The following is a 288,358-nucleotide window of genomic DNA, read 5'->3' as shown; positions in this document are numbered from 1 at the left end:
CCACTTCCCCCCCCCCAAAAAAAAAATTTCCCTGATCTCCATCTCCCTCATCTTAAGCACTTAGACAGCTGCCTCAACTTTCTGCCTTGGTTTAATTTATTTAGGAATTGAAGATGGTAATGTGTCAATAAGGAATGTCTTTAAAATGCTTAGAGATAAAAAGTGCCCTGGGTGTTCTGGCTAGTATTAGATATTAGAATAATACCAACGAACATATATTCTTACATTTCTTCAGTTTGCTTTGAAGAATCCCAAAAAAAACAAGACTGCAAAACGATCCTGACAGCTTCTAAAAAGTATCTTTGGTAAAACATTCCTGGCTTCCATGGTTTGAAAGATAGACAGAGAATACGATTTCAACACAGCCAAAGGAGTATCAAAATTGCAGATGACTATTGCATGCTAAATTCATAAAAAAACTAGAAAATTCTCCAGTGCCCTTTAGCTGAAACGATTAATCATAATGGCATACTCAAAAAGTCCATAAATGTAAGTTAAGGTTTGGTTGTTAGAATAACCACAAGATTCAAGAATTTACCGATTCACTCATACATGAAGATGATCCTGAACCTAGTGAACTTCCCTACATTCTCAGAGTTCAGATTGCTTTCTTCTTGGGAATGTTTAATCACTTCCATTTATTTTAAAAGTGTATACAGTAAAATAGCGTTCTATATGTTGTAGCCCTGTTTTTAGTGAGGTACTTCAAAATACTTTTCACATACACAAACCTGACATGCTTCTTCACAGCAACCACCCCATTATGTTTCTGGCCACAGTACATAGAAGGTTCCTTTACACTGGGGCAAGCAGTTTCAAATCGCATTATACTTTGTATTATCAAGAGCCTACATAGACCTACATAGATAGGCAAACAACCTGCTATCTATCACAGATTACTATTCAGCATCTCTAAGCTGACCGTTGGAACATAAATGCTCAAGAAGCAAACAAACTTTGTCTTTATTTTTTATACATATGGCAGCTAACATCAAGTTGCCATGAAGTGAACCTGCCTCCTTTTGTTACTCTTACTGAGCCTCCTCTTCTCCAGACTAAACAACCCCAGTTCCCTCAGCCGCTCCTCACAGGACTTGTGTCCCAGGCCCTTCACCAGTTTTGTTGCCCTCCTCTGGACACACTCCAGGGTCTCGATGTCCTTGTAGTGAGGGGCCCAAAGCTGAACACAGTACTCAAGGTGAGGCCTCACCAGAGCAGAGTACAGGGGGATGATCACCTCCCTGGTGATATCATTAATATCCCAGATAAATAGGCTCTGGGAGATAGGCAGCTGCTCACTCCGACTACAGCTATTCTCACAGCTGGGAACAGGAACGGTACCAGAACTGTTCCTGGTGCATGAGGCGCTGAAAGTAATAAATACTTAGTAAAGCCTGTACAGATTTTGACAACTTAAGAACACAAATGTCTCAGTTTTAAAACTCCAACTGACTTCAGTGGGAATGGAATTGTTATGGTGATTAGCAACAAATTTAGAAATCTAGATTACGGGGAGCCCTCAAATTAAATTTTGGTGATATGTTCATGACATGATTAAATTATGCTAAAACAGCCTTTGATTTTTTTTTGTTATTATTATTATTATTTAATTATTATTATTATTATTAATACCACAGTTTCCCAGCCAGTTGGCAGCAGGTCAAAGTTAGGCAATGCTTTCAGGGCGTGCTCCTGACAGACATGAGTGATTACCTTGGAAACTTACTCCTGAGAACTTCTCCTAAATGACTTGAAAAATAAGCCGTGTTACACTGCACTTTCCAAAATAACATTCTCTCTCCATATCAAGCTCTTAGCGCAGTAAGAAGTTTAGGTGTTCACAAGAAAATCCTGATTCAGAATTATGCTATTTAATCCTCTATTTCAGGAAGAAGCTAAAAACAGAAGGGCAGGATAAACACTGTGTTCTTTTGCCCTACTGTTCAGCTCATTTACTTGCTCCTCATGATCCAGTGAAATAAAACAACGATTATTCCATGACACTGTAAAAGTAATCTCAATACACTTGTAAATATTTATGTTGCAATAATCCCAACTTGAAAATAGTTGAAAACAGATGTCTGCACTGCATATAACTTTCCCTACATTTATGTATCCACTTTCTCTACACCGTGACCTGTAGAGTATTTCAAATCCACGGAGATTTCTTTGATCATATATTGCTGACTTGCTCCCTCATTTTCTCTAAAATATGTCTTCAGTGAAATATACATCGCTATTATTAAATTTTACACCATGATTGAAGTAGCCTCAAGGGAAACACACAATCCCAGTCAAAGGGGATGGGGACAGTGAAATAATGTTTCTCCTGTTGGGAGGAGGATGTTGTAGCTACGCTGGAGAGCTCTGTCAATTCTTTGTGTTCTGCAACCTCAGAATATTTCACTGCTTGACCTCATCTAAGTGCAGGCCATTAATCAGCCAAAACCATATATTTTGGCTTTGGGAAGTACTCACAAACCACGATAGAAAGGCTATGAAATAATATTCAGCACAACCTAAGCTGAACTCAAAACAAAAGCCAGTAGATACTTTTATTACTTCTCCTATGTTTTTTCTTTGAATTTAGACAAACTATTACAGCTCCACAAAGTCAAGCAAGAAGGAGGCTATTCTATCTTCTGAAAATAATTTCTGCTTTCTGTCTTTTCCTATGAGAGTAAAATAATCAAAGCCTACATTTTCTTTTTGTTTCCAGGAACTCCATTAATAGTTGCTCCAGCCTATGTACACTTTAAGACAAAGCCTGACACCTCATCTTGCACTACTCATTTGCTTTCAGTGGAAGCATTGGGATGAGTTAGGTTTACAGAATTATTTGCTTCCAGTAATTGCATTACGTAACTGTCACTCAGTTACTACACCACAGCTAACTTCTTCACAGAACAAGGAAGTGAAACTCAGAAACACAGATGAAAAATGTTCTTATCCATCTGTAAAAATAAGGCTTCCATCATCACTAATACCAGATCTCTGTGCTGTTCTACTACTGGTCAGACAGTAGTTGAAACCTGATCTATATCAGGACTCGATGATCCTTGTGGGTTCCTTCCAACTCAGAATATTCTATGATTCTATGATAATATCACATTTTGAATTCACTGAAATAGTAACAGTATAAACTATATGGCTTACATTGCCTTTCTAATTTTCTGCGAGCTTTATGTTGACTGTTAAAGGACAGGTGATTCCTGTTCTTGTATAAAGTAACTGCAGTACTAACAGACAATTCTAACCAGCACAAGCATAACCCAATTAAAGGTTTTAAACAAAACTGAAGTATCAGAGAAATGTTATGCAGGATCAAAGCTTTGGGTCATGCAGCAACACATTTTTAAACCACTTGTAGGAGTCCTAGTGTTGAACTTATTTCATTAAACCACAATGCAAATTGGTTCCAGCATCTGTGTCTCTGTGTCTGCAGCATTATACCTCTGACTTTCATAATAAAATCAATTTAAATCTAAGTAAAATATGGAGGGTTGTTGGGTTTTGTTTGTTTTTTTCCACTTCTAGATCATCACCACGGAAATTCTTATCTGAAATCTTTAATAAACACGGTCAGGCAGTAAAATCTAACTGTTGGAAAAGTCAGTCTAAACTGACATGTTTTTTTCCATACAAAGCCCCTATGATCTAACACAACGTGTTGATCTAGCGATGAACAATGATACTGTTTGAAAAGCCAACTTTTCCGTGGCAACCCCAACCAAGTGTATCAGTGTCTGAGCACTGCTCTAAACATTAGTCTCTGAGGACTTACCTGGTGATTATCTACAAAAATCCATTCAGGAACCAAAAATAACACCACTTGGCTTTAATAGCTAAGTAACACAGTAAACTGCAAACTGCAGATCAGGGACAGTAAACTCAAAATAATTCTACAAGCATTTTCAAGCAAAGAGTAAGTTCCAAAATGTAACAAACTTTTGCAAAAGTAGCACCCAGCAATATTGATCAAATTACTTCTTACAAGCAATAACTACTCTCATCACAGTCACGTACTAAGCAAAGCAATGACTCAAACAGAAAGGTTGACTTTTACCATCTGTTTTGAAATTGTTGGACCACCACTGAAAAACAAACACAAGCTGGTATTTCTTAAGACTGAGGCCATTAGTGAGAGGAGAAACATGAGGTGCTAGTTTGTTTTCTTGCCAAAGATAATCTTGAACAAATTAAAAATATTATGTTAGCATGTGAGTGTTTCAAAGATACTGTTTATTTACCATATTGATATCTGTAACTTCAGACTGAGGCTCATATAATTTTTTCATATGCAATGTTTCTCACTCAGAACCCTAAGTGAACATGACTCCATTTTGCCAACAGCACAAAAGAGATGGTTCTTACACGTTGTCCTCAAAGTAATTATGAATGGGACAGGAATACGAACATAAGAGTTCATAAGAAATTGTGTATGTGACCACAACAATTCAAAGTGCAAATCCACTAAGCAGAGCTCACAGTTGCACACTGACTCTTCTGACAGCACATTTCCTCCAAGTTTGAGGTTTTTTAAGGTGCAGAATGAGCCACAACTCATAAGTTCCTCTGATCTCTTAAGCAGGGTGAAGGAGACTGTTCTTCTCTTCCTAGAGCAGAACTTGGCTTAATACTGTCTACTTCCATATTATGTTGAAGATAGCCAGTGCTGATTATTTTAGACAAAAAAAAAAGTAAAATAAAATTAGTAATGATCCCTTCCTCCCAGGAGGTGCTAACCACCTGTTAAGGGCACAGGCTTCATATGTGTACATCAAACAGTACCAAATGGAGACCCTAACACAAAATGGGGTCACAGTTTCAGATAGGAGTACTACTGATAATATACTGTGAAACCAAACTGTTTGGGCACATTTTCAACTGGATTGTTCACTTAACATGCTTTTTAAACAAGTCATCACAGTGTTTTTAACAATATTCAGAGAGAGGTATGTCTCTGCATTTTTAATAATGCAGTGGGTGTAATGAGTCACAATGCAGTGAGTAAAAATACAGAGCACTGATTCACGTCTCGAAAAAACATGTCTCTGCTAGACATGTTGGGACTAGGTAATTATGCATTGAATAGCATAAGAATATATTAAGTAGTGGTGAAGGGTCTAGTTGTCCATAAAGTTTGAGCAAGGTGCATCCACACACCAGCAAGATATATAGTTATTCAGTTCATTCAATACATGACGATCTGCCTGGCAGTAAAATGTCCCAAATATAAAAATCTCAAATTCTTTCAGCATAGCAAGACCCGAAGATTACTTTCAGAGGCTCTGATGCATCAAATTCAGAATTTGCCACAGTCATCACTGTTGCAGAACTAGGTCCCAGATCTCATTGTGACCCATGCTCATATTAGGATACACTATCTCTACGCATTACAACCCCAAACTAAAAGCTCTTCACTACCAAGAAAACAGAACAAGGTGCAGCACTTCTTCTAAGTAACAGACCAAAGAGCACAGTACTTAAAACACACACAAGCCCTGTTGGATTTGGCAGGATTTACCCTAGCACCAAGCCTGCTGCACTGTATCATTCTTCTTCTTTTTTTTTTTTTTTAACCTCATGAATACAGAGTAAACCATGCTGTGATCCTGGCAAGTATCCTGGAAGAAAGTGCTAAACCACCCAGCGCTACAGGGAAGCTGAAGACTCCCACAGCAGCAAGGTGAACATGAGCCAACAGTATGCTCCAGCACTGAAGAAGGCTAGCAGCAACCTGGCCTGAGTTAACAGGATCATAGCAAGTAAATCAAAAGAAGCAATTATTACTCTCCACTTAGCACTCATCAGACCACATCTAGAATACTGCATTCAGCTTTGGGACTCCCTCCTCCTCCCGGTACAACAAAGTCATGGACTATGGGGAGAAAATTCATTGTATGGCCACCAAGATGGCTGAGAACTGGAACACTCCCCTTTGAAGAGAGGCTGAGTGAACTGGGCTTGTTCAGCCTAGGGTAGAGAGAGCTCCAGAAGGATGTAATAGCAGCTTTCCCTCATGTAAGAGGGAACAGAGTGCTCTAAGTACTGCTGCCTTACCCCACACATATAAATCAGAACAGACTCAGAACAAACTCAGTAAGCCCTTAGAACAAACAGAGGATGTTAATAGTTATTTTCAGTAGTAGTAGCTAGATTCTCATCTGCAAGAAACTGGACCTGTGAAGTTTTCCACTTGTGCCTGGGTACAAAAAACTAGCTAGTCAAATACTAGCACCAACTACTTCAACACGAAGCACTGCAAGGACCAAGCCCCACTGTGGATGTAAGCCTACATCTGCATGTAGTTCTCCTATACGGCAACCACCAGCAGTCAAAAGCATTAACTTTGTGGTACCCTGCCTGGGCTGCCTTCTGCATATTATTAAAAAATAATAATAATAAATTTTTAAAAAACAAACAACAACTTTTTTTTTCTTGGATCTTCAGTTTGAAAGGAACAGGCCTTTTTGCTCCACTTAAATTCTGTGGATATAACCAAAATCAAAACATGTTTGACAGGAACAACATATCACTAACTGTTGTACTCCTCCATCTCTGAGCTAACTGCACGACAAGTAACCTTTCCTAAATTTCAGTCAGATCAGCTGAAACCTTCCAAGCATGAAGTATATAGATATGCTTTAGATACAGAGTTCGCTGGATCTTTTTAGCTACTGACAAAGTTATTTCTTAAGCTGGGAGTGTGTCTTACAGAAAAAAAGAACCCCCCTACGTACAAATTATATCTGTCAGCACAATTCCACTTATATGAATGTTTCCTTCATCCAACACATTACCAAAAACATACACATTCATCCTAATGCCAAATAAAACATTCATGGACACACATTTTTAAAATTGCTTCCCAGAGGATGGGAAAACACTTAAAGCCAAATTGCTTATCAAAAGGCTTCACAAAAAGCATGTATCATTCAGGCCAGAGAATTCTCTCTTAATGGCTTTCTCTCTTAATAGCTGTATTAATAACTAGAGACAACAGTTCCAAAGGATATTTACCAGCTAAGTTCAAAAACAATAATCACATTTTAGTAGCTACTCTGGGACTCCAAATCCCCAGACAACTGTGAAAATCTTACCCATAGAATACCTTTAACATTCAGTACAGACATTTACAAACACAACCCTGGAGTGTTTTCAGTAGGAGGCAGCCCTCACACTAATGCCTCTGAAGTGTTACAACTCTTAACTGACATGCTACATTTCATCTACCACCATGCTGCAAAAGAACTGGGTGAGCAGTTACAGTCCTGTCTTAAAGTGATTCATTCCCTTTAATTAAACAGCCTTGAAATGTTACTGCTATGAATGTCATCAAATACAGCCTTTGTTTGAAAATAAGATCAACAAGTACGGTAACAAAAACAGAGCTAACTTTCCCAGCCCTAAGAAAAACAGGAACTAAGTTTGGATGATATTTCTTTTTTAAGAAAGTTCTTTTTTAAGAAGTTCCACAAAATTGAGATTTGCTTAGATTATAATTCCAAAAATGCAGTCCTTCAGAAATGCCATCTAAGAAGTTACCATTTTTTATTCAGATGGAACCACCGAGGAACATCAAACTAAAAGTAAGAACCGATACAATTAACATAGTGTTTGAGTCTTTGCTTAAATATCTCTTTCAGTGCTTTGTCATCCCAGAATTGAGTTTCTAACCTGGACTCTACTTACACAGTTGAAGTGACTCATTTGTTTAATTCTGTCAGTCAAGATAAATCCAAACTTCAAATATGTATCTTATGACAACAGGTACGAAGCTAAAAACAATGCGTCAGTCTTTAGAAACTGTGATACTCTGTGGTTAATGTACCATTAACACTGAAAACAATACACCAGAAATGGATCCTTTTATATTAGGAGAAGGAAAAAGTTTCTAATGTACAGAGCTCAGAGTCTTTGCTGTACTTGGCAATTACCTGCAAGTTCTTAATTTATATTTTAAAAGCCACATTTCTTTTTTTCCAGAGGCCAAGAAGAACCACCAAAAATTTAGGGGGGGGGGAGAAAGCAGCTTAAACACAAATACATGCATCAGTTCTTGAGATACAGATCTAACCTCCCAGTAACTACAAAGAGAAGTCAGCTCACCCATCATGCCTGAAATTGTGTTAAGACTATAATCTGTGAATTACAGATCCATAAATTCTACAATTTAGTAGCATTCTCTTTAGAAGATTCCACACAAAAAAATGTTATAAGCATTTTAGTCCAGATTTCACAGGTTCTATTATACCCTGTTTTGGATGTAGTTCAGGGTCATAATTTTTCTTGAGGAATTCCAAGAATAACGGTCTTTCTTGTTACCTGGCACCTTTTCAAAGCACAGACAGGAGCTTTCACAGCTAATCGTATTTCCCTCTTGAGACACAAGAATTTGTTTAGGTGATTCATGGCCATTCACAGAAAGAGGATATGCATTTAAAATGGTTTCATAACAATTATTTCTGCTTTCTGCTCTCTCAGGTTCCATATGCTACACCTAAGCAGAAAACTTCACACTTCCAGTTTCTTGCTAATGAAAACCTAACTACCTGATGAAAACCTAATGAAAGTAAACATTAATATCCTCTCTTTATTCTAAGGAATTAATAAGGTTTTTTTTGCTTCTGTCTTTACACACAGGGGACTAAGGTGGGAACACTTAGAGCACTGTACACAGCCTTGACCACCAAAAGCAGATAAAATCTGAAATTGTATTAATCTACCCACATTTCATTTGCACTATTCCCATTCCCACTTAAACTTAAAAGTGAATCCACTTACCCAATAAAGTTTGGAGGCTCCAAGAACACTCTCAGTTCTTCCAGTCAAGCGTCACGGTGCAGAGATGTATGCTTCCTGCAGATAACAACGTAGCTGTACAGAAGTGCTCTGGCTCTTTCAATAGGATGATTTTCTAGGAAAAGAACAGAGGCCACCTCTGATGAAAAACATCTTTGAGCTAACTGCACTGCATCTAGCTTAGATCATGCACTTAAGATAGATATGAACCATGTAACAAGTGTCTAGAAAAGAACAGCAATTGCAAGTTTAGAAAACATGACCTGTGAGGAGAGGTAAAATGGTTTGTGATTGCTGGGCCTAAAGTAACAGCAGAAAGGAGACAACGACAACACAGCCTTCAATTATCAGTTCTCAATGTCTGTGGTTTATAGATAGTAACATGCTTGACGTGTATACCAAACATTAACTGTCCAGCATAAGGACACTGAAGCACTAGCATACACTCTTCAAGGAAATTGTGATTTTGTTTTACTGTCTGTTTCTAAGATAAGAAAAATGCATGCCAGGAGCAATCCTGGCCTTGGGCAGGATGGTGAGGCTCTTCCCAAACCTATGTTTTGATCACATGGAAATCAGACATGTAACAGTTTATAAGATCAACAACTCAATTAAAATAGGTTGTAATAGATGCCCAGCAATTTGGAAAAAGAAAAGAAAAGAAAAAAAAAAAGGAAAGGAAATGAAGAAAGCATTACAAGGAAAGCATTCCACAGCTCAGCTCTGTAGCGTGGCAAGTAACTACAAGTCACTGTTTTTCCAAGTATGACACATAAATAAAATAGCTCTTAGAGTACACAGCTTTATCAGGATGACATTTCCTACACGGGCAAGAAAAGTATGTAGATCCGAAAAATAAGCCAGCATGTATCTCTTTTTTTTTTTTTTCCCCCACTTAATACAGAAACAGACTAATTGACTTGGTGTTTAGAAAGCTCTAAGGGAGGCAGTGGTGCTAATGCCAGTAATTTCTCCCAATATGCAAGAGTGGCAACATCATTTATCTGTTTGGGCCCATTGTAGCAAGGTTTTAGCATGTTGGTGTTTATTAGTTTCCTCGTCTTCAAGCATGCAACGCATTTTTGAAGGCCATAAAGATGTTTTCAGTGACTGTCCCCATTAGGAAATCTGTTGCTGAGATATAGCTTACCCTCAAAACATAAACGTTTTGCATTACTTTTCTTTAAGTATAAATAATTTTAAAACAGCATATCTGCTCTGCAAATATCAAAATCAGCTTGAGCATGCAATTGCCTATCAAACAATGCATAGAGATGAGACTAAACGCCATTAGAAAACCAAAGTGATGCTTTTTCAATAGCCCATAGATTTCAGATAGCTGAAGTTTTTTCTCAATTACATATGCATGCACATAAGTTACGAACATCTCCTCTCAAACATTTTTGTTCTTCAGAAAGCTATGTTCCACTACATAACAAAATGTGCTGTACTGGAAACAGTCTGAGAAATATATCCTGAAAACAAGGGCTTCCACATATTAGCACAATTCCTCGGATTAAAAAGGTCAGTGAAATCCCCAGGCTTATCCATTCCAGTTAGACATGCGTGTGTGCAGAAAAAGGCTTTTACTGCCCTGACTACAAAGTCATTAAACTGGTTATGTCAAAAAGTTGGTTTCCCTTTTCTTAATTAGAGTCATGTCTGAGCATGGGTAGAAAAGAAAAATTAAATCTACTCCCACACCATAAAATGCATCCAAAGCATTTCTTCTCCATCCCTTTGCAATACTTGCTGTACTAGGTTTTATATTCTCATTAGCTATTTGATTGGATGTTTGGCAATTTAAAGGTGTGAACCACTAGAAAGCACCAAATATTTTGGAAGTACCATTTTGGAAGACCTGTAAAGCAGAGGATTACCAAGTAGGGCAAAATAGCTAGAAAAAGACCTTCTGAAACAGGTACTTGTGGAGGAGCTCTTTTCAGTAATAACCTCCAGGAAGGCAGAAGCTCAGGTGCAGTCTATTTAAAGGGAGGATGCCTACAACTGCAAACGTTCTGCCAGAGTTTAACCAGCAGTGGGCGAGAATTCACCAGCACAAATCAGCCTCGTACTTGAGCCTCGTGGCTTTTTGCAACCCACGAAGGTATTTCATCTACCAGCTGGCTGAAGGAAAGATGCATGAAGGAGCTCAGCGAGGCACAGCCACTAGCAGGAGCGGCCCAGGCACCAAAAAGCTCACAGGTGGAGCAGGGCAATGAAAAAGGGAATGAAATAAAGAGCCAGGCTGGGGTTTGTCAGCTGCATTCAGGACGTGCTTGCTATCTTTATTCACTCAGTTCAGGTGTAAGCGTACGCTAATTTTTTTGGCTGTGCAAAGCGCCCCGCGAGCAAGACTCAGAGTCCCTCCAAGCTCTTTCAACAGCGAGGAGACCCTGGGAGGAGACCCCAAGCGGGAGACCCCAAGGAAACCCCCGAGGGCCCAGCCAGGCCCCGTCCCCAGCCCTTCATCGGGGCCGGCTACGGCAGCTCCGCGGGCCCAAACCCTTCCCGCGCGTAGCCGCGGAGCTCGGCGCTCTCCCCTCTCCCCCATGAGCTCCCCTCGCTGATTGGCGGCGGGCGGGCGGGCCGCGATGTAAGGCAGCCGGCGATTGGCGGCGTGGGCGGCGGCGTGCGGGCGCTGCCGGGCTTTGTACACACGCGCCGGGCCGCTCGGCCCTTTAACAATGGGCGAGGCGGGCGGCGCCGCGTGATGGCGGGGGAGCGCTGGGCACGCCGCGCCGCGCTCACGTGCCCCGGGCCAGGCCCCGCCGCCGCGTAGGGTGAGGGGGGGGGGGGGGCGGCGGCAGCGCCGCCGGCCTTTGTTGGGGCGCGATCGCCCGGCGCCGTGCCCGGCTTAACGAGCCGCACTTGTGCCCCGCATGCCGGCCAGCTGGGCCGGGGGGCCGCGGGGCCCCGCGGCGGGAGCGGCAGCGGCGGCCGATTGCGTTTAATTAGGGTCCGGCGCGGAAGGGGCGAGGGTGGCGCCGCCCGCCCCGCTCCCGTCGCGGTCCCGTCCCCAGCGAGCGCCGCTTCCTCCCCTCCCCTTCGCCCAGGCCCCGGCCGCCGCCCCCCGATGGAGCTGGAGGCGCAGTGGTGGACAGGACAGCTGGCGGCCGACATCCACCAGGCGCTGCGCTACAAGGTACCGGGGGCCGGGGGGCTCCGGGGGTGGGGGCTGCCCGGGCAGGGGCTCGCCGGGGTTTTGTTGGGGTCCGGCCGTGCCTCTGAGGGGGGCAGAAGGGCATTTCCCGGCCCGCTGCCCCCGTCCTGACAGCTCGGAGCGGCCCGGCCGTCCTCACCCTGCGGTTTAAAAGGGGTCAGGGTGCGTTTGGCTCCTCTGTTCGGGTGCCCGGGCAGAGCCGAGTTGAGAAAAAGTGCTGCGATACGGGCGGAGTGACAGCAAAACGCACGGAGCACGGCAGAACAGTACAGGGTTTGGGGTTTTTTGAAGTTGCTTCAGCTCTAACTTGAAGTTGGTCGCTGGGGGCGGCTGGGTACCAAACACCGACTATCTCGACTTGAAAATTAGTTTGCAGTGACTGAGCCTGCGACAAACGCGCTCCCGCTGCCTTACAGCGCTCCGTGAGCGGATTGTCCTCCTTGAAGGTGTGACTGCTACAGCAACTTTTTTTTTTTTGAGGGGGGTGAGGGGGGAACACGAGAAAAACAAGATGATCTCTGTGCTTCCAAGGGTACAATTACTAAAACTAAGTCAGTCTTTTGAGACACAAATTCCACAGTTTAGTAGGTACGGGTGGCTGTTTTGTCAGTTCTTTCCCCCACTTAACTAACGTACTCCAGACCCTTGCATTGATTAAAACTTTGAAAATTTGGGGTGATTGAATTCTAACTGAATGTCACCAGCCTGTTCCGATGGAAATTTAATTGCACTCAAAATCCTACTTAGTCCAAGCTCCACAATGTAACTCGTAGGGTAAGAGGCGACAGCAGCGCTGCTCTGCTGGATGCAGGAGAGGAGAGTAGCTGCTAGGCAGGAGCCTGGGGAACGCTCTTTGTGCCAGACCAAGTTTTGTATTCAAAACAGATCATGCCAAAGACTTTTCTCATCTGTGGTGTTGGTAGGGCTTTTGTGTCCTCCCCCTCTCCCAAATCGCAGACTGTGTGAGGTTTATATACGCTTAACTAAATGTCTGAGAGCACACAGCAATCAGCGCCACTGCAACACCAGTGAGATCAGACTGTCAGGGTTAGACGTGTGCATGTAGCAAGCAATGACACCCCTGCACCCTCCTTTCCTCTTCCTAATGTTTCTACCTTCAGCGAGCTGTTAGTGCCCTTCTGGAGGCACCTGCAGGAGATCCAGCAGCACTGGGACATGCAAACACTTCAGTACAAAGTCTGGTTGCTCAGATTAAACTGTAGCAGGAGGGGGCTGAGTTAAGCTATTGGACTTTGCATTGAAGCATCTGAGGAGTACTTGGATACCGTTGCTGCTCCCCTGCTGGGAGGTACACACTCTTTGCAGTAGAGGTGGTATAGCAGGTGGTAAAAATGAAAGTCACTCTAACTGATTGCACGAAAGTCACTCTAATTGATTCCATAATGAAAATATGTTAATTAAGTTATATTAATGTTATGCAGAACCAAGTTATTTATCAGTTCTATACTACAACAAACAAGTTTTGCTCTGTAAAAGGAATGCTGAAACTATGGGAACAAAAAGAAGGGGAGGAGAAACACTGAAAATTCCATGATAAGTGTGGGAATATCAGCTGTATTGGCTTGATAGCAATACAAACTCAATGGTGGTTGTAATAAAATTACATGCTACTGTCCATCTAGGAGCTGAAGCTGCCCTCCTACAAAGGCCAATCTCCCCAGTTACATCTGAGAAGATACTTTGCAGATCTGATTGCCATCGTGAGCAATCGGTTCAGACTCTGTCCTGCTGCACGACATCTAGCTGTGTATCTGTTGGACCTCTTTATGGATCGTTACGACATATCTGTACAGCAGCTGCATGTGGTTGCTCTTTCCTGTTTACTTTTAGCAAGTAAGTATGTGGCACCATACTTTAACCAGAGCAATACAGGTTCTTCTGCCAAATGCAAGGAGTAACTTGAGGGGATACAGCAGGTAGAAGGGGAAACAAAGTGGTTACAAAAGGTAGACAGATTAGTGTACATACATTTGGCCCACTTGGTAGAGCGTTTCTTTAGACTCTTGGTTTGATATCTGTTGGCACCTGATAAAACGGAAGAAAAAATGAACTGCAATTAAAAAAACAATGTTTATGCTTGGAAACACAAATTATTCTACGACGAATTTTAGCAGGAGATTAGAGGAATAGAAAGGCTGCCTTTCTAATGACGTCAAAATAGGTAGAACCGGTGCTGAAAGCAAGAAGTTAAGATACCTATGATAAAGAAAGAAACTAAATAAACCATAGGTAGACTGTACTGATCCCTGCTGATTGTCCTGGATGTGTCTGGCATACTTCAGATTTCATAAATTGAAGTGTTCTTTATGCAAGCTAAGGCTAATGTAAATCCTGTATTGTGTCACATACAAAATGTAACACAGGTGAATACATTGGTGATTGTATAGCACTCTGAAAATGGAATTAATTACAAACATTCATTATGAACTGTGCTGCTTACATAGACCTCAGCTAGATTCCTGTGGTGTGTATCCATCTTTCTGGAGTCCTTTCAGAAGTCCCCAGAGAGATATGGATGCAGTTTACAGAACACCTGCTGGTAATTGTTCTTAAACCTAGTGCCTGAGCGTTGTTCTAGTAGCAGAATTAACTGTTGGTTCAGTTTCTGCTAATCCATTTCTCTGAATATATTTTCATTTTCTCAAACAAGGTGAGATCATCGTGTTGTAGCTCTAGGCCTTCTCTGCCAGTCAACACCTCAGCGCTCTGGTTTTCTGTTTTTGGTATACAGCTTCCTTTCATTGCACCTTGTCTCCGCCAATAACTGTTCTGTTGAATAGTTGTAAAGGAGAAAAGAGTTATTTTGGATTCTTCCGGGAGGTAAATTTTGACTGGATGTCACCAGCCACCTTTCCCAAAGGATGGGGCTCTGGTTATAAAAAAAACAGACCTCAGAAACCAGTCTGATCCATTTAAGAAAGCGGATTGTCTTTTTGAAATAATGCCAGATTGTCAAGTGAAATTCATGTTTTGAAGAGTATTATTATTTTTAAAAAATCAGTTCTGCCATCTTTTGTAACAAGCAGCAAGTAGAGCTTATGAGAGCCTGAAGTCCTCGTCCTTCTGAGAAGTAGCATGTGAATTAGTTTAGAAATACAAACTAAAATGCGCACTTAAACTTTTGTCCTTTATGGCTCAAACAAGCAATTTAGTCAGCCATACAGTGAGTTGGACAAATCATACTGATATATCTAATAAGGTTGTAGAAATAAGAATGGAAATGATTATGTGACCCCTGAAACTTCTGTTTCTGTAATTGCTAGAGTATGGGAAACAAAAACTAACTCATTGGGGTTGGTGTTGGATTAAGTCCTGATGTAAGTAGCTCCCAACGTGGGGGGAGGGGGAAGCAAATGATCAGTACGTTCAGTCCTGCAAAAGTCTCCAAAAACGTGCATTTACAACATATGTAGCACTGAATAGAGGGTGTAAGATGGAAAGAATTTGCAATGAAATTGAAATAGCACAACCATATGGCAAACTGTATGGAAATGTGACACTTGTTTCCCTTATTAATGGGTTTTCTACATATACAATTTTGCTTCAGGCTAAAAACATACAGGCCTGACAAGTTAAAGTCCAGGGAAAGCTGAAGCTACTAGCAGTGTTAGAGTTGAAACAGTGTATAAGGCGCTGTGGGTTTTCAGATGTACATTGCTGAAATCCACTTGTTTGAAATCCTGGAGCAACTTATCAGTTATATCTAAAAGCGTGCCTACCATAACAGGCAATAAAAGCAGCCGCATTGGCTAGAGATGCAGCTGTACTCTAAAAACAAAAAGGGTGTGCAGTGGTAGGAGGATGAGTAAAGTCGCATGCTGTGGTGTTATGTATGCTGAGTCACATCACAGTGGTATTTCAGTGATGATGGGGACACGTTATACAACAATTTGGTGACAAAAACTTAAATGTATGCAGTACCAGAGATGTCATAATACAGCTCACTTCTGCTCTTGGCAAACAGCATCTGTGTGCGTGGGCAGAAGAACCAACAGGAAATATGCTACTGCACAATATCCAACACAAAGTTTGACGTTATCTGCTGAAATTTAGCCCTCTATAGTACATGCTCCGTTGTGTCTCCAGTGAAGTCTTCCATTTAAGCTTTGCGCCTGCGGGAAAGTCTCAAACTTGTTTGACATAGTAGAATTGAAATATGACCAGTGCAGACATGAGATGCAATCTGTTCACTTGTGCTGAACCTTTTTTTTCCCCTCCTCTTTCTGTTCATCTGAAGGTAATTTGAAGAAAAGGAAGACAGTGTTCCCAAACTTGAACAGTTGAACAGCTTGGGTTGTATGACTAACATGAATTTGGTACTGACAAAACAGAATTTGCTTCATATGGAGTTACTGTTGCTAGAAACATTTCAGTGGAATTTGTGCCTCCCAACTGCTGCTCATTTCATCGACTATTATCTTTCTATTGCTGTCCATGAAACTGATCTTCATGATGGCTGGCCAATGGTTTGCTTAGAGAAGACTAAGTTATATATGGCAAAATATGCTGATTACTTTCTGGAAGTATCACTGCAAGGTGAGTTACAAATTTCAGGTAACGATTCCTTTGTTCTCTTAGCTGACAATGTCCAACTTATACGAATCTTTTTCTTTTCCCTTCATTTTAGATCATGCATTTTTAAATTATGCCCCTTCTTTAGTTGCCACTGCATGTGTAGCTTCTTCAAGGATTATCTTGCGTCTCTCCCCAACATGGCCTACTCGACTGCATCATCTCACTGCGTACTCCTGGGACTTCCTGGTGCCATGTATTGAACGACTATTAATGTAAGTTAATAGCTGCCTTTTTTTAAGCCTATGTACTGATCTATCGGTATACTTAATTGCTGTTAACATTGCAAGCAGTTTATTTTTATTTCAATTTGTCTATATCTAGGTATTAGGTAATAACTGTTTTGTTCTTTCCAAAAAAAAAAAAAAACCAACCCACCACCATCTGATCTAACCTCTGCTTTGTTCTTTCAACAAACCCCAGCCTTGCAGCTGATATATTTAGTGAAAGGCATAGTACCTAAAGCATGCCCATGCTGTTGTAGAAGTGTTTTCAGTATCACTCTGGAACGCTTTGATGTGGGAGGGCAGGGAAGCCTTACAGTCATCTTGTAGTGCAACATAAAAAGTTAGCAGTCCCTTAGGGGAAAAAAAAATAAATGGTGATGTTTGACCTGTGTTTAAGAGATTAGCCCCATATGGTACCAAAACCGTAGCTGACTTTAAGCCTGACAGAAGTGTGCAGCTGGCACCTGCTTGACCTCAGCATAAAAGCAAATGAAAGAGTATGTCTAAATACATCTGAGGCAGGTATAAATCAAAGGGAATTGGGGTGAGTTACACTATTTTAAGTTAAACATGGAATAAGACAAAATATCATGTCATTTGAAAACCATATACCCAATTTAAATGAGGTAGAAGCAGCAAGCAAGCTTTAAGTTCAGGTTCTGGTAATCCGGCACTTTATTGCACTGATATTTTTAGATACTGCTGTATTGCTTGTATTGCACTTAGCAATACAAAAACTCATTTAAAGCTACAAAATTAAGTGAAATCCTGAAAAGAAACAAATTTTAAAACTATGAGTTTTTATTGGTTATGCTAAAATGATTTTCTTTTTTTAATTTTTTTAAAAGCTTGGATGCTTTCTGCATCATTTGTTAGTGCTCTTAAATTAATCCAAAGGAATTAAAATGACTTTTATATCCATTTTAATGTATTCTGTCTCCTGAATTTGTTTCAGTGCGCATGATAACGATGTGAAGGAAGCAAACAAGCAGAAAGGACAACATGCTCAGTCTGCTCAACATACTGTATTTCAGTCCCCAGCTCCAACTCCCCAGCAGGCCAGCGTTCAGCAGCACATACCCCAGTATCTCCAAGCTCATCAACCTTCATTACAGTATCACCATCAGACATCAGAACAGCAGAACTGTCAACAGATACTATCAGCTAATCACACAGCATCTTACCCGCTTCAGACTTGCCCTGCTGCCTTACAGTCTAGTGTTCAGGCTCGAGGCCACGGACAGACCGGTGCTGCTATGTCACTAGCTGTTCCGCTAGAAGTGAAGCCATGTATAAGCGTCTCCTACAACCGGAGTTACCAGGTGAATGGACGATATTCCTGTGTTACTCCCTGCTTTGAGAGGTGATAAGTACAAAAATTATTTTGTGCTTGTTTATTTGGGGCAGGAAGTTGCATTGTGGGGAATTGTTTGTTTATTTGTTTTCGTTTAACCTCAAATATGTTTGAGGGCAACAAATTGAATTTAAAAAAGTGTCTTTCCAGAGAAAAAGCAACTGGATTGGCAATCAGTACCGTAGCTCAAGTAGAGACTGCAAAAAATAAGCACACAGAACATCTGAAAGAATGCATGTACCTGGGAGTAATAACTTCTTACTCAGGCACTCAGAATACTCTGTGCTTCGAATGCACATCTTTGAAATATCAGCCAAAAGAAAAATGGCTGTGGACTAACTACAGACTTATGTTTTAATGAAGGAGATATGCAGTATTATTTTGAAGATGTTGTGTAATACCACCATACAGTATTAACATTTACGTTAAATTTACTGAAACTTAAGAATCCATAGAATGCCAGACTTCTCCAGATACGTGGGGACCACAGGAAGAAACAGATCTAACTTAGATAACTCCGTACTCTTGCCCCTTTTTCAGCAGTTGTATTGGACATTTGCTTTAGACTAAGGCATTTGAGTTAAGTGGTATTTTTGGATAGTTTTTTAAGTTTTGTACCTCACAGGATAGACACTATGTTTTTCCTTTTTTTCTTCCCTATCCTTTTTATGTTTAAAGTAACTCTTTCATACTAACTCAGGGAATTTTCTACTCATTACTCTGTGCTGCTGGTTTGTACACTTAATTGGGTATAGCCTGAGAGAGAAGGGTAGAAAGGGAAGAGCCTATAGCAAATGAAGGGGCTTTTCTTCAGGGCGTCTGTATCCAGAGTACCAAAGGGATGTGTTAGGGTTCACAGAATGTAGATGTGAACTACTGCCCAGCAGTGTGGTATTGAGTAATTGAAGTAAAGAGAAAGTTTCAGCTGAACTTGTACTGTACCAGAACTACTACAGTGGCTGTGATTCTTCCATGTAAGTGCACACACATTAATAACCAACAGAAAGCGTCCTCCAATTGTATTGACAATATCAATTGTGCAAAAAAAACCCACAGGTAAATGCTTATAGAAATCCAGTTCTGTGTCAGGCTTACAGCGGAGGAAAATTCTCAGGTAATACAGGGGTAACTTCTTATTCTGCTATTTGGGAGTTCCAGAAGAAAATGCAGAGACTTACTCTTCTAAACGGGTGGATCAAAATATATTGCAGAACGAACTACTTTATCACAATTAAGGTGCTAATTACGTAACTTTATGAAATTACACTATCTCCTGTGGAGTGGATAGTCTGAGGGTAGAAAGCTTCACTCATCCAACTCTTCGATGAAAATGGTGGTAAAGATATTATTGGAGATTTTTTTTTTAAAAACACCTGCCTCTCCTGTGGTAGAATGTGGGAGGAGGTATGGATGACAAGATTCTTACTACTTCAAAATACCTCTATAGTATGTGGGCTTAAGGCTTTATTTTACTTTATTTTATTTGTTCTTTTACCACCTTCTCACCTGTCTTAGTGGCAGCACTTACAAGTGTGTACCACCTAATGAAACCGAAGTATTGTGAATCTTACTGCTTTCAAAGTAGGGGCAATTAAGATATGTTACCAACGTTAAGATGAATGCTGTATCACAGGAGAGGGGGTCTTACCATAATATGTTCAGAATGGAGGAAGGATGGTTGTGCTCTTTCTTCTTGGAGCTGAGTGATGAAGTGCTACAAACCCTATTTATTGTGGAGGAGAAGAAATCCTGTTTCACTTGTTTTTGTTTTTTTTTGCATAAATCCCAATTTTTGTTGTGGGCTTTTGTAGCATATATGTGCAAGTCAAGAGGGGATAGGAGGGTGAATAAGAGAGGTGACCCTCTCTGTTTATTCTAGAGAATCAACTTCGAAATAGGCATAGTGTGGTCAATTCTTACTTTCTCTAAGTGCAAATTTTTTTTCCTCACCTCTCTGTCTCTTAATGAATATTTCCCCAGGTCTGAGAGTAGTGTTAAGTAGAGATTTTCCACCTCATAAGATGCCATGCTTTTTATTCAGCATTGTTACCCATTTGAGAGAGAAATAGACTTCCTTCTGCAGGTTTCATTTTGTTTCAATGCTATATATCAAAGTCCTCAGTGCTCTAACTACCTCTGATAACTATGAATGTACAGTCTTGTAATAGACCATGACTTGAAATAACAGCAGATGCCTGTAGCAAACTTTTCTGTAAAATCTGTCAGCTAACTTGTCATCTTTATTTGTAATGCAGCAGTATAGACTTTTCTTTTTTGGAGTATTACTAAAGTTATCCCATAGGCATTTGATGTATAAAAGTTTAACTAATACTTAACACTGGAATTATAATGGGCGGGGGGATTATTCAGTTAGTTAATACTGCAAATTTACATTTATTAGGGTATTTTTATTTGACTATTTTAAGACATTAGATCAACTGTAAAAAGATCCACTACATGCTGTTTGTTTTTAATTTATTACTTAGTCTGATTTTTTTCTGACACTACAGCTTCACCATGACTACAGAAAATGTACGCTGAACAGTTCCAATGTATTATTTAAAAGGGCTTTAGCGGTGTACATTAGAAATACACTGTTCTTACTATTAGAACCAAAATGTGTTTTTTATGGCATAAAGAAAAATGGTGCTCCTAAATGCAAAATGTCCAAAACAATGGAATCTCTGAGTGCTATGCATTCAATTTATTTTTAAAAAATAAAACTAGTTTTGAGTAAGAAGACTACACTGTGTATTATTTAAAAAACAAGCACACACAAACTGGTCCTAATCTGTCTTCCACCATCCCTGTGTAGGGGCTGGAGATGCTAAGAACTTCTCTACTCCCTCATGCCCCTACTTCTGTGACACTATAATAAGCTTCAGGAACACTGACACTACCACAAAAAAAAAAGGGGGGGGGAGGGAGGAAATCATGCAGGAAGGCACTGTAGAACTAATTGCACCCACAACAAATGCTCAACATTGTACACTTCAGCAGCCTTGTATCTAGTGCACAGCTCTAAGAACTATATTGAATTCATTCTGTTATCATTCAAAAAAAAAGTGATACACAATCCTTTCAACACTAGAATCAATTAGGATACCACTTGGCTTGTGGTAAAAGGCTATTACCGTGAGCTCTTAGGCTATTATGATAGCCATGGCAGCAGAAGGTAATATAATTTTAAATTGGTAATTAATTTACTAATAACATACACAGCTGAAAGAAGACAGAGACCTCCAGAAACTAAGTAGGCCCCTCAATCTCATTCCTATAAAATTAGGAAATTAGGTAGCATATATACTACCTCGATGCTTCAATCCACGAAGTTTTGTCCTTAACCTTAAAATCGCAAAACTAAATTCCATGTCTAAATTCCATGTAGATCCTTCTTCCTTGAAATCTCAATTTTTTCCCCATGCAATTACAAAACAGTAACTACCACCTTACCTTTATGAAGCTCTAACAACTCCAAGGACTGCCAGCTACGTTTTGCTTAGGTTTTTCAGTAAAATTTTCAAGAGATTCTAAATAGCAGTTCTGAGGATTTGTTCATACATAAAATGAAGTTTTGTCTTTGCTTCCTGTGATCCAGATTCATTATCTGTATCAAGTAGTCCTCATTTCTGCCAGCAGTGCAAAATTTAGTTCAGACGCTGAAAGTGTTTTCATTAAAGTTTTGATGACTAGCACATCCCCCAGAAATATTTGTTTTGCAACTGTAAAACCACTGTCCAGTATGTATAAGCAAAAGTAATGTGGCATCCTTCCTCAATAATTTATTAGTTCTACATTCTGAATGCTCATAGGAACATTAGCTTCTTGAGCTGATAAGGCCTTATCTGACCGGACACAAGTGCCCAGTTAGCAGTCTTTTATTTCAATCATCAGCAGCATTTTTTTTAAAACAGCAAGTTAAAGCGCAATAACAAAATATTGCTATTTTAATTTCTATTCCAGTGATGTTTTAGGAGGTACAGCACAAGCACATACATTTGGCTAGTTTGCATTTACACATTTTGACCATTCCCTGCAATTACCTGTATACAACTTCAATAAACAAGACATACATTCTGACAAGGAAAGCCACTTGCCACTAAACATTCAAAAAAAATTTCCTCTGCTTATAAATGAATAATTACAGAGTATCTATATAGAAAGTAGCTCCAGGTTTTAAAAATTCTCAGTGCAACAGTAGATGTGGACTTCTGCCCCCAGCCTCCTACCAAGAGGAAGGAGGCTTAAGCAAGACTTACAGGTACTGAAACTGCAAGCTTGAGATTCAGTATGAGTACTCATACATAACAGTTGTATTCACCATGCAAGTCGGTTGCATCATTATCATACATGTTAGCTAGGATATGCGTTCTACAGTTGTTTGAAAATGCTGCTTGATGTTCTTGAAACACCTGAATTTACTCTCCTGAAGCAGCAAGATAACGCTTTCATAGAACAACCTGTTAAAGCTCTCATGAAAGAAAAAGATGCATTTTCTATATTCTACAAATCACTTAAATGACCACTCTAAGCACTGACTGTATGTTCTGTAGGAAAATTGTAATCTTGTAATTAATTACCATAACCAGTAATTAATTACAAGAAGACTAACAGCCATTAGAATGCCAATTTATAGTATAATCATAGAAAAGACCAGGTTGGAAGGGACCTCAGATATCACCGGGTCCAGCCATTCACAGTAAAAGCAGGGCCCAGACAAGATTGTCTAACATCTTATCGAGCCAAACCCTAAAAGTCTGAAGTGGTGGAGAGTCAACGGAAAATGTGCAGTTCTAATCTTCCTACAATAAAGTTTAACAACATATAACACTGGCTTATTTCTTGTGGTACTGAAAAGATGCATTGCACGGTGACTATCGAAGTTCCAGTGCTCAAGCCCATCAGACCAGTATTTGAAGAGTTGTCCTCCTTTCATTTCAACCTCCAGATCCTCAGATTATTAATGGAACTCTACTACAGAAGAGGGCAAACTGTGAATCTGCATGTGGTCAGCACAACATAGTGAAAGCTTTTGCTGGATGGTGTTCTACTTTAACCTTTTTTACAAAGGTCATCCATACGCACATTTGGATTTCAACCCCTTACCAATTATGTTACTTAGAAGAAAGTTTTGTAGGCTCCTTTGTTTTTATAACAGCAACTACGGCAATGTTTTGCTAAGTGTAACTGTTGTAACTGTATGTTCAGATGCATAGATCTTGCAGAAGGGTAAACAGTACTCTGGATAGCCTCTTTGCAGACCTTGGGGGATACAGAATTTCTTCAGAAATGCCACAGAGATGGAGTTTCCAGGGAAAGTGCCCATATCTTGGAGAGTGGCTCCATGCTTCTGGTACGGCATTACATCTTGGTGCTCATATCACATCTTAGTGTATGTTCACTGTGCAGCAATAAGGACAATCATCTGTAAAGACTTGGCTGTTCCATACCCTTCTAGCAAAGATTATGAATACCAAGAAGACTATCTTCATCGACAGATGAAGGAGTGGGCGTGTATCCACTCATCCAAAAGATTGTCCAATGACAGATGTGAAAATAGGATAAGATCCTACTGGGCAACAGGTTCTCTACTAGGAGAAAAGTCCTTATTGGACTTCTGTAACTGGCTTCAGGGATGTTCTCTTTAGAGCCATAATCTCAACACTGAGATCATTGTAAATCTGTTTAGGAATCTCATGTTAAGTCTCCTAAGACTCAGGAGAACTAGCTGGCAAAAAGGTAACAAGCATATAACACTACTATGAGGACAGACCACAAAGGCTAAAGATACGTCAAGAATTTTTTTTCACTTCTTGGATCAACCACATTGCAGGAGCACAGAAGTAGCATAGAGGAACTTTCATTGCCACCTTCTCTGTTTTGTTTGTTTCCGTAAGCCATTCCCTGCTTATATATTCCTGTTTATATTTTAGCACATTGATTTATTTATATTTAACAGGAAGCCATCCTACCTCCCTGTTGATTTTACCTCACTTTCTCACATTCTCCCCATTGATGAAGCAGCCAACGTTCTGGAAGGGACAATATATATTAAACTGCTTGCATTGTATCCCCTTGCAATATAGCCCCAGTAAGAGACTCCAAAAGAAATAGACAGCATTTTCCAGAGCTGGTACAAACACAATTTTTCCCCATAAAGCAATACAAAATAGGTATCAGCAAGGATATACATTTCCAGTGAAAAAACTTTTTTTAAGCTTTCTCACATATTTGCAGTAAGAATATAAAACATACTGATTTAAAGTTGTGCTTCCTTCTGCAACCTTTTATAAACTATTCTACGTTCAATTCAAAAAGGTCTTTCGTATGTCAAAAGAATAATTACAAGCACAAATTATAGCTTTCTCAAATACACTGGTATGTTGGTGGAAAAACAGGATTAAACACAAACTTCCATAAGTATTTAATTTTACCTTACATACAGTTGCATTGACTGCACTGGCAAACTTAAAAAAAAAAAAAAAAAAGGTATGGCTTAAAGAAGAAACTAGTAAGAGCAAACAGCAGAAGGGTGTAAAATAACATGACAGAAGGGATCAAATTGCTATTTATTCATCTCTCCATGATTAAAAAGGAAAAATGAGGAACATTTAGTGGAACCAAAAGGTAATATATTTAAATATAAAATTAACTACAACAAATTATTAGAGCTTTCAGTGAAGGCAAGAGTTTAGCAGGATTTTCAAGAGATTAAGCATTTACTTAGATCACGAAATCATTCAGGAGTTAAGCCAATACTAACAGAGGTAAAAAAAGAAATATCTCTTAATGCAAATCAGTCAATATGTGTCTATAAAAGGATTTCTTGTACCTTCCACTTAGCAAATGGGTCTGACTAAATGCGGAAAACAAAGGACTTTTCTAGATTTGATACAGTTAAGCAGTTACTTTTAATCTTTTTTTTTTTTGTGACACAGATGTATATTTGATTCTGTTAAGCACTTCATGTGCTGTATGTTTTCGTTAGGTAAATAAGAAAAAAATTTTTGTGTCAGTTGTTTATAACTCATTATTAATATTTGTGTCAGTTGTTTATATCAGTGGGTGATAACACAGGCTTCATTTCCATTTGAATTTACTGTATGATTTAGGAGTCCACACCTTTTTTTTTCCTGACTCTCAGGGCAACAGTAAAGAAAATGTATGTATGTGCTGTCAGGGGGCTCTCTAGAAAGTCATCATAAAAATGGACTACAAAAAGCTAGTAATTCCTAAATTACACCCATCTTCAGTATAAAAGTTTAAGTACTGAGAAATTTACCACTAATCTCAGCATAAAGAAAAAGTACAATGAAAATATTTAATGTATTACAAAAATATCTCTAATTTATGAATTTAAGGAATATAAAAGATTCAAAAATCTAACATTATAAAGACAGACTGAAGAAATTCAATTTAACATCATAAAGAGAGTGTTACCAACAGTGTAAGTGTCCTGCACAAGAACATAACTAAAATAGGGTCTTAAACAAGCAGATATGGGCATTAAAAAAAAAAACAATTCCGGGAAGTTGAATCTTGATAAATTTAAACTGGATATACATAGCAGAAACAAACCACAGAGTAAATAATTATTAGGACAACTCCTGTAGGGTTGTGATACATATTCCATCATGATATCTCATTCTTAAAATGACTTTATCTGAAAGAGATATATATTTTATATATACATATTTTATGAAGGAAGAGACAAGTTTGTATCTGATGGCTTATTAAAAGACAGTCAACCCAGATTTTCAACACCAAAAGTATTTTACACAAGGTCAGGTTTCTCTGGGAACTTATAATAGCAGCTAAAAAGCTAAACACTTAGAAGAACCCAGAATTTTTCCTAAACCAGAACTATTTAAATGGAATAAAGTCAGTACTTCCCTAGTGGGTGCCACTGCCTATGCTGACTCTTGCTCTGCCTCAGAATTTCATCTTTCATGATAAATTACGAGAGTTCAGCATGAGGGCTCACAATGTTTCATTGGATATATAGTCTGATCCATAAAGAATGTGTGAGAGAAGTCTTCTAGTCTACAAAAATCAGCATACCATATGCAGTTTTTAATATAAATATTAGCTTTTAACTGCACTGTAAAGTTTATCCCATAGCTTCCCTTTGAGGACAAAGGAAGGAGAAAACAGCTTTATTTTGTTTAAACTATGATAATATCTAGCCCTAATACCTTTAAGTAAAATTTCAAAAGGTAGAATAAGTTCTTAAAGGATTTGGATCACATCATTTCTAGATATGAAATAGCTAGCGTCAGTTTAAACAGCTTTCGAAATTATACCTTTAGGTGCCTTTAGTTAGTTGATATGAAAATCTCCCTCCTCATGAACAGCAGACTTACACTATTGGGGTGCAGAACAAGGACTAAGCTCTTATTGTAAATCCACAGCCTAGGCACAGGTGACTCAAGACCTAATGAAGTAATACCACCTGAGTAGCTTGGAAAATTTGACTCATACATGACTGAACTGGAATTTAAGAGATTTGGATTTTAAGTTACCTTATTTGGGCTTAGAAAACTGAGGGCTGTTCAAACTGGAATTCCACTTGTGTCCTGCTCAAGCCTGTGATGTAGGCTGAGGGTTGAAGGCAGGACAGAGAAAAGTTCAGTGAGCATTTTGAACTGAGATCTCCAGTCACTCTAAGGTCACATTTCAGCTTCAACCAAACTATCAAGTCTGCGGATTAAAGTGAAAAAAGAAGCACAAAACTAAGAAACAACTGATTATAGAAGACACCAAATGGCCAAAAAAAAAAAAAAAAAAGGCAAGCAATGTGAGAATCAAGCTGTCTAGGAGGGGACAATGAGTAGTGCACCTCTGACTGTACCCAAAATCCAGAAGACATACAGGGAACCAAAGGATAATATCCAGTGAAGTTACTCTGCTTGCAAATGTGAGCAGACAGGCAATCAGAAGGACCCAGAACTATCAGGATCCCTCTTCCCCCTCACTGAGTTTCTTCTTCCTGCTGGTATGGATGGTGAGAGCCAGGAGGACTGCAACTTGGTAGGGCCTCAGAAGAGGAAGGATTAAATGAAGAAGCATAGGAAGAAGTACATCCAGAAACTCAGCAGAAGGTTCAGAAGGAGCTATAAATGGGACCACTATGTGGTGCACTCAGTGAAAACATATACTGGGGTCTCTGTCTCACCACAAAACAGGGCAAGAAACAGGGGGCCCCAGAAACTGTGCCAGTAGTATGTTGTGTCCACCACTCCGTATGTTACCATAAAAAAAAAAATCCAACTGTTTCTTTTTGGAGCCAGATATAGCAAGTGAAGCTGATCTGTCTCGACTGGTTGCAACAACCAGTTTCACAACAATTCCCTGTGTATAAAGGTGTTCCTTTATTTGCTGAGATGATTTTAATCCCTTATCTGATCCATGATGTGACCATATGACCAGAAGTGACAGCATGAGGGAGGGTGAGGCATGGTGAAATTAGCAGCTGAGAAGCCACTTCTTTCAGCAGCAGTGCCATTTATACAAGTTTAACATAACCACGAAATTACAGCAGGATACCTAAAATTAGGGCACTGTCAATACCATCCACCTCCATCCCTTTTGCAGCATAAATATGGCTGATAACAGATGCTTTTTAAATCTAGGTCACTACCTGAATTTCAGCACTAGTGTATACAGATTGAAAATTAGCATTCATCAAATAAATACTAAGCATCCATCTGTGAAACTAATGGCTAGTCTACTTTCTCACAGATTTGCTCTTTAAAATCTCAAATTACAAAGTTAAAAATCAAGGCTACATTGTCAGATCAATATATTATTACCTTTCTCATGAAGCTGGCTGAACTCATTCTCTGTGCCACAACAGAATCCACCTCTATCATTGATGGCTCCTTTTCTAATTGACTTTCATACTGCTGGGAAAAAAAAAAAAAAAACCACACTAAAAATCAGTACATAAGTCACACAGATATTTACTTTTTTTTTTTTTTTCAGAAAAAACACAGCTATTTCACTAACTCGTAAAAGTTAGGCACTTCTACATGACTAACAAAATTAATTGAACAAGCAGAGAAATTTGAAAGGAATGGTATGTACTTTATACAAATGAGAAAGTGAAGAAGAGCATTATATCTGGAGAGCCTTAATTTGAGGTCATAAGGAATAGAAAAGCTAAAAGCATCCAAAAGTATATCAACAGAAATTAATTTTATGGTGTTATTTTTATTTAGTTTGGTTGCCGAGTTTGTCCCTAGATTGAATTTCCTCTGTAAGAGGAAGGAGAGCATGCAGAATCAAAAGAAAAACAAAGTACTAAAAAATTAGATGGGATATCTGCATGTGGAAGGAAAACAGAACACACAGAGACACTTGAGGATTTTTCTCAAAAGTATTTCAGCTGGAGACAAATACAAGTGAGGCCATAAGTTTAGCGTAATTTAACAAAAGTGAAAAACCGGGAGCAGGGGGGAAGCATTGGAGACGCAGATAAATACAACAACATCTATTAGGAAACAATGTTCATTGAAACGCCTTAGAGCTTTCTACAGACAACTTCCCTTCATAGTACTCTTAACTGTCTCCTCATGCTAACTTTATCTTTGCAATAGTCCTGCAGAGACCTCGCAGCTTCTTATCTTGAAGCCCATGTCTTCAGTATCTTTCCCTCTCTGTGCTATGCTTAATTTCAAATGAATTCTAACAATCACAAAAAGGACTGACGATCAAAACCAGGATCAGAAATAAAGACACTCAGTACTATTACAGGAAAACACAAACACTATTTTGTGATCAAGTGAAAGAAAAAAAAAAATCAGAAGAACGTTTCCTGGGGTTGAAGCAATATTTTAAGACATCAGTTACAATGCTGTCCAAAATATGATATTACAAACTTCTGCTTCACTTAAGGGAAATTCATTTACTTTGCTAGAACTGCATGAGCAATAAGGTACTCTTTTGAATTAGTCAGGGCATCTGCCTGGCTTTCACTATTATCTTGTGATAATGAACTAAATTCTCTGCTACATAAGCATATGAAGAAACATGAAAGTTGGATTCAGACACTAAAAAAAAAAAAAGCTAGAGATTAACTTTAATACAATTTGTCACATACAAGTTAAAACAAAGATTGTATGTGAAATACTAAATGTGTGAAATATTGTATGTGGTATCTTCTGTTTTCAACAAGTACCTGCATTTGTTAGAAGTTTAACTACCTAATACTCCTAAATCACAACAGCTGGAAGCATTTACAGTTTTTAATCTCTTCTTCAGAAACAAAGTTAAATTCTTCCTGCAAGCATTTTAGAAGACAAAAATATTTTAGAATTGTTTGTTCCTTGAACCCTGCATATTGTAAGAGAAAGGAAGATCAAGGCTGGAGTATTTTACTAATTGTCCCAATTTCAAAATAAGTTCTTATTTTTTTAATTAACTTCTAGAACCTTTATACAAATTCCCTCAAGATTTCTGATACTGTATCTTCCTGACTAGCACCAATAGCATAAGCCTATGCTAAGTTTGTGGCTTATCTGAACATAGTTTACCCATCAGGACAAATTGTAATGGTTTCTAATTGTAAACAAATCCATATTTTTTACTGGAATGAATTTTTAAAAGTAAAAGGATATATTAATGCTTGTTCTACTTCCTTGTTCTTGTTTATATTCTAAAATTTATATAATTTTTTTTCTGCATAGTAAAATTTCAACTGCACTTTCCTGAGTAGTACTGTAAATTGAAGATTTTCTTGCAAAAATAATTTTCTTATCTTTTCCCTTTTCACTGGTTATCAGATATCTACTGTCCCAGTTAGAATTACTAGATGCATCACATGCGTGGAGCACACCTAATGAACAATACAGGGTACATAGCACAAGACCAACACACCTCCCGCGTATCAGAATTCCAGCCAGTATTCTCGGGAGTTAATCTGCATGCAGCAATGAAGTGAATGTGTCCAGATCATCCCAGAGTTAGAGCATGCATGAGCCATCTGTGCATCCTGGAAAGGAAAAGATCTTTATTCCAGTCACAGAAGTGACCTTTACAAAGCCGCAGAAAAAGATACAGCTTTCTTCTTTGGTTTTAGGTCCTGTATCAGAATAACGATCTCAGACAGCAGTTCGGCATTAGGGTTTTAAATAACTATAACAACTAAAGTTTTATTCTCATGCTTTGCTCTTGTCTATTTTTAAACGTAATTAGCCTTAACTCTGTTGCTGTTATTTATAACCTTGAAGCCAAAGAACTTGAAAACCATCTACCATTAACTGCAGAGCATTTAAAGAAGCACGTTTACTATATCAGTAATCTCAGAAAATGTGTACAGTATTCAGAATGAATTTCCAATTCTGACAGATTACCAAGTTGTCTGACTTAACGGTTATAGCTATAAAACAATAACTAGAAAGCACCAAAAAAACATTAAGTCATCACACTGTTTCCCACAGTTCTGAACATGAAATGCTAACCAATGAGAATCCTGATAAACCTTAAAAATATATGATTCATTACCACCTGCATCAAGCAGAATTTACTGGCTGAGAAACAGGTGCAACAGGAAAATGCTTCCTTCATCAGCTGCCCAGAATAAAGCATGCATGAGTTTGCCTAACATCAAAGGATAGAAGTTTCTCCTTTTCATCAAGGAAGAAAGGTCCATGTAAGTCAAAATTTGTTGATGGAAGAGAAAAAGCCATTCAATCTTGTTTTGAAACGTGAAATTTCAGAATTTGGAAGGTCAGCTCCCATTTTATGCCCAGCCCGCCCCTCCCCCCCCCCAATCAAACCACAGCCATGCATCCACTTAATTTCAATGGCCACAGCAACAACCATCTTTCAAACAAAATTATACTTCTCTACCTCACAAGCACCTCACCCGTATTCTAACATTTGTGTGGCTGATAAGCATGTGCCTAAGTATCTTCCTGAAGGAGGCTGCTTTCTTGAATTAGAGGTAGTGGAGGAGAAACATTAATTCTCCAAAACCTTCTGAAAACATAATTCAAGTAAAAAAAAAACCACCAGACGAGAACAGGGATATATCAGCATCAAGCAGCCTGTCCCTTCACTCCAGTAAATCAGTTTGTGTTCTGTTTTCCCTAGAAAAGAGACGTATCCCTTGCTATCCTTGGTATCATCTTTCATGATGATGACAGTGGTGTTCAGATCCCAAAGCAGACTTCACCTCCTTCTTTTAAGCTATCACTTGCTATAACTTACTATATGACGTACTACTTACGACTTACTCCAAAAATAGTACCTTCAGGACTTGGACACCTCTACTACAAAATTATGTTGCTTTCACTCCAAACAATTCTCTTTAAAATGTTAAGAAAAAAAAATCAGCAACCTCCTCAATCCATAGAGGTCTCTGGAAGAACCCCTAGAGGAAAAAGCAGATTTAACTACCGCAGACTACTGCGGAACTCCATGAACCAAGGGAAATGACTTGGACTGAAATCTTTCATAAAAATTTTCAAAGAACTTCCTCATAGATGGAAGCTTTCATAAAAGACATTAGGCTGGAGGAGATATCCAGGTCATTAAATCCAATACCTTATTATCATAAGCAAATATGTCACAAACCCTTTCATTATATTGCTCTGAAACCTTCTGAGTTCTTCTGAGATTTTAAGCTCACAGAAGTCAGCTTTTTTTTTTTTGTCAGCTTTAACACATTCATGGACATTGTTCTTGCACCAATGTTGTCTTAATTTAAATTAGTCTTTCCTTTTCTGGGTTTCTCTTCCTGCTCCACTTAAATTAAGCAACTGTGAAGAGCTGCATAGCTCTGCCCCCATCACATGTTGGGAGCATGTGCTTCAATAAGCGATGCTAAAGAAGGGAAGGGGGAAATCACAGCCACCTCAACCTCCTCAGTAAGTTGTTCTCTGAACACAACTGCTCTCAGACTTTAGATTCTGATAGACGAAGCTAAAAAAAAATAATAAATTTTCAAGCAAAACCCTTACACTATGAAAAATTAGTCATCCAACAAATTAACTGTTCCTAACACAGGGCTGGATAACATTTAATATTGCTTTGGATTCCAAAGTTTCAAAGAAGTAAATCAAAGGTGGGTTGCACACATCTTGGAAACAAATCAATCAACTTGTTCCAGACTACAAATTTCTACACAGCTTTGGATTGCTTTGTAGGAATACAAGCAAGCTGACTTCATGTAATACCATTAGACACTTACAAAAGTGTAGTCCTATTAACCTCAGCATGTGTCCTACAGTACAATCTGTAAAAGCACAAAGTGACCTAGTAAATACTATGGCATGTAACATTCACAGGATTCTATACTACAAGGGCTTTCAATACTGGGGCTACAAAGTTCAAAATTAATTTAATAGGCCAAAGCTACAGATCATATCTTTAAATTACAACATAAACACAATGAATTCAGACTGTGCACATCAGTAACGTCGTATTGCCTGTTTCAACATTTAACTTGCAGGTAACAGTGAAACTATGCCTTTCAATACACCTTTGCTGTTAACATCCTTACTGGGAAGGGCTAAGAATTTGGCCAGTTTATCTGGTGACAATTTTCATAGCATCAGTTTATCTGGTGACAATTTTCATAGCATCTGGGCACTTCACAACTTTACATGTGATTATTCCAATAATAGCCCAGGAGTACCACTAAGTCATTTCAGTACCAAAGAACAAAAAAAGGAAGTACCATTAACAGCATTAGCCACTTTTACTGTCACATTGAAGTTCAAACTAATGTTAATTTAACCTCCAAAGTCATTTCAAAATACCTGCCAAGGACACAGTTATATTTTGTAAATGCACCCCTTATTTTGTAGCATTAATGAAGGTTTTAAATGGCAGTAAATGTGCATTTTCATAACTAAGTCATGAAAAGATCTACATTATTATGTTCAGGTGCTGTTAGCCAGCAGCAGATGCTCTCAGCAATGATTACATATTGCTTTCAAATGACTGAGGAGAAAGTTAAGATTAAATATAACATTACTGAAAAATATTCAGGATTATTGATTTCACTGAGAACATTTCTGTATGGTAATGTTTATCTACTTTCTCACAGTTTTTTCAGGTCTAAAATTTATCCAAATCTTAATATAGTTAATGTATGGTTACTGATGCTGTAGCACTGATTTTTACTGAGCTATTATCTGATATTAATGTATTAGTATTCTGAAAATATATTTAAAGGACCTTATCAACCAAGTTTGTAATTCAAGTGATTTTTTTCAAGCCAGATTTCCATCACTTGAACCAGTCATATTCCTGTCCTTCAGATATTGACTGAATTTGTTATACTTAAAAATCTTGGGGACTGATTCAATTTCTCTGAACCTTAAAGAGTTATAACAGGGCCATGCATGGCAGAGATATTCACTGTGGAATTAAACTAGATAACTGTACCTTCAATCTAAAAGGTACATTTTGGTACCCTAATGCGGATAGTATCTGATATTTGTATCAGGTACTACTTTAAAACCTAGCCATTAGGAAGACATCAATGTGCTGGAGATTTGCTTTCTGTTTTAAATTATCTTTGTAAAAATACTTGTTGCTTCTGTACTTTATTGCTTCTCTTTTCACATCTCTTGTTGTAGATAACAAAAGACAGAAGGCAGAAAAACTAACAAGAACAAGTAAGTACAGGCATCCTTTGCCACCGTATTTCTTTTTGCCCACAAATTTTCTGTGCAAGAAACCTAATCAGAATCACACACTTTAGGATGGCTCGGAATGAATCCAAACATTCCTTTTGCTTTTCATTCATAATTTGATGGACAGATTACCCTTTCTCTAACACAAGAGATAGTTAACTTACACATGGTTTTTACTTCCTTTTCATAAAAATGAACAAAGACATGATACTTTACACTGATTGCAAAGAGAACCTGAGAAGGCGTTTTCCTAAATTACTTGTTAATCTCTATGACGTTAAGATTCTCTGGTTTGTCACATGTAATGTCAAGTACACAAAGTCAAGACTACGTTCTACTCTGAGGATTTGGGGCTGCCTAGTAACCATAATATCAGATGATTACTTTGTTTACTACTACATATTAATTCCAGACATAGTAAACATGCAGAAAAATGAACAAGAAGGTAACTACAACAGTCCTCTTCACCAATACAGAAAGAACAAGACATAAGTCAAACTGTGGAGTTCATTTCCAGTTATTCTGTGCTCAAGCACAGGGTTTATAATCCACAGGAGCTAGAGAGGAAGTGAGAGGAAGAGATTTAGTCAGGAAACAGAAACAATAGCTGCATAATGGATGGAAACCTCTGAGCAGTGGGGGAAAGTCAACTAGTAAGTGCTGAAGACAAACTTAAAAAAAGCTTTTCTGAGCCACTATTTATTACTGGTCCTGCTTCTAGGTAGAAGAGTGGCAAGTATCTGTATCTAGCTTGACCCAAATTTAAAAAAATAATAATAAAAGAAAAAGCACAGGGTTGCTGTAGGGGGGCACTGTAATCCTTGACTTGCTCTAAGAGTAGAGGAATTGTGAAGACAGATCAATCCTGTGTGTGAACATGCACTTGGAGAAACTAAAATGAGGTCACATTGCAGCTACAACAGAACCAGGACATCTAGTTGTCTAACTTACATCGACTACTGACAATACAAGGGAGTAACTAACTACTCATATACTTCCCCAGCCATCCCCAATTATATATCTGATAATATTCTTAAATATATAAACATTTCATTTACTGAGATCAGTAAGGAAACAAATTATATATTCTAAAAAAAAACCTTAGTTCTTCCATATGTTAGTCAAAAGCGTACAGCAATGTATAGAAATGTCACTAAATGCAAATCATAAACACTAGACTGGATTTCCAGTTAACAGAAGTGCAATTGTCTTACGATACAGCGTAAAGGGCAGATTAGCCACACACACAAAAAAAGTTAATAAAACCCATAATGGGTCAGACTACATGTCTAAGTTCTAGGTACTATTCTATTTCTGATATAGCCAACAAAATACATCTGCAAAGCAAGCAAATAAAACTTTCCCTGAGTACTCTTTCAGCATCAGTCTATTTCTCACACCTGTTAAAAGTTAGTACCTTTATGCGTAACAGTTATAACAGACTTGTTCCATTCATTAATTCAGTCCCTTTTTGAATCTGTGTAAGTTTTAGTCCTAACAATACTTTTCTTCTTCGTCTAACAATGCGCCCTGGGAAGGACTGACTCCTTTTGGTCAGTAAAAACTTGGCCCTGACAGTTCCTGTAACAAAGCCTGCCTAACCTTTCTGTCTGAAGAGGAAGCGAACAATTGGGCACTGTTCATCTTGTGCATTCAGTTAAAGATTTATAGACATCCATCACATTCCTTCCCCTCCTAAGCCATCTCCTTTCCAGGTTAGTGTGTACTGGGCACAATCAAGGGTAATTCCTCATACAGGAACACGCCCTTCAATTCATCTCACTGCCCTTCTCTGTACATTGCTTAATTTTGAAGGAAGTTTTCCACTGTTGAGATTGGATAGAGAGCAGAACTCCAACACTTTAAAAAAGTGGAGCAGTCCAGGTTTATAAAGTGGCATAACAAAATACCTCTTCTGTTCTGTTTCCTTTCCTAGTTATTCATAGTACTCATTCTTTTCTGATCACCACTGAGCACTGGTCAGATGCCGTAACATCTAATGTAACTGCAAAGTTTCAAGACCTGAGAAACTTTTACTAGCTCATGGACTAACACTGTGCACAAGGAGCTGGAATTATCATTTCCCTACTTGCACTTGTCCAAACCATCAGCCGTTTTCTTTCTTAGTCACATAAACCTTCTGCAATGTTCACATCGGGTCTTTGGCTTCTATGCTTCTGCACCGGTTAGGACTCTGAGCAAACGTTGCCTCGCGTTCCCCCATTCACCTGCTCACCAGTCACTGCACTGCTCCCTAGCTCACCTCTTGAGCCGTAATAATAATGATGGGAACTGATCTTCCTGCTTTTTCTGAGTTTTAAATTCATCTGAGGAAAAGAAGTTCCAAGGAAGAAAAACATTTCTAGTCAATAGACATATCAAGTACTTTTACTAAAATGACACATTACTTGGAGTAATATAAACTCAGGCACCTCAAACTATATCTGAACAAGTGATAACACCTCACAGAAGTCCATTTGCAGAGATGTGTCTGATCTCACAGTCATAAGCATCTGTAGAGGCTTCATGCTAATGATTGTTTGAATAATTGCATATTTTACAGTGAATTTGTATTCCATAGAAGAGTTGTGCTTCAAGCATGTATTTCTGAGATACATACCTGAGATTGCTTCCATGTGAACACTTCTCTGCAAGCTTGCACGAATAACTGTTGCACAGCTGTATATTCAAATCACACCACGTGATCACTTAAGAAATTACTCTTCTTGGGTAGATGAGTATATTGTCCAGTTTCATATTGAGCAAACTACCATGAATTGTCAATAAAATTAAAACAATTACTCATTACCCTAAGAGGTACAACATCTGATGGTCAGATGAGCATGGGAGTTGTTATTCCTTTGCATTTTTCTTTATTAGGGAAAAAAAAATATACTGTGCATACACAGTGCTTATAAAATGAAAGGATACATGGATAATGTCACACAAAATTAGGAAATTTCATTATTTAGGAATTTTCATTATTTTTCATTTTAAATTAAGCCAAGAAAATCTACAACCTTTTATAACCTCTGTATTTTTAGTCATAAGTACTTATAAAATACAGTGAAAACAATAACATCTTAGAAGAAAAATCAAAGCAGAAAGTAATATATTCTAGATATGGTAGCTTGATTATTTTTCAAAGTTATGCTACCTTATTTGCCACTCTTCTAGAGTTTTTCTTCTTATTTGGGTTGTTTCCAAACTTTCTGCTATTTTTTGCAGCATTCATGTTTTGGTAGAACATTACTTCTAAAAATGACTTCACTTAAGACAGTTGCAAGACAACTGAGCATGTCTACATATAAATTTGTCAAAAAAATAATTTAGGTACATTTAAATGCAGTCATAACAAGGGTTAGACTTCGAGCATGAACACATCTTTATCAGTTTTAAACAGGCAAAAGACCAGTCCAAGTACAACAGCATGGAAATCAGTGCAGTGGAAGATGTTCTCAAACTCCTCTTACTGAGATATAAGTTTGGCAGACAATCATTGAAAAACAACTGTATGCAAAGGACAGGAACAACTCTTCCTTGCCATACTGACTCAAAATTCAATGCAACATCAGAAAGTTTTAGAAAAGTTACCTCAGCTGGATTTTGACTTGAGTTCAAATGATTTTAAACTTTTCTTTACAAACCAGGGAGTCTAAAAAACTACCCTCTCCAGCACGTCATCAATTATTGTCTATTATTATACTCCTAACAAAATACTCTTGTCTGGGAAATAGCTCCAGGAACAATCAGTTTCAGGCACTAGCTGAAAAGATGTATGTGCTGTAAACCTTGCCCTGCTTTATTACAATCTGCTAGTTCCCTATCTAAACAATGATATACTATTTAAAGGGGCTAAACTAGCAGATTACTTTCATGCATCTGAAATAACCATTCACTTAAAATATAAAGCAGGATTTGTATCACTGAAACATGTCTACACTTTACATTCTATATTGTCAACCTCAGATTCAAATACTATATTAGCAGCCCTTTTTCCACAAAAAAAAAAAAAAAAAAGATGTGCACCAAATCAACACACCCTTAAAACAGTACTTGGGTTCACAATCTAAACAAAGGCTACTGGCCCCTGTACTTAGGTACTTAAGTACTGCTGGAAGCAGGGTACAGAAATACATCATTCTTAGTCTGTCTGCAACAGTTGCATTTGTGATATACAAACCACTTCTAAGCGGCATGTCTGTGCAACTCAATCCTGCTTGAACCTAACCCATTCGGTAAATTTCTCCGAAAGCCAATTCTGCCACATCATGCTTCGTGGCAGCTTCTTTCTGTAGACAGCAACAGACCTTGTGTCCAGCCAGTCATCTCCAGTTACTGAACTGACACTGCTTAGGAAGGTGCAAAATCGAGGCTGAGGTGATGGGGACAGGAAGAGCAGCATGGATTTCTTATGTAAGGGCGTGAAAGTATTTACAGAGGTTTGGGGGCATCCCTCCTCACACACAAGACCTCATATATCATCTGGCACTGGCATCACTGCCGGTAAGTGAATACAAGGAAATTAAATGCAGGAACCTCTACCTTAAACCATGGGAACTGCCACAGAGTTCAATGGGACTATTCAATGTAAGCATGTAAAAATACAAATTAACAGACTTCTAGCTGACTGCTTAAGTTTTGCTGCACAATAGCAGGAAGTATGTAAATAAGTATTTTTATTGTACTACCTTCCTGTAGGATCTGATTTACAAGTTATTCTATTTGCGGTCTACCAACACATGCAATGTCTTCAGTAAACTATGAAAAAACAATTCAGGAAAGCCTTTTAATGTTTTAAAATGAAAAGTAAATCCCACTCCCCCCCATATGTTAACTGGTTGACCGACTGCCGTCACATTTTTTGTATTATGAAATACAAATACTGAAAAGCTAAAGTGAAATATATATGAAGTTTCTAAGATCCAAGATATAACATTGATCATTCATTCCCAGACAGATTCTTTCCTAACGCAAAAAGAAAAAAAAAAACATCAGAGGAATGCAAATTAATCTGTTAGTAGTCTCTAGTCCATCATTTTTGTCAAAGACATTTTTAGTGAAGTCCCGACCATACAATTTGCTCCCTCTGGTGGTTACAGATCAAGTTCATGCTTCAGAGCATACATACAATAAAGCCTGTTTTCTTGGTTATTTCTTTCCAAATAGAGACTAGCACCTCATAAAATGAAAATTAAAATAATGATGTTTCAGTTGTTCCACACTATTCAGATTCATGATTACATTTTAGAAAATACTGAAGATCAAAAGAATGAACAACATCAGACTAAAGCATAAGCTTGTAGGTTTATTGAAATAGCAATATCAAAAAGGAAGAGAGATTTATAATCAGTAAACTTCTGTAAAGAATACATCACATTCAAATCAGTATTCAACATGAAATAAAACAGGGATATTGGATATCAGCACACTGTACCATTAAAAAAACAACATAGCTGTTGCTCAGAGGGCTGTTTCCAACTTGTTCCAAATGTCAAAGCTACCTGTTGAAAATTTACAGCATGCCTCAGCTGTTGATTATTTGACTTTCCTTCAGTCTAGCAATAAATCAAACTGCATGCAAACATCCCTCAAAAATACACAAATATTCCTTTGAAAAAATCCAAGCCAAATCACAGGAAGCAAATTTTCTCTTTATAAGAGAAAATCAATTTTGACTGCTCTCATCACCTATGCTGATGCAAATCCACACTACTTACATTCAAAACAAAGCAATAACTATTCCAGATTTGTATCAGCATAGCTATTAACAGAATTATTAACAGAATGTATTCACAGTACATTTTGTATGCTGTACTTTTCAATTCTTTACTTCCCAAAGACTCGTCTTTGATTAAGAAGAATAAAGCCTCCACAACTTCGAAGAATGATTCAATTGAAAATTTAAGGGCCCAACTGACGCTTAATAACTATGAATGAAATCAAAAAAGCTATTGTAAAAGAAACATAAAACAAAATTAGCAGGTATTGTTTTTTATAATAAAATTGATTATCAGATTGTATTGAAAACCAAGAATAGTTCAATAGCACAAACGCATTAGGGACAGCACACAAGAAGTGTATTTTTACATTCCATAAACAAGGCACCTCAAAACTGCAGCAAGAAAGCACTTACTAGGACAATAATGAAGAACATTTCTGAGTAACGAAAATCTGACAGCACAAACAAACTCAAAACATTTGCTTAAAATATTTAAAGTACATGCTCCATGATTGATGCTGTACAATATAGCATCAACTGAATATCAAATATATTAATAAGAAACTATAAGGACCAACATTACAACAGCTGTTTCAGTGTAAATCGCAGTTTAAATTTTCAGAACATACTTCTAGCAGCGACAGCCATTCTGGCTGTCATCCACTGACTACAACTCAGAGTAGTGTGGGGTAGCATACAGGAATAATTAAGCAAACCAAACAGCACCACCCAATGAAATTTCAAAAACATTAAAAACAACAACAACAACAAAATTGGCTTAAGCACGCAAGATGATTAGCTGATTTTTAGATCTCTGTTACTCACACATCCTTGATTAAGGAAGTGGTCTATTTTGAAATAGCTAGTTAGGAAAGAATTTGGCATTAGCTCTAACTGTGAAGGAGATATTCTATTTAATCTACAGTGCTATTGCATCTGACACTGTAACTCAAGTGACAGCAAAGAAAAGCACAAGCTTTGGGAATGCACCATAATTTCAAAGTATATTTAGTGCTACTACCAGAAAACTGCATCTGAATAGGGCTGTAATAATGAGAATTTGATCTGAACTTTGTGACCTACAGATAAAAAAAGGCTTACTGCACAGACTAACGTCTTTTACTGTTTTTTTTTTTTGAATCAAAGACAGAAAATATGAAATCTCAAATAAGACTGTACAAATAACAAAACAAAACTGGAGCAGGAATAGTAAATCCTAACAGAAGAAAAGTAATGTATATTCTACAAACCACGTACACTGTTACAAGATATGCTTTGATACAGCTGCACCATGCAAGGAATGTATGTCATACCTACAAAAGTTATCCTGAAAAAGTAATCACTGGAACAACCACTGTAAAAAATATATATATATCAAGAAGTTAGCAAAAATCAGACTGCAAATAAAACTCCATGTAAACGTACAACAAGAAGAGCAGGCATCATCTGTGGTTGTATAAACAGTGACAACGTAAGCTTGCAGAGGGACTGTAGATCTACACAGTACTGACCTAGCCAACATTGTAACACATTTTGGGTGTCCCTATTGTAAAACATTACAAAGGAAAACAAGAAACAGTACATTATAAAGCTCCATGGTAATTATTACAAGGTTGGAAAGGTTCTTAGAGAGGGATCTGAGAACTGTAATTAATTATGCCACGTTTTAGTTTTCTTCAGTACACTGAAAGGACTTACCGTGTCCAGAATGACTGCTTTTGTAGAGAAAGATAAAAAGAGCCGATAAACTGAATAAAAACTACACGAGAAATATGTTAAGGTAATAGTAATTAAATATTGGTATAAACTGTAAGAGGAAGATGTGGATTCTCTATCTCCTGAAAGATGCAAATAGAGACTACAGGACTCAAACTCAAAACTGAAAATTTAGGACGAATGATTAAACAAAGTTGATTTAAAACAAGAATACAATGACTTTCACTTTTGAGAAAGTTATTTTTAAAAGGGTCCAAAAGTATTTTCTTGTGACACATAATTTCTAATCTTCAGTTCCGCTAACAGTCAGAACTTCTATTTTAGCACACATTTCTACACTTTGTTGAGAAACTGGCAATATTATTCATGTTTTTGGTAAATTTTAACTGACAGTTTAAAACTTGGTATAAAACCACCAAGATTAATTTTTTTTTTTTTTTTTTTTACAAATGTATTAAAGTTGCAGAGCTACTAGAGAAGAGCATTGCTGCTTATTAGTACTGTTTATGTAACCGTTGTCATTCAACTGATGCATAAGGCTCTCTGAAACTACATACATGAAACACAGCATCTTAATTACCTGAGGAATGGAAAAAAATATATATATATTTTTGCCTTTTCACACAGCAAAATTCTGCTATATTGTATTAAAAAGTAACAATACCAGAACACCTTTCTAACTCTCCCGAAGATTTTTTTTTCCCCAAGATTCTTTATTCTTTCTAGCTAACTAGTTTTGCAAAGATGGATTATATGCTTACTGCCTACAGAATATGCAACAATATTCGGAGACTACAGTAAAGTTGTTATCACCCTGCCATAGCACGCAGGCATATAAGCTCAGAAGTCCCCATAAACCTACCAGTGCCTTGACACAGTCTCTCAGAACTGCGGAGCTGAGTGCTCATTACTGTCTTTGCTGTTCCTTGGTTGCACAGCCTGGCTGAATGACTGCTAATTAGTTTGCCTCCTGTACTTTACTCTCTAATTTCATGTGGCAACCCCTGGAAGCATCCTATGCAAAATATTCAGCAGGGCTAAAAACTAGAACAGAAATTTCTTTCTTAAAAATTACTTGCTAGACCAAATACATCAGCCTTTTTATTCTGTGGCTCTAGATATAATCTCTAAATAGATAGATAGGCTCTAGATATAATCTCTAAAGAGATTATATCTCTTAAAATTTAACTATACATTGTCAAACTTTTTCCTTTCATCTTGGCTTTGCAACTTATTAGGCAATGAACTGATTGCATTCACTAAGTCAGGCCTTGCTTATGAGTGAGGCATTTGCATCTTACTGAGGAGCATATTTGTTTTCTAGCAAATTAAAGAGGATGCTAAAGAACTGATATAAATTATCATTTAAAGCACTAGGTTTAGGCAGAATACTTGATACTTAAGTGTAAAAAATTCAAAATTCAACTGTTTCTCAAAGATGAAGCACGAGAATTTCAAGAAATCATGGCTCTCAACAAAAGCACCTCATGATTCCAAACGATTCTTCTAAACTGTGACTTGTACAATGGTCTTAGGATTTCCTTCAAATTAAAATATTTTAGGACTACAAGTTGTATGTTTCCTTTATTGAAGACATGGGATTTTTTCTGTCCATTTCTAGGACTAAAAGAGACAGCACAGTACTATCCAGAGTTGCAACAACTCTTGATAATGTTGCTATGAAACCTTGATGGCTATGTGCCATTTGATGGCTAAAACGTGAGCAGCGTTTACAACACTCACAAACGTGAAGAAAATCCAAAATATAACCTGCATTCTACTATTCTCAGGATGTAAATAAAAGTTTTATACTAAAAAATAAAAACAACAATTTATGAAGAAAACCTTTTGTACTCCCACTTGTTGAATTCACTACAAAAAGCCTTTCTACAATCATGTTATGGTAAGCATGTAAATCATCGTAATTGTCTCTGAGAAACATATGCTTTACACAACCCAGCAATGATCCAACTAATTAAAAGATATAATGCCAATTTAATTTTCTAAAAACAATTTTCCTCTCAGCAGATACAACCTCTTCTTGTTTTCTTGCAATGTAGTTGCAACTCAAATGACTTCATAAAAACAGTTCAACCCGTTTCCCTATATCCTTTTCTCTAAAAGAAAAAAAAAAAAGGCAAGGCCCCCTATGGCCCACTCCGCTCTGTACGGTACATTTCAATTTGCTTAGGAGCCAAATGCTAAGACATCATTACACAGCAGTGCAGAAAACCAAGCATTTAGTTGCAACGCACAGTTGCTTGGTTAAACTGGTCATGCCTCAGTGGTAGTGAAGAACTATTTCCCTACATGCATCAGTTAGATTTAGTTAAGATTGACCATTCAACAGGTGATAATGCCACAGTCTCTCAGTTTCATATTGAGTTTTGGGGAGCTGGGGGTGGGACTGCTTTTGGTTTCAAAGAATATGAAACTATTTCTATTCTTGTGTGTAACAAGAAGATTACTGCCATGTTTCTAACCTGAGCTCTTACTTCTAAAGCATTAGCTGGAGCCTTTCTGCTCTCATTCCACTGATTTAACAAAATGTGAAGTGAAACCTTTCCTACGTGCATTTAGAAAAAAGTGGGAAAGTTAAGACGTCTTGCAAAACAAAACACTTGTGGAACTCACGCTTTGCTATATACTCTTCTAATTCTTATTTATACTAGCACAAACAAAAATATGGAATCTGGTAGTTTATTTTTAAATTATTCCCCTTAATTATTTTACCTCATAACTTTTCATTTTTCTGATCACAACCCATTAAGTGTCTGCATTAAAAAACAAAGGCAGTTTAACACGTACAGTCTGAAAAGGGCCACTGCTTCAGAGCAAATTCAATTCAGCTGAGTAAACAAAGCAGAAGCTATATAAGCAATGCTTTAACGTTTGCAATAAAGGAGCGAAAGTGACAATAAGAAACTAACATGTATATTTCAGAAAGAAGGATGGCTTTTTCTTCAGTACACTAACCTTTTACAAGAAGACTGCTGACATACACAATACACCAGTCTTAAAAATATTGTACTGTCTTGACACACAGAAATAGAGGGGCTGTGCCGTTCTCTAACACCAGCACAATGATTTCATTCTACATTGCAGCTCTGCAATTAAGAAGCAGCAGCATCAAATGTACGGTAAGGAACTTCTCCACAAGGAGACTCAACTCTGTCAACTTCTCTTATTAGGAAGCAAACGGAAAGTGCACGAACTTTGAAATCATTTCGCAGCATTTGTACGCTAACAACCCCAAGCTACCAACCACCTACATGTTTTAAACCAGACATTTGGAGGGAGCTGAAGAGCTGCAAGGCTGCAGGCTGCGTACGAGGCGGGCGGTCCAGCAGGGGGTCACTGGAAAAACGAGGGGGAACAAGGAAACGGTGAAGCAGACGCGGTGGGAGCGAGGGGAAGAGCCCAGAACCGCGTCCCCGCAGAATCCCCGCCGAGCTGCAGCACCCCCCGACACACGACATTCCGCGATACGACACGCGCCCCCTCTGAGCCTCACCCGCCCCGCCCCCCGCGCCATGCGACGCGCATACGCCCAGCGGCTCCCCCCCCTCCGTGTGCCCCCGGGCCCGCCGCGCACGCGCAGCATCTCGCGATTGGCCGTCCCGGCTGCGGAGGAGCCGCTGCCATTTTCCTGCCCCCCGCGCCGAAGCCGGGCCGGGCGGCGCGCAGGCGCAGTGGCGCCCCGGTGGGGAAGGTGCCGCGCGGCCCGGCTCGGCCCAGCGTTCGTGCGCCGGGGGGATCCTGTCAGGGTACGGGCCGCCCGCAGCCCCGCTCCTCCCTGGCGCCCGGGCCTCCCCCGTCAGCGAGTCGTGCCCCTCTTCTCACAGCCCACCCCGCCGCCACAGCCCGCCCCCCCGCCGCCGGGCCGCGACCTCCCCTCTGCCCTCGTCTCGCTTTTTTTTTTTTTTCGTTCTTTTCCCCTCCCCTCGGCTCAGCCGCCTCCGAGGTGTCCCAGCCCGGGGCTCCCCGCCTCGGTGGCGGCTCTGAGGAGGGATCCGCGGCCACCCTGGAGCGGCGGGCATGGGCCCTCCGCCGCAGGGGGGGCTCCCGGCCCCGGCGGGCGCTGGCGGTGCCCAGGACCCGGCGGTGCCGGACCCGTCGGGGTTAGAGCGGGGCAGGCGCTCGTCCTTCCCTCACTGAGGCGCCGGCCTCGCCTCTTGCAGCTGCCCGGAGTTTCTGCTCGTTGAATCGAGAGTTCTCGCTCCGGGAGCGTAGGGGCAGAGCGGGCTGCTCGGAGCCGCCGCAGCGGGGCTGCCAGCAAGATCTCCGTCCGTGCAGCGCTGCTGCTAGAGTTAGCAGCCTGCCGCCTCTCCTCTCCGGTTCTTTTGGTCTCCTGGAGAGGAGAGGTGAGCTGTTGTCTTTCCCTCTTGTTGTACCGTAGCAGTGGAGAAAGTAGGCTAGCTTGCAAGCGGCAGAACTCGTTCAGGATGGCTTCGAGCTGACAGCTGCGTTTATTTTACCTTGAGAGTCAGCTCTGTGAAAAGGCCCATTGATGCAGAAAGAGATTAGCACCGTGTTAACTGCGCGGTTCTCTCTCCTTTGCTGCAGTGCGCACTTTCACCGTTGTCTCCTGCTCTGCCTGCTCCTGCTTTCAGCATGGTAAAGAAGAACACTATCCCCGATGGGTAAGTATCCCTCACACTAAGAGAGGCAGGAGCGGGCACAGTCCTGCCCACAGAGAAAGGGCACTCGCTGCCCCAGGCACTTGCTTGCCACAAGCATCTTCACCACTTACTGCCAGGTAAGGTAGGTATCTTCTCCAAGACACCCCAGCCCTTCATACCCTAGGTGAGTATAATGCTCAAACCTGTCTGTGAGCACGTCTCCTTCATTGGCTAAATGGAGTCCCTTCTTCCTAACGTCAGGCGCATACTTATCTGGGGTACTGGAGTGTAGTCTGTCCTTACTCACATTTGCTACCAAGAGTCAGGGAAGAGCAGATAAGATGGGAACAGGTGGTTGCATGCATGTGATCAAGAACATTCAGGTCCAGAAAGACAATCCAGTAGGTTTTTTTGTTTTGTTATACAAGAGGACAACAAAAATGTTTGATCAATGAAAATAACAATAAGCAAGCACTATTTTACTGTTTTTCTGATGACTTGAGTGGGAGTGCATATGGGGACCACAAAATGGTCTCAGTTAAAACGAACATGGTTCTATTCTTCAATTCCATCAAAAAATGTCAAAGGAAGTCCAGGTTTAAAAGTTGAACCTGTGTGTTACTGCTAATAGCAGTACAAACTTCTTGGGTAAAAGTATGTGCTGAGATAGAAAGGCACATCGTAATGGAAAAGTAACTTAAAATTCATATTTTTTTTTTTTAGGAAAGGTGGACATTATCCAGGTTTCAGGGAAAGTTTATTAACATGCTTAGGAGGAGCAATAAAATATAAAAAGCATAATTTCCTGTAAAATACGGTGGTCTAAAAGCAAATAATAGAAACAAAAATTATGCAAAATTAAAAAAAAAAAACAGCAGAACTTCAAGAAACTGAATTTTTTTCATAGCAGGCAAACTCAGGGATTAAAATTAGAATAGAATTTAAGAAAAAGCTATTTAAGCTTCTATGAAAATTCAGTTAGAAAGTGGACACAAAAGATTGAACTGGAGTGGGTTAGGCTTGCAAGCATTAACAGAGAAAGCCTGAAAGAATAACTGTTGGGCTTGTATTCTCCATACGCAGAAATTACGAAAACATTTGTCATGCATCAGGTGCTTATTTATCCCTTCATCCCATTGCGTTTGAGCTGGAGCTGCTTTTAGGCTGTATGCATTTCTTCTGTAAGTATGGAAGAAACAATGGACTCTGCTTTTGGCTTCTGTGCTTAGGATCTAACACCTGTGCCTCTTTCAAGGAGAGAAACGTCTGCTGTGGAGTAACTGGTTGTAAAGCTAGAGTTAACTGATGATACTGCTGTTACTCGTGATACTGAAGTGTTTTCAACTTACTCAGGTACTTATTTTTGATACTATTAACAAATCAGGCCAGACATTCATAGTATGAGGATTTGGGCAGTAAAGTTGAAGGACTTGTCAGTCTGCTCATCTCATGCAGCACTATATTGATATCATTGTGCTACCACAGTATATTGTAGTTTTTTTCTCTGTGAATTAGATTAGTAGAGCAAGAAAAAAATAGCAATGAGCCCTGGAAAAGAAATGAAGGAAACCTAATTTTAATCTAGGTGATGCTACACATGCAATTTACTCACCACAAAAGTAGTTGTTGGAAGAGGTGAGATTGTGGTGCGCTATAGGACAGGGACCAGTTCAGACAGTATCTTACTATGGAGATAAGACCTCAATCATACCACAGCACTGTGATAACAGTAAACCTAGCAGTAATTTTTTTGTTTTTAATGATAGTGCAAGAGAAACCCTGTAGTAGATAAGCAAAAGAAAGTCAGTCTACACATAGCCGTTTTTACAGGTTGTCTTTCATTACTGCCTCAATTCTGTATGCAGTTCTTAACAGTTTTAATCCAAATTCCTTTGTGTTAAAGCAATACAGTAAATTTGAGGTTTCACTTAAGCTGTAAGTTAGCTAGAGATAGCACAATTAAACAAGAACGGGTATAATTTTTTAAATCATAAACTAATTACTATCACCTTTTATGATACAATGTCTGCAGCATAACTAAAGTTATCTGCATGTAAGGGTTGTGTTTCAGCACTGAGCAACTTTGCTGGTATCAGAACTCTGAGTGTACTCAGGACCTAAAGAAGTATTAATACTCAATTTCGCCACTAGATCTGCAGTAGAAGTCTTACACCTTGTTCTTGTGTCCCTGTCACTCTGTCCTAGCCCAGAATGTTTGATGGTATGCTTTTTGCACAGTCTTTGCTCCAGCAGTGGGAGGAGGAGGTAGACTGGAAGTAAGACTTCCTGTACTCCTTCATAGTAAAAATTATTTCTCCCTTTTCCCAATAAAGTCTCGGAGCAGAGATAAGGTGTGCAGTATCCATTGCATTCTCAGTCCTATAAAGTCACACTAGAGAGATAATTTTATAACAAAATGAGATGTATTCTAAGAGAGGGGTTCAAGTGATCTGTTCCACTGAAGTTTCCACCATGGTGTCAATTTCAAGTTACTCAGTGTCTGAAACAGGGTTGTCCTAAGTAGTTGTGTATGATGGTGTTTTAGGGGACAACTAGCCAGTAGAGGGAGTTCAAGCCATCTAATGAGCTATCACAAAATGCTGTGATGGTTTTACAGCTTTATATATGTGTGCGCATCAGCATTTCAAGTCCTACTGTGAGTATAATTTAATAAAGTCAGATTTCAGTTTTGAAAAACATCTGCAGAAATACCACCCTATTATATGTTTTCCTTAAAGGATCTAAAAAAATCCCAGGAGTGGGGTCATTTTATTATAAGGACAAAACTGAATTATTTTTGCCTATACACTGTGAACATACTTTTTTAACTGAGTTATTCTAGTGCAGACTTAAAAACATCAGCATTTCATTTACAACAGTGTTAAAGACTGGCATAACTGATTCTGTATTTTGGTCTATGAAATGCATGTTCAAGGGTGGATGGGAGAGAAAGATTACAGTAATGCGAGAGTTTAATTGTAAAGTAAAAGTGCTTCGTACTATTGGGCATAGAATGTTTGCATTTAAAAAATGCGGTACTGGAAGAATACCTGAGTAATGATTGTATCATTGCCATACAGCTCTTAAGGCACGGCTTTAGCGTTTCAATACACCACCACAAGTGCAAAGCTATGCAATTACTTACAGATATGGGAAGGAGACTTTTCTCCTGTGCTTTACATCCACATTCACTGTTCTTTTTGCAAGCTATGACACAGGCTGAAGTAAAGCTAAGGGAGAAATCTGTTTTAACAGATGATTAACACCTTTCTATATTCTCTTCCATCTGCTTTTGACCAGTGCATAGTGTTCTGTCTTGAAAGCATGTATAGACCTTTTAGGGGGTGTCTTTTCTTCAACAGACTGTTATCAGTTGTGGTATCTATAGAAGCTACTTGGAAAATAGAGCTGTGTGTATATCATGTAGTACCAGTAGCCAAAAAGGAAGAGAGATTGCAACTAGTATTTTCTAAATGGTCTTGCTGCAGCTCCTGGTATTTCATACTCAAGTTTCTCTACAGCTACTATATTATCCTTTTTCAATGATTAGGAATTCACTTTCCAAGGTAGGTTCATAATCATAAGATGTTCATAATAGGCTTCAGAATTGTAGAAACACCTGAATTGTTAAGCAAACAATTATATGGGCAAAATTCTGCCTCAGTTCTGTGATAGTTGATGGTAGTTGGGAAGTGACGAAGACAAAACATGATACTGAACTGGGAAAGGCAAATAATTAAATAATTTACATTTTGTTGCCTTTCAGGTCTTGATCTACGTGTAGTCCATGGATTGTTTACCTATTTGAAACCTTAGAGAAATAATGCTCTAATTATAAATGCATTGTTTGTGCACAGTGTGTAACTGTTACGTGATTCCACCTTAGACTCCTACCACAACAACTTTCTAATGTGAATGCCATCAGTTCTATGGGCAGAGCTATGCCCTCTATAATTGCAAATGCCTAGATCTGTTTCAAGGCACAGAAATAGATGTGTCTGTGTCTCAGTGAGACACCACTACCTTGTTCAGGAAACTCTTACTGCCGTTTTTCACCTACTTACTTCATGTCCAGCTTGTTTTTTAACTCAAGCCTCTGTTATCTTTTAATCACTGCTACAGGAATGATGATGGTGTCAAGTCTTTTGAGTAACACCTTTGACTCCTGGGTTTCTTTCCATTCAAGCAGGACACAAATTGTGTCATAATTCTCATTTGCACTTGTTAAAATACTATTTGTCTTTGGTTCTGTAACTGCTGTTTCTATGACCTGTAAGTCATTCACCTTTGGTCCTTTCAGCCTTTATCCAGACTTCAAGAGTTTTACTTAGGCCCTGCCGCCTTTACTTCCCAACCATATTCCTTTATCAACCACAGAAATAATTGAGTTCATTTCCTTAGACAATTTTTGCTTAATTTTGATCTGCTGGTTTTTTTGAAGATCATTTTCAGTTCTGCATCAGTATCCTGAATTTTATTATTATTATAAAGGTAACATGCAACATATACGCTTTACATTTTCTGATAAAGAATGTCTTCTGCTCATTTTCTACTATAGAGCTGCCAGCAGCATTTGCATTACTTGCTGATTTTGCAGAAGTCTTGAGAGGATTGATGAAAAGTTCAGAATTTTGCAGTCTTCCTGTTACATTGCTAATTATAGCAAATAAGATTTGTGAGCAATCTTTAATAACTTCTTGCTGGCTTCTAGTTGCTTGGAATTTATGATAATCATTGTAGATTTCCACTCATGGTTTTCCAAGAGAAAGCTGGTTAAAGACAACCTGATTTTCTAACCTATGATATCCAGCTGTCTTCCTACATAGGCTGATTGGCCTTTTGTGGCTGGGATGCTTAACTTCTGCCTTCCTTCAGAATGCTTTTAAACATGTATATGTGAATATGGCCTCTGGCTGCTTGTCCAGTTAAATCCTACTTTTGTAAAGTATGTCATATGTTTTAGTGTTATTGGCACTAGTTTCTGTATCCCTAGACACAGCCCATCTTCTAATTTTATTTAGAAACGAGCAAAAGTTTTAAATAAAGAAATGTAATTTCCAGAATTATTAAAAATAGCAAGAGGCTGGAGTTGTTGTTAAACCTGATTTTCTCATTAATTTTAACAGTAGTTCAGATTAAATATACATCTAAACATGGCTTACAGCATGTAGTATCTTTTTAAGATGATCACAGAATCACAGAGTGGTTTATAACGTGAATTAGATCAGATCAAGCTATGTGCAGGGCAGATTTCACAGGTTTTTTTGGCTTTTTTAATTGAGCACTTCTTATCACCAGGATGCTTCATTATGTTGTTGTTTTTTGTTAGATTCAGTAATATTTTCTGTATACTAACGCTTTTGTGATCTTATTGATTCATGTACCATTTATCTGTCTTAAACTAAGAGAAGTGAAACAGTTTCAGATGTTGTTTTTCTCATTTTACAACAAAATTTAGTAACTCACCTCAATGAAGGTAAAATCGATCTGCTAATAGACTTTTCACATAAAGTTTTTCATAAGCTTTAAAAATACTGGTATCTCTGAAATATGATACATCTAGGGTTTCTTCAAGCGCATTGTAGAATTTGTGACCACCAGTTCTTCATGGTTTTGGAATTACTAGCATTTCGAGTATTGTAACAAATCTTCATATTACTAAAGTGATTTTTGCTAAATTTTTTGTGTGATGGCATATTCTTCGGATTTTGCAAAGTGCCAAGAGAAAGTGCAGCAAAGGCTGTTGCTTTGAAAAAGAAGCATATTACAAAGTGAACACATTTGCAAAACCTAGCATTATATTTTTTAATGATAGTAAACTTAGCATTTCATTGTTATTTAAGTAACTAACAATAGTGACTAACACTGTTATTTAAACAACTTTTTAAAGGTGCTTGATTCAGCCAAGTTGAAAAACTTCTGTCAACTATGATACAAAAAGACTTATTTTTACCTGTTGAGCCATACCCTTTACTTTATATTGGCACTACTTGTTTGTAAGTACTGCCCTAACATTTTGAGGGGATGAAGCTTTCTGGAAGTTGAAAAAGAAGGAAGGAAAAAGACTGTTTTCAAATGTACTGACAATATCTCAATACCACTTTGTGGAATAAGTGCAGATTTGGGGACATACCTCTACTGTATGATTACAGCAATCATGCACAATGTATATTAGAAGTATTTTCTTTATAACAGTGCTTTATGGACAGTAAAGATTCCTTTTATTATGACTCCTGATTTTAGGTTTGCAAACAGTAGGAGTGTCTCTATGTAAATTGTGTGGCATGCTAAATAAGCTGATCAGTCCGGTAGTAACACTCTGTTGATATTCTTCTGCCATCTTCTAGGCAACTCTCTTTCATTTATCCCAGAAGAATGCAGATCTGTTAATTGCGTTCAGATACATAATACCATAACAAAACAAATATTTATTATAGTAATTCTAGAAAGATCTTAGTTTCTTGGTGAAACAGGTTACTATTTGATGATGGATTTTAATCTTTATAGATATATAAAATATTTTTTTTTAAAGTGATCATTTTTTCTAAACTCTTGTGCACATCAGTTACAACTGCTTGATCATGTGGTCAAGGAATTTAAGAACCATTGGATCCTGTTGTTTGGAAATCTAAAGGTTAATATGTTATGCTAGTGGGCTGCATGGCCCATCATAGGAAAAAAAAAAGACAACTATCATTTATGATTGGAGAAGTGTTAAATAACTATTACATTAAAGCTGTATTAAATATGATAGGGTTTCCTGATATGTAAGATACACAGTTTGAAATAACTATTATAATTTTAGAGAGGTGTTATTTTTATGTACTGTTTTACCAAAGTTTTAATCCTAAGAGGAGATACCCTTATTTTAGAAGTTTTACGCGGAGCTACTCATCTTCTGTTGAATCATGTTGTTTGAAAATACTTATAATAAATGTTTACTTAATTGCAGATGGCGGAGCTTGACACCAGTTGGACAGCCTATACCAGGAACTAGATTTATTGCATTTAAAGTACCTTTAAAAGGGGTATGTATAAACAGTAATTACAGATTGTCTCTACTAAATACAATGCAAAAGTAATGAATAGCATTAATATTCATGCAAGCTTCTGGAAAGTTTTATGAAAAAATATGTTGTGGTCTTTAAAAAATCAGTCCAGTCATCTCACAATGGCTTTATGTACATAATATATTCTTTTCTCTCTTTCTTTTAAAGTTTGTGTTTGATGTTACTCTTTTATTCTTCTGAAAATCATACAGTCTTGTTTCTAACCAATCAGCAAAATTGATTTGATCGCTGATTAATTTAGTGGCCTAAATTCATGATCTTATTTAACATCTTTTCTTGACTGTTATGAGAGAAGTCCAGTTATCAGTATGGAGGGGCTTATGATACAAATAACAGTCCAGGCAGTATAAGCCCAAGTACAAGTTTACAGAAATCAGGCTATTAACAGATTCCAGCTACTGCAGTACTTTTAAGATTAGAGATCCAGACTACCAGTTCTGTAAGCGAAAACTTTTAGTGATATGGAGAAATGCAGTATTTGTAGATTTATTTGATTAATGTGTTAGTAACTCCATTAGATTCTTACTAAGATGGAGTAATGTCTTAATCTATTAAATACACTGAGCCAGCTCTCTACATTTTTTGTGACAGGACAAAATGTGGAGGCTGTCTTTTTTTCGATTCATCAGTTCTTTGGTGGATTGAGGGATAGGGTTGCAGATTTGCCCTTTGATATAAATTAACACTTAAAAGTGCTGTGCAAATTAACTCTTACAAGGCCTTGCTTCAGATACACAGGAAAGAAGTTTCTAAGCTCTTTTAACATTCAACAGCTAGACATAATCGTAGCAGTTAATAGTAAATATTCTGTCTAAGCTATTGTCTGCAGTTTGCCCACACACAAAAAAATATTATTATGATTTATTAGTGCCCATTATGTTTTCAGTCACCATTCAGTTCACTTCTGTTAACAATGACTGAAGTGGAATGCTCACAGTGTTCGCTTCCTTAGCTGCTTTCACACAGCTTCAGTATGATGTTTTTATTGCTTTGACACCAAAGATCTCAGACTTGATATTGGTCATATTCTCCATGGTACTGATGGATCACACAACAGGCACGTCTTCTGCTAGAGATCTCCAGAGGGTAGATCTATCCACTGGTGGATATAAGATTCAGTAGATTTATAATTAGCTTCTTTGCTGTTTAAGTAGGAGAGATTTTTGCATCAGCAGCTCCTGTAATTCCACTTGATCCAGCACCATTTTTTTGCACAGACATACTGCTCTAGGCAGGATTTTTTCACTGCATATTTTTCAAGTTCCTTGTCTCTCCAGATTTCAGAGAAAGATACTTCATCACCAACTTCCCCAGTAGCTCACTCTTCCCCTGTATCTTCTGTGATAGCCTGGAAGGAGTTCATAAGCCAGAGATCATAAAAGGGTAGACATTTTCACAGAATTCCTGATGAGTTTTCCAGAAAATCTTAAATACTCTTTCAGTACATAGTCTTTCATAACACATTTGACTGTTTACTCAACCAAGCAATATGTTTACAGGTGTCTTAGTTTTTAAAATTGTGTTTCCCCTCAATGTTAAGTGTGGGTTCACGTAGTAAAAGAAAAAAATCTTTCAAGTTCTATCACAGACTTGTGCGGACTCGTGTTTTATCACCTCAAAGTTAGTAAATTCAGTTGCAAATTTTATTAAAAAACACTGCTGAGTAGCTGAGAGATGACTGACTACTCTTCATTTTGTTTGAACTTGGACAACCTCCACTGTTTTTTCAGCAGTACACCAATTTTTGAAATAGTTAGGACTGAATACTTCTATGTGCTTTCTACGCTACTTTTTTTAGCTCAAGCTTCCTAATCATACATTAGCTTGGGAATGTCCTGCTGTTTATTCTTTAATGAGAATTCCTGCATCTGTTTCTCAACTTGACTCAAATTGCTTGCTAGCATCTTAAATTAGAATCTGTACAGTCAAAAGATGGAATAGTTAGTTACCCTATAGCATCTGTGGTTCTGAGAAGGTGTATGGTCTGTGGCTGCCTTCCTTTCCATTAGTTCTGAGTACAGTCTACTTGAATTTCTTATTGACAAAGGAACTGAGAGGTGGTTGAGGCTGCTGCGTCTGTTTTGCCACTGTCTTTATTGGTTGTAACAGAGCCTGTGTCAAAAGGCTCTCACAGTGAACAGCTCACTATTCAGAGAAAATCCAGTTTTGCGCATGAGGCATTTTCATACCTAGAATGGAGAACACGTTTCAAAAACCACAGCTACAATAGGGTGAGTAAACAATTTTTCCACTGTGTCTGTCAAAATGAAATTAATTATTCATTGTTCACCAACATGCAGCTTTTTTAGCCACTGTATTTTAGTCTTATTTAATATTTCCAGTGCTACACATGCAATAATTTTCCAGTTCTATACATGCAAATACATTCTACCAAGAGATGAAGCAAGGTTAAAAATGCCTGCATAACATGGGGAGAAAGTTAAAACCTTTAGAATAAGTGAACTCTGATATCACAACTTATCACAATGTTTTCTGTGAAATACGCAGTTAATTTTGTGCTATTGTACAGTTGGTTTTGTACAATAAGTTTTAGGGGAAAAGGGTTAGGGTGCTTTGCTTTTTCCTGTGTAGTTACTTAATCAGTGTGTATATATATATAACTTAGTGTATATTATATATGCAGCATTTTGTAGGATTTTTTACTGTCAAATCAGTACTTTCTCAAATAATGTTTGCTAATGTTGTGCAAATGGAAGTTCCTCCACATTTTGTTGCCTTTTCATCTGAATAGGAACAAATTCTTGATTTCTTGTTATTTGGTTCCTTTTCGTTTCTTAATCTGTATAAAACATGGATATGGTTTTAATAGCATAAACATTCCCTTTTATAAACTGATGTTTTCTTGTTTAAAGTGGCTGAATATTACAAACGTTTTGTTATTAGAGATTAAGCAAATTTTTCCATTTTCATTGTAGGCAATTAACCAGAGGCTTACCCCAACCCAGAAATTTACACCAAAAGACTTGATTGCTGCAATGAAAGCCCTAAATGTGGAGCTTGGATTAATTATTGATTTAACATATACCACGCGATACTATGAAGTTAAGGTAATGCAAGAATAATAACAAAATAAAGTAGCTGCTGCCATATTTGTTTTAAAGTATTTATGCATTTGCTCATCTTGAATGGACAAGTTGAGCCATCTAAACTTACTTTGTGGCTCTAATAGAAACCAAATGATTTATCACCGAGGAAATAACTCTCTCCCCCAGCTAGTTACATTTGTGGCTTATTTGTATTATGGTTGCTTAGAATAATGGATAAAGACTTCAGTACTAAGCACGGCAGAAAAGATGCTGAAGACTTGCAGCCTGTATCCTGAAGACATTCTCATTTATGCCCAGTTGGGCTTTTTTAGTAGTTTATTTACTCGTCTTCAGTGGAAAGTATGCATTTTAAAATTACTTCATTTCAAATTTGTTACCTGTATAGTCCAAACAATTTTGATTGCTTCCTACTGAAAAGGAAAATAAATAGAATTGTTATAACTGAATGTTAATCTTTGAATGTACATTGACTTGACATGCTTAGGGTGCAGATATGCATGTATATGGTTGTTGTTGGGAAGGGTAAGTATTGCTAATAATTGTTAAATGTGTTAGAATGGAATTACAAGAATCTGCTCTCTTTAGTTAATGTTCTGCCTTATTGTCAGGGATAAGTAAGGCCTGTGTAGAAACTCTTCTTTGAGATCAGGTCTTTATAACAGAAATGCAAACGGTAGTTTCTGAGAGCATCTCTAGAGTCATGTCAAGAGCATTTTCAGTTTCTACACAGTGTTTGAACTACTGTTTTTCATGGGCATTGTTTTAGATACTGCTTAAGGTTTTCCCTTGCTGCATGATGTCAATAATGTTCGCTATTTTTTTCTTCTTGTTGCTAGGACTTACCTAAAAGTGTGCAGTACAAGAAACTTTACACTGTTGGACTTGAAGTCCCTGATAATGCTACTATCCTACAGTTCAAAAAGTGGGTCAGAAAATTCCTGTGGGAAAATGCAGAAAATGGTAAATACCAACATCTTAAGCTGTAAAAGACCAAAAGTTTTATTTCAGTGTTAACTGCATTGTATATTAATTACAGTAGATTCTTTAAGACATCTGGGATCTCAGATTTGTCCTATTTGTACTCCTTGATGCTGCCGTATTTATGCTTTTTTATTTTACTTCTGTAATTGTGCTGGGGAAGTCTTCCCTGTCCAGTGCTTGTTGAATGCCCTCACCTAAACTCCACCTCATAAGTACCTGTTTCACAAGGTTTAAATCAATTGCCTCCACCTAGCTGACATAGTACTCAATAGAAACAAGACTTTTATCTGTCTCACTCAAGTTGTCCTCCATCAGTTCAGTATCACAACTGCCGGCCCATTATGGATGTTTTAAATAGCACAGGGTTTCTCTGATGGCACTGGGCACAGATATTTGTGGGCGACCTAATGGAGCCCATTTAGTCTGACATAGCAGTTTTCTGAATTATGAACCCATTATTGCCCTCATACCCTAGCAATTCTTAAAAATCATTTTGCAGACACAACATCAGGGTTTCCACAGTGTGGATCTGTTGCCATTTTAGTGTTTTTGCATTAGTACAATTCTCCCTGGAATGATACAAGCGCTTTTCAGGGAAATAAATTTGCAAGCACTTTGCCACAGCCTGTTTGCAGCTTTTACCTTCTCACTTTATTTGCTGCAGATTTTAACTGTTCATTTATCTGATATTGAGGAACTATTCCTTCAGACTTTTTTCATGCTAATTGCTATGGTTACTCTGGCATTTTCTGTGAGAAAATACAGTTTAAATTTCCAAGTACATACAGTTTTTGCTGCAGAATATAACTGTTGTTTTGCAGTGGAAGGTCAGCTCTGTTGAATGAAAGAGCTCTGACCTAAATGTCAGGTATGAGAGCTTAAACTGGAAGTGGTAGGAAAATTAAAAAGTGTAAGAAGATGGTTTTGTCCTTATTCAGAAAGTTAATGTGCAAGTTCTTCCTTCGCTCTTTTTTGGCCTTAGGAAACTTACTTGGAAATTATTTTTTTCCTTCTAGTTTTAATCCAGTGATTCTTTTAATGGGACAAAGCATAGTCTGTATTTAAATCTAATTATTTATTATTGTCAGAATTAAGAGAATCAATTCCTAATTTGTTACTGTTCCAGCTAGTAAGACTGTTTTGGCAGGGTTTATATAAATACAGAGGTGTGAGAACTTCCATTTTTATGTTAACTTTAATTGTAACTTGCCCTCTGTTTCAGATTACCCCTAAAATTTCTCAGGATTCTTCTTACAAATAGTTTTTAATAAGTTCTGAAGGGTTAGGACACCAACCTAGAATAAACTTATGTGATAGCATGACTGTCCTATTCTGTGGTGAACAGTTGTAGAGTATCTCATTCAAAAATTTATCAAAGTCCATTTCAAAGACTTTCTGTCAGTACTTTGTCCCTGCCCGAACTTTGTTCTGCTGATGTTTGTCTTCTAAAAATCTCTCCCCAGACTCTCAACATATTAATATATCCTTACATTCTTACACCAGCTTTGTTCTAAGTATTGTTCTCCATCCCCTGGTATTGTAAATAATATCTCAAATTTGTTTTTACAGACCAAATAAGATAAGCTTCCTAGGTCCTTTCTCATTAATTAGGCCCTATGTTTATTACAATCATGGTAGTCCTTTCTTTATGTATTTTAATTTGAAATTTTTTTCATTGATGTGTGGGATAGTCTGGATGAGGTTTTAACGCTGTCTTGCATGACCACATTAGTGTTTCCCCCATTTCTGTTGGAAATAGCTCAGTTGAAACACCCTAATAGAAATAAGTTATTCTCCTTTTAGTCTATAGATGATGGGTATAAACTTTTCAAGAAAGGTAAGTTCTGGCTGGAGGATGGCAGCTTTCACTGACTTCATTCCTCTTTATTTTTTCCTATGGTCTGCAGAGTTAATCTCAGTCTTCACAGGTTTGGAAGTAGTGAGTTAACTGCTGCTAGAGGTCCAGCAGACTGTCTCCATGTGTCTGTTATTTTACAGGAGTGACAGTATCAATTTGTAAATAGCAAGCATTATTTATCATTGCTTTACTAGAAAAGTACAACACTTATTTTTGTCTTGCTCTAATTTCATAGTAAATTTATTTTCTGAACTATTAAAGCCTGTGTTTTCCTTTTTGATAGAGAAACTCATTGGTGTCCACTGTACTAATGGAATTAATAGAACCGGCTACCTTATATGTAGGTAAGGGTTGTATAAAAGCAAAAATCAGTGTTCAAAAAAGATAGTGGCTTTATATTAGTCTGTAAGCCCTTTGGAACAATAATCTAACCATGTTTTTCTTCAGATATCTTATAGATGTTGAAGGCTGGGATCCAGAGGCAGCAATCCAAGGTATTTCATGCACTTTGAACTAAGGCAAATGTCGAGCTGTAATTCACAATTAACTACAGTTGTATTCACAAATACTATAATTCTATTTTACTATCCTTAGAATTATCTCATGTGCTGACCTCCATAGAAGATTTCTCTGACTGTTGATTCTGTTCCAAACAAGTTTTGAGCATAGCAAATTGCACCACAGGAGGATGTTTCAGCTGCTTAACAATTTTTTTCTTTTGCTTTGAAGGGGTTTTTCAGTCATAGGTTGCTACTACTACTAGTTCTGGTTGTTTAAAATAATAAAACAAAAAAAGCTGCAATGATCACAGCTTGATAACACTATTAAATACTTCAGCATTAGTATGAATGCGAGTTACTTTTTTTCAAATTCACAATCTTATGGTCAACAGAAACCTGCCTTTTCATATTGTTGTGGCTCAGTTTGCTCACATTTCATTAGACTCGCATCTCTTTTTCTTTAGCTTTTGGTGATGCTAGAGGTCATCGAATAGATGGTCTTGTATATCTCACAGATCTCAGAACACAACCAATGAGAAGGTAAGCTAGAGCTTTTTTTTACTGCTTAAGATTTTCCAGCATGTTTACTGGTATTTTGAAGAATTCACTTACATTCATAAGCCAGAATTAACCCCCTCTTAAACATTTAGTATACAACCACACATATTTTGCAAGACTTCTGATATGAATAACATGAAATACAATGTACTTCCTTTGTTTATCTTTTGAGGTTCAAAATATTTTTGTAATCTGATGTGTACTATTGAGCATTGTTGTAGTTGTATCGTACTATTCCAACTATACTGAGTCTGTATTCTATCATTATAAATTGAAAAGAGCCACTGCAAAGATTTCATTACAAGCGCAGGTCTGCCTGCTGTTGTTGGTAGAATCAGATATTTAAAAAATAATATAGCAGTTCTAGGGGGAAAATAGAGTATGGGGAAAACTACTCAGAGTGGCAGATTGTTCTCAGCTCTATTGTTCGTAGTAGACTATCCTGATGCATAAGAAATATTTTATCATATCCACACCCTACTGTACCTAAGAACAGCTAATCCTTACATCTTACTAAGTTATTTGTACCAATGATATCTTGTAGCATTAAATTGATTTTAAAATAATATATGAGTGATTTGGGTTGTCCTAGTTTAATTGAATGCCCTTTGTTCTTGTTTTAATGCTATCATTGCTTTATAGACTTTATGATTAAGTTAGTCCCATATCATATTTTTGAATAGGTATGGTGCTTGTCTCATATATTTTGGATGTTGTTCCAGATGTATGAAGTTTAGGTATTCTTTTTGCTTTCTCTGCAGCCCTCCCCCAACTAGTTTTACAAGACTGAAGTTGTGTAAGAAAATCATGGATACCTGTAACTTCAATTTAACATCCAAAAAATGCTGTAATTCTCAACTGAAGAATCTTTCTGTTTGTTTTTTTCCTCTCTCTCAGTAGTATGTTTAAATAAATAAATAATAAAAAAAAGCTTATATGAGCTGTTTTTATTCTTTCTAGTAACCTTGGAATGGATGTATGGGATTCAGATGAGGATATTGTTCCTCCTCCACATGCCATGGAAGGACCTATGGAACGATTCCCAAATGAAGATTTTCAGGGGTAATAGGCTGAAATGTGAAATTAAAAGCCAAAACTCCCCAGAGTGGGAAGGATAATTATTTATTACTGTGTGTTGTTTTTAAAGTACCAATTCATTACAATGTTACAAGAAGGTCAGCTGATTTTAACAACTAGGTGTGGTGTTTCAAAACATTGGAAGTACTATAAATATTCTAATTTAAAAGAGATTTTATGAATATAGCCTACTCACGCAAATTATATTTACAGAATATGAAAAAATTCAAAAGATACAGAGAAGACTGGGAATGTATGTTATTAGAAGTTGCTGAGTAATTAGTTTACTTGGGAAAATTTTAGAGTTCCTTCCTTATTATTCTGCAGTTGTCTGCAATTATTTTTAACTAATTTGGAATCACTGGTTTTGCCTGTTGAACAAGCACTATGGAATTACAATTGAACGCTTGTCACAGCTTCTTCTATGACATTGTTTAAAAGTTTTATAATCTTTCTTACTGTTTAGATTCTTAGTAGCTGTGATACGTATATATATATTACTTGCAATGTCTTTCATATCAATTCTTAGTTAAAAAAGCTTACTTTCATTAATAACTTGTACTTAGGAGTATAGATGTTCTATTTAAGAAAAATTCTTTGCAGGTCTGGGAAAAGATTAAGAGTTTATGATGAGCACTCTCAGAATGATTTGCAAGGACAGATACAGTTGAGAGATTTCGATTTCATTAATAAGGGAGCTGGACAAAGACGAAGACCATTTCATGACCATCAGACTCAAGATGATTTAAGAGCACCAATGCAGATGAGAAATTGGGACTACAACAGGGGACCAGGACAGCGGCGAAGGCCCTTTCCTGATCACCAGTTTTATGACGATTACCAAGAAGATACGCAGCTGAAAGACCTAGACTTCAGTAACAAGGGAGCTGGACAACAGTTGAGACCTTTTCATGGACACCAGTTCCATGATGATTTACAGGCAGAGAGACATTCAAGGGACTTTGAATTTAACAGAGGCCGTGGACAAAGGCAGAGATCTTTTCCTGACCATCCATCCCACAACAATTTGCAGGAGGATATGCAGTCAAAGGAGTTGGATTTTGGTAGCAGGGGCCGTGGCCAGAGACGGAGGCAGTTCCATGACCACCAATCACATGATGAATTTCAGACTCCAATGCAGTTGAAAGAGTTAGATTGTGTCAACAAAGGTCCTGGCCAAAGACCAGACCTTTCCATGACTATCAGTCCCATGATGACTTACAGCCACAGGTGCAACTGGGAGATTGTGAATTTGTTAATCGGGCTCATGGACAGAGGTTGAGACCTTTCCATGATCACCAGCCGCACAACGACTTGCAAACAGAGATGCAACTAGAAGATTATGATAATAAAGGTCCTGGACAAAGGCGCAGACCTTTTCATGACTGTCAGTCTTATGATGACTTACAGGAACAGCCCCAGTTAAAAGATTTTGATTATGTTAATAAAGGGCAAGGACAAAGGCCAAGACCTTTCCATGATCATCCTGGTCACGATGACTTGCCACGTGAATGGTGTTCAGACAGGTAAATCACACTTTAGTTGTAAGGCCAGGATTAGAGAGAAAAAGTGTAGAGCTCAGCACTTTTAAATTAAATTTCAAATTAGTTCTTCGATATATAAGTATAAAAAAATAATTTGAAACAATAATCCTTCTAAAATCATATATGAATGATCAGTTAATTAATTCTTTTCATTTTGACCTATGGAAGGATTTGATTTAAGCTGGAGTGTTGTAATTTCGAAAGCCAATGTTTCCTAAACTAGAAGATTATATTTCTTTAAATTAAAGCTTATGTTTTACCTTTTTCAGACTCAGCTTGAAACAAAACTTTGTCCCAGTTTGTTTTGTATAGAAACTTAGATTTAAACAGCAATTCTCAAGACATGAAATTTTATTTATGTCCTCAGTCAAACTGAGATAAGTGCTAATACTAAAAGGAAGTCTAACTTTCACATATTTCGTGAGTTAATAATTTCCTCAAAATCCCTTTTTCTGAAGTTGCATCATATTCTCCCAAATACATACACCACTTACTACTAAGCCTGCTGGATTCCGTAGTCAAGTTTCTGACATAATATTTAAAAATATTTTTTATCTTCAAAACATAGTTCAGATATTTGCCAGTAAAGCCTGATCTAATCGTTTTCATTGTACAGGTGAAACAGAGGACAGTGTATCATTACCAAGAAATATTTTGACACGTTGAACTAATAAAGTTAAGATACTTCTATTAAAATTTCATTTGAAGTAATTTTAATTAATACTTTTCAAGGGCCTAAAATAATTTGTATTCCTCTTAACGTGCAATTCTTGCAATTATTTTCAGAAGTCAATCTTTTTCTTCCCATGAAAATGTACCGGAACCTCATTTTTCCTCATCTCCTTCACTTCATAGAGATTATGGGTCTGATAATGATGACTTTAACAGAAGCTATAGGTAAATAATAGATTTCATATGCTGTTTTTTTGACTTACCTTTCTACTTTAATCCCTTCAGAATCCAACCAAAAAAAAATAATTAACTGTACAGTGTAAAAATTGGTTTTACGTTTTTTTTTTGCTTAAATGCAATTTAAACTGTTGAACCTGAACACTGAGCAAATGACATGACTAAATTGTGGTTCATGCATATCATGCTTGAATGTCATTATGAAATGGTTTGAGAAGCCCTAACTTGAGTCATTAGCATGAAAAGCACAGCTTAGACTGACTTACTATAAATACAAAAAAACTGTTTTCAGTAAGCAGAAAAGTCGAAGTACAGATGCTGTATTTAACTCTTAACTGCTGTCTACCACATAATACTACCACAATATACCATAATGAGAGTATAAAGAAGAGAGAGGCAGACTCTTCATGGCGCACAGTGATAGGATAAGGGGCAACAGACTCCTGTTGCTAATGGACTCCTGACTAATGGAACTTCTGTAATCTGAATGGAAAAAAAAGTATTACTTTGAGGACAGTCAGACACTGAAATGGGTTGTCCAGAATAGCTGTGGAATCTCCATCCATTGAAATATGCTGAATTCAGCTGGACATGGTCTCTATGCAACCTTATCTAATACAACCTACTTTGAGCAAGTGGCATGAATATGTACTACTAGAGATCCCTTCTATAAAATTAATCTATGGTTCAGTGAAGGTGAAGATTTAAAATTATGAAGGTTGTTCTGAATTGGTTTTATACTCCACTTTACAAAGTATGCAATGTGCTTGAGAGTAAAGAGAATCCAAAACAAAAAGTGTATATATAATATTTTGTAGATTCTTCTGTCACAGAAGAATACATAACTAAAATAATTTGAGATGTATTTATATTGCCTGTTGAGACTATCTACCAGAGAGTTACTGTTACATATTCTTCCCAAAAATGAAAACACAGGTTCAAGAACAAAAATGGACCCTAGGTAACCTTCAATAAATGGGCACTTTTAATTAGAAACAGAAGCTGAAACAAAGTACTTTCTAGCTGAGTTACCTACTATGAAAAGATTTAAATTTAATTGCTAGAATTGAAAAATAAATGTTCGTGACATCTACTACAGAAGATTTTAATTTTAGGGGGTATAAACAAAAATAAGACAATATTTGTTGGTTTAGAGTTATGCAAGTTTAGTGGTGCCCACTGACAATAAATGAACTGTTTTATTTGTAAAGACTTCATTGTGCATATTGCTCTTCTTACAGTAATCGAACAAATTGTTCAGAAGACAATAGGAGAGTGCATCCTTCAGAAGAATTTAACAGAGGAAAAAACAGATTTGCACCATATTCTTCACGTACAATGCATCCGTCTTCATCTGTACACCAGGAAGGTAGTTCAATAGACTATGAAAGAAAAACTTTCAAGGTGAACCTACCAGAGAGATGGAACAAGGCAAAAGATTACCAGTTGTAACAGTTGATTACAATTATGGTCTGCCATTAGATTATGGACCTGGAGAGGAAGAGGGAAATTATGATTTACCTCCAAGAGATCGCTACAGCTGGCACTGAATACAAAGGACAATGTTTGCTCAGCTTAGACTTCCGTTTACCTATTTTGCTTTGTATGTGGACTTTTTTTTTTTTTTTTAAGTTAGGAAAATGCAAATTTCAGTAGTAGAGAACTGGTCTCTGTTGTAAGATCAATTTCTACTGATGTTTTGTTCTTTATATTTATTAGAGTGTATTTGTTCACTGTGTTTGTAGACAAGGTCTCAGCACACATGGAACGAAAGTAGTCGTTCCTTTAAGCAAAGTTGGAGCCCTGTACCTTAAACCGTACAACTTTGAGTGATTGTAATTGTCTTTTGTTTTACATTTCTTTAAACTGTATGTAATTTCAGGATGCAAGAGTCGTAATAAAATACTGCACCATCAGGTAGACTTGCATTGAGATTATGGAAAAAGTACTATGGCATTAATGGAACAAATTTATGTCAACTTCATCCTTTAATAATAGCAGTTTGTTATTATTGCTAACGACTGCTAACAACGTCTGTGACATTGCAGTTTAATTCCATTTTTTTGTACCATCAACTGACGTAGGTGTGCTCTGTTCCATAGCAGATTTTTTCCCAGATTGCTAATAACTTGGAAGTAACTGGAGTTTGAATAGTCTAAATGTGAAACTTGCTTTTCATCGTTCTGAATATCTCATCCTAATTGTGTGTTTTTCCTGATCCCACAGATTATAAATGCTTCAGCATAGCCCAGTGCAGGTGAATTTCACAGTTTTCTCAGCAGCACATCCAATGAGGCAGGTCATGTATCAACAGGTTGCCTGTCTCAACTGGCCAAGATTGCCTGCGCCTTTGTTTAGACCTTCCTGTTTGTCAGTCAAATGTCTCATTCTTCACTTCTGTTTTCTACTGGCTTCTTTTTTGCAGCACAGCAGAGTAATCAGAATGGAAGAATAACCTCTTTAGGTAAGTTACTTTTAGAGTCATGCATTGGAACGGTCTCCTCTGAACTGCCATTTCATTGGGTCTCAGGAAGGTAGCGCAACAAACAGTAACTGAATTCATGCCAGCAGCTGCACAGTAGCAGCAACAGCTCCTACTTTTGTTAAGCACATCTTAGTTCATAGGACAGAAAACAGTATTAATGTAATACTTAAGTGAACCAAAATTTTTACATTTTTCAATATTACTACATTTTAATAATTTTGATGTTTTTAAAATGCTACAGGGAAAGAAGGATGAACCTAGACTATGACATAAAGATAATTGAAATGACTGCTAAATATAATGTGGAATATAAAGCAGGAGGGTGGAAGTATACACTAGAAAACTCCAAAAAGACGACATTCAGAGCAAGAGCTCCACAGACCTTTTTTGCTTTTTAACTAGCACCATGAAACTCAGATTTCTGAATTCATGGGTCTAAATAAGGACTAGACTTGAGAAGTGTGGAACATCTGGCAATTCCTGTTGCTTTTTAACACATGCAGAAAGCTCCAAAATCAAAGGATTCTGTGGATATAAATTCAAAGTGCAGATATTTCATTGCCTTTGCAACTGGTAGAGCAACTTTACTTTGTATAATGAACAAAGCCAAATTGTTCCCTTATTTTCACAGCAGCTAGTCAATAGTATTTCCCATTAAATCTAGGATTGTGAGCCTCATTAATATGCTCTCAGGAATGAAGTTCTCTATATGTAACACAGTTTTGGGACTAAGCACTAAATGTTAAGAAAAAGGAACTTTTTTCCTTCACTTACTCTTTTTTAAAATGAGGGGTAAACAAAGTCTTTATGCTTCCTTATTTGGGGGCAAGGAAGATCTGCAACATGGGCTACTATATTGCCAGATTAAAAATAAACCAAAATCAACCAAAAACCTTCTTGGTATTCTCAGTGAGAGAACTAAGAATTAGGGACTGGTGTTACAAGCATTTGTTCTCTTTTTACACTATGTATACAGTATTCATAGAGTGAATAAAGAAGAGATACTTGCTCCTTATATTTTTGGTTTTGGATTTGAATTAAGTTTTTAGGATTGAAATAACCCTACAGTCAATCTTCACTTACTTCAGTCTGGGGCTGCTGGGACTCCCTGGATACCTGAAAAGCTGATGGATACACTGGAAAGAAAGTTCAGTGCAAAGAGAAATGCGGCAATTCCACAAGGAATTAGGAGGGGTGCTAGCTATTACCAGTCCTTGGTCAACTCCTGCAGGACTGTTTGAGAGTTTGCATGCTGCTCCAGAGTTTGGGAGCCTTTTAGCTGTCTTCAGCTAAAAGCTGAAGCTGCCTTCAACTGTCTAGCTGAGGAATATCTGCAAAGGGCCATTTCAAGCCCAAACCCAAATAAGCTTTCTCAAGCTCCACTTATGTTACTACATTAAATGTATCTGGAAATGCTCCCAGGCACTGAGGCCAATTGACGTGAGATGACTAGCACCTCTGTGCTAGTTACGTTCTAAACCACAGTGAGACGGTTGCAATTTGGGGATGGTCCCTGAAATGTGTCTTACCTCCTGAAATATGCCAGGAGTTGTTGGGGAGAGGGTTAGCGGCACAGACCAAAACCTTCCACCAGTTTGCTAGTACTGAGTATTGTATTTCATTGCCAGGGAACGTGCTGTGATTACCAATACAGCCAAGACATCTTCACCAATGGAGTCTCTAGATGGTTCTTAATGTTGTAACAGTGCACATGTAGTTGCTTACTAGTGCTCTGGACACAGCACCTACAGCAGATTACACCAGAACCACACGTTCTGTGTGCACAGTGCTGTAATTCAGAAAGCCTCCCAAAGCACAGAGAAGTGATCTACCGCAGACTACCTTCAGCTGAAGCTTACTAGCCTGGCTGGAGTACAACTGACTACATTATATGAAAAGGATGTGCTAGGTGCTCCTGATGTTGGAAATTTATGTGCAGATGTACCTGAAGTGGCTCCCCTTGGCAGGGCTCCATGCCACACATGCTGCTTCCATAGCAGTATAACAGCTGGGTTCAAGCTGCCCCAAGCAGCTGGATCTGCAACCAGATGTTGACAATAAAGATCAGCTGTAAAAATCACCTGATCGTGCATAATTAATAGTTTGGTGGCATGGTCTTCTTCAAACTAGGAGCCATTGGTACAGAAAGTGTAGAAAGTTAACTAGTAAGGATATTCTCCTTCAGTACAATGATGGGTGTTCTCTTTTAGGATTTACAAAACTTTTAGACTGTTATGTAGTAGTAAAAGACGCCTGTTTAGCAGCCCATTTTTTTCTCTAGACTATAGTTGCTACAAGTAGTTCATTTATTGTTTTTTGTGTCTAAAATTATTTGGCTGTAATTATTACAAAAATCTGTGGTTCTGTATTTCTGCAACTATACGTGATATTTCTCATTCCAGTTATTTTCCCTAAAGGGAATAATGAAGACTTGGATACGCCTGCCAACCCTAATACTACAGGATGTTTTATAGAAGACAGCACACAGGATCCTGAGTGGCTTCTCTCTGAACTAAGAGAGCATCAAGCAAGTAGGTATAATTACAGTATCCCTGTGGAGACATATCGGGCATTTCTGCATCCCTGGTGTAGTTACTCAGAAATTCTGACCATCACCCACAGTACAAAGAGAGTTTACTGTTGCTTGAGCAGGACTCTGAAAGCCAGGCTAATGATAACGAACAGATGATGTTTGTACCACATGAATTTACAATGATTGCCCCAGTAGTTACCCAGCATGAATGAATTATAAGCCTGGTGGTTTCCCCAAATGGGTAGAAATGGAAATTTATACTTGAATAATCGTGCTTACTTTGACAAATATGGAATAAATGCTGGCTAAAATGCCCTTTCAAGACCAGCCATAAAGAGGGCAATGGATTTAAGACGTCCCCTAAGACAACCTTTGAAAGTTACTTCAGACCAACCCTATAGGTCCAAGCAGTCAGATGGTGTAACTCCTGCTATTTGACAAAATAAACATCACTTTAATAACTATGTTGGATTCCTCTTTTCAAGCAAAAATAATAGATGTTTCACAAATGGCTTTGAGATGACTACATGGAAATAGCCAAAGGTGGTTTTATAAATATTTTTTTTTTTTTTTAGATTTTAGGATAAGTCTTTTCTCCCCTGTTGTTCCTAACAGAATTAGGCAGAGCTAAACCCACATAATACATTGCAAACTGTTACTGACATTTATCTCAATTCCACAGTTGAGTCATCTCTGCATATTAGCATCTGTAGTATTCAATTACTAATTGATCCACATGGTAGAAAATGAAATTAAATTTTTTTTTAACTGAATATTGTATTACATTGGCAGTCATTAAAAAAAAAAAAAAAAAAACACTTTCCTTTTTCTGTTCTGTCTTACATAGTTCTGCAGTAACATCATAAATCTTGTTGGACTTTTTATGTATGTTCTCAATGAACCTAGAAATACCTGTTGTACTATGGCGTAGCAATAAAAAGCGGGACTTTGATGGACAGGGTTGGTTTCCCATCAAGTGTGAAATCTCGAAGAACACAACAACTCAGAAAATGCAGAGGTAGCATACAATGATATGAAGGAGTTGTAAGGGTTTTAGTATCTATAACTATTAACTCTGGACCTCACATAAAAACTCCTTTACTGTTACTGTCCTGAAGTGAAGATTTAATTGGCGGCCTGATTTGCATCAGGCAGTGAAGCTAAGTAGGGCTAGAAAGGCTTGCATGTGACTTTTTCTCTCAGCTGGAGCAAAAGGTAAATGACCCACAAGTAACAAGAAGCCCCAAACACAATTAGGATCCTTTTCTGTTTGTTTGCATCTAAAGTAGCTGCTAGCAAGCTGCAGAATTTTTTTTGTGTGTGTGAAAGTGATCGGTGATGTGATAAGATTCAAATTTGGGGCGCACGGCTACAACCGCTGTGCCAGGGCTGGCTGTTCAATGAGCTGGGCACTCACTTCTGAAAATCAGGTCCTTCTGTTGAGATGTGTCACATGATGCATGCAGAAATACAAACACTCAAAGAACATTTGTGAGGAAAGAAGGAATGAATCCCCTCAAAGGGGCTCGGCAAGGGGATATGAAAACCTGGCTGTTGAATAACAGTTCAACATTTGTGCCTACAAAAAGAAATTGCTTTCGTGCTGTTACCAACCAGTGGTGTGTGTTTCCCCTCCAGGCCAAATCATGTTTGATCCAGTCATCAATGGACCACTCTTTACTGGTTCCAGTGGCTAGCAAGCACCAAACCTGCAGATCTCTTTCTTCTGCTCATGGGACCAGTCACCAGGAAGCAGGTGGGGAAGCAACCTGGTTGCAGGCCACAATATTTCCCTTTCTCCTGAGGTGAGAAGGCAGTAGGGGTGGGCAGGAGGACAGGAAAAAAAAAAAAAAAGGGAAAATGATAGGGAGTAGAGAGTTACCAGTGTGAGGGAAGAAATGTGCAAAAGGTGTAGAAAGCTGTTGAAAGATTCCTGAGTATAAAAAGAGGGTATGCACTAGAGAAGGAGTTCCTAGTAACTTCTTATCTGGGTCTTCTAGCCTGTGCCTCTGTGTAAGTACCGTGCTGATGCAAGTAACAGCTATCAGAAACACACTGCAGCATTCAGACCTCTAATCCTGCAATAGAGTCATGTGGGAGATTAAAACTAATGAAGGCTTTCCTTTAAGCTTTAAGTATAATCTAGGTGTAGTGTATGTCCTGAAGATACACCCTGCAGAATCCAGTGAGAATTTCAGACAATCAAATATGAACCATGCCACAGATCTGTTTCACGCATTGAAAACGGTCTGGTTTCACTGGATATCAAGAATCCAATCATTTGAGAAATTTGAGACTCCTATCCGACTTGTTTATTACAAATGCATACCTGACATTTTGCACACTTCCAGGGTAGTATCAAAACACTATAAAGTTGCTATCATTGTACCCATTACATAAAACCTACAGTTATGAATTAGTTAAAGTGTAACGTACAAATTTGAAGTAACTGCTTCTACAAAAAGGACAAGAAGGAAGCCAGTGCAGACACATACCGGAAGCAGGAGTCATTTTCTTCCTTTATGAGCAATGTTGAAGCCTGACTGTTCCACAAAGGAAGATGAAAGAGCCCCCAAGATAATATACTTAAAAGCTGACACAGACAATGATGATTTTCATGCAGTTCTTCAAACAAGTTCTTTTAACATAAACACAGAGAAGTTTTCACTTTGAAAGTTACACTGCCAAACAAAAGTTTATAAAGGAAAATTAACTCCTTAGGAGAAGTTGAGAGAGTACAAGCTAATGCTGATATCGTTAATCCCATCTCAACTGGAGTGTTCTCTACTTTATGTTGAAGCTACTTAATAGCAATGGTAAATTCTGATTTTCAATAGTTAAAGACCAGAAATCTTTAATAGGCCTAAAATATATTCTGAGAAGACATTTTTACAAATTAAAAGAAAAACATGAATTGATTCATATCATTTAATATAGTAGTTATAATAAAATAGAAAAGGATATGTTCACCCAACTTGTTTTTAAAATCTAATTTAAGCTCAGTAATTGTACAGAACTAGTGACAGTAGCCACAGATTAGCCGCCTTTTCTGTCTTTATAAAGCAACAGCTTTGGAAAGAGCTGGACTAGATGTGAAACCTCTGTCCCTGTTTATTCAGCATTATAGCGTGGTTCTGCATCCTTATGTCACTGATGACATAGGTGCTTTCCTATTTATGTTGTTTGTATTCAGTTTGTGCATGCTGGAATTATATGCACTCTTTAAACTGCACAGGCTAGTGTCCCTCTTGCCTTAGCTCATGAAAAAAAGAACAATTTGACTTTTGGGATTAAATAAAAGAAAAAAATTTACAGCCACACAAGCTTAAACAATGGAAAATCTTAATAAATGGTCACTTTGTAGCATTATTTGTTTCTACTGATGTTATTTTCATGCTGTGTATTTCCACAAACCTATGTAGAAAGACCTGCAGATTTATAGAGTTTGTCCTCATTATTTCCATTTCTTTTTCCTTCTGTGGCTTATTTTTGCCTGTTACCTTGATCAAAAAAACCAAAAGCAACAACAACAACAAAAAAAACACCACTTAGATATTTAAGAGGAGCTTTTCTCCTCTTCAGTCTTTCTGGGTATGAAATATTGTTATTTTTTATATACGTATGTGTGCATAAATGTATGTTTGTGTGTATATGTGTTATAAATGTATATATGTACATTTATGTATGCAAATGGAGATCTAGGCTCTCCTGAGTGTCCATTGTGAATTATTATTGTTAACCTTGTAGTACTTCAGAGCTCATAAGCCACGTTTAGTGAAGGTACATGTAGTTTAGTCACTTTATTGTCATAGGAAGTGGTGTAGTTACTAGTAACACTGTTCAGAGAGGGGTAAAAAGAAGGAAGATTTAAATATAAACATAAAACCTAAAAGGCTTTTTGGAAAGAAAAAGAACAACTCTATGAAATGCATAGATTATTTCTAGAAGCCATGCCACAGGAACAATAAACTACCCAAACTATTAATATTCATTCAAATCAAGAGCATGGATAACATCTAGACAAAACTGAGGAATTTCCAATTTATAGATATGAAGTGTGACCAAAGAATATCAGTAATTTAAAAGATATGTATTCATCTATTATAAAATAGGGTGGAAAGTAGAGCTAAGTTAGAAAATGAGAGGTTTGAGATCATGGAGCTAACTGCTGGAAAAAATTACATACCACGGTTATTAAAAATGAGGTTACAATCACTTGTACAGAAAACTGTTTATAATGGAGATGGGCAAGGAGCACCACTTCTGAGCAAGTTTGTACAATCTTACAAGATAAAATCAAGTGGCAATGACTTTGACCTGATTTGTCTCTTGGAATTCCTCTCAGATATCATTTCATTGATATCTCTGTGGTAGTTTTTGGACTGCAAGAGCTATCAGTCAGCATCCAGTCTCTGGTATGACACCACTGCTCGTCGTGAAGAACTTCAAAGGAAGACCATGTGCAAACTGCCACATATTAAGGAGGTTTCAAGAAGGCTATGCAGCTAGTCAAAATTTCCTTGGCGTAAAAATGAAACAATTTAAATCATAAGTGTTGGTATGGAAACTAGTGAAGCTTAGATGGCAAAAAACAAAGAAACAAACATGTACAACCTTAAAACAATAAGCACAATGTTAATATAAAGTGTTAATTAGCAAGAATAAGAGATTCTTTAAGAAAAGTAAATATCCTTCAGCAATCAGAAATCCAATGTTTGTGACAGCAGTAAAAGGGGGTCTAACCTACAGAGATAAAACAAATTAAAAAAATAGGAATACTTGAAACAGTTCAATATCCACAAATAAGAATTTTAAATAATATTAGAAATAGCCAAGAGGATAACTGGTTAGTTTGCTGACTTCAGAACAGAAGGCATCATTAAGGAATGCATGTTGCAAAGAACCTGCATAATTCACCTGCATCAGGCCATAATACATAAATTTATCGTAGAACAACATTTTTCCAGATAATAAATTAACAGCAGTGATTAAGACACAAGCAAAGATGTCTCCACAACTGCTAAGCTTCTAATATTAGCTTCTACTCCGACAAGATTCCCAAGGGAATTTAAAAATCAAATTGAGAGCTACTAAAGTACATGCAAACAATTACAAAAATAATCTGTTTACCAGACTAGGAGGAATCAAAAGTTATATCTACAGTTACAGAGAGGTTGGCGTGATTCTAAGCAATACAAATCTTCAGGACAAGAAAATGACCTGGAAAAATAAAATCAGAAGACTAGAATATGGTATGTCAGGTCTAATCAGGAGGGATTCCACCAGGGACACTGTGCCTCTTTCATCTACTATTTGCACAGCTAGAGCACTTGAAGACATGTAAGCATACATAGTAAATAAGGCAGTTTCAGTTGCTGTGGATCTGCAGACTAAGCAGAAAGAGTTCACAAGTAGACACAGTTGGCAGGAGGAGGAACACAAACTAAAAATAATTGAGATCAATGCAAGAAGTTATGATCGGAACCTGCCAACTGACTAGAAATTATTGAGTTTTATCTAATTTAGGAACAGGTTTTAGAGAGTATACTGGTATACAGCAGATTTGCAGAGGGGATTCTTTTATATATTCTTTTATATATTCTCTATTATTCTCTACATATTTCATTTTTGTTTATATACAAAAACAAACAGGAGAGAATATGTGGCTACTTCAGAAAAATTGGTCAAAAGAAAATAAATGTGCAAAAAGAATTGGTATGACTTATGGAGCAAGTAGTGGATAAAGAACAATTGTTTTTCATAGTTAAGTAAGAATCTGCTTTTATAAACATCGCATCGAAATACAAAAATATATAGTGTGAAACTTGAATCAGTTGTGTTTCAGTCCTGAATGCCTGCTATCAAATAAATAACAGATCATTCTTTCTGTCTTTCGCAGATTGTTTCGCTTGGACTGCAGTTTATCATCATTTCAGCAAGTACTCAGTCCATAAGACCCACCACCAATATTTTCCCTGCGCTTATTTTTATCAGGTAAGATAACTGCTATGGAGCTGTTCAAAACAAATTTTATTGTATTCTTGATTGGCACTTTGCCTTAAGTGCTATTAAAACAATGCACAAAATGTTTAAAGGAACCTAAGAGGAGCCAGGATGTTAGAATTACATGGATATTGGAAATAGCACCTGAGGGTCATTTCACTAACATCCATGGCAGGAAAGAATAGCTTCTGATTCCTGGCTAAATGAATTTGGAAATATTATCAGGGATGTTTTTTGTACATTCTTGTCCAACAGCATGTAACATGCAAGAAAAATATACATTCACTCCCAGAGAGGTTACTTCTTGGTTCCATGATGGCAGAGAGGAAGGTGTGAATTCTTATCCTTTTGGAGTACTTCTGTAAGAGGTTCCTGGCCTCAACCTAAAGTCACTGGTTTTTTTTTTTGTTTGTTTGTTTCTATATCCTGCTATAGGGGGCATGTTTTACTAACTAAAGGTAGTTCTTACATCAGAGCCATGAGAGGGAAGAGAAAAGGCATCTGGGTCACTGAGCACAGCACGGTGACAGAAACTGTCTCTGTCACAGAAAATGAAGCCTGTGGTTTGCTCTGGCCACATTCTGTGGTGTGGAGGCCTCGGGCTGACTCACGTTGCCGGTGGTTGGTGTTTCTGAAGTGGCCACTTTTAACTTCAGTTCCTCATCACCAAGGAGCTCCCGGCAAACGACAGGAGAGGGAACGGGTAGGAAAAGAGGTGTTCTGCTTCCCGGTGTCCATGTGTGTGTGGGTCAGGCCTTTCTAGGGACTCGGGTATAGGCTTGACCTGAGTGTGTAAGAGAAGATTGAGGTATTACGTAGCAATGTCCTGATTGTGGAGCTATAAAGAGATGGTGGAGGTGCAGGTGGAATGAAGTGTGTCTACTTGGTGTGTGCGTGCTCTTGAGGAATGGATGAGTGCGTACATATTTGAAGAGTTAACTACTACAGGGAAGGCGAACCTCTCATCCTGACGGCAGGGGGTGAGCAGAAATCTCTATGGAAAGGTTTGGGACACCCTGCGCACCTTAAGGGGCTTTGCATGAGAACTTCCCCGTACTGGAGCATTATGCAGATCCCTGGATTTACGCAAGTCTATGCGTAACTCCCAGGACAGAAAACCCCACTGTTGTGTTTTGAACTTATCCCATGAAAGGTTATGCAGCCGGCTCTCCTCACACCGCAGGCCGGGCCCATTAACGCAGTGACTGTGCTCAGACTTCCTCCAGCCCCTTCCCGAGCTCTTCCTTCCCAGGCTCCGACTCGCGCTGACGCCGCAGGGAGGAGGGCACGGCGCAGAGCGGGAGCCAGCGGGACGGGACCGGGGGCAGCGGCTGGGAGCCCCCCGCAGCTGCCGGCTCCAGAACCGTCGGGGCCCGAACGGCCCCGCCCTCGCCCCATGCCCCCGCTCCCGCCCCGTCACGGCCCCGCCGCCCCGGCCGCCGGGGGAGGCGAGGGAAGGGCGGGGGCGGCCGCCGGCTGCGCCACGCACGGCCCCGACGCGACGCGGGCGCGCTGCACGCCGGGACTTGTAGTTCCCGCGGGCCCGGCGGCCGCGCCGCAGCGCCGGGTGAAGGCCGCGGGGCAGCGCATCTCGGCCGGGCGGGGGGCGCAGCGTAAGCTCGCCGAGTCGCCGGCTGTCCCCTCTCGTCGGGCTGCCGGCGGGAAAGGGGCGGCCCGCAGCGGAGAGGCACGGAAAGGCTCCTGCCGCACCTCCTCCTGCCTCTCTTCGCCCCGCGGCGAGGGGGCCGGGCACTCGCCTGCAGGCCTCCCCCCCAGCCCCGCAGATGGTACGCGCCGCCGGAGGCCTGCGCGCTCCTCCCCCCGCCCGCCGCCGGCTCGGCAGCTCCATGGCCGCTCCTGCTCAGTCCGGCTGCCGCCTGCGCCCGCCCTCCCCGCTCTTAGAAGCGCCCTCCCCATTGGCTGCGGCCGGGCGGCCTTGCCAATCAGGAAGCGGCTCTCATGGAGGAAGGGAATAAATACAAGATGGCTGCTCGTATAAAACCAGGCGTTGGGCTTCGCCCCGGCGATGGGCGGCTAGAGCCTTTAACCCGCGCTCCGAGGGTCGCGCACCGCCGTCGCCCGCGCCGCCGCCGCCGCCCCGGGGGGGAGCGAGACCCCGACCGCTGCCGCCCGCAGCCGCGCTCAGCCGCCGCCCGCCGATCGCCGGCGGGGCCGAGGCCGGGTGCGGCGCCCGAGAGGCCCGAGCTAGGCCCCGCGCCCTCCTCCCTGCGCCTGCCGGGCCCCGCTCCGGGCGGCCATGGCCGTCTCCAGGTCGGTAGGGGACGGGAGGGAAGGGGGGGGGGCCTCCGGGCCTCTGTGCCGCCTGGCTGGGGGGGGGGGGGGGGGGAGCGCTGCCCCGTTTCACCGCTGGGCCCGGCAGCCCCCCCAGGCCGCGCTGCGGCTCCCCCGCCTCGCCGGGCCCGGGGGTGGCAGCGGGCTCCCGGTTTGGGTTCCCCTCCCGGGCGCGGCCCGCAGGGGAGCCCCCTTCCTTCCTTCTCCCTCCCTCAGCCCCCAGGGGCTCCGCACGGGGCGCCTCGGGCGGCCTCTTGAACGCGCCGCCTTGGTTTTGTTGGCTTCGTCGGGCTAAAACAGTGGGGGTTTATGATACCGAGCCGCAAAAAATGGGGAGAAACTGTTTAGCCTTTCCGAGCCCCTGGTTGTAAAGTAGCAGAAATAAAACAGGCCTCCGTGGAGAAAAGTGATTAGTCTGCTCTGGCTCTGCCTCAAGATGTTGGGCAGTATCTGCTTACACACATGTGCACCCGGGTGTGCCAGTGTTTGAACTTATTCACTGATACAGAGGTAGGTCTTAATAGAGCTGTTCTATTAAAAAACGCGGAGCTCAAATTCCTGCTATCTTTATTTTGTGTGTGAAACGGGTATGTTAAGTTTCTGTACAGAATAGTTGAAGAGAAACCATAAATCCAAGTTAACCTTGTGATAGATTAGCCTCAAGTCATATGCTGGTGGAATCTCTGTTCTTCAGATACGCTGTAACAAAAACAAATTCCATTTCTGAAGCTGTATGTGAAGCTTACAGTTCTGTGTAGCAGAGTGAAGGTGTGCACCCTTAGAATTCAAGGCCATTATAAATCAAAATGTACAGTAGCAGTATACCTTTTAAGACTTCTCATAGAGGTACGTTAGTTTGAGCTTAGTAGTTTCTTCAAAATATCCCTTTATCTTATTCTAGTCATACTTCTTATGAGCCTATATATGTTAGGATCTGCTCCTAATGCTGTCCATAAGGACCTGAAAGCAGTGAGAGATTGCTGTAACAAGACTACTATGTGCTTTAAAATAATACTGTAAACAGTTGCGTAAAATAGAGTAATATTCTAATTTCATTAGATGTGGAGCAGTCTACTTAAATAATTGTGCTGAGGTATGAGTGATATGGGGCTTAACTGGAGTGTTAAGATAGAACTGAAAAGTTTGTATACTGAGGCCGTGCCTACTGTAAAGATCAGTGTCAAATCGAGTTAACAATGTTTCTGTATTCCTGTAAAACTACACTGCTTTAGTGAAAAGCAGTAGTGCTCTCTGCAAGGAGTTAGATAACACCTGTTTGGTCTGGTAGCTGATATGAAGACAAATTTCTGTTTTGGCTAAGCTTCATTCCTAAGCCTCACTGTGAAGCACAAAAAGTCAATGTGTTAATAAGGTCATGTGATGCGTTGCTTCAGTGTCTAGTTTTAAGACCAAATTGTGACACAAGTTGAACATAAGGAATTGAGCTTTAATAAAAAGTGCTATGATACTTGTGAGTTGGTATAGAATTGTTTCAATTCCATGTGTAAGTCACCTAAAAGAATTAATATTTTGGAATGCTGTAACACCTTGGCTGTTCCTGGAGAACTCCTAAGTTTCTCTATAATTCGCAGGTGTGGTATTGTGCAAATTTGGCTTCAGACACGTTTTTTGATAGATAGAGCAAAACCCATCCATATCCCTTTGAAGTTACATAGCAGCTCTTGACAAATGAACCTTTCAACAGCTTGACCACTGATATTAAAGTGTCAATATTGCTTTTGGTATATTCAAGAAATCTTGTCTTTACCTTTTATTTCAGAGCATTGAGTTCCTAAGATCCTTTCTTTTCAGGCTTAACAAGTGTTCAGGACAATTATTTGTAGTATAGCACATACCTATGTTACTGTAGAAGGTGTGGTTGTTCCAGTTTTTCTACCAGTTCCATTTAAATGTAGAGATAGGAATTTTTCCTCTAAGATATTTACCTTTTTATACGTTTAAAGGAACATCATCTTTCACTGCTGAGCGATTCAAACTATACAAGTGTGGGGAGTGAGGGAGAAGTTGATTCAAATTAATCTTTCTTCAAGGACCATAGGCTTTACTGAGGGTATACCAAACTTTGATATTAAAAAAAAAAAAAACAACACAAAACCTTCACTAGCGTTAAGTCTGTATTGGAACCTTACTTAAAAAAAAAAGTTTTGGAGGTGTGTGGGGTGTGTGTTTTTTTACATTCTCAAAACAAATTATCAAGTGTTTTTTTCTCCCAGTAAAGTTTAGTTTTTGCTGTTCAGTGAATTGGAAACTTTTCTTAAAACTAGTCTGATCAGAGTGATCTAAACAAATAGAGGGAATGCTTTGAAATACCTCAAAAAACTAGATCGCGAATTTGCAGTTCTGCTATTAATAAGGTCATCTTAAAAATAATTAAAGCATCACTTACTTGTAATTCATTGACAAAATGGATTCTGACACTTTAATCTGTTATATGTAACTGTTAGTTTTGTGTCATTCTGCTGTTATATGGACTATACACATACTCCGATGTAACAGTTTAGGTGCATTTTTTAGCGTATTATCACAGAAAGCAGAGTAGTGGACAACTCATACCCAAAGGAAGTTGCAGAATGACTTTTTATATATGCTCATCTCCTTGGTAGTTCCATGCTGAGAAGACTAAACTACTAACCTACCAAACGCCAGCCTCCCCAGAAGGAGGTATGGGGGGGGTGGGAAGGTTGACGTTCTTTCTGTGAACACGCAAGCTAATTTGCATAGGCGTTCTCTCCTGTTTCTGGTCTTAAAGTGTATGTGATGTAGCATCATATTTGCATAACTAATAAAAATAATTAAAATTCTTCTCAGTGGAACTGAGAAGGAAAAAAGGAACTGAAAAGTTTTGCTTCACCTTCATTCCTATGAAGTTTACATGAATAAACACAATACCTCACTTATAACCTTTAGAGTTACTTTCGGTGAAAAAGTAACTGCCAATTTATGGAGAAGCACAACAATCATAGATTACTCAGTGATTGAGTTTCAGTAGATGATGAAGTGTTGATGGTGCCTTTCAATATCCAATATAAAGGTCTTTTCAATTTCTGTCATGTGTTTAAAGGCAGCTCATGTGTCATCATCATTCCAACACCAAGGCTGCTGCCAATGGCTTTCTCATGTTTTTTGAGGGCCTTCACAGCGTGAGGGGGAGCAAAGAGTTTTTAAAATACAGTGATAAAATGCATGAAGCTGGTAAGATGCATTAAGGGTGAAAAATTTGGTTTTAATAGGCATGTCCTTAAGTTTACCCTGAAATAAGTTTACCTGTACCTTCTTAAAGACAGGCCCTTCAGGATAACTTCGAGACCTTCCTAAGCAAGTATGGGGGAGTGTAACAGCTGGCTGCTGTTGCAAGCTGTTCTGCATTTGGTCCGTATGATTTTAATACTGGTTTCTAGAGTTTTCACTGTCTTCATTTGCTTGGATTGCTATATAACTGGAAGAGTATAGAATGGAAACTGAGTTTTCAATTTAAAAGAAAAAAAATCATGTCAGAAGGCTGTGCTAGTAAAGCCACTGGAAAATAAGTGGGTCTCATACGTTGCTCTTGGCTTTTGAAATATAGGGTAGTGACTACCCAATAACAAAGGGCTGCACTGGGTGGTATCGTTATTTATCTAAAATTTTAGGTTTGATATTGCATTGTTAGGGGGCCAAAGTTCTTAGAAAATGCCAAAATTATCAAGAACTTTTGTTATGGCCCTATACACCTTTTAGAAATGTTCTTTTGGGCTTACCACAAACTTTTCTAGAGAAAGAATTTACCTTCTAGATCATTTGAAGCCATTACTTCATGCATGGAAAGCAAGAGTTAGCCTGACCAAGAAGCATGTTTTTGCTCCTACTTAAAGGAGTATAACTACCATATTTTGTCTTTGACAAGCTCTTGTAGTCTGCATCATACCCATTCCCCTGCTACTCATCAGGCAGATTCACTAACCAGTGCAATTGCCAGAGTTGTGGCCAAAACGCCTAGGGGGAATAGGGTACCTCTTCTCCCATCGATAGAGGCTGACAGAAAGACCCCAACAGGGGAGCTGCCTTCCCAGCTGCAACAAGTGGGAGGGAGTGTCCCTGCAGTAGCATGTGCGCTGCTGCCCAAATGAGACAGAGCTGTAAAATTTCTCAGACACCTAACAGACTGACATGAAAGTCGAAGCCAAGGGTTGCACACTGATAAGGGCTCTAACCCATCCCAGCAGCCAAAACTGGAGTGTTTGCCAAGGCGTTCTCTCTATCACTTGGCAATGCACTTGTGTTGCATTAGTGCATCTTTGTGCGGCTTTCTAATTTCCAGTGCTATTTTCTCATTGTTTTTGTAATGGAAGTGGTCATATGTATTGCATTTAGATAGATACATATATAATAGTTAACAAGTACGAGAGAGGACTTCTTTACTGTGCGGGTGACAGAGCACTGGAACAGGCTGCCCCCAGAGGCTGCAGAGTCTCCTTCTCTGGAGATGCTCAAAGCCTGCCTGGATGCCATCCGGTGCAAGCTGCTCTAAGTGGTCCTGAATGGCAGGGGATTTGGACCAGGAGATCTCCAGAGGTCCCTTCCCACCTCAACCATTCTGTGAAATAAAGCTTGTATAGCCTAACGCTGCAACTCGTATAACACATGAAATATGCATTCCCTAAGGAGTACTACTAATTTCAGCATTTGGTTGGCCTGTGTGTGCAGTATATAATACTGTCACCAGTGGTGATGGAGCCCTCGTTTCATTTGAGCTGTCCCTTTCACTGCTCTGTAGGAAATGAGGATTTCTCTTATCCACAGCCCCACCTTCAAAACCACTTACTCCACAGTCTCGCACCTTTCAATTCATTCTTGATGTATATCCTCCCAGTTTTTGTTCTGAAATCTGATGATTATTTTCTCTTTTGCTGACTGTATATTGGAAAGTTGCTTTCTCGCTTATTTAACGTTTTATATGTGCTTTTAACAAGGGGTTAAGTTTTTATGAACTGTGAAGCTGGCCAAGCTGGGTCCGAATGATGGAAAACTGAACAAAGGTTTATTAGGTCAACAAGAAAAACTAAGGCATCTACATTAGAACTTAAGTTGAACTTCACAGTGAGTGTCAACCCCGTCAAGTCTAAATTTTAGTTTGGTGAAGTTTTCTATGTTTCTGAGCTATTTCTGTGCTAAGAAATTTCTGGGTCCTGAAACGTGATTTATAGTATAAACGTGTAAGAGTGTTCCCTTTCCTTCTGATGGGTGCCAACTTGAGGTCTTGCAAAGAGCTCTAAGTTAGAACATTGCAAGGATCACCGCATGAGGGTTTTTGTAGGGTCACACGACTTTAATGGGTTGGAGGACTGCCGGGATAGATACGAGCTGTTCTGTACCAGCAGCTATACTGTCAGTGGCTGTGTCCTGGCATACAGGCCCAGACAGACGTGGAGCCCAAAGTGATCGCTTCATTGGCAGCAGTGATCAGTTTGCTGTCTGTTTCAAGCCTAAACTCATCTGAGGTCAACAAATGAGAAGTTTCCCCATCTGAGGTGCTGTGAGGACCCTATCCAGTCAGTCTGCTTACACTGTGGTGATCAGAACCCGTACACAATTAAGCTGTGCACGGTGTCTTTTGGAAACATTTTTGAGATAATGTTAATAACCTCTGTATCTTGACCTGGTCATTAACTGTCCCCCTATTAGCTTTGTAATACCTCTGTAGCTGATGGGCTTTCAAACCCACGTTGTGCATCTCCCAGAGCAGTGCCATAAGGCTCACTTTAAATATTAGGCCAAGTATCCCTTCAAATGGAGAGCACCCCTGTATTTGGAGACGTACCTTCAGGCAGCAAAGAACTGAAAATTAACGTGGAGAATAGCACAGGTCGGCGGTTTGCACCGTTTGCCTGCTGTGCCTGGGTACAGTTATGTGTAACTTAGGTTAATGCAGACTATGCAAAACTCTTCAGAAAGCAGCGACTAGAACATGGACTGACCGTGCTACCCGGAGGGTGCCTCTGAGTTGGTTGTGGTGGTTCTTCTGAGAGTACTTGGTCTCGTGTTTGTCCATTGCCATTTTTTGTTTGTAGTCCTTGCTGCAATAATAACATTGGAAGAGCAAAATGCTTGTTATGTTTACTGATTGGGGGTCAGTAATAAAGTTTCAGTGTACTTCTGTGCACAAACCCCCATGTAGTTAACTGAACTAAGCCTGCATGTGTAATCGTTCTGCATGACAGTGTTGATAAAGGGGAAATCTCTCTAATCCCAGCCAACCTTGCAGTTCTGGTGAACAGCAATGAAAATTAGATTGTTTACTGTTTTTCTTGCCTACAGTCTTCTTCTAAAAACTGACTTTTTTTTTTTGATTTTCAATAAGCCATTTGAGTGGTAGCAGTCAGGAGGGAAGAATCATGTCCAATGTGGGGTGGCTGTTCAGTTGATTGCAGACCTACTGCTTATTGAGTATTTCTCTCCGTCAGTTCCCATCCTGGAAGTCAGAAGTTTAGCCTGACTAAGACTAAAGACCTTCAGTCTTATCAAAACTAGTGCACTGTAATGAAATGTTCTGCTTTTGATGAGTTGGAGTATTTGTCTGGGGAGGTTTCTCTTGCCCAATCTAGGTGTCTGGTGCCAGCTTAGATGGTGTAAAGGATCCTTGCCACTTGAGAATGACAAGGGTCTCCTATATCCTGAGCCACATCTGCCGCCCTGTGTGCGTGACTCATCCTGAAGCGTCTCAACTGCTACTAGATGCTTGCTTGTAAGCACCTGAATCGACGTCTTTGTGTCAGAAACATTTAATGAACTCTGTGTCAGTGTAAAAGCTCGTGGTATTTCTTAGAAGAAAAAAATACTTAATTTGAACGTAATACTGTTTGTAATGTCTTTGAATTGCTGTTCCAAGTTGTCTTGCTGATACTGAAAGCACTGATTAGAAAACCTCAAATTTCTCAAGTGAGAGGAGAAAAGTATCTAACTCATGGAAAAAATAGTGCTTTGTAGTGAGCTCATGTAGCATGAGTTCACATATGATTGCTGTCCTCTTGATGAGATGTAGTTGTCAGCTTGTGACTTCCATATGCTTAGAGCTACTCTCATATAGCCTGGGTTGAACTCTTTTAAATTAAAAGTTGCATCTGCGTTGTAGAGCATTTCACTCGACTGTATTGATTCTGACTTCATTACATTTGTAAAAGGTGTAAGCCATGCTGTGCTATGCTTATAGCCCTGTTTGGCGTGAGAGGCAGAACCACGTTTCATTATAGAACTTTTAGTTCTTTTTGATTGTAAAAACGAGTTTAGAGACATAGTTTGCTCTGAGAATGAAAAGCTTGTCTGCAGGTCCTCAGATTTAATTCATTTAGAAGTTTTAGGGGTTTTTTTAATTCTTAATGAAACAAAGAATGCAAATCTTAATTTAAAAAATTAGAGCTGCTGATCAGTGTCAACTTTCCGTATGGTACTCTTTCAGCTAGAGTAGGAGAGTACAGGCTGTGCTGGATTCTGCTGCAGCGGCACCAAAGCGTAATTAACTTAAGAATCTTAATAATCCCAAAATACTAACTGTTTGGGAATTGCATGTCAGGGAAACTTGGGGGAGGGCAAGGAAGAATGACTGGCATCACTAGGAGGTAGACATCATTAGCTGTATTTACTGATTCTATTTTATTTTGCTGGGCTTGAAATCTTCTTATAGGGATGTGAGACAGTAGAAAGATTTTTTTTTTGTTTTATTCTGCATTTGTGTGTGAATTAAGCATATTAAATTTTAAGATCACAGATTACAAACCAAGCCTACTGCTGTTAAAAACAGGTAGGTAATACTGCCACATAACTTGTGGGGTTTAGGAGTGAATGTCTAATTTTGTAACTGAGATTGGAATTAAAGTTGGGTCTTTCTGAGGGTAGGCTGTCATAGCAGTTTCCTCCTGTTTTGTCACATGAAGAGTTCTAGCGGAGGAAGTGGTCTAAGTTGCACATTCCGCTTGAACTTGGCGATGAAAAAAAGATACTTTGATAGTTAAAGGAGTGGGTGGCACTAACTGGCAAACTGCTTGAGTATGGAACACCTTGGTTTTGTGGAGAGACGAAGACCAAACTGGGTGAGTTTAAGAATGAGAGAGCAAGCAAGCTGTGGTTCCTCTGCAAGGCAGTGCATTTTGCAGTGAATAATACTGAGTGTTTTAAGTTAGGTTGTGTTATTGCTGTCAAATGTATTAAAGAAAAAATACTGGTAAATAGCTAAGTTCCTAAGGACGTGTCGTTATTCTTGACTAGCGTACTACCAGTGATTCAGAAGACTTAGATATCTAAAGCTATTCTTTTCCTCTTTGACTGTCTACTTGCACAAAACTGCTAGTTTAGAAATGTTTGGATTTTTCTTTTATGTAACATTAAAACAACTTGCTAACTAGTAAATCATGGCAATTGGAACTTCAGTTTTATCTACAGAAATTGAAATGGGCTCACCTATTATAGTAGTAGGAAGAGAATTATGTCTAAGCTTGCAAATACCGGAATCGTGCTTAAAATACTAAAATGATCTGAAATACTTTCAGTTAGAAAATACTTTTTATTTAATGGATATCTACTTAGTATCTCTGGTGTGAAACTGTTGCATTTATGTGATGTTTTTGCCCTCATTCTGTAGCAGGGCTCTGCTGTGCATCAAATTATAAAAATTCTCAGGAATAAGCGCAGGTTAAGTGTATGAAAGAAAATACAATATGTAGGGATGGTACGGAGCGTTTTTTAAGTATTGGAAATAATGTTCAAGGCAGTTCTGTTGAAATGTAATTAGCAGCAACAGCCTAGCGTGCAGGATACTCATCCTTTCCCTGTATTTGCTGAAACCCTGGGTATGTGTTCAAGGAAGGGGAGTTGTCAGGTTGCCTGGATCCTTATTTTGTGAGGCTGATCTAGGTGAGCTTCGCTGCTTTGTAAATTGCAGCTCTGTATGGTTGTGATACTTGGAACTGCATTTTTATGATTAGCTTTGAGGCTAGAAGGGACGATTCTGATTGCACTATGCAGAATCTAGACTTGCATTCGGCAGGGAGCACGTACTGCCCAATACCTCATGGACAAACTGGGCACCCTGTAAAGAGAATTCTGACTTTGCCACTTACAGTGGAGGGAGTAGTGAACACTTGTCACTTTCTTCATTGATCTGATTATCTAGATAGACTAACTATATTATTTCAAATGCCTTTTTTATTTTTATGGCAACTTTCTCATTCTATAACTCTAAATGAGAAATAATAACTGTAGCGAAAATAGATGTTTGGAGTCTTTTTCACTAATGTGGGGTTACTGTGAAAACAGATCTGCTGCTTAAATTCTTGTGTTTCATGGGAGGGCCAGAAGCATCAGAATATTTTGAAGCTGTAAATACAACAACTGGTTTGGTCTTGTGTATTCCACGTAGTTGGGGGAAAATAAGTGAAAAGTAAAAATTTCTGGTATCCTGGAAAAGCAGAGTTTGACACTACAGATCATAGGTCTTCAAAGTAAATGATAATTCACAGTATGAATAATGGAGCCCATTGCTTTCTTTATCTGATAGAATTTGTTGAAGATCATTTACAACCTAACAATACTTGTTTTTCAAGATTGAAAATCTTCTCAGAAGAAGGAAGGAACCTATTTCATCTTCCTCTTGTAACTTGCATAATTATTAGAACTAAAATTATTTTTTCTGCTTACCGGATTGCATGTGCTTTCAGAACAAGTCCGCTTACTATTAGGAAAATAGGTTTGTCAGCCTGTCAGTTGACAATCTGCAGGCAAACATTTCTATTTGCATTAGATAAACTGGAAAATCTGGGGGAATATAAATAGAAATGGCCAGCTGAACTATGAATAGCTTAACTTTTTCGTTTTTTGTCAATCATTTAGGCTTGATCGTCTCTTTATTTTACTGGACACCGGTACAACACCAGTAACAAGAAAAGCAGCTGCACAGCAACTTGGGGAAGTAGTGAAGCTGCATCCTCATGAACTGAACAATCTCTTATCTAAAGTAAGCATCTTGGGGTTTTTCTGAGCTTGCTATCAGCACTTTAATGGTGAGAACAGAACGAGTTTTCTGGGGTGTGGTTTCTGTGGGTAGAAGCAGCAAAAATATAGTATTCCTGTGGAGCTCTCTTAAAAAAGGAGACTGAAGAAAAAGGAGACTGGTTCTTAAGCATGCTGTTTTGTTAGCCCCTGAGATGGTTGCATAGGTCAGGTTTCACTTTGTGTTCAGTATAGGTATTCAGCATTTGCTGTACATTCAGATTTTCTGCTATGAAGAGAATCTCTACTACATTTTAAAATTTCTGCTCCTGCCTATAAAGATTGTTACTTGTGTGATACAGGATAATATAGGAAGCTGCATGTCTTTAAAAAGGTTGGAAAATAGAAATAGGTTTGCATTAGCTGAGACTGCAACCTGTCCAAGCCCAGTAAAAACACCAAAAATAGTTTTGTATCTGACAGCTGGAGATGGCTGAGTGAACTCAGTTCTGCTCTTAATGAACAGGTGCTCTCACCACATGGTATCAACAGAGTGGCCAAGGAATCATGATTATCAAACCACTTTCAGTGCAATAAATAGTTTTTCCAGATTTGAGGCACAGTGGTAAATTAGATGAGCGTTATGTTGTTGCAAGTGACCCATGTTGGCCCTCTTCTTGGATAAAGTTTTAATCTCTATTTTTGAACACTTCCTTTTTGAAAGCTAAAGAAGTTTCAAGCCTTGTTTGGTACCTGGAGAAAATAGTCTACATCTTATTAAGCAAGGGTGAGATTGGCTGATGGAACTAAATATATCTACAAGTTAATATTAACATCTGGCTATGGCAAGTGTGAATGATACAGAGAGGGTTGCTCATGGCTTCTTGGCCTTTGCTTTTGTTATTTAGAATCTTGTCTTGATCCATAGCAGTGAAAGTGTGTTATATAGAACATAACAACTGATGGGTGTTCTAAAAGTACATCTTAAACAAATCTTAATTTATTTGTTAATCTTTCTTTAAAGGTGTTAGTGTATTTAAGAAGTACGAATTGGGATACCCGTATTGCAGCTGGCCAGGCTGTTGAAGCAATAGTGAAAAATGTGCCCGAGTGGAATCCAACTCCAAGATCAAAACAAGGTGCTTCTTAAATGAATTATGTAGAGTTCATTGTATATCTGATGCAAACTGTCTGTGATACAAGACTTCTTGAGGCAGCTGTGCCATTCTGTTTAAAATGAGCCTGCCCTTTTTTTTTGTATGCATGGACTGTAGTAAACCTCTTTGGCTTGAGATGTTCATACTCAGTTACAACACGGTGCCTGACCTTTGCTTCTTCTAGGATTCCCATGCTTCAGCTCTGTACCCTCAGAATGCTTTACTCTGTATAATTAAGATGAATAATAACTAGTGAAACAGCAAGACTTCTAACCAGACAAGTTTGTCATGATATTTTACAGACTCCCATCTTTTCTGTTCCCTTGCTTAAAGCACCTTTCTGAAAGAGGGGAAATGGTGGCTTGCTGCAGTCTGTTCTGTTTGTGCTCACTTTGCATCTGGAACTGTTGCATTAGGGATGTTACAGCTGCTTTTATAGTCTACTTGTGAACTTATTGTCCATGATTTTTTCTAAACCTATTTTGAACCTGCTGATACTGTCTACCTTCACAACCTTTTGTGACTTAGGTTCCAGAAATTTAACAAGTGGTTAAAATCAACAAAGCACTTTTGGGGTGATCTCATACTAGTTCCATTCAGTGCCTCCTGATTCCTTTACTGCAGAATTTGCTAAGCAAGTTCCACATCTGCCTTACCCACTGCCTTTATGATTTTTGTAAACCTTCATCATATTTGCACCCCTCCAACAGGTTTCTCCTCTTCAGCTTGAAGAGTTGCAACCTCTTTAGTCTCTCCTCACAAGACAGCTGCTCTGTCTTTTTGATAACTTTTTGTCCTTATCAGTGCTTTTCTTATTCTTATGTCCTCCTTTAGATGCACAAAACTGCACATGGTATACTTGCATCCCTGGAGTACTGATATTTACAGTTAGTGGCAAAATAATGTGTTTCATCATGTTTTCAGTGTTCTTCCTGATGATAGCCAGTACTTAGTTGGCTGTTCTGTAACTGCCCAGTAAGCTGGTGAATACAGAAACTGACTGTAGTGCCTCCAAAATCCTTATTGACTGTTTACTCCCAGTTCTGAATTCAGTGTTGTTTAGTCATAGCTTAGGTTCTTAACGTTGCACTCTAACTGCTATCTTGTTGCCCATCACTGCTCTGAGAGTCCTTCCTGGATTTCTTAGTGCCAGTGTAACACTGGGTTACTGGAAAGAGCTTAGCGTTGCATACATGCTGGGAGAGGAGTGCACAGTGAAATCTCCCTTCCATTGCTAAAGACAAATAGAATTTGTTCCAACATTGATCTCTGAAGGAACCCATGGCTTTTATCTGTCTTTAATCAGCTTTCAGTCTGCATGAGGATGTTCTCCCCAGCTCTGTAGTAAATTGGTTCCTTCGATTTTTAGTATGAAACCTTGCCAAAAGCTTTTGAATGGCTGTTATGTCCAGTAGATCCCCTCTATCCACTTCATGAAGCTCTTTAAGGATGTTGATGAGAGGGCTTTTTTCAGGAGCTATGCTGAGTCTTTCCCAGCGAACCATATTTATCTGTGTACTTTATAGCTTTATTTATAGAATCTACCATGTACGTGTATAATGAAATGTTAACTTCTTCAGGTCTGAAGAAATGTAGGCATTACTCATTTTGTACAGCGATCTGTATGCAGTTGGACTCATTCTACTGTAAATGAACAAACTTTCATAAATAGGTGTGGGGTGAACCAGTAAACTAAATACTGTATTTCTTGTAGGTAACAATGGTATTTGTAGTGCTGGCTGTAATTCAGGATGTGAGCTTACTGGGTTGTGTAGGCATGGGCCATTTTTTTGGACACTAAGCTGTGCATGACTAGGAGCCACAAGACACACTAATCTTCAAGTGTTGAGGGGAGGGAATACTTTGGAAGTGAATTCACAACCAAGAAATGATAAGACACCTTGTGAGGAACAGCTCTCTGCTGTATCAGCGTGGAACTGCATTGTACCTGCAGCTGGACTACTCCCCAGCTCCCGTATCAGGGTTGCCTTGCTGTTGGTCAGACGGTGCAGTGTTGGCATGATACTTACAGTTGAACTATTTGTGAACAATGTGCAGCTCAAACTGCAAGGTGGCCATCTGTTTGCAGAGAAGACCCAGTACTGCATCAGTGTCCCAAGTTTTAAAAAGCTAAATTTATAAAGGGAAAAATATGAGAAGTTTTTTTTCTTTATGAAATGGAGTTTTTACAAGTCAAAATCTTGTGTGCCTGATGATTCTTTGGGGGAGTGAAATTATTTCTTCCTCTACATCACTCTTATCTTTCTTCTGCCAAAACTTTGAACAACATTTTCATCACGTTTTCCTTGATATTATTTTCAATGTTTGTTTAGAACCAGGATCAGAAAGTCCTATGGAAGATTCACCTTCAACAGATCGGTTGCGCTTTGATAGATTTGATATATGTCGGTTGTTAAAACACGGCGCATCTCTTCTTGGATCAGCTGGTGCAGAATTTGAAGTCCAGGATGATAAATCAGGTATATCTTTATATTTTACTTGTAAACTAGAGAAGTTACTGGTTTGAAGAAGTATGTGGTGTCTCTATTAAAAGTCTAGTCATCCTAGCATCCTGAGAAACTATGGCAAATAAAAGGAAGAAAATATGCCCCAACATAACTGGTTTGTATTACCTTTCTTGAATTAGAGGGTTTTTGTAGGGGGTGTGTGGGTTTGTATTTTCTTTCACTGGAATTATTGTGTGTGTTGGAAGGAGAGTGGATACCTGAAGGAGTGGGACAGGAAAAGCGGGTGTTAAAGGCTGTTGTAGAATTTCTGAAGAATCTTTTTCTTTCTTTTGACATGCAGGAACTATGACCACTCGTTCTTCATTAAAACAATGTTCCCAATATAGCTAGTAGGATGTGTCTTATTGAAAAGCACGAAGGTTTCAAATATAGAGAGTGCATGAAAAATACTGGGATAAAACTGTCAAGGTCAGAAGGTCAAATATTTAAAACCTGCAGTGCCTGTTAAAATACTTCAGAGCTGTTAATTTCCAAGTCCTTAGAGGACTTCTGCTCAATTGTTGTACAGAAGGAAATAGTTACTGCTTTGTTTTCTTCCATCCGGTGGCCACTGTCTGTGTTCATAGCATAATGCAGGCCTTCCTATAGAGTATATTGTTGGGGCACTTGAATGCTATACAGACTTCAGTGTTTACAGTCTGCTAGTGGAAAAGGGGCAGAATAATCTTTTTCTGCAATGAGCATGGGACATCAAGCCAGAGTTACCTAGTATCAGTTAACTTTCCGTTTCTCTTAGAAATCTTGTTGCTGCTTTTTAGTCAGTGTACTTGTAACTTTGGTCTCCTGTAAGCAATGTAGAATATGCATGCATCAGCCGTGTGATGATACCTTTTGTTTCAAGTGACTTGCCTGACATCTTTCTGCAACTTTTTAGCTGAGTTGGTTTACATCTGTAAAGTGGCATAGAATTATTTTTATCTATAAGATATACATACATATAAGTATGTGTAGTTGTTACTGTACTTCTCTGCTCTGCTTCCAGCCCATCTTTCAGTTCCTCCACCAAATGAAATGGTGCTATAGATAAGAATCCACTCTGGCTGCATAGCCCTGATTCACTTATTCCCTGTGCAGCATACGGAGAAGATCAGGGAGGAACAGAACCCATGGCTTCTGACACTTAGGGCATATTCTGTTTTTTTTTAAGCTTCACTAGTATTTTGTTGTTTGCCATCTTTTCTGCTAGGTTAATAAGGTCTTCTAAAAATTCCATTTCTTCTAATGAAACCCTACCTGTTGAGAAACAAGTTTTGGTTTATATGTAGCAAACTTACTTGGCAGGTTTATTTTAGACAGGCACTGAATTTGTCTGTTATTTTTAATATAAATGTGAATACCCCCAAAATCTAGGTGTTAAGTAATTCAAGTATTTGTTTACAGAACATTCTTAAGGTAGTTTCTTTTAACTTTCTAAATGAGCCTCACTTGGCACATGAAGCTTGAGGATTAGTTTATTGACAGAGTACAGCACCCTAGGAAAATCATCCTTACACATCAGTCTGCCTTGCAATTGGCAGTTTGGGCAGAAGGAGAGGAGATACCTTGGTCCTGCACATGTGGCAAGGAAGAATGTTTCTTTAGAAAACAGGTTCCAATTCGGCCTAACTTAATACAGAATATTGGATTGAATGTTATTTGAGGGTTTTACTGGTGGTTTTTATTTCTTAGGTCTCTGTTTCCCAACAGAAGACAAATGTTTGGAGAACAAAAAATTTAAAAATAAATAAATAAATCAACCTTAAACCTTACCAGATCCCACAGGGATGCATGTGGTGATTAACAAAGCACTAGTTCTTGAATCAGTTGCTGGATTAACTTAAGTGTTAGTTCTCTCCTTTCAAAGTGCACTTTCCTTTTAAAAAAAAAAAAAGTTTATTATTATTTTTTTCTTTTGTAGACCAAGTGTAATTAATGAATTTCATGGCAGCTACTTTCTGTTTAAAAATATACTTTAAGGTAATTCTGTATTTTCCACAACAGAAAGGTCTTCCTAGGAATTATGATTGGGTTTGAAAGATTTTATTTATGTATTATCTAAATAGAATTTAATTCTGTGACTTTTGGTGTTATGTTATTTCATTGTGCAAGACTTCACTAATAGATCTGTCTGGAAATCTGACACGTCTGCCTTTTTTAAAAACTTTTTAAAGGTGAAGTTGATCCTAAAGAGCGGATAGCACGGCAGAGGAAACTGTTACAGAAGAAGCTTGGCTTAGATATGGGTGCTGCAATTGGGATGAATACTGAAGATCTGTTCAATGATGAAGATCTGGACTATTCTCCTTCTTCAGTTTCACTAGTAAACAAACAACCTGTAGGTAAAACCTCGGGCTGTTTGACTGCAAGGAATAATACAGTGGGTTTGCTTTATTTCAGCTTCTGCAGTTACAATTTTTTTTATTTTCAAATATGATAATCAACGTCTAACATGGTATGCTTTGGCTTCCTGAACTCTTAAGCATCATAGTTCCACATTAGTATTATTTCATGTCAAACTGCTGCTCTGAGTTTCGAATAATGGAGAGCTGAGGAGGTTGAACACAATGTGGGTTTGGGGATTTTTCAGGACCTCTGTTGTAAGAATTGCTGACAATGGATGACTTCTCTTTCAGACTCTTCAGGCTGCTGAGTTAATTGACTCAGAATTTCGAGCTGGTATGAGCAGTAGACAAAAGAATAAAGCCAAAAGAATGGCTAAACTGTTTGCAAAGCAAAGATCCAGAGATGCAGTGGAAGCTAATGAGAAGAGGTATAAGAGTGAACTGTTTGCTCTTTTTTCAGTCAAGCTTGAATTGTAATTTGATTTATCTGTTGAAAAACTTCCTACAGTCTTTGCCTCTTAATATTTTACATGGTAATCGTGTTGATGGTAAAACGCAACTGTTGTAGTCATTCCCAGTAGACTCTATTAAGAATTTGGCTGTAGAGGAGTCTTGGAATAATGCAATGGTACAGTTAAAAACTTCTGTTTTGTCCCTATTAGTAAATATGTCTTGAGAATAATTCATGAAAATGGGAGAATTATGAAGATGATAATGAAAATCTTAGATATAACTTTCCCATGTATGGTATGTTCTTCGTCACGGTAGTTTAGTGACACGTTATTGGACCTGCTGTATTCCTAATGAGCAGTAAACAAAAATATTTCTCTTTGGTTTTATTTAAGAATTGCTGTATTTCTTTGAAATGGCTGAAAAAGATTGTCAATTTGCCTCCACACTGAATTTTGTTACCTGCAACTTTGTACCTATTGTGCGTGTTTCAGAAGGTGTTAAACTTCTTTATTTTGCATTCTTGCCACACATTATTGTATGTGAGACTTCAGTTGTAGAAGTAATTGTTTCCCCTAAAGCATACTTTCTGTTCATAAACTTGTATTTGTTCCTTCTCAGCAATGACAGCACTGATGGGGAACCAGAAGAAAAGAGAAGAAAAGTTGCAAATGTTGTGATTAACCAACCTGCCACAGACTCAAAAACACTGGTAGAAAATGCTCCAGAAGAGGTATGATGTGCTGTTAGCAAAAATGATCATTCGGTTGTTTAGTAGAGTAACATCAAATAAAACTTCCTTATGCTCCCAAATTCTTTACTCATTCTAGCATTATGAGAAAGAGTAAACAATGTTATTGACAACTTACTGTATGTAGTGAAGCAAATGGACTTTGAACTGTGTACAGCATCGAGAGGAAAACACATTTAATCTTGGTAATAGTCTATCCAAGTGAACCTGAGTAGGTGGATTACAGGTGTCAGACCTGGATATTGAACTGTAAAACTGTGCTGAACACTTAGATAACAAGATTACACACAGTCATAAATATTTTGATCTAAATGTTCGTGTATACTTCATTTAATCTTTGCCTCGCTTTAATTTAAGCTTAATTTAGAATTAAGTTATATCTTTAGTAGTTTAAGATTTAAACAATACCTTAGTCTTGGAAGAAATTTGCATTTGCTTCAATCAACTGAAAAATTGTTGGAAATGCTATACCTGAATACAAATAGTGCATAAAAGTTTATTTTATAGAGACTGTATTTTGATTAAAGTTGAAATAAGGTTTTCCAAACACAGCTTAGTAACTAAATTCTTATTTGCAAAACAGTGCTGTGAAAATGCATTTATGAAAGATTAATGACAGCTGCGAACTGAGTACATGCTGGTTGTTCGCCTTTTAAATGCTTTGTCTTTATGATGGCATGAACTTCCTAATGTTAGTATCATAATTTATTTTCTAAAGCCTTGTCAACTTGCTTATAAGAAATTTGGAGATAATGGATATGCTCCTGGATTTCAGAAGTGTGGAATATGTCTTATGAGGCGCTTATTATGAGTGAGCATGGTGCTTACTACTTGATTAATTGACCTAATTAGATTATCTAGTGTAATTTCAAACTGGGATTTGTCTATTACACTTTTTAAAGGCAAAGTTCATAAATTTAGAGAGCCGCTAGAGGGGATGTGAAACTTGAATCTTCTGCCATAGTGGGGTTCAAAAAGGAGACTGGATTCCAGAACATCAAACTTAATTACCCTAGGGAAGAGGTTACACTTCTACCAGCCAAACTTAGCAAGCCTTTTAAAATATCCAGTGCCAATCAGCAAAGTTTCTGAAGAGTGGAAGAAGTTATTTTATTTGGTTAAGCTTTGGAGGTCTTTGTTACCTTTGTGTATCTAAGTAGCATACAGTGTAAGAAATGTTCACCTTATCCCTTTCTCTGTTAGTCTCATACTTACTTTTTATGAATTTAGGCAAATGAATGGCCTCTCGAAAGTTTTTGTGAAGAGGTGTGCAATGATCTCTTTAACCCTTCCTGGGAGGTAAGATACATGCAGTATCTGAAGTGTAACTCTAAGGTTGAGAAAAAGTAGATTTAAACAGAAGCACAGAAATCATATGCTTAGGACTTGAGGATTTTACTGGGTATCAAAAATTATGTCAATCGTAAATATAGATTACAAAGTCGAGACTGATCTGGTTTAGAGAAATTAACAGTTTTTTTTCTAAGACTTATTTAAAGGGGAAATAAAATGAGAATTTTGGAAATACTGAAATTTGAGCAAAAAAAAGTTAAGTAATTAAAACAGGCTTGGATTTATCAGGAATTTGTGGAATACTGTGCAAGTGTTGCTGACAACAGTGGCATGCATGTTTGTCTAATGTTCAGTTAGAAAAGGGAGAAAAAATCACTTAACAGTGAGTAGGTTACAAAATTGTTGTTTGTTCCCTTCGTTTATAAAAAGGAATGTTTAAGGTTTTTTTTAAAAGTTATTTAATACCAACTACAAAAACTATATATTTGGTTGCCTTGTGAACTTGTTTTCAAGATTCAAAACTGTTCTGCTCAAGATTCAAAACTGTTCTGCTCATGCTTTTATTCAATCTCCACTATTTTCCACAAACTTTTCTATAAATTCTAAGCAAAAATACGAAGTGGCTGACAGCAGACTTTCTTGAACAGAAGATGGGAATAGCTGTTGTCAACTAACCCCAGTTTTGTCATAAGAAAGTTAATCTTTGGAAAGATTAAATGTTAGCAACAACTGTAACGTACTTAGGCATTATCTGTATCACAGGTTCAATGATAGCAAGTTGGCTCTGCCTATACTGACCTCAAACTTGGAAACACAGAGATAAGTCATACACAGCCTGCATGATTATTTTGGGCCCAGAAGAAGGGTAATTGCATTCTTGTGGCACATCACTCCATCTAAACTAATAAGCCTCATCCTATTTGAAAGCAGGCTGTTTGCAGTTGAAGTCAAAGTCCACTTGTCTTCTGAAATGCAGACATTCTCATAGCCTTCTTATTACATTTGATATAGGGCACACACATCTGAATTAAGGAAGTAGATCAATACAAAATCATTCTTATGATATGTTTTGATGGAAAAACAGGTTAGACTACCTCAAAATACATGTTTATAAATGACCCTCTGGCATCTTCTTGCAGTGTCTATAGGCAGCCTGGGTGACTAGTTTAGTGCCTAGCTTATAGGCAGCTGAAGTCAGGTGAGATAAATCCTACTACTGGTATTTCCATTATACATTTGTCTTTCTTGCTGCTGTTCTGTGTTTTGAGAAGCTGAGAAGTTAACTAGCAAAGTGTTACTTTTGGCTTGTGAAAACTAGTTCATAAGCAATCCCAGACTGTATAAACAAGTGATCAATGTATCATTAACAGTTGAGATTTTAAGACTATGCTCTCTGGCTGTTTTTTATTGTCTTGATTATAGATTTTACCAGCAGCCACTAGCTGTGCATATTTCAGTTTGCATTTCATGTAAAATACTCTGATACTTAGAGGACCTACCAACCACTCATCTCTAGTTGTTACTATCATGAAATGAAGTACAATATTTTTCTACTAGCAACAAGTATGTATATCAAATACCCTTTACTAAAGAAAAAACACAGAATAAGTTCTACACAAACCTATGCAAAGGCCTCAATGAAAACCCAGTTAAAAAGTTGCAAACACAGGGGTTTGGTGTAACTATTGTGCTGGCTTTTCTTGATTAGTCAGTTGTGTCCAGTTAGGGATCAAAAATATGAGAAACAGGTATTGTTGTAGCACATCTTTGTACTGCTATTCTGTAATTTCCAAAATTCTTCCTAGTGCATTCAACTGCTTGGTGGGAACATATATGTGGTTATAATTTGCTTTCCCATAGCATTTGTTCACTTTTTTTGTAATGTTTAGCCAAGCAAGGTAGGTTTGTAAGCTATGCAGAAGAGTAATTCTCCGATTTGTTTTGCGGACCCCAAGATACTCACTGGGGGTCTAAATTTTGTTTAAGAAATACAAAGTCTAATAAATACAAAGTTTACTAAAAGTGCTGCTTTCCTGTAGCTTATAAACTTACTATAAATGGTTAATCTGTGAGCAGTCCTTGTGCCTCTCCCTTCTCGCAAAGTCAGAAATTGCAGTGATTTAGAAACTAACTGCCAAAGCCTTTTAGGTAATTCCTGAGATTCATATAAGGTGACTTTATCGGTATTTGTTAATCTTTCTCCGAAAACTAGTGTTTTGTAACATAGGGAAGTAAAACTAAATGAAAACTGCCTTTACTGGCTACGTTACTGCAAATACGATAACAGTATCCTCTCTGTTAGAAAGTGGAAGCAATTCTTAGTTGCTTCTGTCCGTAAACTGACAAATATTTAATAAACACTAGCCTGTCCAAGAACAACTTGTTTTTTTGTAAGTACATAATTTTATCTAATAAGATACTACCTTGTCCACAAATCTGTAGAATACCACTAATTCTACAATATTGCACGTCTCTATTCAGAAAAAAAGACGATGATGTGGAAAAAATAGGTGTTGATGTGAATTACAGTGTTTTCAGTTAAACAGTGTATTCTTTATCTTCTGTTCCTAAATATTTTAAAATTCCCATTTTATTTCACTTTTCTAGGTTCGACATGGTGCAGGTACTGGACTGAGAGAGATACTTAAAGCTCATGGTAAAAGTGGTGGTAAAATGGGAGACAGCTCTTTAGAAGAGGTGAGTTTCCAGACATGTTGATTTCTTAAATTAGGTTTAGCAAACTGACTTCTTAAAATACTTAATCTTTGTAGGAGGTGGGTGATATTGCGGGAATATCATAACCATGAGATCTGTCCGCTCAAAATAATATGGATCAAATCACTGCATCTACTGATGAAATGCTAAATTCCTTTTAAAAACCCTGCAAAATACATACTACTATATAAACAAGCATTAATATGTGGGCTGTGTGTAAATTTATTAAATACTAACTTCCATACTAGAAAAGTATTAGTTACAGGTGATGCTAGAGGTGTGTTGAAACAAAATTCACTATTCAAGTTGATTATGTAACTAGGTTCAATGAAGTGGCTTAGGCCATCTGATTTTATTCACTTAAATAGTAAGCTGCCTATCAGTCTGGTTACTGTATTATGAGCATAAGTATTTAAACAGTTTCTATGTATTTAGAAGGAAAACACTTTTAAATTTCTTGACAGTAATAACTTGTTTACTAATATTGAATCTCATTCAGATTCCTACTGACTTCCCTGCTACAAAAGCAGCAGGGAAAGCTTGTGGTTTAGAGAGCGTTGAAGAATGAGGAGATATCCTTTTCATATGCAGATCAAACTACTGTAGCATACTTTGTGTATGGGGAAAGCACGCAGAAGCTGCCCTCTTTTCTTGCTTCCATGTGGATTGTATTTGTTCCATGGAGATTGTGGAGTAATAATAACACACACTGCAATGATGAGATACTCTGATTGGTTTCTTATCTCTTTATGGAAAGAGTCTGTGTACTCCAGACTAGCTTCAAAGGCTGCTGTGCATGCTACATGCAAGTTATAATTCTTTGACACTATATATGAATTCTGTGATACAATCCATAATATGGTGATAATGATGTTTATTAAAATTACAGTTTTCAAGGGAAATACTGATCTAGTAGGCCAACAGTGGAGATGGAGAAAGATGATGTCAGAGTAGTTCCTTTTATGAGGCTTCTGCTCTGGGGTTTGGAGTTACAAAGCTATAGGGCCTCTAATTAACGGATGCCAGAGCCTCAAGACAAGCTTGGGCTAATTACTTTAATCTGGAGGAGACTTGACTGAAATATGAGTTCTTTTCACTTGGTCTCCCACATTGGAGAAGTACTGCTTCATAGTTCATGTTTATTTGTAAATATTCTTCAAATGCATTAATTGATTTGCCTAGGACACACTGACATTACTTAGTACAGATTATGTAAGTGACCTTACCTTTGTGTGTTGTATGGGGATAAAATCATCTGTCTGCCTTACACGGTGCTTTCCAGCCTTTTGATTAAAAGTACTATGTGTACCATTGTGATGTTTGTGATAAGCCAGGGCAGAGCTGAATTAGTGCTGATTATTCTGCCTTGATTATCTGTGCAAGATGACTGTATTCAGTCGATTTAAACATATGTTGGGATTCCTTTTTGATATAAATTTAGTGAATGCAAGCATGTCAGAAATCCTTTATGAATAAATACAGTCAAGGTGTTCATTTTTTCCTCTCTTTACAGATGATCCAGCAGCATCAGGAGTGGCTGGAAGACTTGGTTATTAGACTACTTTGTGTGTTTGCATTAGACAGATTTGGAGACTTTGTTTCAGATGAAGTAAGTTGCCTGAGTGAAGAGGTAGATAAGCAGACTTCTGCAGATTATACTGCAGCAGATCAGCTGTGCTTTGTAGACTGATACTGCATGTGCCTGCTGTAACTGCTATGAGATGCTTACTACAGAGTAATAGATAACACAAATTTCACCTCATATAGCAGTTTTGCTCACCTGATTCTACTCATTGATTTATTTCTAAGTCAAATTTCATGTTGAAATACCTGTTTCCTCATTTACTTGATCCTAGGTGGTAGCGCCAGTGCGTGAGACTTGTGCTCAGACTTTGGGAGTAGTATTGAAACATATGAATGAGACTGGAGTTCATAAAACTGTCGATGTTCTCCTGAAGTTGCTTACACAGGAGCAATGGGAAGTGAGACATGGTGGTCTCTTAGGAATAAAATACGCTTTGGCGGTCCGTCAGGTAATAACCTTCGTGACAAATTGCAGAGAACTTTGGAACAGAAAGCTCTGTTCAGAGATGAAGATGTGCCTGAACAATGGGTTGATATGATAAAACTGTACTTGCTTGCACTGCATTCTCATGTGGGTTAAGATGTGTGACTGCATCTTTATCATCCATGCTGCAGAAATTTGCAGGTTTATATCAACATAGTTGTATTGCTGTAACCTTGTTAACAGTTACGTGCATAAAACAGATGATAAATAGAGGCTGTACCTGTCTGGTTTTTATCATACTTTCATACGCGAGGTTAACAGAGCTCTGTGCTACAAGAAGTTTAGTTTATTCATCATATTATTCTGCAAACACTGGGTTTTGTTTACACAAAAACTGAACAAAGTTAAGTTCATTCAAATATAAAACCTAGGTTTTATTTCATGAATGGTACCTTCAAATATTTAGATTATATTCTTGGACCTGTGCTTTCTGGTTATATAACAAAGAGGTTTATTCACACACTTGAAGTACATTTTATTTGTTTGGTGCATTATGTGATTTTAAGTTTAAAGATTCTTTTGATCTTTTTGGCAGGACATGATCGACACATTATTGCCTAAAGTGCTACCTGCAATAATTGAAGGTCTCCAAGATCTGGATGATGATGTCCGAGCTGTTGCTGCAGCATCTTTAGTACCAGTAGTGGAAAGCCTGGTCCACCTTCAGTCTCAGAAGGTGACTGAGCTGTTTTCCGTTGATTTTGATCGAAAATTTCACTTTTGGTCTGAGCAAAGAAAAAAACACAATTAGCACTTGGATATTTTTCTTCTCTTTTTGTATGTTAACTTTTTCTGCTTACTTGTCTAGGTGCCTTTTATTCTTAATACTTTGTGGGATGCACTCCTGGAGTTGGATGACTTGACAGCTTCTACAAACAGTATCATGATCCTTCTTTCTTCCCTTCTGACTTATCCTCAGGTCCGCAAGTGCAGGTAACTTTTTAATTAGTATTACTCCAGTATTCAGTATGACTGTCAAGTTATTTTCAGATTGGGATAATCAAAGTTGCCTTAAATCACATAAAAGGAGATGCTCAATTTAAATCAGTAGTTTAATTTTACTCTGGCTTTTCCTCAAAGGGAAGGTTAGGACAGTGCTTCTAGTTTCATTTCATTAGTAATGGGCACCAAAATAATTAAAAGGTAATAGATATTGTTTATATGTGACTTTTTTTTCCTCCCTCCTCTGGTTGTGTTGGGTATTTCTGTAAAGCATATTAGCTGCACTCACATGGTGGCCCTGTCCACAAACTTTTTTGTCTGCTCCTGTTGACAAACTCCAAATAAGTGAGCAAACAAGTTACATTAAAACACATGCAAACGCCTGTAGAACTTTACTATTAGAATAGTTCTAAAGAAAGCTACAAACTTAAAAATTCATATTATGTTTGACTGAAAGGTAGATAAAGCAGTGGGTAAATTAAGTTACTGGAATGTTCACTGAAGAAAGGAGGGGGAAGATGTTAACTGCTTGTCGTTATGTATGACAGGGAATTCTTTTCTGCCCCTTTTTCAAAGGCAAGTGTCTTCCTTCCTTATTTCTTAATATTAAGGCTTTTTTTCTGAAAGATAAATTCTTAATTGCAAAGGGCAGTTATTGTTAGCCTTTAGGAACAGTAAAATAAATCCTTTGAGTTTGAAGACAGTGCTGCTATTCAGGATTGGCAAACTAAAGGGATTGCATGTTAGTATGTTAACATTTTTTGTAATACACATACTAAACTAGCAGTATTTCCACTTTAAACATCTTGCCTTTCACATCCTGAACGATTGTCACTACTGAAGTTGTTTTTTGCACAAAGTTAAGAGTGAAGCTCTGTTGCTAGCCCCATCTGTAATTCAACACGTACTATGTGTATCAGTTGATGTACAAGTTCACACACAAAAAAATAAAACCAAACTTGGGTCTTAAAATCATGCCTAATAATAAATTTAAAACTAAAAATATATTTTCTCTAAATGTTTGTACAAAGGCCGAAGTATAATCTAGGAAGCACCACAGTAAAAATACATGCTTAAATCAGCTAGTGCTTTATACCAATAAGAAAAAACCTCTATATTTATGAAAAATAATGATGCTGACTCAAACTATTTAAAATGTTTAAGTTGTAGTAATTTGATCCTTCACTTAAAATTACCCAACATATGTGATGATACTTTTATTTTTATTTTTTTCCCCTTTTCACTGCCTCTCTATCTCTATTTCATATATTAGCATTCAGCAGTCACTCACAGTGTTGGTCCCACGTGTGTGGCCATTCTTGCATCATACTATATCTTCTGTACGAAAAGCAGCACTGGAAACATTGTTCACACTGCTCTCTACTCAAGACCAGGTAAGAATTGGAGATAGTAGCATTTTCTTATGATGCATATTGGAATCTTCTCAATCACAATATTCCTGTTTCAGAGCTCTTCAACATGGCTGACTCCAATTTTGCAAGACATGTTGAGACACATATTTCAGTTCTGTATCTTGGAAAGCAACCAAGAAATTCTGGATCTTATTCACAAGGTATTTGTATGACTTATGACCTAGATATATACTGATAGCTATCTACCTCTTTGTATCCTCTGTTCTTTTGTGCCAATAAAGCATAATCTGTTCTTGTTAATTATTTGTAGTCCACCTATGTGATGCAGACTGAAAGGGAGTAGAATACAGACTGAGCAGAATAGAGACTGAAAGGGAGCAGAATGGTTCCTTCATTTTATGAACGTGTATATGATCTTACAAAAACCACAAAATTGTTATGATTTGCACTATCTTTCTTACCCCAGGTATGGCTGGAACTGTTAAGTAAGGCATCTGTACAGTATGTGGTTGCAGCTGCTTGTCCGTGGATGGGAGCCTGGCTCTGCTTAATGATGCAGCCATCTCATTTGCCGATTGACTTAAATATGTTGCTAGAAGTAAAAACCAGATCAAAAGTAAGTGAAATGTGACCTCACTAAGTGTCCTGGGGAAAATAGGAAAGTGATTACCAGGCACAGTAGTAGAGACACTTTCTGAAAGTGTTAAGAGGGAAGTAGTGTTGCCTTTCCACAACTGCAAATGTAACCTATGTTGTAGACCCCAGTTTGTAGAGCAAAATAGTTCTCAAGTTACTCATGAGAAATCAGAGTTTGGTCATGTAGTATGCTAAATGGGGATCTTGTATTTTACAAGTATTTACTTGGTTCTGTATCTACAGTGATTTCTTTAACAACTGTTTGCGGGATTAAGTCTAAAGCATTACTTTATTTGTGAAGAAGATTCTGAAAGAGACTTCCTTTTTCCTTTGTGTGGACTGAAAATGAAGTTTTTCAGTTACATGTTGAGGATTAGTACTAATTTTCAAGTGAAGGGACAATGTCTTTCATTTAATGGGACCAAAGCGAAGTGTTAATGGAGAAGGGATTTATAATAATGAACTACTTTCAGAAGTCTGTTATCCAATAATGTTCTGGGTTAGTCCAATTTTTGCAGGATATGATGGTTATTGGAAATGTTATGGAATATGAATTCATCTTCTCTATTGCTTTATTTATGTTAAACCTTTCTCAACTTTATTCCATAGGAAAAGGCAGGTACTAAACTGCGTCAAGGTCAAACCCAGAATAAGGAGGTGATTCAGGAATACATTGCTGGGGCAGACAGTATTGCAGAAGATCCAGCAACCAGGGATTATGTTGTCATGCGAGCTCGGATGATGGCAGCAAAGTCAGTTTACTGGAAACCTGAAAAAATATTTAAAAACAATGTATTCTTTTTGTTGCACACTGTTTTTGCTGTAATCTAATCACATAGACTTTTTGGCATCTTCATTTTGAATCATTAATTGATGAGTAATTGTAATATTGAAGCAACTGTTCTTTCTCCTTTTGTCAGGTTGCTTGGAGCACTCTGTTGTTGTATTTGTGACCCAGGTGTAAATACCGTTACTCAAGAAATAAAGCCAGCTGAATCATTAGCTCAGCTACTGCTCTTCCACTTGAATTCTAAATCTGCCTTGCAGAGGATTAGTGTTGCATTAGTAATCTGTGAGTGGGCAGCGTTGCAAAAGGTAGGATGTTTCTGCAGCAAAAATAAATTTGACTTTACTAACTTGATCCGTAGCTCATCATCTGCTACTTCAGCTTGAAATAAAATTTCAGTCTATAAGCTAAAATGGTATTTGTACATCTAAATGTTAAAATCTTGATAGCTAGACGATACAGGAATAAATTATGCTACTCTAGTAGCTAAATGCCAACTGTTAGAACTATGAATCAGTAAATATGTTCACATTTCTTCTACAAATTAGTCTATCCAAGATGCATGTTATCTGAGGTCAGTGCTTCCTTTTAACATGACTCTTTCCTATGTTCATAATCACTCCAGTTCTAGTGACAGACTGAAAGTTTTGTTCATAATCCATAATACCTTTAATACGGATAAAAGTGTTAATGGTCCCTCTGGAACCTGGATTTCTGTAGCTAGGTTCTACTGTTTATTACCCATATCTGAACAAAAGAAATCTTGATTACTCAAAAATACAAATTGTGTCTTTTCTGTTACAGGAGTGTAGAGCTGTGGCCATTTGTGTGCAACCTCGCTTACTTGGGGTCCTTTCTGAACACCTCTATTATGATGAAATTGCTGTTCCTTTTACACGAATGCAGAATGAATGTAAACAACTCATTTCATTATTAGCTGATGCACATATTGATGTCGGAAACAGAATAAACTGCAGTGTATTTACAATAGATCAAGCAAATGATCTGGTAAGTAGAGGCATGCCTGCCATTCATTCAAATCTATTACTGTCTTGAAATACATATTTAGCATAATTATTACTTTTAGAAATCGTATGATGACTTCATACTTCCTTTGACATGAGATGTGTGATAGATAGTACACCCCCACACACACACTGCAATGTTTACAGACTGTACCAAAAATTAAGTAGAACGCAAGGTAGATGGTTGACTATTGAAATCTACACAGAACAAAGTAGCTGGAACTGTTTCAAACCATTGTCAAAAGACTAGTAAATGAACTGTGCAAATTCATGCGAAGGGAGCTTTGTAAAAGTTGTTGTATTTAAAAGGGTTTTTATTTCCACCTGCCTGTTAAATTGCTCTTTTTTATATATCTGAAAACATCAGTGTTAGATGTGCTTTACATATTAAAGGTAGCCCTTGATGTGAAAAGTTCTGTAAGCGAAAAAAGCTGATAATGTTGGGACAACAGATTAAAAGGCTTTTGTTCCAACCCCAAAATGGTTTCTGAATCAAAGAGAAAAAAGAGCATGGACAGATAAGGTAGGATGTAAATGAAGAGCTTGTAGATTTGAAAGCCTGCTAAATTAAAGGTGTCCGGGGTGGGAAAGGTGTGTAGATTTGGAGGGATGAATGAATGGGGATGGATGTGGTACAGTTTTCTGGGGGAAGAAAGGCAATCAAGATTCTAGACAGGTTTGTCTGTGCAACTGGGATGCTGGGGAGAAGAACAAGAGAATGTTAAAGATTGTATGATTATGGCCATGATGAGAACCTAGGAAGATGCTGGATCTTCAAATTCCCAGACTGTAATACTTTTGTAGCAATGTGTAGCAGCTTAACTTGGAAATCTCAAGGTATCTTTAAAGTTATAGACAATTGTCTATATGGGCTGAAGGGATTTTGGCAGCCAGTCTTACTATGGCTGCCATCTAAATTGAGTAGGTTCCTAAGGTGAAGACATAATCATAAAAGCTCGTAGTATGTGAAGTACAGGAGTTTTCATATACCTCAACTATTTACTCGTCAGTCTAGTAATACAGATGCTTGACTGATGTATCTATATTCAAAAGATATCCATTCTGGATTTGAGGTCTTCGGAAAATGCATACCATAGCTATTTGCTTTTATTCTGTGGCTGTCTTCTGCTCCCTTTTCAACTGTTCAGGTTTTCTTAAAAAACATAGACCAAGCCAAGTCTGTTCTAATATCTGTCTCCATGAATTAGATGTAAAAATGCTGTGCTTCTCCTAGCACATTTTCTGCATCACTTGGTCATTCCCAGTTATCAGGGTCACGTGGAGTAGAACTTAAGGCTTCTACAGCTGTATAGATAAGTATTGGGTTTGTACTGCTTCCATAGTTGAAAGACTTGACCCGAACATTTAAAAGTAAAAGGCAATTAAACGTTTCAGAGTCCAGCTGTCCTAACAGCAGAATAAGCTCAGTGTTTCCATGACTTCACGGTGCTTCTAATCCGTTTCCTGTGACAGATTTAAGCAACAATAGTCATGCAGCTGGAGGGAGGAGGGGAAATAAGGCAAGTCTTGCAACTACTGTTCTGTGTTGACTTTTTCCTTAGATTTTATCTCAACCTGTCTTACCTCAAAGGAAGATCAGCTTAGAAATAACTTCTGTGTGCACAGAACCTTACACATCCTTTCTGGCCTGTTGTATTCATAGCATGTTCCTCATCACTCTATCTTTCGTATTGGTAAACCAAAATATCTGGATACATCTGGTGGATATAGGATACATTTTGGGAAGTATCTAAACCTCTTCTAGCTTTCACAATACAGAATTTAAATGTTTTTAATATGTCCAGTTTTTCCCTTGAATTGGAAGTTCAAGATTCCAGAAACTAAATTTTGCAGCATTTCTTGTTATTTGCTGGAAAAATGGAGATGAAGATACCTGTTGAAATGACTCTTCTGCCATGAAAATTTCGGTGTTCAGAGGCTATCTCGTTTTATAATGAAAAAGATTTGTAACTTTTTCTTCCTCTTTATTAGGTTACTTCTGTTTTCAATGAAGTGACATCATCCTTTCCTTTGAATCCTAAACTTCTACAACAGTTGGACAGTAAACGACAACAAGTCCAAATGACTGTTACAGAAACAAATCAAGAGTGGCAAGTGCTGCATCTGCGAGTCCACACTTTTGCTGCATGTGCAGTTGTGAACTTGCAGCAACTTCCAGAAAAATTAAATCCTGTTATAAAACCTTTAATGGAAGCTATCAAAAAAGAGGAGAATACACTAGTACAGAACTATGTGGCTTCGTGCATAGCAAAGTTACTTCAGCAGTGTACAACAAGGTCTCCTTGTCCCAACTCAAAGATTATAAAAAATCTCTGCAATTCTCTCTGTGTGGATCCACATCTTACCCCACTGGCAGCATGTCCTGCACAGCCTCAGAGTAGCCATGAAAATTCAAAAGGTATGATACGTAACACTGCTGGGATCTTAAAAATTTGTCTGTGCTTGTCTCTGAACTGTTAAAAATAAGTATCTGAGTGAGTCATGCTTTCAGCGTTTTTAAAATGCCAGCAACTAAGTCTTCATTTATTAGTAATTACTTCATTCAGGTATCTTGCAGTTGCACAGAGTGTATAGGTTAATGCTGTGTGTATTTTTCACAAACTGTGTATAAAAGACTTTAGTTCTGACTTTCAGTTACTTACTGTTGTTCACCTATCATTATCAACTTCATTTACATGCAATATGAAGCTTTTCATTGAACTGAATCACTATGGAACCAGAGAGTAGCTTGTCAGTAAGAAGGAGAAAAAAATCTGACTTGTGTTATGTTCTGTAGGCTAATAGAAAGATGAGGACAGTGTTTGAAATGAACAAAAAATCCTGTGCATTCTATGGTCATGGACTTCCCTTAGATGACTGTCTATTGCCAAAAATGTATGGATTAATTGAACAATGCAGATTAAAACCATTATATTTTTAAAGCTTTTAACCAACTTTAAGGTTTTACCATTATACATTTTTTCATAACATATACTCCATCTCAGAGGAGTAATACATTCATATCTGATTGAAAATTAAACTGATTAACTTAAGTAGAAACATCAGCAATCAAAAGATTCTGATGGCATCTGCTTTTGTTTCAAAATGTATAACTATTTTTAAGGATTACAGAGGTTTGTTTGAACTTCAGGACATACGCCAGTTTATGTAAAAACGTGTGCGAAGGTTTCTTATTTGACTGAAGTTTTACTTTATTTCTTGATGAATAAGAATTCATCTGGCAGTTTGCACGCAGATTTTCTTGTCAAGTCTCTAATATGCTCTTAACAGAGTAATTCTACTCTGTACTTAATTTTTTTCTGTCCCTGAGGATGATGCTTATCCATTGTTTTTAAAGCATGCTGAGATCTGCAGATGATTTTTAGGTGGCTATTGCTTCCACCTACTTTTTGAACCACAGCTTAAATTGTTGTCAGCTTTTCTGTCTTCTGTTGTAGGGCCCAACTCCGACAAAGATGGGATGCATCATACAGTTACTAAGCACAGGGGAATAATCACACTGTACAGACACCAGAAAGCTGCTTTTGCCATCACAAGTCGACGAGGCCCTACTCCAAAAGCTCCAAAAGCCCCAATTGCAGACCTCCCCACCGGCAGTAGTGGAAGCATTCCTACAGAACTCGATGAGGTGAAGTTCAAAAACTTGCGTTTTCAACTTGCATGTCCACCCCTCCCCTTTATTAGTTTGAATTCAGTGAAGTCAATACCATTACAAAAAGGATGTCCAGGATCTTTCCCCGAGAGAATGTAATGTTGGTGTATAATTCTGTGGTGCAAGCAGTATGTGTTATTTAATGATGATGTGTGTCATTAAGCAAATTAATACTTCTGAAACATTTTACATTTAGTACACTACATGAGTACCTCAGTATAAGTCCATACAAATGGATTTTCACAATGCTGTGATTGCATCCTGATACCCACATTAAGTTTTGGTCGTCTTGATGCACAATGGAAACTCAGAAGCATTAAAAACTGTTTCAAATTCAACTGGAGTTAGGACGTACATCTGACCTCCACGCTTGATGTGTAAAACCTTTTTCTGTAAATGTTTTATTCATATAAAACTACCAAATGATCTAACATGATCCTAATCAGAACTATGATTACTGAACAGCATTGTGGATTTTATTCTTAATTATTAGGGAGATTTATACCAATTTCAACCCTCCGAAAAGGGTGGGAGTGGGAGAAGGGCTTAGTAACAAATCCAGTATTGCTTTGGAAAGTTTTGCTAACATGTTGCAGTTCTTCGAGTCCTCTATATTGGCAATATATGAAGTTCTGAAACTTGAACCAGTTGGAAAACTTAGAGCTGAAATGGGTTTGTGTCAGCAAAAGCCACATGCCCAAATGTATAGAACTTAAATAATCTGCTATAAAAGATTTTCATTTTTACCTGTATAAAAAAGGTGAAGAAAAATATCAATTAACTTACATGTTGTAAATTCCCACCATCAAAATCAAATACCTGTGTAACAATGGGAGCTTCCTTGAAAATAATTATTATCCAGAAAAATCAGTAGTGTGGTTGTGTGTGGAATGCTATTTTTGCCTTTTTTTGTTGTTGTTGTTTGTTTTTTTAACCATAAATAATAAAGTAGTCTTATAGTTCAGGGCCTGTGCAGCAAGCGTCTGTATAACTTCTGAATGCAAAAATAATTTTTCTGAGTTTGACCTTATGTTAGTAACCTTGATAGCACTCCTACCTAAGCGCTCTTACCAAATGAGGAAACTTTATTTTCATCATCTTTTATGCTTGTTTAGTAAATGAAGCTTCTTTGAAACAAACAAAAAAATGTACTTCATTCTTAAGTGTATCTGTTCTCACTACTTTGTTAAATTGTTTAATTCTAGGCTCAGAAACCATATCTTGTTCAGAGAAGAGGAGCTGAGTTTGCCTTATCTACTATAGCTAAACATTTTGGTGCTGAAATGGCAACAGGATTGCCACATCTCTGGGATGCTATGGTTGGCTCATTAAGGAACAACATTCACATAAATAATTTTGGTAACTATACTTTTGATTTAAGTTGAGGGACTACTAGAATGGGGACGGCATGTAAATCTGAAACTGAACGCCTTTTCTGTTTTTTAACAGACCGAAAGTCCTTGCTGGAAAAAGGAGATGCTCCTGCCCAAGAGCTAGTAAACTCTTTACAGGTTTTTGAAACAACAGCAGCTTCAATGGATGTTCAGCTTCATCCTCTGGTAATCATATTCCAAAGCAGCTTTGTGAATGAAGCAGTTCAGTCTGTTCATTGCTACTGTTTTAGGTCTTCATTTTGTAGGGTTTCTTTTCAGGTCTTTCTCTAGCTTTGATTGAATGGTGTTTTTATTATATATGCCAGCTGGTCTGTTCTGCAAGTCCTTTATCTTAGTCTTAAAAACTGAAGACATAACGTTCTGCCATAATAGCTAACCACATGATGTTTCAAAGCTATTTTCCCCTCTATCCTATGGGATGTTAAATTCAGTATTTGTTTATACTAGTTGTAGAATAAAGCTCAAGAAGCAAACAAAACACCTACAGTTAGACTTGACTTACCCTTTCGTGGCTGAGATGCCCAAGCATGATGAGTTAGAGTTATGATACTATTTATGCTGTTGTGTTGCATGGAAATCAGCATCTCAACTTTAATTTATTCTAATACCCAATTTTTTAAACCTGGAAAACAGACTGATAATATGAGGATGCCTTTGTTAAAGTTCAGATAAAAATGCTATGCTGTGTTACGCGGCTGACTGAAATGGGTTGATTTCTAATAGACTGACGTGTATTTTGTGTGGCCAGAGCTGGGGTGCAAGAGAGGTGTAATAATAAAGACTGCACACTTTAGCGCCTGACTACTGCGAATAGGGGTAAAATACAGAATCGTAGAATCACAAAACATCCCAAGTTGGAAGGGACCCACAAGGATCATTCCTTCCCTTGACTGACTAGCCATGCCATACTTGATGCACCCCAGGGTACAGCTGGCCCTTTTGGCTGCCAGGGTGCGCTGTTGACTCGTGTTCAACTTGCTGTCAAGCAAAACCCGCAGATCCCTTTCTACAGGACTGCTCTCCAGCCTCTCATCAGTCTGTATATATGGCCAGGGTTGCCCCTGTCCCAGGTGCAGAATTCAGCACTTGCTCTTGTTGATCTTCATGTGGTTGGCGATTGCCCAGCCCTCTAATTTGTCAGGATCTTTCTGCCGGGCCTCTCTACCCTTGAGGGGAGTCAGCAGCTTCTCCTAATTTAGTACCTGCAAACTTACTTAGTGTGCATTTGAGATCAATATATGGAAAGGCTCCATGCAGGAAATAAGTAGGCCAGAACTCTGAGAAGGATATGATGGGGAAGGATGGGAATAAGGAATGGTTGTAAAATTGAGTAGATGGAGCAAATTCATACAGAACAATTCTTACCTACTTTAATAAAATAATGAAGTGATTATAAGTGAAATTGGCATATGGCATAGAAATACATATCTGATTATCTCTATATACTTATATGTAACTGTGTAGTCAACTTGGAGATTGTTTTTGGAGATGCTAATAGTATATATAGATTCATCCCTGCCACCCTCCTTAAAGAAATAAAAAAAATAAAAGCCGTAGTCTCTTAGGATATTAAACATCTCTTGGCTAAGAGATGTTTATGTCCCTGCCCATAAATTGCTGGAGTACAGAAAAAAATATTGGGAAGGTACCATTATTCTTTGTTCACTCTATACTGTTATATTTTTCCCTTGTTTATCCCCTGTGAGGTCTTTCTGAGCAGAATAGGTATTTGGCCTCGTCTTTCTCTAGGAGGTAATAGAGGTTAAAGGTTAAAGTGGTTCAGTAAGGCTGATATTTAGGGACTGCATGACTAGGAAGAACTGGACCATCTATTTAAGACATCTGACGTAAGAACATATTTGTGTTGTTTTAAATAAGACTGTATACACATGTATCCCCTTGGGAAGATGGGAATTTATTTCCTTCTGGGTGTCTTTCTTGTCACCCAGAGTTAATAAGACTGGCAACAGCGATTATTGATCTGCCTAAACTTAAATGGGACCAGCCTAGGACAAACTTGCAAGCTGGAATAAAGTTCAATTTTTCTTCTGAAGGAATTTTTCAATTCTGAAAATTAGATCATGTGAAGGAGCCATCTTAACCATTCTTTGGGAAGCAACAGTGATTTAAAGAAACTTTTTACTTCGGAATAATTCAGTAATTTGCTAATAGCTCATGGTAACTTTTTTTTTCCGCCCCCCACCTTCTATTCAGTTAATTCAGCACTTGCCTCATCTTTATATGTGCCTTCAACATCCGAGCACTGCAGTGAGACACATGGCTGCTCGTTGTGTAGGTGTTATGAGCAAAATAGCTACCATGGAAACAATGAATATCTTTCTAGAGCAAGTTCTACCGTGGCTGGGAGCAATAGATGACAACACCAAACAAGAAGGTGCAATTGAAGCACTTGCATGTATCCTTGCCTTGAGTATTCAAAAATGCAGAAGACTATTCAGTTGCATAATGTGGGGAGCAAAAGCTGTTGTCTAAAAATAATGGGAAAAGGAGTAAGGTAAAATGTTAAGCTGTTTTTCCTCCTGTAGACAACAAATATAAGAAACTTATTTCCATTGCCTTTCTTATTGACATGAAAAAAAGTGAAGTTTTAGTGGAGGCAATTCAGTATTTTATTTCTATGTTACCCTCTGAGAACAAGCTAAAGAATGAATTAAACTGAAAACCACTAAAACTGAAAAACAATGAAGTTAATATTTGGTGCCACCAAAGTGCACTGAGGTCAGTCGTGGAATTCACTGGGTTGGCCGTAAATCTAACTGGGGTAGATCAGACAGTTTTATTTTTTTCATTTCTTTGTTAGTACAAATCTTGTTTATCTAAAGTAATGTATTAATGACTTGTACCTATTGTGAGTGAAATCTGCCAGGTGTGCAATGATGTCAGACAATCCTGAACTGGTAGAAACTATTTCCTTAATAGCTGATCCAGGTGTAATGGAACAACTGGATGTAGGTATTGTTCCATACATTGTTCTTCTGGTGGTTCCAGTTCTGGGTAGAATGAGTGATCAGACAGACAGCGTACGTTTCATGGCTACTCAGTGCTTTGCAACACTAATTAGACTAATGCCTCTTGAGGTAAGCTGAAGTTGTAAGTATACAGACTGTGTGAATTGTTTTGTCTCCACTTTTCTGCTAGCTACAAAGCCCAAGTTTCTGGTTTGTTACATGCTGAGTAAAAATTGTCTTTATACACGTTCAGTCCATATCAGGTAACTGACAATGTATTATTTATAATGTAAAATGAGTAAAACTGGACCCTTCATGAACAATTTTCTAAATTAATGTTAAAATAAAAAGGTATGTTTGTTGTTCATAATCAAGAAACACGTACGAAACAATACTCTGCTATTTATTTTCTCTGTTTAAATCAGTAGTAGAAATAGTCTGGAGATGAGTACAGTTACTTATTCCTAGCTCTTTTAAAATCAAAAGCCACAACCTACAGCTTTTGGTAGAATGCTAAATATATGATCCAGTGGTGTTTAATCAGTACAGATCTGTTTCTGTTTTTCACTCTTCCTCCAATATGCATACATCAGACACTTCTTAATATTGCGCTTCAAAGACTTTGAATCTTCCAAGTAACTTATTTTCACCACCAGATGGTAACAGAAGACAGTTCAGAATTCATTTGCATGTTTTAAACTGAAAAAAAAGCCAATTTACTTGACTTAGTATCTGTTACTGTCTTGATTTTTAATGTAGTGTAATAGAACCTTAGAATCTGATAATTAGCAACCTGCCTTAAATGAAGCACTTTCTGTATGCTTACACTAAAATGTTTAAGTTGAAAGTGAGAACAGCAGAAGCAAATGTCAAGGTGAACAATCTGACTGGCATGCTGCTGTTCATTCCAGTGCCATTCACACCAGTGCTTTACTTCATATGCATCTAAATACAGTTCTGTGGGATATGTAGCTTGCATTTTTTAAAGCTATTTTAGCATTCTTTACTGAGCATCTCTTCAAAACGCAGAACGCTTGTTTTATTACCTGCTTACATACGTATGTATGATATTGCATGTTTCTTCTCCGCAGTTAAAACCTTTGTTTTTAAAAATGCAAGACATTATTTCAGATAATAGATAAGTAAAGGTACTACAGGTCTGAATATAATTGGGAGTTTATAATTTGTATTGTCATACTCATTTCTAATTGAGTAGGATAGAAAAGAATTTGCAATAAATGGAGAGAACTTACCTATGCTCAGTTTTCTGTATTTTTATTCTCAATTTCATTATTCATTCTATTCAGCCAGAAAAATTAAATATGACTGAAAGAAGGATTATTATATAAATCGTTCAGCTCAATCTGACCTCCATATTTTTACTGACCAGCTGCAAGTTGACAATATATTTGAACCAAATTAACTGGCATGGAACTCTCACTTCAGACATAATTCTTTTAAAAGGAAGGGTAGGAGGAGCACTTAAAGAAGTAGGCTGTTGTCTGTGTATATGTACTTAAATACCTTATTAGAACACTTTTAGCATACGTAATCTGGGTTAGTTCCCTATTCCTTTATTAAACACACACATGGTAGAATTACTTGATAGACCTGAGGTTTTCTTCTCAGCCAGGAGCTCTCCCTAAGCAATAGTAACTTGAGTTTTCACATTTCACATTCCTCAAAATGGATGTGGCCCAGGAAACTGGGAGTAGAGATGTGGTGATGAACACATCAGTGCTTCTTTTGCTACTGTATTATTAACAAAAAAGAATGCTGAGCATACTTACTATCTACTAATACTTTTTTTGGGCTTCTGGCCTGGTATGGGAAATACCTAGGAAGTCATGTTCTGCTGCTACAAACCTGGGGGTGTTTAGAAATTTTTTTTGTTCGTGGTTTGCATCTGTTTGAATTTGTCCTACAGACTTCACTATCATTTTAAATGTAATTCCACTAAGTTCTGTAGGAGAAATCCATCTAACTTTGGATTGTAGCTTGTGGCTAAGGAGAAGTAGGTGTCAAAAGATTCTCCAGACAGAGAAACTGCCTGGTTAGAGGAACAATATCTCAGCCTTTGTAAAGTCTTACAAGCATGACCAGGATTTCCCCTCTTCTTGCAAGTTTATATAAGCTTTTCATTGTGCCCGTTGGAGCACAATTTGTGCTGTGCATCATACAACTCCGGATGAGTTGATCTGCAAGGAATCAAACAGGTATAGCACAGAATATGGATTTATACAGTTGAGAAGATTGCATATCTTTGCCATCTATTTAAAATGTCTAAGCTAGGATGAGGTTTTATTTCTTATCTATGTGAGAATTAAGTATTATAGCCCTAACATTGCTGCTTTAAAAATACAATTTTAGGCTGGTATACCAGATCCACCAAACATGTCTGAAGAATTAATACGAATGAAAGCTAAAGAACGCCACTTTCTGGAACAATTACTGGATGGAAAAAAACTGGAAAATTATAAAATTCCAGTACCAATCAAAGCAGAGCTCAGAAAATACCAGCAGGTAACAGCTTATACTTTTATTGTAAAAGAACAGTAAGTTCTGGTCTGATGGGATTTTATGGAAGGGTAGGAGTCATTTGGGTGTTGGGCGTTTTGCTTGGGGGTGTGCATTGTTGTTGTCTGTGTTTTGTTTGTTTGTTATCTGAACAATGTGCATATTAGACTCTTAGGTAAGGAAGACCAAATTAAGTAAGACATTCAATTTCATTTCTTCAATTATTGTTTTCCCTCTTTTGATTCTCTTAATTTTTCTCAGGGAATGGCCAATGGGCTCTGCCTTGCTTAGGTTGCTTGTGGTAGCTCACCACTGCAAAGCCAGGCCTCCTTGTGTTGTTTGGCCTTTTATGTTTCTACCTTTATTCTCCCTCTGATTTGAGTGAATGGGATGTAGCAGATGCGTTTATGAGGATCCGTGGGTTTTTTGTTTTTTTTTTGGAACTTACAGACTCTGGTGCAACACTCAGTTGTACTTTGGGAGTTTGTATTTATATATGAAGGATGTGGGGTAGGGAAATGGACTCATAACTTGGCAGTAACAGATGATAGAACACGCTGATGTTTGAAGTGAAGTTCAGCTAGCCAAAAGAGCTACTTGTTAATTCTGAGGCATTTCTTTATTTTCTAATTTCAGGATGGAGTTAACTGGTTGGCGTTTCTCAATAAATACAAACTTCATGGAATTCTTTGTGATGATATGGGCTTAGGAAAAACTTTACAGTCCATTTGTATTCTAGCAGGGGATCATTGCCTCAGGTAAGCTTAAATGAATGTTCTATCTTAAGGACTTTAACAGCAGGTTTTATCTATGGTTATGATTCTGGATGTGGTCCTGGGCAAACAGGTGTAGGTGGCCCTCTTTGAGCAGGGAGATTGGAGCAGATGACCTCTAGAGGTCCCTTCCAACCTCAGCAATTTTGTGACCACAACCCCAAGGACAACAACAGAAAAACAAACACCAAAACAAACACATGCTTTGGTTTTGATATTCTTAAAGGGCTCAAGAATATGCAAGAACAAAACTGGTGGACAGTGTTCCTCTTCCCTCCTTGGTGGTGTGTCCTCCTACACTCACAGGACACTGGGTGGACGAAGTGGGAAAGTTTTGCTCCAAGGAATATCTTAATCCTTTGCACTATACAGGACCTCCTACTGAGAGAGCAAGGTAAGGCATTTTGCACTTTGCAGTTATGACTTAGGCAGAGTAAAATATCACACAGTTTTGTAATTCACTTTACAACTGAAGCATAGTTTGTGGGCATGGTAAAACTTGTGACAATACTTTTAAAGGCTGCAATATAAGATGTATGTAATAAAGGCTGCAATATAAGATGTATGTAAGGAACACTTCAGTTATGACTTTCTCTTCTTTTATTAAGATTACAACACCAGGTGAAAAGACACAATCTCATAGTAGCCTCATACGATGTTGTGAGAAATGACATTGATTTCTTCAGGTAAGAATTGGTTTGTTTTCTGAGGTTTTTAATAGCTTAAAACTTTAAGCTATGCTACTTAAGTCTGTGTTCTTATTTTCTAGAAATATTAAGTTTAATTACTGCATTCTTGATGAAGGCCATGTAATAAAAAATGGAAAAACAAAACTATCAAAAGCAGTAAAACAGCTGACTGCCAATTACAGGATAATTCTTTCTGGGACACCAATCCAGGTAACTGCTCTCCTTTTTTTCTAGGGAGCTGGGTTAGTAGTGGAAACAAGAAAGAGGATCTATTTTGCATTCTGTTTTATTGTGCTGCTGATCAGAGTTGTCCTGTTCCAAGTAAACGTTGTAAAATAAGCTTTTAATTACTAACTGCTTGAAACTCAATCTTTTTCCTTTCCCAGTATGCCCATATACTGGGGTGAATGGGTGCAGGATCCATGGTATTGTAGGGCTCAGAAGTTTGCAGTAAGACTACCGCTTTTTAAGTACTAGGCAGGAAAGGAGAGAGAGAGCATTTTGTTATGTCTCTAGTGAAATTAGCAGGAAACTTTAAGAACTCTAGATATTGAGCACTGTCCTAACGATTTGTCTCTGGAGTATCTGTCCCATCCAGGACTAAGACCACTGGCATCTCCTGGGTTTTGTTGTCCAGAAGAATTCAAGGTGTGGCTTAAGACATCAGACACAGTAGAAAGTCCATTTAGGTGTTAAAGAGTATGTGACTTAAGCTGATGAAAAATACCCCAGGTTTTAAGCAGTTCAAAATTGTGTTGAGGTGTTACATTTGTAGTCTTCTAGCAGTGTTAAATATTTATTGAAATGTTCCTGATAATTTGGAACAATTCATTACATTTGAAAAGAATTTAACAAATGTTTCTTTTATGTTCAGAACAACGTCTTAGAGTTGTGGTCATTGTTTGACTTCCTTATGCCAGGATTTTTGGGTACTGAACGCCAATTTGCAGCTCGTTATGGCAAACCAATATTGGCAAGTAGAGATGCCCGAAGCTCCAGTCGTGAACAAGAGGCTGGTAAGGATCAAATATTAAATCCTGGTTTTTCTTGTATTCGTAAATGAGAACTGCTAACAAAAAGAGAAAGTGTAGCCAGTTCCAACAAAAGGGTTTCTTTTGTGCTGAATGTTTGGAAGTATTTTCTACAATGCTTACTGCTTCTGTTCCTTTCACTTAGGGGTTCTTGCAATGGAAGCACTGCATCGCCAAGTTCTGCCATTCCTGCTAAGGAGAATGAAAGAGGATGTTCTGCAAGACCTTCCACCCAAAATTATTCAAGATTATTACTGTATTCTCAGTCCTTTACAGGTATGTTTAAAAAGTGGTTGAAAGCTTACGTTTTTTTCTAGCACAGATACAAGACCAGAAAGGAACTGCTTGCAGTTCTGTAATTCCTGTGTCAATTTGATATCATATCTAAGATTCTCTGGTGCTACAATACCGTAAAGTTTTTCTAGTAGCACATGCTGAAAACTGTTCAGTCCAGTAGAATATTTCTTTAGCTTAATTTCTGTAATAGTTCTACAAGAACAACTTACAGGCATCTATAGATTTTCTTAACAAATACCTTCCAAGTTGAAAGAAAGTAACTTACAAGTGATTACACTGTTAATGTTGATCTTGCTTTGCATATAAACTAGCTTTCTGGTTTTCTTCTAATTCATGACCTGAACTTGAAATTAAATTTGAAAACTGACTGTTCATCTTATTTCTTTTGGGGAGGGGGAAATGCATACTCATTCTTCTGACTGGGGTCTGGTTTACAGGTTCAACTTTACGAAGACTTTGCCAAGTCACGTGCCAAATGTGATATTGATGAAACAGTTTCTTCAATTTCAATGAGTGAAGAAACTGAAAAACCAAAGCTTAAAGCTACAGGCCATGTATTTCAGGTACACTTTATTTGAATATTTTTGACTAACTCATTCACTTATTTATGGTAATTATATTTCTGTGTTTAACTAAAACTGAAAATGATAATAGTTAACTTGGACAACTGTGGCCATACAGTCTAAGAAAAATATTTAGAATTTTGGATTAGTTTGCCTCAGTAGTGATATATAGCTATTATGTTTAAATTATGTTTTAGTGTCTTAACAGGTTTCCTTAATCTAAAGGTGTGACTTTAATTGAATAAAAATATACCTTAAAGTCTAACTTGTGGAATGTGGCCAAGTAGCTTCAATACTTATCTGTAACTATATTGTTGCTAACAGTTTCTTATTATTTCTTTAATAATCAAAGGCATTGCAATATTTACGAAAGCTATGCAACCATCCTGCACTAGTGTTAACAACCCAGCATCCAGAATATAAAAGAATTACAGATCAACTTGCAGCTCATAATTCATCCCTTCGAGATATCCAACATGCACCTAAGTTGTCTGCTTTAAAACAAGTAAGTAGACTTCCACGTTGTGCCTTAATATGTCTCTATTGATGTTACGGCTTGGTGTTTTAAGACTCCACCAATTTGAAAAGTGATAAAAACATGAGTTAAGTAGCAGATGAAATAAAGTACAAGGATTTCCTTTAAGGTTTGTGCCCTATTTTGCTGTTGAGCGATGGAAACTCAAAACGAGAGGTAGAACAGAAAGGGCAAACTTGTTTCAAAGCGATGAGGTTTACATAATTTTTGCTGCCTTGTCAGAAACCATACTTTGATTCTGCTTCTTTCTGCAATGTGAGAGCAAGGAGTAACATTTTTCTCCTATTTATTATACAGGAGACTATTAACTTGAGAAAATTAAATGATGTTAAAGACTTAAATTCTACTGTAAATAAAACAAAATGAAGAAAATTAATATTCTGTCAACTCTTGAAAATTTGTTATAGTCTGACTCCACAGTCCAACTGTCCCCTATGTCATTTGAGTGGCTGTCATTTACAGACTTCCTTCTGTAATTCACTGGGTTTCTCTTCTACTTCTGGTAGTCCATCCGTGTCAATATTCACATGGGATCTACTGTCACTTTGATATACCTTAATTTAATGCTCTGTTACTTAAAGCTGCTGCTAGACTGTGGTTTGGGGAATGGTGGATCTTCAGAGAGTGGTACAGAAGCTGTTGTGGCCCAGCACAGAATACTTATCTTCTGTCAACTTAAGAGCATGCTGGATATAGTGGAGCATGACCTTCTCAGACCTCAGTTACCTTCAGTTACTTATTTACGACTAGATGGTAGCATACCTGCTGGCCAGAGGCATTCCATTGTTTCACGGTAAGCGTATCTGTTCACGACCAATAGAAAGACAATTGTAATGAGTTATATTGTTTGTGGAACAAAGCTGTTCTTGCCCGTGGGACCTTTTCTATAAATAGAAATACTGAAGTTTAGCAAGCCTGTGACTGATTTTGTATTGTACTGTCAGGTCATCACTGCCTAATTTACTTAATAAATAAATAAATACAGCACTTCCACAAGTGAAAGCTTATGTTAATAGCAAGAGACTGCATCAGAACTGAAGTATTGCCTATATTGGAAAATAATTAGATGACTTTTCAAAAACAAATTTTGAAGTTGATTCTGGTAAAGAAGAGTGCTAATATCTGCTCTTCCTCTATTACTTCAACAGTAAAGACATCACCAAATTGAAGACAAAACAAGAGTATGTGGGTATACTTGTGACAACTGGTATATATGAAGAGGTTTATATTAAAAACGAATGCATTAACTTGTGAATCACCTTGGTGTTCTGTGTTATCCTTTGTGTATATCATGCTGATCCTGGAAATGATTACAGTTTTGTTTTACAGTCTTTTGCTCTTGGAGACCTTTTTTGTCTCTGTAGACTTTGGTTAAACCAGAGGATCTTAACTGTAAGATAATCTACTCCTTGTTGGAGGAAGAGCCCTAAGGGACTTGGTATATGGGAACATTTTCTATTGCTATTTTCTACTACATGCTTACCATGGCTCTTGAAGCATATGCTTGGATCCTTAGAAGCTTAACTTTTACTGAAGTGAAAATTAGAGAAAAATCTAAGTGTGCTGCCAGAAGAAATGAGAACACTCAAGTGTCTGAGAAGGTGGGGGAGATGGCGATGATGGGTTGGTACAAAATAATGCCAGAAGTATCATAATCTGAACAAGAGAAGTATTACAGCTTCTGTTGTTTTTAACTACTAAACCTGTCAGCTTTTTTCATTTAGAACTTAATTAGTAATTAACTACTTAATATTTTGTACTTCTTATTCAGTATTAGATCAGCTACCACTGAATACAAGGGAACCTTAAGCAGTTGAGGTTCATAATTCCATTATTTAATTTCACCATGCTTAACTTTCTTATTTTTTATATACAGGTTTAATAATGACCCATCTATTGATGTTCTGTTGCTCACGACTCATGTCGGTGGATTGGGACTTAACTTGACAGGGGCAGATACAGTAGTGTTTGTGGAACATGACTGGAACCCAATGAGAGACCTGCAAGCCATGGACCGGGCACACCGCATTGGGCAGGTAAACAACTCTTAATTTCCCATACATTTTCTCTTACTGAACACTACTTTCTTCAGATTTGGATAAGGTTGTAGCATATAACACAAGTGATCTCTGGTGGTTTCACCCTAGTTTTTGTTCATATGGTTTTCCTGCAAGTAGGTCAGATGTCAAAGGGTCTACTTTCTCATCCCATCCCCAGTGTGGTATGCCCCCCTCTCTGCTGTACTTCCTGTGCTGCTGAGAGGAGGCCAGGGCAGAATCATCCCTCAGTGGGGAGAAAGATGCAATGAAGACAAGGAAGTAAAGGGAAGCCCCAAAGGACTATCCTTCTCTGATGTCTGGACAGGGAAAGAGTGACTGGTGTTACAGTCTCTACAGCTGTTTTAAAAAAAAAAAAAAAAAAACAGCAAATAACTAAGTTCCTGAGCACAGACATAATTGCAAATGCTTCCACTGGCATAGCTTCATACTCATCCTTTTCACCTAACATCAGTCAACTTTGAAAGTACAATTACTGAAGGGTAAAATCTAAGCCAAACTGCTTCCAGGCCATCTGTGACACACAGATAAAAAGGTTATGCTTTCCTGAATACCCAAGATACTATTTTTTTTTTTTTTTTTTTTTTACTTTTTTTCCCTTTCAGAAACGCGTTGTTAACGTATATCGCCTGATAACCAGGGGAACTCTGGAGGAGAAGATTATGGGTCTCCAGAAGTTCAAAATGAACATTGCGAATACAGTAATCAGCCAAGAAAATTCAAGCCTACAGAGCATGGGAACAGAACAGCTTCTTGATCTGTTCACTCTTGACAAGGTAAAGAGCCATTTTTACAAATAGCTACCAAAACCGGAGAATGCTTAGGGAAAAGGTTTGCTTTGAAATGTAAAAGTTAACCAAATGAACACCTGAAATAGAATGATGAATAGAAGTTAGCTCTCTGAAAAACGGGAGTAAGGGAGGTGGAATGTTCCAAATCAGACTTAAAGAATTTTGTAGGAATTACTTGTAAAGGGAAAATTAGGAATATATGGTCACAATCAGTAAATGTTTCTGAAAAAATTCTTCTCTGTATTGATTGTGGGTTTTTGGTTTTTTTTGAAGGATGGAAAAACTGAAAAAGCTGATACCTCTACCTCTTCTGGGAAAGCATCAATGAAATCAGTACTCGAAAACCTTGGAGAACTGTGGGATCAAGAACAGTATGATACCGAATACAGTCTTGAAAACTTTATGCATTCATTAAAGTAACCATCATATATTTGTAATACAACTGCTGCTAGTTCACGTATTTTTCTGCTGATATTCAGCAAACTTCAAAGCATATATAGTGAACCTTTAGCTTAATGTGTAAATAGATTTATTGAAAGAATTTTCAAAAGACTGGCACTGAATAGTGTCACCTGTTTCACTGGGGAGTTATTCTGTCTTAAACATTTGCACTGTATAAAAGAACTTTAAATGTAAACATTGCGAGGTGGTTTGAATTTTACTTGTTCTGAATGGCTGCAAATTCTTACTTGGTAGAAGAATAAAACAAAGCAGGTTTTTACATATGTTAACAAGCATTACTTCTGTTTGAAGTAAGTCCACCATTCTTTCTTCCTGTATCTGTAATAGTTCTGTACAGTTGTTTCAAGTGAGTACTTCAGGTTGTTCAGTGTACATTTTTCTTTTAAACACAACTCGCTTTTATGATGTATTAAAAAAAATATTTCAACTTAAACTTTCATTCAGATCATTTCAGGACTTGTATCACCAGAGGCAAAGCCTAGAAGCCTTGAAAGTATTAAGTAATTGAATGGCGCTAGGTATGTGCACCCACCTTTGTATATTGAGTATAAATACACTCTTCAGTCTTTTGACACCATCTTGAGAGAACAGCTGACTTGAACTTTTTAATGTAATGAGCTATACTAAATACAGGTAATGGTCTATTTGAGACCATATTTGCATCCTGTTAGCAGGGGTGTACTTTTTTAATTTATCTATAAGGCTAGAATATAGCCGCTTTGAGAGATGCACGTATTCAGTATGTTTCAATCCTATATATTTTTTTGTAACTAAAAAGAAATATACAAACATTTTCCAGAAGTAGATTTTACACTGTCTAGGATTCTAAAATCCATGCTAAAGTGACTGTTTACTAAACTGATGCATGATTTAAAGCTTCTTACAGGAATAGGGCAGATTTTTTTCTCTTTAGGAAAACATATACATAGAAATACCTACATTCAGTTTGAGGGAATTGAATAGTTAAAATCATGTAATAAAGATAGTAAAAGACCTATAGCAGTGAGTGAAAATAATATGGCTGTATGTTAAGCAGCTTTTTATAAAAGGGAGGCAGTAGCAAAAGTGTATTTCTAGATGTGCATATGTACCAATATATGCACTTTTATAAATATTTAATTATAGATAACTTACAGCAGTTGTCTGAATACATAGACTATATGTATAAATATAAAACCTAAGGTTTGTAGCTTGCTGTGTGCTTAAGCATCAGAGCTTAAAAACCACCAGAGACCTCAACTATGTAAAATAAGATTGTTTTAAAACAATATATATAAATCAAAACTGTTCTGCAGCATTGGAGATGAATTAATGTCACATTTCAGTAGTTATGAACTGCCATACTGTAACTAAATTAGCATTCCATGAAAATAAAACTAGGAATATATAACTTCTATGTTGTGTATGTGCATGTTTAGGGTTTTGTTCCTGTACAGATGACTTTTTCATTGTAGGTGAATAGGCATTTTAATGCTTTTGGAAATTATGGCATTATATTAGTTTACTTTAACCGTGTGCTACCTTCATACATAAAATATTTCTGTTGTGCTTTCAACTCTAATTATCCAAGGAGAAGAGACAGGATGGGGCTTGATGCTCTATAAGCAGAGAAATTACAATGCTAGAATACTTGGTACTTTAAGATAACTTGGTACAATAATCTCATGGTATTGCCCAGAAATAATAAGGTTATTTGACTCTTGTTTAGTCATAAAACACTGCATGTTTTTCTTCAAGACTTTTATTAGTTAGTGTAGTAGTAAACAGTTGGGTTCCCGCAGTGTTCTTGTTGTAAAAGAAATATACAGCAAAGGACTACTTTACACTAGTTATTTATCACATTGATGTTGCTATGCAACCATACTACTCAGTGATGGCTTTCTTGGTTATGACATTAAAAAGACACCTGGAAAACTGGCGTGGGGAGGAACAAGGAGAAAAAAAGCAAACTGATTGTTTCAGGATTGTGTATGTACTTACTGACCTTAAGTGCTCCATGAATTAACACTTTCAAAATGGAAACCAGCAGGAACAGAGCACAAAGTATATATAAAAAACATTTTTAGTTACCTGAATACTAATCTAAGAGTTTTATCTCTGCTTTCCAAGCAAGCATATCACTTGCCATGATCTGGTTTGCACTGCAGAGGACTCACAATGTACGAACTGGATTCATTTCCAATAAAACTAAAGAAAAATCTGCTTTTGGGATGCCTCTAACTGCACTCCGCCTGTTAAAGGGGTATTTAGAAAGGCTACACCACAAATACACTGAAATAAAGTCTTCAACGATGTCAACTTCTTACCACCAAACAGATACAGAATAGCTTGGGCTGGAAAGGACCTTAAAGCCCCTCCAGTTCCACACCCCCTGCCACGGGCAGGGACACCTCCCATCAGACCAGGTTGCCCAAACCCCATCCAGAACACTGGCAGGGATGGGGCATCCACAGCTTCTCTGGTCAACCTGTTCCAGTGCCTCACCACTTTCTGAATAAAGAACTTATAATACCTAATCTAAATCTACCTGCTTTCAGTTTGAAGTCATTACTCCTTGTCCTACCGTTCCACCCCCTGACAAAGAATCCATCCCCAGCTTTTCCATAGGCCCCTTTTAGGTACTGGAAGGCCACTATACGGTATCCCTAGAGCCCTTTCTTCTCCAGGCTGAACAACCCCAACTCCCTCAGCCTGTCTTCATAGGAGTTGTGCTCCAGCCCTCTGATTATCTTAATGGCCCTCTTCTGGACTCACTCCAACAGGCCCACGTCCTTCTTATGTTGGGGGCCCCAGACCTGGATGCTAGTTGGGGCCTCATGAGAGCAGAATAGAGAGGGAGAATCACCTTCCTCAGCCTGCTAGCTACAATTCTTTTGATGCAACCCGGGATACAACTGGCTTTCTGGACTGCAAGCATGTATTGACAGCCCATATTCAGTTTTTCATCCACCAATACCTCCAAGTCAAGTCCTTCTCCACAGGGCTGCTCTCAATCCACTCATCACCCAGCCTGTAAGCATGTTTGGGATTGCCCTGCTCCAGGTGCAGGGCCTTGCACTTGGCCTTGTTGAATTTCACAAGGTTCACATAAGCCCACCTCTCAAGCCTGTCAAGGTCCCTCTGGGTGGCATTCCTTATCTTCAGTATGTTGACTGCACCACTCAGCTTGGTGTTGTCCACAAAGTTGCTGAGGGCACAGTCAATGCCACCCACTGCCCACGTCACAAAAGACGTTAAGTAATACCAGTCCAAGTACAGGCCCCTGGGGACACCACTCATCACTGGCCTCCACCTGGACCTTGAGCCATTGACTGCAACGCTCTGAACGCAACCATACAAACAACTCCTTACCCACTAAGTGGTCCATCTGTCAAATCTATCCCTCTCCATTTTACAGACAAGAATGTTGGGTGGGACATCTTTCTCACTAAGTTCTAATTCAATTAGAAGTAGGGCAACTTAAGCCATGTAAGGAATGATAGAAAGCTTGCAAGATGGAAATACATATATACGACTTAATTAACTTGCTTTAGAACTGCAAATTATGTAGTGTTACTATAAAGTAGGCATCAGCGTTAAACAGAGCTTTGGCATAAGCAAGTTTTCAGTAGTTTGTGGACCATAGCAATAACTGACTTGGCTGGTAATAAGTTACTTTGTAATCAAAAATTTGGAAGTTGTAGTTTTTTTCTTTAATCTAAACCAAACAGGGAGATGGTTTATACTAAATATTAGTTCATATTTTAAATCATGTTTCAGTGATTTACTTGAAGGTCAGCACTCTATATCTAATCACTCTTACTGAAACGATTCATCAGAATTCTTCCAGTGACCCTAGTAACAGGACCTTTGAATATCTGTCAGAAACTCTATTAGTTGGCTTCAGGCCCCCAGCACAGGCTCCTCTCCACAGGCTGCAGCTCCGGCCCAGGGCCTACTCCTGCGTGGACTCTCCATGGGCCTCCTTTGGGCCACATCCACCTGCTGCACCTTGGGCACGGGACAGCTCCTGGGCTCGCTCACAGAGGCCACCCCTGCAGCCCTCCTGCTACCAAAACCTTGCCCAATACATGCTCCTTTCATGAGCATTTTCCTCAGAGCTTTACCTTGACACAAAACAATCAAAATCTTAGGAATATCTTTCTGTTAAATTTATCTTCAGTAGAATTTCCATTTTCTAAAGAAAAATGTTTCAGTATTACGATAAGCATTCTGATAGCTTAAATACTGTGATAAGTTGTTCAAGTTTGGATATTTACAACTGTTCAGTCACAATAGTCCTATGCAAAGAGAAAATTATGAACTGTATCTGTCCTTTTTCAGGGTCAGAAAAAGGTGCTTCCAAAGCACAAATGCTTCAACAAACTCATTTTTACACCAAAAGCCTAATGATCTATAATGAATTCCACAAATGCACACACTTCCAGCTCTTACTACAAAGAGCTGTAATTTTATTACACACAACTGGGCATGTATTTGCAAGGCATAGTACAAGAACCTTGAGATTGTTTGTCTTCACGTTTTTATTCCTCTTGCCACCACAAAAAAATCACAACAAAAGGTTTAAAAAAAAAAAATACTTTTCTACTTCTTGTACACAAAGGGATCCAAACTTGCAACTTGACATCTCAGTTAAAATTGTACCCTGTCAGCAGTGCCTCTGCGCAAACTAGCACATGTGAACATCAGCATATTGAACGCTTAGAAATCTTTTGCTTCACCTATTGCTACAGTGATGTGAAATATTTTATAGATCCAGTACTTACAACTTAAATGAATTTTCAAAAATCATAGAATCATTAAGGTTGGAAAAGACCTTCAAGATCATCTGGTCCAACCATCACCCTACTACCAATGTCTCCCACTAAACCATGTCCCTAAGCGCCAGGTCCAACCTTTCCTTGAACACCCCCAGGGACGGTGACACCACCACTTCCCCGGGCAACTGGTTCCAGTGCCTGACTGCTCTTTCTGAGAAGAAATGTCTCCTCATTTCCAACCTAAACCTCCCCTGGCACAACTTGAGGCCATTCCCTCTGGTCCTACCACTAGTTACCTGTGAGAAGAGGCCGACCCCCAGCTCCCCACAACTTCCTTTCAGGTAGTTGTAGAGAGCAATAAGGTCTCCCCTGAGCCTCCTCTTCTCCAGACTAAACAACCCCAGTTCCCTCAGCCGCTCCTTACAGGACTTGTGTTCCAGGCCCTTCACCAGCTTCATAGCCCTTCTCCAGGTACGCTCCAGGGCCTCGATGTCCTTCTTGTAGTGAGGGGTCAAAAACTGAATGCAGTACTCAAGGTGCGGCCTCACCAGAGCAGAGTACAGGGGGACGATCATCTCCCTGGCCCTGCTGGCTACACTATTCCTGATACAAGCCAGGATGCCGTTGGCCTTCTTGGCCACCTGGGCACACTGCTGGCTCATGTTCAGGAAAGTGAAGTGCATTATACCTCACAAAACACAATTTCAGTAAAACAAGTCTCTATCGGAACTGGTTGGAAGCAGTTAAGACTATGAGGTCCATCACTTAAGATGGAAGTCTTTTGGAGTGATTGAGTTAATTTTCATGGCAGTAAGTATAAAAATAGTTTTCTGACACTTCATTGCAGGAAACTAAATTATAAAGACTTGTCTTTTCACTGCTTTCACAGACGAAGACCAAGGTACAATGAATACTATCACTTCATCTCACAACAGATTTATAAAGATAGTAAGATACTCAGAAACTGTAAAGACTGGTACCAGAAGCAGGCAGGAGCAGGGGAATCTATCTTCAGAGGAAGGCTTGAATTCTGTGCAGTAGAAGGTGTGGTAAAGACTTAGGGCTATACTTTGTAAAATAAAGAAAAAGAAATACAGACCTTATAAAGCAAGTAGGATTAAGGAGGAACTACCATAATCTCACAACTGGTGCACCACTGATCTCATTAAAATAAACAGGAGGAATGTACAGCTGAATAGGATGAAAGACTGGTTTTCAAGATCTGAAGTTTCCACATAAACGAACATTGTGAGATTCTATGGAAACATAGCAGATCTACAGCTTTAGCCAACAGGGATAAGGCTCAAATTTACACTGACTAAAGAGTTCCCACTTAAAATCCATTTTAGTATCTAAATATGTACAAGACTATGCAAATTCTAATGCTAAACCATGCCAATTATTGAATACTTTAAATGGAATAAAGGAATAGTGGAAGCAACAAATTACTCCAAGCCTGATAACACTAGGGAGCTCAAACATGGATCTAAACTTTGTTAGGTTCTCCTCCCTTTCACCCCACCAAACCTTAAAAAGGTCATGAACTCAAAACTTGTGCTATTTTCTTAGCTCTACATCACACAGACAGCTGACAAAACTCAGTGTTGGGTGTCTGTCATTAATTTAGCAAGTAAACAACCAACATATACTCTTACAGATGGTGGCCTGCAGTATTTTTTTTCTTGAGTAGAATTCAGATGAAGATTTGCTGAGTGCTAAGAGGAGAATTCCACATGCTAAAGGAAAATATTTACTGCTCAATTTCCTTTTTGAAATGAGGGAATGAAGTAGATCCAGAGAACAGCATCTTCAAACCCATACATTCAGACTCACGTACAGCAAGTGCAGGAAGTATAGGGAGGCATGGAGTTTTGAAACAGGGAGAAAGGAAGAGTAATAATATACTGCATCCTACCGAAGGGCTGTCCCAGTATCATGGTAAATTGAACTAACCTGCAGCTCAGTCAGAGGCTCAGAAATAGCTCAGCTATCAGAACATTTTGCCTGTGTCTCCAATACACCCTTGTTCCAGGGACTTTTTCAGGGATGATGCTACACTGTAAATGCCTGCCAGAGATTTCCCATGTCAGAGTAATTACATTTCATAGTTTATGCAGACTGGCTGCTTAGATACTCCACCAAGAAAGCAGAAATACTTACCAGTATACCAGCAGTACCTGAATCAAGAGGTTAGCTGTGGTATGTTTTTTGTTACCATTTGTCTATGTTATTCTCTTTGCATAAATATTATTCTCTCCAGATACATTTACATATTCTGACCTCATTTCATAAGACTCATGCTGCATTTATGGCAATTTAATTATCAATCACAGTCTGGTGTCCTAGAAGTAAAGAATTTAAGTAGCAAACTAATGATAAGCCACGGGGGAGAGTTCATGCAGATGTTTAAATCTGTTTTTTGCAAGTTAGTAAACAGAGCTCAAAAAAAAAATCCGGTCAACTAGTATACAATCTCTGCTATAGCCAGAGAAGGAAGATGTTAAAAAGATATCAACTCATGGAAAGCAACACATTCTGATTCCTGTATCTCATCTCGATCAGAAATGCTTCATTTAGGAACAAAATCAACTTTTGACTCTGTGTAAACAACTGTGGCTTTACGAAAAAGCCTAAAGCCTTTGATCTGTTTGTACATGCTGCCCACATCCCTCACGCAGTCTAAATTATAAAACGCTCCAGGGCACTTGCAACTGTTCATCCTTGGTGCCTCTATCATCATGAAACACAACAATCTTGTACACCATACTGCAAGCATTGAGGTGCTATTTCCTGCTCATTTTGGAGCTTTGGAGACCTGTATTATCATAAGTAAGGTTCCTATCTCTGCATAAAGTCAAAGTACTGCTCATACTCCAATTGAAGAGAATTATCTTTACAACAGACTGCACAGAGGAGCATTGTGCACACCAGCCAAACCAACAGTCAGTCCCTGCCCTCCAGTCTTTGTTTAGAATTAATTTAATGCTCACCCTCTTAAGCATCTTATCAGTTAAATTATCAGTTAATTTGCAAGCCAGAAAGGCTAGTGTGGCAGAATTCAAAGTTGATACTTCTGATTTCTCTGCTGCCCTGGTAAAAGCTGCAAGATGTGATCAGCATTTCGGGCTTCTCACAGCTGGTACAGTCAGCAGTAGTTAATTATTGTTTATAAAATGCGGAACTGTGTGTTCCTGCAGTCACAAGTTACATCACTCTTTGGCTGTGCCTATTACTTATCAGCTGAAAATCAGGGCAATGAACAAAGCAGGAAGAGTGGAGAAAAAAAAAAAAAAAGAAAAAAAACACCATGACAGTTTACACGGGCTTGTGTGCTGTCAGGGAACGACAAGGAAGAGCAAGGGGCATGCTATGCACTTGCCATCACCCATCCCCCTTAGCTCAGTTTGATTTGATTTGATTCCCTAAAGATTCTTTCAAAGATCCCCCGGGCAGTGCTTTTGGCTCCAATATGGGGTACGGCCACTGCTCCTGAAGCCGCCACGGAAACACCAAGGAAATAGAAACATCACGGAAGAGATTTGAAGCCCCTGCCACCAAGGGCCTGCCACTTTGTGGTCTTCCCCCTTGAGCAGGAAAAGCGTCCCCGACCCACAGCAGGAAGCCACTCACACCACCACCAGCCGGGAGGGCAGATACCGGCCAGCCTGGGGACCCCAGAGCCCAAGGGGCAGGTGGCTGCCAGCATCCGGCACCTTCTGGCACCTGCTCAGACACCCCCAAAACCCACACAATCTCCGAGGCTCAGCACCAGCCACGAGGGTTCAACCTCCACGCTTGAAGTAGTAATGAGAGAACGATAAAAGGCCTCAAAATCACACGCGCAGCTGGTCCTCGCTTGTCTTTGAAGCTCCGAGCTCTGCGCGCTCAGACGAGGGCAGGCGGCACGAGGCAGCATGAGGTGGAGCGCGGCCGTTGATGACCGTTATTGGCTGTTAACGACCGTTAGCGGCCGTTAACGAGCCCGAGGGCCGTTAGGCAGCACGCGGTGCCCACCCTCCAGCAGGAGCCGCCTCAGCGCTGCTCAGAGGCATCCTCCGGGAGCAAGCAGTAAATGGCTGGGCTCTTCCGGGGCTCCGCGGCCTTGCAAAGTCATTATTTTCCTTTATATCTTGTCAGTGTCTGCTTCTTGGAAGGTGAGGACCAACCTGGGTTTGGGGCTGAACCTTACAAGTAGCATTTTCATGTATTTGTCTACTCAAGCTCTGCACAGATAAGGAGACTCCTGCTCTTCGTTATTCTGCTGCTGGTCTGTCATACATTATGGCTTGCATCTATGGAAGGGATCTATTCAAGGCACTAAATGGGTTTTGTAATTATCAGTTGCCTTGATCAGTTTTGCTTTGGCATTTAATCAGCTACAAAAGCTATTTATTGCCACATAAACTCCTTTGCAGCAAATGTTATCCTTTAATTAATCCCTGAAAATTATTAAAGCTGATGATGTAACTTGCTTTTAGCACTACACAATTAAGCGTAGGAGAGTTTGTTGCTGTTTTCCCTTTCATTTTGCTTTTAGACAGTTGTCAGCTGGTCCAAAGAGCATGTTAGGACAGGTAGCAGCGGTTTCACAGCAAGGCACAGGTAACGAGTATTGACAAAATCACTGAACTGTGAGGATTATTCACAGCTGAGAAACCCGGGAGAGGAGTAAAAGTTAAACCCTAATTTAACTCCCATTAAAATGAGAAGGGCTATCTGAGCAGCATGTGGCTTCAGTGCTAACTGATAGTACAGGCTCATTAAAAGATTGGAGACAGCTGCTAATTAGGAGTATTTGAAACTGAGGACACAATAACAAAAGTAGATCTCTCAAATCCAGAAATGGATTCAGCTGAATATTTGCTTTGTGTGTCATGACTTTTTGTATATCATCATTTACTCGATTTGAAGCAGCTGAGAAGCATCAAGATCTGTCTGTGACTAGAACAAATCAATACCTTAAGATATCCACTAAAATAATGTTTTGTAGCATGGATAGAAGGTTCTTTACAGCGTGGGCACAAACTTCTGTATTACCACATAACACCTTGTTTTCTACATAACCCCTTTCCTCCACCAGAATTGGACATTAATTTTAAAATGAAGAAGATCACAAAACAACCAAAATGTTAGGCATTGCGTTCTCAAAATTTTCTGGCGATTTTTGGCGATATGAGGACTGGAAACACAGCAGGAAATTCAGGTTATCTTGTGTAAACCTGGAGATCCCAGTAGAGAGAGTTATGGGAGAGGTGGAGTGGAAAAGAAACAATCCCCTAAATGTTTGGGAGTTGGCAACCGTAAGCTCTACCAGATTGTTTGCCATGAATGACTGATTAAAACTGTTGTGGAATTGCCTGCTTGGAAACATGATGTCAAGAAAGAAGGTATTTTTATATACCTACCCTGCTTTGTAGAAAAAGCTGTTGGGATTGTGCAGTCAGTCAGTTCTCTTTAGACCTACAGCAAATATTTCATAAAATATGAATGATATTTTAGGAAGTACCTATTGGTGCAGGGTGTAGACTTTGTAGTTAAGGTAGTATAAATGTGATAGACCACACAAAGTACAGGAAGAGAAAAAAAAAATGTTGTAACAAACTTCCCAATCAGCAATTAAAGTTTCAAAAGCAAATTCTGAAAGAATAAGAAATCTCTTCTGTTTGGGAAAGGGGAAAAGAAGAAGGGAAAAGTGGAAAATGATGTTGCCTCTCATGTCTTTTGCTGCTTCATATTTTTCCTCATTATTTGATTGGAAAAAAAAAAAAAAAGAAAGAAAGAAAAGAAAATTCAGCCTTGCTCTAATGGTAGCTTACAGCTGCTAGGGAATTTACATCTCCTGTGGCAGGTGTTAATCATGGTGAGACTAAAGAGGAGTTCCACTTCAGTGACTTCAGTCAGTGTGTTAGTAGGTGGTAGCACAGTAAGATCTCAAATTATGAGAGATTATGTTTTCAGAGATGTGATGAAAACTCCAACCCAATAATTACATTTTCTAAAGTAGTCTGTGTGCTACATTACAGCTGGAGGCATTCTGCATTGCCTAAATGATGAGTTCTTGCAGTATGAGTTTCTGAAACGTAAGTAGGGAAAAAAATGAGTTAGGTGGATCCTGTTAAAATAAAACTTTGGAAGCTAGAAAGGCTAAAGCTTTGTGTCCCAGGAGGAGGTGTAGTGAGGCGACGCAGTGATAGGTGGCACAATTGTCAGCTTTCTGTACTGAGGGGGAAGGGAGGGACCAATACAAGGCTTAGGAAAAGCAGGTCTTCCCAAAGATGAGCTCAGCAAGAATTCAGTTTCTTTGGTCCCAGGACCAGACATACAGGTAGTTTTACGCCATACAGTAGCGCCCTGGTATATGTAGTCCCTAGCTCATTAAAATAGAAAGAATAAGGAAAAAGAAAAGCCTTGCAGTGGGACTTCAGAATCCCCTGGGAGTTAAAGCAGGTAACCAAGTTTTTCAGTCCTAGTTCAAGATATAGCTTGGTCCCTCACCAAGCACTACTTCAACTCTGGCGTTTTCTAGGCATTTAATTTCTGTGTTCTCGTAGGCCTGTAACTTTTATTTTCTGAGCATTTTTGTCTCACCTGAACTAAAGCTGGGCTCAGAAGTAAAGGCTACATTTATTATATGCAGTATAATATAAAATAATGAGTATAATATATATGCAGTGGTTACCTACAGATGTTTTTAGAATCTTCTCTTGACCTTCTAGTGGATACAGAAACAAGACGAACAGAAGGGAGTTTGTTTCCCCTAAATTACATCACTTGAATTTCTATTAAGCTGCTTTTCAGTCTAAATTAAGAATGTCCCTATTGTTTCACAAAGATGACAGCATCCTGCCCAGTGGGTCAAAGAAATGATAATGCGCTCCTGCGGCCATGTGGCCTACAGTGAGGAAACTAGCCTTGTTAGCTCTTCTTCTAAGAATAAAACAAAATTTTAAAAAATAATAATAATGCAGGGGTCAGAGTTGCATTCCTTAGGATGTAATTCGTCAACTGCGCCACTAAGAAAACTTTGTTATTTCTTAGATAAAATGCTTGGATTAGAGGAACTTGAAGAATAGAAACAATCCAGCAATGACCTCACCATACTGACCTAGGACTTGGTCAGATAAAGGGAAGCAGAGAGCTACTTGAACAGTTCTGCATCGCTGGACCCAGACTTGCCCCACTATAAAATCCTGTAAAAGCAGCAAAGTGAAGGTAAAGTCTCTTTGTGTGTATCACCAGTAGGGGGGATTGTCTCCTACAGCTCTAGCAGCAGCATGGTGCAAGAGGCAGACAAAGGGGATACTGTTAGTCATGCTTTATTTGGTACAAACAATGCATTTTAATCTGCCTACCAGAAATCAAGCCAGATTGAGTCATAACTGTTGTGAGCTTGGATGCCTGAATTGTTCCTAATGTCTGAGCTAGCCTTTTCTTCCTGTTTCTGCCGATCTGATTTGCAATCCAAAGGGATTTGTAGTGTTAACATAAGTACATTGAATAGGTTTTGACTAATTCAGTCTCAGTTGAAAATGAGTGTGTATGTAACGGGATATTTCTGAGAAGAAGCCTCTTGCATTGTGCTCTTCTGAGTACAAGGTTTGTTTGAATGCTGCCATAGTTGTTACTGAACATCATAGCCATGACTTTGAAGCATTTGAGCATCTAGTGCTGAGGATAGGGAGCCAGTTAAATGTGAAACAAGCACAACCTCTCTTGCCAACATAGTCCCTCCAAAGAGAGATCAGACTTTCAACTGCAGTTCTTTACACAGTGGGAAAGAACCAGCAATTAAAACTTCTTAAGTCCTTGTAGTTGTCAAGTGTCACAATTAATAGGCACCAATAATTGTTTTCTATGGTGGAGACAGAGGCAGGAACTGACCAACATGCTGAATAGCTTTTTCTTTTGAAAAAAAATATGGCTGACTTTACTGGTAATAGTTATGCAAGTGAGACTAGTGCATTCCTGACTTAGTGTATGATCTTAGACAAGTCAATTTTATTTTCAGCCCTTGCATTCCTCTTATGTGGTTTGTTCGTTTTACCTACTTAGACTGAAAGCACTTCAGGACAGAATCTGTCTCTGAGTTTTATGTAATGCCAGGCCAACCCAGCTCTGCTTTACACTGAGGCCTTCAGACACTGGTGAAACATAAATAATTTCAAAGACAATTAGCAACACTAGCTTTGAGTGGGAAGTCAGCCTGGCCTGAGAAGGAGGAATTTTTACTGCTTTTCCCTATCTGCTAATTAATATCCTCTTGGAAAGGAGGAGACTGGAAAATTCTGCAAACATTATAAACGTCCAAAATATTTGTGCAGTTGTGGCAGACTGAAGCAAGTGGATTGTGAGCAGTTAAGTTGCATCTATCTGAAAATCAAATTATCTTTATTAATACCTGTATGCCTCAACAGCACCCAAAGCCCAGAAAGGGTTTAGTAAATCTTAAAGAACTCCCTGCTCTAGGCAGATGCTCATGACTACTTACAAAATTTATCCATCCAGTGCTTTGAGGGAGAGGAGCTTGGCTATATAGTAATATTTAGGCTGGAAAAAAAAAATCAAGGTAGGCTTTACTTCAAAGAATTATATAAATCTTCCATTCATTCATGTTCTTTTTATTTATTTATATAATTATTTTTATCACAATAGCACCTGAGAGCCCCAGTCAACATAAGGAGGAAGGCAATGTACAAACCCTGCACAAAAAGGCTTTTGTTCACCCAAAGACTAGCTGGTTTCAGGACACAGTGAGAGGGGCAAATCAGTCCTTTAAGAGGTACCTGATCTAACTATGTGTTATAACCTTCTTCTCTCCAAAAGTTCCTGTCATCTCAGTTCTGCTAGCTGATCTACTTTTTAAATATATACTTATTTTTAACTAGACTTTTTTTATAGAGTCAAACTGCATTCTGTAATAATCATTTGAAGAGCTGAGATGAGTGCAACTCCGTCAGAGGAATAGGGTTAAGTATCCAGGGAGTGGAAACCTCTTAATCATGACCAGTAGCAGAAGACACAGCAAATGAATATGCACTTGTGTAAGTCCGCCTTGATCTCACGGGCCTGAAGGTGAGAAAACAAGTACAGTCAGAAATTCCTTCTAACCTATTCGGTGCCAAGCTGTGATGAGGAGCACCTGCAAAGAAAAAAAAAATCCCTGCACTTGAAATTACTTTGGCCTTTATTTTCTCTGTTTTAAAACTAAAGAAAGTCCCACCAAAATAGTTTTAATTATGAGAGTGACTGATGTAATCATAGAATGGCACATTTAAACACAGGTAGAGTATATCCAGAGTCACCCTACCTCTAGCGTACAGCTAGTTTTTAATGTAGGTAGTGTCACCAGTTATTCCACAGATGCATTACTACAGTTGTAGTGTGTGTTTTCACTCAGAAGATAGAAAATATTTATATCATGGAAGTGGCAAAGCTTTAGATAGTATGTTGCTATCATCATGGCAGACTATTCTAATTCCCCATATAGTTCAGGACAGTTAGACATTTTCCTACTTGGCAATGCAACTTAACTAGTACTAGCTAGCAGGCAGTGGTGTAGACAGCACTGCATCTGAGATCTTGCCCTTCATTAGTGTGTGGGAATGTCACTTGGAATTTAAACCTGTGAGTTCTTGCAGTCACCTGTTTTCCCTTTCCCTTTCCCTCTTCTAAACATGTCAGTATAACTGAACCTCTTCTGGTAAATTTTGAGGAGAGTGGAGGGTGCAGATTCTGCCTTGGTGATATTGTATTGTATATTGACCTGCTCTGCTTTGCCATGATGGGAAATTTTGGGTATGTGCAGAGGTAGCGTTAGGCGCCTGACTAGTTTAGTCAGCCAGAGAGTTCAGACAGCTTCAAGGTTAAGTAGCAGCTGAGTAGGAGCTTTCAGAAACTGTTTGGGACTTTTAATTATGTCCTTTTAATTTTTTCAATTTGGCCCTACAGTGAAATATGATTAAGACAGTCCTAAAGGTTTTCCACACCAACAATTTTGCCTTCAAAGGCTTTTTTAACTGTGACCTTAGAAACTCTCTGTTTCTTTTATTTCTCATTTATTGACAGAAGGAGGAACTCATGGTCACTGTTCATAAATAGGATCACACCAGAGGAAATCCTGACTATGTGCAGTCTCTCTGCCTGCAGTCCATCTGACTGATTTGTCAGCCCTGAATTTTCACCTACCCACCTGATTTGAAATGGGGCAGATACTAGATTTTTCTTTGTACTAAACAGCTGAATCAATGATGCTCTCTTCTAAGGGCCACAAATGGAAACAAAGAGCTAATTCCCTGTGCCTTAGTGCTCAGCCCCGAGTTAAGTGGCAGGCACTCTCTCTAACTGATGCATAAGATATTCTTAGCAACCATTTCACTGGGGTGTCACTACATCAGCCAGAAGCAAACGCAGATGAAAGGCTCAACAGATAACAAGCTAGAAGAATTCTATTCAGTGCAAGATTTGTGCCCTTGTTCAGAAATTAGATTTGGAATCTGTTTGTCCCAGGTATCACAAAAGTGTGTTTTGGAAGCATGGACGCAGCTGTCCACAAAATCAGGACAGTTCCTTTTTTCTGCAGGTTACATCTGGCTTTGATGTGCTGCAGATTCACCTGCGTGATGTAGTGTATTGGTTAGCACGAGGTCCTTCAAAGCCTTTAAGTCAAGGCTTCAGTTACGTATTAATGGTACAGATCTTTGTACAGGTTCTACAGCCGAAATATTGGTACATACTGGGTTAGGGAATATTTTGGCTTATCTATGTCAGATCTAGCCAGCAGGCCCAGTTTGGCAATGACTTCAGTGCATATATAATTTTAAACACACAAGCACATAAGTAATTCCAGTCAGGCAGGCTTGTTTTTAAGTGCATTGCTGACTTGGGGGATTTCTGGCTCCTATAGCTGTTCAGAGCTTGGCTCCCAGAAGTCTTCCTCCAAATTTAACAGCATTTCTGCTTTACTCTCTTGTGGTAGAAAGGTGTTAGCCTGCTTTGCTCTGTCAGCACAGGCAGCGAATCTGCTTTAGCTACCATCCTGTGAGGATCTTATCACTTATGCGTTGCACAGATAATTTGGTGGGGATAAACACCCTAGAGGTACCTTTGAGAGGCTAAGCAATATATGTTGCTAAAGCTGAAAGACAGTGCAACCTTGCTAATTGATAAAAAATTTACACAAGCTTTTATAAAATTGGGTGTTTATTCCACAAAGTTCAGAAGTTGACATAGCCTAAATTGGGCAGTACAGAACAAGAACCAAGAGATATATTAGAAGTTTAAGGGTCCGTTCTAACCCAAACCAGTCTATGATTATAAATGGAATTGCTTTTGCACACGCATTGGGAAAGAGATACGTAGTCTCCTAGGAACTAGTAAACACATGGAGCTACACTGGCTTCATTATAAACATGAGATAAATAGTGGTTTAGGCTGCAAAGGGGAAGGTGTAGCAGCTTATCTCTCCAGGGAGATGAAGGACTGTATGGGACATTTGTAGACAGGGGAAATTTATTAAAATTTACATCTTGCTGTTCCTTGTCCTGAATTAAAAAAATAAATAAATAAAGGATTCTTCATTGTACTGCACACTAACATAGATGAGTAAGGGAATTTCTGCCTTCATCTGGGCAGAGATGCATCGGGTGATTTTTTTTTTACTCACTTGTGCTAGGAAACATCTACAGGCCATCTGCCATCTTGTACTTGGTTGATGAAGAAACAACCTATAATAGGGAGAAAGTACTGCATTAGAGTGCGGGCTGTTCCCTTGCATTTAAACCACATCCGTCCTTGAAGAACAGACTGTCCAGCCTGGCCTGGGTCACAATGGGATAATGGCACAAGTCACAATAAACTTGCTTTTCCTGGGAGGCTGTGCCTTCTGTGTTTACTAGCCAGGTGTGTCAGGTAAACTTAGGTGCAATTTCATTAAATATATATTTAACTCTTTCCTGTTTTGAAAACTTGTTTTGTCTATACCATTGAGTATACAAGCCTGCTTTTTACAACTATCTCCTATTTTTACAACTATCTTCTTCAGTGTTGTTTTCCAAGCCATGGACCATATATGCTGCTACTTACACATTTGGAAAGAAATAAATTACATCAAACCCTTTCTTGTCTCCTGGGACTTCTGATATATTCCAGCCTAATCCTTCTATGGGGCAAGTTGTTCCACAGTTAACAAAATAAGATTTAATTTGCCTCTGCTTAAGCATTTGAGACTGGCAAATCTCTAAGATGGGACATGGAATTAAAGGGGTCATTTGTTGATCAGTACAGGCAGCTCCTATGCACCTGCAGAACTGCCTGGGCCTTTCAGTAGTCTGTAACTGCAGAAGACAACTTCAGATCAGAGGTGGCCTGGCTAGATAAGCACCTCATAGCCTCAGGCACCACCCTGCCCTCAGGCACCATCCTAGCCAACTTTGTCATTTTTTCCTAGCTCTAGGACACATTTTGAGACCTTCCTCCAGAAAGTGGGAAAAGCCACACATGGTTGGGCAACACCACAGCTAGTGCCTTCTCTGTCACAAAATCCACAGCTGTTTCCAGGTGCAGCCCAAGTATCTCCAAGCAAAGAAGCAAGGAGTGGGGTGCAGTTTATGGCAGTTTTTTGTTTTTCATGGCTTCTGTAATGAAATGGGAGCATGTCAGTCTGTGGGTTGCATCAGACAGCACAGCCTGATAGGGCCCTCTCCTTTCCTCAGCTGTGCAATCCTGCAGTTAAGCCTTTTGTTCCCGCTTAAGAGTGAGGGTGCTCTGAAGAGAGGTGTGAAAGGGTCTAGAGCATGTCTGGGACTGTGCTCATGGGGAGAGGTGGAACTGACAGGTGATACCAGTCATCTTCTGATGCCTTGGAGAGGAGATCATGTTCTTCAGATGCAGAGAGAAGCAGTGTCTTCACTGATTGCCTTGTCCCATTGCCAGGATGAGGCTATAGCAAGTAAATGGCTCAGTAATAGGAGTTGCAGAAGGGCCCCAGGAGTCCAAGCAGGTGGTACAGCTGGTGATGACAGGCTCAGTCTGCAAGAACAGTATGTGTGCTGGAGATAGCCAGGGAGACCTCATTTTAGCAGGAGCTGGGCAGACTCACTGTCACATGGGCTCTGGCTCAGCTGTGCAGCCTGAGCTTTGGGAAGCTGAGGACAAACTTCAGGACATGCAAATCATGGCTGACTCTTCAGCATACTGACTGCCTTTCCTGGGGCCAACAGGGTGGGTGTTCTTACGGTTCTGTTTCTGCAAGGAGCACCAAAAGGGGGGGGACAAAACCCTCCAGATTTTCTAATCTGACAGTGCTGTTGGGATTGGCTCAAAAATTAGGCAAAGATTCAGTCTGAGTATTTGATATGTAGTGTTCATTTCTGGCTAATGCTATTTCTGTTACACCCCTCCTTCCGAGCATGATTTAAGAGGACTCTGTGATAGAAAGGCACTGCCACTTGCTGACTCTGCATTAGCTTCTGCAGCATTATGAATGCAGCTTAATTCCCCTGTGAAAAGAACTGACGCAAGCAATCCCCATGAACTCATCACACTTGACAGGAACACGAGTGGAGATGTTGATCCATAATTATTAGGAAATTGGGATCGAAAGCAGGCAGGTTTACCTTAAACTGTTTCGCTCAGACGGTTACTGCAGCTTATAATATACAACTTAATTACTAGAGAACATGATTTCTGCAAGTGAAAGCAGTTTCCTGATCTGAAAAGCTGCTATAAATACAGCTCTAAATTCTACTCAAATTAGGTTAGCAGAGCATGGGTTTGAATAGTATTTAAAAGAGCAAAAGGAAAAAGTCAGGTAGTGTTATCCTATTTTTTCATCACTCCTCAGTGGTAAGGCTGTTGTCACTGCCTGACCTCACATGTCATCCAAAAACAGGAAATAAAGAACAAGACAGAAATGGTTTTCCTTAAGAAAACACGAATTGTGTTCTACTGTAACAGTGGCAGGCATTTTCAGTTTAGGGCTACAGCTGCTGTGTCAAAGGCATATGGAATTGTTTTCTATAAACAGTCCTCTTTTATGTCTTAAATACTGAGGTAACAAAAGGCTAAATGCCAGGGGATTCATCCTCACCTTCCCCACACCCTACCCCTTTCCTCTTACTCCTAACATCTACTCTCCGTTGTATACACTCTGTACAGTGGAGCTCAGGCTCATAGGATGGATGTAAGTTTTAGATTTTTTCATGTCTTGTGTGAATACTCTGACAAATGTAGAGATTCCAGATACCTTATTAATTTGCTTTCCCTTTTCTTTCTCTCTTAATACCCAGCTTCACTGAGCATTAGCTATCGACAGCCATTACACAACAGTGATCTAGACACAAAGAGTTACTGCATTACATAATGGTGTAAAGATTTGCAGACTCAGCAAGTCATGTCTACTCACGACTAGGTGGGTTTTTTATTATATCTTGGAATATAGTCGATATTAAACTTTTTTCAGGGTGGTAATTGAAGTAGCATTACTGATGAAATTTTAGCGCTGAATTTTCCTAGTACTATAGAGATCTTTCCAGAACAATACTTTTCTGTCAACACACAACAATTCCTGTCAGTGTTCAAGAAACTATCAGATAATGCCTTTAATAAAATGCTTTAACTTTTTGTTAGCTCTGAAGTGGTCAGGCAGTTGGATTTGATGATGTTTGCAGGCCCCTTCCAAATTAAGTACTCCAATTCAGGTTGCTGGCTGATCATTGGGAAAATGTGTCCCAGAATTGCAACTGTGGACTTCTAATTTGTTATAGTCAGGGAGAGAGAGACTGTTACAGTTTGTTGTTTTTATATCCTATATGCTGTAGGGGTAGTGCTTTCATTACATGACCATAAAGTAATGGTAATTCTCTGCCTCTGAATTCTCTTAACAGAAAAACACAAGAACGTTCTAGCTCTGGATTTGCTTTTTTGACCCTTTTTTGAGGTTGCGTGTGTGGTTTGCATTATCATGTGTTTCATATTTTACCTCATAATATGCAGTTTCTTCAGCACTTTGAGGCTTTACTGTCATTTTCAGCTGTGTGGCAGGTCTTTTTTCAGTGCTTGTTGGAGTATCTTATTTCTGCTGTGGTCAAGCATCTGTACTTAGCATCTTTGAACGAAAGAACACAAGCCCATCATACAGAAGTTTCAACAGATAAGCAAATCTGCTCAGCTGAGAAGAGGAAAAAAAAGTGAAGGTCACAAGGCTGAATCCATGAAGTTGTGTAGGTGTGGTGAAGTTGAACATCACTGTGTCTAACAGTTTAGTTCATGCTGGCCAGAGCATAATCTGTGTTCCCTGAGTTAGGCACCTGTACAGTAAATGTGGTGTGGAGATACCCAAACTACCTCAAGCAGTAGAAAATTAGGTGCTTTACCACTGGCTAATTTAGTTGCTTTTCAGTGTAAATTATCACAGAGAGTTTTGTGTGCTTGACAGTAGAGTTAGCTCTCGTTACACTGTTTGAGGCTGGAGAAAGGCTCTTGCTTTCTGCTGTTTCACTTTATATAAAACAAATCAAGGCACTGTGGGCAAAGTGGGTGAGAGCACAGGAATGACTAACTAATGGAAAGCTTCAGACGCTCACATGGGAGAGAGGAGCTCTTGCTTCTGGTTTCTGCCTAGCATTTCTGAGATATACCGTCTCTGTTTATAACATGTATCAAATACTTCTACTTATTTCTGCCAGAGTGACTGATTTTTTTTTAGATAGAAAGTTGATTAAAATGGAGATAAAATTGATTACTTAACATTTTCCCATTCCTCCTCACCCCCCCCCCCCCCTTTGCTCATGTGCACTTTTAGGTCATTAGGTGCAATTGAGTAAGTTCAGCAGTGGGTAGAAGGCAATGGTTTAGGCATTTCCTAAGCTAGAACATGTTTAGATAGACTGTAACATAAGAGTGATAGTAATGTTTTGTCTAAAGCTGGAGCAGATGAGAAATGGGTGAAAGATGAAACATTTTCTGGTGGTATCCCACCGACGTCTGTAAGACTGAATCAGTGGGAACAATAGTCTATCCTTTAATTTTATATGTGCATTTGGCCTTTGATGTTGTATAACACTTTGCTTAGCAAGTGTTTTATATTGATGTGATCAGCAGATAAGGAGGTTGTTATATAGGCGTCATGTTGGTTGCATGTTGTCTGACAGAATTTATGTTTTGTACCATACACAGCAAATTCTGAAGGGGGAAAATGGTTTTGTCTGTGTCCATTCATGTTTGATATTTTCCTTTTGTCATTGCAAGCAGCAGCAGAAGAAATGCAAATGCACATGGTCAGTAGTAAAAACTATTCAGTTCTGAGCTGTGTACAATGGGTAGTGACCATGAAAAAAACAAAAACAGAAACAAAACCACATGAAAAACCTCAACCTAGAGTATATGCCATTTTAGTTCTTTTTGGTAAGAATTATGTTGCCTTCCAGAGTAAGTTGTAACTACACTGAATTTTTCCCTTGCAAATGTTTAGGTATATTCCTCCACATGGTGCAACGTCATCTTACTAGCATCGCAATATTACTGTGGCACTCTGTAGGTTAAACCTTGTTGAAAAGGAACACAGAAATGTTAGCATTGCTTTTCATCTATTCATAAGCCAGGCTTTTATGATGTTTCCTTCTCAAATTGCTGTAGGTATGGTTTATCATCCCAAGATAAACTTTGCAAAACCTTGCTTGCCACAGGGGAGATGAAAAAAAAAAAAAAAAAAAAGCCTCAGTGCAAGTTGAGATAATTCATTTGAACAGGCATAGTTTGCATATGCATCTGGTGCATTCAGGTTTGTCTTGTGCTTGTAATAGAATTGTGTGGTATAAGGGTTTTGTGCAGGTAATCAGTAACACTTTTAAGAACAAGAAGATAAATACAGTTACTTGTTTTAAAATTCGTTCTATGGTGATCCCTAGGAGAGACTGCAACAAGTCTGGCTATGTGCTTCTGCAGTTTACCTTTTGCATTTAGCTCATGAAGAAAGCAGATTATGGCTTTTAAGAACTAAACTTGACCTTTCTGCAGGTCTTTGTGAGGTGTGACATTGTTTTGGTGCCTCATGAACAAAAAGGTTTTGCTGGTTTAGTTTAGAAGCATGAGTAAATAGTCTTAATACACAAGCTTCAATAGTCACATAGGTAGTTATTTTAATTCAGTTTAAGCCTAGCAAAAACAAAACATACAAACCAGAAGTAGAAAGGGTCATGCAGCCTTTTGTACTTTTAAGTGCCTTGATTTAACTTAAATTAGTGCAACTGTTTTTAATGTGAGCAAAGTCTGTGTCAAATGCTGCTATCAACCGAAGGAGAATTTTATCAGTGCGTTACAAGCGGCATGGCTTACTCTATCAGGAATGCAGTAGTGAAGGATTGCGAATGAGTTCCAGAGCGGCTGTTGCACTTTCCACGATTGATTTTGTCCGGTTGGACTTGGAGTGCACAGCTTATCTAGGAACACTGTTCAGTTACAGGCAACAAGCAGGATAACGTGTTAACTGGAAGGTATTTATAAAAACTCCTTTCTCAAATTTAATTCTGAACTAACCAGAAGTCTACAAACTTTCATACATTTATTTGCTACTAGAATTCCTATTACAGGTAGCTACCTTGTAAAACCACTTCTCCTGGAAGAGAAGTAGACCATTTTCCTGAGTGTTGTAGTTATTCACTACTGATTTTTAGAATTGGTAGTTAATGCCTAAGCATTCTGTTTGCTTTCTGGCATCCAAGCTTTCTGCTTTCATGTGTATAAGCTACTGCACATAGCAATGTTAGGATAAAACAGTGTAACACAGAGCCACAAGGCTCTGTGCTGTAAGGGAGCATGCACAATAAGTACCTGGTTGGTGCACACAGTCTCATCAGCTTTTCATAAACTTTCCACGGGGCATTTAATTTCTGCACAATCCTAGGAAGTGCTATTTAAGTAGAACACGTGTATTGGAGTCAGCCTGTAATTTCTAGTGCTGATAGTTCCAGCAGGGTTGTTGAGCTGCATTTTTGTAGATACACAAGCGGTGACATAGAATTTGCCTAATTCTTATGGTATTCTCTTACCCTGACATAGAATGCTTCCTTGAAAACTTGTTAATTCTGGTGTAGTGTTCCAAATAGCTATATTGCCGAGCTTTAATTGTCTCCTATTCTGAAAATAAAAACCATTAGAAACTAATGTTGTGGATCTTTTCTTTTTCTTTTTTTTTTTTTTTGAACTGATTGGTCCAATGTCTTGCCTGTAGCCATTGTTAAACTGCCAATTCAAAAGTGCAGTATAAGTTAACTAGCAATCGTTAAATTCAGAGAAAGCAATTGAGATGTTCCTTTTTTCAAGGCACCTGATACTGCATTTGATGGGGGAAAACTACATTCTCGGAAATATTTATGTAGTATATATTGTTGTATTTACCTTTGACTTAGCATAAAATAATTAGCTTAATAAATTATTAAGGGTGACTTTTCCATTTTAGAACAAAAGGTGAGTGGACCCTGTGCTTTTAAAATAACTGGAAAAGATAGTTTGCATGCATGCAAGTAAAGTGTGTATTTACTTAGCCTTATCATAAGTATAAACAGTTTGCTGATACAAGATTTGTGTTTGTTGTTGTTGTCTTTTGTTTTTTAGCTAGTTTACATTCCCATAATGCGTATCCCAAGATTTCCTTAGCGTGTGCAAAGGATGACAAGTATCAGTACTTCATACAACTATATTTAATAAGTTATTACAGAAAAAAATAAAGTCCAAACTACAAAGTTTAAGCAGTTGTAAGCAATAGCAGCATTGAGCTCCATGTTTAGTCACAGTACTGCAGTTCCATACAAGCATTAGTCCAAGCCAAAAAGGAAGAAGCCTTGTTAGAATTACTAGCAAAAACAATCTAAGAGAACATGTAATAAAAGATACAGTACATTTAAAATTAGTTGAAAAACAAGTACAGAGATCTTAGCTGTGAATGCGCTAAAAGTTATGTCCATTATTTTGACAGTAAAAGTACAAATATCTAATACTTTATACCCCAACAGAACTACATCCAGGAAAAAAAAAGAAAAAAGAAAAAAAAGAAAGAGCCAAAATGACCTCTTATTAGCACCCTGGTTTTCTACTTACTGCTAAACTTTCTCATTTATATTTGAGTGTACCAAAATTATGTGACCTATGTGATTTCTGACCAGCTACCCATTTGGGGTATAGAGTAGTGTCACACTAACATGAATATAAAATACTCTGTGGTATGATAGAACACTATAGCAGCAGAGATTAAGAAGTTTGTCTGTTAAAAAAAAAAAAGAAAAGAAAAAGGGTTTAGCTGACATCATACAAACTAGCAGAAAAGCAACTACATACAAGCCAGATTAAACAAAAGAGACATTTCTAATTATCTGTGACTAATCGTTCACTCATACCTTGCAAGTAGAGATGTCACAATACTGAAATATTAACATGGGAGCTTTTCCCAGTTAAGCGCCATTTCTTTTTTTCTTTCTTTTTTTTTTTTTTTTTTAAACTACTCTAACAGTGAAATCAGCAAAGTTATTTGCTAACTGCGTATTTGCAATACAATTTGTTTTAGCCCATGCCTTGCTAGCAGGCTATAAAATACAAGCATGTAGGCAGAAATATAAGCATAAACTTTGTACCACTTAGCAGGAATCATTTATTCCCTCTTCATTCCTTAATCTCCTTTTTTTTTGCAATTTGTGTACATTCCAACCAGTAGTACCTAATTTGAGTCTAAATTTTACTTCACTATTTGATCTAGTCTATACATTACTTACAGAACTGAACACACAGAGGATACACAATAGACCAACTCTGGACACATTCCTTTCCACAAGTTGTGGATGAGCCCCTCTAACACTCTAGTATAAGATAGTCTAAAAGTTCATCAATAACTTGTTGAAGTAATTGTTTTGTCCAAAGAAAGTCATTGTATGCCCTGTTTACGCAACACCAGTTTTAGTCTGGATTGGTTTTGGTGCCAGAACAGAGAGTCACTGGCTTCAGGAAGGGGGTTTCTCCTGGCTGCATAGGAAAACAACTGTAATGTAAATGGAGGTGATGTGAAAGGTGTTTTGATACTGGCATTTGGTATTGCCAATACAAGAGAAAAAAAAAAAAAAAAAGGACAGACACAAGAGAGGCAGAGAAGAATGGAGAAAGACAAAGAAGCTGAACATCTGTTCAGACATGGCGGCAATATGGGTTACTGCATTGCTACCAGGAAATGGATGTACATTATTTTGCATTAACTAGGCAGCTACCAACACTGGTAACGTCATTAGAAAATGATGTGGGTACCTACAGTCTGCTCCATGCTGCCACTGATAAATGTATGCAAGAAGGAAGTTGTGCAGGAAAGGGTCATTTTTAATTAAATAAATAACAGGGTGGCAAAAATACAGTGATAAATATATATTTTAGGAGGTTCATCCTAAGACTATCGAAAAGAGTTTATAAAAGTTCACGATGAGAAAAGTAATGGAGCATTATGCTGAATGGGCAGGGTCAAAAACCCGTCGTTTCAATAGGTTTAGTTCATTATAACGGCAATAGTATTTAATCAACACTGGTGGTGTATAAATCTAGACAACGAACTGGTACTGTGACATCCCTATTATCTCCCTAAATCATTTTGATAAAGGAAAAGGCTTTTCAAAATATCACATTTTTTCTGCTTCATTCTGTCATTTTATTGCCCAATTCTTTGTTACAATTTTCCAATCACTTTACATAACCATTTTCATCATTGCCACACTATTGTAAACCACATCAGCAAGTTAATACATAAAGCTTTGCATTTCAAAAAACTAGACACTTTAGTAACAATATTACAAAGATTTTAGCTTCAAAAATAACTGAAAATGAAAAAAATAAACTTTTAAAGAATTAGCATCATAAAATTAATTTATTCCAAGTAAAAATACAAAATAATATTAATGACATTGACCAGATATGAAAGTCTCTCCCAGAAACAACTATATTAATGGTTGAGAAAGCACTCCTTAAAGAAAATACGAAATAAAAATGAAAAATATGTAAATATGTTTAATTTTTTTCTTAGCAAAAAATCTTTCTAAAAATAACAATGAAAATTTGTCTCAGTACAAAGGCTACATTACTATTGAAAAAATACCAGCATGAAGAAAAGGTACATATTTGACAGTAGAAAAATGATTTTAGTGAATCACAATGTCTAAAGTCTGCAATGAAAATAAATCTGCAATAAAGATTTATGCCTTTTTTCTTTTCATTTTTCTTTTTTTTTTTATACAAACAGTACAAACAGTATTGCACATAACAACAAATAGTCGAGGTTAGGTTAGCCTTCAAAAAAATCGACTAGTTCAAGTCTCACATCAGAAAAGGCCACAATAGGACCTGTTGTACCCAGGGGCTTCTTAGTCAAGTTGCAGTTCAGAACTCCATATTTTAAAAAATAACTTTTTTTGAAGGACCCTCTTTTAATAACAACATATTAACAACTCAGGGGCACATTCATTTACAAAACAAAAGGGAGCATGTTATAATTTAATAAACTAAAAAAAGTTCTCTTTAAAAAAATACAAACAGAAGAACTCTCACAATTCTGGTCAGTCGTGCATAATCACACTTGATTATAAATATACAAATTAAGGGAAAATATTTTTTCACCTTCTATTCACAACTTTCAGCACCAAATGGAGTTTGTTTACACCTGTTCTTTATGATAATTTTTAGTTTTAATCCAACATTAGGCTATATTGTACATTTTCCAGCTTCTCTTTCTCTTTCTCTCTCTCTCTCTCTCTCTCTCTCTCTCTCTCTCTCTCTCTTTCTCTCTCTATCGGGGGTATGTTTCTACATGAAAGAGGGGTATTTCTTCAAAAAGGTTTACTTCTTTCACATAATTAGGTAGATTTCTGTAGGTTAGCTATGATTTTTAATATTACAGTTATAAAGCTCTAACTTCTTCATTTTCAAAAAAACTCAAATAAGCATGAAAAAAATAAAGTTACCCATCTGTTAAATCATTTTTCTTGCAGAATTAAATTAATATATATTTTTCTGAATAAACTTACTTAGAAAATATCATTTTCTTTCCTATATTTCAAAATTGAGGTATTGCAAAAGATCATGTCAGTCAGAAAGCATGCCTTTTTCTTTAAAAAAAATCATCAGCCGACTGTTGAAAACTGTCTAGATACAAAAAGTAGTGCATAACAAAATGTCTTGTACAGATGAAAAAAACAGAAAAGACACCTGGGCTGGGAAAAAGCAATATCACAAAAATGCCCAGAAGTAACCTCAAAAGGGATAATTATAATAAGCCTTTTAAACCAGTAAAAAACTATTTTTTCTTCTTTTTTTTTTTTTTTTTCCAAAAACAGAAAAGTTCCTTTCAAAGCCAATACTTGCAACTAAACATTGGGAAAAACAGCTTACTAAATTAGACACAAACAAGGACATCACAACAAACAAAACCCAGAACATTTAAATCTACTATGCGGTGTCATATCCAGTCAGATTGTCCCCAGAACTGCAAAAATAAAGGAGGAAAAAAAAATAGTGTACACATTCTCACAATCATTAGTATACCAAGTGTGTTTATATTTAATTGCTATCTGCAGCCCCATAGTTCATGCTAAAAAAATGTCCACTGTGTTAGCAGGTCTTAATTGTATTCAAGCTTCACAGGATACATCCAGGGATTAGAGAGATAACGCCACATCCACAGAGCAGACATCTCATGATACTTTTATATGCAGACATTTCTTTAGCACCACTTTTTTTTTCCTAACTTTCTCAAATGTGCCTAGTTTATTAGTTTGACAGACTATCTAATTGGTAGTGTATGTATGCTAGTATGAGCTCTTTGGTTTTCTGGACAAGGTCTGCAACTACGTAAATGATGCAAGCATTAGGAGAGAGATTGTAACTAAGAGCTCATTTCTGTTTATGTACCTGTTATGAACTGTCAAAAGTGTGTTAATGTTGGATACAGAGGCTTTAACAGTTAAGTTTGATCACAGTACTAGACATAATCACTTTACTATATAAAATAAATTGCACAATATATAACAGAGCACCGCAAAGTACTTCATCTACCATCCACAAATTTGTTTTAAGAACATCCTACAGCTAGTTTTTATATTTGTTGTAATATAGGTCATTCTGTAATGGGCTGATCCTAATTTCAGAAGCATTACATTTACTGAGGCATGCCTTCCTCCAGTCAGTAATCAATTTTTTTTTTGTTACTGAATGTTTTGTAGCCTACGTAGATTCTTCATAATTTGTGCATTGTGGGCAGGTTTTATATTAGACATATATAAAATTTATTGCATGCAGCAACCTGATTAAGTAAACATGCAGTCAAAAAATATTGACCTTCCTTGGAAGCTTTTCTGTATGCTATACTGATCTTCTTTCAGCAGCCATCACTATTTTAATCACATATTCATTTTTTAATTGATACCCTAGCCTGAATAGAGTATTATGGTATTAGTAATACCATTTTAATAGCAGCAAAAGCTATTGCAGCATACATTTACATAACACTAAAAGACCTAACCAAAAAAAAAAAAAAGAAAAAACCCTCAGCAAAACAAAAGAAAATGTCTGATCCAGCTTATGAGGTATCATCCTTACAAGTCAAAAATGGAGAGCAACTAAAGGCTTATTTTCTTTAAGGGTTATTACTACTCTAAATGACCCAAACTAATGATTGCTGAATATCTGTTTAAGTTTTTGCTACATCTGCCACCTACTTGTGAATATTACCTTTGGTAAGTCATCTGCTAGGGGCAAGTCTAAATTTCTGAAAATAAGTGCATGCTCCAGTTTAAAAATAAAAATAATTATAATAAAAAAAAAAATCTTCATCACATACACATCAACCAGTGAAGGTTGATGAGAATGGCAGTCTACATAATGTCACTAGTGACAAGTCTTGTGTAGGAAATTAAGGTACCAAGCAGATGTTTGTGTGAATCAAAGTGCAAAATCAGTACAGTTACACTCTGCCGGTCTGTATTATACTGGACACTGAGTTCAGTAATGTGACTGTAAATAATAATAATAGTAATAAAAAGACCCATATCTTCATTAAAGTCGAGGACGAATGCACAGATTTCCAGAACACTAAGCCCTGAGGCAGCGCTCTCTTTTTCCCTCGATTTTATCTACTCCAGTACTTGTTGCTGGGGGAGGCCTGGGGTTCAGCTCCAGCGGAACGGGACGTGGCGGGGCCGGTCACCTCCCTCCTTTACCAGTGGTTTGTGGAACTCTCGCCCAGCACGAGAGTGTATGCTTGCCCAGCAGTATTCACAGTAATACTGCAAACAGGTAACGTTGGCACAAAAGAATGGAGCAAATTTTCCACCACAACGAGTGCCCTGGCATTCATCACACATCTGATCATCCAGCACATATGGCTTCACTTCCACCTGCATTGAAAAGAAGAAATAACTATAAGAAGATTACATAGTTTTGCTAAGTATGAATAGAAAGAACAATATTTTAATTCTTTTGACTCTATTGAAGGTTTTAAACTAATAATGGATTAACCCAAACAGCTTGGCACTTAAGTTTTCATACCTACCAGCTTACTTGTCAGAAAATCTCAAGGAACTGTGTGCTTTGATAACTATTCAATATATCTTGGAAAAGTTAGGTATGTGAAAGTACAAAAATGGAAGTATGGCAAAAATAGCATCTCCAAGGATTTTGCTGCTAAGAAGTTTCCAGGAATGTGAAATTGGTTGTTATGAAGGCAGGGTGAGAGAGAGCAGCACATAGGAAGGAAAGTAGATTGACTTATATAGAACAAACTGGTATTGCAAAACCTGAGAGGTCTGGGGAGTTTGAGGTTTATTGTTTGGTTGTTTTTTGTGAACAGCAAAATGCAGGACAAGCCTAAAAGATGAAGAGATTATTGACATAAAACAAAATTAAATGTGCTTGTATTAAACTTCTATTAAAATCACTGTCTATTTATTTTATTTTTAGCTCTAGAAATGTAGTAAGATTTGTAGTTGTTCCAACTATGGCCTTGCAATCAATTAAAAACACGCTTGAGCACCACTGACTTTTGTCCTACTCTCAGTCATAAACATCCTAGGATGGGGATTTTGTTGTTGTTTTTAAAGCACCTGTGCCAAACAGCAGTATTTTGATGCATGACTAGGCATTCACAATACTACTACTACAGGAGTTGACAACATGTGAGTTTTCTCCTGTATCTGATCCTCAGAATCATGCCTACATGTTTAAATTGACGGTTTATTCATTCTGGGGAAGTCAATAGATTATGTAAGTAAATTTCTGTGTCTCTGTGAAGCTATTTATACAGTTCATAAAGTTCAGATAATTACGTTAAAAGACAGAAAAAGTTGAAATATTCATACTTTGATTATAAATTATTTTGTACAAGTGATACTCTCTGGCTAAGTATAATGCAAAGAAAACTTGAATCCAGTAACTATGCTTAAATACATGCAATATTAAAGAAACAGAATGAAGAATTATTAAAGAATACAGAATGAAGTATTAAGTTGAAAAACAAGAATCCTATACAACAAAGTTTTATGGTGAATTTTACTTCAGTTTATCCTGATCACATTTCAACAAATGTTACTTATTTGAAGCAAATCTGATATAGCGAGTTATATTTCTTGCATATGGATCTGCCAGAACTGTCTTTTTTTTTTTTTTGGTTACACTATACTACTGTTATGACATAGAACCAGTCTGAATAACTGCCATTCTACATCTATCACTATCATTCTATCACTATCTATCACTATCATTCTGCATCTATCACTGTCTCAACATGAATCTGGAAGAAGGCAGGTCCAGTGTACATCCCTAGATCTCCACCTGCTCACATTTTCAAAGCATGAATTGTGAAGGTCTGAAATTGATTCTCTTACTCCTTTTCTTGTTTTCATTCCTAATGAAATAGTTTTAAGGATGTATACCGTACAATTCAGGGATTTCAATCTATTACATATAAAAATTAACATTTAAGGACAGAATTAAATGAATTCATATTTCTTCAACTTCACAGATAAACCTAGTTTAAAAACAGATAAAAGATAATTAAGCTTAAATTCTCAGTCAGACATCTGGGGAAAGTATTAATTTTTGTAACAATTACCAGTTAGCATCATTTGTAGTTGTGTCTTAAAGCTTAGAAAGAAAATGTATCACCCAGTTTTTAAGCATGGGTAATACATAAATCTCAGAGGGTTTAACAGTGTGATTAAGTTTCCAAAATTAATCTTGTTAGTGTCTCAGTAGAAATTTTAAGAATTAAATGTACAAAAAAATAATAATAATACTTACGAACAGCTTTGTCTTAGTTAAAGTCATAAGGTATAGTAGCATCACAGAAAAATAGTTCAAAGACTAACTCCATGCCCTCATCTAATCTAACAAAAAGTTCACTTCAGGCTTTTAAAGAGAAACTAAAACCAGCTTGGACTCTGCTTTGCAGCTATGTTATTAAATATACTGCATGTCATAGACATACCCAATATGTGTCAAGCTGACTCTTTAATAAACATTGTATATTAGATTAAGTAGAAAAACAGTCATCCCTATTGTTATAATGCATAGCACTGCATCTTTTGAAGAATTCTAAATACTAAGTCCTCAAAAACATAGGTGTTATTTGTTCACGTAATCAAGATGAGAAGATAGAAAGTCTAAAGAAATAAAATCTCTTGGAAATTAAGAAATGTTTTCCTTTTAATGTCTTCAGCTCAGATTGTAGCAAAGATATGGATTTTTCTCTATACTTGGAATACCCTATAGAACCCATAAACTGAAAAAAAACAACACTATTTTTACCCCCTTTTACCCATCTAGGATTTATCGGCATCTATTTTTGGTCAAATACTCAAGATCTCGAGGTCAGCATTACCTGTTATACCTGTGATAACCCCTGTGTTTTAGGAACCTTAAGGCTAGACATACAATGTAGAAAGAGAAAGTTACCTAACAATAGCAGAAATGCCAGAAACTATATAAGTAGACACTAAATAATATCTGTTGATGCACAATAAGCTAACATCTAAAGCAGGAGAAAGAAGGTGGGTAATTCTATGACATCTGACCTTCAGAATTCAAAACAAATAAAACCAAGACTAAACTGAGTTTACCACCAGCTATTTTCTGGTTTTAGTGCTAAACAGTTATTTAAGATGTTAAAGGCATATTTTTTCCACTCTGCTTTGACAGCTTAAATAAGTTTTTAAATAATTAACTAATGTAAACTGAAGAACAGAGGTTACAGTGTTCTCTAACATGTATTATCTTAAGGATTTATTATTTTTTTTAAATCTGTACGTTTTTGTTAGTAGCAATCATTCCATTCTATGCTATTTTACTTACCCGTTTATCAATGTCGTTATGTTGGAGCTGGACAAAGCGAGCACTGATAGCAGCAATATAGCTCTGCTGATTAGAGAAAGCCACTCTGCCAGCACCTTTTGGATACTTCAACTCTGGGTCTGTATCAATGCCAGCATAGCAGACACCTCCATATAAACGGTCCATAATCATTGCCAATTCAACTGCAAGAAGGCAATTTTTAAATATTATGGATTCAACATAAATAGTTTTGTTTGGTTTGTTGCATAAGAAATAGTGCTATTTGCCTTAGCATACATGTCTTCCAAAGTCTAAAACAGCAAACCTAAACATTGGTTTTAACAACAGCTTGAAACAACTCTATGTGAATTACAGTAAAATATAAAGTCAAAGAAACAGACTGTAAAAACAAAGCTTGCTGTGATTCAAGTGTGGGAAAAAAAAAAAAGCAGAATTATGTTGTTAACGTAGGTATCAGGTCAACTGTTTTGGAATTTATCATAAGGTAAATTCAAACTGTGCTGTTTGGAATTAGGTATTCAGGATTTACCACAACAATGCGGTTTGTTAATGCTAGCACACATATAACATCGCTTAAAGATACTCCCGTATTTGGAATCTGTTACTTTAGTCTATATACCAGGAGTTTGAAAAGACTTTAAGGAATTACTTTCTATTTGAAACAAAATTTGGTGAAACATCAAAAGTTACTGTATTTAAAGAAAGCCTACATTTGGGGCGCAATTTAACTTATTATTTTTGTAGAACATTAACTTGATTGTGGATCTTTTAAAATGGTTTGCTGTTTTTCCTCACACTACAATAATTCTAAAGAAGTTACAAACATCACTCAGATGACAGATTGAGTGTAGGGCTGAGGAAACGTACAGAAAGGAGGTTAGGAGAAAGAACTCACTCAGTAGCTCAGTGACCATACGTCTTTGCACAGCTTAAATGCCTCTTCTCCATTTCTTAATGAAAAGAGAGATTTTTTCTTAAGAAATGGAGAAGAGGCATTTAAGTTGTGCAAAGACGTATGGTCACTGAGCCAAGTTATTTCTATAAGTTAATAAGGGGAAAAAAAAAAAAAAAGAGATAGATAAAGGACAAGTTCTTGCAAAGCAAGGTACTGGGACCTGCCAAGTCAGTGATTTTCATTATGCTAATGTGTGAAAACACTTTCAGTAGTATGTTCAATTTTAGATATCCAGAAAGAAAAAAATATTTTACTAAATATTTAAATTGTTGTAGCTCTCACAAAACTTGCTAACTACTCATAGAATTGAGCCTACTATTAAACAGAGTACATGTCCATTTGTATAAATGTGTTTGTCACATTAAGGGAAGACCATATGCTAATTTATCCATGTGCAATGAGCAAACAAACATCTGACTCATTCTACCAAACTAGATAAAACTCATGCTCCAAACAGTAAGGGGAAACTATCATCATAATGTACTGACTAGATTCTTTTACTTTCCAGTGATGACCAGCAATAGGACCCAAGGGAATGGCATGAAGCTGCATGAGGGGAGGCTCAGGCTGGACATTAGAGAAGGTACTTCACCAGGAGGAAAGTTAGGCACTGGGACAGGCTCCCCAGGGCAGTGGTCATGGCACAGAGCCTGTCAGAGTTAAAGAAACATTGGGACACTGCTCTCAGACATGGTTTGATTTTTGTGTGGTCCCGTGTGGAGCCAGGAGTTGAACTTGATGGTCCTTATGGGTCCCTTCCAACTCAGGATATTCTATGATTCTATGATTTGTAATCACCATTTAGGTAAGGATCCCAGAAAGTGATGGTATAGAAAAACAGCAAGAACATTTAAAACCATTTAAAATAGTAGTTCCAGTAAGTTACTCTTGCCTACAAAGAACATATGCGATTCCAGGAGAATAAAATCATGCAGTATTCAGACATCTTTATAAAACATCTGAATGAGATCTTGAAAGTTGCAAACAAGAAAAACTGGAAACTGCCTGTCTGCTTTGGAGACGTTAAGCATCAGTTCTCAAATATAGCACATAATTTCTGAAAGGCCAAACGACATAGAGTTTTATGAAGTGCTATAATTAGAAGTGAGGTAATATTTAATTGTTATCATTTACATAATTAACCTCTCTTACAATTATGCCTTATTTTAAGATGGTGAGGAAAATGGAAGCTGCCAAGAAATTTGGATTAAGAGAAATTTTTCTTAGAGCAATAACTGGGGGATCTTGTGTACAGCTTCCCCCAAAAAATATGTTTAGGATTAGGATTGGAAGAAAGAGAAAGCGAGGAGCTACAGTTGTAGGGGGCTGGAAAGCAGCAGCTACCAAGAATCATGGCCTAGCAGTCTTTCTTTGAGACAACAATTGACGCTCCTTACCTACCACAGCCCTTGAAAATTAGAATTGGGATTAAGAAGAAGAGACTATGCAGCTGACTCAGAATGAGGTTGGAAAGGAACTGGTAACAGGGAGTGATGGCTGCCAGAAGACCTATCTAGCAGAAATGTTTCAACTCCCTAAAGGTTTTGTGACCTTGTCAATGGCTCAGCAAAAATATAAGGATTACGAAGGGGGAAACAAATAAATGTTGAGCTACACCTGGGAGCTGTGCTGGAAAAGGGCCTTCAAAGCATAGTGGGGGCTGCCCATAGATCTCGGATGGGATAATAAATATTTCCTCTGACCTAAGGCTAGGGAGTCCTGTCTCTGACTCTGTGGAAGAAAAACAGGGTAGAAAAAATGAGAGAGAAAACAGAGCTACATCGAAATGAGTCTGGAAAGTGATTTTCTGTACAGAGTGGGGATACCAAGACTAGCAAGAGACCTGTGCTGGGAAAAAAAAAAAAAAATCTTTCTTAGCAACAGCTAAGAGGCCTTGTCTATAGCTTCACAGGAAAATTAGGGTTAGGGTTGAGAAAGACAGAGAGAAATCAGAGCTGCAGATGTAATGTCTGGAAATGGGCTGGCGGAATTTCATCTTCTAGTCAAAGGGTAGGGAGACTTGGCTGCATCTAGCAAACAAATCAGGGTTAGGATTAAGATGGTCTATATTAAGGAAAATCAGCCAAGTTCTAGTATATTATTGAAATTCGAAGAAAAATGTTTCTACTTATAATTAGTAACCTATTTAAAAGATCAGAAATATTCAGATTTTGTATTTTGTAGGCAGGAAGAAGCTGGTTGACTTTGAAAGTGAGCTATGATCTTTGGAAAAGACAGAATGTTTCCTGCTCTAAATCTTTTACATATATTCTCTCTCTCTCGCTCGCTCCTTTTAAGTCTTTTCTGCATAACCTGAAACCCCTGTTACATGCCCAATATTTTCATTGGGCTCACCAGCTCGGAGGGGCCGTGGAACTCCTCCAACGAAGATAGTTTTTCTTGGGTCCAAAGGCTGAGATCCGTCCATCACAAAATCACTGTCACTTAGGTTCCAAGGTCGAATTTGCACCTGTAAAGAGTATTGAAGATTAGTTTTAGTAAAGGAATTTGACAACTCAATTTAAATTAAGAAATAATTGCCAAGTCTCTCTAATTAACAGCATAATTTTATTTTAGCAAAAGCGGTAAATCAGTGGCATAACCACCAAAACAATTCAAGGACATGGCTTATCTGTTTTTGAAAGAAGGTGGACAATTCATTTGTCACCTCTAGAGGCCACACTTGAGTTAAATTCTTCATCATATCAAACTCTCCTTTCTCATTAATTGCCTGCACCTAATTGTCATTTATAACAAGAAATCTGTGAAAGGACATACAGAATATTTTATCACTTGTATATAATTACAGGTGCAGTTTGGGCTTCACATTCAAGGATCCAGTAATTTTAAAGCACCGATAGAATGGGTAGAAGAGATGTAATTAATTTCTGTACTTGGATACAAAAAGGAGTTTATTTAAGAAGTGCAATAGCTCACTTCTGTTAAGCAGCAAACAACACAGCTGAGACGAAGTCTTCAGACTATACAGAAAGAAACTGCTCACAAGTCGTTTTGATAAAAATGTTCATTTGTCTGTTTATCAATCTTAGTGCGTAAGCATACTGACTGTGCTGTAATATTAGATTATTCATTTATCTGTGTAAGCTTTTAAATAGCATTTAAAAAGGCAGCATATTTTATCTAATTATATTTATCTGTAGTTTCCATCTATCTGTACGTATCTGTAGCCACAAAAAAAGAGTAGCATTAAAGAACTTTAGAGATGCAAACAATACAAACAGGTTACCATATGTTCTGCTGTAGCTGTCTGCATTACTTGTGTTTGCCCTGCAGTTTATATGTGGTAAATTAGACATACCTAAGTTATAAATTTCTTAGCTATTGCATGCAGAAAAAATAATAATTAAGAAACCTAATGGAGTACAGGGGATATTTGAAGCTATCTGGGTTTTAATGGAGGGGAATGGGAAAGGATGAGAAGAAGGAGGAGGAGGAGGAGAGCATGGTTAAGTTCTTCATTTCATTGTATAAGGCTTTCTTTTCTTTCCAATGATACAGAAAAAAAAAATGCTTAATCTAATTGCTTTATATCTAACATTGTAAAAGGATGCATACTCCTGTGAGATACCAGAAGTACCAAATATGAAAGTTAATTGAACATGGCATTTATCAGAAAGAAGCAAATGTTAAAACCACATTACACTGATAAAGAAAGTCAATTCAATGTAACATCAAGGACAGCAACAGGAAATGGACATGTCAATTAACTATAAGTATTTATTTATTTATTTATTTAAGTGAAAAGAGTAACAACAAATGGGTTAGCAGCCAGCGTAAGTGTCATGGCATAAGCTACTTACTGGTTTATCCTTGATTGTGGGACTTGACACACACAGGTAAAGTTTCCCATCTTCTTCCAGACAGGCATCTATGAGAGCTTGTACAGAGCTTTCTTCCTGGAACAGCAGAAAGGCATAACCTTGGAAAGGATAAGGGCGCAAGAAAAAAAGAACAGGTTAATTTATAAAGTATTTTTTAATCAATAAGGAAAATAAATCCCAAACATGAATAAAATATAAGAATTACAAGCAACTCTTAAAGCTCTTAGTTTATTTTCATAAATTTAAATTCACAAAATTATATCATACCCTCGTACAGTATTGATTTCAGAATGGAGAAGAGAATGCTTTCTGGGTACGACTATGTTAATTTGTTTAACTAATTATTTCAAGTGGAGAGAATATAGGTTGAGAGAATATAGGTTCTTATTATCCAACCACTATGTCTGAGCTATTTATATGGTGGTATCAGTGATTATGATCTTATAATGGAGACACTGAGTTTCTTGTTACTATCTAGAAAGAATAAATATTAGAAGTAAAAAAAATATATATAGCTAAGCAGATAAATAGACTTAAAGGCAGAAATGTTAACATATCATAAAATAATATGAATTACCCTTATTTAATTATACTTACAAAGTAAATGAGTAGAATATTTTATTTCTAAGCAAAATTCCTTAGAGTACATACTGTTAGGATGAAATTTTAAATCATTCACCTGGAACAAGTTTTAAGTTTTTATAAGTGGTTTAAAAAAATAAACATGCTGTTATTAACAGTGATACACTAAGTCAAAAGTTAACTTTAGCAGAGTACATCAAGAAGTAAGACAAACTTTGCAAAATAGAAAATAAACTTTAAAAGAACTGCTAATTTAAATTCTGAAGGAGCACAATGTTTCTATGCTCACACGCTTAACTCTATATGAAAAAAACACCTAAAATAAATAGGCATAAATGAAAAAGAATGGCACTTGCTCTGTTTTACTTGTTGTGTTTTATTAAAAGACCTGCTGTGTTATTTATATTTAAATACAACTGTTCAAAAGAAAGAAAAAAGTCGAATAAAAATTGCCCCAACTAATTCAGAATTTCAGGACTTCAATTTAGCCAGTAAAACTAAGTGTGTGTGGCATTCAGTGCTCTTCTCAATACAGCTGACAAGAAACCTTTCTTCGGTTTTGCTTAACGTTGTTAAATTTGAATAAAGATTTAACCTGAGTAGTCCATGTTTTTGCCACGTCAGAAGTGAACTAATACAGTACAAGCTACACTAAGCAAAGCCATCTGAAGACTGGTTGCTAGACTTGAATACAGCTGCCCATGTAAGAGGGCTTTCTATCAAGCATGCATTACTCTTTTGCTCCATAATCAGTTCAAGTCAGTTTTCTCACTGAATGTGAACGTGTTGGCTCTGACCTTTATAATTTTGCCCTTATACATCTTACAGGCTACTTCTGAGAAAATCTGCAGCAATTAGGGGCAGTTGGAGTTTAAGTAAGGACTGCCAGGCTTTCTCTGCCTAAGACTCTTTACACAAACTAAGCACCCATCAGTGGTATACCACATTTAAGTTATGCCAACTTGTAGGATAGCTTTACATAGTCTATTTGCTATTAAGTTGTGTCTTAGCCTAAGTTTTGCAGTAAGTATTGAGTGAATATTACTTGGCATGTCTTTTTAAATACATACTATGCAACTCTAGATTTATTAAATAAAATTAAAAAAAATAGTAAGACAGTTTTCCTCTGTAGAGGAAATCTACCAAATTACCTCTTACCCTACTCTATCTAGTCCTATGTGACTTCTCAAAGAATATTAAATTTTGTGCAGTTGGTTGTTTTAAAAGACAAAAAATACTGTGTTAACAACATAATTAGAGCCTAGGACATACCTAGAAAGACTGACTTACCCAAGAAAAAAAAAAAGTTTGATCAACACTCTTGCTAGCAAAAGTGGAACTTGCATACCTAGCACTGGAGTAGATTAAAGATACAGTCCAAATAAAAAGTGAAATACTTCTTAAGTAAAAGCATTGGTTTCCTCTCTGGGAGATGTAATTCTCTTAAAACAGTTCCCTAAAGCTATAAGCACACTTCAACATCTTAGTTTTAGACTTTATAAAACTACTTAAATTAACTAACAGAGTACAAAAATAATTCAGTTGCAACTGTTACCACTTACAGCTTCATTTTATTTTCCATCTATGCACTTGTTACATCTTCCTTACTCCATACCATTCTTTCTGATTAAATTTGATAATTAGAGCAAAAACTTTGTATAAATTATAGTTTCAGTACAGAAATTCAAGTTTCTTTTTCAGCCTTATAAAATGTCCCAGTCAGAAAACCAGACACGTAGAAAAGACTACCAGGGCATTACACCTCCAAAACCAACTGAGCACACTTCATAGTTCTACCCCAATCCCTGGTTTATATTTTATATAAGTGTCTTGTGAGACAAATTCACAGAAGATGCAGTACAGATCATTCTAGTACTATGAAATTCAAATAGTAAGACACGTACATTTATGTATATTTTGAAAGGATGTATAAAATATATTTAAAGCTTTATCTTCTGACGAGACCACAAGATTTGAACTCCAAAAAGCAGAATTTTTGTCTATTTCAGACTTTTATAAATCTCAAACCAGCAAAATCTCTGAATTTTGTTTAGCATAAAGTCAAAATCAAAATTGGGAAATTCTGGCTAATTACTTGGCAAAAATGCAGACAACAGCTTGGAAAGCTTCCTTCTTCTATGAAGTTTTTCCAGGTTTTTGTGGGTCATAGTAAGAGGTTACCTCTGTGGTAGTTGGAGTTGGCAGGCATTTTTGGGTACACTAAATGGTGTGATCATAATAATTATGAACCAGATAAAATTAGCTAAACTTCGGCTGCTAGATTACAGTCCAAGTTAGTATGAATTCATTTTTCTAACCTGAGGCTAGCACCAGCTGTGAGTTTTAGTTTAGTAAGTTAATACCTCCTCATTCTTCTGGACCTCTGTGACTGAAGCACATTTGCCTGTCTCTGGGGGCTCTCTGAAGTCAGACAGGTAAGTAGATTATGGCAGCAGTCTTCTGTTAATCTAGACAAGCAAGCAGGCTGGACCAGCAAAGTATACATGGTGCTCAGCATTACTTCAAAATGTGGTGATTGCACTTCTGTTCCCATTATTCAAGGACTTTTGATACTGAAGATTAACAAAGGTTACACTGACATGAAAAATAATTAAATAACAGAAGTTCAAATGATAAAGGAATCATGTAGAAGCTTATATGGACAAGAAAGATACTTAAAGCATAGTTGTTGGTTTTCTGTTGTTTTGTTCCACACCCCACCAACACCCCCAGTCAAAGAAAGGGAACTGATGAGTTTTGGTAGCATGCTGTAGCATGACTGCATGTTACAGACAAACCTTACCAGTGACCTATTCTCATCTGAGCAGGCACTCAAGCTTAAGGGCTCGGGGGCCTACTCCTAACTCAGATACCCACAAAGTAAAACAGGCGAGTTATTTGAAACCCCAGGAAATAGCAAGATACTTGACAACAGTAGAATATCCTATATACACAGATATATAGCTTCTTGGCAGAGCAGAAACAATCTAACTCCTTCTTTTGGCTATTGGTACAACATCATTGTAGTGCTGACAATACACATTGCACTTTGCAATCCACTGGAGAAAGACAACAGCATATTTTGCTATATGTCACTACAACTTCTAAAGGGGTACAGCAGAGAGAAGATGAAGAGAAGATTAATTTCCTTAGATTCTGAGGCACAGCCAACAAGCTCCTCATCCTTGAGCTCAAGGATTTGTTATTTTATGGAAAGCAGTACAAGACCTGAGCTGCTTTGTACATGTGCCATTCTGACATCTAAACAGCAACACAATTTCCATATGAAAGGATATTTTGTCCAGTTGGTCTAATTTCACTTAACCTTGCTGAGAACAAACAGGAAAATCTGGCATATGCACTGTGTCCCACAAGCTTGAAATAAGATTGTCATTTGAAATGCAAGTTATGCTTGAAACTACCATATGATGCTACTATAGTCTGGAAAATATATTTTTGCAAGCCTTGTCTAGGCTAGTAATGAATAATTATATACAAGGTCAAAGAGTATTTGAATATATATGCATGGCAGAGGTCTGCATAACATCTATCAATTTCTTATGTAATTGATCTCAAGTTCGTAATTTCCAAAATTCAGCCCGCTTGCAAAATAAGATATAGAAATAGTATTCAACATATTCACGTGTGTTCTCAGTTTTATAACACTGGTGTTGGGCAGTGAAACTAAGAATACAAAAAGGAGCACTTTCTCTTCTGTCTACATACTGCATAGCAAGCCAGAACAGACTTTGTGTAGTCACATGTATTTATCTCATATGCAGAATGGAATGACTACTTAAACTTTAAAAAAAGTTAAACTACCTTTGAAGCACACTTTCTTTCATTCTGTCTTTTAAAAGCTTTGACAGTGTCTTTTCTGATGTTTTATAGATTACAAGATTACAATAAAAAAAATCTACCATCCACCTAAGATCTCTTACATAATGTATTTCAATACATATCTACCTCACATTATTATATAAAAAAATAAGATGGACTTAAACTTGCAAAGAAAGTTAATATTCTAGTTTCACATCCGTGGGTTTATTTTTCTGTGGTTGAGATGGGTACCTCAAAAAAGTAGCTTTAATGGATGTAATTTTATCATGAAATATAAATAGCAATTTCTTCTCCCCCCCCCGGATTTTTAAAAATAGCTTTAAATTTAATTACATTTGTATTTACTAGAACTTTTAGAATAAATTTGTTTTAAAGTCCACAGTAAAGGAACATTTAGAAACAGTATGAACCAAATTATTAAATCAGTTAATATGACGACAAAGGGTCGTTGCTCAAAGTCACCATTCTTATCTTATCTTATCAGAAGGTGCTTTGAACATGAATAAAACATTTCTAAATCCAAAGATGAAAGAACTATTAAAAATGAAACTGATTTTTGAAAAATAAAAATCCAAGGTGTTGGAAAAAAACAAACAACACAGACTTTCTTCTAAACGTTGCAGTGACATGACCAGATTTTCAAGATGACATCAAAGGCTTTAAATACTTAAGAAACCTCAAAATAGAAAGGACCGTAATCTCACTTAGCTACTGCAGAAGAGTGAAATTATGTATTAGTCAGGGCTGCAAAGACTTCTTTTAGGCAGTCTAATTTTAAATGGAAGCATATGACACTGTCAGCTGATTCTTTTCTCTAAAAACCCAAAAGGTAAGAAATGTGAACAGTTTTGCATCTTACAACTAGACTCCTATTCATTTTTGTGTTTTTCATGAGTACTAGACTGAGTCTGAGTAATTTGATATGTAAGAAATTTGCCATATGCCACATTAAAGACAGGTTTTGGGGTAGGTTTTGTTTGCTTTTAATTAAAGGTATGTACTCCGTATCCTTAGTTCCACAGCTGTGAAATCCTGAATCTACATAGTAGTTAAATGAAGCATGCATAGCTAAATAAGAGATGATGAATGTCAAGAAAAGTCAAAGCAGCAAGCAGATCACATGGAAGAGTTGAAGAAATCTGAGGTTCTGGATCAGTAGCCTCTATGAAATGAACTACGTCTTCATAATCCCAGTTTTACTGTTAAATAGCCCACATCGCTGAGATTACCAACAGAATGGAAAGTAACACGTAACAATTACTACAAATGATCAAAACATACCACAAATAATAGAGAAATTAGTAACTTCCTACATTGTCACAAATATTTTGGGAGTTTTTCCCCACTTCTTCAATTTAAATTAAAAAACAAATGAGAACAACCACACACATGCACAAACAAAAAGAAAAACAATAACCAAAAAAAAAAAAACCACCACATCTATTTGCTCCACAAGGACAAACGTTGTTTTTGAGATGGGGACAGTTGCCCCAGTGTTTCTTCTTCACTTCACTGCTGAATGGAGACAATAGCATTCCAATAGTGCTGCAGTGAATATATATACAGCTAAAGACTTACAAAGTCCTTTCAACTCTAAAACAAACCAAACAGCAGAAAGGATTTGTTGATCATCACAACTTACAGACTTTCTCGGCTTACGGGTAAAAAAGAGTTAGTATTGAGATACCATCTCAGTCTGTCCTGTAGTAAAAATACTTCTCCCAAATTTACTGATGAAAACCATTGACATGCCACCCACCCCTCCACCCTTTCAAAAAAGCAAACAAAAAAACCTCCACTAGATTTGTGGAGAATATTCCACAAGAGTATTAAAACCTCTCTTACTGTCTGTCATTTTACTTCTACACTAGTATAAAACATTGCAACAGCAAATTTATAGGGTTGTCTCCTCTTTCAAAGGTCACAGCCATTTTAAAACTTCAGACTTCAGAAAGCAACATGATCCATAGCAGCTATAAATCAGAATTAAAGGGTATAAACACAAAGGCTATAACCTACAATTTGGTTTATCATAGTTATAATAGTAGTCGCATAAATTAATTATATGAAAAAGACTAAATTTTTGATGAGGCAAGAACTACCTCTGTGAAATTTACAGGGTCAGCAGCATGAAATAGGAAGCATTTGCATTCATAAACACCAAAAAAAGTACAACTAAATTCAGAATTGAATTTATCAATTTCAGTTTCCAAAGGCAATATTAAACCACGACTGCTCCGGACAAAGCAGTTCATTTTCATCTAATGGTTTTGGGTCTGCTGCTGCTGCTTCAACTCTGAACAGATGGCTGAAAACAGATCACTTTCAAGTTTGAGTGAAACCCCTGTTACTCTTGTTTGTCAATAAGCCAATTTCAAATTCCACTCTGAGCAACTTCAATACAGAAAAATTCTAGATAAATGCAAATCGGTAGTCTGCTTGATTTCAGCTTCCATTCCTTAGTGTCAGCATGAGGTAAAACTACGTTAATTGCATACAATTTCCAGGGGAGGAAAACAAAGGTCCCCAAATCTAGATTTTTTAGCTGAAGTCAGTTATTTTTAATTAGCGAAATTTGATACTGGATTTTACAACATTTTACCTTTTAAATTCAAAATAGAGTAGACAAAAAGGAAAGACTTAATACCCAACATCATTTAAATAGACCAAGAAACCAGCAAGATATTTCCGGGTGCGTATGATTCTAGCGCTCCTCTGTGCAGACAGTCGGATAGTCTGCACTTCACAGTAACTTTAAAACTGTCTAGAGAGGAACTCAGGCTGCAAAATATTTCTTAAGCCAGAATGCAGATGGTTGGCTCAACAGTTGTGAGGTGTAGGGAACCAGGAAAGGCAACTGTTCAAACTGACTATATGTTCTCCTTCCATTAAATTAAGGGATTTATTTAAAGACCAATACTCCAGGAGGATGTTGCTTAGACAAAATCTTAGAAAAGATGAGTGCTTCTGCTGTCTTCCAGGGTCACTCCACATTACTGATTCCAATCCCGTCAGAACAGCACTCTGAATTCTAGTTATTGTTCATCCAAAGGGCAAAAACATCATTACTGTTGAAGAATTTTGCTAACAATCTTTTTAAAATTAATACCACTGATCATCCATATCTGAAAACAATCCCTTCTGCTTCTTTTTGCACTTACACAAAACCAGCACCATTGTTTATACAGGAGGATAAATAACTAGGGAAATGAAAATACCTGCAAAACCATAATGGTTTTCATAATGAAAGATATATTATGCTTGAGCATTTGATAGGTTAAAGGCTTCATATATGGAATTTACTGCTAGAGTTTTCCTTTAATCTGCTATCCAGACAGTTTTAGCTGTGCTATCTACAAATAGTTTTAAAAAACCAAAGCTACAGATCCAGGGGAATGGTGTAGATGGACAACAAATGAGACTGCATACACAGTGTGTCAAAGAGAGCAACTAATCTGCAAAAAAAGTTTCAGACAGTTTAATTTCAGAGGTTATTTTAGATAATTTAAAACTTTTTTTTGGGGGGGGGGGGGCTGCTTATTTTTGTTTCATTTTTTACAGTTTAGCTAAATTAATTTTAAGAACACCTAAATTGCAATTACTTTGCATCTTACTTCTTTCCATAAAAGACATGCTGTCAGCAGTTTCCCTTAACAAAAGGTTTCTGTTGCTGACAACACAGCTTCAGCACTAGGCTTTTATTTCTCTTTGTTTTATTAGTAGTCAATTTGTCAATTTCTGCTTCAATGAATTGCTGGTTAATAACTGGTTTGAATGTTCACTTGCATGTGGATTGTTTTCAGGTTCTAGTTGCTCAAGTCTCGTCTCTGTTGGCCATACAGAAAAGATGCAGCTTGAAGACCTTAATGACAGAATGTGTTTCCAATTTTCAATTACTCACATTTGCAGAACAAATTTTCTCTCTTAAAATTTCTAGTTAGTGAAAGTATGCACTTTTCTGGGAGATAAGAGTGGTACATTTTACCAAAAAAAAAACAAAACACACCAAACAACACTGGATTTATTAAATCCTCTAAAATATTACCATTTTCACTTTATTAAATGAAAGATGCACCACCTCCATTGCTATGTAGAAGACTGATTGCACTGAGACAGCATTAGCCACATACATCATAGGTCCCAAAACCAGGAGGATTTCGTATGGTATAATATACGTAAAAGCTGCCAGGCACAGCAATGAGACATCTGAGACACACAACAGCTCTCATCTGCCCCTAGCTTTTGAAATCAGAGGGATAGAACAGAATCCCTCTGATGAATAAATAAAAATAGATAAATTAAATAGAGCTGAGACTTGATGGGGAAAAATATAGTACTTTATAAAAAAAGCAGAGTATCAGTAACATCTACTTGGTTTTAGAAGTTGTTGATGAGAATCAGAGAGACATTTAATGGCTTCCATTTGATAAAAGCAGCCTATTTCCTACAGATGAGGGACAAAACCCTTTTTCTGTACTTCGGTATGTTCAAATTTCAGGTAATGCTGTCAACTCCCTCACTCTTTTTGCTTCCTTAAAACTTTTTAGTGTCTTAGTCATTAGAGGTTTTTAAATAATGGCTAGAAAACAAAACAAAACACAAACACATTTTATCTTCTTTAAGGATCTAAAATTTTGTTGGATCTAGAACAATTTCCACAAAATCTATTCTTGGCAACCTGTACTTCTGTTCCAAAGTAGGATCAATGGTTATTTCTGGGAGACTTCAATTAAGAAGGGCTTTACTGACCTTTGCTTTAGATAAAAATAAAGGTTGTGTGTCAATGTCAGATGTCTCTCCTTTTCTAATGCAAGGCTTTGTGCATCCCTTGTTACGTCGTTAATAGGACAGGAGAGTTTGAAAACTGGGGTTCTGCACATACACTGACACGCAGCTGACACAGCAACAACATTTACAAAAGAAAATATTTGAAAAAAATAATAACTTTATACACACCAAGTATTACAACTGCACATGCTTTCTGCTTTGAAAACTATTCAGAGCAAGAAATGAAAATGCTGCTTTTTGAGCTTTTTTTTTTTTTTTTTTTTAGGAGAAAACATGCCTAATAAGAACACAAACTTGAGACTGAAACGGTGTTGTCACCTTCTATGGTAAATTCTTTGCTAATGTGATATAATGTTGAGCAACCTTTCGTTACTAGTGTTAAAGGAAAGAATAAGCAATACATTACTAGTAAAAAGATTAATTCCACACTCTTCCTTGTATTGTTCATAACCTATTGTCTACAATACATGGAAGTGACTGAGAACTCCCTTCAGTGATCTGTTTTCTTGGAAAGTAATTCCAATTGCATACTGAGTATTTGGTATGAATGTTTTAGCATTGTCACTGTCCTCTGGTAGCAGTATGCATCTACAGAAGCTGCACGATGTAACCAGATGACTCTGATGCATTATTTCTTTTTAAGAGTTTGAAAGGGAAGATACTTTACAAGTAGCGCTCATCTTTTTTTTTTTTTTTTAAACATTATTGGGCCTTTTATATTGACTTTCTTTAATAAAGACAGCTATAACAGGAAAAACAGTGTTTACAGTGACCAAGGAAAAAACAATCTAAAATATTTATCACTTCTGTCCAGACGTGCATATATGTACATTATCAGTGCATTCACTGTAAATGGAATTTACACACCTTCTCTTTCTCCTGCATTTTTCTTTCCAAGTTACTTTTTTGCACTAAGATATTTTGTACATTGTTTTTCTTGTAGAGTCCAAACTAATTGTTTTAAGGCTGAAGAACAGTGCTCTATGACTACCACCTGCCACGGACTGATCAGAAATTAAGAATTTAGCTAGATATCATGAACAGGCAAGTCATTCAAATTAAAATCACTAGCATTTTCTTTCATATTTGTGCTGTGAAGTGTCAACAGTCAAAAAACCATTTTTTTTTAGTCTGCTTAGGAGTCTTTTAGCCATTATCCAATGTAAAATTTCTGTATAAACAGTAGCTACATAGAATTATTTAATATACCAAATTTTAGCTTAAATATCCATTCACTGCTTAAACATATTTATCAGTAAGTCTCAATCAGAATTCATGTTTTTCTTCCCCACACAGACACTTCATAGTCACTAAAAATCCAGTGAGAATGTACCCATACCTCCTGAGTAAGCCACGCGATGTGTAAGCACATGTATTGAGTCACTTTGATATACACAGTGCAATATACATATATGCTTAATTAGTATACCGTATATCCCAGTAACATATTTTTAACTTCCACAAAAATGACAAAGAGATGCATACTCCTAAAAATGCATGACTCAGTGCTCTTAATTAAGAAATGTGGTGAAGGCAGTCATCAAGCTCTATGCGCTTCTGTTTCTCTCAACACAAAGCTTTCTTCTAAAGAGGATCTGCATATCTCCAGGTATAAGAGCAGAAAAGTTAACATTTTGAACTTTGCCCTGTCCCTGATTTGGAAGGCCCATGACTTATAAGACTCACCTTTAACTATTAGAAGGTAAATTCTTAAGGCACCTCCTTTCTTTTTGATGTCATATTTATGAACATTAAGATTTAAAGCCTGTGATCACAGCCAAGTGTAGCTCTTAATATTAGTTGCTCAATATATTTAAAAAAATCATCTCAGTATCAGTTACCTATATACCACCAGAAAAGTGAATACCCAAGAAAAAATCTAATAGTACAGAAATTATTCACAAAACCATAACTGAATGCATTCTTTAATATGAACTAGCTTTAAGATTTCCTATTTCTGTCCAAAAGAGATATCAGTAAACTTTTCCAAAATGCGTTTTTTTTTTTTTTGCCAATGTCAATTCTTCAGATCACTGTATCATTTAATCAAATGTTTGTCTATTTTCCACTTAGATTAAATATAGTGCTGACTTTAAATAAGTGAGAATTTCAAGAAGTTTTACTTCAGGTAACAGCTGCATAACAATGCAGGGGTAGGGGAAAACAGCAGGACTGCACACAGGTAAATCTCACTGACAAATCCTAGTCACTTACTTGGGCATCTGTCCAAATAAATTTGCTGCAACTGTTAGTCCAGAAAGTGAATGCTTGGAATTGGTATTTAAACAGAACCTACTGAATTGGGCATCTCATTTAAAGCTTGTGATGATGAGTAGTGATTAGTAAACACATGAACCAGACTTCAAACAGCTGCTCTTTAGATTTTGAGAGCTGCAATCCTCTCGACACAAGCCTTAAATATTGACTGTGGCTTAACTGAATGTACTCTAATAAAATAGTTTGTGTAAGGTATGAGAAATCCTATTGCAATCTTAACTCAGTGAGGCAGTGAGTGAGAGAAAACAACTCGCCTCTTCAGCATACGACCAATGGAGAGGGTACAGATCATTTGTGGAAAAACTTTGTTCTGGAAAGAGAAAATGCTGCAACTCCAGCACGTGACATTGAGTTTCCCCCAAGAGAGTCAGTCTGCACCTATCAGTGCAGATAGTGCTTTGATTGCTAGAAATTAATCCAACCTATCAGAGACACCTTAACAACTCTGAAGTCTTCGGAAGAAGAAAAATAATAATAAATTCCATGTATACAAAGAAATGTGTCCAATAGACTAAAAGTCAAGCACAATTTCTTGAGAACCAGACAAGAAAAAAAAATACAACACATAGGTGAGGGATAAAATTACTGATAGGGCAGAGGTCTAAATTCAGACAAGAGCCTTCTTTTATGTTACAGTCAGAAAATAATTGGATTTGGTCCCACTACCTAAAAATCTCACAAGAGACTATTCCCCTTAGGAAGACATTTTACAGAGTGTCGTCCAGCACATGGTGTTGCAAGATTGATTCTTACCAAATAATGGCTGAGATGCACTAGTTAATAATGAGAGCCACTATCAGGGATTGCAGCCCAACATCTGCCCCTCCCAACCCCAACCCTCCCACCTCAAAAACCTAGTGCTGAATATAAGCCCATCCAGTGACTGTGGGCATTGCATCACTTCTGTCATGTCTTGACTGGAAAAAGCTTTCTGATGCCATAAAGGAGAATAAGGAAGATAGGGAAGTAGGCAGAAAGGGAAAATTTGCTTCTGGAAGAAGATTTTCAGTAATAAGCTAAACTACATCAGGAATATTTGGCTACAACCATTATACTCCTCTCGTATTAAATAGCCTTTATTTACCTATTTGGTTACTGTAGTGAGAAGCAACTGGTAAGACTGACAGAACCGTCTTTACTACCAAATTCTGTGGAGGCAAGGATGCTGAGCCCCATCTGAAGAGACCTGGTCATTTCTTCCTTGGGCATCAGAAGTTGCTGAGTGAAGAAGGGACAACAAATGTTTGCTAAAAATTTGTGGTCCCATCTTCAGGGTTAAAAATAGAAACAAAACAGACAAAACAAACAAAAAAACCTCTCTTGCAACCTAGTAATTCTGAAAGAAATAGCATTTATTGAAGGCAACATGAAAGCCAGGAGAGACTAATTGTGCAAAGCTATCTCAGAATAAGATTTGTCCTGCCTAGGTTTGATTGCTGAAAAATATTTTTATATTGTCTCATCAGATTCTTGTTTACGCTTAGAAAAAAAAAAAAACAGCAAATAGCATTGGTTTAGGGACAGATTCTCTTCCATGAAGCAAGCTTCTTGAACGCTCTTTAAGACTGCTGTGCCAGTTGTCAGAGACAGACATTTTAAAATCAGCATCAGTTGACCACCACGACTCCTCAAACATTTAGCACGATATAGGAAATAGTGCGAAGACCTTTGCAAAGGCTTAAACAAAACTCACTGAAAACCTAAAAGAAAATTCTGTGCTAAAAGCAAACTTAAACAGCTACAGAAGAGCAGACTAGCATGCCCTACATTTTGCTACCACACAGTTTGTGAACTTCATTGCTTTGGGATTGTACTGTCCTGCTGTGGCAAGGCACAAGGCCTACAAATTATACACAGCCTCAGAAATCAACGGTTCAAAGACTGATCTTGTGCACACGTGTTGGAACATGTGCAAATAAAGTTTTAAAAAGATTTTGCATTGCTATTTGCCATACAACGCATTTCTGGATAAGGAACTTGAATTTCCATTCTAGCAAACACTATGGTCTCTGGCTTCAGTTTTTAAAGTATGATAACTGGCTAGGCATTTAGTGCTGCACCTTAGTGGTATTGTATTCAATCATTTAGGCCAAAGCAACTAGAATCATAGAACGGCTTGGGCTGGAAGCAGCCCTGAACATCACCCAGTTCCAAGCCCCCTGCCATAGGCAGGGACACCTCGCACCAGACCAGGCTGCCCAAAACCCCATCCAGCCTGGCCTTGAACACTTCTGGGGATGGGGCATCCACAACTTCTATGAAGTACTGAAACTAGTCTAAGTAGAATAGATCACTGTATTCAGACAAGCCAGACCTGAAACAAACCAGTTTCTGAATCTAGGTGATGAAAATAGAATTGCAACACCGTACTTTCTCCTTGCAACTACTCATTATTGCTGCTGTGGCAGAAGCTACCATCCCCACTGCAGTGCCAAGGCAAGTAGCCATGCAAATGGACCTCATCTGCACAATCAAGACCGGTCAGAAGACCGCCAACGACAGCGTTCCTATCTGATGTTACCTTAGAGATCATCAAGAATGCCCATACAGTCTGTCCCACCAGTTGTTTTAAATGAAAGCATGAGAATCACTTCACAGTCTTACTTTGTGCAACTTTCTCCATAGTATTTTCATTTTCATGAGATCTTGCTCACCCATAGTCCCTACTGCTTGCAGGGGGACACAAGTGTGTTTATTTTTAACCAAATAACTACCTAAAGAACAGGGGAAATACAAGAGAATCAGACAGTTGCATCACGCGTGTTAATCAACTGTAATACCAAGGCATTCCTCCATCCCAAATACATCCTATCTCCAAGCGCTGCCATTTTTTTTTTCCCTCTATAACCCATTTTTATCCAAACATCAGTCCTCTCAAACTGAAAGGAAAATAGGAAGATTTCTGCATAATTTTTATCTTTGTTAAATTTACCGTGTAGGTTTTAGTGCATGTAGAAAAATAATAGTTATCACAAAGAAAAGTCAGTAAAAGCTTTAAAAAAGTTGTTTTAAAGCTAGCAATCTGTTAAAAAACTAAATGAATGTTTTTGTAACAGTTGGCACCATCTGTCTAATAAAAAAGTAGGAAAAAAGTTGACTGTAGTTAGCATAAACATTGCTTAACTCTGCAGACCAGCAAATAAATTTAAAAAATCAGTTTATATGTGAATACAATATGAATTACCTGGATTTTGCCAGAGTGAAATAAACTGTCATGGTAATGTGTAACGACATTTGATAATTTCCTTTGGTGCGTATTTAATTATTTCTCAACATCTCATAGGTACTCAGAAAATACTTAGCCACAAACCACATTTAGTTCCCAAAACTCCATGTTGAAAGCCAAGTAAACACATTACAAACTGGGCATCTGCTTACCCAAGACCAACACATGGCATTTATAATTTTGCCAGTTCCGTTACTCACATATCCAAACAGATGCCAAAGGAAGTCATCCAAAGACTTTTCAGGCAATGGTAATGAATTGGCCTTATTCAGAAGGAAGGCATTAAAAGCACCTCGTGTATGACACCAACATAAAAACACAGTGCTAAGCGTTACAGTGCAAAGGAGGGGTACAAAGAAATGTTAAGGCAACAGTACAGATGCTCAGAACTAGAAATAGCAGCCTCTTATAAGCATTGTCAGCTGTTATCAACTTATCTTGCTCAAGTGCATAATCTACACTTTCAGTGACAAAACAGCTGGGTGCCAATGGTCCTTCTCTCAGCAATCTGAATATTGAACTCAATTGCAACCAATACTTCCAGTAAGGGCTGTTTGATCTGTCAGGTGATTTTCGTTTTGGTGTTGTTATAACCAAAACTCTTAATCACTGACCAAAACAGATCTCTCTCAAACACAAGCTCACAGTGTATTTCATCATGTCAGACAAGATTCAGTAAGGTAATGAAGACCTAGAATGTCTGGAAAAACAGGAAAACCTGCATAGTAAAGCGCACAATGTGCTTGAGGAATATGGTACAGACACATCCATGTCAATCTGCAATCCCCAAGGGTCCAAAATCATAATGAAATAAGCCTTGTGTAACTCACCATGCTGGAGACTGCAGTTCAGTGTATTTCACACAAAACCAGTTTACGTCCATCAGGTCCAGCACTAAACTTGAAATAACATGTCTAAACAGACTCACAGTGACTATGCAGGGCCAGTGACATCATCCTGCTCAGGTTGCCAAAGCCAGGAAAGCATTCTTTGTTCAAGCTCGACACTGCGGGAATGTTTCTGGACCCCAGCTAGCCCTGAAAGCAGCTTACACAACACTTCACCTAAGCTAATCAACCACACCAGCTAATAAATTAGCTAATGCGGCTTGCTAGATCAAGCCTGGCTATACATCTATGGCCCGACTTGCCCGCCAAACTAACAAGATAAAGCACTCTAGAGGAGGGTGGGGGTTACTAGACTGTAAACATTTTATTTTAATCTTTCAGATTTCATGCTTGATCAGCTTAGTAATGGCTAATAGTTCTTGCAGCCTTTTGTTCCCAGCCCTAAGAATATCAAAGTGTTCCTAATATAGTGCAACTATGCAGAATTCATTTTAATGTAATGTAAATGTAAACACTTTAAAAATTCAGTATTTATTATACAAATAAGGCACAGGATTTTTCTTGAAGAACCCATGTAGATCCTAAAAGTCTGTATTAGTACACTTGGGGCTGTCAGGGATGACAACACCTGGATGTATGTATGAAGACAGAAAACCATGACGTAAAACTGTCCCACTGTACAACTCAGCTGACTGCTGACCCGTGGCAGGAACTACTGATTCTGTCTGCTCCAAACCTGTAACTGAATGCTTATCAAAGTAAACAAAAACCAACTTTTGTTGCAAGTCCAGACAGCGTCCACTGGTCTGACTTACAAAAATAAAGGAACAATGAAAAATCATAGCCATCAAAAGGCCACCAAAGTCCATCTGGAGGTGACAGCATTTTTTCAGAAAGAGCAGGGATCAATTTTACTGCCAGTCAGGCATGTTCAAGTAGGTGGGAGAAGCCTCAGAGATCAGTCTTTATTAACGTGTGAACAAAGATTAGCCTCCGTGTCATCCCACTGCATTCCAGCAATCCAGTTTTCTTGTCTTCCTTTGAGATTACTAGCATACAAAAAGACCCCCTATGTAATTCTATTTGTCTGTCCTTTTTTATTTGGGCAGATTTTCTGTTTGAAAGACTCATATTCAAAATGTCAGAAAATTTGTGGACTAGCAGTGTGACATGGAAAGAAGATATGTAGGAAAAAAAAAAAGGAAGAAAACATTTGATTTCATCAGTATTTGATAGCTGAATGAGTGTGTCACTGAATTTTGTACATAAGCATAATCTCTTTTCATTTCTGTTTTATAAAGAAGTGCCTGATAATAAATCAGAACAGCTTAAAATAATAAAAAAAAAGTTAAATGCTGTATTTTAGTATTAAAGAAGTTTCTAATCAAAAAGAGGACTGGAAGCATTTTATTGTGGTATTTCTGTCAATGATTCCATAATAACTTTGGAAAAGAAGTATTCTTTATATTTAAAATAGATGAAAAAGATGTAGAAAAAATATAATGTGTGTTCACATTATATTTTACCTTTTGACTCCTGGTAATAACATTCTGTCTTCTAGGCAGATACTGCCTATATGGGATCACAGTAAGTGATGTACATTTGACCTACCAAGCTTAATGTGACTGTAAGTGAATCTCAAAGACTGGAATGCAGGACTATGATGCTGCAGTCCTGATTGATAACTAAGAAGTCAGTTATAAATAAATCTGGAACAGTTGGGATTGACTGTTGTTTAGCACTTTCAGACAGACATTCAGGGCAACTGGCAGGGGCTTTGAAAGCTGTTTCCTATATTAGAATCACGACAAAAATAGAAGTGAGGCTGCATTCCCTTGTCTTCTGCTAAAATAGCTTTTACTCAAAAATATTTTCACAAGTTTGTTGAGGCATAACTAGTCCTCTGTCAGATACAGAACAAACTCATTATTAATGGGAAGTCCCACACTGATCTGCCATAAATAGTTACTTATTGAATTAAAAGAACAACAAAAAAAAATAACGGAGAGGACCAGAAGATATTAGGGATGAGGAGAAACTTGTTTTATTACTGTTTTTTTTTTTTTAACTTGTAAGTGAAGGTACAAATATATATATATATATATATATATATATATATATATATAAAATTTTTCTACCTGTCCATAGGAATATATGAAGCAAGGCTGAATTGTGAGAACAAAACAGGAGAGAGAGCACTTAGGCTTTTTTTTCTGTTTTCAGGCAAGTGCCCCAAATACTGTTTACAGGGAAAGCATTTGTCACAGAGCTATCTTGACTCCAGCAATTAAGCTCCAGATAAATTGGTTTTTATTTGTTACAGTCAAAATATATCTATCAAAACGTTGTAGGATTAGCTAGTGCGGTGACTGAGCAGCCCACTGTTCTGCCAAAATAATCAGTGGCCCTAAGGAGCAATTAAGAGCTTTCAGATCAAGTGAGAACAGAAAATCTTACAATATAGATCAGAAATTCTGTGTCTAATTTTATGCTACAGTTTCAGATCGTGAGTGAACTCCCAAACTATACGTAAGATGCAGGTGCCACTAAGCACAGACTGTATATTGTACAGTATAAAATCATAGGAGAAGCTAGTGTACAATAAGAGCAATTGGATTTAGACAGGCAACTCTCCCCATCAGTTTTCCCATAAACCCAAAATAAGCCTGCATAGTATTTTGCTGACAGGTGTGAAATAGCCCCACCTGAAGCCACTCTGAAACAAGTCAATTCCAGCTGAGAAATGGTGACCATGGTGCATGACACCTGTCTGAGCTGAACACTCCATCTCTTAGCAGAATTCATTGCTGCAGCTCAGCAACAGCAAGCCCTGATGCAGACCTTTTGGTTCTGAGCAGGATCACAGCTTCCTGGGGTCAGCACACACACAAAGTGGATTCATGTTTCTCTACAAAACAGCGGGCACCCAATCCGCCAGGGACTCCTAGCCATGAGAAATGTTGCTTAAACTATTACTCCTATAGTTTCTACAATATGCAAACTGCAACAGAATCAGCACTAGGAAATTTCCCAAACTTTCCTTCTAACCAAAACGTAGTATAAATTAAGCACCAAATCAAGGACACGAGGTTTGCTGAAGTACACAGACAAGACTACATTTCATTCACTGAATTGTGTTTTTTCATTATGATAACTGCTGAAAACATGCTCGTTGAAAGAGAGATTTTGTCATAGAGTCAAATCGTTTCTTTTTAATAGACTGCCACATTGTAGACACAGTTTCCTTTTACCAGAACAGCCTGCATAAGTGTATTTTAAGCTAATTACCTTTAGGTGGAAAATATGACTTGCTTTCAGCTTTGTGAGGCCAGTCCACCACAAGAGGTCCAAACCTACGAAAGCTGGCAGTGATCTCATCTACAAAAAACAAATGAGGCACCTTAGAGAGAATCTGAAGACTGACAGTGGCAAGGTAAACATTCTTAATTAAAAAAAAAAAATAAAAAGTTATAGACTATTTTCTGTACCTATCAAGATCAACAAAAACTGCAATAATGTACATAGATAATGCCTAAATATTCTTTCAACTCTGTACTGTATGTGGCTGTTCAAAAAAGAAATTTTGCATTCCTCTAACACAAGTTTGCAGCAGGATTAAATGCAAACACCATCTATCAAAAGTGAATATGCTTCAGCTGTGGTCTATTTCTAATTATAGCCACAAAGCAGGATCAGATGCAGCCACACAGGACTGATGGAGAAGCTACATGTCAGCATGGCCACTCCTCGTAGCATGACCTAGAAAGCAGGCTGCTTCAGGTCACACGGCTGTGGGGACTTCACCTTCCTAAGCCCCCTCTGAAAATCTGCCTTGAATCACCAAATTATTTTTCTTTTTAAGTATCATTTTAAAAACACCATGGAACACCATCTGAGACTATCCTATAGGACAATTTTATGTTAAATACAGATGTTTCAGCAAAAAAAATATTTTAAGTGTTTGTTTTTTTTAATCTTCTTTCTCAATGCATTTTTTAAAATGTATTTTAAAGAAAGAAATAGTTTAAAATTATGTCTAATGTGTTGCCAGATAGATCAGAGCATCAATCCATCAGGAGAAATGCTTGAAGGCTGCGGTTTTCCAATTTTATGATCACTATTTGAGATGCGTCCAGTTTATCTGATCCCTGTGAGCTGGGCATCAGATTTTTCAAGTGACTAGAGCCACAAAATGCATGCCACATAAATGAAAAGCTGAAGGAAAAAGGTGTTACTAGAGTAGATCTCTCATGGAAGAGGATAATAGCTCCCAAGCGGCTACATTACTTCCTCACAGGATAGGTTGGGCATGTATTTTGACTCACATTAGTTGTGCCTGTCAGCCTGCTGCTTCTTGCAGCTGGGGATTCAGGTTACCCAGCAGCCCTTGTATCAACAGTCCCACAACTCTGATGTGATGTGGGAACTACATCTGAGCTGTCTGTGAACTGCAGGTTGGCAACCCGTACTATTTTTTTTTTAAATTATAATTGCACACGCTTTAAGCTTTAGATTTAGTAGAACAGATTATAAGATCCCTCCCTTTTCACTATAAGGCATCCTCAAATTTCCTATTTATGCCAATGGAAGCTACATAGGACAGATTCCTATTGTAATATGAAAAATATACCAAAAACTGTTTAGGAGTCGGTGGGTGTGTGGGAACATGCATGCAGAGCATGTTGACCATCTCTACTAAAGTGATTATTATTCTGTAACCATATTAAACACCCTACATATGTGGACTGGACACTACATATATACTGGATATAAGAGCTGATTAAAGCCCAATTTATTTTGATAAGGACTGTATTAACAAGGTCCTTAAAGTCAACGACATCTTTTAAAAAGGACAGAGAAAGACTGCGGAAAAGTGACAGTACTCACTGAGTTCCCTTTTTCAGCTTTTCTACTTAACACATATGAGAAAATATGCTGCTATTGCAGATTAGAAGACCTGCTATGCAGACATTTCTGCCTCCATCTCCTCTAATCTGCAGTACAGAAGAATGACAAATAAATTCTCAGGGGTTGCAGGTCAAGAGGAGGGAGGTTGTTTGTTTTAAATAATGCCAGAAGCACCACAAGTCATATACCTGGTAATATACATGTTTTCATGAAAATCTGACCTTTTCTAAGTAATAATATGAAAGCCAATTCCCATATCTCACCAATGTAACTTATTCACAGTACCTTCATCAATGTCAGGAGGAAGACCTCCAACAAACACCTTTCTAGAATAGCGTTCCACTCTTTCACCATTCTGACAGCGTGTTGGAGAGCTGAGACCCGATGATAAAGACTGATCACCGTGACTGTCGTCTAGGAAGCCATCTTCAAAAGGAAAGAGTGAAGACCGACCTGTAACAGATTTTGTAGTATCTATAGTTAAAGCTATTTCCTGTGAATAATTAAATATTTCAGTTAAAATAATAATAATAAAAAATATTATATTTTCCTTTTCTAAAATAGTGTTTTGATTTACAGAATTTGTATTAAAAAGCCTAGCTAAATGGTCAGTTATCCAAATGATGCTCATTAGCATTGCTTCTATTTTTTCAAGTCTGTAACTATATTGTCCTTTGAAGACAAAAAAACTAATTTAGCTTTAAAACAGAAACTCTTGTGAATGGCTAGCAAATGAAAACCAACAAGTTATCCAATGTGTGCCATAGCTACAGAAAGAACCTTTGTACAATTAACATATCAAACCAACTCTTAGTGATTAAAACCTTCCATAGCAGATCTCAAAGGAGTTATTTTTAAAAGCACATCACTCAAGCCATTGCACTGCAGGGCAGGACAGCCTCCTTCAGAATGCTTTACAGGATCCTAGCCACAAGGGCTGCATTGCTTCCTCCGTGAGTGAGCAGAGGCCCAATCTAAGCAAGGGGGCAAACAGCAAAATAAACATAGAAAAGCTTTGTATAGTAGATATTAAGCGTGTAGTGAAGCAAACAGCTTAGCTAACAAGCTAAAATCTTTTAAAGACTTATTAAATGAAACACAAAACACTTGCACTCAAAAAAAAAGTTGTTAACTAGGGCAGCCTGTCGAGCTGTTACTCAGTGTTAAAACACACTTTCAGTAATGAATGAACAGAAAGCAGCATAAATAACTGCTATTTGGTTTGTTGATAAAAAGTAAATAATTTATTTGTGATGACCTGATTCAATTAACTTGTTGCCATTATTTCTGGAGTATATACATATTATTCAAAAACTGATTTATTAACTCAGAAGATAGAAAAAAATAAAGATACTCAAATTATTTAAGGGCTGTATGTATGCAGCACAGCTTTCTAAACAAACTTTAGAATTTAATTCCCTATATTTAAGGTGAAAAATAAATCTTGTAATTTAGAGAGATGTATAAATGGGAACCCCATCTCAACTCTGAAAAAAAACCTGTATCCTCGTGTCATGGAGGATTGCTCCCAAGGACAGAATTAAAATTAATCAATACAAACGGTGTGTGTGTGTGTCTGTTAGATTACAAATATAAATAGCAAGGCACATATAATTAAATTCAAAGTTAATGGATCACACAAAACTGACTTCCAGCAAGACCTAAGGTTAGGTCTTGAGTTAAACTACATTTGGGATTAAATGCACGAGGAAGTACAGGAAAGAAAAACAGAAGCAAGGAGAAAATCAAGACATGCAGAGAGACACGATTCAGAAAAACATATACATTGAAAATATCAGTAATAGAGCCTCGAGCAATAAAGGCTACATTACAAAAAGAAGAAGCAATCCTACATATGAAAACCAAGCTAACAAACAAACAACAGGAAAGGTGTTCTGACTGACACAGAACAACAGCTTGAACTTTTATGAACACCAGGTACCAGAACCGTCTTGATTAGCAAGAATACATTGAATGCGCAATGTTGGCAGAGATCACAGATGCAAAAATCCACAGAAGCAAAAATCCTACTGTGCTTTTAAGCACCAGCGTAAAGACAAGGCAAATGCCACAATCAGAGATGCATTTAGAGATGCTACTCCTCAAGGTCTAAAACAGCTGGTTGTCAGAAATGGCATTTTTAGAGCAGAAAACAGGAAAGACTTGATGAATACTCTGTAATGCACGAACAGGTCATGCACATATATAAACATATGCATTTTAGCAGAAGAGAGAGTACATGCGTGAGAGAAATAATAAGTAGGGAGACTAATAATGTGTAAGAATATCAAATATTAACAGGCTAAATAATCTTATTTTTTCCCCCACAAACATACCTTCTTATAAAAAAAGATGAGCCATTAGTGGAAGTATACACATCAAATGAACAGATATTAGAACAAACTGTTCAACTAAAATACAGGTCCATTGAGGAGGCTGAATGAGTGCTGAGTTCTGAAGGAAATCCAAAAAAATACATAGTGGCTTAAAAAGCAAGATTTCACCTCTTATGTCAGCTGCTCGACAGTTCACAAACGTTGTACTCATTTGAGTACAAGAGATCATCTAAAGCTTTATAATTAAATATACAGTTAAATGTGTAAAGTACCCACTAAAAATAATGGAAGGCATAGAGAAAAGGGAATAAGGAATGATTGTTCACTGTCTCTCCCAAGTGGGGGGAAACTAAAGTGCATTAAACACTATCAGTACATGGCAAGGCTCAAAGTAAGTCAAACCATGGAAGCCCTAACCACAAGACTTTTAGGATGCTACAAAGGTTACGTAGGTTCAGAAAAAGGCAATGAGCAAGAAAAAAGCATCCTGCAGCAATAAATACTGAACCATCACCTCAAGATACTCCCAGGGGCAAATCTCTGGGAGGGTATTATTGGAAAGCATCACTAAATGCCCTATTTTTATATGCTAGCATCTCTCTCCTGGCATTTCAGATTTGTCAGGGTAGGAGAAAAGATACTAGTCTGGCTTTCCATAGTTGTGTTTACATTTGTACCTGAAAAAAATGGTCAAAAAAGTTAAAAACAAGATACCTAAAACAATATGACTCAGCAGCTTGTGTGATATCTACAAAAAAAATGCTCAGCTCACTTCACAAAGAAAACAGGATCACAGAAAACTGCTAGGTTACACCAACCCCCAACGCATTTCTAACAAAGCCTCTTCTCACTGAAGGTGCTTAGTCACAGTGACAGACTGAAACACTAATTAAAATACTGTAGTGTAATAAACATGGAATGAGTCCCTGCACAGACTTGCCTCTGAGTACTCTGCATATTACCACAATGCAAATGGCAAAAACAATAATAAATATGAGAGCATTTGATAAACAACACATTTTTTTAAACAGATTATCGTAGAATTGTATGGTTCTTCAGGTTAAGAAAGCTCAGAACAACAGTATACAATTCAAGGTAATGAAAAAGCAGGGATATCACAGACTTGGTATTGTACGGGTAGGGCAAGTCACAAAGTCCCTAACACTGATGACAGGACAGATGCGCACACACACTCACACAAATCTACTTGTTATAGAAAAAACTGAATTTCACAGAGATAAAAATTATTATGGAGGGAAACATGCATTTTGGTAAAGTAAAAAAAATCCTGAAAGTCCAGCATATTCAGAACTTGTTTGCCCTGCTTTGTCATCACCACAGCTTCTATAAAAGAGCCCGCACTGCATTTTACAGCCTACACTGTATTCGTTACAATTACTGCCACATTACTACATTTTGCTTCTACAAGTAAACACAAGTTGCAAGAAGTTAATAGTGCCCAGCTGATTTCCACTTCCTTTCCTACTTTGGTGCCATTTAATCAATCTGAAAACACTTGGCACAGTCTCATGTTCACACGCCTAGAGAGCGCACAATATTTTATATTCCACATTTTTCCAATTTGTTTCAACACCATGAGATCACCTAAAAAGTATTAGGATGCTTTGAACATCTGTTAACAATAGACCATTCTCTGGAAGCAGGGAAAAAATAAGAAGGTAAGTTTGTGGGGAAAATTTAAGTTTCAAAAATACTATTTTTATTTTTACTTTAGCTATAAAGTAAACACTAAATACAGTCAGCTTTGAACCAAATAAGCTCAAATTATGTACTAGAAACTGTATCAGCACAGCCTGTACAGCCTACTACCTTATTCCCTACATATGTGCCTACTCCAAGTTATTTATAGACTAGGTTGCTTGTACATCTCCAAGCTTCCTCACAAATTTGATGCAAATTCTACATTATGAAAAGGAAAAAGCCTTCCAAGCGATGTCACATGCATAGCTGTCACAGACCATACGTAAGAAAAGATAAAATGAAATTTAATGTCAAAGTACCCCAAACATATGGCGCTGCCCAACTCTAGCTGTTAAAAGCTGAAAGCTTCACTGTTACTTTCTCAATTAAAAAGCTACTGCACAGTACATAAAAATAAGGTACATTTGTAGTTTTCTCGGTAGGCAGCGAGCTTGCTATTGTCCATGTTCATTAATCTCTCAGAATAAGCTTATACACAGCACTGCAAACATCCATATAATGTTTTCAGTCTGTTTTTTACTTTTGTAAGGGTTGCCTAAATTACAAAATACAGTTGAAATGTACTCAAATACTGTATTTTTTTCTCCTCCTGATTATCAGTACCCACCACTGGCATTCACAATGCACTACCTAGGGTAATCAATATATTTCTCAAATGCAATATTCAACAAAAGATGTTACATCTAAGAAAAACGTGTGTTAGAAATATTCAATAAATTAAACATTAAACTTTGACAAAAACACCTGAAAACAATCTTCATTTCTTGAACACCACGAATTTAAAGTGATAAATGTGTGTCATGAAAAAGAATCTTTACATTCACTCATCCTCCAATTCACCAATAACAGCAATACACTTGAAGTTACCAGCTCAAAATCATCATTGCTTTAAGCTGATATTAGAAGGGAGATGTCTTGCAAATGAAGAATATCAGATTGATTTATAGGAAGCAATTGATCAACCACATAATGTTAAAATTGGTAACATTATCTTATCATAAAAGAACTAGATATTAATTTCTCCCAGTATTCAGCAAACAAAACATTTAGTAAATACTTTTACCTCTTCTCCGCCCATAGCTCCTGGCTGCATGTAAACACAGAAGAAAATTGTCGGTACAGCTGTCATTAGATTTTAGCTCCAAAAGCAAAGAAAATGTAGCTTCTACCTCTTCTTTTTTCCCGCCCACCAAAAGAAGAAAAAGACATACAAAAATGTGCAAAAGCAAATTCAAACAACCCAAGACAAGAGAAAAAGTTTGAAGATGACACAGCCAGGGAAAGGAGGAAAAAAAAAAAAAAAAAAAGAACATAGCTGCTGTGCAAATTTTCTACATATCAAAGTTTAAAAAAAAAATCAGGCACATCAAATTTACAGTACTATAGAAGATTAATTTAGGATTATGTTTTTAAGAGGCAATAAACATCATCAACAGTAGTCCTAATTAAAATAAATCATTTCACATTTTATTAATTAGTTTGTGGACAACATATTTTCCAATTATGTTTCAAGTTAAATAATTAGCCATCTGTAAACACTAAAGTCCTACCAAAACCATATGAACCCAATAGCCAGTATGTCAGTATGTTCAGCCTAATAAAAACAGATTGACAAATCGTCTTCCTAAGTACCAGATTTAATACAGCATTTCAGTGAGACGTACATCAATGGCAAAATCCACAGAGCAGTACAAGTGCAGAAGCCACAAAACTATAAAGTGTTTCACGATATAAATGGAAATGCAAGAAGCACTCTTATTTGACCTTTTGGAATATCAGAAAATCTGGAAAACAGTGTCTTCTACATGTGGACTTCAATCTATCACAAAAGGTATCTGTGTTCTTCCAAGGAAATCAAATGTGGAAGACCAGGGGTCAGGCAAAGTTTTTCAACAGAAAGCGAGTTCAGGCGCTAGGTAAGAGAGCCTTGGTTTGCCTCTGCCTCTTTTCACAGCAATATCACCTGTGTCTCCTCTGCCCCAACCCCATCTCTTACTTCACACTTAACACCATGCCTTCGGGTCCTGCCTTACATGTCCAGGTTTTAGGTGTGATACTTTTAGCTGCCCCAACACTCCCCCTTAACCCACTTCCTCTAGTTTCCTCTCTCTTCAATATTCCAAGCATCGCCTACCGTAAGAACTTCTATCCTTCCCACATTTCTGTTTCCATCTTCGAATGTACAGCCTGAGAGCTCCCACCATGCCCCCAGCTTTCCCTGCCTATTTTTCTTCGGCCACAGTTACGTGGCAGATGCGTGGCGGCGAGGTGAGAACTACCCATCCATCCACTGTCACCTCCACAAAGCGCCGGAGCTACCCTGAGCACAGCAGGCTCCCTGCCTCCCCCAGCACATGCACCAGGATCCCCTCTGTCACATGGGCAATTTCTTCCTCAAGCCCTGAAGAAACACAGCCTCAGACAGCATACACCTATGTTGTGTCTTCCCCCACCACCATCCCCATCAGTGAGGCCACAAAAGAGCACTTGCATCAGCACATCATTAGGGGGATTCAAAAAACTTAATAATTAAAAGCCTGTGATAAAGGACTGCATCAAAAATTACCTTTTCCAAAAAAAAGGTGAGAGCTATTCAGCAAGGCAACTTAGGGATGTCAACATCCCTTTCTTTTTCATTTACACAGGATGAAAAATAAGAATGTGCAATTGGAGACAAATTAATCAGGAATACTCATCTTGTTGGTAACTTGAAGTTCAGAGCACAACAGACTTAACAGAAATAGTGGTTCATTGGATAAATTTCATAACACCTCCAGTCTGAGTAAATATTTTGGAAAATAAACGATTTAGAAGTTATTCTTGAATGAAGATATTCAGGAACCAATAAAAAAAACGATTGCACGATTACAAACAACGCAATTATCAGCGTTGTATATCTGAAGTTACTTTCTTGCGCAACTCCAACACAAGACAAAAGTAGGGAGAGCGGGAGCTCCTAAACTTGTACCCAGCACAGATGAAGCCACCTCCATATGCTGGTTCTGGTGCCAAATATGAACCTTTTTGCACAGAAAATCATCTCCCGAATGGTTCCACAATTCAACTCACAAGTGATTCTTTCCATGGTGCCTCACAGAACATTACAGCACTAAAGAAGTGATGAACACATCTTGCCGTTTAAGCTGTGAGATCATTGCAAGCAGGCCCTGCTGAGTTGTGCAACTCCATGAAAGGCCACCGCTGTGTTAGTGTTTCTCCATTCCTTTGCACCTTTCTTCAACTCTGACAGGTAGGTAGTTACATAACCACTATGTCCCAAACTGCATGTACTCAAATACAAAGGAACAATACATTCTTTTTTACCTCCTGATAACTCTCCTGAAACTATTAACTCACCTCATCCCATGAGTTAAGTGTATTTTGCAAACATGAAACTGTATGTTGAAGAACAGAACTGTAAGCTTTTTTTTTTTTTTAAACAAACAAACAAAACAAACTCCCCAAACACCAATTAATGCAATCCCTTTAAGTAAATTTAGCACGGCTGGGAATCTCAGAGGTCTGCAGCTAAGATTACCTGTTGTTCCAATGTATCAAAGTACACTAAATTGAAATGCTGAAATTTTAACTCCATCTCAAGAAAAGCTGTATGAAACTGACGAAATAGAACTTAGGTGGCTTGCATTTTGAAAACATTTATCTGGCAGTCAAGAAAGAGGGGTTCTGCTGGCATAAGAATGCATTTGCAAAGAGTTACGAAGAGCCAACAAAACTCTTGAGATGGCATGGCTGTGAGATGAGCATAGCTGCATACACACTGAAGCACACATCCACCAAAGATAGCCCTCAAGGACGCAGAAGAAAGGAGTGACCTAACAACTCCAGCCTACAGCCCTGGAAAGGCAGAGGACCAGAAGATCCACAGCGGGATAATGCTGGCAAGAGAAGAAAAGGGATGCGGATGAGGGAAGTAACTTTAAACAACAAAGTAACTCTTGCTCATTTAACACACATCCTGAAAACCAAGAACATCATCAAGCAACAGAACATTTCATACTGTATATCAACAAGAACACCACCTTCACTCTTCAGCTCACTTCTTAGCCTGGGAATAACTTCGGTTTTGCCCTGTTGTTTATGTTGGAAGGCTCCAACACGAAAGGGACATTGTGTAATTTGTGTAATAAAAGCAAACCACGTAAATAAATACCAGAATTGCACAAACTATTTCTGAGAATTACTGTTAGGCAGGTGTTCTGCAATTCATTTGAGAGGTGAAACCAAGTGAAAAAAAAATTAGAAAAGAAAGGATTGACTAAAACATTCTCATGACAAGAACCATGTAGCTCAGCTAGAACACTTGAGAGAGCTCATCTGCAGTGCCCTACTGGGTAAGATCAACGATCCGTCCAGACAAGTCTTCTGTTTTCCATAGTGACACTATGGCCACTATCATGACTGGCCACTGTCAGCAGTGTGTTTCTCTCCTATGCCCTTTGCATTCATAGTCATTATATTAAACATGTTAGGAGGCACATTCTTACCCGCTTCTAATACCTTCTTACAGGCTTTTTGTTCACAATTTGTCTAATGATTTTTTGAACCTGTTGGTGGTAATATCAGGAGTTGGAGTCGATGATCCTTATGGGTCCCTTCCAACTCGGGATATTCTATGATTCTATATCTACAAGTTCCAAAAGTGAGCTACAGAAGCCCTTCCTTTAGTGGGCTTTAAATGGATCTGCTAGAAGTTTCACCAAATGTTCTTTTAGTCCTAGCTCTGAAGAACATGGTGAACAGCAGTTCTACATTCAGCTTATCCACTAACTTTGTGATTTTTGTAAGGCTCCATCACATTTAAGTGGACTTCTTTAATCTCTTGGTGATTCAGCACATTCACAGCAGAGACAGACTATAAGAAAGAACAATTATAAGATTCATATAAAATTATAGCTACCTATTTTGTAAATATGAAAAAATGAAAGAGCATAGCTAGCTGCAATAAATAAATAAATAAATAAACCTAAGCCTTCAAAAGGAATAAAGAAAACAGAAACAGCAGCAAAACTGATGTTCATTATTAGGCTCATTAGCTTTCCTCAAGACTACAGAGACAAAAAGTTTCCAAATCCCAAAGTCATGCACTCTCATTGGTTTAATTTACTCCTATGGATGAGGAAGGCCATAAGAACTTTTTTTTTTCATGAAAAACTACGCATACTCTTGGGCCCTGACTGGTTTACCATTCTGGTCTCAAATCACACCTGTAACTGGTCTTGCTATACTGTTATAAAGCTGGTAGTATGCACTAGTCAGCACAATTCAGTTATAAGTTAACAGAAAATAAAAATCAGCAGCACTTCACAAAAATAAACATCAGTGAGTACTATGTGGAAGTTCAACATAGAAATGTGTAGCATCTGACTTAATCCAATTAAATGCTGACACAATGCTTCAGTACAAGAAGGTGTAATAGGGATATTGTTACTGTGAACCAAGCCTTTGAAGTTAGGAAACACTTGCGAAAACACCACCTTACTTAGTGTCCTGCAAACAACAGATGTTAGTCATGTGAAACCACAAGCTTCAACTGTTAGAATGGATACTCAGTTAAGAGTTCAATTTTTATGGATTAGAAACTGATACTTATTCAACACGTTACTATCACTATCATAAAAGATTGTCTCTATAGAAACTTGAGTACTCGTTCACCTCCATCAAGCAGATGAAAAGCTTTCAGCAGCTTCATTATGGCCATATTAACAATTTGTGAGAAAGAACCTTCAGGAGAACCTTTTCTAATGCGTCAAGCCTAATTAAAAATTAGTAACTTAGGTCTACAGACATGTTGATGTACTTCCAGTAGGTTCATACAGGAGATAGCATTGCCAAATCAATTTGTCAGCTTGTCTTTTAATCAGGTTCTAACAGCAATATAGAACTGACAAGCTGTGAAAGATCCTTTTCACAGATTTCAGCAGAGGCATGGGCAGAATTAGATTTTTCCTCGTGGTTAAAGACTGCATAATGCTCTTTACTGGAAGAATGGTATAAAATTAAAAAAATGAAAACATTTATTATAATCTTATTAAAGTTTGTTGGACCATGAGGATGATCTTTACTAGTTAGACACCCCCCCCTAAAAAAGAGTGTCTAAGCCATGAGATCTTGTATGCCAAATACTGACTTATAAGTTACTGACACTAGATCTCACTGAGACTTCTTGTCTGGTCTTGTTTTTTTTTTTTTTTTCATTGCTTTATTATAATACTGTATTGGGTCTGCACATCGTACAGATCAAATAGTTAACATTTCAAGGAATAATAAATTTGTGAATCCATAAATTGTTATGGATTCAAAAGAACTAGATTTACGCTCTTTCTATAACATAACTAAAAGTGAATCTCACCAGGTAATATCAAGTTCAAAGTAAGCAACATCATCGTTCACTTGCATCATCACATTTTCCTTATAGAAGACTCAATAGAAATATTTTGAAAGTGTTAAAAACATTCTTTCTTCACTGTTGGTACTAAGCCTAATCTTGTTCATGCCATCACGTGTTTACAATACCAAAGACGTACATTTTAAAGAAATCTTAAAGACACTTCTTCAACTGATTTAAAATAGCATTATGTCTAAGAAAAAAAAAAAGTCAACATTTTGAGATTTGAAACCAGGAACCTCCTTGATTTATAGGGTACCAGAATCTTATTTCTAACTTGGAAAACTAATTTGCAATCTTGAAGCAATCAGCAGTTCAGAATAATACTTGCTTTAGGACACTGAGTTGTGCAACAATTTTCTAAGATCAGAAAGAAAAATATGTCAGACTTTTTGTTTTGAATAATGGGTCTCTGAATTCCTTCAGAGATCTGCAAGTTTACAAGTGAATTAAAATGTCAGTGAGAATGAATTAACTGACAAAAGGCAATAGAATCAAGTGCAATTATGCAACGTATCTTTGCTATAACAATATCTCTGTAGCACATAGTAGCACATACTTTGAACTCCCTGAAGAACTCTGTTTGCTGACCTAACCTTAAAAAGCAACTGAACAGAATAATCCAGGAAAACTGATTGTATGCCATTAAAATACATAAACTGAGATTAAGTATTTGTGTGCATATAACAAGAAATGCAGATGCAAGAACTACATGCAACAGTCAGAATTTCTGTCAACTGATCTGAAGATTTAATTTGGCTCATCATAAATTTCTGAGCTTAGATAAACGAATATTCTATCTTTGTCAAGTGCTACACTTCTCCAACTTTAGACCACATATTTTAAGTTCCTCTATGACTTTGTTCATTTCAGGCAATTTGTTTGCTATACCATACATAAAATTTATTTACAGGTTTTTGATTTTTAAAAGTATCTACCATTCACCAACCTGTCTCAAATTACTTGTATGGAAAAATCATTACTGCAATTCCAGCAAGACAAGCCAAAAGTTTCCTTTGTTCACTCTGTCAACCCATGGTATTCTGTCTGAACGGTGAAGGTTATTTAAAACATGCTGTTGTTAAAGAATTGGAAAAAAATCTCTGAATAAGAGCTAGGTAAGGAAGTTTCCATTTAAAAACTGTGTTTCCATACAGTCAGAAGCATATGAAAGTTGAAATAGCCTAAGTAACTTAATTTGTAGCAACCAAAGCAATAAAATTATATACACAGAATCAGTTCAACATTTTCACAAACTAAAACAGAAGTCAAGTTTGTCAGGAACAGTTTGCATACAAAAGTGAGGCCAATGCTTAATAAAAACAGCATGAATTTACTGAATCTAAAATACTATTTCTTGTCTAAATTTCTGGATTTTAACTAGATAAGAAGCAAGCTGGTAATGAGCATGACTTAACAAAACTCAGTAAGTATTGTGCACAAAAGTGTGGAAAAATAAAACTGTATTTGAGAGAACAAAATTAAAGTTGGTTCACTATATAAACTTTTCACATATGTTTCTACTGTGCTTTACACGCACAGAGATCTATTTGCTTACAAAGAAAGATTACCATATATTAATCTTTCATTCTGAGATTGCTCTCCCCATTTTGTTGGGGGTAGTATTTAAAATTATTTTTCCTTCTGCATGTTTCAGTGTTGGAGATCTGGAGGGCTATTTTCCATGATGAGCAATTCCACAGAACAGCTTGTTTAGGAAAATAATGCTCTTTCTTCCCCTTTTCCTATGGCTAAAAAAAGCTGTTCACAAAGAACAAGATTACTATCCTCCAGTCTTTCTGAAGAGAACTTTGAAAAAAAATAATCTAAATTATTAGCATTTGAGGATTGGGATGAGTTTTGTTCATCTAAGAGTGATTCAAAAGGCAGTTCTCAGTTTCCACTGATAGATGAGTTGGATGTGCAGACAGGCATCATGATAATTCGGTGGTATCTGCCTCAACAGTCCTTTCTGGTTCACTTCTTTCCAAAGCTAGCACTGCAAGCCTTACAACAATCTCCCTGCTAATGTATGTCAGTGTACATATACAATTGAATCCCTTCTTCAAAAAACAAAACAAAAAAAAAACAGTCCACATGCAAGCTGTATTCAGGTAAGGCCCACACACTGGATTTCACTTTGTCAAATGTATGAACTACAATTGATAGTCAAAACTTGATGTGTCTGACATTTGATACTCAAAACCAGTAAGCTTAGGTCTAAGACAGCTTGGGTTTTTCTTCCTCATGCATATTTAGTAGCCAAGCATCTATGCAGGAGGTAAGGCTCATCTATTTTTATTTGTTTCCGTTTTAAAAGTAGATGAATAAATAAAACTCACATTTCCAACAGCCAAGCTGATGGCCAGTCCCTTCATATTGCTTTCAATCTACCAAACCTAATTCTGGACTACAGCCTCATCTCTTCTAGCATCATATACAGTGCATATGGAAAAGCTTGGCAAATCTTGATCATAAAATGCTACAGAAACAGACCCAAAATAAGGAGGGATCACACAGATGAAAGGAAAGAACATTGGTGAGATTTTAAGGCAGGAAAAGTAGTGGGGAAAAAAATAAGAAGGTATTACAGAGCTAGAAAATGGAATTAAAAGGAAGAAAAGTTAAATCTTCCTCTGCTACAAAGATACTTTAGCAGTCACTGATAAGAGATACTGCCTGCAGTAACAGCCAAATCAGATCTCAGAAAATGCAGGTGCTAACATGAAAACTGAAGGGAAAAAAGAAGAAAAAAGAACGTCTTATTGCTCCCTCTGCCCCCTTTCCCCTTTGCCTACGTCAGACTTGCCATTATCCATTGTTTCCCTCCAATCAAATAAACTCTGATCTCTTCAAAATTAATAAGGCTTGTAAAACCAGACCTAACTTAGCTCTCTCAATGTCTTTTATTCCTTCCTATTATTTCTCACATGCTAATGACTCAGTAATACATTAGTACTCTGATGTGGCAATTGGGCTAAAGAGCTGGTACCAATGGGCAGGTACCAAACTATCAGGAAAGAAAAATGCATCTCAAAAGTTAGCTGCACATTCTCCCAGAATATTATCACTACTGGGAGAGAGAGAGGAAAAAAAAAAAAAAAGAGCTTATTAAACTGCCAACTAAAGATTTTGCAACAGAAAAATAATTGAATAAACATTTTATTCAGAAGTGTTCATTTCAAGGTATACCCATGTCACTGGCAAAAGATTTAAATATAAGATGATATTTAAGCAAGTTTGTTATATACAAACATCACACGTGTTTGAAAATACATCAGAACATACAAAAAGCCAAGCACAATAATTCTTAAGGAGACAATTGTAAAAAACAATACAAGCATTAAATATATATATATATATATATATATATATATATATATATTTTGCTGCTGTTTTCTATCACGGCATGAAGATTTCCCCCCATAATTCTTATTCATCTTAATAAAACAAAAACAATATATACAAACACCTAAAATGTGCCCCCAAACCTTACCTTAATCTATTTTTAAAATTATCTTATTTAGAACAAACAGAATTAAATGACATTAATGAAAAGACAGTCAGATGGAGAGCAAACAGTACCAGACCTCACAGCTGATACATTTTCAGAAGAGACAAGAATGAACATTGGTAGCAGATGGAACGTTTGAAGCCCAACAGCAGTGCAAAGTCACTGTACATAGGAGCCTTAGGAAAAACAAAATTCCAGCATTTCACAAACGTGGGTTGTCTTTTTGGGGGAAGGGGTTGGTTGGTTTTGTTTGTTTTTTAAACTACCCTCAGTCTAAACTACTTTTAAAATAGTAGTTTGGGATCCCAGCAATACCATTCAGTGCTTTCTTCAAAAACCCCTTCATTTATTCCCCATCTCCCTTTTTCACCCCCCTATACTTCCCTACCCCTGAAGTTCGTTGTTGGCATTCTGGAGTGCACAAGAAGCACTGACAATAGCTCAGCACCTAGCAGGCAGGTAGGTGAACAATGGTGTTGGTTTAGTCCTCGTGTCGCTGAATTAGAGGGGAGCGCATGTTAACACCATCCAGTTAATTTTGGCAAACCAGATTAATTGACTTTCAATTTTTACTTATTACTGTAAATATAGTTTTTAAGTAGTATTGCAAACACGTACTAAAAGTACCAAGATCAACAGGTGATTTTTTCACATGAATTTAAACAAATAAAATCAGTTATTCCATTTATGCTACATTTCCCCTAGAAATTACTATATCAATTTTATTTAACAAGGTACTGTAAATGAAAGTATATAAAAATTCTTCTACTGACTGCTTAGATCAATATTAATGATTATTAAAAAGTTTTAAAAAATAGATGTCACTACTTGATTAAAAACACTATTTCAATTAGACAGTATAATTGTTTTAAAGGGTTGAAACTAGTCAAACATTAGTAAACAAAAAAAACTCCTTGTCTAAGTAGTAGCAAAGGATAAAGTAATGTAATATTTGCAAAAACATGATTTGATTTGTAATCATCTAATTATTTGAGACCTACTATATAGAAAAGCAGTAACTTTTCCCCCTTGTACAAGATTTCCAAATCTAAACATTTGCATATTCCTTTTGCCTAAACACTCTTTAGAATTATGCTCAGGTGGCTCCAAACATTGGAACAGCACATTCCTCAATAAAAGCCAAATCTTCATTGAGAACATCAAGCACCTCTGCACTATAAATCTACTTATATACATGTGCAACTGTGTGTGCATTTACAAGCAACCTTTTCTATCTCACTAATCTTATTATTTCAGAACTCAGTGCTTTAAGATGATGATTTATAGGTTTGCGCAGGGATGACCAAACTGGTGGTAGTATACTCTGCACAAAGTCCTGACAACTAAGGGCTTGAGATTTTAAGGTTCTTTAAACAGTAAGTTGCACCTTCCCTCAAGCCAAACAGCCCCTTCAACAATTACAGACACTGTCTCAAGACAGTCAGGAAAGCCCCGAGTTTCACAAGGCTGTAGTCAATAAATAAGAATACCAGCTTCACTACAGTTGGAAGTGCTGCCATAAGGGATGGGAAAGAGCTAAAGAGACGACCACCCCTCAAAACTACTTACGTGTTACAGGGAGGGGGGAAAAGTTTTGCACTGCTGTTGGCATGAACCTATATTGTCTTCTAGCTGCAGAAAGTTTGCAGACGAATAGACATCACAAATAGTAGGACTTAAAGAAGTTACGTAAATTCTTCAAGTTCTTCCAAAATTTACTGGAATAAAATCTTTCAGATTTGATTATTGTTATTTAAATCCAGACCACATCCATTACAGCAGAGGAAAGAGTATTTCTTCTTGGGCTAACTTTTCTTAGCTTACTTCGCCATAGCAAAGATAATGGATCACATGGGGGTTATACAGTTCTAAATGTCTCAGTTTTAGCAGCATCCAAAAGAAGATTAAAATCTAAAGCAGAAGATAATTTGTAAAGATTATTCACTTCAAAACTTGCTTTTATTCTCAGTTTTTCAAAAAGATTTATGACCAAAAGGTATGAGGTTTCACAGAACAATTAATCTAGCTCCTATTCTCTTAGTAATGGACAATAACAGCATGGAGTTTTTTTGTATGAGATTTTCTATTTCTATTCCTGTTTTTCAAAGACCTCTAATCTACAGGAAATACTGCACTCCATAGCAAATGTCTTTTTTTTTTTTTAAAAAACTCAAAATTCAATCATAGTCTCTCATCCCAATTTCACAATTATATTACTATTGCAATCAGCAGTGGAAGCGCCTACATTACAACAAACACATTGAGACCACAATTCATGTCAAACAACAGCAAACAGTAATGCGTAGAATTTTCACGCACGAACACCCACATGACCAGCTTTTCCTTTCAGTAACGTCTTTAATTATATGAAGCATTTCTCCCAGTTAATTACCCGATTTCCTATAAGATATGCCCATAACAAAATGTGGCATATATCCTAACTATGACTACAGAAACTCTGCAAAATATCATCTCATCATTAGATGCTTAAAACTAAAAGAACACAGTGGTCTCACAGGTTTCAAAAGTGACATTAGCACCCTGTCTGTTCCATTTTTTTTTGTTTTGTTTTGTTCTTTACATATAAAAAATACTTTAAGTTCTGCTTGGTACTACAAAAAAAAATAATCTAATTTTACAAATCAGATTCCAGAGGTTGGACTAATTTGTAATTTTACAAATTAGATTCCAGAGGTTGGACTAGGTGATCTTGGAGGTCTCTTCCAACCTAGACGATTCTGTGATTCTGTGAAATAAAAATCTGCAGCTTCCAACAATACACAGTATGACTTACAGAGTCAGTGCAAAAGAAAAAAAAAAAAAGTAGGGAAGCTAGTAAATTAATCCTAACACCTCTAACTAATACAATATTAGAAGCAAAAACAAATTTCCAAGAAGTTAAATGACTGTTTCAGCACACACGTACGTTTATTGCAGATAAAAAAGCCTGGAAATATTTGCTGGAAATTTCCATTAGCACCTATCTTGCATTCAGATTACAGACACACTGCTACGACAATTTCTTTGGAAAAAAATACTGTCATTAGTGAAAAGCAATTACTCTAAGTATTTTTGTAGGACTAGATATAGAAAAATATTGACTTGCATAGTTTAGTTCTATGTGCTGGTGATGCCTAACGCCTCCCCACACACAACCCCAGTACACAGTACAAGGCTGTCCGCATAGCTTCCGGATCCATTCGGGAAAGCTTTTTTGATGCATGCTTTTAGGACTGAACAAAACCAATCAGCATTCAGTGAAGTTCAGTCCCCCACTCTTTCTCATCATTTAGATGGCTAAACTTTCCAATCTTTCTAATCCTGTCCACGTGTTTTAGAGAAACCAACAAAGTCAACTATCAGCCAATGTAATTGTATGCAAAAATGGTAACAACTCATCCCAATAAAAAGGAATATGCCTGGAGAGGCATCAGAAATTAGAGGTACAGATTTAACACACACACGCGCACACACACACACACACAAAGGAAAGAAGGAACAACAAAGATTGTTTTGCAATGTTATATATATAGCAGGCATTATGAAGCTTCCAGTGGAGCACAGAGCTATTGTAAAGCAAATACAAAGAATCAACAGCTCTACCAAGAAAATCAGAGATAACTGATTCAGAAAAGTCGTTTTAAGATACTGCACAAACTTCTGTGCAAATATTAGCACACATTTATGTCTAACAGTACAGCTATGTACACGATTAATGTAAGAAAACATTCAGCATGACATTAGTTATTATATATTAACTACTTACTATTAAGAGCCATAATATTATCTGTTCCTGGATGATGGAAGTTTATTCCCATACGCCCTGCAATGCAAATAAGAGCTATTTTTAATGTTTTATTTCAAAACTGAATTAATTTTGTTAATATTAAAAATTGCTAAAGGGGATGTACAGTCAGGGTAGCCAAAACTTCCATCTACCGAAGATAACCTGCCAAGAACAAACATTTAAGATATTTAACGCTGTACCTTTAATGTTACATACTTAAAATACTGAAAATCACAAAACAATGAAATAAATATTTCTTTAGTACATCCCTTTGGCTTTGTATTAGGAATGTATTATATTCACCCTTTCAAAATAAGGCCTCAATGCTCAGCCCTTTACTTGCTGCAGTTATGTCATTTATAGTGCTTCAAAGGCTTCAAATAAATACAGAATTACAAAAACACCACTTGGTAAACATAAGTCACTACCTTCCATACTACCTGTGACATCAGAAGCCCTTGAGTTAACAGATCACTGGAGACTGGGAGTGCTTACTCTGCTTTTGTATTCTTCTCTAAGAATCTGCCATCACTTACTATTTGAGATACGTCACTGAGCTGGAGGGAGCTTTGTTCTGGTGGAGTACAGATGCTCCCCGTACTTTGAAAAACATTTATTCTTGACCCATAACATGGAATCATCATATACAGCAGGTTCATCATGAAATTCAAATGAACTCTGCTGCTGGCAGTTTCCCAGAAATTAGAAAGTATCAACTTTAAGAGTTGAAAGGTGCTGAAGAAGATTTTCAATAACTTCAGGAACTGAGGGGTGGAAAAGAAAAAAAATCACACAGTACTTTGCTTTAGAGGACACTGTTCTTACTGAGAAAGAATAGATTGAGCCAAATAAGTGAACCAGCTTGACTACCGTTCAGATTAGTTTCTTAGATACTACTTAATCAAGCTGAAGTGTTAAAAACATACTGAAGAAGCCAAAGAAACTTTGTAACAGGGCTTACTTCATTAACCCCCCTCCCACACACACAGTTTGAAAAATGTAAATGATTTCGTCATTGTTTGGAAAATGATAAAAAAGGATTATTATAGCCATGTAAACATTTATTTCAATTATAGACTTAAGTTACTTATAAGTGTTGTAACCTATTTCACATGCTCCCTGTATCTTTAGATCTGTGGCGAAGTTTAGGAGCTAAGTAGAAGGCTCACGTTTATGCACTACGTTGGCATTCAAATATGGGAGCTTAAGACCCACTCGCTACACTAAAGCAGCAATACAAACCAGTAAGTTCCTCCAGTGTAAATCCTCTTCCCTACTACTACAAAACCAAATTTAACAAATACACTTTGAGAAAACAGAGCTAAGGCCAATCTTCTCCAACATTTTTAGCTCCTATCGGTAAGTTAAAGCCTTCTATTTCAAGTCACAGAGACTGCTGTGCTGTAATTAATACTCTTTCTGAACAGATGTAACAGTTTCAGCACACTTCTGAAACGAGAGTCACAAGCAGCTTAAGAAAAGCAAATAGATTTTCTTTACGTAGCAATTTTCTTTTCTTTTAGAAAAAAATTCCCCCACCCCACCCCCCAAGTAAGAGTACAGAGATGGAAATGGCACCTGCAGAACGGAGGGGGGCGAGAAGGAAGGCAAACAAAATTTCCGATTTACTTTCCAGCTTCCTGAGCAAAGCTTCTTAAAGAGATCTTCATTAACTACTTCAGATTTCCTCATTACAGACCTAATCTCCTATAGTTCACGATATATTTTCACATTAATCTGTCAGTGCAGAAACATTAAGGTTGTATTATTTCTGTTAGTATAAGCTTGTGCTAAAATATTTCAGAAATCTTGCCAGACTCACAGTAATTCCCTTTGCTTAACTGCTTATTTCATGAGCATGAGGTTACAGGTATTTTTTATTATTAGGACAAAAGGTGTATATAATCTACACTTGTAAATTAATACCTGTAATAGAATAAAGGGGACTGATATGAAAGAAAATAGAGTAACATTTGAATGCATAATGCTTGGATGGGCTCTCCCTCTTCCTTTGCTAAAGCTGAAATTCTGCAGTTTGACCAGCTTCAGAAATAGAACCGTATCTGTGACATCTGGGCTGGGTTTTTTCTTCCCTCCAGGCAGTCACTGGACCAGGTGCTGCTTGCATGACATTTTGTCACCTGCCCTTGGCCTGCTATTTTTAAACTGTTCTTGTCAGCTATCTTTTAAGAGGAGCAGAAAATACAGAGCAGCACAGGCAGAAGGACATGGTTGCATACTGAGCTAAGCAGTAGTGGGGATAATTCTGTGCATCTTCAGAGGACCCCTAGTGTGATTCTATGGAGACAGATTAATGGGACACTGGCAAAGCACACTTGTATTAAAAGCATTCAGAAATGGACTGGTAATGCACCATAAATAAAACAAATAGTCACTCAAATTGTATAGCCTTTCAATATTAGCTACATCTTCTGAATACCTTGCTGTTTGAAACAAATTCTATTGAAAAAAAAAGAAGCCATGTGCAGATTACAAAGCTGCATAATTATTTAAGGAGCAAGAATGAAGCACAAAAGGCGCAATAAAACTGTGAAATGCAATTAGGAACATGCACTCCCAAGGAAGTATTTGGGTTAAACACAGAAATGACTATCAGAAAACAATCCTCATTACGCTACCTGGACTTTTACAAAGTCCAGGAGCACACATTTCCAAATACGGTTTTAATATGAACTCTCTAGATAAAATTTCCACTCTTCAAGAATCTGAAGCACAGGAGGCAGAATGCAGAGAGGTTACAGCACAGAAGTTACATACTCCAGCAGTTCACTGAAGTCATAAATAGGAACCCTTTCTGTAGCAACATCCCCAGTACTTGTACTCACCATACATCTGCCATTTTCAGTTTGCCTGTCTTGGTTTCATAGCTATCTACTGAATATATCTTCAATTACATACTTCTATAACACACACTTTCTAGGACTGCAGTTAGACTGCAACAATAATCACACTTACATAAGTCCTTTTCTTTCCTAAATAAAAAATAAGAATAATAAAAAGAATCCAGTTGTATACTTCTTGCTTTTTAAACATTTCAGACCATAAACAAGGTTTTAACCATTCTTATATAGCCCAGGCTAGTCTTTTGCGTGTCTTCTTATGTCAATAAATTCCTTAAATTCTCTCTCCTAACAGCATTTGGAGAGACTTTTCTGGCTGGACTTCCTAAGTTCTCTGCTGCATGTCCAATATGCTTATTATGGCAGAGAGCCCGATTCCTTCTTGGAGTACATCAAGCATGTGCATCTTCTCTTCTGTATTACACTGGAAATAAGAGGATGTTATCTTTGCTAAATGAAATTAATTCATGTTAAATACTTAAATTCAGTATCTTATTTTCTTAATGCATTAGTTTTCAAAGGCATTTCAGAGCCCTGTCTACACTTCTGGTCAATTTATAATTATCACTTCAGTCAGGTGGAAATGCTTTCACTGAAGATGAATTTAATTCTTAATAAGTTAATGTTTAAGCTGGTGAATGTTTCTTGCCCCCCAATTCATCCAAATAATTTCTTTTTAAATGTTCCTAATTCCATCGCCATCCCTGGAGGTCTTTAAAAGACGTTTAGATGTAGTCCTCAGTGATATGGTTTAGTGGAGGTCTTGTTAGTGTTAGGACAGAGGTTGGACTAGATGATCTTGGAGGTCTCTTCCAACCTAGACAATTCTGTGATTCTGTAATTAATGTCATTGCAGAAGATCCACAGTCATATTTTGTCTGCCTTTGTCTACTCAGACCTAAGTACTTGAGCTAGGAGTTTCAGAATCCTTAGTTAATTTGTTCCTCCACCACTCTTCTCTATGCAGTATCTTGGTATTTGCTTGTGTAGGGGTTCAAGTAGTGCTGTGTCACCAGAACAATCTAAATCTAAATTATCTAGTTCTAAAATACTCCCATTCTTTGTAGAAAAATATCACGATTTTGAAACAATTCAGAAATCTTTCTAGCAACTTGAGGAAGTATACATTTCACCAACACACAATCCAATTTTGTGGAGTTGTCTAGATAACTTTGAGTTAACAGTTTTAAGAAAGAATGTTGTTCCAGATATAATAAACATGAATATCAGGAATGGTTTTACCACTATTACAGGATTTTTGGCAGCATCCAGTGCCACACTTGCCTATAACGGTTCCCTTACTCTCAACTCTAAAACCCATTACTTTTAGCAGACATTCTTATGAGCACAATCTGTTCACAACTACATGTAAAACTGATCTTTGATTTCATCATTGCGCATATGTGCCTGTGTTACTATTATTTTCCTGTGGCTGAAACAAACACCAGTGATTAACCAGTTCCAGATCTGCAAGTAACATTTTTGCTTTAGGAGATTTCTGAATTGTATTTATTTTTTCTTCCTAAGTACATTATGTTTTTTTGAATTTGTGAAACCCTAATCAGATTCTGGATATGAACATTCACCCAGTGAAAGATTTTTAAGTTTACAGTTATCTATTTTCATCATTTTGATATTAGAGTTGACATTCCAAGAAGTAATGTTTACAGCTGGTTATATATCAAATAAGACTTGTTGCACTGTTACACCTCCTGGCTTTCACTAAGATTGACCACTTACACCAATTCAGTAGCTGGAATTTGGCATGAGATCTGCTACGAAATAGCCAAGGCAGCCTGCTTTTAACTGATCCTGAACTCACTGGGAAGGAGAACTTCCTCTCAGTTCTTAAGATTGTTGTTGATATGAGTCACAAGTTTTGACTGAAGACTCCAGTCGCAAGGTCAAATGAAGCTGTCAACAGGACTAGGTCTGCTCTAGTTCCTTAATAACAACACCCCCTTGACGATTCTTATCTCTTCTATCATATGATTTTGAAGCTGGTGCCAACAAAAGGCGTTCCATACTGCAATGATTATTTGGATGGACAGGTAGCAAGTCGGATAAAGCAAAGTTCGGACACAGATGTGCAAAAATCAAACCAGGACCAATACTACCTCAAACATCTGAAACAAGAGTAGACCCCTGAATGCATATGGGTCCAAATAATTTACAGCAAGCACACGCACCCCTGGCTCAACATGGCCAAAAAGTGTGAAGCATGTGCACGCATGTAAGAGTTCAAATCATTTTTATCTGAATAAACCTTAGGCCATTCTCTCTTCCCACCCCACCCCCAATACAGACACCCGACACTGATACTATACTAACTCAACAAATGTGCCCAAACCAATTTTAAAAGCAACAACTATGTAAGCCAAGGTCTGTACAGAGAATTATAAAAATAAAAGATAACTCCATGAAGAACTTTCAAGGTTTCATCTGTTTGGTTGGTTGTGTTGTTTTTTTTTAAAGTCTATCTACAATTTGTTCACACCTATAATTTAGGCACCTATTTGGGAACCAGATATCTTTTGCACATGAACATACTCAGCAGAACAAAATACTACTGTTTGCCAGAACAAAAAAAAAAATGGAGATCTATTACTGTGTTCTCACAGTATATATTATTACTGTGCAAATAGTTAGTGTGGCAATGGGAACAGAAGTGTGCAATTAGCAGCTATGAATATCAGTAACAAAGCCTGCTGATACTAACTTCTTCCCACCACTGACTACACAAGTATATGCCATCAGCAGAAAAAGCAACCTATAAAATAAAACACCATACACATTACAATGAAATGCATTCTTCTAAAGCCAATTGGATTGCTCCAATAAAACAAAGGTCTCACATTTCAGTGGTGCAAACATTTTTAGCCTGAAAACAGTTATATTTTCAAAATATTAGTACCTTAAAAGCAAGACCTAATGAACAAAAAAGGAAATCTGGCTTTACCTATGAGGAGCAGACAAGGATGAGTACACAAATATACCCATTCTACATGCAGCTCTAGAACTGTATGTGAAAATTGGTATTCTTACTGGGGAGCCCTGTGGGGAATAAAATCAGCCCCTAAAAAAGCAGATTTTTCCATCACCAGCCAGTATGAAAATACATAAAACCTTCAAAAGAGTAGAGAAGTGAGGAGAAAAAAAAAAGGACAGTAAGGACAGTTCTCAATAGTACAATATAAAAATGGAAATAAAGAAATAAAGAGAAGGAGAAAAAAAAAAAAACATGCATCTGTATCCCCACCTCCATTAAGAAAACAAAGGGAAGAAAGGAAGAAAAAGCCCCAGGCCTGCTGTAAACAGATTCAGCAGGTCAAAGACAAGGACATGCTGGATGCTAGCAGCAAATTAAGAAGCACGGTCATACTACAGAATCATTGAAGTAAGCACTTTTTAAGTTTAAGAAATATGAGGTCTTTAATGGTCATATCCTGTCCTGAAACAAACATGAAAGAGGATTTTCTTGAATAAGGAGTGATTAAAATCCAAAGGAAACACTGTATGTTTCCTTTAAAAGGATTAGGTTGGGTGGCCTAATTTTACACATAAATAGATGTGCAAACATCTGTCTGCTCACTCTGGTTTTCATGTTCATTTACCAAAAGGTGTCTGATGAGCATCAGGATTTTAAGAAAGGCTGTTACAATGCACTTTTTCTAACAAAAGTGTTGCAAAAAGCTCTGACTGGGTGGCATGCCCATTTGTAGGGCTGAGATGATTGCATTTGTTCTATTTGCATGACCTTTGTGTTCAGCTGCTGATTGCAAACAAATGTGATCGTTCACCTTCACTTTTCTCAGGTCATGTGGCAAACTTACTGCTTTGCTTACAAAAAGCTTATGAACAATTAGAGCAGAACAAAATCCGGTGGCATGCACTAAATTTAACCGAAGATCAAGATGGAAAGCAAAGGTCCATTCTATATGTATTACCATATTCTCTAACTCATATAATCTTCAAACACTTTGGCAAACTTCACAAACAAGTTAGCCAAGTTAAACATAAACATGAAATCTTAAATTTGACTTAGTTTTCACATGACCTGATGCAGTCTTTACAATAATTAGCATGTAGTAACTCCAACAACTTCAGTTTTCTATTGTGCAAATGTATGGGTAGCATTCAAATTAACTATTGAAAATCAAGATGAAATGTCTTCCCACAGATGCTGTTTCTACCTCTGAACTTTAAATTTGCAGTTAAAGTCTCAGACAATCTCAGAAAAACAAATGCTAACATAACCAAGTGTGTTCATTCTACTGAAATAGTATCACATAATTAGCACATATTTTGTTATGTATCCTTCTGCAGTTTGATATCCAGTAAAATTAATTCTAACATAGCCTACTCTGAAAGTTCTGCTTGTACTTGTTGTCTCCAAATACTCATACTTGAAGATATGCCACACCAACACTATAAAAACCTCAGAATTTTTGCTTACTTGGGGATTTTCACATTACAAAGTTTGTTTTCAGTCTTACTTGGAATAAAAACCAAAAATTACAGTTATCCACCATGACAGTAAATTTAAAAAACATATTTCAGAGGGCTATGACTTCCCTCCTCAATTTCATATTTTGACTCAGTTTCATGACCTGTCAGTAGCACATGTGCATAGCACATGATCTAACACAGCTGAAATATTTTATTTAATTAAAAATAGAACAAAGGCAGCTGCTAGTTACTACTGATCAAAATATTTTTTATAGATCAGAATGCCTCTGTTTGTGTTGCAATGCAATAGTTTGACACAGATAAACACGTTGCAACAGTGATATATTACACCATAGACATGAGAGACTTTGATGTAGGAAAGAGATGTTTTAGTCGGTAATAAGCAGCAGCTACCCATAGTTATTCTGATAATTCAGTTTTGCCCTTACAGTTGGTATGTAGGACATACATACCAACAGTATTGCAAATATATCCTTCCTAAACAAATCTCTCCTCCATGTTTCTGTGGTGTATAGTATATTTTATTTTCAGCTCAGAAAATAAATAAGATGTGCAGTTCAGGAAAAGTATCTTAGAGAAATATTGCACACTTCTGCCATGTAGACTGGTTTATGATTGACACAAAACAACCAGATGCACTTGGCCATATACAGTAATTCATCTTTAACTAGAAGAAACATATAGGTTTCTTTGCTGTACTTTTTTCCTCTTTTTTCCCCTCTTTTTTTTTTTTTTAGATGAGAAAATGATTTTTTTGTATTGACTGAAAGAGGGAAAAAGAAAATGTTGAAACTTGTCTTGACAGCAGAGAAAGCAGGTAAGGAAATCTGCCCAACTGTCTTGGATGAGGAAAAAGAAAATGAGACTTCCTTTTAAAGAGTTTAGAGCCTTCACAGAGCTCCCAGACTATGAGGACAGGAGAGAAACATAGAGCAGGGTATTTCTATCTGGCAGAAAAAGCTGGGGCGGGGGGGAGAATCAGTTTCAGACAGAAAAACAGTAAGAGCTGACACTGAAAACCTGCCAAGACTGGGCTCAAGATAAATTGCAACATAGAAGGATAAGCTCCTAATTTATCTAAGTCCAGAATCCTCCAAGTTAGATATCAAATCTCTCTTACAGCATGAAACACCCAAAGAGAGCTAAGTGACCCTAGCTATAGAGGACCAAGCAAGCCTGCCAATCAGACTGAGTCCGTACTCTGTCAATACAAGTAATTCAATATTGTCAGACCGAGGATCATTTCGTTTCTGCTGCACTAAAATCCTTCCGTATTTCTCTTGTTCCACACTTGAAACAACACCAAAAAAGCCACTAAATCACATGCCCTCTCAAAGCCAAGTGGATCATGCTTTAAAAAAAAAAAAGTTACCTGCTTCAGTGACCTTGGAATAAACTTGATTTTTACAAGTCACTTTGTCTAATCATACATCGGATTCAGAGAAGGCATGAAGCTTCAACTACCATAAACAAGACAGACTTCCTTTCACGCTCCTGAACTTCTCCTTTACCTACACTGAACAGAGCAGAGCACAAGGAACTGACCACAATGAGAAGAAAGCAGCACCATTACAGTTTGCTCCTTATGTCAGAATCTTTTACAGTTAACCCTTCCATTCACACTCGAATCGAGAGCCCTTGCTCTATAAAAACTACTTTTTGTTTTAAGGATCTGTTAAGATGTGAGGGGCTGCATATGACAAGAGGGGCTATGTGTCAAGCAACGTTACAAAATTCGGATAAATCACACGCAATATTTCACTGATGAACAAATAATATACAGAGTACTTCTAAAAATAAGTATTTACTAAAGACTTTGTTGCTGGTGGCAAGCTGAAATAATCCTGAAATAACTGTGCTGGTTTTGTAACGTGCATTGCATGTTCTAAGACATGTACAGCTTTTGCTAGAATATTGAAATCTCTGTGTTTTCAAAGTCAGAGTTTTTGGTACTCATCTTTTCACCCCTTCCATTTAAACATTTTGAAAGTAAATATTAAAGCTAATAAGGTCAACTGACTTGTAGGCATTGTTAGCTAAAATTGAGAAAACAAGGCTTGTTTACCTTGTTTTTTAAACTGATGTGTATGTGTATGGTTGTTTTACTTCTGACCTACAAAAGAAAACTAAGCAAAAAACTAAGAAAGGATAGTCACAGATGCTAGAGGAAGGGAAGATTTAAAAGGAAAAAACACACCCAATTTACTATGAAAGAAAGAGGAGGTAAAGTGAAGAAGTAGCAGCTCAGGCTTGCTTAAGATAATAAGATTCTAGAAGTAAGTTTTAATTTAGCACAAGAAGCATTCACAGAGGAACACCTATGAGAAACTGAAAAATCCATCTGAAGTATATAAACAGTATACTCGGAAAGCTTACAGATGAAAACAAATGAACATGTGGTAATGGTTGGAGAAACAAGCAAAGCCAAGTAGAGTTGATCACTTATTTTCTCAAGGTGATTACAAACTGAAATACGCAGATACTGTGAGGGGGAGAGCCAGAGGAGAGTGGGATAAATAAGAAACAAGTGAGTTTATAAGCCAAGGTGAAGTGAAATTGGAGGGATGGCAGCTGAAAAGCTCCCGTATCTGTAGCATGGGAAAAGGAGAAACTCGGAGACACAGGAGGAGCGTCAATCAATTTTAACCGAAAAGGCACCAATGAAAATGCGACAGGAGAATGATTTAAGGAGTGGATCAAAGTTTGCAGATCTATTTATTGACAAAAAGGATTCAGTTAAAAAAAAGTACTGTAGATCTATTTAAGTCAGAGGAAAACAGCAATTCTAGGAGGGGAGAACAACCATGTCCTGGGACAGCCACTCCCACGAATATCGCCAATCACGCAGCCTAATGTGAAAACTGGAGTGGAGGAAAGGGCACGCCAGGTCAGGCAAGGCTGGAGGTTAGCAAAGTCAGCCCTGCACTTGGAGGGAGGAGGAAAAGAAAGCAAGGGAGGAATTAACTACACCAATGGAAAAACAACAGCTGGGCAGAGATGGAGAGAGAGAAAACTAATAGTAAACAAGAATTCTCCAGAAGTTGCTGGTCTGGGAGCTGGAAGCAAGCTAAGTAGCAAAGCAGAAAGGCCAAAGCAGGGGAGAAGCACTGAGAAAATACAATAGTTAGAAAGAGCATATTCAGTGAGTGACAGAAACATTTGTAAAGCTAGCAGTCCTACTGGCAAATGGAACAGATCAACTCCAACTTTACAGTTAATACCCAGCTCCTCGGTTTGATGCTTTGAGCAGAAGGAAAACAGTTCCTACTGCTTTCAAATATCTCCTTAAACTAGTCAGTATCCTACACAAATTGATAATCACCATAATATTTTCACCTCCATGAGGTTATTGTTTTGAAAAAGATACTTTGCTTGGAAAGCAAGGAGATATTTAATAAAGCCAATAATCTCATGTTACCTCAGGCTTTGAGGTATCTACAAAACACCAACATTACATGGTGTTATGGCGCTGCTGCACGTGCCACCTGCAACACTTAGAGCTATCTCAGCTGAGTATTGGAAACCTCATGACAGAACGCGCCAAGGATACAACAGAATTAAGTATGTGTGCCCATTATTATTTTATGGGTTAATATAATCTAAAAGCATTTTAAAAACTGTTGTTAAGGGCCATTAATAAAAGTATAAGCAAAATTGCTTGTGTGATTTTAAGGTCTTTCTTCTAGAGTAATACAATTTCTAATCCAATCTTCATCATTTTTTTCATTCTCAGGTTCATATGAAAATTCCATCTTTAAAAAAGTGAGTCTCAATTTGTATATTTAAATATGTACCAAATTAAAAAACACAGAGGTTTAACTAGGATATAATCAAGTTAATAGGGCACAATGAACACCTAAATCTGCTTAGTAGTAATTTGTTGTTGTGTTTTTGTTGTCGTTGTTGTTTGTTTTGTTTTTACTTCTTTGTTTAAATGGACATAGAAAATACCATTCAAATTAAATGTATATTTAATATGCAGCAGAAATCTCAGTTTTGTGGAGCTAGGCCTTTATAAGTTTCAGGTTAACATTTATGTTGTAGGACTATGATCAGAATAGAGATGTGACAGTGTTTCTTGCTATTTTAAACAGGTGAAAAATGGTTAAATACACAGAAATATAGCACAGGAAATGTTAGGATAATTTGGAAAGCCCAGGTTAAAAGAGCTGAGAGTACAGAACTGAGCTTGGAATGATTGTAAAATCTCTGTACCCAGAAAGATGATGAAAGAGGCACATGACCAAGACGAAATATTTTTCCACAGATACTATTAAACGGGAAGGGAAACAAATGAGGTAACTGTCACATCAGAAAAGTATGTATATATGTAGTTGCATTGGAAGAGCTGTACAAAACAATTTCTTCTCTGTAGGTTCCAGTGTCCTGATTTCTTAGGGTTTGGGAATAATTTTTTAGCTCAATGCTTCCCTTGCATATGGCTTACTGTTAGCTTCAGTCTTCAAAGTAAAAAATAAAAGTAAAAATAACAGCTAGTGAGCAAGAATGTGTACCTATTTTGAAACTTAACCAAAGAAAGATTAAGACAGAGGACAGTGACAGTCGATTAGGATTAGTTATTCACTGAAAAGCTTCCACAACCTTTCCCTACTCCATATCATTAGCATTAAAAATAGTTTAATCTCCAATGCCGCACCTGGTAGAACAAATACAGTTCAGTAGCGTAAATAGTCCAACTTTCCTAGCACTTAACAACACTTAATAGTTGTTGGCTCCCATTAAAAACATGAAATCCAAATCAAGAAACACGTTTAAAAACGAACCTTAAACAACTGTAGAGAGTAAGTTTGATACTGTGGCACTTTTAGAACCTTGTGTATTAGCTGATGATCCATAAACACGAGTAATATTAACTTTGAACAAGACTTTCAACATAACAATTGGACTCCAGTTGCACTGCACTTTTTCTGAATTGAACAGTGTAAAAAAGCTTCAGAATCACTAGTTTTTAGATAATATTATGATTGTGCACATATACCAAGCGTGTACATATTTCATCTTATCTTCCAACAATAGAGGTGGTTAGCTTAAGATGGGAAAACAGAAGTTTTGCATAACTGACAACTCATTCATTAGCAAAAAATTCATAGCAATACTGAAAAGCTGATTTTTGTTTAAAAACCAAGCAAGCATGGACATATGAATATTCCTAACCTGTAAAATGATTCCTCCACATTATATCAGCGAAACTCATTGGTGGGCCACTGGGAGGGTAGTGTTTACCTTTCAGAGGCTCATGATCAGTCCTTATCATATCCATTAAGGAATTTTCCAAAGAGTGCAAGTTAAAAGTGTCATAGGGCCTATTCCGGTCCTAAAAGGAAAGAAAAAAAAAAAAAGGAAAGAAAAACTGTTTTAGAATAATCATTTTCTAACACAGGCTCATTTCTTTTTTTCCAAAACTCCAAAAAAATGCAATTCTACTTTTCTTCTTGATAGAACTTTTTATGTTACAAAAGAGATAGGTAAACAGAAACCTATAATTTTTTTAATAATACCCTGTGTTTTGTAACTGTTGCTGTCACCACAAAAGCCAGACACTGACGTTTTTCAACACTTCTGAAAATATACATACAAACAATAGATAACTGGAAACATTAACATTCAAATAAGTTAGAAATACAGCAATATTCATGTGTACACTGGAGAAATGAAATTGTTTCAGAGTTCAGAGATTTTTGTTTTACGGCTTCATCTACTGCTTTGTGTTGTCACAGTGCTACCATAACACAAAGCAGAAGCAAGCAATGCTCAACAAACCAGCAGGAACATTTATCCCAGAAAGTACCAAGTAATTTTTCAAATGTCTCCTTAAAACTGTGAGATTCATGGTAAAGTATGGTAGAAGCAAGACAAAAGAAATCACAGGACAGGATATGCAACACTTTCAGAAGAGGGTGCTCAAAAACCCGACTAAAGATTTTTTTGTATTGTTTGCAAGTCTCATTGTTACCTTGCTGCAGTTCATCTTCTGTTCTTACGTAATTAGAATGAAAAAAAAAAAAACACAACACTTTTAACACGCCTACTAAAATAACCACTTCCAAAGTTCATGAACAATGTTACAGTGAGAACCAAAGATTCACTGATCTCTCATATCTGGAGTGCAGTGTGCAATGTGACAGCATAACAAAATGGTCCCTTTGTTGGAGTCCGCTTTTAAAAAAAGACATTAATTTTCTTATTCTCCTCATTATCATTAAAAAGTAAACCATAAGTATGTACAAGATAAGTTTTTTCTTTGTTCTCTGTATTATGCTAAAATTAATAGAATCTCAGCTCTGCAAACTGAAACCTTCAGCATCCGGTTTATGCCCTCTAAATTCCTGCAACAATGTTTTCTATATGCTGGTTAGAAGATAACCTTCTTGCTTAAAATTACAAAATTCAAAATCCTTAGACCAGGAGCAGCAGTATTCATAGGTCTTCTGCAGCTGCCGTACAAATGCCAACATTTGCAGGCTATATAAAAAAAAATGCACTTTTTCACCTACACAAATGGATCAAATATACGCATGTAAACACATTGCATATGAAATAAAATTTATGCCCAGGAAATCTAAAATATATATTGGAAAAAAAAAACACAGGTGTTTTTGTTTTGTTTTCTGTGGTTTTATCTAACACAATACTTCAACCCAATGTTTGGCAACATGCAGTAGGTTAGAAAAGTTTGTTTCATTTCACATTCTTAAAAGAAACAAAGCCAGATTGAAAAGTATCACTTAAATGAAAAAAAATAAATCCATTCCTGTAATATATTAATAACTTGATATTCCGCTCGAAGTAAGAATTTCAGTAATCTTTTTATATTTGTTTCTTTTAAGTATCTTATTCTGTACTGTGATTAGGTCAGAAGCTCAAGTGTTGTAAAACTGAACTATGGCATCTTTTAGAAGAGAAAATCCAAAAGCAACTATATAGCTTATATCCTGAAAAAGGGTAAAGGAAGCATTCTTCAGTCAGATCAGTGCCCTGATTTGCTTTACTACACAACTGTACTGCCAGATAGTTTAGCTGGCTAAGCCAGGGCAGATCTGTTAGGATGAAGGATCCTTCTAACCTTAAGCGGAATACAAACCTGCTATATATTTTCAAGATGAAATTACATCTACATTGGACAGAGGAAGATCAATTTAATCAAAACACTTACCAAGGCCCTTCATCAAGTTAAATAAAGGAAATGCAGACAACCAATTTTTACAAGTATGTTGTAGTGCATATAGAAGTATACAGTGTACTTGCTGTGGATTTTGTAGAGTTGGTGATAAACAAATGAGAGTGAACAATCTACCTCATAAGTGAAAAAACTACTACCATTACTCTCAGAAGCTTTCGTTTCATTAGAAATTTCACTTCAGTAGCAACTCATTTGTAATCAGCACATTTGAAGATTATTTTCTAAATTCAGTAATTTCTTACAAAAAGCCTGGTGCTCCTGCACACACACACACGTTTCCTTATTTCTCAGCATGAACAGGTTCTCCTGGTTTGGTGAACTGATACTGTTATATCTCCCAGTTTTGCCTTTTGCATTGTTTCATCAGACTACCAATCTGCTGCCAAGCAATCCCAACAATGGAAACAATTCACAAAGGTTCCCAGCAGCACATGAAAATGTTGCAAGGAGAAATCAAAAATCAGAAATCAGAAATCAAAATATAAACTACAGAATGATAAAGCAGACTAAAAAAATTTGCAAAAGCAGTTTGAAAATCCTGCAAGTCTGGAAAATCTGCTGGGGCCTAAACATGACAAAGATCTAAACAAGGAACTAAATCATGGATAAAAGAGAGATCTGAAGTCTGGTCTCGGCTTTTCACCTTTAAATATCCTACCATTCACTGAAAATGTCAAACCACACAGTGTGTACAAGCTGTCTCTTTATTAATTAAAAAACAAACAGTAACTTTCCTAAAAAATATCTGCAGAGTTGAGACAGTAAAATAAAATGAGATGTTACAATAATCTGTGTTTTACCTGCCTTTTACACTCTTCTGCATACGCACTATACTAACCTTTAATTACACAACCATAATAATTTTTCAGAGGTCTCCAGACTCCATCCAATAAACATAATGAACCACATCTAGGAATGAATCAAAACTGTGCTTTGAAGAAGTCTGTTTATCTCTAGGACTGACGCCTGTGTTGCTTACTGCAGGAGATGACTGAGGCGTAACCTGTGTGTCAGCAAATTCCAGAAGGGAAAAAGATATTCTTTAAAGTTAAGGGATACCTTAGTTATGAAACAGAGATTACTTAGCAATACCTGAAGTTCTCTGAAAGATGTAATTTACATGTATGTATATCCTATTATTTGAAATCAAAAGAATTTTTCCCCTTTGTCATACCCTGTAATAGAGTGCATTTTGTTTTGTTGCCTTTCCACTCAGAGCACAGGCATGTAAGGGCAACGCATGCCCAGCACAACTTCAGTCCCTTATCAGTAGACACATGAACCATGACTTTACTGGTGAAGAGGGAAAGGTAAAGGATGAGAAAAGAACATCTGACCACAACATGGACTGTGAGTACCTCCATGATAGTTATAAACAATCTTTAAATGATGGTCCATGAGCATATGCTTACAATACAGATGCTTTCAAAGAATTTTCTTCATCTTAATTTATCCAAATCAGTTTTGGAGTTCTTCACATAAACAGTAATAATCATCATTGTTTTACCAAACATGTTAGGACCACTTAAGACTTCATTGAGCGCCAGGCAGCTGGAAATCGCAGACTGTGAGGGGCATTTCTCACGGTGCTGCTGCGGCTGCTTGCATTCCAAAAAGCTGCATCTCCAGCACAGCAGAAGATTCCACCTTACAGGTCTCAAAGATAAATGGATAATAAATTGCATCAAATAGATGCAAACAGTAAGAGATCTTCAAAAGGTGGAGTAACAATAATACAGAGATAAAACTCTTGAGGGAGAGCACAAAGTAACAGACTTCATCTTGGCAGCATGAACTAACACAGCAAGATCATGTCTTGAATTAAGCAAAACCTTGACATCACTTTAAGAGCTAATACGTGTGTTTGGGGTGGGGGGGACATGGGACAACATGAAATAGACCCTAATACAGCCTGGCTTCCTCACTACCTCTTTCAGCCTGAACAGGTAGCCCAAACTAATTGGAACTAATGAGCTGAAAAAGGAAATGACCAACATATCCCAACGCAGAACCACAGAGAATATACACTTTTGCTCCTGAAACTGAAGCCGTATCTTTTTTCCTTTGTCTCTGCAAAGCGTTATAGCAGTGGAGACGCTTGACCCTGAATTGATTAGACTACAGTCACAAAGTGGAAAGTCTTACCCCAAGAAGGCATGTCAGGAATCTGACACATGTTGCCCAAGCCTAGCTACCATTCATACTCAAAATCCTTAAACAAGTATTTATGCGCATGTTGAATCCACATCAGCAGCATCATTTGTAACATAAAATACGCATTTAGCCATGAGATGCACCCAGTCTTCCCAGGTTGTAGTAGGCAAGCAGCAAAACCTCAAGTACCTATGCTCTTCCTTGTGTTTCTGTATTTCAGCCCATCTACTAACCAACTTCTTATTAAGCTTTCTATGTTCTGAACAATGCCTCAGTTTCAGTAGTTGATTTCTGGGTTCTACATTTTCCTGCTGCCCTAGATTTTCCAGCTGCCTGCACCAGCACGTGGCACAACCCAGCCCAACTGTGCTGAGCAACAAGATGGCCTCCACTCTGAACTATTCACTGCTTCTAGGAGCACACCAAAACTGCAGTTGGGCTCAGAGAAGTCTGAGCACTTCGTACTCACCAGATTTTGGGGCGTTACAAGCAGTGTTAAGATCAAAGGAAAGAGATGAGATGGAAAAGAAAGAGATGGGGAATGGCTAAAATTCTTATGGTTTAAACAACTTAAACTTCCTACCAAGGCAAACGTCTTCACCATCATCACTGCTGTGTTTCATCCTTCTGTGCCTGTGCACAGCCAAGTCTGGATTTGGCTGCACAAGGTTGCTAAGCATTGCCAACTAAAGCTGAAGTCAATCGAAGCACAGCTTTGAATAAATACAGTGTAAAATGCCAGCACTGTTTTAAACTGGGCTCATTCACTCTGTTCTAGCACCTGCAGGAGGGGGGTTATTACTAAGAACAGGAGGAAAACAAGTTTGTCTCACTCCAGCATCCCAAACCAAAGCAGCAAGAACAGCAACTGCAAGAAATGTACTATGGAAGTCGGGTCTGGGACATGCTCAATCTGCCTGGGTGGCACACGAGCGATCGCATACGGCAAGCTCTGAATGTTTGCTGAGCAATCACTAGCTCCTAGCAGCTTCTGTGATGCAATCCCACTTGCACCCTAAGTAGAATTTAATATATATCCAGGTATGTATCCCTCTCAACAGAACGGAAATCTGAGGAATACGGTCACGTGGTAAAGTAAAATGATCACTTTTTTGCAAAAGAATTGAAAAACCTGCAAATAGCAAGTGTTACTTCCTCTGCAGCTTGGCGCTGGAAAGCTGCCAACACCAACATGACTGACACCACAGATGCAGGCAGAACTCGCACAACCAGAAATTTCAGTAATTTTTTCCGTATATTGGATTTCATAAAATTATAAAAATAAAACAAAGCAAATAAGGAGGCATAAAATATAGGTAGGAGGGAAAAATAGAGTAAATTTGTCTATGCCCACAGTGAAGAACATTACAGCAGAGCTACTAGCACTAACTCTCAATGGAATTTTATTTTAATTCCCCTTTCTTTTTTGATCTCGCCAGTTAATGTTGGGTACTGTTAAATTAAGCTGGATTTATTATGTTCTTTCTACGGAACAAAAAGGGGAATGTTTTCTTAGGTTATTAGTGTTCTTAGAATGCCCACAGAAGAAATGCACCAACTTCTCATACACTTCCCTCACCACCAGCTAGCTGTAGCATATTTTTTACTTTGGTAGGTGTCCAGGAGTTCACTGGGCAAAAGGTGAATTTTTCTATCCTTTGAAAAAAGGAAAAAAAAAACCTTTGAAAAAAAAAAAAACTTTAAAGAAAAATTAGGAAGTTTAAAACAAATAAAACCAACATCTAATGGTATATACACTATGGAAACATTTCCATATCACTTGAACATTAATATTTCAGACCTCTAGTTCACAACAGTCAATCCCCTTGACTAGATGACATAAACTTTCATAGTTAACATGCAAGAATTCAGACTGGATCCAAAAGCCATAAGAACATGACCTACTCAAACAATTTTCACCAAGGAAGGTAACTGTTACATGCAAGCTTTAGCTCCCTTATAAATTCTGAGTTCTAAAATGCTACAAGGAAACCAAAATCTTTCAGTGAAATGTTTGCAATTTTCATTTTTAAGTGAACCAAAAAGCACAGAAATAGGTAGAGACAGAACAGGCATTATACCAAATTACCAATACGACTGCTAATTATATTATTCTGTTTAAAACTTATTTTACTTGGCAGTTAAGATGAGATTCCCCTTTCATACACACGCAAACTACAGGTAGAAATGTTCAGGCTTTATAGGCATAAGAATTGGCATTGCAATCACTTAAACAGAATATCCTATCAAGTTACTAAATATTCAATATTTGCTCGCAAACTGCAAGGAAGAAAATAATGGAATTTACCCTTCCCTCCCCTCGAGGTGGTAGCTCCAGGGCAGGCTGACTCTGGGCAATCCACATTTTGGAATTACAGGGAACAGACCAAAACATGGCCCTGCTGGGTACAAACTAAATATAGTTCTCTCTTGTTCTATATTATATTGTTCATTTCTTTAATCTTCTCAGCAGAGCCTTACTAAGCAATAAACTACTTATTGTGCTGTTTGAAGCATCCTGACCTATTCTTCCAATGCAGGCTTTGATAATATGCTAAGTGTACTACTTACATGATCACTAGTGTTATTTCTCTACCTAAAATCCAAGGATAATATATCATCTAGTCAAAAGCTTAAATCTTGTAACCTAGTGCTCCAACTGTGAACACTGTTTATTACCAGCAAATAAAAATCTAATGCACTTAAATATTTCAAACACCTTCCTTTTCCCACTAAAACAGCAGCAATTAGAAAATGTGTTAAAAAAAAAAAAAAAAAGGAAAGAAAAGAAAATGAATCTACAAAAATGTTATTATTCTTACACCTTTTATCCCTTTATACTATTGTATGGAATGATCTGCAGACATTATGACTGTCTGAGCACTCCCTGACAGCATTTATGTTTAGTCATATTTTGTTCAATGTGATGTTTTAGATAAAAATCTGCTCATCCGTCTAGTTGCTGAATGCATCTCAAAAAGCTGATGTATTCACTTTCTATTATAGTAACTGATTCCAGTAACAAATGCTTGTAACAATTCTAAAATATAGGATTATAGTAGTTACACCCAAGATGATCATCAATTCATAAAAACAAGCAAGTGGAAAAAAAAAAGTGTCAGCAGTGGGATTTAGTAGGCCATTCATTATACCCTTCAGCTATTAAAATGACATAATTTAAGAGGTTCACTGGCCTGCTGTGCAAGAGTTCAACATTGATAAGTTACCTTTGGGCTTCCACAACTCTGTTCAGTAGAATTATCCCTGTGTCCCATAGCAAGGAAAGTCTTACATTGACCTAAGAACTCACCTTGCTAGCTCCATCAGCACGAGTTAAGCACAAATCTAAAATCACAACATTAAAAAAAACACTACAAAGATGCAAAGACAGCAAATGGAAAGGGAGTATTGCAGACACTACAGCATGAAAGGGTCTGCACTGTCTGAACTGCATAATGCAGAACAGAGTAGAGACATACAGTACAAGGAAGCCATCATCTCAAAAAGATTTACAAAATGAGAAGTCTATTTCATGATGCTATAGGATAACAAGACAAAATGGGAGACAGAAAAGCATGCAGGTAGGAACTGTCAAGCAGATGTCTGAGCACCACTGCCCAGCAACTTCATTTACTTTGGCCACCACAGAAAGGGAATCTCACGGATTTCTCTGGAACAGAAACAGTGGTTTTGTTTTTCAATAACCACTGACATGGGATATAATGCCAAAATGTTTTGTTGTTGTTGTTTTTTAAATAAATGTTACTGAAATGTTTAAGCCTTATGGCAAACAAATATTGTCTCTCACCTAAAGCCACTGTGCTTTTAAAAGCAATGTGACTAAAATAATATCTAATTGGCATATTTCAAGCCAGGTCCCTGTTTCATGTCTGTTGTGTTCAGGAAATAGTGACTCCTGAGCAAAACAACTTGTAGGTGCCAGAACTCCAGCTAGATATTTCAACCAAAAAGGAATAAGATACTTCATCTGTTCATCCTGAACAAGTTCGTCACCTCCTGGTTTGGAGAACTACCCTTAGAGAAGACAGTAATTTTTCCATTCCAATGCCAATACAGTCCTTTAGTTCTGAAAGGAAAAAAAGAAAAAGAAAAAAAAAGCAAAGTAGGAAAGTACAGTGGGAATGGCTGTTCAGTAAGAAAAGAAAAGTGAGGTCATTTACTGAGAGATCTAAAACAGGCCACAAACACTCTCAATGAAAAACATCTCCCAGAGAAGACAAGAAGGTGACCTTCTTAGTGTGATGTCACTTTGCATCCAGCAGGGCTTCCAAAAAAAATTTAACCTATTAGCTGCCGTATACTTTTAATTACCAAAATCATTTATGTAAGCTGTCCATACCCTGACTTCATATTGTTACAGCATGATTAATATGCATGACAAATTGTGGCACAAGAATTAAAAATCTACTTTAGAAGAGACACACACAAAAATCCAGCCTGCCACCTTCTTCCTACGCTTTCTTGCTAACAGGCACTGAAAATAGTTGGTTTTTTTTTTTTTTTTTTAAGTTATTATTTTTAATGTTAAATTCTCACAAAAATGTAAAAGATACTCACAGGAATAAGAAAAACTTTCACATTAGAGGAGTTGAAACTGATTTAGTACAGGGGAAATAAAGAGTGCTCCAGACAGGGTAAACATTTTCAGATGCAAATCAGATGACTTCTAACACATTTTTCCTTCTTTGTACAAGGTAATAAGAACTGACAGGCACCTTAAGAGATTTTGCTGTAAGGAAAGAATCAGGATGTTCAGCTATGTAAGCACGTTTGGGGAAACTTTAACAAGTTCAGCATTAATAACTCGGACAACAGATGTCTAGGAAAAAGTCTAGCAAGACAGATAAAGAATTAAATAAAAAGTATCAGGAGAAGTCAGGAGCAATTAACATATCCTTCCTAATCAGTCTTCACATACAAAGGCAGGAATCAGGTTGACAAGGGTAGAGTAAAAGACAAAGCAGTATCATCCAGTCCAATTATAGATATCAGTGTGAATGTGAGTAATGTTATCAAAAGGAGCCTGAGTTGGTAATGCAGTTAGCGGAATGACTAAAGCAAGAATGTAACTAAATCACAGGCAAGAATGTGGGTAATGTGTATATCTGACTGGTAAAATAAAAATGAAATGCAATGACTAGAGCAGGATATGAAAATACACAAGACAAACACTGTTTCTAGTTTTTATGATTGAAATTCAAGGATATATTTAAGAAAGAGAAAATTAGAGATAATGTAGCATCATATAATAATTATACAATGTCCTGCAGAATAGGAAACCTGGTTCTTGAAAGAGTACAATACAGCTGATCCAGCAAGGGCTTCAATATGGCACTTCGTAAAGTGCTACAAGCAAAAGTAACAATATAAATGGCCAAAAAAAAAAAAAAAGTGGTAAATAGTGCAATTGAGATAAGAAAGAAAAGGTCAAAAAAGGAAAAAGAGAGAGCAGAAATCACCTTAAGTTACTAATGGAGTTTCTTAAAAACAAATCTTGAAACCAAATTTATCAATAAAGTTGGTATTACATAGGAACACACTAATGATATTTGCAAGCTATCAATATACAGGAGACCAGCTTATCATACAGAAAGAACTGAATGAATTTGAAGAATTGCAGCAAAGCAGGATGATATTTAATATTACTAACTAAAAGGTCATGAGCTCAAAGACTCTTATCTTCACTATAAACTGGAACCTCAGCAACCAGAAAGGACACAGAAAGGGGAAAGATAAGAGTTTAGTAAATTTCAGGACAGTTACAAATAATAAGCATCAATGTAACTGAAAAGGCAAACAAAATTCCAGGCTCTATAAAAAAGGGTACTTCTAGTAGGGATGCCTTTTGGATCTTTCCACATCTGCATTCAAAAAAAATAAGATATTTTCATTGTATTCCCTCTTTTACATTATTCCTATTCATCTACATGTCCAACTGAACTAAGGACTGAGCTGTATTTTAAAACCAATACCAGTTCAAGCTTATATTAAAACAAGGCAAAATACCAAGAGAACATTCTCTAAAAACTGAACCCTTCCAAACAAAGCATAAAACTTACTGCAATCCATTTTCAAGTAGTTTTAAATGGAGCACAGGAAGTCACTTACTTCTCCCTTGCCTAACACAAAAGAAGTTGTTATATCTTCCATTTCTACTTTGTGAAATGATGTCAGAAGGGCGTGTTCCTGTTTAGACAAGGTACAAGAGACTGTCTACAGTAGCTTAGATCAAAACATGACTTTTTAGCTCAGCTGACAATTACGGTCGATTTTATTTCCCAGACATCACAGGTACGGATTCATTTAGTGGCAGCCAAAAACAGCGGGAATCACCAAGCTGCTGAAACGCAAAACCCAGCCTAATGGCTGCAAGGTTTCATTTGCTGAAATTCTCACCTACAGAAGGCAAACAGGTACATCGTCATCTTGGATACCATACAAAGAAACATTGCAACTTCACTTTCATTTTGCATTATGAAAATCCTACTTTTTCTCATCCCTGACTTTTGTTTCCTCCATCCTTTTGTTCAGCTTTAGTCTTTGTACTGCAGTTATCCACTGCTTAAGGCTTTGAGTTTTAAGAAAAGCCCTTTCTGTTACTATGAGATGTTTCACTGTTTTGAATTATTATTTTTTTCAACGACATGGGAAGAAGCAAACGAGCCTAGAACAAATACACAAATACGAGAATCACTTAAAGTGATGAAATACTGGACCGTTACATTGATCATAAATTTAAAACTAAAAGGTATCTTTATAAATACTTTAAAGAAAATCTCGAAACCATAAAGCATACCATAAACATTTGACAGACTTGGTTATTATAGATCGTAACGGTTACTAAGCACATCAATAGATGATATTGTTTGGTTACAAGCCATCTGTTAATGTACTGAACCCTAATAATTAGTTAATACATTAATCATTTATTAACCCTTTACAAATGTGCAGTTACTGTAAAGGTCGTGTAGCAAACGGCAATAATACTAGCTACCCACAGGTTAATTCATTAATGCATTTAACAAATCTCCTTGACAAAATACTGCATTGAAGGATCTGCCTAAAAAGCTCTGTTCTCAGTGGAGAACGCTTCCTTGTCAAACCACAGGGAACACAGTAGTTAGAATGTTAGATTTACAGTTTCTGAAGTATGATCTTTTGACTGCTGTAAGGCCATATAACAGCTCATGATTGTCTGTCACATGCTGCTAATTCTCTACCGTATTTCCAGCTGCTTAACATATGATAAACTTTTTAAAGTTTAGACTTCTGCCTTTTACATTGCAGGTGTCCACCTAATAAACTAAGTAGAGGTAAGGTCACCTGGACTACTATAACATACAAAAAAGAACTGCTCACAGCAATTTAAGCAGAGCTTGTCATACTTGCATGAGATAGAAAATATTACTGAACACGCAAAACATATTACTTGAATTAAAGTACCATACTTACTTATAAAAATAAGGGTTACATTTTCCAGATATTTTTTCTCAACTTAACACTGCCTTCTTAATACTTAATTGAATGATCTGGAAGGATTTATTATTATTATTAATTTTTTTGTAGATCAACAGGAAAGACAGAAAAAGATTTAGTTCGCAAGAAATAGAAAAGGTCATTAGAAAAGAGAAAGGGAATGACTGGGTGTTCATGGTCATGATAGTGGAAGGCAGGCTTGAAAAAACAGAGGTGATCGAGCATTTAGTAGAACAACTTGCAATGCACTGTTCTGAGATATTGTAAGTTAACTGAGCAATTTTGTTCCATTCCTGTTCCTAAGTTTATTTATACTGTACGTGTTAATAAACTAAACTAAATGGTAGAGATGATGTAGAGTACTGGTGTTATAGCTATGATGTAAACTTTATTCCTTAATATCAAGTCAGACACACTAGGTTGTCCTTTTTAAATCTCACAAGGTAAAAATTATGTAACCATGCAAGGCAAAATGGCAACTTCTTCCTTTTATGTTTTTCCCCTGCTAATAGTTATCAAACAACAGCAGTAAGAGCTTAAAATGTTTCCACTGCTTCAAGAACAAAGTAGCAACTTCCAAGGAGAAATTATGAAGTTTCAATTAATCCAAAATATTATTTTATCATTCAAGTCTTTTAAAATGAAATGTTTGTTACATTTTATTTTTCACAACTCTCATAAGAAGTCATAATTCCAGACTGCCTTTAGGAAGCAAATCTTACTTGCAAAAAAGGCTTTACCACTCTGAGAACACAAACGAGCTTCAGCAGATGAGTAATTCAGAAATATTTTACATTATATATAGTGCCACTTTCTAAAATTGAATGACATTTCTCATTAAAAGGTCAGCTTTAAGTTGCTCACACTGTTGCCAAAAATAACTTTTTAGGGTGTCTTTTTAAGACCAGCACATCTCACAATAGTTCTTCCATGTAGGAAGGGTGAATTTCACCAGAACATCCGCTTACAACTGTGACATAAAAGAAAATTATATAAGAGAGAAAATGTCCATGTTAGATAAATAATGTGTTTCTAACTTTGCAAAAATACTGTTTTCTTATGCCAGAAATGCTTTTATGTTAATCCATGTGAAAATCCATCCCAAGTCACACATTCTGGAAACTGGGTGAGGGGACGGGAAAACAAAATCAGTTCAGTACATTCAAACTAAGTGTGTGTTACAGAAATTCTGCAAATTTAACCAAACGATAACTTAGAACTCTCATCTAATATTTCTGACAACTCCGTCTTACCTAAGTCTGTTTAAGCCTATTTAAAACCCCTTATGCCATTAAGTTCCCACACAGAGCAAGTGAACGTGATTCACCTTATGACTACAGAAGTTTATTGGGCCTTGCCCTGTAGCTTTAAGCTCTGATGTACAAAGCAGAATAGAGAAGGCCTACTCAAATGAGAAGCTTCATTTAAAAAAAAAAAAAAAAAAAAAAAAGGATCAAAAAGCAGGAACAGAAAGAAGTAGAAGGGAAGTTTGAAAGGAATGAGTTGAACAGTTCAAGGCTGGATGAAACAAGAAAAAGGGGTTAGGCCCACAAAATCACACTACATCCAAAACCTTGGCAGGAATCCCAAACGTCAAATGTCTCTGAAACCCACTGACAGTATGTGCTCCACACACATTACTTTCATTAACTCTGTTAATCCAAGAACAATCTGTGGTGTTGATCAAAAGATTCCAACTTGGCTGATGAATCATATGAATGTCATCATCATAACATGCAAGACAATCTGTGGTTTTGCTTAAACATTTGACTTAAGCTCTAGGAAATTTAAAAGAGCTCTGAATTTTGCAAAGCCATACAAAGAGATAGCAAGTGCAGAAGCAATATTGTTAGTGCAATTTAAATTGTACCATTCTGCATGAATAAACCATAGCTAAGTATATGATCCAGATCTTTTTTCCAATGCAACCCGTTTCATCCAGTGTCCAGAATAAACCTTTGCAGTGATGTTTTTGAGTAAAGTTTGTTTGTCTATGGAAGCTCTATGTTGTTTCATGCAGAATTTGGAAGATGTGCAGAGAACAACACAGGCAATTGAAAGAAGACAAAAGCGGGTCTCATTTGAGGAAATTAAATATTTTTCTTCTTTTCTCTGATGAAGAGTTTTTAATTCCTGAATAATTGCCTGGTAACTAGACCTGTTCACATGTGATAATTTATTTTCTTCACTTTCTGGTGCCTATTCTGAGATTCACACAAGCAGCAAACAAAGGCAGTCAGTGGATGTACTGTACTGAATAAAAAGCTATGTATGCTAAATATTTCAGAAGAAAAAGCTTTTTAGTGTTCTCAGATTGAACACTGAGAAGAAAATGATTTCTCCAAATAGTGCCTCTTACGTACATCTTTAGAGAAGAAGGAGTGGTGTAATTCCTGCTAACTCTAATGTGACAAGACAAATCAGTATCTATCATGATCCGTACAGTGCTTCTCTTCTGTAAGATCTTAGAATAATTGACAATTTTATGTCTGAGATGATTCTGAAAGGCATGCAATAAAAACAAAGTCATGTTGAATAATGAGAAGAAGGAAGGCATCAGTTAGCTGTGTTTTACAAATAATACTGCGAACTTAATGGAAAAAATAGAATCACATAATTGAAGTTTATGAAAAAGCAAATGAAAATGATGACCAAGTCTGAAGATACACAGGTAAACTTTCTGCAGCATTTCACCGCCTACATTTTTTAAAAGTCTAAAATTTACAAGTAGTAAAGAGGTTACACAAATGAAGACCTATTCTATAAACAAAACCAGTACTTTCATCTAATTACTTTAAAACACTTGTTTATTATTGGTATGTACATTCTAATAACTGCTTAAAAGCAACGCTTCTGCTCTTTGCTTAAATTTCTAAAAAATGAAACAAGAAAAAATGAAATAAAGCAGAAATAATTAAAAAACATGGTACCTTAAACCTAGTTAGAGAATGTATGAAATGTTAGAATAGCCTAAGATCTAAAGAGTCTAAACATTGCTCTGACACACCTGTTAGGCAATAAGAACAGTGAACTATTACATTTCAACTTGCATAACACCACTGAAAAAAGTTTGACATTAAGTTTGAAAAAGGTAAATTATGTCAATAACAACAATTTTATTTTATTAATTCTAAGGCAGAAGCCATTGAATATTATTAGAATTGTTTTCTGAAGAAAATGAACTGTTTATACATAACTGTATGCATCTGTTTATGCATGTGCATATATAGTGTAAACATATTTATACACAGATTTCACACTTTTCACGAAGTTCATTACTAGGAATGAAAAATTTGCCTAAAGCTTTGCAATATGCATTGTTTATTTCTCTCATACTGTGTGTTTCACTTACTCTTATTATTGGCTAAAAGAAAAAAAATATAATCTCTAAGCATATGTAGACATTGAGGAAGCTTCCCTACAGAAGGGAAGTTATTAGACCATGCAGCAACAGAAGGAGTCCAAAGGGGAATTTAGCTAACCTTATGCTGAGTCAACAGGAACTAGAACATTCTGCTTCCTGCCCCTTCTGAAATTTCATTTCCATCCCACCTTACTGACCATGTAGGTTGAGACAGGAAGTAGCAAGACCTACTTCAGGCAGCATCTTGTGAAACCAAGTACCTTGGGCTTGTAAGGGACTAGAAGGGGACCAGAAATCTAATTACCTCTGAGAGAATGCAGTAAATCCTACCTACTCCTGTCATCCCCTCACTTGAAGACCATACGGAATTTCTTTATCTAGCATTTGATACCTTCTGACAGTAAAAGCATGATTTTTCAAAGACATGGAATACAAGCAAACAATCCTCCTTCTTGCCTACGGAATACAGTGCTCCACTTTGAGCAGGTAATTGCAACCAACAATTACACATAAACAGCTTTTTATATTGATTTCTGGGAGTTGAGAGACAGGGAGGGAGAACTAGGGAAGAAAGGAAATACATTTTACATCTGAAGACTGCTAACTGCCATTATGCTAGAGGACTTGAGCAGATCTTTCTCCTTAAATAACATATCACATGTTACTATTATAAAAGCAAAAGCAAAACAACATGCTTATTTAGGGAAAAAGCAGTGACGTTTATCAAGGCCTTTACTTCCTTTGGGAGTTTATGCCATAGTTTGGAATAACATTTTGATAAATTTTCTACGACAAGTATATTTTATTTATGAATGGTATTTTCAAACTCCTAACACTATGTCAAGAGATAAGTAGGAAAAACAAAGGCCAGAGAGCCTTTGAATCTCTCTAAAAGATCACCACTGGCTAGTTTTGGTATTTTTCCCTTCAGACTAATTTGAAAGTCTTGAAAAGCACATTAGTCTATCCAGTCCAAGCAAAACTCAGGTCTCTAGTTAAAATCCCCATGTAACTTCAAACTAAGCAGTGCTATCTTTTCATTTCCCCTTGCTGTGCTTCATCCAGGAAGCACTCGTGACTGATCTTCAGGAAAGGAGAGCTATTTTACCAAATGCTAAGAAATGGAAACATTCATCATCCATACAGCAAACTCATATTTTCTCCTTGAAAATCACCTAAAAGAGGAAAACGCTAATTTTCCATGTTTTTCTTCCTCTTACATTCAATTCACAAGAGCAGCCTTTAGGCAGAAAAACGAAAATCTGGGAAGACAATCCAAGAAGGGAAATAGCAAAATGCTCTTCACTTTCTAACATATCTCCCTAAGGAAAGGCAGATAATTTCTTCAGCAAACCTTTAAGACAAATTATTGTTTTGTTGTACTACATTACTACCTTTAAGGTTTTTGAGGAAGTCCTTCTCTATATGGAATTGCTCAGACCATCACCTGCATATTGAACTTGTACCTTCACTCTACCTTCACTAATGTGGAATGAGGGCTTATCTATGATTCAACTGTTTACTTAAAATCAATAAAATAAGTAATTAGAACTCAAATCATCACACTTTTAATATTAAACAGTGATGTTTTTATTATTCTGTTCTATGTTATTGTGTTTTAATTAATTTGAAAATGCAGACATTTAAAATTCAAATATCTAAAAAACTGTGATGTTATCACAACTACTAAAGCTAGAATGTCAGGTATTAGTTATCGCTTTTATACTGAAAGACTACTGAGATACCACAACATGCCTTCTCACACTTCCTTATTCCAAATCAGGCTACTTTTTGTGTTATATATATTTTATGCAATAGTAACATAAGAAGCACGTAAGGCGGCGGGATGAGGGGGGGAGTAGAAAAGCAGACTTATTTCCACAACTGGGTCTTCTGTGTGCATTTGTTTGTTTGTTTCACATACTCACAGGCTGTCAGTACTAGAGTATCATCAGATAAGAAACAGTAAGATTAGACTACACTAAGAAATTATTTTCAAGATACTGGTAGTGCTACCGATATTATGTACAGTTACCTACCACACTGTCAGCACCCTAAACGTCCAATTCAGAGCAGAGAAGTAGTGTTTCAAAAAATAAACTTATGATAGACTTGCTGCATAATACGATTTTTGGTTGAAAAGAATATCTAGACTTAAACAAAATCTTTAAAAATACAGTCACCAGGGTACAGAGTGTTTTAGCCTGAAAAACTCCTCATAAATAATGTTACAAAATTGAAGCTAATAATATATTTTAATATTTTTCCCTAAGACATGAGGACAATTATTCTGTGTATTATTCTACAGCATGTGCATGTATATTTTATATGTACCTAGGTGTGTGCATACACAATTTATTATAAATATAAGTTTGCACTGGAGTGGATAAAGCTAGGTATGAGCTAATATCACAGGCCCGAAGAACTTCAAGTGTTCAAAGAAAATATCTTCTTAAGGAGCTGTCTGTTAATCATCAGCTGAAAATCACACTAAAATTATAAACATTACAGTGGCCATTCCATTGCTCGTCATTTCACTCAGTAAACAGCTACGATGTGTTTAGTACTACACATGACGAAGTACTTGTGCCTGATAACGTATTACTAATTAGTGCATCTAAATCTAAATTTCTAAATATACATACATACAAGCACATATTTCTGCATATATCCATATATTTACAACAAACTGGCTGCATGTTTGGAATATTATTTTTTTATAAGGTGCATAAAATTATAAGCTAACTTTAGAAATTATATCTGGATGCAGACTAATTCCTACTGAAACCAATGGAAAACAACAATAACAACAAAACTTTTGCAGCCCAGTTATCTTTGATCTCTGGGCAATTAACAGGTTCTGCAAAAGAAGGCATATTAAAACTATTTTATCCACAATAAATACCACTTTTTTTGTTGTTGTTAGAGAAGTATCTATCAATAAAGTTGTCAAGCCTGACTTGCTGTATGCCAGAATCTTCAGAGCACCAAAGTGCTATGCAGCTTTTAAATCTGCAGCTTGCAATTGTGCATTTTTTATTGTTTCTGAGGAACATTACTAGAAAAGCAGCATACCTGACAAAATTTGCACAACTTTTGGCAAATCTTTCACTTATTTGTTACAGCAATATTTTTAAACTTCCATATGGTTGACTTGTGTAATTAACAACTGTGCACCTAGCATTTAACTCCTTCTCTGTCTTCTCCACAGTAAAGAAAATTTCTTATCCACGCTTCCAAGGATCTATTTCAAGTGCTATCAATCCTCCTAACCCCACAAGCTGTGTCACAATATATTCATATGGACAAAAGCCAAAAAAAAAATATACCATTCACCTGCGAGAACTGAAGGACAAGAGTTCTGGGAGCAGCTCAGAAGCATGAGATGACAATAGCTCTCTTCAAGCCCCACTGCTCTGCTGTAAAAAAGGAACTGAACCGTGGCCCTGGTCCCAGGGACAATCAGTTAATGTCAACCTCAAATGCCAGAGAGGAGGATAACCTGGCATAATGGCACAACACTATTGCCTGTCACATGACAATCACAGCACAGGAACTTGGCCTGAACCACCCATAAGCCAAAGAATATTCAGAACAGATTGGCCGCATTTCTGTATTTTCTATCTGGCCTTGTTCCACGTCTATTCCTGAGAACTCATCTCCAACCCTTACTTGCTGCAGTACACTTCATTCCGTACCAATTGCTTCTTTTGCTTTCCGTTGCAACTATCAGCTTTGGATCTTCAGGTGTTTTTGTTGTTGTTGTTTGCTTGTTGTTGTTTTGCTTTTTGTTTGTTTGTTTTTTAATGTAGTGCAATCAGTTTTCCTCCATGAAAATACGAAAACAGTCCCCTTCAAAGCATTTTCAGTTGCCTTTCAGCACTGACCACGCTTCAGATGACAACAGTGTTTTTACCAACTAATACTTTAAGTGTTCTCATATTATTCAGCACAAGTATGTCAAAACCAGTAAGGCAGCTGCCATGAGTACGGGGTGCACTGATCTATTACTCTAATTCGGGAACAAAGACACCTAGCATCGCCTTATACACATGTCCCTTAAAGAAATATTTTCCAATTATTTTTTTTCCTAGAACTTCAAATCTTCATAATGAAATAAATATAAACCAAAACGTTTAAAAGGTCTTATAATCTCAAGGTAAGAGAAAAGAATGAGTTACCACAAAGAACTTGCTAATGTGAATTAACATGTTTACTTGCACGGTAAGTTCACTGAAAGGTATTTCTGAAGCAAATAAAACCCTTCAATTATGAGGGGTGGCAGATGTACATGGATAAGCCTGCCAGAATTACTTGATAGTGTTGACAAGCAGAACTTACTCAGTCAACATATTACCCATTTTCTCTGAGGAAAAACAAACAAACAAACAAACACAACAACAATCCAGGCAGCAAATATTAAACTCTTATGAATTTCATTTTATCAACGCAGTAAACAGTACATTGAACAGTTGCCTCCTATTAGAAGGACAGTTTCAAGATTCCTTTGGCAAGTTGTGAAGCATAGGAGCAATCAACATTGATCCAGATCACAACCTTGTACACAAAATTCAGTACTTCTCATTAGAAAAAAAAAATCTACTAGGAAAAAAAAGTACAAGTTTTCTGAGTCTCTGAAATCAGACCGTTATTTGAGCTGGTGCTGAAAGTAGTCTAAGTATTTGCTTTCAATTGAAAAGAAAAATACCAGATTTTATTCAGAGAGAGAAAAAGAAGTTTCCAAGTTCACACATTGACTAATACATTACCTTTTCAAAACCTCAGTTAAAATCAAAGGAACTTCTCTTTAAAGTGTTTATCTACCTTTTTTCCCCCAGTGATGACTAAATACCAGACAGTTTAATTTGTGACAGTTTCTAGTCACAATAATAAATATATAATGTTGTACGTATGTGTTGTAAATACATAGTGTTGTATGTAACGTTGTAAAAAGATGTTTTACTGAGCAAACCACAGAAATTAGACAATTTACTGTTGTTTTTCCTATTAAATCAAATTTAGCAGAATTTGTAACATCTTACAGGGAGACAAATGAAAGAATAGTCGTAAATTGAAACATTTCTCACTCCTAAAACAAGGACTGAGAGATATATTCACCAGCTTTTATGCTAGGGCATTCTGTGCAACCTAATAGCTTCACTAGGCATATTGCATCTGAAGTATAACCTTTCTCCAGACTTCAGTGCTAGAGACATTGCCCAGCAGTTTAACAGAAGCCACTCCACCTTCATTTAGCGTAGCCAATAAAAAATTAGCAACTCTCCCTTTAAATAGAATGAAGCAGCAAAATGAAATTTCAGGGCTGACTATAAGATGCCCTCTTTGAATGGGACTGGAAAGTGCACAGGAATGCATACTTCAACAAAGTGAAGGGGGGGGGGATCTTATTTTATTTATTTATTTTGTTTCTAATAGTAAGTGTCGAGCTAGATGCCATTCTTACAGAACTGCTAAGTTAAAAATGTTTGAGAGTTTCTAGTTTACTGAGAAAGCTATTACCTAAGGAGAAAGCATATATGAATGATTTCACTGTAATCCAAACCAGAAAATTTTGATATGTCTGAGACTAAAAACAGCTAGCCTAGCAGAAATTTGAGATTCACTTCACCTTGTATAGATATAGCTGCAAGTACATGCTCTGCTTTTTTCAACTTAAAATGGATTTTGCACCATGACAGATTTTGTTCTGCATTAAAATTGCAAATTTTCTATGTGGCCCAGTTTCAGCCGCAATTGATCTGCCTTGTCGTCATAGATTTAAAAAAAAAAAACCAACAGCGAAGGGCACTGCAGCTTTAAATATTTCAGAGCTATGTAGCTAGTAAATAGACTCCATTGCAATATGGCTCTGAAGGTCGTGTCCTATTGTCTCTTTTCTCTGCAAATATTTTGAACAGCATAAAATGGTTTATTTTATACAATACCTCCCTGCCATTTCTAAAACACGTCAATTGTATTAGGCATTTCCTTACTGGAAAGGACAGATACGCCACTCTTTCCATACACACCCACGCTGCTTCTAGATGTATTCAAAGCATCCACCGTGAATATAACAGCACGGCTGTACGTCAGACATATACAGCCTTTCATATGTATACCTTATGTGAACAGACCTCCATGTTAAACTCCCCAACATAAAGACAATTAATTATTTCAGTGATGATAAAATAATTAACTGGATTTCAGGTCAAATAGCACCTTCAGTTAAAATTTACGTGCCAGTTAGGAAATTGAAGCAAGCTATTTTAACATCTCCTGCTTCTCACATATGGGTGAATATAAAAAATAATTATTATACAAAGAGCATCGATAGAACATAGTCTGCCAAACCTGCTTTTCATGTAGAAAGGCTAGTTACTACCTTTCCGATGATATAGAAAAAGAAAAAAAAACAACAGTCGCATTTAAGAACAGATTACAAGAACAATAAGACCTAACGTTGAGCCAGAATTTGGAATTTTTGTGTATGCACCCCCTAGGATCAACCCCACTTCCTTCATATGAGGTGACAATTTGGTGCAGATATGAATTATGGAGATGCCTCTCAGGTAGAACAATAAAGTGAAATATCCCCCTGCAATAAATACACCGTGTGATAGCTGTCACCACATAGAAGGTACATGTAGTCATTTACCTGAAAAGGCAACAGATTGTTGCCATTGTCCGTCCTGAACGCGTTGTCTTCCATCCAGGATTTGGGGGTTAAGGGTGCAGCCCGTGGGAACTTCGGAGGGGCAATGACATTGCTGGAGAACGGCTTTTTAAGGGGTGAAATGGGATTGAGGGGGGAGGGTACGCCGACCCCCACTCCCACGCCGACCCCCACTCCAACTGCCCTTCGAGGGTCCCTACCAGCCTGCAGCCCACCCCAAGGGTTGGAAGGTGTACTCCAAGCTGCATTTTGATGGTTATTCCAGCTGGAGGAGGAAGATGAGGAGGCAGAGGAGGAAGACGGTTTGCTGGTCATGATGGGCTGATGACTGTAAGCAGCATTTCTCTGGGCAAAAGGTGCCTGATTAGGACTCACAGGTGACCTCCGCTGTTGCTGCTGCTGCTGCTGCTGAGCTTGCTGCTGCTGCTGCTGATGTTGGTGGTGTTGAGTCTGAGCTAGGCCAATCTGAGGCGAGAAAGTGCCACCAAATACAGGGTTGACATGGTGTGGAAAATTCTGGAAAAGCATTGTCCCATTGACTGGAGTAATCCCTTGGAAAAAGCTATCATCCACCGTGTTTGTGGTCCCCGTAGACCAGGTGCTGCTGAAGGAGGGAGACAAGGAGGTGCCGGCTGCAGGTTCTTGTTGAGGCTGGTGAAAGCTCAAGCCAGGCAAAATGGGAGACTCCATCTGCATCTTCTCCTTGCTATTTTGGGAAGGAGCTGATGTGCCGATACTAGTCACTGAACTGTTGTCTTCTGGCTTGGGCGTCTCCGACGAGATGGGCGTAGAGGGGGCTTCTGCTGAGTTTGGATCTTGCTGCTGCTGCTGCTGCCGCTGCTGCTGGGGCTGGGCTTTGCTTTTGTCCATCAGTAAATCATCCTGCATGGTTTGCGCAGCTGAAACAGTAGGGGAAAAAACCACAAAGACAGATTATTAACATTGTCATTCATACCACAAAGCAGGCTGTTTTAATCATTTGCCGGCCAAAAATCTCGTCCTATTGCTAGTGCTACGCTACAGCAAGTTGCGAGGCAAACCCGTAATCTTCCCCCTCCCCCATTTAGGAACATGTAAGCTTTGATCGTGCTAGATAGCCTTTAAAATATTTTTTTAAGATGCTTCACCCTTTTTGATGCCTTGTTTCCCTTCAGTCTAAATGAGAGATGTGCTTATAGGGCAGAGATATACAGCAATTTCGCCACGTCTCTTTTCTCTTACACCGGAACTCAGAGCTCTCACCCTGCAATGAGAAACTGATTCTGGTTCCTGTTTTTCCAAGCACCCTCCTCCTCCTCCACCTCCTCCCCCTGGCTATTTGCATACGTCAATAAATACTGCTGCGTCCTTCAGCAAGGTTAAAGAGACACCAGGCTTCGCTCTTCTCCACCCCCTTCTCTAGCAGGGCACCTTTAAAGGAGCCGGCTGCCTATTTTCCGCACCTACCAGCCGGGCTTTCGGGCACTTGGCCTGGGCAGGGGCGAAGGGTGCAGGGACCGCGGCGGGGTCCCCGGCTTTCGGCCAGCCCCTCGCTGGAAGCCGACCGGGGTTGCCGGCAGGGAAGAGCAAGGCCAAGAGGAGCAGGCAGGGAGGTGTTGTTAGAGTGTAATTCTTCTGGTGCTTTCACGGTGAGAAAGAAAAATGGGGCGCACTGAAGGGTTTTCAGTGGAGACGTGCCACCTTCTAAAAGCCATCTTTAAGTGCGCAAGACAAAGACTAGCCAAGCAATTTATTTGCCAAATGTGGACGTAAGTTGAAACGTTAAGAAGCAAATTCATGTAGCGTGACCGAACCTCGTATCTGCTAGAAAAGCTGCTTCATCTGAAGCAGATCCGATAACATACTTTGATTAATATTTCAAACCACAATAATAATGCATATACAGACATCAATGAACAGCAACTGCATGAAACTAGAACAGGAACCTCCATATTTCTCAGACTTCTAGTCAACTGACAAGATTATTATACATATCAAAAGTATTTTAATGAGCCAAACCTGCTTACTTTAATTGAGAAACTGTGTCAGAGATGGTCGTCACTGAATACCTAATTGCACTTGTATTGAGCTGATGGTGAGGTCAGCGTCCCTAAGACCACCTTCTTTCCAGGGTTGTTTTCATGTAACAAGGGAAAGTTCAGCCAAATCAACTCACCGGTTAAGAAAGGTGGCAGAGTGAAGTCAGTGACCCTTTTTGACAGGGACAGTTTTCAGCTGGTCCGTGTGCACCTTTAACATTTTTCGTATTTAAATCTCTAAGCCATTCACACCCTTTTTAGTTAAAATGAAGGTAAGTACAGGTTTCTGCTATCAGCCAAGTTACTCCGCTTGCTCCCTATTATTTCCCTGTTCAATATGAAACCAGTCAGGGTCCGTGAAGGCTACATTGTGATTCAACATTAAGGCAAGATCCTAAGAACAGAGGAAACTATTGCATCTGTAACAGGCAGCTCTGCTGCTGCCGATGGGGGTGCAGAAAACCCTGAGAGGCATTTTAAAGCAATGCTGCAGTAAGCCATAATATACCAAGCCCTGGGTAGCTTTCCATTAGCTGCATTTATGGCAAAATCACCATTACTCCTGTGGCTGCATAAAATTGCAGATGATTCTACATCAGAGAGATCAAAAGATAGTATTTATCCCTCCCCTGGTTCTGAGCCATCAGTATAAAAATATAGAGCGAAAAATATAGCAGCTGAAATGCTAAAATTCTGTCGTCAATAAAGTATATTTAAATCAGTTAGTCACCGAGTTATCTATAGTGGCTAGCACAGCAGTGGCTTCCAATATGTACCTTGACTTAGCTATTTGCTTTTGAACTTTATCCTACGGGCTGCAATCCACGTTCATTTTCATATTACTTCTTAAAGGTAAAATCACTGCACGATTCAACTCTCTTGTCAAGGTCAAGACCTACCTTTAGCAGTGAAGGCAGTCTGAATGGAAAAACACTGGCTGATAAATGACTGACAGGCAGGCCACCAATGCCTAACGCTGGACTAATATGCAGTACCTCTTAATTATTTGCTGGTGTAAGTATTTGTGCAAATTTACAATCCAGTACAGGAAATCTATATCCCCACAGCAATACCAGCTCCGTTTGCATGCAGTAACCCATGCAGTCAATGCAGAAATTCTTAAGGAACAGTTACCTTTAGGATTTTCTCTACTTAAAGCTCAACAAATTGCCAGTATATTTATTTTCTTCTCTCGGGTTTGGTATATGACAAACACTCGGCCACTCTGGCAAGAGCACTTTGACAACTGGAAGCTTTCGGCGCATGCTCTGCCATGGCATTCTGGGCTTTGCAGTCTCGGCCAGGCTGGGAGCACCGGCCTCCCAGAGGGCGGCTCGGCAGCGCCCAACGCATCGCCTCGTAACCCCAGAGCGTATGGCTGCCTGGGCAGAGCAACGAGTGCTGGCCAAAGGAGTGCTTCCAGTATTTCCAAACTTTCTCCTGAACTCTGAACTTTTACTGCAAGAAATTAATTGTGAGCTCATACCAGCTAGAAAAAGATTACAGCTATTACAAAGGAGATTGTGTCACGTCGCTTTGAAGAAATTATTAAGAAACCGCTTGTCCTAATGCCATTTCTAAAAATATTCTGACCCAAACACAAACAGGGCAAATATGAAAACTTAAAACAAATTAAAATCAGCACATAAGCAAAAACTTGTACTATATGAATAGCTTCCAGTTCCCAAGTTACCATTTTTTTCATTACTCAGTTACTGTTACAACTCTGAAAATTCTTCAAAAAAATAAAAATAAAAATGGGAAGGTGAAAATTTTACTATTTAACATTGCATCCATTCTGTTCGCTGCAGCTCCTCATTTCAACTGCCTCCCTTCCACTGCCCACGTATCTCCAACCTCCACTTCAATACACAGCCTGAAAGGAGTTTATCTTATAAGGGATTCACATTTTGATGATTGACATAGGTCGGATAATATTTTCAGAATTTAATTTACAGGCATTTGTACTCTGTCTTGTACTGATCCACGAATTATTCTGGATTTTTGTTTTGGATAATTATAATACTGATCATTCTGGAAAAATGCTAATGCGTGTATGAAAATCACATAGTTGGAATCAGAAACGTGAAAATATCAGTGTTTTCTAAAGTTGCAGGCTGATTTTTCAAAATATGAAATATGCATGGCTTTATGGGTGAGAGATGACTAAAGCTGAGAAAGATAAACTCGGGTAGCTGAAAATGGGTTGTTAAAACACCCTTGTATTTGCTTTCTACTGTCTGTTTATGTTGGACTGTGTGGTTTGCCTGCCTTAAATCAATGCTATAATTAAGAGTTTCAGAACGCTTGCTCTAACCTGTTTGTCCTACTCTGAATCATCAAGGGCCAGGACTGCTTTCTTACAGCAGCTGAAAATGTCTCTCTCTCTCTCTCTCTCTCTCTCTTTTTTTTTTTTTTTTTTTTTTTAAATATTGCAGCGAGTATAGGGCTCGCTCTGGTTGTTCTACACACCTCCCTTATGTCCCTTCTTACTTTGGGGTTATTGCTTTCAGATGCTTTGAGGATCTGCGTGGAAGGACCGCGCCCTTGCTGTCAGTTCTTCCCAGGAGACAGCTTCACTTTGTAGATCAATTATTAAGATAAGGAGAGTGCTCATTATGATATTCACAAACAGAGAAGCACTCCACAGCCAAAGAGAGCCAAGTTGTAAAGGCAGTTTTTGATCCATTAGCCACTAGAAGAAAAACACTTTTTATTTCTACCAGCCAACTTTCATAATTGGAAATTAAAAGATAATAACAGCTGTATCAGAACACAAGAGCTTCATTCAATCTGATATCTGAATTACTTGACCAGGGCCAGCTCCAAAGAAACAAATGTAAGAAATGCCCATATAAGCCTAGCTAACTCGATTAACATTGTATTGAGTATATTTTTATTTTACAAAATTCATTATAATGTAATTTAAGCCTACTACAGCTAACAACCCATGCTAGTCTTTCTGCCAGAAAGTGAATAGTCCACTAGCTTAAAGGTTAAAATGAAGTATTATATTACTGAAAAACTCAGTTTTATTGTAAAAATATTTTTCTCAGATAACATTTGTTTCATTTGAGCTTAATTGAGGGCTCCCTGTCTTTTAAAAGACGGAATCAAGTACATATAGAATGGCTAACTGGTCTTGTCATTTAATTTATATGCTGCCATCATAGCAGTTAAAAGGCAGCATTGCCAAAAGAGAATAAGTACTTTCATATTGCCAGGTTACTTAACTTTGTTGAAAACAGTGAACACTTCCACTAGTTTTAATGTTGTCACATCAAAAGAACTGTATTAAAGAACTCCTACTTCATTATTCAGACCCTTTTTCAGGCCTTGCTGAAACAGTTAGGTAAATATTTAATATACCTCTGTATTCTTCTTACATTAATTATCATCTTCTTTATTAAGCTTAAATCTGTGTAAGTTTATTATCAATTTAGTATTTTAACGGATGACCTTTGGGAATATATCTGATAGCCAAATGTAAGCCCTAAATAGCTCATGTTATTTTGAGTGGTTTTCATTTAGTTCTGCATTTGCCTTCAAACGTGCAGTTTTATTTAATTCAAAATGGCTGCCACCTCCAGTCCGCATCGGTGCGGCTGAGCCCAGTCGGATCTCAGGCAGTAGCAGTCACTGTCCTTCACTTTGCATTGGCAACAGGGAGGCTTCCCAGGGGAGTTCTCTCCAGGCCCAAATGCTGAGGTGAAGGTAAGAGAGGACCGAGTGAGACAGTGCAATGGGCACCACATAGATGGAAGGAATGAACAAAGAGGAATCTTTTAAGGGAAACAATGATTTAACAAATGAAATAGCTCTGAGAGGCAACCTGAGATTTATAGTGGAAATTGCCATTGCAAAGAAGGAAGCATGAAAAAATAAAAGTGGAAAGAAAAGGAGGAGAAAAAGGGGATGAGGGAGAGTGAATTGAAGAAGGAGATTGTTGGGCCGAATAAAGGAAGCACTTGAATAGAGCAGCTGCATATCTGGTCTTGCTAGGGGGAAGAAATGAGGATGGAAATGACAACTCTCGCTCTCTCAGGGAATAAGAAGAGTTCTCTCAAATTTAGAAACAGTTGGTTACATATGTATTTTAATGTCATACTTCGATTCTGAGAAGACAAATTGAGAACCCATACCCCAAGCTGTTCAATTAAGTCTTGAAAAATGAAAAGGCACAAAGCAATTTCTGGGTTCCAGGACTTCTAAGCTATTTATAGGATGTTACAAGGTCTGCCATTATGATTTTGTATTTCATGTTTGCAAAGAAATATAACGTACATACCTACCAAGCATTTACTATTTGACTTGATATTCAAGATTTGATCAGTCTCCTCAACCCTCCCTACCCAACAGAGGTAAAGCAAAGCAGCATGCTTTGTCTTCAGCCTCGCATGGTAGCCAGCTGATTCTGGATTCTGGTTACATTTCTTCAAGTAACTATTGCTCACAGTCATTACTGCTGATCATGATCTCATAGCTTTATCCTAAATGGCAGGTAGCTAGCATGTCCTCTCAACCCCAGAACAGAAATACAGAAATTGCACAAGTCACAAAGTCCTATGGATAAAGCCAGCATCCCTGCTTTGATTTCTAAGGTTTAAGAATCAATATATAAAACCTAAGCATTTGGCTGGCCTATCTGATTAGTGCTTTGGCCAGTAGACAATTGACTTATTCCAAAGATTAGGAATTGGGAACTCTGATACCTAATATTGCTCTTGTATTTCACAAACAGCTATAATTGGGAAAGTGTTTATTAGGTTCTCTTCCAGGAAGCCACGCCCATATGGTTTATTCAGGCCCCTGTACACCCAAGACTTCTCAGCGGAGCAAGCAAAATTGAATTTTACTGTCCCAAGACTAAGTACAAAATACATTTTCTGGGACAGGATGTCAACATGGTGCCTTCTTCCTATAAGTAGTATATACACCAACGTAGCTTCTTTAGCAATCCTGTTTATGGTATGTCTAGCAATTAGAAAATAAACAGCACCCTCCCTACTCTATACATATAATACAGCTTACAAGTCCAAGTCCAGTTATTAAAGGATAAATGGAAAATAAGATCTGGGAAAAATAAGGTCAGGCACAAACAGTGAAAACAGAAAAACATACATGAAACCGGGTCTACTGCATTCTGAGCTGAGGGACCAACAGTGTAACCAACCTCTACGTTTGTATTATTCTATAATCTGACAACGGTGCAAAACTTCACTTTTTAACGCACGCTTTTACAACACTTTTCTCTCACCAAAGACTCTCCAAACCAGGCTGGTTTTCCCCTCACGAAGGCAGCAGGGCCAAAGAACGCCTTCTACCCGGCCCGTCGAGCTGCACACAGCCACCAGGCCATTTCTGCTCCTCTCTGCCCAGAGCAGGTGCGCAGCCAGTCAGTGCCATGTCCCGTAACTGTGGTGTAACAAAGCAACCTTGTCATTTACACAAGGTTTCAGGAGCTAGTTACATGTAGCAGATCTCACTCCAAGAGGTAAATATTTAATATATATGTGGATACATATGTATAAATACATAAACATACATAAAACTGAAAAGGAAAGCCCAAAGCTGGCCGTTACTGACAGACCTTCCTAAGAACCCGGAACGCTCTAACTGTGACGACGGATTTAGCAGCACCTCAGAAGGTTGCCCCCCGGGCGGCAGCACGCCCGCCGCCGGCAGCCCCGCGGCCACCGGCCCCACCGAGCCCGGGCCGGGAGCCGCCCGCACCTTGCACCTTGCACCTGCCGGGACGGGGGGGGAGCGGCGGGAGCCTCCTTCCCCGGGGGGGCGCGGGGACGGCCTCGCTCTGCCCACGGCTGTGAGGTGAGGAGGCGGCGGCGGGGCTGTGCCGCTCCCCTCCTCTCAGCCGCTGAGGAGAGTAACGGTCGCTGCGCGAGGAGGAGGAAGGCGGGAGCCCCTTCCCACTCCCCTCACGGGGCCGGGCCGTTACAGAGGGCGCGCGGCCGGCGCCGACCTGTGCCCCCCACACGCACACACCTGTCCGCGAGCGCGGCCCCGCGGCCCGTACCTGCCCCGCGCGCGGTGCCGGGCGGCCACTACGCGAAGGCGGCGAGGAGAGGCATAGGGAGGGCGGCGGGCAGGGGGCGCGCCCCGCCGGACCTTTAAACGGCCGCAGGCGGGCGGCGGCAGGACTACACTTCCCGGCGGGCCTCCGGGGCCCTGCCTGCGGCTTAGGGCGCAGGCGCGGTGGTAGGGAGGCGGTGGCGGGCGTTGCGGCTGCGCTCGGCCTTCACCTCACAGAGGCGTCGGCGCCACTGCATGCCTTCAGCGCCCGGCAGCGAGGCCCCGGCCCCCTGAGCGCGCGGCCCGCCCAGTTCGGTGTGCGGCGGGAGGGCACCTCAGGCTCCTCGCTCCCTTCTCCGCCTCCTCGTCGCCGCGCTCGCGGCTCCCTCGGGGCCGCCTTTGTCGGGCCGTGGGGCCCGGGGCGGCCATGTCGGAGCAGCCGGGCCTGGCCCTGCAGCAGACCATGGACAGGTACGGGGGGGGGGGGGGGGGGGGCGGCTGAGGGACCCCCGGGATGGGCGTGTGCCGCGGGGGCCGGTGCGAGGGGCAGGGCTCTCTGGTTTTGGGGAGGACGCGGAGTCGGGCAAGCTCTGGCGTAAATCAGTGCGAAATGTGGCGGGCGCCGGCGTGATGTCGTTATCGGTAGGGCTCAGGAGGGCCGCGGTGTCGCCGCGGGGTGTGGGGGGGTTGCTCTGGAGGGCTCCGGGCCGGAGGAGGAGGGCAGGGCTGGAAGGGGCCCCGGGAAGGGCGCTGGGGGTCGGGGGAAGGCTGCCCAGGCCCTGCGGGGATAGGGGAAGCATTGATGTGCTCGTAGAGTGAAGCACCCAAAGGTGAGCTCAGCTTACCTCGGCCTCTCGTGGTCTGTTGCTGGTTTTATGGTCTCTGGAGAAACCTTATGGTCGCCTTTTGGAGCGCTGTTAAAAGGCACAACCTATAAACTACTGTGACTTAAGATTAGGGGAGAAAGCATGTTTACTTTTCTTAGGTTTATTTTCTCTTTATGGCTTCATTTGCTTATGTAGCACTTTCACCATGTTGTGCTGAGGGCTTAAGATTCCTGATGTACAGCATTGAGTCATCCAGGAAGCCCTTAAGACTTTCCCCTATAAACATCAAAATAAATAACCTGTTATTTAGCAGGTGTGATATAGGCTGGTATTTCAGAAGGTGGGGACCCACAAGGAATCAGTCTTCTGCTGATAACACCTGTCAAGCTTTAAGCACAAGGAAGCTTAAAGCCTGGTGTTTTTTCTCCTTTTCAGGTCACCCCTAAGGAAAAAAGGATTTAGCGAAATGCAGGCTGTCATCAGGCAGATGCTGGAGACATAAAGCTATGTGAGGCAGGGGCAGAGCTTGCACAGCCTGGAAGGTGAGGATGATGAGGAATTTCAGTTTCTTTCAGAATGAGGATAAAAGTGAGTTGTTGTGGGGGGAGAGAAAGTGTTTTTTGACCGTATTTTAGGAAAACGGGAGAATTGAGTTTATAATTTAGAACAATAGCTGTCAAGGAGGCTAGGAGTCAGGAACTAGGAATGTTTTTGCAAGAAGTAGCAGGAAGGAGGTAGTTTTAGAAGTATTATCAGGAAAGTAATCAGTTTGACATTTTCTGTGAACTTAGGGAATAAAAGGGAAGAGAGTTAAGACAAAATAAGGGGGAGGATGATGGCAGAGATATTATGTAGGAAGAGGGAAGAATGAAGATTGAGTGGTTGAATGTTGCAGAATCAATTCCTCTGAAACTAAGTAAAACTCCTTTCCATCCTATTTCCATCCTGAAGTTTGTAGTCTGATGGTACATAGCATGCTGTTATTTTGAAGGCAAAGGAAACTGTGGTATTCTGAGTGGATGCCCTACTGTCTATGGCTGTTTTATCACATCATGAAGCCCTAATTCAGCCTTTTGGGATAGGTCTGTGAGGTGGTGTTTATCTGTGTTGTGAGCAGTAAATCAATGTAATGGAGATGATGGTAACTGAAAACTGAACCCTTTCTCTTGCATTTGTAACAGTAATTGGGACTGACACGCAGAAGGCTGCAGAAATCACAAATCTTTTGTGATATTTTTGCAGCTTTTTTTTAAGCTTACATTCTGTAAAAGTGTCCTGTTTCCTCTATCTTGGAAGAGGCTTTAGAGCCTTCCCAGCATTAGCAAAAGCACTGTTCATGGCAGTGTTACAGCGAACTTTATGCAAAAACCATTAGAACCACATGGCATCTAGAAAGAAGTGGAAGAAGTCATGAAAGATTTAAGTGAACATTCATTAACTAAATTTCTTTTTTTACTTGGTGGCCAAACCAGTTCACTCTTCTGTAATTGTTATGCCCAATGCATATGTGATGTTTGATGTATGTTTAATAGTCTTACATCCTTTCAGCTTGTGAAATTGTAGTTTGTATCTCTGGTCCTTTTCAAAGACTCTGTTACTCCAAATTTAGTAGGAAGAGTTGATCACCTACAATAATTGGAAGATGTCCCTGACTGACTTAACAACAAGGACAGTGGGAAGAAGTTTGAAGTACCTAGGCTTCATAAAAGGAGGTATGAAGAGAGACTGCAGGTGTCATGCAAGAGTTTATTGGGCTCAGTATAGGAGACTTAGAAACAATTGTGTGGGAGACAATGAATGAGTGGTACCAAGGAGCAAGATGCCAGTAGTAGAAGCTTAGAATAACCAAGACTTCAAGATGCAGTCAGTATAAAGAAGTTTTGGGTTGCATACTGTGTTTATACAGTGGGGTTACATTAGAAGAAACAGGGAAGAAACCCATTTTTGTTCATCTGGTATTTATCAAGATGATGCATAACTGCTCTCATGTTTTATGTAGCTATGGTCAAGATAAACCTTTGATATTTCACTTTGGGGGATATAACCTGTGGATTAATTCTCTGTAGGGATTCTGAAGGCCTGAAGTGCCTCTTCTTCCATCCTGTTATCCTTATTGCTAAGCACAGGCACTTATTTTCTTGGGTAGCAAGAAAACATGCAAAAGCTTAAGAGTAACTGTTAATGCATTATAATTTCACACAAAGAACATAGTGTTAAATTGAGATCTCGTAGTGAAGGATGCAGAAAATAGCTTTTCAGTGAATAAGGCTTTCATTTGCATCTAATATTTAGGTTCTTAGAAGGAAAAAATTCGCTTTCTGTTCCAAGTAGGTGGTCACACTGAGTGGTGGTGTACTGTTGTATTGGGAGTAAGTTTTTGCTGTAGACTGGAAAGTATTCACTGCTTCATACAGAAGGGTCAGAGCTCTTAGAGAAAGTTCTTAAATTATGTATTTGTGAGAGGACATCTGGTTTCGCTGGGCTCTTGGGTTGTACACCTTTAATAAAGCAATTTGGATTTCTCTAGTACGGAGTGTCTGTAGCATCTCAGCATTGTTGCCTGGGATTCATTTCCCTTTTAGGACCTTGTACTCCATCTTCCTTACTTTTCATGCATAATTTTGGTCTGTACTACTTTTTTGACAAGCAACACACTTCTAATAAAAAGGATAAATAGCCGTTGAGGTGTAATGAGTTTGTTGCTTGAAATTTCTAGCTAAGGATTTTATGCTTAGTTGAAGGATTGCTACAGCATGAATGCAAGGGGGGAGGAGAAATTAATGTGACCATGACACAAAATGACACTGCTGTTTAGAGTTTTCTGGTTTGTGGCATTCCAGAAACTAATTTGGGTGATTATCATGATCCTTTCTTGCCTCCAGGTTGAAATTTCCATCTTTGTCATTTTTTCTTCTGGCTCATGTTTAAGTAACAGGCTGGGTAATAGCCTTAAAATGCCATCCTTTTCTGCATGCAGAATTCTGTAAAGGGCCATACTCCTGGAATGCACTTGAACGCAGTGTTTATTGGTCTAAATAATGAGGTGTTATTATTTTAATCCCTTTATTCATGTTTTTAATGCCTAAATCACAGAATAATAGGAATTTCCATTTGAAAAATTAAAATTCTGGCAGTGTGTGTTTTGTTAATCAATGTAAAAACATTTTTCAAAATTTAATTAAAATTACCAGATTACTTGGAAATGCCTTAGAAATTGTAGCTATTGCTCTGAGTGTGCAAGAGAAACTTTACTTGGAAGTCAGTCCTAAGGCATTTGTCAAATTTTAATAGGTAGAGGCCATTTGATGTGCTGTATGTATTTTTAATGCAAAAACATTTACCTTTTTTAAGGAAATACCCAGAAATACTCAATGCTGAATGGTTTTAGGATCTTGAACCTTTACAGTGAAATTACTGTGCCTTGTATGTCAGCATTATGAACTGAGTCCTTATGTTTTTCAAATACCTATTTGAAAAAAGCCTTAAAGTAGAAGTTTTTTTGTGTATTTTCAGGTTTTCTATTCAGTTAATTTTGTCTTTTGTTTCTGTGAATTTTGTCTCTGCACTGTTTAAGAGCAGTTCTGCCAACTGAACGTTCATAAGCTCTGTGAGCTGTCTTGTGCAGCCCTTGGACCAGGTGTTCTGGCTTCTTCATGCATATTTCAGACGTTTTCATTCTTTCTGGGTAATGTTGAAATTAAGATGCTGAACTCTCTAGTAGGTTCTGGTGCTAGATTTGATTAAAAACTTATTTTTTTAAGTACATAGATTTTTTTCCTGTATCATTTGCTTGTTAAATGTAATTCTGTAGCTTTGTTTATAAGCAGAAATAATGTGGAAATTCAGTTTGTTTTAAAGTTTGTACTTGTATCTTGTCAGTTTGCTGTTTTGGTAGCTCTCTAACAGCTGGGGTGCTACTGCGGGGCCGTCAGTTAGCAGTGACCCTGTACCTAGCACCCCCGTAGCCGCCTTAGAGGGCTTCCCTGGGACTCAGAGTTACTGTTGCTGAAACATATGAGAAAACAAAACTATTCACTGTTAATCTTACTGTGCAGTCTTTTTACTATGTTGACTGGACAGTTGCCTTTTGAAGTGATAAGATTTTGGAAAGTTATTAAACAGGTACCTGTCATAGTGAAGTCAGTGACAAGCCCACATTGATGGAAAGCCCAGACGATGTAAATATTTGATTCATTCAAAAATAATCTTGGAAGCTGTCAGATTTTTTCTTTTTAAAAGTTGTTACTTTTAGGATAAACATTTCATTAGATAGCTTCCGATTTATATCTAGTGGTGATAATCTAGTCAATCTGCTGTCTTCAAAGAAAAAACAAGTGTTTAGCCATGCACCTGCTTTTTCCTAGCTGTATCGTTGCCTGTTCTCACATTAATGTGAGCCATAATGCAAAGATGTGCTAATATTTTTAAGCTTTATTTTCTTGACTTCAGTAGTACTATGTGTGGATTGCTCTTGCAATTTGGTTATACTGAGGGTTCAGATTGCTTTTTTTTGTTGTTTTTAGAGGATGTTCTGTGGTGATTTGTGGTAGGTTTTTACTATCTTAAGACAGTGCCTTCCTCCAATATACTTGCTATCTGACCAGCAGAGTCACTTTTGACCTTTTTTTTTTTTAGTATTTAAAGGTGTTAGTCAAAATGTGATGGATAATCTGTTGAAGGTTTGCACAGGTATGCTCTGAAGAATCAGTGTAGTGGTCATTTTAGCATGCTTTAGTTAACAAATTGGTATGCTTTACTTGCTGAATGCATAGCAGTTCTTTCAGCTGTGGGTTGATGTGTAGCCTTTCTTGAAGGAAAGCAGAGCAACATCATGTGGCTGTCTTGCCATTTCCCCTTGCAATTCCTTTTCTCTTAAAGGAATCCATCTGGTTGAATTGCAGGTAGACTTTAAAATCAATTAAAAGATGACATGCAGAATTATAGTTTTCTTAAGAAATTACTTATACCATGAAGAGAGGAATAATGTTACAACTGGATTTTCTTTCCTAGAGCACTGATTTGTCAGAAAGATGCTAGCAATTGAGGTTCAAAAGTTGCAAAACAGCAAGTTCATGGGTTCTCTTTGTTTTCTGAACTGTGGTCTGATTTGGTTATTTTCTTCAATAAAAAACCCACAGTGTTTTGTACATTGCTTCCAGTTGCTCTTTTTATTCTGTTCTACATGTGTGATTGTGTCTGTTTTGGTATGAATCTTTTCCTCCTGCTCTTCAGAAGTGTGGGCTCTGATTTAGGTTTATTTGCACTGTTAGCTGTTTGATACTTCCTTAAGCAAAGACATGGGTTAGGATTAAGACCCGAATGCTGCAGCGTAACCAATATAATTAGTGCAATGTGGTCCTTGGTTTAAGAGCTTTCTTTGAGCTAGCACTGGATTTTGTGCACTTCAAATTGTCTCACTGACTAAAATTGCCACGCGAATAAATCTTTGTAGGAGTGGAACTCAACCAGATAAGATACGCGGGGTAATAAACAATGTAAGACACTTCACAGACTTCATGTAGTATTCTTACTTTTCAAGAAGTATTTTCTCTGCAATTCTGTTTGTTCTATTTCTGCTGATTAAGCATGCCTCTCTCCATTGCCCTAACCAAAGGAACTGGTTTCTTTTTACACAATACAAACGATTAAATGCTGTTTGTTGAAAGAGGGCTTTACCAGGCTTTTGGTTGAATTTTGTCAGCAACCAGAAGTACCTGTCTTTCTGTTGTTCCTCTAGAGTAGTTTTGACTTGCTTATAAAGTAAAAGAGTAAAGAATTGGGTTGTGCTGGGTTAATGTATACCATAAAAGAACGGAGGTATTCTTTCCTGTCTCCTACTTCAACTAATTGGAAGCTAATGTTGATACAGGAAGGAAAAAGCAAAATCATATATACATTTCAGAGTGAGTTTGAATAATGAAAATTTGAAGCAGTAGTAACTAATAGCTTTCCTTTTTCATTGTAGCTTCATCCCAGGTATGTCCCCCTATTGCCAAAGGTTCTGCATAGGTTGGGTTCTTCCTGTGTGATTAGGGAAGACTGATGCAGGCCTGTAGAATGCCTTTTGTCCATCTGTATAAAAGTGTCAGAATGTTACTTATAAGCTATCTTAACCTTTTGACTTTCAACTTATGTGCATTATATTTCCATTTTGGCATCTGCTTTGATATGCTTAAGGACAAACTTAAATGTTCAAACTTAGCAGCTACTTAACAGTTAACTTCTATCTGCAGGTAGGTAACTGGCCCTGTTATTTAAGTGTGAGGAAACTCCTGAGAAGCTGTTTATCCCATTTGGTACTAAAAATCTTAGTATCCCATATACATTGATTGTCAAGGCATTCAAATATTCTCATGTGTTGTAACTACTTCACCTAAAAAGCTGTACAAAAGACAGTTTATTGGTAGCTTCTACATAATACCACTTAACTGTGACCCTGGGCATGGTGTCTTACAGTGCTTGCTGAAGTTAAACCTTGTGGCAGCTAACACAGATGTATCGAGTAACTATTTTAATATATGTAATTTACAGAGAAAGATAAATTACAAGGTTCAAATATTAAATTTGCTCTAAAAAAGACGCTACAAAACTGAAGTGGTAGTGAATATGCAAGGTGTTTAGGGCTTGTTTGTTTGATGCTTCTGTCATCCTAATGTGCTTTTGGTCCTACTCTGCTGCAGAGAGGGTGGGTAGTTCTGTGTGTGAAAGTGATACCACTTTCTGATCTTATTTTTCCTCTCTCAGCAGCAGAACGAGGTGTATGCTAGCTTGTTATAGGCTGTAATACCCATCTTTATCCGAAGAGTGCATGACTTGCTCGTTTTTACTGGCACTTGTGGCTTCCCACAAGTAAAAATAAAAAAATGACAAATCCATCTTCAGTGCGGAAGAATGAAGGACCCAGTCTGAAGTGGTTAAGTTATTTTAAGCAACTGCTTCTGTTTAATGGTTCTAAATGAAACTAATTAAGGATGCATTAAGTGCCTAAAGGTATGGGGCACATGATTTACTAGGAGGAACGAGAGAACAGTTCCTGTTTAGTATGAAGAAAAGGAATTGCGAGGACCAAGTAATAGTCTTCTAATACCTACTGAGGAGGTTATTGAGAAGATAGAATCTGGCGCTTTTTGGAGACTTCTGGCAGGATGATGAGAAACACTGATCATAAATTTGAACTTGAGGCAGGGGGACAAATGATACTGACAGTTGAGTTCTGGAATGGGATGTCCAGGGTAAGCAGTGGATTCTCTGTCCACGGGGCTTTTCAGGACCCAGATGCAGAAAGCTCTGACAACGTTGTATGAATTCATTGCTGCTTCTGCCTTGGCTGTGAGCTCTGACTAAAGATCTCCTGTGGTCTCTTCCAACCCAAATGATTCTATGATATAAGGTCTAGATGCAATCCCAATGTATGCAGACAGACAACACAGCGTTAGGACTCCAGTTGCAATGCATGACATGAGCAGACTGTGCTGGTTACGGAGGTGTGCCTTGTCAAGGTATATGTATTAACAAGACAGTGTTAACACATTGCAAAGGTGGTGAATAATAGAATTTCAGTGGGTAAAAGTAGCTGGTGTTCAGTGATTTTTTTGTCTTTTTTTTTTTAAAGAAGCCATTTGTATCTAGTCTTTTGAATCTAATCTGATTTCTTCACAATCTTTCCAGGAAATCACAATTTAAAAAGACATTATTTTAAGGTTGTAATGTCTCCTTTATGTAGCTTTCTGATCTTGCCTCATGTTACATATGTTTCTCTTCTTCTTGGGATTTGAATACTTTGTTTAGAAGCCAATATTTTATACTGGACTTAAAATGTGCCAGCACAAGTTAGCCTTCTGTGAAGGATATCGTTACAGAAGGCCATGTTCTGAGTGCTTGTGATTGCTCTGCTGGTGAGTCATGCAGCCAGTTCTGCAGGGCACAGGGGAGAGTTACTTAATGTTATGGTCAGGCTCCTTGGAGTTTGGGTCACATTTACTCAGAGTAAAGGCTCTTCCAAATGTTCAGAGCCTGCCAAATTTGAGTAGCTGTTCTTGAGCTAATAACTAATTAGCTAATAGCTGATTTTGAGCTACTAATATCAAAAATGTCGTCTTGGAGTTTAAAAAAACATTTTGAATTGTTTTTTTGTGATCTTTGCCTCAAATTGTTCAGTTTTTATTATGAATATTAAGAAGGTGTAAGATGGCAGGCTCTTCTAGAGCTTTTAGGTTTGCGCTCTCATACTGTTAAAAATAGAAGTTATAAACTGAGAATATAACTTGAGTAATAGCATCTATTTTATAAGCTCTTGAATTCAAAGCAATTTGCTTGCTTTGGAGTCTTCCTGCCAATTTTTGCAGCTTTAGAACCCCACTTTCCATTTTTCTTCTTTGGATGAACCGAACAAAAATTACTTACCCGGTTTAACCACGGAACTCCGTAGGTATGTATTGTACAAGAAACTGAACATTTCACAGTTACTTTGCCTAAGAAGGGAACGTGAAGTGAGCAGCCATAGGTTTGGTTTCTAAGTTGATGCTAATGTGTTTACTTCTAAATGTATTATGCCTAAAGACTAAATTGTATTTTTACATGTGTGATACTGGAAAATTACTGCACGTTTGGCTCACTTAATGCAGACTGAATGGAACGTAACTGCATTTCTCCTCTTTTATCCTGTGCTTGTCACAGCACAGGCTTAATGTCAAGATGGATACTGTTTTAGACGTGTCAGCATTGATCTATTCTGTATTTATGTTGCTTCTGATATTTGTAACATCTGCTATCTACTTTATACATATACCACAAATTACCAGTATTGGTATTTTTCTGATGTGTTTTCTCTTCCCCTTCCCCCCATATTTTACATTGTTTCATGCTTTTTCCTTAGTGGAAACTTAGTTTTTTTTGTCTTTTTGAGACTGGCTGTTGTATTTAACATTCCAGTTTAAAACAGATTAAAAATATCTTGATGCCAATCTTTGAAAATAGATAAGGCTAGTGCTTGCTTAAGGAAGCTAATAAGTAAATGTTAACCTTCTGTTATGGAAAAGTAAATCTTCGAGGAGATATGAAGGACTAATGCTTGTTATTCCTTCAGAACTTGAACGATTAAAGGTTAAATTCTTTCACGTCAACTGAACGCTTGTTTAAACTTGCATCTTGGCTGATAGAGGGCAAATGGGTATAGTTATTGCTCATCAAATGGCCCAGCTAATAACCGAACCGTGATGAAGCATGAAGCAGTTGTGCAGTGATACCTACCCTTGGTGCATGGGCAGCGCTTCCGAGCAAGCTGCAGTAAGCAGAGTTGTTTTGATGTCAAGGTTTGCCTCAATGCTAATTCGTTTAATTCTGCGATGATGTCAGAAAGCTGTTTTCTGGGAACACTGACTGTGGAAATTTTTGTATGTGTAATTAAGCAAAAGCAGTGTCCTTGTATAGCATCTTAGCATGCTTTGAGTCTCCTTATACTAAGAAACAGCCTCCTGTATTTTAGAGCCTCAAATTAATTTTCTGCTGCTGGCATTGATATTTTTTCACTCAAACCTTTCCCTATCCTCTCTTTATCTGTAGTCATTGAGCATTATAAGATGGAGAGCTAAATGAGTCACTTTCTGTGCATTGTTCTTGATTAAACATTTTTTGCCAACATTCTGTATGCATTGGTTTAATTGAAGTGTCACTGTCTAGCTGGAGAGGGTATTGACTGAGCTACTGAAAGCAATGATGCAAGTAATCTTTTTCTCCCACAAAAGAGTAGAATTCAGGTCATGACGACTGTGATCAAGGGTGTAGTTAAAGACACTTTTCCCAGGAGGCCTCAAAAGGTTGAAGTTTGACAGATACATGGTTTCTTGTTTGCTATGCTTTTATTGTCTGGCAAGTAAATTTGATGCATTGGAAACCATGGAAACAGACAAAAATCAAAGTTTAGCACATAGAGAAATGTGTAAAATATCCCTGGGGAGTGAGGACTAATGTAAGAATTTAATACAGTAGATTGCAGATGAATTACAGGAAGAATGACTCTTAAATCTACTTTGAGGTTTTAAGCTGTCTTCCTTTGCTAAATCTGGCAGTGTTGATAGAACAAAGGTTTTTTTTAGTGTCAGATAATAATCCATCCTCCTTTAATCTCTTATTGGTATAAAAATCAGATAGTTCAGCTTGTCAGAAGTTGGGTGTTCTACCTTACTAGCAGGTCATGTTATCAGTTGGAGAATGCTGTGTGTGGTCGTCTTGCCATCTGGAGTTCTTCCAGCATCTTGAACACGCTAGCTGCTTTTCTTCCTTCAGCCAGGGTAAATATTAGTATACAAATTCTAGCTGATCTTGCTTCTTATTATTTTGATTACACACTGACATTATGCTTTGCAGTTAGGTGCTGAGAGAAGCTGAGACCTGAAACAATTTCTCCTGTTTTTTTCATTTTCCTCCTCAGAGGAGCGTTCAGACATTCTGCCATACAGTGGTGTGACCACTACAGGCAATTCATACGTGGTTAACATGTTTAAAGGAACATGAAGGAAGTATTTGTATATAGCCTCTAAAACATAACTTGCTAGATGTTTCATATTACTCTGTTATTACAGTGGTACTGTTACATCAGTAATATTACATATTACTGTTAGTTTTTACTTTCTAGGTTCATCATCATTGCTGGCTTTGTCAAACAATGCTAAGAATGTTTTCCCTATAGTATGCTATCTGTATTATAAGAATCTCAAATGTTTAAGGCATTGACTTAATGCTATTAAAATTCTTCAGTACATGCTGTGTACACTTGACTACGTGTTAAGCCTTCGCATTTGAATAATATTCAACCCATTTTTCAGTTTTGGAAGTAATTTATGTGTGCATGGTTTTTTTCCCCATTTGGTTTTAGTCACTTTTTTCTTGCTCAGTCTCATGGTAAGAATCAAGTGTTACTGCCCCCTAGCAGTTGCTTAGTGTCCTAGATTGCTAGAGGTGTATGCCACACTGCTAAAATATAATGTCAGCTTAATGGGTAAAAATGTTTCAGTAATAAGGTGCTTATTACATGAGTAATGGTGTTGCCTGATTTACCCTTTGCACATTTTTAGGTGGGCCCTGTTTTCCATCTCCCCTTAAATAAAACAAATGTTTATAACAGTAAAGTTCTCTGTGTATGTAGAGACCCACAGCAAGGCCACTGAGCCTTGCTGATTTCTCAAATTTTCCTTTTGAGAAAGTGAAATAGTACGGTGGTAATAAATGAAGCCTTTAAGATAATTGAGTTTTGAAGCCTTTACAAAAGGCATAGGCTTGAGTAACTGGTTGCAGCAGTTTAATTTGTCCTGAATTAGAAGTATTTTTTTTTTTACCATTAGGTTAGATTCTTCGATAAATTAGGGACTAAAACCCAATGAGAGCTTGGAAGTGCTTAAATGTATGATAACTACATCTGTGGGGAGTTTCGTGTTGAAGGTTGGATGGAAGCAAAGGCCGTAAAGCCTTGTAAGGCACGATCCAAGCACAATAGGTGGTGGCTGGCAGTCCAAGGTTTAATTTTATCCACAAGCTAGAAAGTTGCCAGCAGGATTCTGTGAACTGTCCTTTACTTGTATCTCTGCCTTTATATAGTGCGGTTAACTCAAGTGTAAAATATTTCTCCTTAATTGGAGCTATAATTGAGAGCATATAAATAAATTTAAGTTTAACTTCTGGTAATCACTAGATCTTTCTGGTACACTTTCTAGCTAATTATTTTGTTTTGCTTTTATGCATTTGATTGACTGCTTATTAGGTTTTAGTCATCTGTGGACTTCTTAAAAAGCTTTTTAGAACTCAGTTTAAACAATGTTGTTCAATGATTAGAGGAAGTCAGGGCCTTTATATGGATACTGGTTGTGTGGCCATATGTTAATGCCAACGTTAGCTTGATATTCTCTATTTCAACTTTCCCTGCTGTTTTTGACCAAAGTACTACTTCTGCAGTAAAGGTTAGTTACTATTGTTTCTAGATCTTTTTCTCAGCATTACACCCTATCGTTGATGACCAGGCAAAGCAGAATTGGATATTAGGTCATTTGACCTTCAGGAACTTCCTTTTAGTATTTTACACTTTTGTTTGAAGGGGACAGCATGCTTTCTAGCTTAATGATTCCAGCTGGCATACGCCTGCTGTGCCATGCTGCCTTAAAAAGGATCAGGAGAAGTCATGATGGAGCTTCCAAGGCTGGTGTCCTTGCACTGGAATATCTGTGCACTGGTACCTCGCTGGACTCTTCTCCTCACTCTGAGAGCGCTTGTTTTTTTCTTAGGACACTGTAAGGACTTCTGGAGTTTGGTAGACAGAACTTGGGTTGAAGATGAAGTGCTGTGAGGCCTGGGGAAATAGTGGTGCTCTGTCTAATCCTGCTGTAGTCTTCCTCTGCTAACCAACTTCTCCCAGTGTGATACATAGGTCTGTGCACATTGGTTCATTGTGCTGCCATTGTTACGAGTTGTGTTTCAGCCTTTTCACTCTTTTTGGATGTGAAATTCAATTGTGATGAGGCATTCAGGCACTTACTGCTTAGCAGGATAAGGATGCATTACTCTGATATCAAGATAAAATTTGCTTCTTTGAGGAAAAGTGATATGCTTTATAACGTGGGAGGAATAAAAAAAAATTTCTTAGAGATTTCTTGTATTTTATGAAGGATCTGTAATGGGAGGAAAATGCTTTCTAGCTCATGGTAAGTGTTAAGTCCTTCTCTGTTCTCTGCTTTTACTTGCAGGTCCTATGTGTATGCCACTGAACGTTAGGGAAAAATTCCAAGGCTTGCAGCACTGAATACTTGGAACCAGGCTATAAACAGCTGTGTTGTCCCAGTCTCACAAGCCCTCTTTCCATTAAGTGTTGTGGACCCAGGAATGTCCACTGGGTTTTTGGGGCCTTAAGGATTTTTGAGAACTTCTAACTGGTAGTATACAACTAACATATTGCTCTGAAATTACTTTTTGTATTGCTTACACAGTCACGCCTGCCTGAAAACAAAGCTGTATCATGACTAATTCAGCTCTCACAGACTGGCAAATTTGATTTCAGTAACATGAATTGGAGCCTCTCCTTCCTGCTATTTAAGGCTGATTTGAATAAGAAAGTAACCTTTAGAAGGAATATAACCCAATAAAACAGGGAGCAGTCTGCCTGTAGGTATGCCTGTTCTGCAGGATCTTACTGGGGCGGTGGAGCTATAGCTTCAAGGAGAATGGCTTCCTTAGCAATGAACTCATGGGTTGGAGAAAGCTCTTTCTAGGCAGGCCCTGGATTTCTCAATTACTCATACAACATTTGGAGTGCAGGCTCGCAGGTCTTTAGCACGGCTTTCTATCTATGTGCTCGCTCTTGACATGCGCAGTCTCCTGAAGGGAGTTTATCTTCGGAGAATAAAACGGACACAGTGAGTGAGTTATTCTCAGTCAGAATAGAATTTTTGACACTGGGCAGCTTTAGATAATGGGGAGCTGAATCTAAAAGGCATTTGTAATCTTATATTCAAAGTGAAATTACTGGCTGGCTTTTTGTATGTGGTGTGCTTTTTTTAGCCAAGGAAGTGTGGAAAAATACATTAGTAGTATTGATTTGGCTTTGTAGAAAGTCATCAAGGAAAAAAGGTTTGAGTTTCTATCAGAAACAATGCTTTGTTCTGCCTTGTCAGCCTTTTCTGTTTCAGGTTATCTGAGTAGCAACCTCATTCAGTAGCGAGAATCAAGGTCATATTTTATTCAGTACAAGAAAATGGAAAATCTGGCAAGAGCCAAGCTGCTTGTTTTGAGATGGTTTTATTTAGCTCTTTCTGCTACAGCTGCTGTCAATGGAAAGAGATAAAACTGATGACAAAAATACAAGGAATTTACTGTTCATTATTCATGACATGCTATCGACTTAAGTCTATAAAGGACTTTGTTATTCTTTTCATGGGTCTTCCAGTTTTTCAGATGTGATTGCCTGGCAAGAAATTGGATGAAGCAATTAAGGAAATGATGCAGATTTTCGTATTAACATTAACAGAAAACTGGAATAGAACTTAATCTACAGGGCACTCATGGACAAATTCACTGGTTAAAATTGAAGCGCAACAAGATTATTTTCATGCTGAAATCTCTTATTTGAATACACTTCAAACTTCTGTGGCTTGGTGGCATCTCGCCTCACTGGCACCTACAGCCCTAAGTAGCTCTGTTGTAAAGCTCCTAGCTGAGAAACAAAAATCTAAGTTACAAATGTAGACTTAAATAGGATGTGGAGTGAGTGAGTGAAACTTTACCTATTAACGGAGCAAAGAATAAAACTGTGGAAGATGAACTATGCTACAAGTCGATTTGTATTGTTTGTTTTTACAATAAACAAGGGTTTTCTTGGTGTTTAAAAAAACAGTTCAACATAAGAACTGGAGTTCTTTAAGAACTCCTTGATCAAGTGCAATGAACCAAAATATCTGTGGTGCTTGGTAATACTGTCATGTCTTTGTAGTGGTTGCAGCTTTTTCATCTAGACTCTTACTAACATAGGGCTTGTCTGTCTTTCCTCCTGTTCTGGAAGGCTAATGCCATTTAGGCTGCCATAGGTACTTCGAGCCACCAGGAAGATAAACAGGTGGATTGTGTTACATGAGGGCATAACATAAGGATTCTGGTTTAAACAGGTGTTGCAGGGAAGGACAGAAAGAAGCCAAGTCAGACTTCACATTTACTTTCCCATTAGGATGAATGAAACAAGTTGTAGTTTTGATGTAGGATGTCAGTCTTCAAACTGAGCAGTCTTCATGAATGTGCACTGACGCAGTTCTGATTTCAGAGCAGAAATGTCAGTGAACTTGCATCTGCACCTACTGTAGTATGCTCTGTACTTACAACTGCATGTGTGGACAGATCAGTTACGTTAGTTTTACTGATGTTACTGTTCAATATTGAAATTTCTTTTTGTGCAGTCTTCCCTGGAATCTGCATCTTAGATTGCATTCTTTCACGTTTGCCAGTAATAAGTGCTACAAGTTACATTATACTCTTACACACTTGCAGCTTAATTTCAGTATATTTCCACTACTATAAATATAAAAATAAAAAAAGATTCAATGCTTTAAAAGAAGCTCTTGGTAATATTTTGTAGGCCCAGCTATTCCTGTAAACAAAACGTGACTATTCTGTAGGAAAACTGTTCTAGTTAACAAACAGAATGCTACCCAAAATAGTGAGGTTTTAAAAGGAAATTGTTAGACAACATTTTTTCCTTGCTTAAATTTCGTCAGCTTCTAACTTGAAGCTTGAAGTATTGAAACATACTAATTGTATATCCAGGTAACTCTTCAGACAGCAGACCTTTCCTTCTCTAGTGTTGTAGTAGTGTTGATGTACTTTGTAATTTATATTATACAACGTTGTATTAAAATGAAATACTTTTTGATAAGATAAAGGAATTAATTTGGTACAATTTTTTTCAGGTTTGTTACATTTTATCATTTGTGTTGATTTTTGTCATGGAAGTGCATTGGATTTAGTTTCCCAGGTAACAGACTACTGTACAGATTTTGCATTTTTAATTTAAAAACTTACAAAATGTTTTGTATGGAAGGAGATACTGATAATACAATTAAAAATAGAAGTTGGACTACAGTCTCAGTGCTTTTTAAGTTATAAATGATCCAAAAGATAAATTAGTAATTCAGAATGTATTAAGCATCTACCTAGCTGTCTAATATTATGTTAATACCAGAACAAGTCTGTGGTACAAAATACCTGCATTTTTAGTGATTAAGCGTGAAGCAACAGAAATCATTTCTAGGTGCACACTTTCTAAAAATGCATGTGAAAGTTTAAGCACTTAAAAGTAGCAAAAATCTTTTTTTTCCTTCCTGTAATTTCAGAAGCTGCTGGGTTTGTTTTGCTACCGATGAGGATGATCGGACAGCAGAGTGGGTGAGACCTTGCAGGTGCAGGGGCTCCACGAAATGGGTTCATCAGACTTGTCTACAGCGCTGGGTGGATGAAAAGCAAAGAGGAAACAGTACTGCTAGAGTTGCTTGTCCTCAGTGCAATGCAGAATATTTAATAGTATTTCCAAAGCTAGGTAAGACATATATCATTTAAATTTAAACGTAATATAATTGGTTGTTTCTGCATGTTGTTCTTAATTTTTTGCCCTTTTATGCTCAGAGTCAGTTCTATTGGAAACTTCTCTAGTCCATTTTCCAGACAAGAAACATTGTATTATGCTTACGTCATATTTGATGGCTTAGTTAAATATCTCCTGCAAATTTTGGATATGTTCAACTTAAGTATATTAGTAAGTCTTACAGGTGATTGACCTATAATTAAGTGTATGGTTAATGTGATTTCTTTCCCCCTTGTTGAGCAGAGTGGGGACTTCCTTCACCAATTGCCATATTAGCACATAAACACATTCCCCCTTTTTTCTCAGCATGCAGAGAAGCAGTTATAAAAGTAAATCCATAAGAAGAAACCTTACAGGGCAGCCCGTTGCATTACCTGAAAAACATTTTTACTTTGTTTGGGAAGTATTCCTGAGTGAATGTTGCCTCTGTACTCAAGAGGCAGAATATCTGTATTTGGTTGCTGGGCACTGCTGTGGCTCTGTTTGTCAAGGTGAAAAAAAAAAGTTGGAGATAGTCTTCTAGAATCTACTCACCCGAGTAGCTAAGTAGGACTCTGCCACAATATGGTGCAAATAGTTAAAATAACAGTTGTTGCTTTTTTTTATTCCAGTGGACCCCCATTTGCCCGTATGCTATACAAGGTATATTGAGCAGGGCAAGAAAATGAAATGTTGCCCTGAGTAATTGATACAGTAATTTGATTCTCCTTTCCCACACGCAGAAATACACAAATAATTATTGTTGTCACACACAGTGTCCTTTACTATATTTCATGTTTAATGTGGGGCTAAGATGAATGGGGCAGTTCATATTCAACAGTAATGCTGTTCCAGTCAATTTTATATTTTGCTGTTGTCTTTCCATTACCATAGCAGCTGGAAACTTCAATTTTGATCAAAAGTATAACAGCTTGTTAAACGCTGTTATAGCATGTCTATAGTCACTTAGAGGATTTTTAAGTAAGACTTTATAGGATTTTATTTCTGTAATGAAAGAATTGAAGATGACTTGCATTGTCAGTTCTTAGGGATAGGACCTCTTTTCTGTTAGTATAAGGGTTGAAAAAATTAAGTTGCAAGGAAATTTTTGAGTACTGACACATTGCCAAGGGGAAAGAAAATACTGGTGATACACAAGAAAACATAAAACAGCATGATAACTTACTACCATGTTATTCTTATATCAGTCCCCAAGTCAGCTTTGCTAATAAGGATAAGGTAGAGAGGAATCAACCTTCATGGTAGGGAAGACATCAAGTGATGATAAATTAGCATTACCTTGGGGGAGGGTAAAGGGGAATTTTGATCTCTGAAAATGTGCCACAAAACTTGAAGCTGCGTATGTGAGACGCATGAAGCTGTTTATATGAGATGCATTCACATTTTATTTTGGTAATGGGCGAGAGAGGAAACAACTGTAGTTTGTAGAAGATGTGTACACAAACAGGCATTTTCATTTGTTCTTGTAATTTGTGGCATACTTTCTTTATTTGAGAGCTAAGATTCCTAAATACTAACATTTCTACTTCTGATAAAGCTGGCCTGAAATTCTTTTATGAGACTGTTCAGCTCTTGCATGCAGGTTTCTTGGAATCTTTTGATATATTTTCCCCTCACAATATCAGCTTTTTTCATGGTAAAGATGAAAGGGGCATAAAATTTCAGATGTCTTATGTACTGTTACACAAGTTTATAGCAGAACAGGAGAATGACTTCTGGGTTCATCAATGCTCAGTTATGAGCTCAAGTCCTTAAGCAAGTGGGACAGTTGTGCCCTTTTTGTAGCTCTTTTTAGTAACCCAGAACTGTTATATCACAACTCAACTATAAGTCAGTCAAGGCCACATCAGGCAGAGTTAGGACAGTAAGATGTTTTCCTGCAGTCTTGCCAGTAGCCCCATCTCTGTGCCACAGCATTTGAAGACGTTACTAGTCATACAATTCAAAACAATTAAAAAAACAAACAAACAAAAAAACTAAGGTTGCTAGAGTAGGTAAGATGTTGCAAATAATCAAGTTTCCATGGGGTATCATGGTTCAAAAGCTTACTTACATTAAGAGTTCTCTAATGTACTGCTGGAAACATTTCTGCAAATAGGTGCCTGTGAAAGGCACCTAACGCAGCTTTTTTTTAAAGATCATATAATTGACATAAATATCAATTTAAACATTAGCTATTATCTTTATAAGTAATAGTGTAAGTCTAATGTGTTTACCAAATCAAAACAACCCCCCTCTTAGTGCGGTATCTTCATGTTATAATTCCAATTAAAATTTAATAGTGCATACTGTTTTTAGAGATTGGTAATAATCATGTTCTTAATAGGTATTTTTTTAATTACATAGTTTTTTAATTACATAAGAAAATATTGCTTCCTCTTAAAAAAAAAAAAAAAAAAACTGCTTAAAACCTACGTATCTTTTAGATAATTATTTCAGCTTAATAACAAGAAAACCAATCCTGGCAGAAAAAGCGCTGTTAAAACACGATTGTTTTTACCACACTGAAAATCACTGACATACACATTAAAGAAGAAAGTACAAAATACAAAAGTATTCTTAAATTTCTACTTCCCTAATACCATCTGAATATAATATAATACCTAAAAGATTGTGTTTGCCTTTCTTTCTCGCTACTTTTTCCATGAAGGGCTAACTAAAACATATATGTATAGGAACAATTTTTTCCAGTCTTTTCTCAAACTTCTATACCTAATTCTGTAGCTAATGACTTCCTTTCATGATTAGGATTAGTAGGTGCAATTTGTTAATATTTTTCTCTTAGACTTCTGTTGTTACTCTACCACTTTGCCAGGATGTATTAAGGCAAGCTTCAGTGCTTTGTGTTGCCCTTTAAGATTCACTCAATATGATGGTTGTTTTTTTGGAGTCTCATGTCTTTACCTCCTTCAAAATAATATAAGCTTTCCGAATAGTGCAACTCAGCGTTTTCAGAGACTGTGGGAAGCAGTCAAGATGTGTCAACTACTGTGTATTTAGTATTTGTAGTTATGGCCTTGTTGCTACTTCAATACATTGATAGATAGCCCAGCAATCTTTTAAGTCTGGAAAATTAAACATAACTGTTAATACAATTGAACTGCTTGTTTGACATCTCTGTATTTTAAGTAAAGTGTTCCTACTTCAAAAACACTTTAATTTTGATACCTATTCAACAACAGATTGCTTGGCTTGAGAATAAATTCTCTCTAATTACGCTTTGTCAGCTACTTAAGAACTAATTTACATCGGTTGGTGTATTTGAAGCAGGGTGGTGGTGGGGTGTTTTCTGTCTTACAAGTCACAAGGGAAGATGCTTCCTGCCCTTAAAACTAGAGCTTTTTTACTAAAAGAACACATGTTCTACTAGAAGATGCACGCAAAGGTAACTAATTTAAAGTATGTGAGTAGTAGGGTAAAGATGTGAGGCTCTAGCAGAACTGGATTAGCAAGTTAAATAAGCACAGTTCTGCCCAAGTTAGTTACTCAGCACTGCCTACTGGACAGATACATAACTTAGCCGTATTTACAATAACTTCTGCCAAGCTTGCATATAAGCTGGATTGTGTTTAAATTGCAGGTCTCGAGTATAACATTTGCACAGTTTTAAAAAAAAAAAAAAAAGTTGCAGTCCTTGTATGAAGTCTCTGGATGCTACTGCTGTATAAATAGTATGCAAAAAGTAAAAGCAGAAGGGATCTAACAGGAAAAATTAATGTGTATGACCTGGAGGAGGAACTCTTTATGTAGAATCATGTCCACAGCACAGTGAAAAGTGTGCACAAGTAATCAACAGCTATGTTTACTTTCTGACAAGGTGTATAATATATCCTAAAGTGCTTGTTTTAAAACGTGAAATGAAAATAGTACTTTTCTGATGATGCTGAGAAGTTTGACAAATACAAAAGAAGCGTGGAATGTGATCATCGTGACAATGTTTTTCACTTCCACACATACCTTTCTGACTCTTCAACTTTTGGCTTTTGCTTTGCTGGTTCTCATGCAGTCTTAGAAAGAAAAGCTGTGAGCATGCCCCAGCTTATCTCATCAAAGTTAGTCAGGGTAATGCATGGCTCTGTGCAAGTCTGGGAAGTGCAGCTGTCCATGAACAAAACAAACTCTATTTGTGCATTGTTGCCAAAGGCACTAAATAACCTAAGAAGTTTTTTTCCTCCAATATTTGAGAGGTCGTCTTGTTAAATACTGAATGCAATACAACTCTTTTCCAGTGGAAGGAATCTTTTATATTGGCTGCCACTTCTTGCTGTGGAGCAGGATGAAGTTTAGTGACAACATTCTTATGCTGATCTTTGACAGCTTCACTTAGGGAGTACACTTTGACTGGTAGTTTTTCATTTTGAAAACTAAAATATCTAACAAAAAAGCCACTAAGACTAAAATGATTTCTACAAAAAATGATTCTGATTCAACGTGCACAAAGGGAGCTAAGTCAATTCTAGCAGTGTAAATTAGTCAGTGCTGTAAGGAGTGTATTTATCTCTCGGAAGATGTTGCTATGAATGAAATGGTAGGTAGAAATAAATTGCAAGCTTAGCTAAGTAGCTTTTTACCTGTATGTTCTCATAAGTAACACATGTGGGATGTCAGATTCATGTTTTGCCTAGTTTGAGCTTTCTCATCGGTGATAGATGCTGAGAGCTTTCTTCAGTATGCTTATACATACATCTTGAAATCTTACTTTTCCTCTGTCATAGGTCCCGTTGTTTACGTTTTGGATCTTGCAGATCGTCTGATCTCAAAGGCATGTCCGTTTGCTGCAGCTGGAATAATGGTGGGCTCTATATACTGGACAGCAGTTACATATGGAGCTGTGACAGTGATGCAGGTACACATCTATTCCCTATTTCTAGATCTTACAGATCTTACCAGTCTTAAAAGCAAGGCTTTTTAAATAAAAAAGTTAGTAAATTAGAACTCCTTTCTTTCATTAGCTTAAAATACGCTTTAGCTGCTTTCATCACTTTCAATGTGGTTAGCAAATAAATTTAGGATGGGTTGTTAGAAAGCTTTTTGCTTTTTAACTGATCATACTCTATCAAGCCAAGTACGCCTGTTCAAACTGGATTCACAGTCTACACCTAAGAAACTTCACTACTGCTGCTTGCTGCCCTGCTTGTGACAGGCTGGTGAACCCACTTCCATTGTCAAAGAAGTGCTATTAGTGCCAGACAACTAGTAATGAGTAGGCATCTCCTATTTTTTATTTTTTTAGAAAAGGCATGATCTTTTCTTTACCTGCAGGAAAAAAAATTTTGCTGGTAACATTCAAAGGGCTGAGATATGGTGGATTTTTCAGTCCTAACTCTTTTTTGTTATGTAAAGGAAAATGTGCATGCTCTGAATGATGCTATTGATGCATACACAACAAATGCAGACCACTTCAGGTTAAGAGTATGTTTTGATTATTCAGATCATCTAGTTAATTGAAAAGACTGTCTTCTGTTCTTGAGACCTTGCTACTTGAATATAAAAATGATGTTGACAGGTGTTGGACTATTAACTATTGTTCACAGCTATCCTAGTTCAGCTACAAGACAAGTTTTCATAGACTGTATAACTGGCAGGACCTTTGCTACCATTTTAGTTACTGTGTCTAGTCCATAACCTTTGTTTTGCCTGAAAGCATAGAAGTACTTCCGATGAAATTTAGTTGTAGGTAGATTGTACAATAAATGCATCTGTATGCTTAGGTATTACAGTACACAATTGTAGCTTAGTTTACATATACAATCTAGTGCTTATCCATGTAAGTCATGTGGACCTACTGTTTCTTGGACTGTGTGGTACTGCCATGCAGTTCAAGTTACTACATCTCAAGACTGTGTGCTCTTTGTCTTTGTTTGTACGTGACCTCGTAGCAAAAATGTATGTGATAACCAGTTGAGCTGGAGCCCAAATGAGCTGATGTGGTCTCCCTGGTACCATTGTCAAGTGCCTGCATAAAAGTTACACAAAATGACTTTCAGTACCTCCTCCAAAGGAGGCCCCTTACAGGGCCACTGCAAACAACTATATTAATAAAAATGTAATGTAGTGAAATGTACTAGTCCTTATCTCCTTGCTCTCTGCTACACTGGGCCTTTTTCTACAGGAACTTTTATGATCTATGTAGCTTCTCTAGAACTACATAACCAAATGGAAAAATAAATACTCCTTTCTGTAATTGCTTTGCTTTTGAAATGAGATTCGGGCCTTAAGCAATGGCAAGCTGTGGGTCTAGTTGAGCAATCACATGGTTACAACTTGACACCTACAGTAATTCAGACAGCTGGTTAAATCTTGGGTTTGAAGAACTAGCTTTTTTCTTCTGGTTTAATGTTTTTTTGATCATACGGACGATAGGCTAAGAATAGCATCCACCATTATAAGCAAAAATAAGTTAAACTAGGAGAAGAGAGAACTGTTACATTCCTTTCCTACTCCAAATTTGATAGGTTTAATACAATTTCTGTCCTGATGCATTGCAGACCTTTTTCTTCAGTTGAAGGGCCAGAGAAGCACAAAAGCTCTCTTTATAGGTTAAGCTGCAGATGGAGAAACAGGGTTAACATTGTGAGTTCAGGTGTAGGCCCAGTCAGTAACAAATTGTACAGGGTTACTGAAAACAGAGAAATAGTAATCTAAAGCAAAAAGATAAGAGTGAGGCTTTTTAGCATGGATGAGGTCTATTGAGGAGAAGGATAACATTAGACATCACAGTTTGGGTGAAAGAAAGTAAAAAAGCTGGAAGAAAAATGCTGAATTTTTTTTTGAAGGAATAAGCTTTTGGTGGCAACAATACTGGTTATGCCTATCTTTAGAAGTTGTGGTAAATAATATAACTTCCTGTTCTACAAGAATAAGATGGAATGCTTTTCAAAGCAAGGTGTGGTGTTGCACACAAGTCAGTAGCTCAGCTCAACCATGCTGCTTTCTCTCTTTCCTTCCTCAAAAAAACGGGGAGATAAGAAAAAAGGCTCACGGGTTGGGATAAGGACATGGAGATCCCTCACTAATTGATATAATGGGTAAAACAGACTCAGCATAGGGAGTTTAATGTAATCGCCTGTTGCTATCAGACGAGAGCAGTGAGAAACTAAAAACACCTCGCTCCCCGTCCACATTCTTCTTCCTTCCCCTCCAAGCAGTGCAGTGGAAGGGGGGCTGCAGTCAGTCCCTAATGCTTCATGTCTGCTGCTCCTTCACAGTCACTCTCTGCCCCTGTTCCACGTGGGGTCTCTCCCACAGGATGGTGTCTCGCCCCTGAACTGATCCTGAGTGGACTTCCCACAGGCAGCAGCTCTTCAAGAGCGTTCCTATTTTTTGTTGTTCTCAGCCCTGTTAGATTTACTTAGTTTAAAAAAAAAAAATATCATGTACTCTTCTGTTGCGGTTGTAATTTGTAAATTTTAAGCTGCAAAGGCTAAGTTTTTTTTCTTATGTCAGAAGAATGGTTTAGGCACATCAGTAATTACTGTTCTTTAAAACTATAGCATTAACCACATTTAAAATTGTGTAAGGTACAAGTGAAACTTGCAGCTATTTCCACTACAACAGAAAATAATGTACCTCTTACTGAATTGTCTAGGGAAGCAATAACTTTTAATACTGTGATCTCTGTTGCATAAGGTATTCCTAAGCAACATTTTGATTAAAATGTCCTGAAATACTTGGCTATCAATTTATCCTTTCATAAGCAACATCTAATCAATTTGACTGCATAATTAATGATTCTAAAAATGGTCAGTTCTATGCATTGTGGGAAGCTTTCTATTTTTGTATTTTTAAATATTTCTGTTTTTACTCAAATACAGATGCACATGAAACCTTTCTTAAGATGGTAGGGACTTTTATTTCAGGTCTCTGCAAGATTAATGATTTGCGAGCTAGGGCTAGTAGCTTGCTCACCTGCATTATGCTTGATAAGCAATATATATGTATGTATTCACCAGGTGGTGGGTCACAAAGAAGGTCTTGATGTCATGGAGAGAGCGGATCCTTTATTTCTTTTGATCGGACTTCCCACTATTCCAGTCATGCTAATACTGGGCAAGATGATTCGTTGGGAGGACTATGTGCTCAGACTGTGGCGCAAATACTCTAATAAACTACAAATTTTGAACAGCATATTTCCAGGTAATGTGATATAAACTTAAAAGGAAATACCAAGCTTGAGTTTGCCCCTCTAGGAGATGGAGATAGGTCACTTTTTGCCATTCTTAGTTAAAGGTGATCATACCTTCCATCTGTTATGTTAAGTTTATTTGGATTGTGTTTGTATGGTATTTAGTGAGGAAGGAAGACCAATAGGAGCAGGAGCATGGTTTCAGTTAAGGCCTTAGTAATGAAATAAGCTACTGAAAATCTTGGCTTCATTTCTGAAAGTAAAAATTAATACAGTCATTTTATTGAAATGGAAAATTCACTGAAAAGAAAGCTAGTTCTCAAGGTAACTGAACTGAATAACAAAGTTGGTGGGCTATAGATTTATGATGAAGAAGGGGGAGGGCAGGGCTGGTTCCTTCTATGTCCTGTGTGAGGCAGTGGCTGTACATAATCGTTTCTTTCCCTACTCATCCCTGTAGGCATTGGGTGTCCTGTTCCTCGTATTCCAGCAGAGGCCAACCCTTTGGCCGATCACGTCTCTGCTACACGTATTCTATGTGGAGCTCTAGTTTTCCCTACTATTGCCACGATAGTTGGCAAGCTGATGTTCAGCAGTGTTAACTCAAATTTACAAAGGACAATCTTGGTAAGATTCAGTATTGTTTGATTCATAATTATAATATGGGAATGTGGAGTGTTTGGGGGGGGGGGGGAAGTAAAAAGCATGAATTGAACTAGGACTTAAAGTGGCATTTGATTAAGGGTAGAGATATGTTTTCTTCTTTTAAAGCTGTCTGTCTTAGCAGTAGGCAAGCATCACATGTGTGAAAGACTTCTTCCCCTATGACTGAAACTAATCTCTCCTGGATAAGGCTGAAACCTGTATCCGGTACTGTGCTAGGCAGTTCTTAACAGTAATTAAGGGTGATAATGAAGATGAGGAACCAGTATCTTCTAAGAACAAGTTCTGGAAGGGAAGACTGGGGTTTACATTCCCAACCTTTCCGTGTTAGCTTCTGTTCACTCTAAGAATATTTTTAATTTATTTTAATAAGAGGGGAAAGATAAACTGTCCATAGAACTTGAATGGAGGTAGAAAAAAAAAGGAGAGGACAAAAATCTTTGTGAATAACCTCTCTGGTTTGCTTCCTTTTTAGAGGAAGCAGATACAATTTCATAAAGTGGTATCCCTGGTTGATTTGACTATCACTTCAGTCCCCTTTTTTTCCCCAATTCTAATGTGTTTTTGCACCTGTCTTCCATATGGTAGACACAGTAATACTACAACCAGTCATGCAGGCTAAAGGCTTCTTAATGTCTCTTCTCACTTTAAAGAATTGAGATGAACACAGGTTGAAACTTAATAAATCTGATTTGCAAAAAAAACATTTATTTCACCCCATGCTTGCCTTTAGCATGTGGTGTCTTTCACAGTCTTGATTATGGAAAGGTATTGTTCTTTGTACCATCTATAATGTATTCAGAGAAGGGAGAAAAGCAGATAACTATCTGTTTTACTTTGTTCTTTAAATAGGATAGATTTTGACTTTTAGAATACTTGTCAAACTCTCAAAGAAATAAGAGCTTTCAAAAGAATCTATAGGTCTGGTTTGTAATCCCTTATATATAACCTGAACCTCTGCAGTACTGTATTGTGACTGAAAACTTTGTCTGTTATAATCATTTGAAATTGTCCTAATTAGCTGAACTTCAAAAGAAAATGCTATTTGGTTGGAAAATAAGCTTTCTTTAAGAAGAATTTTTTGCAAAGAGCATTTGCAATGATATGATTTTGAAAACCTACAACGTTCAGTATCTCTTTTTATTTCAGGGTGGAATTGCTTTTGTTGCTATAAAAGGAGCTTTTAAGGTTTACTTCAAACAGCAGCAGTATTTGCGCCAAGCTCACCGCAAAATCTTAAATTATCCTGAGCAAGAAGGTGCATAAAGCTGTGATCTTCTGATGTCATACAGTCTCACCTAACAGGTTTCCATGTTGTATTGGTTCCATCATTATTGCACAGTAGTGGAGAATTGTAATAAGTTGCTGCTCCTATTTTTTTTCTTTAAGTATGATAAAGCACTGTCATGTGGCAGGGTAAATCTTTTCAGAAACCACTGAACCTAAGAATGTGACTTGTTTTCAGTATTTTTGGGTACTTCTCTTGGGCAACAGGCTTCTGAAACAGGTTGTTCTGAAACAGCCAATATGCTGAATGGGGGGGGAAAAATAGCATCAGCTACAGAATAAAAACATTTTAAATTGTGTAGTTAATGTAGGCCTCATCCGGATGCCTTTTCTACTGTTTTCCTACCCAGGCTATTGTCCATTTCAGCACTTCACACAATGAAGGGACTTTTTTTTGCTTAGAAAAAGAAATGTGAGTCATTACTAAGGAGAAGTAATTGTGGGACGTTGGTCAATAAAGATTTCCTTGTTTTTTTTTGCTGGTGTGAAACAGGGAGTGCGCAATACTCAAATGGCTGGCCAGAGACAGCAGAAGACAGCTAACCTTGTAGGACTTTTATGTCAGCTTCAGTCACCTAAGTACTAGCTGTCAAAATTAGCATGGCTTCCAGGTGACTCTTATTGCTGATCATTTTTACTGTCCTGTTGTATCTTCTGCACTGCCTAGTGTCACTTTCTCACGGCCTTTTTTTTTTTTACTGTTTTGTAACTGGTACTGGATAGCTTTTGTTTTTTTTTTTTCCCCTTCACAGTAAAATAATTACACAGGAAGTGAATTTCAGCTGCTTATTTTCTAGTTAAGTATTAGAGCAGTTGTTTAGTTCTCATGTTCCTTTTGATTATGTAAGTATCTGTACAAGTGAAAAGAATCGCAGAAATGTGAGGAAACATTGGACACTAAAGCCACATTTAGAAGGAAGCTCTCAGTTTAAACTTCCAGTTCTGGGTGTGCACATCAGTTCCTGTATATGGACTAGGCTCTTCTCTGCCCAAGCCAGCTGTAGTGGAAGGATAGCCAGGAACACAGGCTGGTGGAGGGTGACACTACACTTTGGGTCCCTAACTTGAGTATAGTACATACCAGCAGGTTAGACAGTTTAAGACAACTTGAACCCATTCTGTAGAGAACAAAGGATAAATCTTAAGCATGTAATAAACTAAGTTATTTATTCAGTAAGCTCTACTGTTACAGTATGTTTGAAGTAGCCTGCTGAGGGAGACATTAGCACTTCAGTTATTTGATGTATTTATAAACTTCAACAGAAATTAACTGTTTTGCGAAGTTAAATTTTGACAAACATAGTATGGCCATTTAATATTCATCCAAAACCTAACCTAGATTTAGTACCTGAAGTTTTCTTTACAACAAATTATTTGTTTTTTCTCAGTTTACTTTCTTGTTCATAATACTACATGAAATGCATGGAGGCAGGTTTAAAAAAAAAAAAAGAAAACGATTAAAAAAAACTTAGTGGAAGTATTCATAAGTAAATATTTCTTTCACCAGAAACGAAGTAAATGCAGAGTGAACTTCATATTTGACTGCAATAATGTATCTTAAAGAAATTCAAAATATGGTACCTTTTCTATAGTATGATTTGTCTTAAATACTGAGATGTAATATTTTAGAACTGTATAAAAATGTATATAATGGCCACCTAGTGTTCAAAAAAACTACAGGTATTGAAAATTATGTATTCAATCAATATCGAATACTTCAAGATTCTTGCTGTAACTGAAGAATTACTATCATCTTGTAAGGCTGCTGATTATATTTGTCTTAGTGGGCTAACTTTTATATAAAACTTTAAATGGAGCAGCAACCTCTGCAAGTTGCTGCTTTCTGTAAGATAGTCTTGAAACAATGTAATACATATTTCTTACAGAATTCCTCATTTTGAGAAACAGCTTTTCAGTGGTCTTCACTGTATATATTTCCAGACAATTTATTACTGTTTTTTAAAGTTTCATGAAGAATTGAATGATGCAAATTACTGGTGTTGAAACTTGTTCTATGGGAAAGGTCATTGTCTTCACTGAAAATTGAAACTATTGTAAAAAATATAATTACAAAAAATACTGTATGGATTATAAAATGATTTAAACTGAGTAGCACATGGTCATTACTTTGGTTACTATGTTGTAAATCTTGTTTTTGGTATTGCAAATTATAGTTATGTTGAATTAGGTTGAATAAATATTTTTTACACTCCCCAGTGTATTTTGTCAGTTGAACAAAAGCCTACAGCAAAACTACTGAATGGAAAATGTTGTGTGTTAATGCATTCCTAAAGACTTATATAGTAAATTTAAGTTGATAGCCCAAAGAAATATCTTGGGGTAAAGGAAAATTACTTTGAGTCATTAAGCTCATACTGAAGTTGACTATATATCTTTCCCCCTTCTAGTGATTAATTAACGACATAGGGGAATGCATTTCTCAAACATCTGAAGCAAACTAATCGTTGCAACATGAAGGGCCTCTGGTAATACAAAACTGGGATTGGGAGTTACTGGATATCTCTGGGTTGGCTGATGTGCTGAGTTTATTTGGGGAATACACTGATCCCTTGTCATTGAGAAAGATCATACTGGCTGCAGGAAGTATTTTTTTCACTAATGGTTAATTTATGTCCCCTTACCTTCAGAGAAGGAGTATTAAATGTTATCTAGCATTTCTCAGTGTACGTTCTTATCTTGAACTTGGTTTCTCTTTTATTACATCAACATTTATGCAAGAACTGAGCCATAATTATGGGGAATTATATAATTTCCCATAACGTTTCTCCTCTTCTCCTTTACCTCCCATCTTAAACTCTTAGATTCAGATGGGGCCCTGCTGTACTTTTCAGTATTTGGTTTGAATGATGTTTTTTTCCTTCATTCTTTACCTTGCAAAAGCTTTTTTCGCAACTGTTTCTTTGTGTTGCCTGGTTTGAAATATTAATTCCCTCAACTTCTGGAGTGTTTTCGCAAAAACTAGCGGTCTCCCTTGGCTATCAGAGAGGGATCCAACAATCTTGCTATTTAAGACCTCTCTCCTGGGAAGTATGTAGAACAGTTCTGTACTTGTATGAAAAGATGTGCAGGGGTGTTGTTGACTACAGAGTTACCAACATCTGAGGATACAATTCACTGACTAGAATTTCTGTGGCATAATGTTTACAGTGGCAGCTGTGAAGTTCCCTTTTTATTTTTTATTTTTTAAATCCATGCTGTGGAACTTGGACAACTGCTTGTGGAGTAGGTGTTTGAGGGTCCAGATACCTGGAGTAGTTTAGCTTCCTTTTAGGGTTTTTAACCGCAGATAAGTATGTCTGTTGTTTGCATGGTTGTTTTCTTGATTTAAATTTTTTTAACCGATGGAGATAACTGGGAGCAGTAGAACACAAAGGTCATGAATCCATTTACTGTTAGACCAGTAATCTTGCTTTTGGAACCCTATATCGGATGTAGAACATCAATGTGGTTTGCTATTCTGGTTTTCTTTTTTGAAGAACTAGGATTAAATTTATTAAATTTATTTAGCGCATCATTAGGTAAGGCTGTGTTATCTGTTCTCATCAGAAATCCAGTGCTAACAATTACTGCTTCCTGTTCTTAAGTGTAAATGCTGGTTTCACTAACATGGCTGGCTTTGGAATTCCTTTCTAGTAGGCAGGTGTGGTCAAAACTTCTTTTAAAAGCATGTTGGGGAGGAATAATTGAAGAATGTATGCAATCTCATCATAGGTCAAAGCTAGGAAGTTCTGAAAGTCTTAATGGTCCTCATCAACAGCTTCTTTCCTCTGTATCCTTGCAAAGTCACTCTTCTGTTCTATACAGTGTGACACAGAACTTACTATTTAAGCCCCCAAAATTGTTGAGTGTTCATTTTCTCTTGTGCAGTTTGAGAAACGGCAATTAAATTGGAGATGGTTCTGTTTTGGCACGAGTGTTATCTGTAATCTTCATTTTCTTCCTGTTTTTCTCAAAACATAGGTCTGTGTGGGGCTATTTGTTTGGGGTAGCAGTTGTGACAGTTAACTAAACTCATTAGAAAGCTTAAGAGAAGAGCTGTTTATGGAAACTAGCCTTTGTACTGAGTTTTCACAAATTTTTAATTTCAGCCTGTGAATTAATAAATCTTACTGAAAGCTTTCTTGCCTGTAGTTAAGGATATGTAAACAGCAGTATATTAGAAAATGGTTGTGGCTGGGGCTGAAGCAACAACATAATCCGTCCCCCTGCCTTAGGACAGGATCAACTCTACAGTATTGTCAACAGAACTTAATGCAGGCAGTGTTTAAGGTGACCTAAGAACGTTAAGGCAATGCAGTGTTAATTATCTACTTTAATCTAAATGGCTTAATTTCTTTTAACATTGGAGAAATTCAGCTGTTAACACCTTGCTTGCTTCTATGTCAGTTTCCCTGAACTGACACCTCTTGACTCTTCAATTAATGTGACTTATTGGCAGCTTACTTGTTTCCACCTCTTTCCAGGGTGGTGATGGTGAATAATTCAAATGCTTCAAAAAACTGTACGTGCTCTTTGAAATTCTTTGAAATTTAACTTGATGACATACATACTCTTCTTGTATGCACAGAGACTACACCACTGCATCTGGCAGTACATCATCCTCATCATCGCAGAGTCTCTCAGTATCTGAACTGCCATATTGTAGCCTTGTTGATTGCAAAAGGCATGTTTTCTCCTCCTAGTCTCTCTCACTTAGTGTGATTTCAGGAAAGATTCTCACTCGAACCTATTTCAGAAAATGTTGGCAAAATCTTGGCAAAATCTGGAAAATCAGAAACTAGCATTCCTTATCAAGTAGGTTCAGTTCTTGTAGATGTTGAGACCAAGACTTTTCTTCGCTGCTGTTTAGCAGGTTGCTATATTTGAATAAGCTGTAAAACTAGAAATATCTGTGCCAAAGGTTGCCCTGGATTTCAACTATTCAAGTTCCTTCTGCTTTATTAATTCATAGAAGTTTAAGGTGGGCTTTATTTTTAGGGCTTATTCAAGAGCTCAAGTAATATAGCTAGCTTTCCAGAAAGGCAACAGTCAAAAGATGTGTGCAAAGAAAATATTACTGCAAGTGAAAAAAGTCTTATGTGCTAAGGAATATTCTGTAAACAGGGGTAAACCATACCATTAGATCACGGCCTCCCCGTACCTCCAAGTTTGAAGGCATGTGGCCTCTTTGTTCTCACCAGTTAGTTATTCATGTGCTCTGGATATTTAACTGTGTTTGCACCTCTGAGTATTATAAGCACAAAGGAGTTATTTCTGGTTGTGCCATACTAAGTACTTCAGTAGAAAAAATTCCATTCTGGAACCACTAAAAGCAAATAGTAGACATGATTTGAAACTGCCTCAACTAAACAGCTCAGCAGCACCTGTCAAAACATATCTTGCAGGCACCTCGTTTAATGCTGGATGACTAAGCCATGAAAAAGTGATTGCCTAAGCAGCGGGCCTCTATAGGAAGTACTATGTTTATTTTAAAAATAAAAATCAAAATTATTATGAAGTTATTTCCAGTTTCAGAGCACTGTCAGTGATGCAGCATGCACAACTAGAGATGTTTTTGGTGTTATTTCTTCCACTCTTGCTGCAATTTGGTAACACTTTGCTGCAGCTAACAGGAGCTGATGAAAGAACACACTGATCTAGTTACTGTATGTGGAAGGACTAGTGGGAGGGGTGTCTGCCCATGGCAGGGGGGTTATAATTAGATAATCTCTGAGGTCCCTTCCAACCCAAACCATTCTACGATGACTATTTTGTGAGTAGTTGCTGTTTCTTTGCCGTATTCATTACAAGAAGCTAATATTCCTGTTTAGTGTACCTCTGGAAGAGACTTTTGCTATCGGTTTTCCAGACACTTTTGATGCACAGAAGATAAAAGAGCTAGAATAGTAGCTTTCTGATTTTTACTAAAATTATTTTTTTTTCCTCCACTGAAATTGTAGCTGGTTCAGATGCATTTGATAGAAGAAAATCTTTACCACCTTCCCTCCCTTGCATGGTTCCTATGGATAGTTCTCAGTGTGTTGCCAGTGGTAGCCTGCAGTGTTACTTATGCACAAGTTGTGTGTGTTATTCTATTTCAAGCATCAAGACTGCAGTGCAGGAGGACAGTCCCCTTTCTCCACTATATTTTAATTTCAACTTCAGGGATTTTTTTCCTAATTTAAGACAGATGTTGGTTAAATATATATAACATTATAACAACTCCCTCTGGATGAGTAATGTTGCAGAAGCTTTATGGAACACAAATTTCACGATGAAAGCCTTCTGGAGAGAGGGGAATGATGGAATGAAAGCTTGAGGGTCATTCCTAGTGGTAAGAAAAAATGCCCTTTTGACATACTGAAGCAGAGACTCAAACCCGAATCCTTCTGTACTGAGCTATGAGTGACTAGTAGGATTCCTCATAACCAACATAACAGCAATTCTTTTGATGATGGAGAGGGGCATAAAAAATCGTTGCTAACCTGTAAGGTTCTGAACTTCATTAAACAAAGCTTTCAGATTTTTCTTAAATTCTTTGGTGCCTTTTAAACATGAAGCTATGGTTTTTCATTCTTTTAGTGGTTTCTTTTGAAAACAACATTAGCATCTTTTAACTGCAGGGTTCTCTACCCCTAGGATGTTGTTGAATTTCAAGATACTATTAAAGTGTTTTCCACTTATAGGTTAAATACATCATAAATCAAATATCATACATGCAGTTGGCCTTCCCCCATTACCAAGACCAGTTTCCTACAGCAGGCACACTGGTAACAGGGCTTCCTTTCCCATCTCATTTCAAAAATGAATGAAAATGCAAACTGCTTGTGAATTTAATCCTTACAGCATGAATTGCGAAAGCATATGTGCTTGCATTTCTTTGTTCAGCTCTAGATTCTATAAGAACTGAGTTTTTCTTTTCTAAAGAGGCTCAAAATCAGCCTCTGGTTAATAGGTGGTACAACTCCTGATGACTTTATTAATGCGTTTATGACATTTAAATGTAGCTAGTTGTATGCCCAATGACAGGGAAAAAAATGTGTATTTCTTGTGCTTTCAGGTCTTAAGTTATTTTGGATAGAGTCAGAGTAGGTGATCACGGACAGTCCGTGGTGTTCCTCTCAAGCACTTCAGCCTTGCTGAGCTAAAGCATGTGCTACGTGTTGGAAACCCTTTACATAACGCTTACGGGTTGAGTTGTTAGCAGCCCACAGATGTATTTTGTCCTAATCTACAAATAAGATAAAACAAAAAATAGCTTTACTAGTAGGATCTGTGGATGTCAAAAACAAAACCTGCCCCAACACAACCTGCAATTTGGCCCAGATATCAGGGATCATCTCGTCTCCTTAAAAATCTGAGTATCGTGGGGTGTTTCTTCACCCCATGAGAATCTTGAGTACATCTTTTGCAAAGATTAACACTGCATGACTTGTAGCACTCAGCTCCCTGTGCCTCAGTCTTATTTCAGTGCAAAGATAGGGGAAAATCCTTGTGCAGAGAAGTGTGGTTACAGACAGTACTGCTGTAAAGTTGTTAGAATGGGAAGTGATACTGCTGACACCTCCCAAAGTGCATGAGGTTACATGTATGAAATAACTTTACTAGCTTCTTATTTCCAAAATGGTGGCACTCAGGTGTTAGAGGAGGAAGTAATGATTTGCAAGCTTGCAGTTGACAAGCAAAATGCATCTGCCTTGCTTACCCTATTTGTTCTTGTTACCACAACAATTAAATTACATAAACCTCAGTGTTTTCCTTCCTGTCTCTTCATTGATGAATACAACCATGTATGGCATCCATATATGAAGCATTTAAAGAAAGTCAAAACAAATCATTTCTGTATAACAAGCTGGACACCTTCAAAAGCCTGTTAGACAGTCAGCTTTAGGAGCCTCATTACAGGATAATTAGTTGCATCTGGATATTCCTCAGGAGCATATTATCAGAATGTTTTAAAAAGCAGAACATGAGACTTAAATTCATTCCTTTTAGCAGCTGCATAATCATCGCCTGAGAAGGCATGCAATCCTTTTCTTGCACCTAAAATATATTCTTATGAGTGGCAGTCAGTGAGCCAATTTTAAAATCTGTTTGCATACACATGAACACAATCAAGCAAAACTGAGTATAATCATCAGCCGTGACATGCAGCTTGAAGGGGGGCTTAGAGTTTTGTTTTGGTTATGTTCTAGTTTTGGAAGAGCAAGGCTTGGGAGTGTGCACCACACGAAGGGCACAAAAGGCATGCTGGACTCGCTGTGTGGCAGTTCTGCTCTAGTCAGAAAGCAAATAAAGCCACTGAAATGTAATTAGGATAAATCAAATGTGCACCACAATTATATAGCACATGGTAGCAGACTCCAAAAGCTGGTGTATTTTTGCATCCTAACATTTCCTGTATTCCCAAAGTAGATCCTTTCCTTATTGTACTGTTGGGATGTAATTAGATGGCCTCAAAATATCTCCTCTATAACAACCCTTTTTGAATGTCAAGTCTCTTTACTAATCGATTTGAGGAACAGTATCACCATCAAAATGACAGTATTTTTCTGCCCAAGACATAAGGAAGCAGAAGTATGGGGACAGCATACAATGAAGTTAAATTCTGGTACTCTTAACAGCTGAACTGGGTGCTCTGTCTTCAGCAATGCATATAGTTCATTAAATCTTTTAAATTATATTGGCCCTAGAAAGGGAAATGTAACAGTTAATGACCACCCCTACTTGTACACGCACACACAAAAATCTGTTTTTTTCTCAGTGCTGGTGCCAGGCCAAAAAGGAGCCAGCAGGGTGGCAGCCTGCAGGGCCAGCCATGTGGCCCTTCCAGTGCTGGTCCTCTTGTGTAGCAGTCACACCTGGCGGGGGACAGCAGCGAGCAGTGAAATGCAGTAGGACATGAAGAACCACTTGTTTAGTGGTAAAGTGTGAGGGGTGGTACTGGCAATGCCCGCAGGGTCACTTTCATCTGCACAACCTGATTTTTAAGCCTCAAAAGTCCCTTTTCCATCTTTAGAAACAAAGCAAACACTTGACACTGTAAACTGCCAATCCCAGTTGAGGAGTGGAGTTTCCTGACCATATCTGACAGATTTGTCACAGTTGGGTGTTCTTGCAGACTGATTTAAGCTGGTTCACGGTGCAGTCACACAGCTTACTTAGGTCTTTGCTGGATGAGAAGATGCAGGGGGCAGCCTGTCACCAGCTCAAGCAGCAAAATAGGTGTAATATCTGCTGGGACAAAACTCGGAGCTGGGCTGAGACCCTCTTTCTCTTACTTTAAGAGAAATTTAATGAGAGCTACAAAAAAGCGATCTGACACATCAGTCTCATAAGTCAATAAGCTGGTGCCAGCTTATTGCACACCTGCATCAGGGATCCGTTCCTGGGACAGTGGGAACTGCAGAGCTTCGGGCTGACCTCAAAGTAGTCACTTAGGACTGGAGCCAGGCTGGCAGAGCAGCACCTCTCTCTTCCTCTGGGAGCGAAGCCAAGCCCAGGGCTCCCCGGGCACAGGAAAGGCCCAAGTCATGCTGCAGTCAAAGACACAGGGCACAGGCTGCCCTCTGCCACCGCTGTACGGTGAAAGCAGAGCCTACACACGGATGGCCGAGTTGGCTGCTCCTTGCTCCAAACGAGGCTGGGGGTGAGACTCGTCTGTGCTACTGAGTGAACTGCATGCACTTTGTTTTTCCCCCAGCAAGTATGATATTTTTATTAAAACACCCTCTAGCTTCAGTGGTGCATTACAAGGCTCTGACACCAAGACGCAGCCAGACCACAGTGCAGCCATTGCACAGAGCCCAGGTCAGCCTCAGTCTGCTAAGTAACAAAACACAAAGGCGAGAGCATTGGGGCAGAGTTCTGAAAGCATACCAACTGCCTGGCAGGAAACAGATTTTGTATCATGTCTAGAACAAGATCATTCCTCCCTATCACAGATGTGATTGCAATATAAGCCTAGAGCAGATGTTGGAATTGTAAAATTCGCTATTATCTGAAAGCAGATCTAGGCCCTGCAGCAGGTGAAGCGCCAGTACCTGCCAGCACTTGGTGTTCTTCCTGCTTCTGCTGCTCCCGCCAGTAGTTATGGTTGTGCCGAAAATGTACTTTTAAAGGTCAGAGATAGTTGGGCATGGATTTGCAATCCTGAACACATATAGTATTTGAGATGATCTGATCTCCTATTCCGGTTCAGTCCTTTTATAGTTAATCTCCCCATTCTCCAACCCTGTATGAATTGTAGATTTTGGCTCATGTTCCTGGTATGCCTCTGGTGGTTGGAGCTCTTTCCATTGACAGCAGTTCATCAGTACAGCTAAACAAATTCACTGTAAGCTGTCAAACAGAAGACAAATGAGAGCTTACAAAACAGAATACTCGCTCAACTGAGACAAAACTTCCAGCGCCAACAATGACGATGGCGGGGGAGCAGAGCCTATCGAGTTATAACTGCCAATTTAGCAACAGCTGAGCCTGTACTTATCTGAATTGGTACTTCTGCTAAATTCAGGATGTTTTTGTCCTGTGCTAAGCCTTGACGTTAGCAGATACAATGCAAATGCGGTGTTCCAAGGAGAGCTCCTCTCTCAGAACCCAGCAGGCGGTGCTTAGTCTGGGGACACACTCCTAGGGGAAGGTTGCTTTTTCCCCTCGGGTGGGCACCTGCTGCTGAGCTGAGATTTTTCTGGAGCTGCCTGCTAGCATCAAGGTGGTGAGCACGCAGTGATTTTTTTCAGAAGAGGTTTGCTGTCGTGCTCAGTTGCAGCCTTAGCCTTTTTTCTAAGCCCAAAATATAAACTCGCTTCTCTTTTTGTTTAAAACTTTCATATCGTGCTCTTGGGAGTCCTGTCTAAATAACTGCTTATCTTTGGACAGTGCCTCATAAAACTGGCATTCTGTTTTACCATGAAGTGGTTGCCACCAAACACTGCTGAATAAACTGTAAACATGCCTGATTCTGTCAAGGCCAGGAGATTTGTAGGAGATAATTACTGTTTAGCCTATGATTTGCTCTCTCTCATTAAAAGATGTTTCAAGTTAATGAAAAGCATATAAAAGGATATATGAAAATATGCAAGAACCATTTGTCCGATCCATTTAGAAATAAATTCAGTTCAATGCAGTAAAGTGCAGACAAGAATGCAGTAACAAACAAATGCTCTTGCCCTTTTAAATGAAAACCAATGCCTCTGAGGGATTTACACTGGAACAATAATTTTCTCATAATATAAAGTTAAGTTAATCATCAATTACAACATTTCACATTGAAAGTCCAAGTAAAAAAAGAACATCTGCTTAGTGTATTGGTGATGTTAGCATACGTCATGCCTAAAACAGAAAGTGAATACAAAATCCTGAAATTTGACTTCACTACAAGAATAGGGGATGGAAAGAAACTGGAAGGCACACACCTGTCTTTTCTTGTTTCATGTATAGGTGTACCACTATCAATTTTGGGCCAGCAACCTTCTAACCCACGTTGTATACAGAAGGAACTGTGTACCTTTTCCAATCTGACAGGTACTCTATTCCTACATATAGCTTGCTATAGGGTATGCCAGAGAAAAGTAAAATTGGAGGGATGACACAAAAATAAGCTATAAGATGCAGGCAAGGGAGGAAGTTGCCTTCAGCTGAAATTTGAAACGTTACAGACCAACATGCAGCAACCTAAAGGGCTTTGACAGGCCTACCATCTGAAAGGGTGTAATTTCCTTTCCCATCATATATTCTCAAAGTCATGGCTGCAGACCTTCCTTCTTTTAATATGGGCAGCATGTTTGGTTTGCTTTTTGGAGATGAGACAGCTCATAGGCTTTTATATTGCCTGTGGTCCGAGGCACCAATATTTGAAACAGCTTTGACCAGAAAATGCTGCGCCTGAGCTCAAGCGGTGGGTGGGTCCTGCTGGAAGGGGCAGGGGCTGGTGGCACCATTTGCTTGTGGCCCGTGTGTGTCTTGGCAGGAGGAGCACGGTCTGTCTGCACCCCAACTCCAGTAGCCCTGTAGTCTGGCTTCAGAAGCAGCTGTCTGGGTACAGATTTCACTCAGACATTTCTAAATCAGCCATGGGGTGTAAATGCAGGGCTAACGCCGTTATTCAAACATCGCTCTTATTTAACTAACTGCTATTATCAACATATAAGGAGACTTCAGATTTACAAGGCTGAAATTAAAAGTGAATGAGGAAAGATGCTGAACGACAGGTTCATCCATCGTACCATGTGTAACACTAAGATCGGACTTGCTGTTGAGTCTCCTTAGGCCAAGCCCATGGCTTTGAGCAAGCTATGGAGCGGCTGGCGCTGCCCGCCCTGGCTGGGGGGGTTCCAGTTCCCTGGCCCAGCTCCTGCTGGTAGCCCGACAGCGTGAGGCAGGTGGCTGCGAAGCAGCGTGGAGACATGTTCCTGCCCCCTTCAAGGCAGCCAGCTCATAAAGCTCACCTTCAGGCTCGCGCTCATTTGTCTACAATAATTCAGCTTTGCCTCTCTTGCTTGATTTAGATAATTTATTACAGCTGTGTGTATGTGAATCTGACAGAGAGGGTCAGAAGAACAGAACTTAGAAAGGAAGCTTAGCTTTCCTAGTCTTGCTCTTTGATATGCAAGGAACATCACGGTGGTTAATAGGCATAGGTAGGTCTAGGGCCAGTCAAGCTCTGACTCATCTCCCCTCTGTATTGGGGTGATACGCTTTCTGCATTAGCTGATGCCTTTGAAATAAAAAAACTGACAAAGGGAAGACAAAAGGGAACTTAACAAAATGTCATAATTAATTCAACAACATTTTAAATCACCAACTGCAATGTTATTCAAATGCAGTGAATGGAAATTTAAATAATTCAAAATATTTCAAATCTCACGGCAGTTACTCAATTGAAAGCTCAAAACTTCAGATCAGTCTTCAGAGGGGTACGTTTCTAATGCACAGGACTTCTCTCAAGCCAAGAACATGCATTATCTCTGCAGTGTTCTTTTCAGGCTTACAGCTTGAAGAGTACAGTTTATTCATCTGTCAGATTTTATGCACTTCTTGCCAGTGTACCATTTATATCTTATTTCTCCAAACCAGAAAAAAAATGTATTTTTAGAAATAGAGAGCAAGCAGAATAAAGCCCTTAAATACAAATCAGCTGATTCCGAATCCCTTCTCCATTTTCTATCTCCTTCTACCACATTGCCTTTAAGTTAAACCGGTCATATGAGCTTTTGCTCTCTGTGACAGAATTACCAACAACTGTATAAGCAGGTTATCTTTGCCCTGTGCAAACCAGGCATCTCCTCCAGGCAGATGTATTAGAGGGCCACCGGAGCCAGGTGCAGCCCAGGGGCACACACCCAGCGGTGAGTGTGACTTGGGAAAAGGAAGCTCCCACTGCATGGCAGACAAAGACAAAAGGGCAGACATTCGCGTACTGCTGTGTAATTCTATTCTTCATTCATGGTGCAAAGTATGCAGCTAATGAGAGTTACATATTACTGCCAAGGCAGTTTTTCCTCTTGTGCTCCGTGGTGAAGGCTTGCTCATACTGCCCCTCTCTTTCCCCAGCATTCATCTGCCTGCACGTAGCCCCACAGGCAACAGGGGTATAGCTAGACATTGGAGGCACACACACAGAGTTTCCCCAGACTAGGAAGGCTAGATGCAAGAGGCACTGAGTAGCACAGGCTTTTGGCAGATGACTGTGCAGGATCCTTTCTGTTCAGGGTTAAGTCAGCCTTACGTTACAGAACTCTGCGAGGAAACGTTCCTCCTCCTCCTCCACTCCCACCCAACACAAGGAGGCTGCCACCACCACCAGCTTGCCTGACATTTCCTTTAATAAGACCATGTTTCTAATTGCTAAGATGCTTGTCAAACTTTAAACACCATGCTGGCACGCTATGTGGCCTGTGGTGAATAACTATGGAAGATTTTTTCTGTGATGGTTTAGTTGCTTAATGAGGAATTGCAGCAGGTCTCTGACAGTCTCAAAGTTTGAAGCAGCAAATTGAAAATTAGGTGGTAGGGAGGACTTCAGGTTGGTGGCTGAGGTGGTGGCTTTCGTGAGTTGTATGAAATTGTACCCAAATTCCTTGAAAATTTGAAGTTTGAATCTGCTTCGGATTGCTGAAACTGAGCTGGAATGTCCCAAGGTTTTTGTTTTGTTTTTGTTTGGTTGGTTTTTATTTTTTTTATTTTTCTGTAAAGGGCACATTAAGAGAAGAAATGGTTCTTTTCTTGGCACCTTATACTCTATTTGCAGTCTTGTGTAGCTGGACCTGAAAGCAGAAAGATTCCCCTGCTTTGCCTGTCTTATTCAAAGGCACAAGATAAAAGGTAGATTCAGCAGCACATGTAGTGGATGAAGGACAAGGAGCCTGGTTGGGGAGTGAGCGGTGGCTGAGAAAACTGGGTAGGAGTGCGATTGTGGGCATTAATCTGTGCCACAGCGCCCACGAGCCACAGAAGGGCTGGAGCAGGGAGCAGGGGATCACAGACAGGTGAAGGAGGCTGGTGACAAATGGGTGAGGAGGTGAGGACTGAGAATGGCCAGGGCAGACGGACAGAAGGATGGGGAGCCAGAAACAGAAGAGATGGTTGGGAAGGGGACAGGGAGGCCTGTCACCGTGAGGCTGGAGCACAGCGCGTGCTGCAGCTCCTCAGCACCTGCGAATGCCACTGATAGGGGCTTATCGCATGGGCACACGCACGGCATGTGACGGACCTCATGGCTCCCGCTCACGAGATAACACAGGTGCCAATCAGCAAAGGAGCACGGCAGGGAAGCTGCACTCCGCTTTCTTTCAGTTTCTTTTTTTTTTTTTTTGGTGCTTGAACACTTGGCAATTACACCCTGACACCCATCCATGAGCAGTGTATCGCTAAGAGCCCCGTTACGTCAAACCCACCAGAATTTGGTGGCCTAACAACTCTCTTAGGGCATGGATCCGTGCCTTACGTGACCGCGCACCCTCTCCCACAGACCCACCGCACCCCACTCTCTTGGAGACTCGCTCCCAGGGCAGAATGACGGCTGTTTTCACGGGCTCCCCTGTGACAGCGCAGGGTACCTCACCGTTTCCCTCAGAAAGGAGGGCAGCGACGGTGCGAGGAAAGCGAGACCACGGCATCTTCCGCCGCCATCTCGCCCCGCGGCCGCAGGGCGGGCGCCAGCCCCCGGCCCCCCGCCCGCCATTTCCCCATCAGCCTTCCCTCAGCGAGCCCCCTCCGCTGCCGGCCGCGCCCCGCTCCCCGACTCACGGAGCTCCCCGCGGGTTGTCGCTCTCGGCAGCGCCTCACCGCGGCCGCGGCCGTCGCTGCGGGGCCTGAGGTGGTGCCTGAGGCGGCGCCGCCGGCCTGGGCCCCTCCGCGGGAGGGCGGCGGTGAGGGGGGAGCCCGGGGCCGGCCCTGCCTGGCTCCAGCCCGGCCAGCGCCGCTGTTCCTGCCGGAGCTCCCCTGGCCCAGCCCTTCCCTCGGCTTCCGCAGCATTCCCGAGCCGCCGGGGCTTTTTTCAACCTGTGCACCCGTACGTGGGCATAATGTTCTGCTTTAAAAACTGCACCTTGTACATGTAAAACCTATCTGCGACAGCGGATGTGCTTCCAGTGAACCTTACAAAAAGCAGTGCTTGGATTAACTAAAGTGACAAGGTGTGCACCAAATGCTGGCTTAAAGGCTCCAAGAAAAGACTAAACAGGAGAAGCTATTATCAGCATACAGTTATTTTCTTTTCTACAAATTATGTCGTCTATTCAGTGATTCAAATTTTCTTACTCCTGAGGGTTCTACATAAAATATGCCCCTGACCCCACACAGAGAAGCTGAAGCCTCAAAATGGAAGCTGCCACTTCATCCACTGCACCTCACTGTATTCCACTGAGGTAGTCTAAAAACAAAATCCCAGCCATAAACCCACCTTGAGTGCCGAATCAGAAATAAAGGGAAATATTTTCATGAAAAGCTGTAGTAGCTGCATGTAACAATACATTTCGACAAACAGTATTTTTATTTAATATTTTAAATTTTAATGAAACTAATTGCTTATGTAGTTGAACGTTAGGACAGATAAGACAAAAGCAATCAGTTTAGGACAACACAAAACAAGACGCTAAACTTGTGAAGATTTCATGCAGTCTTGCTACTCATAAAAACACATCTGGACAATTTTTGTGATTTAAAAGTAATTTATTTTTTTTCAGATTAAGCATTTGAAGTTCTCTATGTTTTTATCCCTAAGAGTCAAACAAATATGATTTTCCTCATCCAAATGAAGAGAATTGTTTTCATGCATAAAGATGAGATGAACAACTCTTCACATTATTATAGGGAGTAACAGCAAATGTTGTATCATATAGCACCAAGAATTTCAATTACAGTGTGAAGAAAAGATACCACAAAAGCTCCTTGTTTCACGGTGAATCTTTTTACACTGATATTTGTATTCAGAACTACACACTCTTTTCCAAGCAATGAAAATTAAACTTCACATTGGAAATACAAGGTAGCTGTTTAAAACCCTCGACACTTTCTATAAATTAAGCTATGAAATTTGATTTCTTTTCTTGCATAGCAAATTTTCTTTAAACTTTGAAACAGTTAAAACTTAAAAAATGAATTTTTCCTCTCCTGGTCTTCCTTTATCCCCAACCTGGCCAAACAGTAGGAAGTAATTATTTAATAGGCAATGACTACATCATGAATCTGAACACTCCTCTGCAAATTAAACATACAATCCTGCTCTTAATTACTGTAAAGATGGCACTATGGAGTTCAATATTTACTGTCAATTATATCACTTCTACTTTGCTTTCCAGGCTAAATATATTTTGGTAAGTGCCAATTCTAAAGACTCAGCAAGGAACCAAAAACTAAAAATTATGATCTTTCATCGTCTGTGTGACCATAAATAAAACAAGCCATTACTTTGTTTGTTCAGCCCAAAGATTAGCGACTAGATGTGACATGTAATTTTCAAATACATACACATATACCTTTTATCTGAGGGCACTGGTATCTGGTTGGAAATGGCACTTATTAGCGCATTATAAATACTGTAAAACGTGAGATATAATTGAACTTCCTTTCTAACAAGCAAAAGGTAGTAACATTTAACGTTAAGTCAAACAAAATGAACAACCTGTGGACTAAGAAGACTTGCTTTGATGCAGCTGCTGCTCAAGAACAGAACTTTAATGTCTGCCAGATGCATCTAAGATTGCAAAGGGCCAACAAAGATGGGACCACTCTCCATCCTGATACCTTCTGCCATTCACCTGCTTTCAGAACCAAGAAAAAACATTACAAATGCAGCTCTTTTTATATCAAAGAGTTGCTGTTGGCCTGTGGATACTGCAGTGCTATTCATTCTCATTATGTCTCTCCAAATTGTGCAATCTCTCCCACAATCCCAGTCTGTCAGAACTGTGCACATTGGTGCCAGTACATTTCTGGTATTGTATATGAGGGCATCTCGGCACGTTCAATGAACCAGAAATTACCAACAGAATATGCAAGACATTTTAAGCATACTGACTGCACTATCACTTACAGTCTTAATCATAAATATAAATCTACACCCAGTTTTGATTTTATGTTACAGTTCATTTTTTGAACAATTATTTCTTCCTGAGCTACTGGACTATCAGATATATTACATCTTTTAACACAGCATATTATTTACTTTAGCTTAAGATAAAGTGTTGGAATAGCAACACTCCAAATGTAACTAATATAGATTTTAACAAATTTAAATAAACGTTATCTTGGGATTTAAATTTATCGCCATGGTGTACATATTCCTGGGGAATAGCAGGGCAGCTCCTCTGGCATCTTTTAACTGATCTGTCACAAAAGAGCTCTGTAACTTCATTGCTAAATTAAAGTATGAAATTAAGGACTGTTTAATGCCCTTTCTATACAAGACTGGTAATCTAGATCTCAAATTAAAGAAAAAACTGAATGTCAAAAAGAATTCAAGGACAGTTAAGCTTTCCCAACAGTATTTAAGACTACTTTAAATGGCTAATCAGAGTATATGCCAGAGCCATTGTAAAATATATATATTTTATAATTTAGGACTCTTAAGCATGCTACAGGGCATCGCATTTACCTCAGTTGTCAGATCAGCTTGAATATTTATTTTGGGTTTAATCTCTAATCTCCAAGTCTCCAAGTCTCCAAGAACTGCCCTCCCCTCCCCTCCCATTTTTTTGTTGTTTGTCTTGTCTGTTTAGTAGAGAATGTAGAGTTAATAAAGTTAATCAGAGATTCTGATACTTATTATTATTCTGCTGCTTTCAAAGCTCAAAGAAACTTAAGCTGTTCAGACACCGCAAGTTGTCCTGAAAAAAGGTCCTGCATTGACTCTTAATTATTCAACTCAACATTTAAAAAGCCAAATAAAAATTATTAGCTATACAGTGCCACACTTGTGCATTGGTAGTTCACAGACATAGCACAACTCCTTTTTACATGAATTTATAATTACACACAGTGACATAACAGATAGACATGACTATTAGACACGAAGAGCAAAATGGCATGCAACTAGCTGCTTTCAACTTATATGCGATATCTTCCATTTCAACATTATTTTTATTAAGTGGCTCACAGTGCGGGAAAGCACCCAAGCTCACTCTTACATTTTGTATACACTGAGCTTAATACAATCTTTCATATTTTAACATTCATAACATCTTCAAACTAATGATTATTGACATTTAAATTCAAGTGGAAAATCAAAACTACAAGCAACCTTTGTATATGCATTCTTTGAGTTACACAAAGTACACAAAGTATTCCACTCAGTTATGCCTACTTCCAGGAAAAGGCTGCATATAAGGTACATTTTTATTAGATTGCTCACAGTACTAAAATCATGTTGTGCATACAACAGCAGATCAGTCTCCTGTTGTGGTTGAGTAGCACCTGTTTTCAATTTATTTCTGAAATAGTTTGACTTGGTTAAATCTCCCACTTTGCTGAACTTGAATAGCAGGCCAGCATGGCTCTCCAGGCGGAGACATCCTGCAGATGCCAGCTTTGTATCATCTTATGGATAAAGCTTGCCATGATTAGAAGATGCATTCTAATAATGAAAAAATATCCTAGAACACGCATGCAGCCCACACCTAGTGGATGCCAGTGCTAAAGGGACACTGATGACACTTTTGGCTGGTATGACAATGGGAATAATCTGGTCAACTCACCCTGGTCAGAGACCTGACAAAGCACGATGAACAGCAGATCTCTCTGCCTTTGAAGATGACACAAGGAGTATTAGAACTAAACAATCAGCTTGTGGAGATGCTGGATCCAGTATAAATACAGATTCCTGTGCTTCTAAAATACATTTAATGCTGCAGACAACTTCATCTGGAAATATTAGTTAAATCTGTGAAATGGGGAATCATCTACAGCGATGTTTTCAGATTCCTGAAGTTTCACCCTTACCAGATAGGTACCAGTGAATGATAGTGGTATCTCAGTTGAAACACAGAACTTTCACAGTAAGCATTCATAAGAAATGCCTTCTTTCCAGTACTGCAGAAGGCTAGGAACACAAATACTAACAAGCTTAAAGTTACTGGAATGACAAAACGATAAGAGAAGGGAAAACACTGAACTGTTTGACAGCTTACTGGCTCCAGGGCACTGACAGGCACTAACTAACCTACCGTGAACCTCCCTTGCTTTTACACACGTGCACAAATCAAAACCTGTCAAATGCTGGTGCTCAGCCCTTGGGTCGAAACCTGTCCTGCTAGAATTACTTCATTCCAGAACAATTTGGAAAGTCTGGAAATATCAAGTGAGCCATTTTTGAGCACTACTGCTTATATGTTTCTGGTGTTTTAAATCAGCTCCAACACTGTCTTGCCAAATGCATCACTTTAATAGCTATACAGCACACTTTCATGAGCTGTGTCCACTAAAAGGCATCACACTCAACATTTACATCTTCAATGCCCACACTGAGGTGTCATTAACATCTGCACACGCCCAAATTTTCTGTCTCAGATTTCCCAGAATACCATTTTTGCACATGCCCTGAGACGACTCAGCCTTAGCGATGTCAATTTTTCTCACTTCCTAGGAGACTAGTGCAGGCTGGGGACCCCCTTATTCCCTTCTGTTGAAACAGTTCTAATTTTGCAGAGAGAGAATATGCACATGCGTGAGCCCACAGGTACCACGGGATGCCCACTTCTGTGTACAGGTAAAGAGGAGGGGTGGAAGGCCTGAGCTCCAGCTGCTGCTCCAGCAAAAAGTTTACTTATTTGTAATGTACTACATTACATACAGTGGCGGCCACTAGAGAATTTCCTTGCTCCCCTTCTTGAAAGAGAAGCCGAGCAGGCAGTGAAAAGCTGCAATGGAAATCTGAAGCAGAAGGAAGCATGTCTAACACACAATAAGGTGGTGCAGCATTTGAACTTGGATCTCTCCCACAGGAGTTTCCCCCTAATTAGCCTGGTCATGTCCTTGCTCAAGGCAACAGTAACCTGAGGTCCACCTAGAGGCGTGCATCTCTCCCCATGCATTGCATCAACAGTCCAGAAATCCAATTCAGAATTTTGCATTGCATCATAAAAGAGGGAGTCCTAAAAGTTGACAGCAGCAAATGCACAGCATGGTGGTGCCTACATCCCATAACGTTTCAATTGTAGTAACAATTAACGGCATTAGGGTGGCTTAGAAGTATTAATTTAAGCAGCCGTAAACATTTTAAACCTTAAACTCTGTTTAGATGCTTGAGCTCAATTAAGTCGGTTTAATTATAACGATTCCCATTCCACTGGGTCTCTTGGCCTTAAACACTCTTGCTTCTTTTGATGCACAATTCGGGTTTCAGATCCTATTGACATTATACTCCACCAACAGCACTACACTACAACTTAAATTTTTTGAATAGTAAGTAGACTCTGAAATGTTTCAGCAGAATCTACATAGGCGAGGCTTCTTTTTAAATTATGTGAAAGGTAAGAAAGGTGCCTGAGTCTCTGAGCTCTTCTCCCTTGAAAATAGTACAGAGGTGGCCTGTATTGTGTAGCATGCAGCAATAATATTAAAAAAAATGAAAATCAGAAGAAAAAGACTTTGAAATAAAGTATTTCAGAGTTGAATTTGAATATCAAATTAGCCATCAGCTCAAGGAAAGGATCTAAGCGTCATTTTAGTCGACCATATCAGTTCAATGGTCAACTACTGAAAAAATATGGAAAAGCTTATGAATAAAGACATAGAAGATAAGGATTTTTTACTTTACAGTGGAGCTACAGCAAAAGCATACTAACCAGTTATACAGCAGGGAGAAGATAGGCTAGAACTCTGCTGATCTTGTGTTAAAACAAGAGCTAGAAAATAATAAATGAAGTTTAAAAGGTATGCAATGGTTTCTCCATACATTATGATTACACTCTTGAATGATATAACGAAC

General features: G+C 38.0%; 5 protein-coding genes and 2 long non-coding RNA genes across 26 annotated transcripts; 5 read left to right on the top strand and 2 right to left on the bottom strand.

Annotated features, from left to right (window-relative positions):
- Positions 1 to 11,487: 11,487 nt before the first annotated feature.
- Positions 11,488 to 20,876, top strand: CCNJ (cyclin J). Its single transcript, XM_040563312.1, has 5 exons — positions 11,488 to 11,950; positions 13,612 to 13,825; positions 16,229 to 16,525; positions 16,617 to 16,776; positions 17,744 to 20,876. Exons 1-5 carry the CDS (start codon positions 11,882 to 11,884, stop codon positions 18,153 to 18,155), a joined length of 1,152 nt encoding a protein of 383 aa, XP_040419246.1. The 5' UTR covers positions 11,488 to 11,881; the 3' UTR covers positions 18,156 to 20,876.
- A 4,180-nt stretch (positions 20,877 to 25,056) lies between these two features.
- LOC121072957 lies at positions 25,057 to 44,695 on the bottom strand. Its single transcript, XR_005821444.1, has 4 exons — positions 44,500 to 44,695; positions 30,020 to 30,134; positions 27,955 to 28,047; positions 25,057 to 26,842 (listed from the first exon to the last, which is right to left on the bottom strand). It is a non-coding gene; the product is annotated as an uncharacterized LOC121072957 (long non-coding RNA).
- Positions 44,696 to 44,808: 113 nt separating this feature from the next.
- LOC121072954 (RNA/RNP complex-1-interacting phosphatase-like) lies at positions 44,809 to 65,334 on the top strand. 6 transcript variants are annotated; one of them, XM_040563304.1, is made up of 13 exons: positions 44,809 to 44,994; positions 45,409 to 45,591; positions 45,794 to 45,870; positions 52,802 to 52,877; positions 55,856 to 55,987; positions 56,824 to 56,947; positions 59,110 to 59,170; positions 59,274 to 59,320; positions 59,791 to 59,866; positions 60,845 to 60,946; positions 61,565 to 62,487; positions 63,292 to 63,402; positions 64,656 to 65,334. In XM_040563304.1, exons 3-11 carry the CDS (start codon positions 45,842 to 45,844, stop codon positions 62,241 to 62,243), a joined length of 1,326 nt encoding a protein of 441 aa, XP_040419238.1. In that variant the 5' UTR covers positions 44,809 to 44,994; positions 45,409 to 45,591; positions 45,794 to 45,841; the 3' UTR covers positions 62,244 to 62,487; positions 63,292 to 63,402; positions 64,656 to 65,334. The 6 variants fall into 6 exon arrangements, with proteins under 6 accessions (XP_040419238.1, XP_040419239.1, XP_040419242.1 ...); XM_040563305.1 differs by lacking the exon at positions 45,409 to 45,591 and having other exon boundaries at positions 44,880 to 44,994; XM_040563308.1 differs by lacking the exons at positions 44,809 to 44,994; positions 45,794 to 45,870 and adding an exon at positions 54,967 to 55,150 and having other exon boundaries at positions 45,101 to 45,591.
- An 11,237-nt stretch (positions 65,335 to 76,571) lies between these two features.
- Positions 76,572 to 123,896, top strand: BTAF1 (B-TFIID TATA-box binding protein associated factor 1). 2 transcript variants are annotated; one of them, XM_040563803.1, is made up of 38 exons: positions 76,572 to 76,706; positions 86,607 to 86,730; positions 87,730 to 87,844; positions 90,196 to 90,342; positions 92,541 to 92,704; positions 93,003 to 93,139; positions 93,783 to 93,894; positions 95,143 to 95,211; positions 97,813 to 97,902; positions 99,434 to 99,529; positions 99,777 to 99,953; positions 100,524 to 100,664; positions 100,797 to 100,921; positions 102,204 to 102,324; positions 102,399 to 102,503; positions 102,770 to 102,919; positions 103,549 to 103,691; positions 103,860 to 104,034; positions 104,531 to 104,734; positions 106,744 to 107,170; positions 108,210 to 108,400; positions 109,630 to 109,783; positions 109,874 to 109,983; positions 112,033 to 112,234; positions 112,768 to 112,916; positions 115,158 to 115,310; positions 115,941 to 116,062; positions 116,304 to 116,471; positions 116,686 to 116,763; positions 116,847 to 116,976; positions 117,641 to 117,782; positions 117,943 to 118,073; positions 118,532 to 118,657; positions 119,010 to 119,162; positions 119,774 to 119,985; positions 121,069 to 121,228; positions 121,855 to 122,025; positions 122,314 to 123,896. In XM_040563803.1, exons 1-38 carry the CDS (start codon positions 76,693 to 76,695, stop codon positions 122,458 to 122,460), a joined length of 5,535 nt encoding a protein of 1,844 aa, XP_040419737.1. In that variant the 5' UTR covers positions 76,572 to 76,692; the 3' UTR covers positions 122,461 to 123,896. The 2 variants fall into 2 exon arrangements, with proteins under 2 accessions (XP_040419737.1, XP_040419738.1); XM_040563804.1 differs by lacking the exon at positions 76,572 to 76,706 and adding an exon at positions 84,672 to 84,811.
- Positions 123,897 to 125,533: 1,637 nt separating this feature from the next.
- On the top strand, positions 125,534 to 180,479 carry LOC121073146. 2 transcript variants are annotated; one of them, XR_005821525.1, is made up of 7 exons: positions 125,534 to 131,416; positions 134,301 to 134,474; positions 141,548 to 141,669; positions 168,895 to 168,937; positions 169,926 to 169,991; positions 178,299 to 178,413; positions 180,171 to 180,479. It is a non-coding gene; the product is annotated as an uncharacterized LOC121073146 (long non-coding RNA). The 2 variants fall into 2 exon arrangements; XR_005821524.1 differs by lacking the exon at positions 169,926 to 169,991 and having other exon boundaries at positions 180,171 to 180,476.
- CPEB3 (cytoplasmic polyadenylation element binding protein 3) lies at positions 150,385 to 240,040 on the bottom strand. Of its 12 annotated transcripts, none has more exons than XM_040563825.1 (11): positions 239,895 to 240,040; positions 231,856 to 232,772; positions 210,160 to 210,319; positions 197,633 to 197,689; positions 185,010 to 185,033; positions 180,174 to 180,341; positions 178,269 to 178,358; positions 159,399 to 159,517; positions 157,933 to 158,047; positions 154,623 to 154,804; positions 150,385 to 151,672 (listed from the first exon to the last, which is right to left on the bottom strand). In XM_040563825.1, the coding sequence occupies exons 2-11, from the start codon at positions 232,759 to 232,761 to the stop codon at positions 151,445 to 151,447; spliced, it is 2,049 nt and encodes a 682-aa protein (XP_040419759.1). In that variant the 5' UTR covers positions 232,762 to 232,772; positions 239,895 to 240,040; the 3' UTR covers positions 150,385 to 151,444. The 12 variants fall into 12 exon arrangements, with proteins under 12 accessions (XP_040419759.1, XP_040419753.1, XP_040419752.1 ...); XM_040563819.1 differs by having other exon boundaries at positions 239,926 to 240,039; XM_040563818.1 differs by lacking the exon at positions 239,895 to 240,040 and adding an exon at positions 239,149 to 239,430.
- Positions 240,041 to 240,083: 43 nt separating this feature from the next.
- MARCHF5 (membrane associated ring-CH-type finger 5) lies at positions 240,084 to 269,141 on the top strand. 2 transcript variants are annotated; one of them, XM_040563826.1, is made up of 6 exons: positions 240,084 to 240,392; positions 256,609 to 256,811; positions 261,572 to 261,702; positions 264,809 to 264,992; positions 265,442 to 265,608; positions 266,794 to 269,141. In XM_040563826.1, the coding sequence occupies exons 1-6, from the start codon at positions 240,349 to 240,351 to the stop codon at positions 266,908 to 266,910; spliced, it is 846 nt and encodes a 281-aa protein (XP_040419760.1). In that variant the 5' UTR covers positions 240,084 to 240,348; the 3' UTR covers positions 266,911 to 269,141. The 2 variants fall into 2 exon arrangements, with proteins under 2 accessions (XP_040419760.1, XP_040419761.1); XM_040563827.1 differs by having other exon boundaries at positions 240,098 to 240,392; positions 261,602 to 261,702.
- Positions 269,142 to 288,358: the final 19,217 nt, after the last annotated feature.

The sequence above is a fragment of the Cygnus olor genome, chromosome 7 (assembly GCF_009769625.2).
Source record: "Cygnus olor isolate bCygOlo1 chromosome 7, bCygOlo1.pri.v2, whole genome shotgun sequence".
NCBI lineage: Eukaryota > Metazoa > Chordata > Aves > Anseriformes > Anatidae > Cygnus > Cygnus olor.
This window is presented reverse-complemented; position numbering and strand designations above follow the sequence as displayed.

Excerpts from the sequence above, each read along its gene's own strand:
- LOC121072954 (XM_040563304.1), top strand. The coding sequence starts at position 45,842 with ATGGTAAAGAAGAACACTATCCCCGATGG. Across the intron at positions 59,171-59,273 it reads ACCGGCTACCTTATATGTAG|ATATCTTATAGATGTTGAAG; the intron begins GTAAGGGTTGTA and ends GTTTTTCTTCAG. Across the intron at positions 59,321-59,790 it reads TCCAGAGGCAGCAATCCAAG|CTTTTGGTGATGCTAGAGGT; the intron begins GTATTTCATGCA and ends CTTTTTCTTTAG.
- CPEB3 (XM_040563814.1), bottom strand. The coding sequence starts at position 233,197 with ATGCAAATAGCCAGGGGGAGGAGGTGGAGGAGGAGGAGGGTGCTTGGA. Across the intron at positions 197,690-210,159 it reads GTGGAGGAATCATTTTACAG|GGCGTATGGGAATAAACTTC; the intron begins GTTAGGAATATT and ends TTTGCATTGCAG. Across the intron at positions 154,805-157,932 it reads TCCACGGCCCCTCCGAGCTG|TTGAATTGGCAATGATTATG; the intron begins GTGAGCCCAATG and ends GCCTTCTTGCAG.
- BTAF1 (XM_040563803.1), top strand. Across the intron at positions 112,235-112,767 it reads TGCAATTGAAGCACTTGCAT|GTGTAATGGAACAACTGGAT; the intron begins GTATCCTTGCCT and ends TAGCTGATCCAG. Across the intron at positions 116,764-116,846 it reads AATGACATTGATTTCTTCAG|AAATATTAAGTTTAATTACT; the intron begins GTAAGAATTGGT and ends CTTATTTTCTAG.
- CCNJ (XM_040563312.1), top strand. The coding sequence starts at position 11,882 with ATGGAGCTGGAGGCGCAGTGGTGGACAGGACAGCTGGCGGCCGACATC. Across the intron at positions 11,951-13,611 it reads ACCAGGCGCTGCGCTACAAG|GAGCTGAAGCTGCCCTCCTA; the intron begins GTACCGGGGGCC and ends CTGTCCATCTAG. Across the intron at positions 13,826-16,228 it reads CTGTTTACTTTTAGCAAGTA|AATTTGAAGAAAAGGAAGAC; the intron begins AGTATGTGGCAC and ends TCATCTGAAGGT.
- MARCHF5 (XM_040563826.1), top strand. The coding sequence starts at position 240,349 with ATGTCGGAGCAGCCGGGCCTGGCCCTGCAGCAGACCATGGACAG. Across the intron at positions 240,393-256,608 it reads CTGCAGCAGACCATGGACAG|AAGCTGCTGGGTTTGTTTTG; the intron begins GTACGGGGGGGG and ends CTGTAATTTCAG. Across the intron at positions 264,993-265,441 it reads TTTGAACAGCATATTTCCAG|GCATTGGGTGTCCTGTTCCT; the intron begins GTAATGTGATAT and ends TCATCCCTGTAG.